The sequence below is a fragment of the Paramormyrops kingsleyae genome, chromosome 5, assembly GCF_048594095.1.
Source record: "Paramormyrops kingsleyae isolate MSU_618 chromosome 5, PKINGS_0.4, whole genome shotgun sequence".
Lineage (NCBI taxonomy): Eukaryota > Metazoa > Chordata > Actinopteri > Osteoglossiformes > Mormyridae > Paramormyrops > Paramormyrops kingsleyae.
Window position 1 is genome coordinate 15395093 of NC_132801.1, and position 280387 is coordinate 15675479.

At 42.8% G+C, this 280387-nt stretch overlaps 21 protein-coding genes, 1 long non-coding RNA gene and 5 other non-coding genes across 52 annotated transcripts; 18 read left to right on the forward strand and 9 right to left on the reverse strand.

The window, feature by feature from the left end:
- Window positions 1-12582: 12582 nt before the first annotated feature.
- Window positions 12583-28761, reverse strand: ogfod3 (2-oxoglutarate and iron dependent oxygenase domain containing 3). Of its 2 annotated transcripts, XM_023836851.2 has the most exons (10): window positions 28695-28761; window positions 28193-28410; window positions 27219-27433; window positions 26097-26172; window positions 25267-25309; window positions 22696-22760; window positions 22052-22108; window positions 21736-21889; window positions 20073-20196; window positions 12583-13057 (listed from the first exon to the last, which is right to left on the reverse strand). In XM_023836851.2, the coding sequence occupies exons 2-10, from the start codon at window positions 28255-28257 to the stop codon at window positions 12921-12923; spliced, it is 936 nt and encodes a 311-aa protein (XP_023692619.1). In that variant the 5' UTR covers window positions 28258-28410; window positions 28695-28761; the 3' UTR covers window positions 12583-12920. The 2 variants fall into 2 exon arrangements, with proteins under 2 accessions (XP_023692619.1, XP_023692618.1); XM_023836850.2 differs by lacking the exon at window positions 28695-28761 and having other exon boundaries at window positions 28193-28687.
- On the forward strand, window positions 28721-40205 carry hexd (hexosaminidase d). Of its 2 annotated transcripts, none has more exons than XR_011991725.1 (13): window positions 28721-28871; window positions 31336-31442; window positions 32078-32193; window positions 33289-33376; window positions 33553-33717; window positions 35366-35549; window positions 36220-36291; window positions 36420-36618; window positions 36872-36954; window positions 37055-37133; window positions 37435-37583; window positions 37874-37963; window positions 39487-39543. XR_011991725.1 is itself a non-coding variant. In XM_023836847.2 (13 exons), the coding sequence occupies exons 2-13, from the start codon at window positions 31356-31358 to the stop codon at window positions 39704-39706; spliced, it is 1494 nt and encodes a 497-aa protein (XP_023692615.2). In that variant the 5' UTR covers window positions 28721-28871; window positions 31336-31355; the 3' UTR covers window positions 39707-40205. The 2 variants fall into 2 exon arrangements, 1 of the variants encoding a protein (XP_023692615.2); XM_023836847.2 differs by having other exon boundaries at window positions 37435-37545; window positions 39487-40205.
- On the reverse strand, window positions 39121-43139 carry cybc1 (cytochrome b-245 chaperone 1). 3 transcript variants are annotated; one of them, XM_023836860.2, is made up of 7 exons: window positions 43006-43139; window positions 42354-42441; window positions 42202-42243; window positions 41999-42072; window positions 41769-41865; window positions 41475-41619; window positions 39121-40969 (listed from the first exon to the last, which is right to left on the reverse strand). In XM_023836860.2, exons 2-7 carry the CDS (start codon window positions 42439-42441, stop codon window positions 40828-40830), a joined length of 588 nt encoding a protein of 195 aa, XP_023692628.2. In that variant the 5' UTR covers window positions 43006-43139; the 3' UTR covers window positions 39121-40827. The 3 variants fall into 3 exon arrangements, with proteins under 3 accessions (XP_023692628.2, XP_023692626.2, XP_023692629.2); XM_023836858.2 differs by having other exon boundaries at window positions 42922-43066; XM_023836861.2 differs by lacking the exon at window positions 43006-43139 and adding an exon at window positions 42537-42839.
- Window positions 43140-43325: 186 nt separating this feature from the next.
- narf (nuclear prelamin A recognition factor) lies at window positions 43326-52163 on the forward strand. The gene is made up of 12 exons (XM_072712215.1): window positions 43326-43655; window positions 44486-44556; window positions 44775-44840; window positions 45086-45223; window positions 45412-45544; window positions 45800-45934; window positions 46624-46742; window positions 47930-48059; window positions 48765-48837; window positions 48951-49088; window positions 50601-50758; window positions 51249-52163. The coding sequence occupies exons 2-12, from the start codon at window positions 44500-44502 to the stop codon at window positions 51488-51490; spliced, it is 1389 nt and encodes a 462-aa protein (XP_072568316.1). The 5' UTR covers window positions 43326-43655; window positions 44486-44499; the 3' UTR covers window positions 51491-52163.
- A 1357-nt stretch (window positions 52164-53520) lies between these two features.
- LOC111856696 (uncharacterized) lies at window positions 53521-82745 on the forward strand. 5 transcript variants are annotated; one of them, XM_072712217.1, is made up of 8 exons: window positions 53521-53592; window positions 54028-54113; window positions 54243-54545; window positions 54916-55215; window positions 55965-56020; window positions 81345-81591; window positions 81802-81843; window positions 82128-82745. In XM_072712217.1, exons 2-8 carry the CDS (start codon window positions 54053-54055, stop codon window positions 82343-82345), a joined length of 1227 nt encoding a protein of 408 aa, XP_072568318.1. In that variant the 5' UTR covers window positions 53521-53592; window positions 54028-54052; the 3' UTR covers window positions 82346-82745. The 5 variants fall into 5 exon arrangements, 1 of the variants encoding a protein (XP_072568318.1); XR_011991727.1 differs by lacking the exons at window positions 53521-53592; window positions 54028-54113; window positions 54243-54545; window positions 54916-55215; window positions 55965-56020 and adding exons at window positions 80529-80612; window positions 81071-81156 and having other exon boundaries at window positions 81289-81591; XR_011991729.1 differs by lacking the exons at window positions 53521-53592; window positions 54028-54113; window positions 54243-54545; window positions 54916-55215; window positions 55965-56020 and adding exons at window positions 80529-80612; window positions 81071-81156 and having other exon boundaries at window positions 81320-81591.
- Window positions 60500-65823, forward strand: LOC140577614 (uncharacterized). The gene is made up of 7 exons (XM_072712218.1): window positions 60500-60661; window positions 62681-62745; window positions 63204-63289; window positions 63419-63718; window positions 63977-64279; window positions 64536-64838; window positions 65170-65823. Exons 3-7 carry the CDS (start codon window positions 63229-63231, stop codon window positions 65409-65411), a joined length of 1209 nt encoding a protein of 402 aa, XP_072568319.1. The 5' UTR covers window positions 60500-60661; window positions 62681-62745; window positions 63204-63228; the 3' UTR covers window positions 65412-65823.
- Window positions 66638-74697, forward strand: LOC140577652 (uncharacterized). Of its 2 annotated transcripts, none has more exons than XM_072712220.1 (8): window positions 66638-66784; window positions 68227-70359; window positions 71246-71403; window positions 72689-72752; window positions 73212-73297; window positions 73429-73728; window positions 73919-73968; window positions 74046-74697. In XM_072712220.1, exons 2-8 carry the CDS (start codon window positions 70334-70336, stop codon window positions 74058-74060), a joined length of 699 nt encoding a protein of 232 aa, XP_072568321.1. In that variant the 5' UTR covers window positions 66638-66784; window positions 68227-70333; the 3' UTR covers window positions 74061-74697. The 2 variants fall into 2 exon arrangements, with proteins under 2 accessions (XP_072568321.1, XP_072568320.1); XM_072712219.1 differs by having other exon boundaries at window positions 66646-66784; window positions 73919-73951.
- LOC140590859 (nuclear prelamin A recognition factor-like) lies at window positions 75957-79611 on the forward strand. 2 transcript variants are annotated; one of them, XR_011991726.1, is made up of 5 exons: window positions 75957-76397; window positions 77242-77391; window positions 77716-77806; window positions 78287-78444; window positions 78721-79611. XR_011991726.1 is itself a non-coding variant. In XM_072712216.1 (4 exons), exons 2-4 carry the CDS (start codon window positions 77781-77783, stop codon window positions 78960-78962), a joined length of 426 nt encoding a protein of 141 aa, XP_072568317.1. In that variant the 5' UTR covers window positions 75957-76397; window positions 77242-77780; the 3' UTR covers window positions 78963-79611. The 2 variants fall into 2 exon arrangements, 1 of the variants encoding a protein (XP_072568317.1); XM_072712216.1 differs by having other exon boundaries at window positions 77242-77806.
- A 790-nt stretch (window positions 82746-83535) lies between the features above and the next one.
- Window positions 83536-85935, forward strand: LOC111856716 (uncharacterized). The gene is made up of 4 exons (XM_072712221.1): window positions 83536-83717; window positions 84347-84700; window positions 85274-85401; window positions 85628-85935. Exons 1-4 carry the CDS (start codon window positions 83651-83653, stop codon window positions 85706-85708), a joined length of 630 nt encoding a protein of 209 aa, XP_072568322.1. The 5' UTR covers window positions 83536-83650; the 3' UTR covers window positions 85709-85935.
- An 843-nt stretch (window positions 85936-86778) lies between these two features.
- Window positions 86779-118799, forward strand: fdxr (ferredoxin reductase). 2 transcript variants are annotated; one of them, XM_023836885.2, is made up of 13 exons: window positions 86779-86883; window positions 87220-87310; window positions 87703-87800; window positions 104067-104162; window positions 104423-104545; window positions 104677-104790; window positions 105079-105180; window positions 106206-106313; window positions 108802-108886; window positions 114844-115028; window positions 115369-115540; window positions 117172-117345; window positions 117935-118799. In XM_023836885.2, the coding sequence occupies exons 2-13, from the start codon at window positions 87232-87234 to the stop codon at window positions 118063-118065; spliced, it is 1467 nt and encodes a 488-aa protein (XP_023692653.2). In that variant the 5' UTR covers window positions 86779-86883; window positions 87220-87231; the 3' UTR covers window positions 118066-118799. The 2 variants fall into 2 exon arrangements, with proteins under 2 accessions (XP_023692653.2, XP_023692654.2); XM_023836886.2 differs by lacking the exon at window positions 86779-86883 and adding an exon at window positions 86890-87112.
- An 873-nt stretch (window positions 118800-119672) lies between these two features.
- On the reverse strand, window positions 119673-125205 carry mrpl38 (mitochondrial ribosomal protein L38). The gene is made up of 9 exons (XM_023836887.2): window positions 125025-125205; window positions 123912-124100; window positions 123677-123808; window positions 123377-123579; window positions 122824-122896; window positions 121200-121245; window positions 120774-120932; window positions 120198-120334; window positions 119673-119898 (listed from the first exon to the last, which is right to left on the reverse strand). Exons 1-9 carry the CDS (start codon window positions 125203-125205, stop codon window positions 119762-119764), a joined length of 1257 nt encoding a protein of 418 aa, XP_023692655.2. The 3' UTR covers window positions 119673-119761.
- Window positions 125169-129286, forward strand: LOC140577584 (E3 ubiquitin-protein ligase TRIM65-like). Of its 2 annotated transcripts, none has more exons than XM_072712223.1 (6): window positions 125169-125303; window positions 125866-126173; window positions 126397-126492; window positions 127058-127288; window positions 128079-128247; window positions 128662-129286. In XM_072712223.1, exons 2-6 carry the CDS (start codon window positions 125886-125888, stop codon window positions 129078-129080), a joined length of 1203 nt encoding a protein of 400 aa, XP_072568324.1. In that variant the 5' UTR covers window positions 125169-125303; window positions 125866-125885; the 3' UTR covers window positions 129081-129286. The 2 variants fall into 2 exon arrangements, with proteins under 2 accessions (XP_072568324.1, XP_072568325.1); XM_072712224.1 differs by having other exon boundaries at window positions 128544-128894.
- Window positions 129287-132045: 2759 nt separating this feature from the next.
- LOC111856705 (E3 ubiquitin-protein ligase TRIM65) lies at window positions 132046-136513 on the forward strand. Its single transcript, XM_072712228.1, has 7 exons — window positions 132046-132174; window positions 132748-133197; window positions 133322-133413; window positions 133980-134210; window positions 135000-135168; window positions 135257-135346; window positions 135565-136513. The coding sequence occupies exons 2-7, from the start codon at window positions 132768-132770 to the stop codon at window positions 136089-136091; spliced, it is 1539 nt and encodes a 512-aa protein (XP_072568329.1). The 5' UTR covers window positions 132046-132174; window positions 132748-132767; the 3' UTR covers window positions 136092-136513.
- On the reverse strand, window positions 136475-144046 carry wbp2 (WW domain binding protein 2). 2 transcript variants are annotated; one of them, XM_023836895.2, is made up of 8 exons: window positions 143857-144046; window positions 142143-142212; window positions 141633-141768; window positions 141459-141551; window positions 140591-140734; window positions 140370-140492; window positions 140194-140273; window positions 136475-137609 (listed from the first exon to the last, which is right to left on the reverse strand). In XM_023836895.2, the coding sequence occupies exons 1-8, from the start codon at window positions 143913-143915 to the stop codon at window positions 137562-137564; spliced, it is 753 nt and encodes a 250-aa protein (XP_023692663.1). In that variant the 5' UTR covers window positions 143916-144046; the 3' UTR covers window positions 136475-137561. The 2 variants fall into 2 exon arrangements, with proteins under 2 accessions (XP_023692663.1, XP_023692662.1); XM_023836894.2 differs by having other exon boundaries at window positions 142143-142251; window positions 143857-144044.
- unc13d (unc-13 homolog D (C. elegans)) lies at window positions 142746-160510 on the forward strand. 3 transcript variants are annotated; one of them, XM_072712227.1, is made up of 35 exons: window positions 142746-142996; window positions 145490-145582; window positions 146361-146401; window positions 146510-146566; window positions 146714-146770; window positions 148952-149059; window positions 149350-149409; window positions 149519-149585; window positions 149855-150032; window positions 150399-150443; window positions 150833-150904; window positions 151103-151172; window positions 151435-151539; window positions 151658-151750; window positions 151844-151947; window positions 152034-152151; window positions 153649-153770; window positions 153895-153985; window positions 154236-154292; window positions 154466-154563; window positions 154661-154712; window positions 155298-155428; window positions 155603-155723; window positions 155838-155990; window positions 156080-156175; window positions 156366-156572; window positions 156751-156825; window positions 157022-157101; window positions 157232-157337; window positions 157471-157542; window positions 157718-157801; window positions 157908-158028; window positions 158351-158474; window positions 158838-159031; window positions 159631-160510. In XM_072712227.1, exons 2-35 carry the CDS (start codon window positions 145513-145515, stop codon window positions 159741-159743), a joined length of 3342 nt encoding a protein of 1113 aa, XP_072568328.1. In that variant the 5' UTR covers window positions 142746-142996; window positions 145490-145512; the 3' UTR covers window positions 159744-160510. The 3 variants fall into 3 exon arrangements, with proteins under 3 accessions (XP_072568328.1, XP_072568326.1, XP_072568327.1); XM_072712225.1 differs by lacking the exon at window positions 142746-142996 and adding an exon at window positions 144059-144512; XM_072712226.1 differs by lacking the exon at window positions 142746-142996 and adding an exon at window positions 144059-144512 and having other exon boundaries at window positions 151847-151947.
- On the reverse strand, window positions 160099-171440 carry unk (unk zinc finger). Of its 6 annotated transcripts, none has more exons than XM_023836876.2 (15): window positions 170002-171440; window positions 168829-168935; window positions 168084-168192; window positions 167400-167533; window positions 167170-167305; window positions 166736-166853; window positions 165868-165952; window positions 165421-165707; window positions 165262-165327; window positions 164983-165151; window positions 164563-164652; window positions 162592-162777; window positions 162321-162502; window positions 161219-161479; window positions 160099-161079 (listed from the first exon to the last, which is right to left on the reverse strand). In XM_023836876.2, exons 1-15 carry the CDS (start codon window positions 170151-170153, stop codon window positions 160921-160923), a joined length of 2241 nt encoding a protein of 746 aa, XP_023692644.2. In that variant the 5' UTR covers window positions 170154-171440; the 3' UTR covers window positions 160099-160920. The 6 variants fall into 6 exon arrangements, with proteins under 6 accessions (XP_023692644.2, XP_023692643.2, XP_023692642.2 ...); XM_023836875.2 differs by having other exon boundaries at window positions 168084-168279; XM_023836874.2 differs by having other exon boundaries at window positions 167400-167530; window positions 168084-168260; window positions 168829-169038.
- An 83-nt stretch (window positions 171441-171523) lies between these two features.
- On the forward strand, window positions 171524-173738 carry LOC111856711 (histone H3.3A). The gene is made up of 4 exons (XM_023836896.2): window positions 171524-171673; window positions 172435-172569; window positions 172712-172865; window positions 172982-173738. The coding sequence occupies exons 2-4, from the start codon at window positions 172442-172444 to the stop codon at window positions 173108-173110; spliced, it is 411 nt and encodes a 136-aa protein (XP_023692664.1). The 5' UTR covers window positions 171524-171673; window positions 172435-172441; the 3' UTR covers window positions 173111-173738.
- On the reverse strand, window positions 173073-181778 carry LOC111856709 (uncharacterized). Of its 2 annotated transcripts, none has more exons than XM_072712229.1 (16): window positions 181418-181778; window positions 180795-180902; window positions 179004-179079; window positions 178555-178714; window positions 178302-178347; window positions 178132-178190; window positions 178005-178040; window positions 177708-177760; window positions 177483-177615; window positions 176412-176608; window positions 176255-176300; window positions 176076-176141; window positions 175530-175601; window positions 175134-175219; window positions 174172-174266; window positions 173073-174055 (listed from the first exon to the last, which is right to left on the reverse strand). In XM_072712229.1, the coding sequence occupies exons 1-16, from the start codon at window positions 181452-181454 to the stop codon at window positions 174021-174023; spliced, it is 1305 nt and encodes a 434-aa protein (XP_072568330.1). In that variant the 5' UTR covers window positions 181455-181778; the 3' UTR covers window positions 173073-174020. The 2 variants fall into 2 exon arrangements, with proteins under 2 accessions (XP_072568330.1, XP_072568331.1); XM_072712230.1 differs by having other exon boundaries at window positions 175530-175589; window positions 181418-181777.
- Window positions 181779-182061: 283 nt separating this feature from the next.
- Window positions 182062-189068, forward strand: LOC111856708 (erythroid membrane-associated protein-like). 2 transcript variants are annotated; one of them, XM_072712232.1, is made up of 10 exons: window positions 182062-182198; window positions 184203-184286; window positions 184689-184787; window positions 185306-185407; window positions 185661-185798; window positions 186843-186980; window positions 187538-187589; window positions 187831-187857; window positions 188106-188132; window positions 188216-189068. In XM_072712232.1, the coding sequence occupies exons 2-10, from the start codon at window positions 184224-184226 to the stop codon at window positions 188773-188775; spliced, it is 1206 nt and encodes a 401-aa protein (XP_072568333.1). In that variant the 5' UTR covers window positions 182062-182198; window positions 184203-184223; the 3' UTR covers window positions 188776-189068. The 2 variants fall into 2 exon arrangements, with proteins under 2 accessions (XP_072568333.1, XP_072568334.1); XM_072712233.1 differs by having other exon boundaries at window positions 185664-185798.
- Window positions 189069-189575: 507 nt separating this feature from the next.
- itgb4 (integrin, beta 4) lies at window positions 189576-219934 on the reverse strand. 3 transcript variants are annotated; one of them, XM_072712231.1, is made up of 42 exons: window positions 219761-219934; window positions 214672-214745; window positions 213964-214046; window positions 213076-213171; window positions 212569-212773; window positions 212323-212419; window positions 212038-212209; window positions 211146-211409; window positions 209540-209629; window positions 209220-209342; window positions 208762-208929; window positions 208587-208663; window positions 208064-208269; window positions 206423-206526; window positions 206146-206241; window positions 205300-205429; window positions 204701-204823; window positions 204077-204183; window positions 203622-203655; window positions 203270-203464; window positions 202615-202718; window positions 202403-202461; window positions 202125-202148; window positions 201894-202042; window positions 201443-201622; window positions 201046-201194; window positions 200637-200844; window positions 200177-200494; window positions 199830-199984; window positions 199550-199730; window positions 199339-199476; window positions 198329-198511; window positions 197568-197690; window positions 195702-195866; window positions 194808-194969; window positions 193601-193717; window positions 192913-193062; window positions 192249-192437; window positions 191665-191820; window positions 191348-191512; window positions 191048-191167; window positions 189576-190962 (listed from the first exon to the last, which is right to left on the reverse strand). In XM_072712231.1, exons 2-42 carry the CDS (start codon window positions 214736-214738, stop codon window positions 190826-190828), a joined length of 5769 nt encoding a protein of 1922 aa, XP_072568332.1. In that variant the 5' UTR covers window positions 214739-214745; window positions 219761-219934; the 3' UTR covers window positions 189576-190825. The 3 variants fall into 3 exon arrangements, with proteins under 3 accessions (XP_072568332.1, XP_023692636.2, XP_023692637.2); XM_023836868.2 differs by lacking the exon at window positions 219761-219934 and adding an exon at window positions 217339-217714; XM_023836869.2 differs by lacking the exons at window positions 193601-193717; window positions 219761-219934 and adding an exon at window positions 217339-217710.
- Window positions 219935-223126: 3192 nt separating this feature from the next.
- On the reverse strand, window positions 223127-243361 carry sap30bp (SAP30 binding protein). 2 transcript variants are annotated; one of them, XM_023836840.2, is made up of 12 exons: window positions 243218-243361; window positions 241922-242037; window positions 240349-240396; window positions 235302-235344; window positions 229618-229725; window positions 229207-229295; window positions 225923-226014; window positions 225778-225838; window positions 225279-225330; window positions 225125-225183; window positions 224525-224609; window positions 223127-224132 (listed from the first exon to the last, which is right to left on the reverse strand). In XM_023836840.2, exons 1-12 carry the CDS (start codon window positions 243309-243311, stop codon window positions 223954-223956), a joined length of 1026 nt encoding a protein of 341 aa, XP_023692608.1. In that variant the 5' UTR covers window positions 243312-243361; the 3' UTR covers window positions 223127-223953. The 2 variants fall into 2 exon arrangements, with proteins under 2 accessions (XP_023692608.1, XP_023692609.1); XM_023836841.2 differs by lacking the exon at window positions 229618-229725.
- A 3336-nt stretch (window positions 243362-246697) lies between these two features.
- LOC111856687 (uncharacterized) lies at window positions 246698-251134 on the reverse strand. The gene is made up of 3 exons (XR_002841193.2): window positions 250690-251134; window positions 248223-248395; window positions 246698-247859 (listed from the first exon to the last, which is right to left on the reverse strand). It is a non-coding gene; the product is annotated as an uncharacterized lncRNA (long non-coding RNA).
- A 2314-nt stretch (window positions 251135-253448) lies between these two features.
- Window positions 253449-253520, forward strand: trnam-cau (transfer RNA methionine (anticodon CAU)). The gene has a single exon. It is a non-coding gene; the product is annotated as a tRNA-Met (tRNA).
- A 1846-nt stretch (window positions 253521-255366) lies between these two features.
- trnam-cau (transfer RNA methionine (anticodon CAU)) lies at window positions 255367-255438 on the forward strand. The gene has a single exon. It is a non-coding gene; the product is annotated as a tRNA-Met (tRNA).
- A 2823-nt stretch (window positions 255439-258261) lies between these two features.
- On the forward strand, window positions 258262-258333 carry trnam-cau (transfer RNA methionine (anticodon CAU)). The gene has a single exon. It is a non-coding gene; the product is annotated as a tRNA-Met (tRNA).
- A 1401-nt stretch (window positions 258334-259734) lies between these two features.
- trnam-cau (transfer RNA methionine (anticodon CAU)) lies at window positions 259735-259806 on the forward strand. Its single transcript has one exon. It is a non-coding gene; the product is annotated as a tRNA-Met (tRNA).
- Window positions 259807-273136: 13330 nt separating this feature from the next.
- Window positions 273137-273208, forward strand: trnam-cau (transfer RNA methionine (anticodon CAU)). The gene has a single exon. It is a non-coding gene; the product is annotated as a tRNA-Met (tRNA).
- Window positions 273209-280387: the final 7179 nt, after the last annotated feature.

A 280387-nucleotide genomic window follows, 5' to 3' on the forward strand; every position in this document is an offset into this window, starting at 1 on the left:
TTATTATCTAACAGAAATTGTCTGAACCTGGTCAGATTATTAATCATGAATCAACATCAAAACTGTACCCTTAGGGTGTGTGACTATGCGTGTGTCATGTAATGAACTGGCATCACATCCTGGGGAGGGCTTGCAAAATAGTTAGCCCGATGTCCCAGGACAATCAGGGTTTCTAGTCAGGCTATCAAAATGTAACACACCCTGCTTGATGATCAGAAATTATCCACCAAGTAAAATAAAATTCCCTCCTTTTCCACCTTACTATTTGGAGGAAAAACCGAGTTGTTGATCATAATAATGGTTTTTCTGCCAGGAAGTGTATGTTTAAAGTCTTGATTTATAGTAGCATTTATTTATTGTGCAGTCGCCTCACTCCGCCATCTTGGTGCAATGTCATTCATGGTACTCCGAGCATGTTAAAGCAAACAAGTCAAGTATGGCTTTATTTTCACAACAGTTTTATTCGGTACACTGCATATGGTGACATGAAATAACATTATATAAACGTTATATTAAAAGCAAATTTGAAAGTGTACAATGTAAAGAGAAAACAGATATTATTGGAGGGTACCAAGACATACTGGATGCATACATACATACATACATACTGGACTGGATGGGACCCACACATGTACTGTATGGGGCAGTGGTGGTCTGATGGTTAGGGAAGTGCCCTTGTAATCAAAAGATTGCTGGTTCAAATCCCTTACTGGTTAAGTACCACTGAGGTATTCTCAGCAAGGTACAGCTCTCTAGGCACTGCATTAACTGCCCCCTGCTATGTCACATGTGTGTTAAATTGCAAGGACACATTTCATTCTGCTGTGGTGTGTCCACAATGACAACTAATCACTTTCACACAGTGAAAGCGAATTGGTTGTGAGACTCCGGCTACCTGTTATGAGGATATTGTTAATTATCTGGTTTTATAAAAGTCATGTGTAGCACTGAGGCAAAAGAAAGGAACTAAAACTCTGGAGGTTTAATTTCTTTATTTCTGACTGGGTACAAAAATTGTGAACAGGTTTCTCAAGTACCGAGGTGCACTATAAGTATAGGGTTGTTCTTCGACTACTACCTGAAAGGTAATTGCTGGGTTCTTTGGCTTTGGAGTATTTGGATGTTCTATGTTCCACCTGCATAGAAAATAATGGATTTGGGGGCATTAATTTGTACACAAACTGTGTACAGGTTTTACAAGTGCCAAAGTGCATGATATGTGTAGGTCTGGTCATGTTCTTCAACCACAAGTTGCAATGTGGTCGCGTGGTTCTGTGGCTTTAGAACATTAGGATGCCCTGAGTTCCACCTGCAGATAAAAATAATGGTCATGTTGGCTTATTTCAGTATTTGATGGTTTCACAACTGTTAGTAGGCTCTGTATGCACTGGTGATTTTGTGTACGTGTGCCACACATTGGAATGGAGCTTCAAAGTGTTTTATGTCTTCAGTAATAACTATTTATTAAGAAATTCATTGTTTTTCCATTTGGGACCAATGTTCTAAAATGTCACGGAGTGTCAAAAGCCCAACGAGCACATGAATGCATAACAGCAGCTGGTTTATTCCACATTTTTACAATTTATGAAAGGTAGTAATTGAATATCCGAGGTCCGTTTGTAATTTCAGAAATTTACATGAATTTCTGAATGCAGGGTTTGCTTTTTTGTCGTGTTTTTAGTACAGGGTATTCCTGTGAATGTTTGGCGAATATTGAATCCACTGCTAAATATACCAGTGCTCTGGTATTGTTGATTGATTTATTTTATCCCTGAAAGTGTGGCTGCAGGGATTGTCTGAGGAGCTGTTTCTTTTTGCTTTCCTCTCCTGATGTGCGTGATGCTGACAGACTGCTCTGCTGGTGCCAGTTAATGTTGGGTCTGTCTTACATAGTGGCTGGTTTGCCAAACTTGTAATCATAAGGATGGCCAAATGGGAGTTCTGATGAGATATTTCAGAAGCATGGTGTACAGTAGATAGGCTTAGAGCTCAAAATGGCTTCAGTATGTTTACTTTTCCCTTATCTGTTATCGTTGCTCCTGGCTTATAGGGATTTTTGGGAAATTACACCAAACATTATAACTTCACTGTTATGTAATTGAAAGAGTTCCTTCTAAAACAAACTCATATTACAGTCGGGTCCACTCACTCTCAGTCGTGACCTGACAGTCAGTGGAATGAAGTTAGGGCATTAAGGAAATATTGTATGACAAATGCATCCTACTTGCCTTTTCCTCTTTACTCAAAACATGTATGAGTCCTGAGGCAATATAACATACTTTACAAAATACAATAATATTTGGATTCAGTGGTGCTTTTTATAGAGGAAGGAGCCAAAAAAACCCTGTTGTACAAAGAACAAAAAAGCAAATACGAAAGGATCTAGGCCTATTTGTCCTCTGTACACCACATGTTACATTTAGCATATGAATGAGTGCTTACTGTAATTCACAGATATATTATACACCAATTACAAGGAAATACATTTTTTAAATAGCTACTGTATTACAGGCATCTGGGAAGGACAGAGTCCTGACATCAGAGTACAGCAGCCATCCTAGTTAAAGTTCTGCTATCCTTGAATGAAACCCCAGAAAATGTGCTTTCCATCCATCCATAACCACTTAACCAGTTAGGGGGTCATGGGAAGCCTGGAGCCTATCCCAGTCACCACCAGACATAAAGCGGGGGACACCCTGAACGGGATGCCAATCCACCACCGGGCATAAAGCGGGGGACACCCTGAACGGGACGCCAATCCACCACCGGGCATAAAGCGGGGGACACCCTGAACGGGACGCCAATCCACCACCGGGCATAAAGCGGGGGACACCCTGAACGGGACGCCAATCCACCACAGGGCATAAAGCGGGGGACACCCTGAACGGGATGCCAATCCACCACCGGGCATAAAGCGGGGGACACCCTGAACGGGACGCCAATCCACCACCGGGCATAAAGCGGGGGACACCCTGAACGGGACTCCAATCCACCACCGGGCATAAAGCGGGGGACACCCTGAACGGGACGCCAATCCACCAACGGGCATAAAGCGGGGGACACCCTGAATGGGACGCCAATCCACCACAGGGCATAAAGCGGGGGACACCCTGAACGGGACGCCAATCCACCACAGGGCATAAAGCGGGGGACACCCTGAACGGGACGCCAATCCACCACCGGGCATAAAGCGGGGGACACCCTGAACGGGACGCCAATCCACCACAGGGCATAAAGCGGGGGACACCCTGAACGGGACGCCAATCCACCACAGGGCATAAAGCGGGGGACACCCTGAACGGGACGCCAATCCACCACAGGGCATAAAGCGGGGGACACCCTGAACGGGACGCCAATCCACCACAGGGCATAAAGCGGGGGACACCCTGAACGGGACGCCAATCCACCACAGGGCATAAAGCGGGGGACACCCTGAACGGGATGCCAATCCACCACCGGGCATAAAGCGGGGGACACCCTGAACGGGATGCCAATCCACCACCGGGCATAAAGCGGGGGACACCCTGAACGGGATGCCAATCCACCACCGGGCATAAAGCGGGGGACACCCTGAACGGGATGCCAATCCACCACCGGGCATAAAGCGGGGGACACCCTGAACGGGATGCCAATCCACCACCGGGCATAAAGCGGGGGACACCCTGAACGGGATGCCAATCCACCACCGGGCATAAAGCGGGGGACACCCTGAACGGGATGCCAATCCACCACCGGGCATAAAGCGGGGGACACCCTGAACGGGATGCCAATCCACCACCGGGCATAAAGCGGGGGACACCCTGAACGGGATGCCAATCCACCACAGGGCATAAAGCGGGGGACACCCTGAACGGGACGCCAATCCACCACAGGGCATAAAGCGGGGGACACCCTGAACGGGATGCCAATCCACCACCGGGCATAAAGCGGGGGACACCCTGAACGGGATGCCCATCCACCACCGGGCATAAAGCGGGGGACACCCTGAACGGGATGCCAATCCACCACCGGGCATAAAGCGGGGGACACCCTGAACGGGATGCCAATCCACCACAGGGCATAAAGCGGGGGACACCCTGAACGGGACGCCAATCCACCACAGGGCATAAAGCGGGGGACACCCTGAACGGGACGCCAATCCACCACAGGGCATAAAGCGGGGGACACCCTGAACGGGACGCCAATCCACCACAGGGCATAAAGCGGGGGACACCCTGAACGGGACGCCAATCCACCACAGGGCATAAAGCGGGGGACACCCTGAACGGGACGCCAATCCACCACAGGGCATAAAGCGGGGGACACCCTGAACGGGATGCCAATCCACCACCGGGCATAAAGCGGGGGACACCCTGAACGGGATGCCAATCCACCACCGGGCATAAAGCGGGGGACACCCTGAACGGGATGCCAATCCACCACCGGGCATAAAGCGGGGGACACCCTGAACGGGATGCCAATCCACCACCGGGCATAAAGCGGGGGACACCCTGAACGGGATGCCAATCCACCACCGGGCATAAAGCGGGGGACACCCTGAACGGGATGCCAATCCACCACCGGGCATAAAGCGGGGGACACCCTGAACGGGATGCCAATCCACCACCGGGCATAAAGCGGGGGACACCCTGAACGGGATGCCAATCCACCACCGGGCATAAAGCGGGGGACACCCTGAACGGGATGCCAATCCACCACCGGGCATAAAGCGGGGGACACCCTGAACGGGATGCCAATCCACCACCGGGCATAAAGCGGGGGACACCCTGAACGGGATGCCAATCCACCACCGGGCATAAAGCGGGGGACACCCTGAACGGGATGCCAATCCACCACCGGGCATAAAGCGGGGGACACCCTGAACGGGATGCCAATCCACCACCGGGCATAAAGCGGGGGACACCCTGAACGGGATGCCAATCCACCACCGGGCATAAAGCGGGGGACACCCTGAACGGGATGCCAATCCACCACCGGGCATAAAGCGGGGGACACCCTGAACGGGATGCCAATCCACCACCGGGCATAAAGCGGGGGACACCCTGAACGGGATGCCAATCCACCACCGGGCATGTGCTTCTACATTTACGTTTGTTTAGTGGAGACTTTTTGTCCAAAGTGATGTACAAGTGAGGCAAATGGCAAATAGCAAATAACATATGGCTGTCAAGGGGTTGATTAGGCGTAAGTACAGCTAGGCTGAACATCCATTGAGTGTAAGAAATATTGGAGTTTTCGGATAAATTAGATATTCACATTGCACAAAGAAAGGCATTTATCGTCTCTGTTCCCTACTTACGATGAGTAACAAAATACTTATTAGAAAGCCTATTGATATCTGTAAACATATGCTGCACCCTCTGTAAGAGAAGCTCCCCATTTTGCTGAAGTGAATGAAAAAGAGGATGTTTTCTTAATTTGGTTCGGTTCAGTGTATTCCAAAAAAAAAAAATAATGACATTCAGCTTAATTAAAACGAGTCACTTCGTTAATTCATTATCCAGTGGTCAGGAAGCATGCATTAATTGTTTGGTAATACGTTGCAATGCTGTTATACTCTTTAAAACTGGGTTGAAATCAAATAAAAAAAAGAATAATGTCCGTCTTATAATTGTGTCATTGTCATTATCAGAAATGTAATGGAATGAAGTTTGATATAATAAATAAAGCAGATGTTAGACTGAAACTCAGGGACATGTGACCGTGCCTGCAGTTTTCCTGGGGGTTCCCCACTCTCCTTCTGCATTCCAAAAACATGCCGTTAGGCAATTGGTTATTTTTAAATTGCCTATAGTGAATGTGAATGTGTAATGAACTTCCAATGACATCCTGTCTAGGGTCTCCCCTCCCTTGCGGCCTATGTTTCCTAGAATAGGCTCCAGGCACCTTACAGCTTAAATGGATGGGTGTTTGTAGATGGAAAGCAAATCACAGTAATATTTAAAACCCGATGACCTCGCTTGCATGACTGGAATTAGACAGAAGTCCCACAGGTTCTACAACACAGGGCAGCAGCCAGAATCCATTCCAACTGTCCTCTTTGGCTATCGTTCAAATACTTAATTGTGAAATTAAAAAAAACAGCTGTTAGTGTAAAATGTAAATTAAACATATATAGAGTACCCTTTCTGAACAATTAGCTTTTATTACATTTTTGGGCAGCATTTAATGCAAATCCCTGGAATATATACTAATACGGTAACTCATTCAGTGACTGACTTCTTTTTTCCCTAATTCACTCTTTTTCTAATTTCCCGCTTTGCAATCGATCCATATCTTCTGTGCGTCATTTGTTTCTGCATCAAAAGCAAATGTCACCGTACCAACATGTATGACTGCTGTGCCATTTAGGGAGAAGTGTCACACCAATGGCAGGAAGGAAGCTTTCAAGTTGGGCCACAATACCGCTTCAAGGAACATGGAGAACCTACATGTTTCAGCAGCTTGATTTTGGGCCACAATACCGCATCAAGGAACATGGAGAACCTGCATGTTTCAGCAGCTTGATTTTGGGCCACAATACCGCATCAAGGAACATGGAGAACCTGCATGTTTCAGCAGCTTGATTTTGGGCCACAATACCGCATCAAGGAACATGGAGAACCTGCATGTTTCAGCAGCTTGATTTTGGGCCACAATACCGCATCAAGGAACATGGAGAACCTGCATGTTTCAGCAGCTTGATTTTGGGCCACAATACCGCATCAAGGAACATGGAGAACCTGCATGTTTCAGCAGCTTGATTTCACCATCAAAATACCAGGCATATGCCTGCCAATCGATGTGCACACAGGTGAAACATAAAATGGGGCAGTTTAAAATGGCTTAATAAAATTAAATGTCAACAGCGTTAAGCCACCCATTAGATGATAAATACAATTCTGTGGCCATATCTCTGTTACCAGATGGACATGAGTGACTGGCACCAAATGCTCAGTAATGGGTGGCCAAAGGTCCTTGCATGCTGAGAGCTCGCGTCAGGCCTTAGGTGGAACGCTAAGAAGTAATTATGGGAGATGCTGCAATAGGCTGTTTCCCTGGGAGTTAAAATGTGTTGCATTTCAGAGTTTATCCAGCAAAACAAAAAATACACATTTAATCCATTAAGACATACAGCCTTGGAAAAAATTGAGAGCACTCTATATTTTTTTAACAATCTGCATTTTTAAATCCTGGTTTTATCCTGGTTCTGCTGGCAGGAGGCTGCGCTGAGCAGCAGGTTGCTTCCACGTTCCACGTTTCTAAGACAGCAGTACAAATGAATAAGGCGAAGCAGGAGACACTGGGAACAACCAGAAACCAGCCAGGTAAAGGGCAGAAGCGACTTTCTAATGACCGATGACCATTAAGTTTTCTGACATGTCTCATGAATCGGAGGATGACCTTCAAAAGGAATGGGAAACACTAAGTGCAGGTGTGAAGTGCACTGCTAGGACAGTTCGTGCAGTAAGGCTCCTGGAAGCCAGACTGAAGTCCCATAAGGCAAGGAAGGAGCCCTTCATTAATGAGAAACAGAAAAGAACCAGGTTGGAGTTTACAAAAAAAAATGTACATTTTACACAGAAGCATACCCATAAATTGATAAATGAGTGAAACTAAAAATTTTGCTGCTGTCTCAATTTTTCTACGGCTGTATTTCAATTAATCTTTCCACTGCAGACATTCAGTTGTAAATCCATAGTAATGAAAAACAGCTGGAAAGGAAGTTGATGTAGGCTATTTAATACGGAGAGGGAGACAAAGTTATAAATCAATTAATTAGTCTGTACTGATTATCACAATTTTGGCTCACACATACAAATTTGTCTGGTGCTTGATTTGAAAACGGGCATTAAATATATCATAAACTGAGTCTGTATCACTGGATTTTCTGCGGGGCTGTAGGATGAAACTCCATGACTGATAACGAGCACTAGATAATTAGAAAAATGCACAATAAACGACAGACAAATTACTATATAACTGAATTACTGTATTGCTTTGATTATTTATACACATTTTCTGGCAAAACTGAATGAAAAGACTATTTCGCAAAGCTGAATGAAAAGATACTGAGCCATTACTCACATACCTAACAGCGTAAAGTAGTAAAAACGTATAACGACTAGATTTTTTATACACAATAGGAGAGAACGCCTTTACTTTTAGAGAAAATCTTTTCATCTTCGGACTCCGGATCTCCGGAAGGGGCAGAAAAGAAGGTACAAATCTATGCTTTAGTGTCAAAACCACTTCTCGGGTTTTTCAAATGTTCAGCACCCACGAATCTGCAACTAATGAAAACGTGTTAATGGAAAAAACACCCACCTTGGAGGCATTCGGGGGCTCTGCTTCCTGACGTGTCCGGGGGAGCTGGATCAAACAGGACCATTTTGGTGGTTGTGGATGGATGGAAAGCACATTTCCTGTTGTTTCTCGCTGTGACGCTGCTGGTCGCTCTACCTGATCTTTTTTTCTGGGTTTTCTTAACTAATAGTATGCTTCTTACTGGTGCCAAAACACGGTACTAGGTGTATCTGCTATCTTATATAATTTGCTTGTGGCACGACACAGGGGAAATCGTGGTTCTGAAGGAGCAGTAACAGCTGTAACAGTGTAACTTAATACCAGCAGGGATTGTACCACAGTTGGTCTTTTATTATCATTATTAATAATAATAATAATATTTATTATCATTATTAATAATAATAATAATAATTTTATTATTATTATTATTATTAATAATAATAATAATGTAGTAGTAGTAGAACTAGTCATTCAAATAATTTGATTAATAATTATATAGAATATTAATAACATAGTATTTGTTTTCTGAACAGGAACATTTTTCATTTTGGTCTGTGAGTTTCACCTGGGCATCTAAAGCTTATTTGGAATGTAGCGAGTATATTACTTTTTCTGCTGAGAAGGTACCCCCCCCCCCCCCCCCCCCCAAAAAAAAAAAAACACATCTCTGTGAAAATGATTTTTTCAGTTTTATAGTGGGTGAGATTAGGTCCCGCCTCGGCTCTGTCCGTGTCTTTGTAGACGTCCTCGTGCAGTGAGCTTGACGAGGCAACAGCCATGAGGCTTTTCAAAAACGTGAATATATTTCGCTCCAGGGACGGCGTCAGATTTCCTTGTATCGAAATCTGTGTTTTATCAAGTTTTACGAAAAGCCTGTGGACCCCCAGTTGGACACACCTGTTATAGCAAAGAAAAATTCCCTAAATGGCAGCTATGTGATGGTGTGCTCACTGTTCATTCATTTGCATTTTGGTGTCATGCAGGCACACATTTTGAAATGAGATGAGGTTTCATTAATATAAGGGTTACGATCCATATAATCAACCAGACTGTCTAAATCAAAGTAGGCCAAGTTATTCAGCGTACTATAAAATTACTAATAATTACCAGTACTGGTAATTAATAGTGTCTCATAGTAATGGACCAGGAACATAATGCATGTTCATAAATATCCCTTATACAGGCATTCATGTCTCTGGCAGACACTGATTCATTTTAATTTATTATTTACTTTCAGCAACGTTGTTTTGATATTATGCTGTGTCACATTAAAGAGATTAACCTTCTCTGTCACATTATAATATGCACATATTTATTTTTCATAATGATTTTTTAAAAGTCAAATCATGATGTGTTAAAAAAAATTAGCCATCAGAAAACAGATCTCCTGGACATGGAGACTTGGAGGATGGAAAGGGAACATTTATAGACTCCCTTGGGATATAACAAGTGAACATCATGCAAAATTATTTTGCTCTCTAACCAGAAATAAACAAACTGCAAACTCCTGAGAGCTGGACTTTCGCTCCCGGCTTCTCTCTCGCTCTTGCTCTCTCTCTCTTTCTCACAGAGACCAAACTTCACACAATTACCAAATGATTAAAGTTGCGGTGCTTGCCCGCCAGTCTTGCCCCATCCCCGAAATATCTGCACCTGCCCCACATGTTACAACAAGCCCAACAAGCAAACAAATGTTGGAGGGCATATTCTATAAACCCAGTAGGATAAGGCCTTTCTCCCCCAGTTATGGTCAAGCCCAGGCATGAAGGTAAGAAATGCTGAGGTGTGACAATGAATGACCAATACATTTGTGATCCAAGATTGAACTGCACACTGTTGCAGAACAACATCACCTTGCCTTTAAAATCGCAGGATTTTCCACAGATCTTCATGACAAGATTAACCAGCCATTAACAAAACAACCTATACGGTGTGCATATGGAAACCAGTACAGCGCAGTTCCAGGTTGTGCGTATCATGTGCAAGCAGATTGATGGTGACTGAAGCGTCATACATTATTTTGATGGCTTATGAGCATTTGAGATGATTTCGTATTTTTTTTTTGTTTGTTTCTCAGTTAAAACAGTGGCAGAAAGAAAAAAAATCCTACGCAGAGGTTTGCAGTGCTCAGGAACTAGGTAAACCATGCCAATATTCAAACCTCAGTACTGGACAGAAGAGGCTTTGAGCTGACATCAGCCCCGTGGTTTATTAATAACAACAAGAGACAGGGCTGCAAATAAACAAAGGCAGAAGCTACAGTATCTGACCTATGATTCATAGTGTGTGACGTTAAACTATGAATTATTCATTTCACATAATTTATACATAAAACATATGCCCCCCCCCCTCCCCCAGCATTAATTTACTGGTAATCCTTTCTGGTATAGATGGCATGTCCATCTACATGGAATTTAAACAAAATTTGTTTGGCACACGTCTTTCTTCTCTTTTAATTTCCTGAAAAATCCCATTTGTTGTGGCATGCTTCCCCCCCCCAGCCCCCCCATCGGCAATCTGGTTTTCTTGCAGTGTGAAATGGCTAAAACTGAAAAGCTGTTAGTGGCGACACTTCTAATTAGGGTGACACGAACAGGGCACGAAAGGCGCATCGCCGCCCTGGGACCAGCCTGCAGGTTCAGCCTTGGTTCGGGTTTCCTTCACCTGGTCTCATTTAAGCTCTTGCTAAACTTCATTTCATTTTTAATGTCTCATTATGTCTCTGGAAGTTAATACAGGGCTCTACTGAAGCCCTGCAGGTTGGAAAGTGACTGCTGACACCTGACTGAACCTCAGGTCACCGATGGGCCAGCATCGCTTTCTGACCCTTGTCTCGATAAGGAAAACCCACTAAGCCAATTGAACTAATGTGATATCTGCACTGCTGGCATACTCTCAAACAGTAGCTGCTTCGAAAGATTCATCACCCCATAAACAGATGTCTCTCACCCCTACACTGGCTCTCGACCCCATTCTCAATGCTGGGAATCGGGAATCCAATCCCAATCATTTGATATGTATCAGGTGATAGCCCCGGCCGCTTCCCAAGGTACCTTGACGTTTCTCGGGGGCTGGAGTTGGCTCTGAGGGTTCCACAGAAGCGGCATTCTGTTGTGTGCAGCAGTATCCCTTGGACAGCTGTGTCTGCATATTCATGAACGGTAGGCAGATGTCACCTTGCAACAGGAAAACTTCCTGTTGAAGAATTAGGCATATTACAAGTTATTAAAGTTAATGCCATTATGAGGCATGGGATCATTAGGAATCCCCTGAGGTTTCGACACATTCAGGTCTTCCTCTTTCGTTTGCTGATCACGATTTTCCTTTTGTCAAACAAAAACATAAAGACCCTGGTATCTGAGTACACAGATAGTCCTGAAAGTCCCTCATACAGTGAGCAGTCAGCAGTTCAATAATTCATTGGGGCTGTGGAAGGAAGACGATGTCCAATCAGGTCGATAAGTTTCCTGGATTTCCTTTTGAGATAACAGGAAGAATTCTCAAGGAGCAAGAAACACAGGAAGACAGTGATGGTCTTTGATGCCTGGTATATGACTGACATCCTGCAGCTGTAACCTTCCATTCACCTGGAGAAACCAGCCACAGGAATCTGTAACACGTACACATGGCTTAACACCTGGACAGTCTTCAAGAAGACTTAAATCCGAGCTTATACTGTAAATATATGTACTTCTGTAATACTAGTTCCATGATAATTCCGTAACAATAACGCATAATTTCATTATTTCTGCTCTATTTAATATTGTATTGGTAACCAATCATTCTGGGAAAGGAATTTTAATAATTTAATCTACAAGAATTTATCTTCAGTGAAGTATGTTGCCCTAGCTGAGAAGATATCAATGTGGAGCGATTTAATTGCAGCTACTCTGCATAGAATAGCCTCGTTAGGGTACAGGGTATCATCAAAAACACAGAGAGCTGCACCTCTAGCACCAAATAAGGCCCAGACAGTTTAGAAATGAAGTTTGAAAATATCTCCAATTAGATCGAAAAAGTTCAAAGCTCTCACTGGTCAATTGTATGAAAGCAGAGTAAAAAGGATTTTTTTTTTACTTGCATGTAGACACCATTTTGCTGTTGTGTGGCCGAGCTGATTGCTGAAACTATTGAGCGTCTTGCCCCCACAGAGCTCTCTATTCCCTCCAAATTAACTTTAATGCCTGTGTACCTTTTCATGTTTCGTTCTTTTATACGTTTTCTTTTAAAAATGTGAAGATGACCACCACTTTAAAAACAACAAAGCTGGTAAAGTAATAGTACACAAATACTGAATAAGGGAAATAGTTATTTTATTTTATTTTTTTTTAAAAAGTAAAAATGATCTGAACCAGCACAAAAATTACAAAAAAAACATAAGCTGTAATTAAACAAAAACTAAATGTTTCTCAAGGGGAAAATAATGGCAAACTACAGAAGATCTAACACTCTTAGGCATTACTGTTATTTTTTTGGAAAATGTAGGTATATAAACCAAAAGAGAATTTTACATTTGTTCCAAAAATAAATATGTTGCTATTGCCCTGGGTTCTTTCTCTCCTCTCCACACTAGTCTTTATCTGTCTTCCAGGAGTCCTCCAGGCCAACAGAGGGTGGAACGACCAAGAGAATGCCTATGGCAAGGTTGGGTCATCAATTGCATGGGCAGGGTTACATGTGAAAGACACGGTGATTGCAAAGCGCGTCCCCCATTCAACTTTTTCCACTCTGTGGAGGTTTTCTGATCCAGAAGAGAAGAAGGACACGCGACCTGTACAGAGAACAGAAAATGGATGACCAAAGGAGACAGACAATCGAGGATGGAACAAAAAATGTGGGACTAGAGAAAAGTGATGGATCAGATGAGTGTCTTGACCTTTAGATGCAGAGATGACACACATTTACCATATTTAAAACCATCTCATATTTTTATCTTTGGTGTTTAAACAAACACGCCTGTCTGACTGAATAAGCACTTCTGGCAGGTACAGAGAAAGGACACTGATGTGCAGAGCACAATGTTTCACTGTGTAAAGAATAAACAGTACTGACCAAAACCATTTTGTTGGCCAAAGTCATGTTGTGAGCTGTCCTGAAACAATGACTGTCATACCATTTACATGTGGCACTTCATTACTGGCACAATTATCCCGACATAAAACAGAAGTAAACAGCATATGATGACTGTACAAACAGTGCAATGCCACCAATGAGCGGAGAGCCATACAAAATTACTTTTCTAATTCAAAACTGATTATGTACATTAGGCTGTCACATTTGCACCCTCGTCCAACTAAGTCAATAACGTCAAACATCCACTTTAGTTCCCCGAAGAAACAAATTAACCCTTTGTTATGAATATTTACTATTTTGTATACACGTTTTTAAGCCAACTGTATATTATTCATATTTACTGGGCATGGGATAATGATTGTCATGAACCGGAACAATTATTCAACAGTTAAAGTGAAAAGACTTGAGACAGTATTGTCCAATGAAATGTTAGAATTTTAATAGCAAGCTTTTATATACTGTAACTATACTGTAACATTCTGAAAGAATGAATTCTAGAACAAAACCTATTAAGTTGCATTAGGTCCATATCTGCAATATATAATAATGTCATGCATCATAATGCATCAAAAGGGGGACACAATGATATTTAAATCCAGTTCTTTATCCAAATGTTTAGTTACCTGAACTGCCTTCAGATACACTGCACAGAGTGCAAAGCGTACATTTCAAAGGACAAGTTTTCAACAAGATTCAACTGTCAAGGCAAAAAATGCAGTTTGAAAAGTGTTGCAAAATTAAATCACTGGGGAGATCTATCTAGATCGTGCATTTGAAGCAATGTTATCTGAATGACCATTAAATAGATTTTCATTTAAAACATTATTGTGTTCCCTTGAGTTTATGCTCATTAAGAAGTCAGTCAGGTATCTATACTGGCAGCCGTAGCAAATGTACTGTGTCACTCCCTTCACCAAAGCTGATGACAGCACCCCCTGGTGGAAGTGCACCCCCTGGTGGAAGTGCACCCCCTGGTGGAAGTGCACCCCCTGGTGGAAGTGCACCCCCTGGTGGAAGTGCACAACATAATGGTAAGACTTCTCTATCATATGCATCCAACGCCATAATGCAGGTCATGTCTACAGCTAGTTTATCAGGAATCACTTTATGTCATTACGAATGTTGCACGATATTCCCTTAATGAAAATGAGGAGTTTTTAAAGTCCCCATTTAATCCAAAAATCAACTGACTACTATGCTGATTATAGGTCATATAGTCAGTTAATTATATTTGTTACATTACATATACACTGTATGTGACTTATAATTTTAGAAGTATATGTCATAGTATATGACACACTTCCACTGAATTGTTTTACTTTATTGTGCATCTCACTAAAAGGCAGATAATTTGCATCCCTGACTGTGTCATAGTTTACTTTGTCTTCTACCTGCACAACAATGACAATATTTTGAGATAAACTAGAAAATGTAAAAGGAAATTTAGAGCACCGATGCACCAACTAAATATTATGGCATTATAATATCACTGTAACAATAAGGGGAATTATCACCAATAACTGTTAAATGACTTAATTAATTTTAGTATGTGGAGAATGTACCAGCTCGTCTTTATGCCACTATACTGTTAGTGTGCATCAGTTAGTTTGAGACTAGCTGAAAAATTTGTACAATTTTTATGTGATAGTTTAAAGCTGAAAACCTACCTATGGTAGCAAAACATACAAGGAACACCAATGCAGGACAGGGCATTCTCAGTCACACTCACACACACACACACACACATACACACTCACTAACTCACACACACATACACACACACACAGACTTATGGATACCTAAGGAGCAAATGGGTCAGCATATGCAGATTATAAAGTCTTATGAAATATACAAGCATTTAGGAGCCTCACAGAATGCTGCATCAGTAAGCAATTAGTAACTATAACTTCATTATCAAAATCCCAAAAAACAAACTATATACATTTAAAATCACTGTACTTTAGAGGACTGCAGTAACCTTGGCAGATAGAAACTTAAAGATTTTACGCATGCATTCAACTTGAAACAGTTTACAAAACATTTAGAATTTAAAAATTCAGTTATGACAAAATCAGAGACGCTTCATTAGTCAAAAACTGAAGAATGTGACACATTGTTCCAAACTTAGGCAGCGAACCCTGAATAGTGAAGAGAACATAATGGTTATGAAGGGACTGGGGGGAAATCAGAGTGGGTGGCTAATGATGACAGAAGTATGCCTGACTATCACCTGGCAAAGAAAGGCTTACCTCTCAAAATAAATTACTTCTGCAAAATTAAAAAAGCAGTGATAGAAAAGGACTTCACCAGAATCATATTTATGATGCAATAACGAGCATTCAGACATTACATGTAGAATTATAATGTACACAGGTCTCCTGCATAGGCTGATGTGATGCGGCACACCTGCTCAGGTCTTGTTAATGAGATTGTTGCCCACAACTTAGCAATATGGGAGACAACCTAACATTATAAAAAGGAGAACTCTCTGCACAAGGGCCAGATTAATGGACTTGCATGGCAGCAGTATAAAATACGCATTTGTACTTCTATAAAATGAACATTTCATCTGTAATCTTCATTTCACTTTAATTAGACATTTAAAGTTTAATACACCAAAGAATGTATGAATATTGTACCAAGTTATATTCAAAGTACAAGGTTAAATTAAATTAATTTATAATTTGTTGACAACTAGGTGTGTCACGTCAATATTCCTGCATATTACTGTAATATTTTTTCATCTTAAGATCCTATCAATTTCAATCTCAGATGGATCCAATCGGAGCTTAATTGAATTGTATCTTCTTTGAATCTTATCATACCAAATCATTGCTGAGTTGAAGCATAGGAAGTTCTTTACCTGTCAAATCACAGACAATGTACTAACATGCATGTCTTATCTCAGAGGGAAAGTACACACATCCCTACTGATTAACAGTTAACTGAAAGACAGCTGTTTACAATGATGTTTGTACAATGTTGGTACCCACAGCACAAAAGGCATATCAAGCGTTATCTGAACACTTTTTTCTACATCACAAATCACTAAAGGATGTGCTACTACTTAAGCTGCTCATCAAGTAAAACCTCAAGCAAAAAATATAAAAGGCTTTATGTAGACAGTTCACCATCAACTAAGCCAAATATCCAGATGCCTCCCATGCTTTACAGTTTACAGTGACCTTACACCAGGGTTTATGGATTCCTTTTATTCTGCTGTCATTCTCCTCCACATGACCTCGCTATTCGATTCTTAACACTTTCGTAGTCCTTCCCTTCATCTTTCCTTCCATCCTTTCTCCCACTGCTTTCTTGCCAGGCCTCCTCTATCTCCTTTGTGCTCCCATTTTTGCTGTTCTTTCAGAAGCTCTTGGATGCTGATTGTCACACTGCGGCTGCAATTATGCAGCATTCACCACAATTATACTATGCAATTACTTCAATGAGACCGACCAGGCAACTTACTCAATGTCACATACTAACTGGAGCGACCTTGAAATTAGTGTGACTTTAGAGGTTGATTTACACACTCATTGTTACAGTGCTGTCACAGCCTCCCATTTCAACTGTTAAAATTTTTCCAAGACCTTAACAAGAACACTATCACTTAATTTCTCTACTCTTATTCTTTTATACAGTAAATCTTGAGTAGAAGTGTAACAATATTTTGTCACAAAATATTTATTGTACTCCTATAATAGGTTGCAAAAACATGAAAATGAAATAATGAAATAATGCAACAATATGAAATCAGTTTCATTTAATACTGTATGAAAGTCACTCATTCTCCCTTATTCTTAAATGCTGTTTTAATGGCATTAGGCACAATCAACAACATACGTTAACAAATCAGCTGAAATTTTAGGGTGTGGCTAAGCACACAATTAACTAAAAATGGAGTCAGGCAAAGTTGAAATTAAGGATGCTCATATTTTAAGTCTGCTCACTGGCAGTAATTTGTTCTGATAAAAAAGAAAACAGCAGGAACAAACTTGATAAGACAAAGACCACCTGACGTACATTTTGACACACCTTGCGGCTAACAAATCGAGTATGTTGAACCAAGTAGAGTAGCCTACCACCACTGAAACAAATCCAGCTCACCATGCTGGAAGAACCCCTTGAAGATTTTTTCAATGATTCAGCGGCACAGCCCCCGAGTGGAGTACAGCAAGAAATTGGGATGTACAGAAGACTATTACACTCACTAGATGTCCACTGAAATGGTGAAGTGAAAATGCTTCAAAGTATCCACTGCTTTTCCCACTGGCCAAAACATACTGTATCTTTCAACCCCGTTCCAAGTGTACATGTCTTTCAACTGCAGGATATAATGCCCAAAGATTGCAACTGCTACCTGAAAATGTGGTTCTACAAATTTGCTGACCTCCTAGGCTAAGAAAGTACATTAAGTCTAAATATTAGGAGTGTTTTGTGTTTTATTAAGCACTTTGTGTTTTTATTAAGCACACTGTAGTAGCAAGAAAAACACATTGTTGTAATCAGTTTTCTTTCAGATTTTGTTGAAATTATCAAGTATATTGAATTGTGACACATTTTTGGCGAATGGAACCAAATCGTGAGCAGAAAAAAAAACCTTGATGCTGCGCACAGGAAACGGTAGCCCAAGGAACACAATTTGGACTTACAGTCCTCTTCGTTCGTATGTCTGAAAGTTCGTAAGTTGAAAGCTCATAAGTAGAGAAGCGTCTGTGTATTACAATGACAGGAAAAAGATGGTTGAAAGCTGGAGAAGCTGCAGCTCACACAGCTCTCAGCATGAGCCAAATGGTACTAAAATACTACCCAAGGAAAGCAGTAAGTATTATCCAAGGACCCCGGCAGGCCTGGGGACTGTTCCGCTGGGCAGGGGGTGCAATGACAGCTCATGATGATAACAACAAACCCGCAAATAAATAACGCGAACTGCTGCACACAGAACATTACCCCAGGGTCTTATAGCAATTAGATCTGCCTCCGCTGTGCTGGTTACCAGCATCTCTGGATTATAAAACAGGGGCGAAGTGAGGTGCTCCACACAGGGTGCACACTTACATATTCGTTGGTAGCCATTTGTTCTCAAGTGCTTTACAATTATTAGCAAATTTGGCACCCCCATTTGATAACGAGCCACCCAGCAGGAACAAAGCTGTCGTGATGAACTGGACATGTGAGTGTATAAAAAGCTAAATACTCCATATATTTAACTAGTACCAGGTCAGAAAGATCGTCCCGTTCTTGCATAATGACTCATGCTGTTATCGCTTCACTGGTCAGTATGTGCCTGTCCCCTGCATGCATCAGAACCAGCGCTACAGACCTGAACAATATATTGCAACAAATTACAGTGTAGCAATTTTCAGACCACTTACCAGGAAGTGGGAGTCAGCCTAGTGGTTCGCTGGCTTACTTATTACTTCTGTTTACAGCAATTAAATCCATGTCACTCATTGCCTCACTGATAATTGAGACAAAGATGTTATGAGAAGCAGAGTAATGGAGTCAGAGGATGTAGTTCAGCAGAGGCAGATATGCTGACGTAAAGGTCAGTTTGCTTAGCTCTGCACCATAATATTCTAATGTCCATTTCTTTTTACAAGTCTAAATTGATGTGCTTTATCTATAAAAACTACTGTTAAGCTCTGCATACAGATTCACTTGCATCTAGGGATGGTAAGCCATGAGAAAAGCAGGGCAGGCAACACAAAATAAACAGTTCAAATAAAACAACCCAATTAAAACTTGCAGGCAAGAAATCTTCAGAACTGGATTAAGGAGTTTATAAGGCTAATAAACACTGTAGCAACATGTAAATTTATAACTTTAAATTTAAAATTTCGCTTGACATATCAGCTTTAATTAGACACCTTGAGATGTCACTTCACATTCAAGAAGCTACCAGTCTCTCCTCCCCCCACAAATTGGCTGGCTGGCTGGTCATTGCTGTAATGAATTGCCTTTATGGTTATGATAAGCAAAGGCATTTTATCCTCGACAATGAACAACATTGTATTAAAAGCATAAAGACCGTAGGTGCCCCTGAATGATTTCAGTCTCCTTCCCATCCACCCACCCTCACCTTCTCAATTTACAGTATAGGTTGTGTCTAGGTTTGATCTTGCTCATTCATAGCTTATAGCTAAAATATACTGCCCAGAGCAGAGCAGAGACGGGGAAAAAATGCCCTGTTCATTTCTGTGACAGCCTCTCTCAGCTCAGACACCCCGAAGGAAAAAAAGAAATAAAAAAAAGAAATAAATCATACTGCACACAAATAATTTTGTCTTAGGATCAAGAACGATGAAGGAGAACTTCAGCTATATTTGAACAGCTGATATATATGGGGAACCAAAAAAAAGAAAAAGCTAATGGGAAAAGTAACAACCAGAGGGTGAGAAACATCACTGGGCTCTCTGCCAGGACCTGCAGAGCGAGTGTCTAAGGCTGCAGAAGACCATGGAGCTCCAGGGACACCAATCGGACCATATCAGGCATCCACAGCCATCTGACACCGCTTTTTTCATTCAGCCTCAAAGCTGCCCTACTTCTCGGTGTGGCCGCGCAGCGTGTGTGGATGGAGTTTTAGGCAAGAAGGCAGAGAAGGAGTCACAAAGGAAACCGGACAGCATCTGCCCACCTTCCTGCGCACACAGGATGATCTTTAACGTACAGCATCTGTCCCAAATCCCCACCCCCCCCACACGTCTCACCAACTCGAGGCTCCACGGTCCGGTTTCCATCCGCATCCACGAAGATGAAACGCCCTCCGCCAAAGTCCGTGTGGTAGTCTGACAGGTACAGTAATGACGTGTAGTCAAAGGAACCGTACGTCTCCTGCGTGAAGAGGTCACTATCAGTCCAGGGTCCAGCCCTATTACAATGATAAGGTACAGTGCCAGGCAAAGGTCTGGACATACCTGCCTTTCATGCATTTGTCTCTTTTCAAGATATGTTATTCACCTGATAGTAAAAGACCTCATGGCAATGAAATATGGCAAAGACCAAGAGAAGTGTTCAACATCTCAAAATTCCCTCAAATTTTAGACCCTTCCAAACAGCCTCCTTTTGCTTCCATAACAGCATTGCAGACTCTTGGCATTCTTTCAACCAGCTCCCAGATGTAGCCACCTGAAATGCTTCTCTAACAGCCCTGAAGGAGTTTCCACAGGTTCTGGGCACAAGTTGGCTACCCAAACCAGGGATTTAGGTCAGGGGATTGTGGGGGCCAGGTCATCTGTCACAACACTCCATTTCTTTCCTTGTTCACAATGTGTACTTAGACTCATTATCTTGTTGGAAAAAAAAAACCAAATGATTTTCAGTTGGTGTTTTCAGACTTTTGACTAGTACCGTACTGTGTGCGTGTTCATTAATTTGCAATGGCTAGCTAGACAATAATGCTATTGCCAAAATTATTAATGATAAAACAGTGCCTCTGTACTATAAATTTTTCACAGTAAATGGGGTTAAGTAAACTAAATGACTGAACACTCAAACATTAATTTTATCATTAGAATATTAACTATGGCTTCACTGATTTTTTTTCCCCATGCAGTGAAGCCCACACCAATTATAAACATATATAAGCAAACACTTCGGGGCAGCTAAATCATTTGTCAATAATGGATACAAAAATATAGTTGTTCATGAATCATTAATTTAGATTTTTCAGTGCTAAAATTCCCCAGTTAAGAAAGGAATTCAACCATAAAACCAAACTATGCCGCAATCACAGTTTATGTCGACCTTCTTTATTTCAGGCAGCAGCCTCTTGGCTTGGGGGCACCTTATAACTACAGCTTGATAGATTTCACATGGATGGATCAGGGTTAAGGACAAGAAAACCGAGAGTGAGAATTCACTTCATTCCTCCTTTGGTGATCAGTGCCCGAGAACTGGTGCCACTGCGAGAGTCAGTAACTGTATCAGTACGCTGTGCATGATGACACCTTGAACTTGAACACAAGTAACGTGGTCAAATCCGCATTTGCACCAAACCATCAACTATTCTGCTGCTGTTTTTCAGTGCAGAAATGAAGCGATACAGTCTGATCAAGAGGACATCATCCATTAATTTCCAAAGCTTATGTAAAGCTAAGGATGAAAGAGAATAATTGCTCCATTTAACTTACCCGTATTTGTTAGCATTAATGTTAAAGAAAAAAAAAAAAAACTCAATAGGGTTCTGTTAAAAAGAACTATAATGCAGATGCACACAGCCTCCATTCTGAAATGAAAACAAATGTATATGCATTATGACACGGTAAGTATTATAAAATAGCTGTGGATGCATTTAGAACTAAAGATGGAACAGTGCTGCTATACTAATCATACCGGATCTCTTTGCGTGTGGATGCCTGTGTTTAAAATCACCTTGTCAATGTGAGGGTGCCAATATTCATCATGCGTGGTTTTGGCGGTGCTGCTGTTGATCCGGGAGAAGAAGGTGGGCTTCGTTAGGTACAGCAGTGAGGCGTCCAGACCAAACGTCTCTGCTATCACTTGCTGAATCCTTCCACGTACATCCCTGATATGAAATACTGTATCAAACCTTTGTTTTTTAAAATCACAAATAAACAATATGTGCTCAACTTACAAGACAACCTATAAAAACAGGGACTGTGAATAAGATGGCTGAATGAGAAAGGAGTCAATGTTTGAAAATAATTTTAATGAGGAAACCTCTTACCGATAGAGGTGAAAATCCTCCTCAGAAAATATTTCTTTGATCTGGTCCCCGAAATACCTTCAGCAATTGAGAAGACATGAGATTAAAGTGGTTTTGCCATTTCAGGAAAAAAGAGACCCTGCCTCTCAGCGTTATCAGAAGGTATTGATTAAGACTCATAAGTAAATACACCCAGGAATTCCTATATTAATACGAAATGAGAATTCACAATTGAAGCACGACACGTGGCGAATTCGGTACACATAAGGCCCACCGCCAGAGTCTGAGGCGGTCGCCCCGTTCCCGCTCATAAGAACACCTGCCAATTTGTCATTGCACCTCTGAGCCCTGAGACCTGCTCAGTGAATTAGGAAGAAGCTTTATAGGAGCAGCACAGGACGTGAGCAGAGAGTTAAACACCTCCTGCAGGGCACTGGAAGAGGAAAGAGGGAGCGTTTGACAAAATTACTTATTTGATACCAAAAATAAACTGGTTTTATTATGCATTAAAGTTTCCCGCAGTTGTTCACCTTAATGTAAAACGGAAACCTACATAAAGACCAAATGAAGGGGGGGGTCACAGAGTTTCTCCAAGAGCAAAGTAAAGGAAACGCAGAAGAATCATCATATAAAAGGCTGCGTCTGTGGTCTTGAGGGTTTCTCACCTGTAGATATTGACAAACTGCTTCCCCATTGACAAGGCCCCGGAATGCAGGTCCAGGATGGATGCCTGAGGAAGAGAAATGTTAGCAGTAGTAGAATTATTATTAGTAATAATTATTAGTAATAATGTAAAGTACTGGATTGCAAAACGTTTACAGAAATAAATGTCCTGCAAATACAAAGTGTTTCAAATTCGCTTTTTAAAATCTTGCTTATGTTTAACTGACTGTGCTGTTCTCCTGGTCTATGCCATTTTTCTGACACAAAGTATATGACTCTTCAAAGCCAAACTTGTCTATTTACCACTTATGTAATTACCCCCTGCCCATTGATTCATATACCAGAATTCTGTACCTGCGATGTCTGTACATTTATGAATAAATAGATAGATAAATAAATCAACTGAAAGGTCCAGCAGCTATTATTGCATTTTCTGAAGCGCTAAGGTACCGCTCTCACCTGGAAAGCTTTGCGCTAAGATCTTCTGACAAGAAGAAGGATTTACCCTTGTCGTGACTGGCAGTACACCTTACCCATTATTTTTAAACAACTGCAAGTACCACTACATAAAATGTTTTCAGAAAGCAATTACTTTTTGATGCATCCCACAACTTCAGGTGTTCATATATATTCATAGCCTATTTTAAGTGCTAGAAAACCCCATCTTATTCAGACAAGAGATAAGGTAGTATATGACCTGGCAGGCTTTCTGAGGCAATCCAAGAGCCATTAACTAAAGGAACACCACACATACCACTGAATTACAGCCAGACCATGTGCGGCTTAGGGCTGTGCTCGTCATCAGAAAGTCATCAGTTCAAATCCTGTGATTGGCACAGTGAAGCTGCTGTTAGGTCCTTGAGCAAGGCCCTTAACCCCAGTTGCTCCATGCCTTACCCTGTTCTCTGATCCTCATTTAGATGTCACTTTGGACAAAACATCGGCTAAATAGATGCAAAATTCATAATAGTATACAGTGGTACCTCAGTACTCATACTCATTAGACCTCGAATTTCTTAAAAGTTGAACCAATCAGTTCGAAAAGAAATTACCTAGAACTCGATCTGAATCTCAGAAGTCGAACTGTGAACGCCGACCTAAGACAACTTGTATGCGCAGGGAAATGAGTCATACGGCACGTCTCTCAGCCAAAACAAAGGGTAACGCTTCAGTCTCAGCCTCGCATTCGCTGTGATAGTATTGTTTTTTGTTGATAGTGCTTTTTTTAATTGAAAATATCAGGTAATACACTGTACTTTATATCATTTTGGTGGCCATTGCTCACCAAAAAAATTACGCAATAGTTGTACAAATGTTACAACCTAAAAGTTTGCGATTAACAAACAAATTAACAAATACAGAGTAATAATAATAATAAACAATAGACCGCAGTGTTGGGGCATGGCTTGGGGTAGTGTTGGGGTACATTTTTCGTTTTGGAATTCATTAAGAAAAAAATGTTACACACGGTGTACAGTGTTGACGCACAGTGTTTTTAACTTTACTCATTGTTTGGATACATTTTATTTTCTTACTTTACAAATTACTGTTTTGATAAATGTGCTCAGATGTGTTTAGTACAGTATATGCTCTTCTTGTTTTATCCAGTTCATTTTGTGTTTAAATGCTAAAAAAAATTTTAAATAAAACAAACATTTCTGGGGCCGAGAACCAATTAATTGGTTTTCCATTATTTCTTATGGGGAAAATTCGATCAGAACTCGAACTTTTTAGGATTCGAATGGATTAAGTTTGAGTTCTGAGGTACCACTGTACTTGGTAATTTTGTATATCTTTCATAAATACACTGCAGCCTGCCTAGACTGACACATTTTCCATAAGAAGCAAGGTCAAGCAAGGAAACACATTGATTGAAATGTTAAATGTTTTCCTTGAAGGTTGATATGTTCTTTACAGAACCCACAACCTTGTAATGAATTTATCATTTCCTTCACAGTAAGCAAGCTTAATGTATTGGGGCCGTTTATGAACCATTTTGTGCTGTAGCATCTATTAAGGCACATCCATCCATCTCATTCATCCAGCCACTTATCCTCGACAGCATCACAGAGTTGTAAGACTCTGCCCTCTAGTGTACACTGGCAAAACAGCAAGCCTATTCGATTCAGTTATGCCTCCAGGCATATTAACATAAAGGATGAGAACCTGGACATTATTTTGAAACAAATTGTCACAAAGCCCAGAACAAAACATTTCAACAATTCAATGTATTACAAATTTGGTTAAAACTCAGATATGACTAAGATGAGGTAGGAAGCATCAAGGTTTTTCATCCACCAGATACCAGGTACTTTTGTCCCTCGTCCATTTTGCAAGATATCAGCAGTCATGCTGTTTGCATGCAATATAATTTGTGTAATTCATTGGTTGGTGTTATTGTCTGCACTATTGGTTGTGTATTGTCTGATGCAAATAGTTACCATTATTCTTAGTATATATACTGTGTGTATATATAAATATATCTATACACACACAAACACACACATATACATACATACACAAACACACACACACACAAAGAATTCTGGATTATTTGTCAGAAAAGTACTCACACCTCCATCCGAACCGCCCACTGACAGTCCCCTCTCGGCCAATCTGAAGGACAACAAGGGAAATTTGGCAAACTAGGGTAAAACCATATTAATGTGACAGTGTGTGAGCAGATGTGAGGGTGTGGGCTACGTAATTAGCTTGATGAAAGGGATGCAGTGACAGCTTCTCCATATATCCTTTCACAAGAAGGACAAAGAGCAACTACAGCACCAGTAGTCCTACCTTGACAGACATTTTATAGAAACCTACTTCACAGACTGTAGAGCCATAATTGCCCTCATTTATTAATGAGGCAGAACAGATGAATTTTGTGTATTCATGACTTCCACCATCACTTGTTGAGTTATCCAGAACATACTTCACCTTTTTCCCCTCTATGAGGGGAGAATTACGCCAGTTGGTTCCTTTTCTGCACCTATGCCCCCCAGAATGGCAGTGTACCAATCAAAGACTAATCTTGATTGTTTTCCAATACTTCATTGAACAATATTACCAAGACCACTCCCAAAAACAGCCAAAACAGGATTAAATTTGACTTGGTTTCAGGCAGCTTTAAAAAGTTAAGGGATCATGATACTGCTTAAAAAAAACGTAAATATGGTACCAACTGGTAGCAATGGTAGTAATTCTGATATAATACCTTAGCACAAGTAAATTTGTTTTCCATAATACACAAGACCAATTGCTACCTAAACGTAAATGAGTATAGTATTTTTTCCACGTTATTGTGCATTTTATCCTCTGTTTTATCTTGAGTCACAGTTCATTTGCTTCTTCCTATCCAAGGTCTTTTGGGGTGTTTGTGCGGTTCCGGTACAGTCCTGCTTACCTCCTGAGCACATGCGCCTCTTCTTGAGTGACCATATGGTCCGTTACAGCTCGCCCACAAGTCTGAGGAGTACAACCTGGAGGAAAGGCATGGAGCATCAGATGAAGCCTCATACCAGCTTAGTAGCAGCCCAACAGCTCTGGAAATCAATCAGGAGGGCTGCAGCCTAAACTAACCCTCCGGCACGTCACACCTCAGAATGAAATAGACCTGGCCCGTATTCACAAAGCATCTTAGGGCTAAAAGCAGCTCCTAACTTAGTGGTAAGATAAAGAGCTTTGTGAAAACGGGCCCTGATGAATATGGATTTCTAAACCTCTTCGATTCAGCTCTTAATATTCACAATTTGTACTTCTGCTGATTATTGAAAAGGGACAAATTCTCAATTGGGGCTATGCCTAAGTCCCAATAAAAGCCTACGTTACTATTCATCGGCAGCTCTAGCTTCACCAGAAGGGCCTTTAAAGCAGAACTATTACTGTACCTGTGCATCATTTATCAAAGTGTTACAGATCCTCCAGCATGAATGAAAGCTCAAAAAAAGGTGAAACTTTGGGAGCTCAATCTACAGGGTGTCCATAAAGTTTCTTAACAATTTCAAAAATTTATTACAGTAGAAAGGCCAATGAAAAGACAGATATGTGGAAATTATTACAAAATTATATATATTTAAGTTTTTTTGCCTCATTTAATAAACCTCTATATGGGCATCATTAGTTGCACAAAACACATCAAGATGGTACTGGATTCCTTGCCATGTTCGCTGTAGCAAACCCTCATCAATGGTGGCACTGGCATCAGTGATCCTCTGCTTTAGATTAGTGATGTCCCATACCTTTGTTTACAATGTGATTAAAAACTTTGTTAACCACTGAGTACATAGAACAAATCTGATGAAGATATCTCATCAGTTGCCTTTGTAATATATTTTTGAAATTGTAAAGAGACTTTATGGACACCCTGTAGATTAAAAGACAAATTAAAATTTTGAAAAAGGTGAATTATTTACACAACCTTTAAAACGATTTCCGATGACCATAACTGTCGTCATGCAGAGACAATGAAAGTCAAACGGGAGAAGGAATTACAAACCCTGTTGCCACAAGGTGGCTTTCAGCTCACCTGGGTATCGCTTGTATTTGTTGTAATCCTCAGAGCAGGGCACCTTAAACACTCTTGGCGGCTGAACTATCTCACTTTGCCAGACTAGAGTCTCTGTGATGTCATCCCCCCAGAGAAGGAACAGCCAGCCGGCAGAACAAGCAGCAAGAGCCATCAACACAAGCAGGAAGATCCTTGTTCCAGTCCAGAAGGGAGCATGTTTGGGTGCATTTTGTCTGCATTCAATTAAATGAGAAAACTTTTAGAAATGAAAGGTGGGTTATTGGTAACATTCAATCATACTCTTCAGTATTGGTTGTATTTTGTATTGTCTTTACACTTTTTCTTTGTTCTGCACTATAGGTTTGTATACTGTATGTGCACTCCAGGTACCTCAAAGCTTAAAATTGCAATTGCAATTGCCAAGTAATTTTATGTCCTTATACTTTCTCCGCATAAAAGGTTTTTAACTGTTCTTTCGCTACAAAATGATGGGTGAAAAGCAAGTTTTCAACAACTAAAGCAATTATTGTGGAGTATCAGTGTTGTACACTTAAAGAAAAACCGAGAAATCAGGGATATGTTTTCATTTTAAGAGCATGTCGGTGTAGCACTTTTACACTTGCATTAATACAATAACTCGATTTCGACGTTACTATCAATTTTAACTTTGCATTCTACGGAATATTATATTCCTGATAATAAAAGATGTAGACAATTTACAAAGTATGAGTGCAGTTTTAATGTGGTTATGTATGTAAAGTGTTCAACAACTTCCTGGAACTTGATTCCCTAATAAAAAAAATGTAAATGGCTGGAACTTTAAGGTAATAGCCGAAATTGTGATGTTAAGTTGTAATTTCCAAGCAAAGCAGAGATCGCTACCTTATTGATGACACCTGTCAAATCCCGTACACGTAGGCATGTGAAGGGCGTCATTTTTAACAGCAAGTCAAACATAAAGTAACTTTGGCAGTACAAAATATGAGACTTACCTAATCTTCTTGTAAATACCGTTAGCGTCTGTAGACTTTCCATGAAATCGTCGCTGTATAGCCATGTTTTCAAGCGGATACTGAACATGCACTGACCAGCATGAAACCCTTATGGCATCTGCTCGGTACCTGATCCGGCCAGGGGTCCAGCAACCGCGACAGGCGCGTGTTTCTTACTGGTTATCGGTCCTCGCGGGTCTCTGTAGTTCCTGCCGTGTCTGTTGGATTTGAGAAATGATTGCTGAAAAAATTTATGTCTTAAAATTCATTTGTAGTTGCGACTAATATACAATGCTATATCACTACATTTAATTTAATATGTATTAATAATGTAGCAACAGCTTAGCTGGCTTTAAATGGGTGTTCGTTAAATGTTAAATTAAACAATATATTTAATCGTTGTATCACTTAACACTCATATGTGTATGATTATAAGAAAGTCATATGGGGATTCCTAAAGCTCGTTTACACACTATTCCCTAATTAAAATAACAAATTAAACCTGTGGGCGTTTCTTATGCCTGTGTACGTCCGGGCCAAAGGTACGCAGAGGGAAGGTTTATCGATCGCTCACACTCGGCTCATTGGGTCTGGAATATGCAGCAAGACAAAAATAATCGATATGTCTGCGAGCCAGGAAATAACCTAGGCTTTGAGAGACTGCCTTTTGCTACGCTGGGTAAGGCATTATATTTTCAGTTGGATCACAAACGTTTCTTTTAGCAACACCTGTTGGATTGTTTGCCAGAGAGAGCGTCTTATTACTTGTCGTCAATGTAATAGAAATGCATTCATATTTGGTAGCAAATGGGCGTAATTAATGTGTTAATGGAATGTAAACAAGCTCTTCGTAGTGTTTAGATGGTTGTAATTACGTGTCTGGTGTAACGGCATTATTAATACTGTTAATGATAATAAAAACCTAAATGTTAATTATACGTAGTTTTTTGTGGTTAATTTATACTACCTTTAACATCACCTTAGCTATCAGATGTAATTTGTGGTTTTGAGGGAAAAGTTCGCGAACCCTCTGGATTTCTTTTAAAATCTAACATTCATCTTAGTTGTAAAAATGAAGACAGTATTGTTTATCGAACAATAACAACCAGTTTATTTCGTATAACCAATGTTGGTGATGGGAAAACATTTGTGAAGACAGAGGGGGCGCTGCAGTATTACTAACGCTGGGCTCTGTTCCATCCACAGCAGAACTCTGTGGGATACTGAGTGTATATTCTACATCAGGGGCGGGCGATCTTATCCCCAAAGGGTCGGTGTGTATGCTGGTTTTCGCTGTAACTCCTTAATTAGATTACTAATTATGGAACTGATTGGCTGAAGGGCCCTTACACCTGGGTTTGAACAGCTGACCTACAGGTTTTCCCAAATACCTGCATACATGCCAGCCCTTTGCGGATAAGATTGCCCACCCCTGTTCTAGATGATAAAATGCCCACTTGACGCTCCAAAGTTTTTCATGTTGGGGCAAAAGGCAGCAATGAATATCGCAGAGCTTTGGAGTAGTGAATTCCAAGAATATCCTGTTGGGTCTTGTCTTTTCAACCTTACTGCTGTCCAAGACATGGCAATGACACTTTTTCTGGATCACTGGGGATTTCCCAGATTATAGAAAGCTGTTTTGTGTCCATATTGCACAAATGATGCCATTGAATCTGTCTCTTCAGCCTTGTTTATATTTATTTTTTGTATTATGCAATGTTGTGCAGTTATATAGGGATATTTGTAAGAATGCCAGAAATAGAGTCAATAATACAAGGGTAAAAAATGTATATCAAATGCTAAAAGTGGAAAGAATATTACCCAATTATAGGGGAAAATATTGAACTGAAAATTTGTTAGGTTACTTATTAAATAAGTATACTTGATTTTCTTTTTAATGTTGTTTGCTAGTCAACTGAGGTGTTCTTAATGAATGTAACTGCCATGTGTTTATTGCTCAGAATATCATGTGCTAGATATTTGGTAAACAGTGGGTTATGAAAAGATGCAGAATATCTTTATTATTGCTTATTCACCAAAGTTTGTTTTTACAGAAATGCTTGAATGATTCGTATTTCAGTTATTGCATTTTAACATTTAATTTGCCATAGTCTTTGTAGAACCATCCTTTCCCTTTCTTCTAATGACAAAACTGCAGAATGGTTCTGTTGTTCTTGCATTTAAAATACTGATATCTTAATGACTGTGTTTTATAGTAAATACGTTTTTTCATTAAATTCCTCTTTTGGGAGTTTGTTTGCCCAGTTTGCTATTTGTTTATGAATGGCAATCACTCCAGTGAACCTGAATAGAGTGTCACACCAGTCTCATTACTTTTCAATTGGTCAACAATGCACACACCCAAATTTAGTTTCGTCTCTTGACCTCACCTTAGTTTTGTCCCTTGTGAGTTGGTTTTGCTCTATGCCCAGCCTCCATAAGTTGTGATAAGGGAAGTCTGCTTGTTTTTTCCTGTGTCATGAGGTTCTGTTCCCCATTCCAACCAGAATGGTACACATAGCAATTAAGATGTAGCAACTTTTTTGTTTTTTTTTTTAATTATCTGATGCAATAAATGTTTGTAACATAGAACCACCAATAAGAATATAGACAATTAAGAAATGTTTTAGTAGAATCCATGGTGCATGTCACTCTTGAAAAGATCTGATGGAGTAAATTGCTTCTAATTTTGGTTTAACATTAAAAACAGCAAAAACATTTTGCAAAACAGAAGGTTTGTGGTTTCACTGCATTTATTTTTGAACATATTCCTCTGTAATTCTGCCAGGATTTGAGTGTAATGTTTTTTCTTATATAATGTTAACAAAAACAACTCAGTGTTGCATGTAACACGAGACATGACATGGAGCCAGATGCATGGAAGAACCTGTGCACATGAAGAAAAAGAATAAATTAGTTGGATCTGCAGATCATGCGGATGTATTAGTATAAGATGTTATAGGCAAGAGGGAGGAAGAATCAGCTCAGCATGATGTCATAGAAGGATTTAATGTTATCATTCAAAGATGCTGCAAATTGGAGTGATCGGTGAATCATAATTGTATCACTTTTACGGATAGTTTTTTTGTTTCTTGGCTTTCAAAACTGAATAACTCTGACTACTGCCTTTCCCTGCATTTCAGATCCACACAGCTAACAGAACATGAGCGTCCCACCATGGAGCAGTGGAAAGAAATTAGTTCACTTGGATCTCAAAGGGGCTCCTCCCAGAATCGCATACCTGCAAAAGGTACCATCAGCTAACTATTAAGAAAGTTATCCGGCCCTGAAGGGTCCACGACTGATGACATCAGTATTATGAAATGTAAAACGCTTTAGAATTTTCTGTCTTCTCTATGTATATATGTTGTTATATAACATATGTATATATGTTATTAACAAAAACAACACAATGTTGCATATATCATGAGACATGTGCACATGAAGAAAAACGAAAGAACCAACGAAATGGTAGCACATTTACATAATAAATTGCACTTTAATTTATAGACATTTGTAGACACAAATTGCACTTTTGTCTACAAGATGGTGACGTAAATTTAATGTCTAATTCTGGTTATTGTCCAGTTATGATAATCCATCAGTCCATCCATCTCCCATCCACATAACTTAGGGTGATTATGATCAATGTTACCAGAAACAATTTTTGTTATATCAAATGTTGAAATTAACTGAGACACTTTTTAATACTTAGTAGAATCCACATGGTAGTTCCATTGGGAAGCCTAAAAACGTAGACAGAAAAGATGACATTTTGGAGAAATGCCATCTATGTGGCCCACAGAGCTGCCGTTAAATTTAAATCGGCATGGAGTTGCTTTAACACACGTCGTTTGTGTCCCGTTTCCATTCCCGTCTCTCTAGCTGATACCCCTGTTTGCTCAGCTCGGTGCCCATGGGTTACTGTTGGAGTATGAGGACATGTTTCCCTACGAGGGGACGCTGGAGGTCCTGCGAGCTACCAGTCACTCCCCATACAGGTGTGGCTTATCAGCTATCCTATCTGGTCAATAAGGTTTCAATACTAATTCATTTGTGTTGCAGAGGCTTCTTCTGCATACTCCAGTTTCCTACCAGAGTTTAAAAACATGCATATACGCTAAGTGGTGTCTATAATCTTTACCTGAATGTGGGGCTCAAATGTCCCCAAAATATGGGGTAAAACCTGTTACTTTTTAGCTTGCAGGGACATTTTTCAGGTCCCCTCAATATAAACCTCAGTTTTATAAACATCTGTGAATGCAATCAAAAAACTAAAAGCGAAAAGTCTTGTACTTTGCCTGGTCTCTTATGGATAAGGTTAGGGCTAGGTGAGGATTAGGGTTATCATAGTTAGGGTTAGGGTTTTGCCCATATAAATGAATGAAGAGTTCCCACAATGATTGCAATACATGAACTGTGTGCGTGTGCGCGTGCCCTGTGATGAACCGGCCCAGTTCAAGGTATATGGTTAGAAGGTGGATGATTGTTTATTTGTTAGTAAATATACATTAAATTAGTAAATATTTGATTATTATTCAGGCCATCCATTTACAACAATTGCTCGTCCTTCAGGGCAATTGTTGCTCAAAGCCTAAAGTTATTTGGTTGACAGTCCATCACAGGGACTGCATAGACGCACCCAGACAGGTTCAGTGAGTGCTGAAGGTGCTGGAGTGTGTGGAGGGCCGACTTCCAAACACAGGAAAAAAACAATGTGCAGCTGACAGAGCAGGAGCTGGGATTTAAACTCGTATCCCTAAATCACTCTTGTTTGGAAATAAAGCTGTATGTTTAGTTTAATGAAATGAGCCCAAGCTGGTGAGGTTCGTTTGCAATTCTGAAGTGCTTTTCACAGCTATTGTACATCAGCGCTCTGCGCCTTTAGCTATGTGGACATATTTCTTGGACACATTTTAATATTATCAGTCACTGCCAGGTGCAGTAGCCAATGAATGAATGAATGAAAAGAACAGACATTGCATAATACTACATGTTTATATTGCAATATATTGCAGTCTTAAAACTTTAATTAATTTGTAAGTGGTGTGTTTCCTAAGTGTGATGATCATTCCTAGTGTTCTTCTCCAATGCAGTCGTGCAGAGATCCAGTCAATTCAGGATACAGCCAGATCCAGTGGGTTGGAGGTTATTCCCCTGGTTCAGACTTTTGGACACCTTGAGGTGAGAGTGTAGGACCCATTCCATTAGTTTTGCTCCATAATCTTATCTGTTGGAGATCTCCACCATTTGTTCTAAACATGAGTGGATGCAATCGGTCAATGAATGTATCTATTTTCACTTATGAAGTGTGAGCTCATATTTTAAATTAATTTTAAGGTCACCTCACTTCTGTGCAGTTTGTCTTAAAGCACCAGCAGTTCTGGGATCTACGGGAGGTTGGTTACTGCCTTGGGACCCTGAATCCAAACAAGCCACAGAGTTTGCAGCTTGTGCTTGAGATGGTGCGGCAGGTGCTGGAGTTGCATCCTGACAGCAGATACCTGCATATCGGGGCAGATGAGGTAGGGAACCTATAACGGGAAAAACCATTTCCCGATTCCAAACAAGTTACGGCCCGTAACAAGTAATATAATAGAATGAAATGCCTTTATTGTCATTGTACAGAACAATTACAAGGAAATGCACAAGTAGTTATATACGGTGCTGCATGATATCCCATCGTGATCATTTGAAAAAATTGAACTTAATATTGTGCTCTCGGTGAAACGAAAATGGAGATTAAATTTTCCATGAAATAAACCAAAGCAAACAGAACTTATTATTTACCGGTAGAGTAGGTTAAGTTGCTGGTGCTGCTTCGAGTTGTGTCCACAGACACAGATCTCTGCCAACAAATGCAATGTCATTACAGGGCATTAGATAATAGGCATAAGAATTTGTCTGGGCACCAGCTGTTTGGCTGCCTTGCTCCCTTAACCTCCGGGATAGGCTCCGGACCCCCCATGTGCCTATAAAGGACAAGTGGTTTCAGAAAATGAATGGATGGACCAGGTTTTGGTGCGATACGGACATTCACTTACGCCCACAATTTGATAAGCTGATTAGTAGTAGGCATCCTTTTGTTAATAAACATGTTGGACTTCACAATGCAAAAAGCACCACCAGCGTCTTTCTACCTTGTTTATCCACAATCTGATCTGTCCCTTTCTTCACCCCAACTTCAGTGCTTATCGCTTCCATGATTTACCAACATGGTAGCATGTGGCGTGCTCCGCTAACCAAATTTAATAAACATAAGGATACGGCAAGTTAATATGATTACTAACTTTTGGGCATCACAGTACACCTCTCAATAGTATTTTAGGCATTCTACTAATCTGCCTATCAAACTGTGGGCGTAAGTAAATGCTCAAATAGCACCGAAAACCAGCATCTAGACAAATTTTTAGACTTGTTGTCTAAGGCGTTGGTGATTATTGCCCATGTGCACATATTGCAATTACAGCATAGCATCTATAAATATATCATGCCTCAGTATCATCTCTATGCAATCCAAAATATTTCCATGCAGCAGAAGACTAATGTCATTTGTTGACCAGTTCTTGTTTGCTTTTCTCCTCCTGACTTGTTAAATTTACCACAGACACATCACACTGATTATGAATGAGTCCAAAAGCATGAATGAAAATAATTATAAGATAAACAGAGAGCACATGCAGAGCTCGTGCAAAAGCAGCGGCGGGAAACTTTAGACTGATTTTTTTTTACATATACTAGATATCTTTGAAAAGGAACAATCATTAAAATGCAAAGCTTGCTAAGTTTTGTTTCCTATGTGAGAGTAGAAATGTTTTGCCGAAACCTATTGATGGTCTGAACCCAGCTAACTATCATGGTCTTTGCATCGTAATAATTACATGTGCAAGCCATGCAATGTCACTCTGAACATCACACATCACGCAGGCCTGAGATGAGAGGGAATGGAACAGCACGGCACCGAATGCCAGAGTATTAGCATCTCGTAAATGTGGACACTCTGTAGCTATGTATGCAGTTTATTAGTACAGTTGTATACTTTGTTCTATGTTCTTTTTTATTATTACACTGTGTGTTATTGGTGTGAATTTCTCTGGATAGCCAAATGGAAGGTGTTGCTAAATACTATGCTATAGACTAGAATAAAGCGGAAAATAATGTAATGTTTTTCAGGTCTACCTCCTCGGCCAAGGGGAAGGGTCAAAGCAGTGGCTTAGCGTTCCAGGTCGTGACACACACGGCTTGTTCCTTGGTCATGTGACAGAAGTGGTTAAGAACATACATGCGACCTGGCCCCAGCTCAAGCTGATCATGTGGGATGACATGCTGAGGGGTATGAGCCACGATATCCTGAAAGGTAATGATTCATGGGTCTTTTTCATGGAGGCCACTTAGTATCAAGCATAGGTGGCTTTAGAATGCATATCATCACTGTCCAATGAAAAACGTGTATCTCCAAAATTCCGTTATTTCAGGAGTGTGGGGAAAAAAAAAAGCATTTTCTAAGAAACTACTTTACAAAATAAACCTAAAACAACTTAACGAGACTTTCTTAGCACCACAAACAGAAATCTTTCTTTACACAGCCATCAGTGAACGGTTTAATGTTTTAAATGGACCTGTGGTGATTATCAGCGAGGCAAATATGTCAGTGTCAACAAGATCCAAATTAATCTCGATGTATATTCAAAATAAACAATGATGTTGGTTAGCCCAGCTATCTAGTTATCAACATTAAATTGTTAAAAATAGCAATATAAAGTAGTCCATACAAACAACCAGTAAGAATACAAATGTTAACTAGAACATAAATACTAGTGGAATAGTTGACTTCATAAAACATCTTTTCATTGATCAGTTAGACATCAAACGCTATCAGTAGACAGAGGAGATGGGTGTATATCATCTACAGTAAAAAGTCACAATCATCAAAAAGTGGACATATACGATTTTCATTGGACAGCGACGATAGGATGTTTTGACACTTATATTTTATATTTTTCTTTTTTAATATTTTTCCTTCACAGACAGTGGTCTTGTTGGAGTTGTGCAGTTGATGCTATGGGACTACAGCCCCTTCCTTGATGCTGAAAACACAGGTAGTAACAGAGCAGACTGGGCAGAAAAAGCTCCACAGCTCACAAGTCATGCACATATTTCATCTGCAGATTCTGGAAACCGACGGTGTTCCTGTTCGCTTTACGTTTCTCCCTCCTGCACGATTCAGTCCGTCTCTTGGAAAAGTACGGGAGTGCGGGTCTGTCTCAGGTGTGGGCTGCGAGCTCCTTCAAAGGCTCCACCGAGGTGAGCACCTGCCTGACCTGCACGCAGAGGCACGTGGATAACCACCTGCAATGGCTGAAGGTGACAGCGGCACTGCCCGGCGGGATAGAACTGCAGGGCATCGCCATCACCGGCTGGCAGAGGTGAGAGTCACCTGACCAGTCAGCATTGCAGGTCCATGATGTAATGATGAGCTACTGTGCCATGATCTCACACTTCTTGAGTAGAGGGCTGTTGCAGGCCAAATATCTAGTTGGACTTTGCATATTTAGAGCAATGATATTTCTTAAACGGCAAACTAGAATGGAACAGGGCAGTTGGCCTGCATGTAGAGGTAGGCACTGTGAGGGGAACGGGATAGAAGCTGCGTGCTAAGTGCCTCTTCCCCTTTCACAGGTATGACCACTTGTCTGTCTTGTGCGAGCTGCTACCAGTGGGGCTGCCCTCTCTCGCTGCCTGCCTTCAAACCCTGCGCCACGGTCAGTCACTAGCTCCGCTGCCCTCCTCATACAGTCCGACAGACAACTCATTCCTTTCACGATGACCGACGGACAGATTAGCTAAGAATGTGTGCTTCAGGCAGCTTTGGCAAGGAGGCCCAGAGCAGCGCGACGGAAACCTTGGGCATCACTACCACCGAGGTGACACTCATAACAAGGTACAGCGTTTCTTCCCCACCTACTTAAATTTGGCAGCCAGCTTAACGTACGGGGATTTCTAAACTATGATATGATGTATAATATCATAGTTTATTGTACAGCATGGAATTTGAAACAAGGGCACTGCCTGTATGCCTGTTTTTGTTCCGGTAGAGTTTTGCTCTAGATAAGCATATCAAGCTATACAAACGACATGCAAATATTTAACGTCGCATTCCAGTGTTAATCCACTGTGGTATCAGTGACCCGGTCAGTCGGGGGCAGTAAGATGGCTCTGGCATTTTCCTCTCCTCGCCGCAGCTCTCCCCCGGGCAGCACGCCCACATACCCGGGATTCAAGTTGGCGGGGCTGGTGGTGGAGCTCACCGCATTGCTGCAGTCGGAGGAGCTGCGTTTCCCGGCAAATAACATGTGGGTTGCGCCGGCCTGCCTCGTAAGAGTGTGCCTGAGTGAGTTACAGTAAATGGCGACGGGGCCTTCACACCAGGACAGAAAGATATTACAGAGCCATGTGCTTCTGTCCAGAGGTGGACATTTCAGGTCCGGAAAGTAAAAATCCAGACCAGGATTTTGTTTCAACCAACCTGCTGAGTATAAAGATTCACAGCCATATAGTACTCAGCTGGTTGGTTGAAACAAAATCCTGGTCTGGATTTTTACTTTCCGGACCTGAAATGTCCACCTCTGCTTCTGTCGTGCCAGTAATAGGGACTGTCTGTTTTCTTTGATTCTGCTGCAGGTTTGTGAAGGGCTGGTTCACTCCCTACCACAAGCAGAGGAGACTGGCTAACCCGCTTATAGTTCAGCAAATACAACAGCAGGCCACGCTGTAAGTCAGCTTCAACTTATCATCATCACTTACTCTGGCTTGTGTTGTTCTAAACCAGGGGTCCTCAAATATTCCCCATGGACCACATTCCATTCGCACCACAAAGCCAAGGTCCACTGCTTCCGATAACATTATGCTGAACGGCAGGGGTTGGGATCAAGCTCATGGCTCAGATTAAATTGTATTTCAGTCTGGGTCCATGGGAAGGAGTGGTGGCTCTGAGGCTAGGAATCTGTGCCAGAAGCTGGAAGGTTGCTGGTTCAAATCCCGTGAATGCCCAGAGTGATTCTACTCTGTTGGGCCCTTGGCAAGGCCCTTAACCTGCTGTTGCTTCATCCTGGGTATGATGTTCTACATCCAGCCCTATAAGGAGGTCCTCCAACTTACAGGGAAAAACTTGGGGGTTGGTGGCAGGACTGGCATTCCTGCCCCCGGAAAAACCTCACACTGGTCCATTCAGACTAGTGTGGTGCTGAGGTATCATCCACCACATGGCTGCACTCAGGTTCTCATCCCTGAGGTGGTTTGTTGTGTGATGGGTGCGGCAGTACACTGTAATCAGTGCAGTCGGGGTGTGGACCACAGTCTTCCAGTTATTTAGCCATTCATAATAGCACTATTTATTATAGTGTTAAAAGTTTTGGCACAGCAATGCCCATGACAAATATGCCATAGGGCAGGGGTAGGCAGCCCTGCTCCTGAAGTGCCAGTATCCCGCAGGTTTTCCATCCTGCCTGTGGCCTGTACTACGAAGCGGGGTTACTGGCTTATCGGGGTAACTTGTCGGATTTAAGGTAGTCTGGGCAAAATGTAAGTGAACGAATATGAAGTCCGTTTAAACTGTGGTACCTTTAATCCGACAAGTTACCCCGATAAGCCAGTAACCCCGCTTGGTAGTACAGGCCACTGGTCTCGGATAGACCACACCTGATCTCATGGGGTATGATGGGAAACCTGCTGGATACCCGCACTCCAGCACCGGGGTCGCCCACCCTGCCATAGGCTTTGGTGTTACTCCCTGATCTATCCCAACACACTTTGTTTAACCCTTTATTATTTTCTAATAAACAAGAATTCAAAAACAGATTTAAACCATGGGAAAGAATTAAGCAGTAAGAGATTTACATTTATAAAATACACACTTAAGTCACAATACAGAGGCTTATACTACTTTTAATGGAAAACTGTGAACACTGAAATAAATGTAGCTATTTTTAGCTATGAGTGTGATGCGAATAAACTACCTATTTTGAACAGCTACAAGGAAACTGAACATTTAACGAAAATTCTTATTAACTGAAATTTCAGCTTGCCTTTGTACCATATTTTACGCTCAACTTCTTGCAAGAAAAACACCAGCGTGTCCACTTTCGTGATCTGCAGAACCATAGTACATAATGCCAAAATACCGAACTACAGTTTCCTGCAATATGAATTCCCCATGTCCCCGTGAATGTACACACAATGTTATTAAGGAATTATGGTGATATTATGTTAACACTCATTCTCCTCCCTTCCATTAGCTTGCTGGCAAGTGTAGAGCAGAAGGTCCAGGCTTTGTGGATGGAGATGACACAGCTATTCCCAGAAGCCACTGCAGAGGAGTGGGTCCAGCAGCATGTTAGCGTGCTGCTGGAGCCTATCCGCAGTCTGCTGCAAGACACGCAAGCCATTATCCAGGAGATGCTTCCGGATCACACTCGCCTGCCCCCAGTTGGCCAGGAGGCCAGAGATGGAGAATGACAGGGACCACTGAGCATTGACCTCATTAGAGGCACAGAATACTATCGCCTCACCCCATGTGATTTTTAGGAGTTAAAAATTAAGGAATTAAGGATATTAATATCCTGTGCTCTGTGGTTCAAGCTTTAGCTATTATATGTGAGAATACATATAACATGTATATATGCATATGGGCAGTTGTTAGCCTAGCAGTTTAGCCACAGTACTTATGGTGGAAAACCCAAGGATTCTGGTGCTTTAGCTGTAAAATTATTGTGTGAAATATTGATTTGAATAAAAGGCTAACACTTCAGGCTATAGCTTTTTAACCAACAAAGTTGGTTATAGCTTTTTAACCAACAAAGTTCTGTTTCTAGCAGTCTGAAATTATAACCAATATTTACAGCCAAAACATTAACCTCGCTGTTGTTAAGGTTCTAACTGCACTTGATTGTATGTCTAACTGATCGCAGAGATAGAAACATACCCATCTTACATATTAAATTTTACCCAAACCCTACTGATCACTTTTTTATTTCTGACATTAGAAAGCGTTGAGCATTGCATTAGAAAAAAAACACAAAACTGTGCTTTCATTCGTTTTCCAAAAAGATGCATTATGTTCAGTTAGAGTAGGCATCGGAGGTCCGTATTGTAACAAGTTTCCCAGCCGTGGCGTTGTGCAAGCAGCGGTGAACACGTTTTTTGATGCCTGCATGTATTAAATGCTTGCACTTCTGGTCTTTTAGTGCATAATGGAAAGTTGCTCATCCTGAGGTACTGAAGTTAGACCCATGCAACTGGTCCAAGGCCAATGGGTTGCTTTAGCAGTAGAAGGCAATTCCACATATTGGAGACACATGCAGTTGACTGATGAACATGTAACGTAAAGATCAGAAACCATCTGGTCAACTATCACTATAATTGATAGTTGTATCAAGTCATGCATCTTAATTTCCTGCACGGAGTATATGCAAATAAACCATACATTTCAGCAACAATTTAAAAATTTTAAATACGTGCTGTATATATTGAAGAACTGTAGGGAGTTGTTCAATGGAGTAAATAAAGTTCATGGTTTTTGATCTACGTACTGGACGTCAAAATTTCCCACAATGTAACTGTGGAGCATCACAGACAGGTCAGTGGTCCTCATCATCATCCGAGTCGCTGCTGTAATCATCAGCGTCATCCATTGCTCCATCATCATCTTCATGTTGAAATCGTTTAGGCTCTTCAAGTCCCAAAAACCGTTTCAGCAGCTTGGCCACCGCATCTACATCACTTCAGAAATGATATATGGAAAGCCTTTTAACTTCATATCACAGCTTCCTCCTAAGTGGGTTTTTAAAGCTTAATAACATACTTGCAACAATTAATGGGTTGTTTGTGTTCAATTTATTTAGAATTTTGTTCATTTAGAAATGACCTATAGTACCTGCTTTCTCCACTATATGTCACTTTAGTCTGCTAAGTAACTAAATGCAAATGTACCTTATGTTATTTATGTGAACTAAATTTCAGGTGGAAACAGGTGTGTGTATCCTCTATCAAATCAAGTACGTAAAGAATTGAAAAAAGTCAATTGATTAAGCTGAGTTAAATTATTCTTATCAATCACTACTTTGTTACCTTCAACAGAATTAAATTAATTTGGCATGTATAGCTTGGTGCAATTTGAATACTGAGTACGCCTGTGTACACATAGGCACATTCTTGGCAGTACCTGGGTACACCCGGGCAAAGCCCAAATTATAATCACCCAGAAACACCTCCAGAAGGTCCATACCTGCATCCACCCAGAGTGGCACTCTGCGTGAGTGGGTGTGAGATGCCTGTAGCCAGGCGTAGCACCACAAGGTAACCTTTTCCTAGGTAGCGAACCTTCTCCTCCTCAACGGTGACATCCCGCAGGTATCGCAAGGGCAGCACCACTGTAGGAAGAATGGAGGAAGGAGGAGATACAAAAACCTTTAGGTTCCGCTCTGTTCTTGGGCATATGACAACAAGCACCTTACTAACAGGTCAGAGCTGTGCCTCGTTGGGTACGGTAGGCAGACACTCAGATGGAAGTGGTGCTCACCTCTCTCCCGACCTTTCTTCCAAAGGGTCAAAATTCTGCCATATAAACTAAACGACTTCAGCTCTATCTGCCCACTGGATTTGTCGAACAAAGCTTCCTAAAACCATAAGAAAATCAACACATGAATCCACAGGGGGAAAAGACAGTACCACATCTGTTTGTCAAATTTTACTGCAAATACTTTTGGTTACTGATTATCAGACAAGTTCACGTGTGACGCAGTCTCCTACCTCCCAATCTTCCATGTTCTGGAGAGCCACAAAGAAACAGCCTACCACATAGAACAGCTTCCATAATATGCTATCTGAAAGTCAAAGAGGCAATTGAAATAGCACATCACATTTTTGGTTTGTTATTAAAGCATTCTGTAGCACATTGCAAATACGCAGACTTTCGAGAAGACTGCACGTTTGTTTGACAAACATGCTTTCACCTGAGCTGTAGTAAGCTGCTGCCAAACCAACCGAGGCTATACCTGGAAATACAAGAAAACAAGAACAGGATATATCTGCACCACCTTCCTGTAAAATGAATGGATGTATCGCCTAAAGACAGTCAATGGAATGGCAATGAAAGGCAACGTACCAACAAGCAATGACCACGAGCGAATTCCGGGGGACCTTGTAAGATGTAACAGAGAGGCTGTATGCGTTTTCACTGTCATATACCCCATCTATAGGAAACATAGAAAATATATGTATTCATTACTGAGTTATATAAACATGAAATAATCTCTAACGCAAACAACCTGTACGATATTTTCAGTACCTAATGATTTAGGTGTGGAAAGCAGAGTAAATGTAGGGTGTGATGTGTCCTTTCGATTTCCCCTGATGAAAGTTACCTCTGCTGTTATCTTTCTGTCTTCTCCGCGACTTTTATAACGGATATGATAGCTTGCGGATGAGTCTAATATACCGAATATGGATATGTATATTATGATCAATATTTGCAAAGTAATACTTGGTAAAGGCCACGTGAAGCTACCTCCTTACCTTCCAGCTAATTAGTAAAATTGAACTTATTAATAATACACTTGCAATTTCTGAGTAAGATCTACATAAAGACCAGTAAATATATAATCGCCCTTTTCAAGCCATACTCGGAAGGTCTGTACATTGTTCATACCGACATTTTTGACCATTTAACTTGCCTTTTAAAGATCCGGAACAATATTCAGATGTCAGAATATTTCTTTATGAGACTTGGGGAAAATGGGGAAGCGTGAAAAACATACCAGGCGGGTTCTACTTCCTTTCCCGAGTACTTGCCATTCTGATTGGCTAATGGCGATCGTTAGCCCATCCTCCTCGGCGCGTGCCCGTAGATAGCTTTAAAATCTGAAACGCTGTAACAAGGCGCTTAAGTCAGAGTAATTCTTTCTGTCAGAGTAATTCTGTTGTTGTCGATTTATTTTCCCTTCACGTTACTTAACATATTGCTTAAGCCTCGAGTTGCTTTTAATTATGTACTGTTTTTTCGTGATCTAAAAGAACACAAAGAGTTAAAAACAAAAAACCCCCCAAAAGAACGCCAGTCTGACCGAAATGCTATGTCTGCGCATGCGCCCGGTGAAACAGGGCACAATGGAGTCGGGCGGTGTGACTTTCTGTTACCGGAGACTTGGTCGTGCCGTAGCGCACTGCTGCCCAGAGTCCGTATCAGACCTAGATGGGTGCTGTAGGCCCACTGTAGGATAAGTTTTTCGCTGCCCCGGGTGTAGAGATAGCCTTCGGAAAACCAAAGCGGAAAATCGTATTACCGGTCAGGAGTTGTACCCGTAGCTAGCTAACCGATGCTTTCCCTCATGCACACCTTCAGACAAATAGAGCAGTGACCGTTTCGTTTTTTCCTATTGTTAAACAAGTGTTTCGTCCACTAAACTTGGTGAGTGTCGTGTTTTATTCATTTCATTAAAACACTGTTTATTTCGTGTGTTATTCTACTCGCAATGCGGCATAGCGCTGTCATAGGGGTCACCTGAGGCAAAGACATACAGACCATTTTCTTTTTGGCCTATAATAAAATAAGCTACTGAGAAACCAAAATTTTGTTCTTGGAAATGAAGAGCATTGTTCACGGAGTGGTATTTTAACCTCAGTAATACTTTTTCAATATAAGTAGCGGTGTTTTATTGAGTTGGTGCCAGTTCATACTCACCTCGTTGTCGACCAAATAAGTATTTCTGGGTCATTACTTAACTTAGGACCGTGAATTTGTAGAGTCGCCTAACTACTTGTATCCATTTGTAACTAATAATTATTCTGTTTTCATAATCATATGACTCCGTTTAATTCAGAAGGGAAGATATGGGTAGTTTTTCGTCCTAGCTCTTCCTGTTATTGTTTTGCATATAATTGGTTTATTTATTTCTCGTACACCTCCGTTAACTGAAGTGGATTTTCCCTTTTAAATCGTCACGACAGACGTTTTAATGACCTTCAGTTTATCATCCCGGATAACTGTCTAGCCGAAAAATGGAGACATCCTTGGGGTTGAGTTAAAAACTCAGACATCCGGCTTTGGTTTTTACCAGTGGCGTAGGAGAGGGGGACACAATTTTATAATTTATATAGAACGACCTGTTTATTGGGAGGATGAATGAAGCCAAATTAATTATGGGGGAGGGGGGCATGCCCCCCTTGGTTCATACCGAACTGAAACGGTGTTCTTAAAACGACTACCATGCATCTATTATAGCCGACCTGTTTTGATAGGTTATGTGAGAAACATGTCAGAAGTTGCAATTGGCAAGCGAAAGGAAAAGTGTGAGAACTGCACGAAACAGGTGAGACTTGCATTTCCTGCTCTGACTGCTCAAAGATCTCTGTGCTTTACATCAAAGCAAGCCATTTGACTAAGTTTGCAATGTTTGGGAAAACAAATTAACAGATATTTAACTCCTCTTGGTCAGTCATGTAGATACATTGGAAAAAATGCAAGTACTTCTCTTTACATGTTGCTCTGTATAGTTTTGTTAAGTAACAATAACATCATTAATGGCAGTGCAGCAAGAAGCAGAGTAATGAAAACCAAGATTCCCCTCCAGAAATAGCAGAGGTCAACGGCGAGGTATGTGGTAGATTGTCATTCATATTGCTATTCAGCAGGGGTGCCCACATCCAGTCCTGGGGGGCCAGAGCCTTGCACATTTTTGAGTTTCTCCTCATTTAACACACATAGCATTTGATTTTACAGGGTTGTTACATTACGTGGGATAAAATTATTTACAAAGCTTACAAATTTTTATCCTGATGTTAACGTCTGTTCCGGTTGGTGACCATTTGTGTCTCTCCCTCTTCGCGACTCCGCTGTAGGCGAATGAAGAGGACCCGAAGCAGCCGGTGTTGCTGAGTGCCTGCCTGTCCTGCGACCGCTGCATCTCAGATGAAGAGAGCCAGCGGATCTCGCAGCAAAACCTGCAGGAGATCTACAAGGTTCTGAGCCTCAACAAGGTGCAGTATTACGCAGCGTCATCCCACATGAGTTCTGTTTACATTTTGGTCACCCGAGGCACTGTCAGCTTGGACTCACACCTGGAAATAATGGCTGTGTTTATATAGTTACTCAAACAAGCTGTTTGGCCAGGTCCTTGGTTTATGTGCTTTTTGTGTCCCCCCCCCCCCCCCTTCTCTGACATCAGAGGTGCGATGCCTCCAAACACAAAGTATTGGCAGTGTCTGTGTGCCCCCAGTCTCTTCCCTTCTTTTCCGTCAAATTCCATCTGGACGTCCCACAGGCCGCGCAGAAGCTCTGTGGCTTCTTGAAAAGCTTGGGTCAGTAACACGCAGAGATACGTCTGTGGGGGAATTAAATTAGCAACACAATAGGCCAGGGTTGGTAGTATCAACTCCCCTTTCTTGCAGTGTTATTCTATATCTGTGTGCTGGTATTGTATTTAACCTAAAGGACAGTATAATTACTATGGATAATGTAGGCTTTACAATGGCTCAGCTGCTCTCTGTGTGGGTAGGAGTGCGAGCTTTCCTGCAGGTGAATGTGAGTCATCAATTTTCCCATTTCTCTCCCAGGTGTGCACTATGTCTTTGACACCACGGTGGCGGCTGGCTTCAGCATCTTGGAGAGCCAGAAGGACTTTATTCAGAGGTTCCGGCGCAGGCACCATGATAGCAATGCTCTTCCCATGTTTACCTCATCTTGTCCAGGTCAGCCGTCACTCTCAAATATCCCCATATAATAAATGCTTTCAGACTGCCAACACACACAAGATATATTCTGTAGGTGTTTTGACGTTCACTCTGCTTCCTCGAAGCATCCCAGATTTGCTCATCCACCTTTCTTTAGATGTTATCAGGCCTGATTAAATGCTGAATTTAAGCCGTTTCCCTGTTGAGACTGAATTTGTTCAACATGCCATTTTTGATTAGCTTAACTGAATTTGCTTTGATTTTGCTATTAGTCATACAATGAGACTGTATTACAGCTGAACACAGTTATCACTCAATACTTGAGCACAATCAGCTTGAAAGCAGTGCTGTCTTGTCAAAGTCCACATTTTTTGTACTGAGTCTTTTTTAATTATTACTAGAATGTCCTTGTGTCTCTCTGGTTTAGATGAGCTGCTTACTGAAAGCCAGACAGCCCCCAAAGCTGCTTTTTAAATTAGCATAAGCACAGAGCTGCTGGAAGGTAATGCACAGCTCAGAGATAGCGCTGGGGTCCTGAGGATCAGAGATATGCTTGGTGGGGCAGGTTCACGTCTGTCCTTTGGAAGATAATGCCGTCACGCTGCAAGACATCTCTGCCCCCAGTTTGTGTTCCACACTTTCTCACAAAACCTCTGGTCTCATTTACTGCATGCCTGTATTTTTTTTGTGTGTGTTTTTCCCTGCAGGATGGATTCGCTATGCAGAGCGGGTCTTGGGCAGTCTGGTTACACCACTCATATGCACAGCAAAGTCACCTCAGCAGATCATGGGGTCTCTTGTCAAAGACTTCTTCACACAGCAGCAGGTCTTTTACTTGGATTTCCCTTATTTGTTGCAAGTCTTTGTTGTGAATTCCAGTGACTGAAAACATAAGGGACAATACAAGCCATTATGTAATTTTGAAGAAATTCCCCTTTGAACATTGAATTTCCTCTGGCTGCAGCTCAAACTGTTAATAGTTTCCTGAACATATGATGTTTTCATTCATAATGCAAGGTCTTATAACCCTGTTTAAGCTCAGGGAAATTAGAGACATTACCTGTAAGGAAGCAAGCCAAAATACGTCCCCAGCTAACATGCTCAAAAAAACAAGTCAGTTCTCACACATCCATAGGCGAATAAGAACTACAAACAATGCAATTATCTGTCGGCTCTACAAGTATTCTCTAAACATGCTTGGCTGTATTTAAAAATCAATTCACTAATTATAGCTGATTGCTGCCAAGTCTGGTCTTTTGTCACCTAGTGAAACTGTTTAATGTTGATGTTACTATATCGCTGTTTCATAGTGTGCTAGTTGATCTGTTAACCATGAGTGCCGTCCCTATAACAACAAAACTATATGTTAATAATTTACATTTATGCACTACATATATATAATGTATACATTTTCAGTTACAGTTGGGGAAGATGCACTATGTGGCCAAAAATATATGAATACCAGCTTGGCCAACATCCCATTATGAAACTCAGGATATCGATATGAAGTTGGTCTGTGCATTGTTGCTATAATGCCTCTGCTCTTCAGGGAAGGCTTTCCATTAGATGTTGAAACATTGCTCATGGGATTTGCTGTCTTTCAACATGGGTATTGAAGTTTGGTGATCTGTTGGGTGATCCTTCCTGTGAGTTTTGTGTGGTCTGTGGCTTCACAACTGAACTGAACCTAGACATTTTAACCTTCACAACTACATTGTTGTGGTTGACCATGGTAGTAATAACAGGGCAGAAATGTGACAAACTCACTTGTTGGAAAGATGCCATCCTATGATGGTGCCAAGTGGAAAGTCACTAACCTCTTCTGTAGAATCACTCATTCTCCTACTGATGTTTGTTGTAGGAGACTCTGTGACTGTGTGCTTTGTTTTAGACCTGTGTGAGCATTGTGTGTGGCTTAATTTGGAAATTCCTCTAATTAATAGGAGTATCCATATATTTTTGACCATATAGTGTATTTCTTTACACTGACAAGCCTGTGTTATGCCATTTCAGAAGCTGACCCCAGACAAGGTGTACCACGTAGTAGTGGCCCCCTGCTTTGACAAGAAGCTGGAGGCTGTCAGAGACGAGTTCTACAGCAACCTGCTGGAGACTCAGGATGTTGACTGTGTGCTCACCTCAGGTTGGGCTCAGTGCCATATGCCTCTTTAATCAAACAAATGGTGATTGTGACATGGGTTAGGTGATATAAGCAATTTATCAACTTATCGTCACATAAAATTTAAAATATAAGAAAACAAGAAATTTCGATAAACTGTCAATAATGGACATTGCTTGATGACTCGCATCACAGAAACGAATACAGTTCCAACCAGTCACAGGTTACTTATTGAAGACGGAATAACCTATAAATGCAAAGCGAGGTTGATGGAGTTAGTGGAAACTAAAACTACACTGGATTTCAAATGAAAATTGAAAGTAATAAAAAAAAAAAAATCTAATGAAAAATCAAAACTATAACACTGCACCTAATTACCGTTTATTTTTGTATGACTCAGTTATTAAAATAAATATCAGTTTGCAGTCCATTCAGTTTGCTGTCTTTTACATGTTCTGAATTTGGTAAAGGGGAATTCTAAGGAATGTATGAAAGAATGGAGCAAAGCAAAGAAATAATTGCTTGACTTATATTGTGATAGTTATTCATATCGACTAATATTAAAAAAAATTATCATGATAAAATATTTTGCCATTTCACCCAGCCTTAGTTTAGACTTCCCAATAGATTACGTATGATTTCATGTATTTTGAGAGTGGTTCCTGACTGACTACATGTTCCATACTAACAATTTGTGTTTGGATGTTGGTTTTGCGTGACTCAATTCAGGTGAGGTTCTCCGCATGATGGAGGAGAAGGGAGTTTTGGTTGAAGATGTGGACTCTGTACCTCTAGATCATGTGTGAGTTGTTATATGACCCCTGCCAATGCATAGTGAAGACTGTCAAACTCTACCTGAAGGCTTCTGTCTCTTCTCTCTGATGATGTGCCATTTCAATCTCATTGGTTTTGAAGGCTAGGGGAGTTTCATGAGGAAAACTTAGCGCGGCATGAAGGTAGAAGTTCAGAGGGCTTTCTGGAACACATCTTCAAGCATGCTGCCAAGGAGCTCTTTGGCCTGAAGGTGGAGGAGGTGGTGTATAAGACACTCAGGTAATAGTTCAACATTGTCGAGGTTGGCCAGAATGAAACGTGAACCTAGGAGTTTTGGTCCCCATCACTGTATCAAGTCTGAGTCAAGACTGAGCGTTATACCACAGGTAACCTGATCAAATTTTCATGTGAACCACTAATCAGGGTGAAAGACATATAAAAAGGCATATGTAAGAGTTCTAGTTTTTGTTGGTTATACTTGCTGTGTGTATGTATGGTGTGAGAGAATGAATTTATATTTTTGCTGTTTATTATATTTTCTGTATGAGCTACGATAGTTGTGACTGTACTGAAAATATACAGACTTTTATTTCCCTGTCATTTTTCCCTCAGCAATGCAGTGTAACAACTATTTACATGGAATATACAATGTATTAGGTATTATAAGTAATCTAGAGATGATTTAAAGTGTGCGGAAGGATGTGTGTAGATTATATGCAAATACTACACCATTTTAATATAAAGGGCTTAAGCATTCAGGGATTTTGGTATCCATGGGGGGTCCTGGAGCCAATCTGCCATAAATACGGAGGCCCACTGTGCCATAATTACGGTTTCTTGGTGCTTAAATGTGCACACTTGTTCGGTTAATATGGGACAAATCGTGTCTCATAGTGGTTCAGAAAGGAACACGGTATTTTATTTTTCCAATGTCCGATAATATGCAGGACGTGTGGTAACTCTTTCCGGAGGGGGAATTCTTTCTTTCCCCCATCAATTTTGTAAGCTCACTAATTTTTTGGGTAAAAACAAAAAAAGAGAAATGATCTGTGGTATATTTGAGTATGCCTTTTTTTTTTCTTTTCTATAAGTGAGACCTGATGTATGTAAAGCAAGTGTAAGAAGGAAAACCAGTCAAAGTACTCACATACACAGCATAAAAACAGCAGTTCTGATTATACCTGTGTAACTTGCATGAGCTTCTGGGGAGAACTAACCACATGAGACTTAAATGATGACCACGCTCATTCTGGTACTAACAATATCTATTGGACTGAGCAGTTTAGAGTTTGCTCTATAGCGCTGTGCTTGAATGTGAGAAAAACACTATTACGTAATGTAGCCACATCGAATAATCAATAAATAAATATAAATCAATATATATTTAATACAATGAAGGTGAATAGATCTATTTTATCTTATTTTATTCATTGTATTTTATGAATGTGTACCGTTACTGCAAGAGTAGGAGAAATGGGACATCACTTGTGTCTTGCCCCAAAATTAAGTCCGAATCACAGACACTCTAGTCCAAGACAGAGTTGAAATGTTTTCAGTTGAGATAAGACAGTCAGTGAAATAAGGGATCTTAAGACCAAGACTGGACATGTGTACTACAACACCGCATGAACCATAACCTTTCTGTTGTGTTCCTGCTTTTCCTGCACTGCGGTGGTAATGGATGATGTCTTGAATGGCTTGTCTGCTGACATTTTGCAGTGAATTCCCAGCCATCTGCATTCCTATGTGCTGTCGTCCCTCTGTGTGATCATACATTCGTTTCTGTTCCAGGAACCGCGACTTCCTAGAAGTATCCCTGGAGCGTGATGGGGAGACCCTGCTGCACTTTGCAGCTGTCTATGGCTTCCGGAATATCCAGACCCTGGTGCACCGCATGAGGAAAGGAAGGGTCCCGTATCAGCTGGTAGAGGTTCTCTCCTGTCCAGGAGGTAATTTTTGCTGATTGCTCCATACTGATGAAGGCAATGCTTATTTTTCAGTGTTTAAATATGATGGGTATGTTTCATTGGGTCAAAATACTGTATATGCTAAATAAATCAATGCAAATTATTAAACACCTAGTAGTTGGGTCCTGGGGAGGTGGGCTGGCATTTACATTTAACACTGCTATCTACAGTACATGCCCCCCCCCCCCCCCCCCGTCCTGCTTCCAGATCCCACTTCATATGACTTGTATAACATTGTTTTCTATTGAGTATAAAGATGTCTGCCTTATTTACTTAATGGTTGTGTGTTGATTGATGATGCATTTTCTTAGCCAAGTGTGATAGAAAGGCTGCTTTTATTAAATGTAATTGAATTACATTTGCCTGAGGCGACGTGGAGGAGAAAGGCCTGAAATCTTCACCACTACTAATGATCGTGTTTGTTGTGCTCAATTATATATTTTAAACTAAACTCCTACTGCTCCATTGCCAGGCTGCCTGAATGGCCGTGGGCAGTGTGAGGGGGAGGGCGGACGTGCGGATAAGGCCCTGCTGCAGCAGATGGAGGAGGCCTACAGCAGCCTGCCCGTCAGGCTGCCGGAGATGAACCCCGAGATCCAGCGGCTGTACCACAACTGGCTGGAAGGCCAGGACTCCCCGCGAGCCATGCAGGCTCTCCACACCCAGTACAGCCAGAGGCAGTCTCAGCAGCTGCCTCCAGACATCCAGTGGTGAGGGACACGGCCACTGCTCAAAGTACATGGGATCCAGTGCTGAGGTGCTGGCACTGCAAGACTGTTGATTGATCGTCTGCATAGAGTATGGATGAAAGAGCACAAGAATACCGCCATATTGCCAAGAAGGCCTAAGAGGAATGGAAGCCAATCTAACTGGCAGTGACCCTGATGTGACCAATGAAGTTCAGTGCGAAGTGTTTGGTGGTGAAAGACTAGAATCATTGACTGCACTGAATGCAGGCCAGTGGAGTGTGGACTCATTCAAATTTTGGAATTTTGGGGAGTGAAAAATATATACATTTCATTGCACATTTTAGTATGGTTAAATTTTCACAAAACACATCCTGCTGTAAAGCTATGCAGTTCACATACTACATTGCCCGTAAAACCCTGTACCTTTCATGGGAAAACAATTGACACATCATTGGATAACTCTGCTGGAGCGAGGATACTGCAGAGGGGGAATGTTTAGTGTTTTTAGTACTTGTAAGTCTGGTCCATTTTCCCACCAGTTTTCCCTCTTGTCACGCATTAAAATGGATTTTGTTTGTGTGGATTTTTAAAAATCTGTATTATGTAATTAACACCCAACAAAAACTAGGAATTCAATTTTATTGGCCAAATGGTAAAATGCATCTTGTACATTTTGATTAAATGCTTTCAGAAAAGTGTTTGCTGAGTTCTTAAAGGGTTTTTTTTGGGGGGGGGGGATCCTGATGTTTATTTACCGAACACTGGGGGGTGTTAAAAATAAGACTAATAGTAATAGGAAACAGTTTTTAAAACATAAATTGAATGTAATTTTTTTAATGTACGGCACTGGCTTCTCAGATTGGAAAGTTAGTGGTTTATTACATTAATGTACATGTTGAAAGCAGGAAGTGTTTTATCTCCCGAATACGAGTAAAACCGTGAATCATCACTTGACAAGTGGCTAGAAATTTAATAAAACTCATAAAAGTGATGGTGACCAATAAGTAGCCCTACTGTTGCACTCTTTCATTGTCATTATTCTGCTGCTTCCCTGCTGATTAACGTGAGACAGGGTCGTGGAGTAAGAAGCGGTAGCTAATTGAAATCTTGATTTATTCTTGTCTTTGCTTTTTGAATATATAAATACGTACAGCAGTTCTAAATGTTTATGATCAAAAACAGCAGGCAGTGTAAAGTGTGATGAAATTCAGGCGTTTGGCATGAAGCGGGATCCAAATGAAATAATTTAAGGATTAAGCCTCTCGTGTTCAAAATATAAAATAAAATTGAAAATCTAGAACTACATTCACCACTAGAGGGCATTAATGGTCACAACATGATGGCTGTAATTTTAAAATATGATAGAATATATAGTTGTTGCTCACAAATACAGTCATTGTCCTTATCTTCTACATTTTAAAAAGTTTATCTGGACTGGAAAAAAATAATAAAAGCATTGTTTGTTAAGAGTTTTTTGTCCCTATTAAAGAACATTATGCCAGAATTTCAGAAACAACTGTAAGAACTTCTCTTGATTTCCATCTGGGTTTAAATGATTTTTTGAAGAGTGGAATTGTTGGAGATCATTTGAAATTATTTCTGCAAATATATTTATCCAGCCATTATCTTCCAACTATTCTCATAGTGTGTGTGTGTGTGTGTGTGTGTGAGAGAGTGGGTTTACCTATCCTTATGGGGACATAATGTCCCCATAACGTGATAAATATCCATTTTTTTCCCTTATGGGGACTGGTTTCCTGGTCCCCATAAGGGAAAACTCTATTTTATAAAAATCGGTGACTGCTATGAAAAAATTAAAAATGCAAAAACTCTTGTATTTTGTTAGGTTACTTATGGTTATGGTTGTCATAGTTAGCATTAGCATTTTTCCCATTGAAATGAATGAGCGGTCCCCGTAAGGATATGTTTACCCTACATGTGTGTGTGTGTGTGTGTGTGTGCGTGCGTGTGCGTACCAGTGGATGTGTACCCTGCAATACAGGGTGTTGCCATAATGCAGTCAGAATGAAAGTGAAAGTATTTCTCCTCCCCTTTTTATTAGTCGAGGTCAGCTTTGCAGCCCATTTCTCCCTCAGAGAGCCACTGGCAGAGTGCAGTCATCAAACTGTAAGTCTGTATTCCTCTGCAGTTTATTTGCTTGGGAGTTTTAGAGGACAGGAAAAACTCAGAGGCATTGATAGAGTGCTGTGTAAACTGAGATCATGGTCATGTCAGCTATTCAGATTCGTCTGATTTTGTTGTCTTTTACACAATAGTTATTAAATTGGTGATTCTATTGTACTAGAATATTCTTGCATAAATTAGCATAAAGAAATGTGGCAAATACTGACATACTGTCAGCATCATGATGTAACTACTCTGCAATCTCCTTTACATAGAAATAATCAGCTTTACCTGAGGAACATTCATACCAAAGACATGATTTGAGTTTTTTATGTATGATCGACATCGTTTTGCGGGTTTATTGATTTTCATGTATTTTATGTGCTAAAAGAAGAAAAGTAACTTTATGAAATGAGCAGTTTTTCTACTGCTTTTCAGGAATACAGAAGCAGCACCTAAGAAGATGGTATCACATCCATGCCTTTTTGTTTTTGCTGTGTTTGGCCTCAGATCGACCATAGCCGGTGTGTATGTCACACTCTCCAATTTACTCCCCAAATCCAAATTTGAAAAACTATTTAAGTTTTAATTGATTATCTTTTACTTTACATTATGAGTTTCTTACTGTATGTTTATTGTGTTTAATTTTTCAGGTGAGGTGAAGTGTAACACTTTGTTTGTCAGCAGAGATGCAGTTTTGGACTGCCACCTACCATGTGAAGGTCCAATTGTGATAACTTTTCTGAAGTGGACTAAGAATCAGTCAACACTTGCTCTATACAATGGGTCCAGCTACACATCTAATCGCTTTGGATTCAGGCAGCCATGGAATCCCAGCTCTCAGGACATTTCTCTCCAGATAAACAACCCTACAAAGGAAGACAGTGGAGAATATAACTATATTGTAGTTAGTACTTGTGAGATTCTTATGGGTTCTGTCCATTTGAATATTGCAGGTAAATATTAATACACATTCATGTACATTTAGCAAAATAATATTCAACATTTTTAACATTATTGAATTATACTGCTGGTCTTTTATTCCAGTCAAAAGTGTCATGCAATGAACTTTCTGGGATGGGCTACATGCTGAATCTGGGGATGGATGGATGGAAGATGTAAAAAAAAAACTAAGTGTTAATTATCTTTTCATTTACACTATGATTTTCTAACTGTATATTTATTATATCATGTTTCTTTCTTCAGACGTGAATTGTACTCCCTTGGTTATCAGCAGAAATGCAGTTTTGGATTGCCACATACGATATAAAATTTACTTTACATTATGAGTTTCTTACTGTATGTTTATTATGTTTAATTTTTCAGGTGAGGTGAAGTGTAACACTTTGTTTGACAGCAGAAATGCAGTTTTGGACTGCCACCTACCATGTGAAGGTCCAATTCATTTTCTGAAGTGGACAAAGAATAACTCAATACTTGCACTATGGAATGGAACCAACTACATACATACGAATCGCTTTGGATTCAGGCAGCCATGGAATCCCAGCTTACAGGACATTTCTCTCCAGATAAACAACCCTACAAAGGAAGACAGTGGAGAATATAAATATTCTGTAGTTAGTACTTGTGTGACTCTTAAGGGTACTGTCCATTTGAATATTGCAGGTAAATATTAATACACATTCATGTACATTTAGCAAAATAATATTCAAAATTTTGAACATTATTGAAATATACTGTTGGTCTTTTATTCCTGTCAAGATTGTCATGCAATGAACTTTCTGGGATGGGCTACATGCTGGTTGTGGTTAAGGATGGATGGATGGATGGATATTAATACACATTCATTTTTTCAGTCATAGTCACAGAGCACTTTATTTTCAGAATTGTTTAAGTCAGAGAAGACCCTGTAACTTAGTGCAGTTTGAGGGAAATTTTATAGTTTAACAATTTCTTTTATTATGAAAATAAAATTTTGCATTGAAGAAAAGCTGATTTTTGTTTTGATATAACTTTATTATATTATGTTTATTTTTTCCAGTGGAAGTGAATTGTACTCCCTTGGTTATCAGCAGATAACCAAAATTTTTAACATTATTGAATTATACTGCTGGTCTTTTATTCCTGTCAAAAGTGTCATGCAATGGGCTTTCTAGGATGGGCTACATGCTGAATGTGGTTATGGGTGACTGGATGGAAGATGTAAAAAAAAACTAAGTGTTAATTATCTTTTCATTTGCATTATGATTTTCTAACTGTATATTTATTATATCATGTTTCTTTCTTCAGACGTGAATTGTACTCCCTTAGTCATCAGCAGAAATGCAGTTTTGGATTGCCACATACTGTACGATATAAAATTTACTTTACATTATTAGTTTCTTACTGTATGTTTATTATGTTTAATTTTTCAGGTGAGGTGAAGTGTAACACTTTGTTTGACAGCAGAAATGCAGTTTTGGACTGCCACCTACCATGTGAAGGTCCAATTCATTTTCTGAAGTGGACAAAGAATAACTCAATACTTGCACTATGGAATGGAACCAACTACACACATACGAATCGCACTGGATTCAGGCAGCCATGGAATCCCAGCTCACAGGACATTTCTCTCCAGATAAACAACCCTACAAAGGAAGACAGTGGAGAATATAACTATTCTGTATGTAGTGATTTGTTCACTCTTATGGGTTCTGTCCATTTGGATATTCCAGGTAAATATTAATACACATTCATGTGCATTAAACAAAAAAAAAATCTTAATTTTTCACATTATTGAATTATACTACTGGACTTTTATTCCTGTCAAGGGTGTGGTGCACTGGGCTCTGGGATGGGCTCTATGTTGACCGTGATGGATGGATGGAAAATCAGACTAGCTTTACCACAGATTTCAGATAAAATGGTTTCCTTAAAAGTGACTTACTACTTGCAACAAACATACATTTCTGAACTGCCTTAACAGATAAATGTCAAGGACTACCTAGGATGATGCAGCAGCCACAATATAATATAATATTGTTTAATTTCTGAAGTGTAGAATTTGCTCACATGCTGATTGGGGTGGTGTGTGTCTCAGGATGCTGAACTCATCATCAGAATGTTGCCAGTTCAAATCCCATATCAACAGTGTGATTTCATCGCTTGATTCCCTGGGCAACCCCAGTCGTTCCAGTGACTGGCTGGTCCTGCTTTCCCAGTTGTATGTTGCTTTGGATAAAAGCTTCAGTAACAGTAATCTGTTTTCCTTATTTAATGTTGAGTTTCTGTCTCTCTATCCATCTGTACAGAGAGGAAAGGCAATGGAATGCAAAGAAATGCCACTACGGATCGCATCATATTCTTACTGGGTTTCATTGGGCTGCTCATCATAGTTTGTGTCATCACTGGCTTAATTGTGTGGTGCTGCACACGGGTGAGTCACTGGAAACAGGTTTGATACATAATGCAGTCCATTTGATCGTGTCAGCTTTAAGGTTATTTATGCAAACTGAGGATGGAGCATAAACATGTACATGGGACATGTATTAAATGTGTATGTGTTGGGAAAATGTATAAAAATGCTTTTTCACTCATTCCGTCTTTGGTGGGTCTAGCCTTAGAGTTGATGTGACTGTCTCTGTGTCATGTGTCCTTACAGGCTAAACAAGCATACAGCCCAAGGAAGAGCCACAAAGAGTTCTACATTTGCCCTCAGCACAGTGTTTCACTTTTATAGTGATTCCAAAGTGACAGAGGAGGCCATCTTCACGTTAGGCCAAAAAGTAAAAATGATGTGCAGCCCTAGATACTGGTGTACAGTGTTTCTCCATTTACGTGCGTATATGGTTGTGTGTCTTGGAGTGCAATTTTTAAAGAAATATATTGTAGGCCTTATTGTTTTATGTAGAATTTGTTAATTTTGTATTATCAAGCAATTGTGGGGATTAACAAAACAGCTAATGTGTGTCAATTTCTAAAACCTTTATTTGGCAATACAATTTTAAATGTGGATTGTTAAAATGTCTAAGAGGATTTATTCTTGTTTAACCTTGTTCTGATATGTTGACAAGGAGTTGACTTCTGAACATTGGATTTTTATGTTTAGATGAAATATTTATAAATAATCTGTCGTGATGGGCGGAGCAAAGAAACAGGGAAGCAGGAAACAATGTCAAAACAAAGGGGTTTTTAAAAATGAACAGACGGGGAAAAGAACAGGGTCGCAAGGGATCTGAAACACAATCAGCAAACGGGAATAACAACGTCAGTGTCCGGACTGGGGAGCACAACACCGGGAGGCACTTATACACAGTGGACTAACAAGTAGTGATGAGAAGTCCGACACAATTTACAGAACCGATTCTATCGAACTGTTCCTTTAAATTAATGGAACGTTCGACTCAAATAGTCGGTGGGTGGGTTTGGATGGTGGTACATGCTACTGCACTTTGTTCAATTACCGTATTGACCCGAATACAACACTTTGACCCGTTCTCTAGTTTGACTCCAACACCCAGTATGATCTTCGCGTGTTCTTAGCCTGTATATCTCTCCCACCGTGTGTGCGCCGTACAGTTCGGCGTCTGACCACCTTGTGTATTTGGTTTGCTGCTCGTTGGGTGCCTGTTATAGTCTTTTTAAGCACAGCTATTAAAGAGCGCGTTTTCCCCGGTGATTCTCCTTGTCCTTCTCTGCTCCCGCTTTGACTCGATCCGACGTATTGCGAAGAAGGGTTGAATCATATTAATAAATGATACGACAGCTCTTTTAAAATGAATGTTACTACCTTTACTAAGAGCCACTCGGTTTAATACTAGCAGCAGCCACCCTGCAGCAATTTACACGACGGGAAACACCTGTTTTCCGGGCAATTCAGTTTCCCTATGTTTCCCCTATCGCGCGCTGATTTGTACACGGTTTCGCTCTTGTTTTCATGTCTTTTTTACGAAGCTCTTGAGGTAAACAAGCCATATATTTTAACCCTATAAAGCCTGCATTATTAAATAATTGCCAGAAAATTCTAATTTTCAGAGACTGAACTGTTTTCTGGATGCTTTTAACAAAACAAAAAAAAAATTTGAAATATGACCTGGATAACCCATTTTTCTTTTTGTATCATATTTGATACAACAGGTATTTCTGGACATGTACAGATCATTGGGCTTTCTTTCTGTCTTCCTGGGCAGTGCTTGTATCTCTGTCTTGTTTCCTATGTTAGTAAATGGTCAGTGGCCATCTTTTCTCACATTGATCACATCTAGAGGCATGGCAGTGGTTCATCTTTTGTGTGGGGTGATTTCTCATGCTTACTTTTCATGGAAGGCCAAAAATTTCTGTTTTTGCTTAGACCAGGGGTGGCCAATCTTATCCGCAAAGGGCCGGTGTGTATGCAGGTTTTTGGGATAACCTGTAGGTCAGCTGTTCAAACCCAGGTGTGAGGACTCTTCAGCCAATTAGTCCTCTAATTAGTAATCTAATTAGGGAGTTGCAGCGAAAACCCGCATACGCACTGGCTCTTTGCGGATAAGATTGGGCACCCCTGGTTTAGACAAAGGTTGACTTTGGATCTTGCACAGTAGATATGTGAGAAGTGGCTTCCTGGGCATATCTGTCTTGTTTTACATGTTGGTAAATGGTCAACACAATCCTTTCTCATATCAAGAGGCACAGCAGAATTTCCTGAATCATTTAATCAGTAATAAACTGATTAAAATACATGCAGGGAGTCCATTCTGAGGCATCAACATATCCATCAAACTCAATATTTGGAGGATCAAATGGCACTTTTCTCCACCTGTACTCTTTCTTTTTCACTTTGCCCTGCTGACTGCTCTGTTGTGCTTTGTTTTGACTGTACTGGTGTGTCTGATTCTTCTACACTTTCATCACTCATATCTTCATCACTACTATCTGATCCCTCTTTATTAGGCACTCCCTTAGGACTCCATTCTTCACTACTGTCATCATCTTTCTCCCCTAACTGCTCCAGGTTTCCATCAATTATCATATTCAAGATATCTTCTACACTGTACTTTTTTGCTGTCTAAATATACAAATCAGAATAATACAAAGAATACATCGTTACGTTTACAAGCTATATATTGACTATTTGCGATCAGCATAAATGTCAAATTCTTCTCAAAATGTGTACTAGAAGAAATACTCAAGCTTAAATTGAGTAATATATTAGTTGTTGTTTGTATTATGGTATAAATAATACAAATTTGATCACGAAATTGACTAAAACAACAATTGATGCACTGACAAATAAAATACATTTACATACCCATAGTATCATATTTGATACACAATTTTCACCAACGTTTTTCAATAAAATATTTCATGATATATTAAGTTATTATGAGTTGTTTCACACTAATAAAGGCTAATTTTGAAATATAATCAATTTTCGCTAAATTGCGCCTACGGTAACTGTTCCAAAAATAGGACTTCTTATCCCGTGAAAATCCTGCCGGCTACAACCTGCGTGCAGCCGTCTTTGATTCTTTAAAAAAAAGAGACGTTTTCCACCTGCAGTACATAAGTCATCCACCAGGGGGTAAAAGACAGGTATAGGATTATATACAACGGGTTTTTGAGGAAAGGGATAATCCTATTACTGATGTAGAGGTCTTAGAAATATTTGTATCAAATATGATACATATGGCGCTATAGGGTTAAAACATCACATACCTTTTCGATGTTTTTTGTTTTTACAGTGTTACGCTCCAGTCTAGGGTTGGAGCCTAACAAAGTGAAAGGGAAGGAGGGATTGGACTGCGCGTTCATTAAAATCTTATTTTCATTAAAATATTGGTCAAACGCCTCATGTCAAATTAAAATGAAAAACAACCACGTAAGGCGGTAAGCAGACCTTGGCGTTCTAAATGAAAACGAACAGCCAGCCTCCAAAAGCCTGGTAAAATCTTGAGTACCTTAAGAAATTTGCAAACATATTGTATGAAATACTTAAAGGATAAAAACCAACCCGAAACGCTGTTCGCAACGAGTTCTTTTAGATTTGAAAACCGGATCAACCGGTTCAAAAAAATGATTCGTTCACAAATCGGACATCACCACTAACAAGGAGAGGCAGCTGGAGTGACTGACAGAAGGGCAGGAACTAGAGGTGAGGCTGCTACGGAACAGGTGTGACTCGGTAGACCGCTAGAGAAGGAAACAGGAGGATCGGATGGGCGGGGCACGACAATCATTTAAATAACAATTTATAGTTTAAATCAGTGCTTGAAGTGGGCCGGAACGCAGTTCCGGAACTTCTGTATTTTCGTCTTTTGGGTTCCGCCACTTTTTTCTGCGTTCCGGTACTTACTGAAACCCGAGCCCGAGAATAGACAATGTCACAAGACCGATAAAAGACTACATGTTGTTTTAATGGTTTTTCAGTATTCCATTTGTGAATTAGAAAAAAGTATACACATCCTAAAGACTTGATTTTTTTTTCACCGCACAAATGTCGGAAAATTAGAGTTCCTGCACTTATTTTTTCCCACTTCAAGCACTGGTTTAAATAATCATTTAATGACTGATAAATAATTAATAAATTGTCAAATATTATTAAATTATTAATAAATTATTTATTGAAGGTGAAAACACCTTCCACAGAGTTGCCAACTCACTTATCTGGCGTGAAACGCTTTCAGACTCTAATGCTCACACAAGAATTCTTACAGCAACTCTATATTATTCCATTATAAACCTAAAATTAGCTACATCAAAAGCGTTGGGGTAGTTTGCAAACCCCACTGACTATTTACAAGGCAATAAACTCTTACATACATGTATATGTGACTGCAGACTTGTTTCGAAATGAAAATCTCACTCCAGCCAGCTGAACGAAGTTGGCAGTCCTGTTTCCATAATATAAGGGACTTGAGCATTCAGAGATTTCCGTATCTGCTAGGTGTCCTGGAGCCAATTACCCACAGATTCGGAGGCCCGACTGTGCACATGCCCAGTCCTTAAAGCCTCAGGGGGGTCCTGACAATAAAAAATTGCTGGGGGTCGAACACACATTCAGATAATACGGGACAAATCGCATCTCGTATTGGTTCATCTCGTTGCCAGTCCTTCCAACTGCATGGAACTCTAACATCCCTACACATGTACCCCTGTGAGGAATAACACAGGACATCACTTGCATCTTGCTCTAAAATTACGAGTCTGAACCACAGACATTCTAGTCCAAGATTGATTCAAGACAGAGTGAAAATGTTTTCAATTCTGACATTAGTCTGAATCAGTGAAAAAAGGGATCTTGAGACCAAGACTGGACTAGTGTACTACAACACTGCATGAACCATAACCTTTCTGTTGGGTTCCTGCTTTTCCTACACTGAGGTGGTAATGGATGAGGGCGGACATTTAATAAAATTCATAAAAGTGATGGTGACCAATAAGTAGCCCTACTGTTGCACTCTTTCATTGTCATTATTCTGCTGCTTCCCTGCTGATTAACGTGAGACAGGATCGTGGAGTAAGAAGCGGTAGCTAATTGAAATTTTGATTTATTCTTGTCTTTGCTTTTTGAATATATAAATATTACAGCAGTTCTAAATGTTTATGATGTAAAGCACCAGGCAGTGTAAAGCGTGATGAAATTCAGGTGTATGGCATGAAGCGGGATCCAAATGAAATAATTTAAGGTTTAAGCTTCACTTGTGTTCAGAATCAAAAATAAAATTGAAAATCTAGAACTACACTCACCACTAGAGGGCTTTATTGGTCACAACATGATGGCTGTAATTTTAAAAAATGATAGCAGAATACATAGTTGTTGCTCACAAATACACTGTAATTCTCTTCTACATTTTAAAAAGTTTATCTGGACTTTGAAAAAGATAATCAATGCCTTGTTTGTTTCTTAAGAGTTTTGTCCCTATTAAAGAACATTATGCCAGAATTTCAGAAACAACTGTAAGAACTTCACTTGATTTCCATCTGGATTTAAATGATTTGTTGAAAAGTGGATGTGTACCCTGCAATACACTCACATAGCTTACAACTTGCTCCATTCTTCTTGCCTAAGCTTACTAATCAAATATGGAATTGTCATGGCTTTAAGAGAAAGGTGTTGCCATAATGCAGTCAGAATGAAAGTGAAAGAATTTTTCCTCCCCCTTTTTATTAGTCTGGGTCAGCTTTGCAGCCCATTTCTCCCTCAGAGAGACACTGGCAGAGTGCAGTCACCAAACTGTAAGTCTGTATTCCTCTGCAGTTTATTTGCTTGGGAGTTTTAGAGGACAGGAAAAACTCAGAGGCATTGATAGAGTGCTGTGTAAACTGAGATCATGGTCAGGTCAGCTATTCCGGTTCGTCTGATTTTGTTGTCTTTAAGACAATAGTTATTAAATTGGTGATTCTATTGTACTAGAATATTCCTGCGTAAATTAGCATAAAGAAATGTGGCAAATACTGACATACTGTCAGCATCATGATGTAACTACTCTGCAATCTCCTTTACATAAAAATAATCAGCTTTACCTGAGGAACATTCATACCAAAGATCTGATTTGAGTTTTTTATGTAAGATCAACTAATACTTGCAGGAAAAAGTTGTACCATTTTGTGGGTTTATTGATTTTCATGTATTAATATATGCTAAAGAAAGAAAAGTAACTTTTTGAAATTAGTATTTTTCTAATACTTTTCAGGAATACAGAAGCAGCACCTAAGAAGATGGTATCACATCCATGCCTTTTTGTTTTTGCTGTGTTTGGCCTCAGATCGACCATAGCTGGTGTGTATGTCACACTCTCCAATTTACTCCCCAAATCCAAATTTGAAAAACTATTTAAGTTTTAATTGATTATCTTTTACTTTACATTATGAGTTTCTTATTGTATGTTTATTATGTTTAATTTTTCAGGTGAGGTGAAGTGTAACACTTTGGTTGACAGCAGAAATGCAGTTTTGGACTGCCACCTACCATGTGAAGGTCCAATTCAATTTCTGAAGTGGACAAAGAATAACTCAATACATGCACTATGGAATGGAACCAACTACACACATATAAATCGCTTTGGATTCAGGCAGCCATGGAATCTCAGCTCACAGGACATTTCTCTCCAGATAAACAACCTTACAAAGGAAGACAGCGGAGAATATATCTATACTGTAGTTAGTACTTGTGAGACTCTTAAGGGTTCTGTCAATTTGGAGATTCCAGGTAAATATTAATATACATTCATGTACATTTAGCAAAATAATATTAAACATTTTGAACATTATTGAATTATACTGCTGGTCTATTATTCCTGTCAAGAGTGTCATGCAATGAACTTTCTGGGATGGGCTACATGCTGAATGTGGTTATGGATGGATGGATGGATGGATGGAAGATTTAATAATAACTAAGTATTCATTATCTTTTCATTTGCATTATTATTTTCTAACTAAATTTATTATATCATGTTTCTTTCTTCAGACATGAATTGTACTTCCTTGGTTATCAGCAGAAATGCAGTTTTGGATTGCCACATACAATATAAAATACCATTTGTGATTCATTTTCTGAAGTGGACAAAGAATAACTCAACACTTGCACTATACAATGGAACCAACTACACACATATGAATCGCACTGGATTCAGGCAGCCATGGAATCCCAGCTCACAGGACATTTCTCTCCAGATAAACAACCCTACAAAGGAAGACAGTGGGGAATATAAATATTCTGTACTTAGTGAGTGTGTGACTCTTAAGGGTTCTGTCGATTTGGAGATTCCAGGTAAATATTAATATACATTCATGTACATTTAGCAAAATAATATTCAAAATTTTGAACGTCATTGAATTATACTGCTGGTCTTTTATTCCAGTCAAGATTGTCATGCAATGAACTTTCTGGGATGGGCTACATGCTGAATGTGGTTATGGATGGATGGATGGATGAAAGATTTAAAAATAACTAAGTATTCATTATCTTTTCATTTGCATTATGATTTTCTAACTGTATATTTATTATATCATGTTTCTTTCTTCAGACGTGAATTGTACTCCCTTGGTTATCAGCAGAAATGCAGTTTTGGATTGCCACATACGATATAAAATACCATTTGTGATTCATTTTCTGAAGTGGAGTAAAAATAACTCAACACTTGTACTACACGATGGAACCAACTACACACACATGAATCGCACTGGATTCAGGCAGCCATGGAATGCCAGCTCCCAGGACATTTCTCTCCAGTTAAGCAACATTACAGAGGAAGACAGCGGGGAATATAACTATTCTGTATGTAGTGATTTGTTCACTGTTACAGGTTCTGTCCATTTGGAGATTCCAGGTAAATATTATTATACATTTGTGTACATCAAACTAAATAATATTCTAAATTTTGCACATTATTGAAATATACTGCTGGACTTTAATTCATGTTAAAGTTGTCCAACCCTGAGCTTTCTGGGATGGGTTCCATGCTGACCGTGCTGGATGGATGGATAGATATCAGACTAGCTTTTCTAAAGATTTAAAAAAAAAAACTGGTTTCCTTACTTCCACAGATCTGACAACCCCTATTATTTTTAAACTATGTCATTGAATAATTTTTCAGTTAAAAATGGCAAGTATTACTACCGTGTCAGAAATCATTATATGGAATGTGTCTCTCTTTTCAGGATCTGAAACATTGACACATAATAGGACAGACCCCTTAAAACTAAAAGGGATAGGAACATCGAGGCACCATCAAGTTCTGTTTGTGGTTGCGATTCTCACAGCTGTCCTTGTGTTGGGGATAATTGTCTTATGGAAGAGGAAAAAAATTCAATTTTCATGTGCCACATCAGAAATAAGTGAACACGAAAGCAATCTGCCAGTGGAAAACGTCCCCCTAGCAAATTGCAGAGTGCAGGGTTGAAGAAGGACTGTTACAGACAAAGTAGGGCACAGACGCATATGTTGGAGAGATACACTCCAGTGACGCATGACTCTTGCTGTGAAAATTTTTTTTTTTGCACCTAAACATGGACTTTTTCCAGTGAATCCCACCATGTGAACTACTGATCATTTTATACCTGTACAGAGTTTTCAGCATTACTTACTGTTTGCACTGGGTCTAGGCTCCAAGGTTACTGCAGTCCTGTCATGGATGATAAGCTTGATGGATGGATGGATTAATGGATTGATTGATTGATTTATTTAGTGATTGATTGGTTGATTGATAATATTTTTAAATATTTAACCAAAGCTATGTGTCTTTCTCATAAAAATTTATTAATATGTTAATCAAGTGTAAATGGCAATTGAATAAAACAAGTTCTTCACAAGGATGATTGTAATTATCATTTTAAATCTCTGGAAGCCCTAAGTTCACATATTCTTTACATGGCAATTTAAGGGCATTTGTTAGGTCAGTTAGGTGTTCGTAAGATTCAACAAGCTCATGAATGGTCACAGTGTAACATATCCAGTTATAAACACTCTTGAAAATAGTTATAGCAATCAAATACAGTTTACAATATAATTATTAAGCAATATTCAGATCAGGAAAAAAATCTCCATTTTTTTTTCTTTTTGTTAATTGGCTTGCTTAAATCATTTGATTAATAACAAGCACATAACTTAATAGCACAATGTACAATCATCTTACTTTACATACCTCAAATTAGAATTAATTCTGAACTCAGATCCCCTTCCTCTCAGTAAGCAGAACATACAGGAATTGGATGTGGTTTGATGCAGAATAAGAAATGTTGGACAGTAACAATATACAGATGTAATACAACAATCCAGATGTGATTCAGCAACAGTAAGGTGCAGGATTGTTAGAAAATAATCATTATATAAAAGTGCAAAACAACAAGAATAATACAACATCAGCGTGCAAAAACAGTTGTAGTGCTGTAGGGTAGAGCTCTGCAGCGTGATTGTGGTAGGAAAGGTGTTATGTCTGGTTGAGTTAGGTAAGGAGCTGAGGAGCAGTTTTTGACCATGTTTTGCTTTGCAGTGAGGTCAGTAGGCACACATTCGTCAATGCATGCTCAGCGTTTCCATGTGTAACAGAGAGATGAAAAGGAGTAGATGAAGCCTAAAGCAGAGATAAACAAAAAAAAAAGCAAAACCACACTTCCTGTTAAACAGCAGCAGAACTGCTTGTCTCTGTTTGTTTTTGTTACATTTAAAATCAGCAGCCCTCGTCTGCATTATCAGTGGGTGGGCAGATAATGGAGTCCCTCCATTGGATTTGCCTCTTAGGGTTCTTCTCTACTCAAGCCGTCTGTACCTGGTCAGGTAAGTGATGAAGAAATCACATCTATAGCCCAATGACTTCTAATCAAAGAAAAACTGAACCTGGAAAAGTTGAATGCTCTGCAGTCATTTCAACAAGCTTTAGACAACTGCCTATTGTCTATAAATCTGGAACTAATTTTAAGATAATTAACAGTAAATTGTGCATTATTTTTCACAGTTCAGTAACTAAGGGCAGGATATTCAAATATTTGTAAGCTATTACAAATACATGTATTTAAATTATTTTTTTGCTGTCCCAAAAAAAAAAGTACCAGTTAAGTACCAGAATACCAATGCTGTTAACAAAGCATAGAAAGCAAAAAAGGACAGAGAAGCTTTTATTTCTGTGCATTTGTATTAGGATGAATTCGCGGACGATTACGTCACCCACGTGACATGGAATTAACTTTACTATAATATTCTGGAAAGTTGTAATTGTGGATTAATTGCGTGTGGACTGATCGTCCTGAAATTCAGATCAATCGTCCATGATTCACCCCAAATGTTACTAAACTGCACGAACATGTTATTTACCGATCCCCTGTAAAACCTAATTTTGCCATAAATAACTTGGGCTCATAAAGAGAAGCCAGGATGCTCATCTGGGCCATTAGATCGGCATGCAGGATGCTTATCTTGGTTTCGGGAGATAGGGTGGGGGGTCGGTATACAGCACACTGTATTGCCTTTAGGGGGAACAGGGAGGCATTGCGCAAGGACACCTATTGTAGTATGTTATCGCAAGCAGCATCACTCGGACAAAAGGGGCAATTGGAGCACACTATATTGCCTGGGGGGAAGGGGTGAGCCTGGCCAGCTTACCCCCTGCCCACATGCAACTCTAAATTTAGTATGAAGGAAGGGGGAGATCCCAGTACTGACCGGAGTTCAGCCGTGGGATAGAGCGCGCATCGCCCGGCACTTTCTCGGAACTCACGTGTTGGTCTCCTGCCAGGACTGAAAGGGCTCCCCAGTCCATGTGTGAAGGTGGGTGATGATAGCACGTCCGAGTGTAAATAGCTTTGCAACTGCTTATGCTTTCCATTGATTGTTGCGAGTAAATTATCGTCGCTTGTGATAATATTTCGTAACTTTTTATGTTTCCTTGCTTCTTGTATGTGTAATTGCTTCTTTTCTATATATATTCATACCTTTGCACCTAATACTATTCTATAAGATATATATTATTTGATATCCGTTGTAGTACGAGTTGTTTTGCATTGCCTTCAATATGATAGCTCAGTATTGGTGTTAATGTGAGATCATTTTGTATTACTTATTAAAGTGTATTTGAGTGAACCTAAGCGTGCCTGTTTGTTCCTTCGAGAGCCTTATATCCCTCTCTCATCCAATTTTAAGAGAGCATTTTATCACATGATGTTATGATACTGGTAGATTGTACAACATGTTTCATCTGTAACTCCATCTTCTTCTCCTCACAGAACAGCATTTGATCCTACAAAGTCCAAAAGCAATTTCTCTGATGAAGGTCAATTCCACAGCCAATATAAAATGTTCCTCCACAATCCACAACCTGGTTGGTCTCTATCTGAAGAGACGCTTCTATAGCAACACGGAGATACTCTACGTGTCTCTGAGCAACCTGAAGACAAACATAAATAAAATGTACCAACACAGACACTCCATGACAGGCCAGTGCTGTGATTTTACCTTCCATCTGTCACAGCTTATGGTGGAAGACTCAGACAGCTATTACTGCAGCTGGAGACAGATAAACACCCAAAAAATGGATGCTGAGACCTACCAAAGTGAAGACACAATTATTACTGTCAGAGGTACATGGGGAAGAGGATCAGACACATTAAGCCTTCCAACGTTCATGTACAATGTTTAGAATAATGTCATGTTTTTAACTTCCCAGCTCCATAAGCCTTGTAGTTCAATTGAGATCTGCGGAGGCTGTAGACTGCTTTAAAAATTGTCTACATTTCTGAACTGCCTTCACACATAAATGTCCAGGACTATTTAGGATGATGCAGCAGCAATAATATTGTTTCATTTCTGAAGTGTAGAATTTGCTCACATGCTGATTGGGGTGGTGTGTGGCTCAGGATGCTGTACTCATCATCAGAATATTGCCAGTTCAAATCCCATATCAACAGTGTGATTTCATCCCTCGATTCGCTGGGCAACCCCAGTGCTTCCAGTGACTGGCTGGTCCTGCTTTCCCAATTGTATGTTCTTTGTATAAAAGCTTCAGTAACACTTTACATGAGGGGATACAAATAATCCAGTAGTACACTCTAACGTAATGTATTAATTAACAGGAAATTACATACTGATCCCATGTTCATTCATTATTAATAAATCATGACAGTTCATGTATTTCATGCAGTTACTATATTAGTTCATGATTAGTACCTGAGTAGTAACTGAGTTACTAAGTTCCCCCCTAGAGTAAAATGTTACCAAGTGTCTGCTAAAAAGATCACTGTTGTCTTACATGTTGGTCATATTAGGCCAAATTTGACTTCAGCAAACCAAGACGGATTATAACAAAGGACTAACAGACAATTATAACAAATTACTGGAAATGAACACACCTAAGCTACCATAACTGATGGCAAATACTGTATGCAGTATCTGTTTTGCTTATTTAATGTTGAGGTTCTGTCTCTCTCTGTACAGAGAGGGATCCTAAGGAAGATTGCAGAAGAAATGTCACCATGTATCGCGTCCATGGGCGTCGCCACCATTAAATCTGAGGGGGACGTGTCCCCCTCGCATTTCATAATTATTCGTTTGGACCCCCCCACATTTAACATAAAATATTAGTTTTATGCCAGTGTGTGTCCCCCACATTCAAAATGCTTCTGATGCCCCTGATCACATCCTATTCTTACTGGGTTTCACTGGGCTGCTCATCATAGTTAGTGTCCTCGCTGGCTTAATGGTGTGGTGCCAAATGTTTCCACTGCCATGTTTCCAGCTAGGTAATCAATAACACCTATCTAGCCCAGGCTAATTTCAGTGTCCTTACAGTGGCGTACGTGCCTGCTGTGCTCTATGCATTTCACATTTGCCCTTCCCAAGATGAATATGTCCTCCACATTCCATTTGGATATGTGGCTCATTCAAATCAGTGTGTACACCTGCTCAAAGAATCAGGCGACCAGTTTAATGTTATGAAAGAAATATATAATGCCTGGGTAATTCCACTATTTTCATTACAGGGAGACTTGTGAAATTCTTATATGAATTTACGTGATAAATACACGTGCTACAGCTTAAACTATTTATTCATACGTTGTTTTGTATTTTCAAGATGTCTTACGTAAAAACTGCAGCATGTGCCGTGCAAACCTTCCCTTCTAGTAAAGCTGTGAATAAGACACTACATCAGGGTTCTTCAAATCTGGACCTTGATTCCAAATCCAGGCCGTGTTTTCAGTTCTCCCAGGTAGTTAGTTTAATAATTACTGATTCTGATTGGTCAGAGGCTTCACACCTGACTGACAGGTAAAGGAAGGCTGGAAAAGCAGCAGTGCTCGGACCTCGAGGACCGTGATTTGAATAACCCTGTGCTTCATGAACCGGAAGCTGCAAATAAGTAGGTAAGTTAAGCCACGTGTGACTTTGCCATTAGTTTGGGGGACACGGGTCACCATGTACAAGAAACATAATAACAACGAATTCCGCAACCACGCCGTGAAAACGCAGCTGTGATCCATAGCTCCGCCCATAGCTCCGCCCACTGCTCCAATTAACATATATTTGTATGTTGTGAACTTGAAAATGAAAAAGCAAAGTAGGAAATGAAAAGTCAAGTTAGAAAATGAAAAGACAAAAAGGCTTCATTTAATTTTTATTTTTTTCACAAATGACTCATGCATGAGTGGAAAATTATAATGCAAATGGTACTATTTCATTTAAATTTTCATTTTTGCAGGATTTTTGCGCATAGACTTTGAAAACTAAATGGAAAAGTGGAGATTGTATTTTCATTTTATCATTTTCATTTTATTTTTTGCAGAAAATACCTCCCATTCCCCACCCTTTCACAGGTGTGGCTCATCAGTTACCAGAGAGCAAGTGCCCCCCACACCCCTCACTGCAGTATTTTATTAATGTGCATCATTATTGTGGGAGGAGTGTGAGGAATAACACAGGACATCACTTGCATCTTGCTCTAAAATTACGAGTCTGAACCACAGACATTCTAGTACAAGACTGATTCAAGACCGAGTGAAAATGTTTTCAATTCTGACATTAGTCTGAATCAGTGAAAAAAGAGGTCTTGAGACCAAGACTGGACTTGTGTACTACAACACTGTATGAACCATAACCTTTCTGTTGTGTTCCTGCTTTTCCTACACTGAGGTGGTAATGGATGATGTCTTGAATGGCTTGTCTGCTGACATTTTGCAGCGAATTCCCAACCATCTGCATTCCTATGTGCTGTCGTCCCTCTGTGTGATCATACATTTGTTTCTGTTCCAGGAATCATGAATTCCTAGAAATATCCCTAGAGCATGATGGGGAGACCCTGCTGCAGTTTGCAGCTGTCTATGGCTTCCGGAATATCCAGACCCTGGTGCACCGCATGAGGAAAGGAAGGGTCCCGTATCAGCTGGTAGAGGTTCTCTCCTGTCCAGGAGGTAATTTTTGCTGATTGCTCCGTATTGATGAAGGCAATGCTTATTTTTCAGTGTTTAAATATGATGGGTATGTTTCATTGGGTCAAAATACTGTATATGCTAAATAAATCGATGCAAATTATTAAACACCTAGTAGTTGGGTCCTGGGGAGGTGGGCAGGCATTTATATTTAACACTGCTATCTACAGTACATGCCCCCCCCCCTACCCTGCTTCCAGATCCCACTTCATATGACTTGTATAACATTGTTTTCTATTGAGTATAAAGATGTCTGCCTTATTTACTTAATGGTTGTGTGTTGACTGATGATGCATTTTCCTGGCCAAGTGTGATAGAAAGGCTGCTTTTATTAAATGTAATTGCATTACATTTACCTGAGGCGATGTGGAGGAGAAAGGCCTGAAATCTTCACCGCTTCTAATGATCGTGTTTGTTGTGCTCAATTATATATTTTAAACGAAACTCCCGCTGCTCCATTGCCAGGCTGCCTGAATGGCCGTGGGCAGTGTGAGGGGGAGGGCGGAAATTTAACAAAATTCATAAAACTGATGGTGACCAATAAGTAGCCCTACTGTTGCACTCTTTCATTGTCATTATTCTGCTGTTTCCCTGCTGATTAACGTGAGACAGGATCGTTAAGAAGCGGTAGCTAATTGAAATTTTGATCTATTCTTGTCTTTGCTTTTTGAATATATAAATATGTACAGCAGTTCTAAATGTTTATGATGTAAAGCACCAGGCAGTGTAAAGCGTGATGAAATTCAGGCGTATGGCATGAAGCAGGATCCAAATAAAATAATTTAAGGTTTAAGCTTCACTTGTGTTCAGAATCAAAAATAAAATTGAAAATCTAGAACTACATTCACCACTAGAGGGCTTTATTGGTCAGAACATGATGGCTGTAATTTTACAGAATACATAGTTGTTGCTCACATATATACTGTAATTATCTTTATCTTCTACATTTTAAAAAGTTTATCTGGACTTTAAAAAAGATAATCAAAGCATTGTTTGTTTCTTAAGAGTCTTGTCCCTATTAAAGAACATTATGCCAGAATTTCAGAAACAACTGTAAGAACTTCACTTGATTTCCATCTGGATTTAAATGATTTGTTGAAAAGTGGATGTGTGCCCTGCAATACACTCACATAGCTTACAACTTGCTCCCTTCTTCTTGCCTAAGCTTACTAATCAAATATGGAATTGTCATGGCTTTAAGAGAAAGGTGTTGACATAATGCAGTCAGAATGAAAGTGAAAGTATTTCTCCTCCCCCTTTTTATTAGTCTGGGTCAGCTTGCAACCCATTTCTCCCTCAGAGAGACACTGGCAGAGTGCAGTCACCAAACTGTAAGTCTGTATTCCTCTGCAGTTTATTTGCTTGGGAGTTTTAGAGGACAGGAAAAACTCAGAGGCATTGATAGAGTGCTGTGTAAACTGAGATCATGGTCAGGTCAGCTATTCAGATTCGTCTGATTTTGTTGTCTTTAACACAATAGTTATTAAATTGGTGATTCTATTGTACTAGAATATTCTTGCATAAATTAGCATAAAAGAAATGTGGCAAATACTGACATACTGTCAGCATCATGATGTAACTACTCTGCAATCTCCTTTACATAGAAATAATCAGCTTTACCTGAGGAACATTCATACCAAAGATCTGATTTGAGTTTTTTATACAAGATCAACTAGTACTTGCAGGAAAAAGTTGTACCATTTTGCGGGTTTATTGATTTTCATGTATTAATATATGCTAAAAGAAGAAAAGTAACTTTTTGAAATGAGTATTTTTCTAATACTTTTCAGGAATACAGAAGCAGCACCTAAGAAGATGGTATCGCATCCATGCCTTTTTGTTTTTGCTGTGTTTGGCCTCAGATCGACCATAGCTGGTGAGTATGTCTCACACTCTCCAATTTACTCCCCAAATCCAAATTTGAAAAACTATTTAAGTTTTAATTGATTATCTTTTACTTTACATTATGAGTTTCTTACCGTATGTTTATTATGTTTGATTTTTTAGGTGAGGTGAAGTGTAACATTTCCGTTGACAGCAGAAATGCAGTTTTGGACTGCCACCTACCATGTAAAGGTCTAATTACTTTTCTGAATTGGAATAAGAGTCAGTCATCACTTGCACTGTATGATGGAACCAACTACACACATATAAATCGCTTTGGATTCAGGCAGCCATGGAATCCCAGCTCACAGGACATTTCTCTCCAGATAAACAACCCTACAAAGGAAGACAGTGGGGAATATAAATATTCTGTACTTAGTACTTGTGAGGCTCTTGAGCGTTCTGTCCATTTGAATATTCCAGGTAAATATTAATATACATTCATGTACATTTAGCAAAATAATATTAAAAATTTTAAATTATATTGAATTATACTGTTGATCTTTTATTCCAGTCATGCTGGATGTGGTTATGGATGGATGGATGGATACATATCAGACTAGCTTTTCTAAAGATTGTTTTTTTTTTTAAAACTGGTTTCTTACTTCCACAGATCTGACAACCCCTTCTCCAATACAGCATAATGGTGAGAAACACACTGAGGTATTTTAACTATGTCACTGAATAATTTTTCAGTTAAAAGTGGCAAATCATTATATGGTATGTGTCTCTTCTTTCAGAATCTGAAACAGTGACAGGAAATGTCTTGGGACTGGAACAGCCAGGAAAATCGAGATACAGTCAAGTGATGCCTGTGGTTGGGATTCTTACAGCTGTCCTTGTATTGGGGATAATTGTCTTGTGGAAGAGGAAAAACATTCCATTTTCATGCTCCACATCAGAAATAAGTGAACACGAAAGCAATCTGCCAGTGGAAAACCTCCCCCTAGCAAACTGCAGAGTGTAGGGTTGAAGAAGGACTGTTACAGACAAAGTAGGGCACAGACACATATGTTGGAGAGATACACTGCAGTGACGCATGACTCTTGCTATGAAAATTTTATTTTTGCACCTAAACATGGACTTTTTTCCAGTGAATCTCACCATGTGAACTACTGATCATTTTATACCTGTACAGAGTTTTCAGCATTACTTACTGTTTGCACTGGGTCTAGGCTCCAAGGTTACTGCAGTCCTGTCATGGATGATGGCTTGATGGACAGATCAATGGATGGATTAATGGATTAACTGATTGATTGATTGATTGATTGATTGACTGATTGATAATATTATTAAATATTACACCAAAGCTATGTGTCTTTCTCATACAAATGTATTAATATGTTAATCAACTGTAAATATCGATTAAATAAAATAAGGTCTTCACAAGGATGATTGTAATTGTGATTTTCAGTCTCTGGAAGTCCTAAGTTCACGTATTCATTACATGGCAATATAAGGGCGGTTAGGTGTTCTTAAGAATCAAGAAGCTCACGCATGGTCACTGTGTAACATACCCAGTTATTAACACTCTTGAAAATAGTTATAGCAATTTAAAGCTGTCACAATATAATTATTAAGCATTACTCAGATCAGGAAAAAAATCTCCATTTTTTGTTAATTGGCTTGCTTAAATCATTTGATTAATAACAGGCACATAACCTAATAGCACAATGTACAATTCCTCTCAAACAGCCTAATTGCTCAAACATTACATCTTAATTTACATACCTCAATTTAGAATTAACACTGAACTCAGAACCCCTTCCTGTTGGTAAGCAAAACATACAGGAATTGGATGTGGTTTGATGCAGAACAAGAAATGTTGGACAGTAACAATATACAACTGTAATACACCAATTCAGATGTGATGCAACAACAGTAAGGTGCAGGATTGTTAGAAAAGACTCACTATATAAAAGTGCAAAACAACAAGAATAATACAACATCATTATACAAAAACAGTTGTAGTGCTGTAGGGTAGAACTCAGCAGTGTGATTGTGGTAGGAAAGGTGTTATGTCTGGTTGAGTTAGGTAAGGAGCTGAGGAGCAGTTGTTGACCATGTTTTGCTTTGCAGTGAGGTCAGTAGGCACACATTCGTCAGTGCATGCTCTGCATTTCCATGTGTAACACAGAGCTGAAAAGGAGCAGATGAAGCCTAAAGCAGAGATAAAAAAAAAAAAAGCAAAACCACACTTCCTGTTAAACAGCAGCAGAACTGCTTGTCTCTGTTTCTTTTTGTTACATTTAAAATCAGCAGCCCTCGTCTGCATTATCAGTGGGTGGGCAGATAATGGAGTCCAGGTACCAGGTCAGGAAAGTAATGAAATTGCATCTTTACTGCCCAATGATTTCTAATCAAAAAACATTTTAACTGGGAAAAGTTGAATGCTTTGTCGTCATTTCAAAAAGTTTTAGACAACTACCTATTGTCTATCGATCTGGAACTAATTTTAAGATAATTAACAGTAAATTGTGCATTATTTTTCACAGTTCAGTAACTAAGGGCAGGATATTAAAATATTTGTAAGGCATTACAAATACATGTATTTAAATTAGTTTTTTGCTGTCCAAAAAAGGAAGTTAAGTACCAGAATACCAATGCTGTTAACAAAGCATAGAAAGTATAAAAGGACAGGGAAGCTTTTATTTCTGTGCATCTTATCACATGATGTTATGATACTGGTGGATTGTACAACATATTTCATCTGTAACTTCATCTTCTTCTCCTCACAGAACAGCATTTGGTCCTACAAACTCCAAAAGCAATTTCTCTGATGAAGGTCAATTCCACAGCCAATATAATATGTTCTTCCACAATGCACAACCTGGTTGGTCTCTACCTGAAGAGGCGCTTCTATAGCGACACGGAGATACTCTACGTGTCTCTGAGCAACCTGAAGACAAACATAAATAAAATGTACCAACACAGACACTCCATGACAGGCCAGTGCTGTGATTTTACCTTCCATCTGTCACAGCTTATGGTGGAAGACTCAGACAGCTATTACTGCAGCTGGAGACAGATAAACACCCAAAAAATGGATGCTGAGACCTACCAAAGTGAAGACACAATTATTATTGTCAGAGGTACATGGGGAAGAGGATCAGACACATTAAACCTTCAAACGTTCATGTACAATGTTTAGAATAATGTCATGTTTTTAACTTCCCAGCTCCATAAGCCTTGTAGTTCAACTGAGATCTGCGGAGGCTGTAGACTGCTTTAAAAATTGTCTTGCAGCAAACAAACATTTCTGAACTGCCTTCACAGATAAATGTCCAGGACTATTTAGGATGATGCAGCAGCCATAATATTGTTTAATTTCTGAAGTGTAGAATTTGCTCACATGCTGATTGGGGTGGTGTGTCGCTCAGGATGCTGTACTCATCATCAGAATATTGCCTGATCAAATCCCATTACAGTGTAATTTCATCCCTTGATTCCCTGGGCAACCACAATTGTTCCAGTGACTGGCTGGTCCTGCTTTCCCAGTTGTATGTTGCTTTGGATAAAAGCTTCAGTAACACTTTACGAGGGGGTACAAATAATCCAGTAGTACACTCTAACGTAATGTATTAATTAACAGGAAATTACATACTGATCCCATGTTCATTCAGTATTAATCAATCATGACAGTTCATGTATTTCACACAGTTACTATATTAGTTCATGACTAGTACCTGAGTAGTAACTGAGTTACTAAGTTCCCCCCTAAAGGAAAATGTCACCATGTGTTTGCTAAAAAGATCACTGTTCTGTTACATGTGGGTCATATTAGGCCAAATCTGACTTCAGCAAACCAAGACGGATTATAACAAATGACTAACAGATGATTACACACCTAAGCTACCATAACTGATGGCAAATACTGTATGCAGTATGTTTTGCTTATTTAATGTTGAGGCTCTGTCTTTCTATCCATCTGTACAGAGAGGGATCCTAAGGAAGACTGTGAAAGAAATGTCACCATGTATCGCATCCTATTCTTACTGGGTTTCACTGGGCTGCTCATCATAGTTAGTGTCCTCGCTGGCTTAATGGTGTGCTGCCAAATGTTTCCACTGCCATGTTTCCAGCTAGGTAATCAATAACACCTATCTAGCCCAGGCTAATTTCAGTGTCCTTACAGTGGCGTACGTGCCTGCTGTGCTCTATGCATTTCACATTTGCCCTTCCCAAGATGAATATGTCCTCCACATTCCATTTGGAAATGTGGCTCATTCAAATCAGTGTGTACACCTGCTCAAAGAATCAGGCGACCAGTTTAATGTTATCATATAATGCCTGGGTAATTCCACTATTTTCATTACAGGGAGACTTGTGAAATTCTTATATGAATTTACGTGATAAATACACGTGCTACAGCTTAAACTATTTATTCATACGTTGTTTTGTATTTCCAAGATGTCTTACGTAAAAACTGCAGCATGTGCCGTGCAAACCTTCCCTTCTACTAAAGCTGAGAATACATGAACCGGAAGCTGCAAATAAGTAGGTAAGTTTGCAGAAAATACCTCCCATTCCCCACCCTTTCACAGGGGCGGCTCATCAGTTACCAGAGAGCAAGTGCCCCCCACACCCCTCACTGCAGTATTTTATTAATGTGCATCATTATTGTGGGAGGAGTGTGAGGAATAACACAGGACATCACTTGCATCTTGTTCTAAAATTACGAGTCTGAACCACAGACATTCTAGTCCAAGACAGATTCAAGACAAGAGTGAAAATGTTTTCAATTCTGACATTAGTCTGAATCAGTGAAAAAAGAGGTCTTGAGACCAAGACTGGACTTGTGTACTACAACACTGCATGAACCATAACCTTTCTGTTGTGTTCCTGCTTTTCCTACACTGCGGCGGTAATGGATGATGTCTTGAATGGCTTGTCTGCTGACATTTTGCAGTGAATTCCCAGCCATCTGCATTCCTATGTGCTGTCGTCCCTCTGTGTGATCATACATTTGTTTCTGTTCCAGGAATCATGAATTCCTAGAAGTATCCCTGGAGCGTGATGGGGAGACCCTGCTGCACTTTGCAGCTGTCTATGGCTTCCGGAATATCCAGACCCTGGTGCACCGCATGAGGAAAGGAAGGGTCCCGTATCAGCTGGTAGAGGTTCTCTCCTGTCCAGGAGGTCATTTTTGCTGATTGCTCCGTACTGATGAAGGCAATGCTTATTTTTCAGTGTTTAAATATGATGGGTATGTTTCATTGGGTCAAAATACTGTATATGCTAAATAAATCAATGCAAATTATTAAACACCTAGTAGTTGGGTTCTTGGCAGGTGGGCTGGCATTTACAACACTGCTATCTACAATACATGCCCCCTCCCCCCCACCCTGCTTCCAGATCATGTTTGTTGTGCTCAATTATATATTTTAAACTAAACTCCCACTGCTCCATTGCCAGGCTGCCTGAATGGCCGTGGGCAGTGTGAGGGGGAGGGCGGACGTGCGGATAAGGCCCTGCTGCAGCAGATGGAGGAGGCCTACAGCAGCCTGCCCGTCAGGCTGCCGGAGATGAACCCCGAGATCCAGCGGCTGTACCACAACTGGCTGGAAGGCCAGGACTCCCCGCGAACCATGCAGGCTCTCCACACCCAGTACAGCCAGAGGCAGTCTCAGCAGCTGCCTCCAGACATCCAGTGCTGAGGGGCACGGCCACTGCTCAAAGGACCCGGGATCCAGTGCCGAGGTGCTGCCACCGCGGGACTGTTGATTGATCACATGCATCGCGCATGAATGAAAGAGCACAAGAATACCGCCATATTGCCAGGAAGGCCTAAGAGGAATGGAAGCCAATCTAACTGGCAGTGACCCTGATGTGACCAATGAGGTTCAGTGCGAACTAGAATCATTGACTGCACTGAATGCAGGCCAGTGGAGTGTGGATTCATTTGGTAGTATTTAACCTGTGACAAATTTAGGAATTTTGGGGAGTGAGAAATATATACATTTCATTGCACATTTTAGTATGGTTAAATTTTCACAAAACACATCCTGCTGTAAAGCTATGCAGTTCACATACTACATTGCCCATAAAATCCTGTACCTTTCATGGGAAAACAATTGACACATCATTGGATAATTGGATAATTGGATACTGCAGAGAGGCAATATTTAGTCTGGTACATTTTCCCACCAGTTTTCCCTCTTGTCACGCATTAAAATGGATTTTGTTTGTGTGGATTTTTAAAAATCTGTATTATGTAATTAACACCCAACAGAAACTAGGAATTCAATTTTATTGGCCAAATGGTAACATGCATCTTGTACATTTTGATTAAATGCTTTCAGAAAAGTGTTTGCTGAGTTCTTTGAGGGGGGGGGGGATCCTGATCTTTATTTACCGAACACTGGGGGGTGTTAAAAATAAGAGTAATAGTAATAGGAAACAGTTTTTAAAACATAATTTGAATGTAATTTTTTAAATGTACGACACTGGCTTCTCAGATTGGAAAGTTAGTGGTTTATTACATTAATGTACATGTTGAAAGCAGGAAGTGTTTTATCTCCCGAATACGAGTAAAACCGTGAATCAGCACTTGACAAGTGGCTAGAAATTTAATAAAACTCATAAAAGTGATGGTGACCAATAAGTAGCCTTACTGTTGCACTCTTTCATTGTCATTATTCTGCTGCTTCCCTGCTGATTAACGTGAGACAGGGTTTTGGAGTAAGAAGCGGTAGCTAATTGAAATCTTGATTTATTCTTGTCTTTGCTTTAAATATTACAGTAGTTCTAAATGTTTATGATCGAAAGCACCAGGTAGTGTTGATGAAATTCAGGCTTATGGCATGAAGCAAAATCAAAACAAAATAATTTAAGGTTAAACATAGAGTGATTTTTTTATCTTGTGCGCACAAGATACATAACTAAAAAAATCACTCTATGTGACTTCGGGGGCTCCGTATTCAGAATAATCTTGTATTCAGAATAAAAAATAAAATTGAAAATCTAGATCTACACTCACCACTAGAGGGCTTTAATGGCTGTAATTTGAAAACATGACAACAGAATATATAGTTGTTGCTCACATATACACTGTAATTCTCTTTATCTTCTATGGATGTGTACCCTGCAATACACTCACATAGCTTACAACTTGCTCCCTTCTTCTTGCCTAAGCTTACTAATCAAATATGGAATTGTCATGGCTTTAAGAGAAAGGTGTTGACATAATGCAGTCAGAATGTGAGTGAAAGTGAAAGTATTTCTCCTCCCCCTTTTTATTAGTCTGGGTCAGCTTTGCAGCCCATTTCTCCCTCAGAGAGACACTGGTAGAGTGCAGTCACCAAACTGTAAGTCTGTATTCCTCTGCAGTTTATTTGCTTGGGAGTTTTAGAGGACAGGAAAAACTCAGAGGCATTGATAGAGTGCTGTGTAAACTGAGATCATGGTCATGTCAGCTATTCAGATTTGTCTGATTTTGTTGTCTTTAAGACAATAGTTATTAAATTGGTGATTCTATTGTACTAGAATATTCCTGCATAAATTAGCATAAAGAAATGTGGCAAATACTGACATACTGTCAGCATCATGATGTAACTACTCTGCAATCTCCTTTACATAGAAATAATCAGCTTTACCTGAGGAACATTCATACCAAAGATCTGATTTGAGTTTTTAATGTAAGATCAACTAATACTTGCAGGAAAAAGTTGTACCATTTTGCGAGTTTATTGATTTCCATGTATTAATATATGCTAAGAAAAGAAAAGTAACTTTTTGAAATGAGTATTTTTCTACTGCTTTTCAGGAATACAGAAGCAGCACCTAAGAAGATGGTATCACATCCATGCCTTTTTGTTTTTGCTGTGTTTGGCCTCAGATCGACCATAGCCGGTGTGTATGTCTCACACTCTCCAATTTACTCCCCAAATCCAAATTTGAAAAACTATTTAAGTGTTAATTGATTATCTTTTACTTTACATTATGAGTTTCTTACCGTATGTTTATTATGTTTGATTTTTTTAGGTGAGGTGAAGTGTAACATTTCCGTTGACAGGAGAAATGCAGTTTTGGACTGCCACCTACCATGTGAAGGTCCAATTGTGATAACTTTTCTGAAGTGGACTAAGAATGAATCAACACTTGCTCTATACCATGGGTCCAGCTACACATCTAATCGCTTTGGATTCAGGCAGCCATGGAATCCCAGCTCCCAGGACATTTCTCTCCAGATAAACAACCCTACAAAGGAAGACAGCGGAGAATATATCTATACTGTAATTAGTACTTGTGAGACTCTTACGGGTTCTGTCAATTTGGAGATTCCAGGTAAATATTAATATACATTCATGTACATTTAGCAAAATAATATTAAACATTTTGTACTTTATTGAATTATACTGCTGGTCTATTATTCCTGTCAAAAGTGTCATGCAATGGGCTTTCTGGGATGGGCTACATGCTGAATGTGGGGATGGATGGATGGATGGATGGATGGATGGAAGATTAAAAAAAAAAAATGTTTCCTTACTCCCACAGATATGAAAACTACTTCTCCAGCACAGAAAGAATGGGATAATGGTGAGAAACACTGATTTTTATTTTTAAACTATGTCACTGAATTATTTTTCAGTTCAAATGGCAAGTATCTTATCCATGTTAAGCAATCATTATATGAAATGTGTCACTTTTTTCAGAATCCAAAACAGTGACAAAATTAAAACATGAAGGGTTTCCCCCCCAGATACAAGAGACAGAAACACTGAGTTTTTTTAAACTATGTCATTAAATAATTTTTCAGTTAAAAATGGCAAGTATTTCTACCATGTCAGAAATCATTATATGGAATGTGTCTCTCTTTTCAGGATCTGAAACATTGACACATAATAGGACAGACCCCTTAAAACTAAAAGGGATAGGAACATCGAGGCACCATCAAGTTCTGTTTGTGGTTGTGATTCTCACAGCTGTCCTTGTGTTGGGGATATTTGTCTTATGGAAGAGGAAAAAAATTCCATTTTCATGCGCCACATCAGAAACGGTTGAACCTGAAAGCAGTTTGCCAGTGGAAACAACCCCCTAGGAAATTGCACTGAGTGCAGGGTTGAAGAAGGACTATTACAGACATAGCAGGGCACAGACGCGAATCAATGAAGCATGATTCTTGAAGTGAAAATTTTATTTTCTTGCACCTAAACATGGACTTTTTCCAGTGAATCCCACCATGTGAACTACTGATCATTTTATACCTGTACAGAGTTTTCAGCATTACTTACTATTTGCACTGGGTCTAGGCTCCAAGGTTACTGCAGTCCTGTCATGGATGATGGCTTGATGGATGGATGGATTAATGGATTGATTGATTGGTTGATTGATAATATTTTTAAATATTACACCAAAGCTATATGTCTTTCTCATACAAATAAATAAAGATGCTAATCAACTGTAAATAGCTATTGAATAAAATGAGGTTTTCACAAGGATGATTGCAATTGTTATTTTCAATCTCTGGAAGTCCTTAATTCACATATTCTGGCAATTTAAGGGCATTTGTTAGGTTAGTAACGTCTTCATAAGATTCATCAAGCTCACACATGGTCATAGTGTAACATATGCAGTTACTAACACTCTTGAGTTATAGCATTTAAAAACAGATTACAATATAATTATAAAGCATTACTCAGATTAGGGAAAAAAAAATCTCCATTTTTTTTCTTTTTATTAATTGGTTTGTTTAAATCATTTGATTAATAACGGCACATAACTTAATAACACAATGTACAATTCCTGTCAAACAGCCTGATCCACATTACATCTTACTTTACATACCTCATTTTAGCATTAACTCTGAACTCAGATCCTCTTCCTGTCAGTATGCAGAACATACAGGAATTGGATGTGGTTTGATGCAGAACAAGAAATGTTGGACAGTAACAATATACAACTGTAATACAACAATCCAGATGTGATGCAACAACAGCAAGGTGCAGGATTGTTAGAAAGTAGTCACTATACAACAGTGTGAAAAACCAATAATAATACAACATCATTCTGCAAAAACAGTTGTAGTGCTGTAGGATAGAGCTCTGCAGCGTGATTGTGGTAGGAAAGGTGTTATGTGTAGCTGAGTTAGTTCAGGAGCTGAGGAGCTGTTTTGATCATGTTTTGCTTTGCAGTGAGGTCAGTAGGCACACATTCGTCAGTGCATGCTCAGCGTTTCCATGTAAAACACAGAGCTGAAAAGGAGCAGATGAAGCCTAAAGCAGAGATAAAAAAAAAGCAAAACCACACTTCCTGCTAAACAGCAGCAGAACTGCTTGTCTCTGTTTCCTTTTGTTACATTTAAAATCAGCAGCCCTCGTCTGCATTATCGGTGGGTGGGCAGATAATGGAGTCCCTCCATTGGATTTGCCTCTTAGGGTTCTTCTCTACTCAAGCCGTCTGTACCTGGTCAGGTAAGTGATGAAGAAATCACATCTGTATTGCTGAATGATTTCTAATCAAAGAAAACCTGAACTGGAAAATAACAAATGCTCTGTAGTCATTTCAACAAGTTTTAGACAACTGCCTATTGTCTATAGATCTGAAATTAATTTAAAGATAATTAACAATAAAATATGCATAATTTTTCAGTTCAGTAACTAAGGGCAGGATACTAAGATATTTGTAAGGTATTATGCATGTAGGGTGCCTGTAATCAGAAGATCGCCAGTTCAAACCCAGCCTCAGCACATCCGTAGGTCCTTGAGCAAGGCCTTTAACCCCCTGGGCGCTGCTACAGGTGGCTGCCCTTTGCAGACAGCTTACTCTACAAAATAGAGCAAGTTGAGGGAGGTGTAAGGACAATTTTCCCACAGGGGTCAACAAACTTTTGGCTATTATTATGAATACATGTATTTAAATTAATCGCTTGCAGTCCCAAAACAGGAAGTTAAGTACCGGAATACCAATGCTGTTAACAAAGCATAGAAAGCAAGAAAGGACAGAGAAGCTTTTATTTCTGTACATCTGATCACATGATGTTATGATACTGGTGGATTGTACAACATGTTTCATCTGTAACTCCATCTTCTTCTCCTCACAGAACAGCATTTGATCCTACAAAGTCCAAAAGCAATTTCTCTGATGAAGGTCAATTCCACAGCCAGTATAAAATGTTCCTCCAAAATGCACAACCTGGTTGGTCTCTACCTGAAGAGGCGCTTCTATAGCGACACGGAGATACTCTACGTGTCTCTGAGCAACCTGAAGACAAACATAAATAAAATGTACCAACACAGACACTCCATGACAGGCCAGTGCTGTGATTTTACCTTCCATCTGTCACAGCTTATGGTGGAAGACTCAGACAGCTATTACTGCAGCTGGAGACAGATAAACACCCAAAAAATGGATGCTGAGACCTACCAAAGCGAAGACACAATTATTATTGTCAGAGGTACATGGAAAGTGTGGAATTTGCTCACATGCTAATTGGGGTGGTGTGTGGACCAGGATGTTGTACTGATCATCAGAACATTGCCAGTTCAAATCCCATATCAACAGTATGATTTCATCCCTTGATTCCCTGGGCAACCCCAGTGGTTCCAGTGACTGGCTGGTCCTGCTTTCCCAATTGTATGTTGCTTTGTATAAAAGCTTCAGTAACACTTTACATGAGGGGGTACAAATAATCCAGTAGTACACTCTAACGTAATGTATTAATTATCAGGAAATTGTGTTAGTTACATACTGATCCATAGTTCATTCATCATTAATCAATCATGACAATTCATGTGTTTCATGTAGTTACAAAATTTGTTCATGATTTGTACTTGAGCAGTATCTTGGTCATATTAGTCCAAGTCTGACAACAAACGAAGATGTATTTTAACAAATGACAAGCAAATGATTTTAACAAATTACTGGAAATTTAAACACCTAAGCTACCATAACTAATGGCAAATACTGTATGCAGTATCTGTTTTGCTTATTTAATGTTGAGGCTCTGTCTTTCTATCCATCTGTTCAGAGAGGGATCCTAAGGATGACTGTGAAAGAAATGTCACCATGTATCGCATCCTATTCTTACTGGGTTTCACTGGGCTGCTCATCATAGTTAGTCTCCTCGCTGGCTTAATGGTGTGGTGCTGCACACGGGTGAGTGACTGATAACAGACTTGATACATAATGCAGTCTAATTATTGTTTGATCTTGTCAGTTTTAAGGTTATTTATGCAAGCCGAGGATGGAGCAGAAACATGTATTAAATGTGTATGTTTTTGGAAAATGTACAAAAATTGCTTTTTCACTCATTCCCTCTTTAGTGGGCCCAGCCTTCCAGTGTGAGTTGATGTGACTGTCTCTGTGTCATGTGTCCTTACAGGCTAAACAAGCATACAGCCCAAGGAAGAGCCACAATCAGTTCTGCATTTGCCCTCAGCACAGTGCTTCACTTTTATACTGACACCAAAGTGACGGAGGAGGCCATCTTCACTTTAGGCCAAAAAATAAAAACTTAGCTTTCTTGATGTGCAGCCCTACATACTGGTGTGCATGTGTTTCTGCCTTTACCTGCATATATTGTTGTGTGTCTTGTAGTGAACTTTTAAAAAACCTATATTGTGTATCTTATTGTGTTTTATGCAATTTGAGCAATTTCCTCCGGGATAAATAAAGTTTTTCTGATTCTGATTCTGATTCTGAGAATATGTTAATTTTATATCAGCAAGCAATCGTGGGCATTAGCAAAACAGCTAATGTGTGTCAATTTCTAAAACCTTTATTTGGCAATACAATTTTAAATATGCATCATAGAAATGTCAAACAGGATCTATTTTCAATTATGGAGAATCGTTGTGAACCTTTTAATTACAATGGAGCTTTATTTAAAATTGTATTGTCAAATAAATGTCCTGGCAACAATTCCTCTTTAACCTTGCTGTTACATGTTAACAAAGAATTCTGATTTGTTTATTCCTGAACATTGTATTTTTATGTTTACACAGCCAAGATTTAAAATATCTTGCCTTTTCAATTTAAAGTTTTGTTGTGATGACTGTTCTTTGAAATGCAAATATTCCATCCATCCATCTTTGAAATGGTTGGCTTTTTAAAACCTGACAGCAAAAAAAAATACTTTTTGTGTAATGATTGTTAAATGCAGATAGTAATCTCTTTATTATTGATTTATGATTGTTTTACTAGTTCTTAGCTTTTTTGGATTCTATTTTCCTCAGTTGGTCTTCTAGCCAGCGGGAAATCTATAGAAATCTATAACTTTATAAAAACATATGTTGGAAGATAAAATAAATTTAAATAAATAAAACCTATGTTGGAAAGGAAAATAAATTTTCAAAAGTAAATAAAAAATCAGAATATAGTAGGAGTTATATGAATGTATGTTACATATTAGGGGGAGTCAGTAATTTTGAAATGTGGTCACACACAAACCAGGGTCGTCCTTGGCAGACCGTATGTCCTTGGATGGTACGAGATGTGCTTTTTGCTGATATCCCTGATAGCGTTTGGGTCCGTGCGGAGATAAGTGCCGGCTGGTACCGCTAATAAATCAGCCGCCGCCCGGAACCATTGTGTGAAGGTTCTTGTTGCAGCAGGACGGCGCACCTCGGGATCACTCCGGTAAATAGTAGGGTTATATTTTTTAAATAGTCAGAATGAATGATGGTAGTTAAACCTGTATTGATAAATAACAACTACTTATGTATACGAAAGAGAGAGTCTGCTTTAGGATATTACAGTCCTTAGATTACACGTGATAGCTGACCGTCTCTGTTATTAGCACGTTAGATTGAAATTAAGCGCTACATGGGTACAAACTTTTACAAAAGAACGATATATTATCTTCGCTGTACGTAATATATATATTATAACTGTTATTATGTTTTAGATGAACGTATGTTCTGTATTATAAAATAGTGTGATCCCGCTCAAGATAATTCGTTTTTTTTTCCACAGAATTGCACCAAAATGAACTTGCGCAGGATATGTGTGTTAAGATGTAAATCGCTGTTAAATAGCAAGTATCTTAGGACCAGTCAGATCGTTGGTAAGTTTCTGGTGGAGTTTCTAAGAGTAGAAAGACCTGTGTCACCCAGCAATTATTAAGCGGTGGTTTGCTGATAAATGTTTAACTACTGTAATGTGGCTGTTCAGTAGTTGGTATTGTCAGTAAGGTGACAAAGTCTAAAAACGGCACTGGATGGTTGAATGACGTCGTTGGGTTTGTCTGTCTGTCCGTCCATCCGTTCAATCATCCATCTGTCCATTCATGTGTTTGCTTTTAACCACAATTGCAAGGCACAAGTATGACAACCTGTTATCATGATTGTTACTTTCATGCCTTTTGCAAACTGCCAGCTATCCATTGAAATCTGTTTTTTTTTAAGACGTTCTAAGTTGTGCATTTGGTAGTAAGCCCTGCTCTTTTCTGCTGTGTAGGTGTTCGTAAGCTAACCTCTCCATCTGGATCCAGCCCCAAGGTGTGCATTGTTGGTGGAGGACCAGCAGGCTTCTATACTGCTCAGCATCTACTGAAGGTGAGTTTCTTTACTGGTTTGCTTAATTTTTCTGCCGTTTTTTTTTTCTTTGTCATTTCAAGAATGTAATGAATGTAATCATCCAGCCATCAATCTTACAACTGCTAATCCAGTAAAAAGTTATGAGGGGGCTGCCTTGAACCACCACTGTCCCTGACAGAAACAATCTTCTACCTCTTGGTTACTGATTAACTTAGAGGTCTTTTAATAACTTTTCCTTCTTCAAACTCGTTGAAGCACATTATGCCCCAAAGCCAGAAATGATTACATTTCCATTTAGCCAGCATCATGAGAAGTTTGAGTGCAAATGAAATCCAGTTATAATCACCTTTATATGTTTCCATCAGTACAATTAAATTATTGTTCTTGTTTAGCTCCTTTTAGTAATAGCTACACACGTTCTGCATGTATCTTACATTTCAAACTCACATGGTTATAAAAAATTACAATGAATGGCTGCTCAATCACCTTTCTGTATTTTAGCGACTAAATGTTTGGTCCCAACCGTGAATTGGTAGCCCTTTGCATTGATCTGATCAGGGCTGTCAGTATCAGTTATAGAAATAATTGAGTAAGCTACCGATTATTCTGATGATTCTTTTAATATAAACATTGCAACTGATGCGAGGCAGGAACCAACCAATCATTGCATGGTGCTACTCACTGTGCCGCCCTCATTGTATAGGCTTGCACGATGTGCGATGTTGATATTGACATAACATTTCATTGCCATGCAGTTGTTGCATCACAAGGACCAAGATAAGGACCATCAATATGCCCTAAAACATTTTTACTTAGTCATAGGAAACAAAACTTTGGTAACATTGCAATTTTAATTATGGCCCCTATTCAACATTTTCTATTATATGTATATATATATGTTTGCGTGTGTGTGCTTGTGCGTGTTTATAGTCTAAAGCAGGGGTCAACGACTCCGGTCCTGGAGAGCTACCGTCCAGTAGGTTTTCTATCCTACCCGGCTTCTGATGAGCCACACCTGTTCTCAGTTAAATACCAGGAACAGGTGTGGCTCATCAGAAGCCAAGTGGGACAGAAAACCTACTGGATAGTAGCTCTCCAGGACCGGAGTTGGAGACCCCTGGTCTTAAGTTTACCGCCGCTGCTTTTGCGTGTGATCCGCATGTGTCCTCCGAGCCAGTCATAATTATTCTCGTCCTTGCTGTTGGATTTACTCATAGACTGTGTGGCACATCTGAAAATAAAAATAAGTGAGGAGAAAAGCAAACAAGAAATGGTCACTAAAAGACATTCGTCTTCCACTGTATGTTATTTAGTAAAATAATGCCAAATATTTTAAAATTTTTATTCAGTAGAGATTATATTGTTTAGGAGTAAGTGATTTGTTGGCACTGCTTTGTGTCTGCTTGCACAGCTCACGGAACCACCAGCTTATTTGTCAGATTATGTTGGCAGATATTAAATATTGGTTTCAATATTGTTCTGCCCAAAATTCACAACATGTTCACAAAAAAATAATATTAATATTATGTACCGTATTATGTAAGATGATGCAACTAAGGGATGGGGCTAATCTTCATTTTAGCAGTGAGTATTTTGACAAACAGGAATCAAAGGAAGTAAATTAAGCAAAATAATTTAAGTCAAAGTGGTTATTCCACGAGCCAGAATGGCATGTGTCTAAGGCTAACCTCACATTATTGAGTCTGTCAAACCTGAATGTCTACTTTTAAGATGTATTTGTATTGCAGTTGTGCTGTGGTGATGTTTAAGTTCTGCTTTGCAATACTGACATACAACTGCACCTTCATTCACTTTTAATGTGACGTGCTCCCACACAGCTGATGCTTTCGCTCTTTATTTGAACCCCCGTCCGCTATGCGCCGTCTTCCTTCCGCCATATTGCCAAGTAATTGAGAAGTATAATGGATGCTTTTAAATAATTGAGTAATCGTGACAGCTCTAGATCTGATATTAATTTCTCCTAAAATATAATCCCATATTCATAATAAATCATAACTGTCTGATTGAAATAAACAACATACGTTTTTTGTGTATTAACATTCAAGGCTGGGGTGAAAAAAGTAAACAAACCTTTATATTTCTATTAACATTTTTGATCCTATGGGGGAATTCTGTTAGTAGTAGTAACATCAATCAAATATTTCTGTACTTGTACCAGGTATTTTGGCTCATAACTTTATAGAATGGGTTGCCTTGTGTGAATGGTCATTGTCATTTTGTTGCACATTTTCTGTTTAGGTTTACTGTCAGGTTCCCTTGACCCGACTCCTATTGAGCTTCAGATTATTGACCCTGGTATTGTTTTGTAGAATTTCTATAATTCATTGTTTCCTTGATCCATCTACATCTAGTGGCTCCAAAGCCCCAAACCCTGTTTTCTTCACCTTGCAGTGTTTTCTTCCATGGCACTTGGTCAGTGTATTTTTTTTTATTCTGAAGTCTTGGGCATAGATTTATGAGATGCCTACAGATTTATAACCCTTATATTCTTCTATTAATAGGGATTTTTGTCATAGTTCAGTGTGCACCAATGATGCACAATTCTAAGGGAAAGTAGCAAAGCCTTTGAATTTTTAGGTCTTTTTTGCCTCAACAACTCCACTCTCTTGTCTTATACTATCTTATGAAGTCTTTCTTGACCGAGTCATTTCAACATCTCTCTATTGTGACAAGCAGTGTCTTTTGGTTAGTGTAAACATTGTGGTTTTTATGGAAGGGCACCTTAAACATACACCTGAATGTCAACAGAACACCTAACTCCGTTTACACCTTTTCATAGAAATCACCCCACCGTTTCATGTGTTTTCCCCGCACAGTCATTGACTGTTTAAAGTGTTGTCAAAATAAATTTGAAAAATGCATTTTGTGACTCTTATTCATTCAGATGTGTTTTTTTTTTTTTTTTTTTTTAAATCATGACCTAGATGCAGATTGGACCATATTTCAGGGGCAATCAAGACAGGAAATCCAGGTCTTTACAAGCTTTTCTCTGCCTTACATAGAAACTAATACTGGGTGCAGCATCGTTAGTAATTGGCAGCATTCTCCCTCCACTGTTCCTGGTGTGTTTTGCGGTAGCAGCATGCCAAGCAAGTGACACGAGATGTCTGGCTTGTTTAGGGGGATTTCTAAGCAGCCTCAAGTCATGTGGACGATTACAATCTCTTCAGTGTGTCTTGGGCTGGAACACATTCTTGATGGAGACCGACTCCCATACTTTTGTTCCAAGCAGCTAACTTACTGCATTCAGAAAGGGATCAAACAAAGGCTGTGGCCCCAGTGCCCCATATTTCCCAGTATATGCTAGGGCACAATGTGTAATTCTTGCCCCAAGTCCACAAAAGCGCACACAGACTGCGTCATTAAATCATAACGAAAACTCGTATAGCTGGATGCAGTCAACTGTTCCCTGGCCAAGCTAATGATGTTAGATGGCTTCACATAGACATCATGCAATCATTACAGACGTAATGGAACATCAGCGGGACAAAGACTTACTCTATCATGCTGGTCAGCTGGCTGAACAAACTGGAACAGCCTCCGTGACGACACAACTTTGCCCTTATTGGCTGAAAAACGTGACGTTTGTATGACATTTGTATCCCAGGAAGTTCCGATGCGTTATCTGCTATTTCTCCCGAATATCACGTAAAACAGTGAGAACTGGTTTTCAGTTAATTTACCTGGCAAAATAAAGTTTAAATAAATGACATAAATGCTCTAATAGTACACGTAAGTTAGTGGTTTATTTATTGTTAGTTACTGTAATGTTGCGCTGCTTTATTTGTTTAATAGTCCAGTCTGTGAAGAGATTATTTTAGGGTGGCACATGCCCCTCAGGCTATCCCATTGGTGTGCCCCCCCGCAATACCTCTGCGCCCCCCAGTTTGGGAACCACTGGCCTATTAGATATAGGAAGCAGCCTGAAACATCCCGGGAAGCTATGGAGGATGTAAGGGAGGTCAGTAGTTGGATGCGTAGATTAGCGGAGCAAACAGAAGAAAGCAGCATGGTCATGACAAATGTCTTACCCTCATGGCAGGAGCAAAAAACTGCGACACAGAGTATGTCTCCACATGGTATTTTACCCTCAATAACGCCTCCACACGGTATTTTGACATGCATCAACATAGTATAAATGTACGTGTTTGAAAGGTCTTTCATTACTAAGATATACTTAAGGCAAAGTGTTCGGTCTGTAATGCATTATTTTGGTTGCCATATGATAATAACCAATGAAGCTCAAAATTTGTGAAAATTTCAACAAAGAGGTTCATTGTTTTGTCTGATATGCTGAATTATATGTCTGACTTTGAGCAAGTGAAGTAAATGAGGGCAAAGTAGTCAGGGCCGGAGTGGGACTGAATTTCTGACTGGCAGTTAATCCTGTGACAGGCATTAACTGCCTTCTAAGCACGGCTCTTTGTAGTCACTTCAACAATTGAGGCCTTGAACATGGTCGATTTGGACTCAGTATCCCTGATCTCACTCAGCATGCAGAAGACATTCTTCCAGAGGTGTGGGTTGACTTCATCTCACAGAGAATCTTCAGCCAGATATTACCCACAAACCCTGAAAGCTGTTCTGGGTCGTCCTGGTCCATCTGGCCTCCTCCTCGTTCTCCACGTTCAGTTTATCACCAGGTAGAGATGGCATGGAGCAGTGTTTCCCAACCCAGTCCTTGGGAAACCCCGGACAGTCCACGTTTTTGCTTTCTCTCAGCTCCCAGCGCACCAGCACCAGGTATTCAGTGTTCCTGATTGGCTGGGAGCTGGGACGGAGCAAAAACGTGGACTGTCCAGGGTTCCCTGAGTACTGGGTTGGGAAACACTGGTCTGGAGGACACACCTGTTTAACTTAGAAAACGTAAGGATTTATTAAAGAAACCTAATTGAATCAAAACTAAAAATATAGTCAAAGACCATAACTAATGCAAGAATGTTAGTAGGAATTAGTAGGATCAGTAGTATGTGGTGCATGTTTGGATGAGTGAGGAATAAGTTGCTGTACAATGTAGAAATTGGTGCAGTAAACAAACCAACACAGAAGTACACCTGCCTCTCCCCCCTGGTTCAGGCCTGACAGATTTTTAAAAGGTTGACCCAAGTGAGGCAGATTTCAGGTAATGAGGAGGGAGAAGCCAAGCTAAGGGGAGAGCACAAAAAAAGACAAGCCATCATTTTTTCATGGTTGCTTTTGTTCCACTTTTACTTACTCTATTTATTTTAATGAAAATAGAATGAACACATATTTTAAAATTAGAATACAATAGTTCTCATTTTAAGTAATACAAATCAAATATGGAGGACAGGGTAAAATAAAAAAAAAAAGTTAGCCTCGTAAGGTTATTCTGTGCTTTACATTTACATTTATCGTATTTGGCAGATGCTTTTAGTCAGAGTGACTTAAATAGCTGCTTAGAAGTCTCATCAATGAATACATTCTAACAGTGGTTTAATAGAACCCCGCTAAGAATACAATCACTATAGAAAACCCTTTTGGCAAGTAATACTTTTAAAAAAAAAAAAAAAAAAATGAGTATAATCCTCATATAAGTGCTAATCCAAGCAGGGCTGTGGAGTCGGAGTCGAGGAGTCGGAGTCGGAGACAATTTTGGGTACCTGGAGTCGGAGTCGGAGTCGGCAAAAAGTTAACCGACTCCGACTCCTACTAAATTTAAATGGGAATTAAAAAAATAAGTTGAAATGTCCCAATTCACAAACAGTCATAATGAACTACTTCTCTGCTGTAAGAATAAAGCCCAATGCATGCAGTGCATAATGTTACCACAAAACGAACATGTCAAGTTACCATGAAGCATGCTTTTCATTGACTGTATGCGTCACTATATGGGATGTAATGCACAGGAAAGGCGCGGCACCGCTTTCCATTGTGTCGTGTTCCACTGTTACAGGGAACTGTGAACCTTGCCTAAAGCCCCCCATACATTTACAGATGCACTGCCGATTTTTCGGCCGTTCAACGAGTCATCACGCGTCAAACGCCTGAAAAATCATCTGGTGTGTTCTCAGCTCCGTCGGCTCCCCTTCGCTATGCGCTACCCTTGAAACCTTGTTTTCATTGTGTTTGTCTTTAATCTGGCATTATAGTAGAGTGTTGGCTTCCTAGCCAGTAGTTCTGTGGTGAAATGACATGTATGTTGCCTTCCTTTCCTTCAATGGATGTAGAAAATACATTAGCATAGTATATACATACAGAGGAGTCGGAGTCGGGGAGTTGGGGAGTCGGAGTCGGAAGATTTAGAAACTGAGGAGTCGGAGCATTTATCTACCGACTCCACAGCCCTGAATCCAAGTACTTCCGAAAAAGGTAGGTTTTCAGTTGTTGTTTGAAGGTACCCAGTGACTCAGCTGTTCAGACATCTGTGGGATATTCATTCCATTACATAGGTGCCAAAACAGAGAAGTCTAGGTGCATGTCTTCCTTGCGCCTTAAGAGATGGTGGGACCAGTCGAGCGGTGCTGGAGGATCAGAGAGAGTGTGGTGCAGTGTGGGGTGAGCTGAATTCTTTTAGGTAGGAGAATGCTGGTCCATTTTTGGCTTTGTAGGCAAGCATCAGTGTTTTGAATCCGATGCGGGCAGCTTCAGGAAGCCAGTGGAGGGAGTGTAACAATGGTGTGGTGATGGAGAACTTGGGAAGGTTGAAAATGAGTCGGGCAGCTGCATTCTGGATCAGCTGCAGAGGACGAATGGTTCTCAGAGGCAGACCTGCTAGGAGTGAGTTACAGTAGTCTAGTCTTGAGATGACAGGAGACTGAACAAGTAGCTGGAAGGCCAGTGTAGAAAGAAATGGACAAACCCTTCTGATGTTGAAGAGGCAAAATCGACATGAGCAGGAAAGATTAGTAATGTGAGAGGAAAAGGACGGGTGATTGTCACAGTTACCCCAAAGTTACGGGTGGTTACTGAAGGACAAATTAGAGAGTTGTCAAGGAATGATCACAAGATCCTGGTTTGGGGATGGATCGGCAGTTCAGTTTTGCTGGGGTTGAATTTCAGCTGGTAAGCTGTCAGACATGATGAGATGCCAGCCAGACATGCAGAGATCCACGTGGAGACTTGTGTGTCTGATGGATGAAAGGAGAGGATAAGTTTTGTGACGTTTGCATAGCAGTAACGTCCCCATGTGAGGATATGACCTCACCAGGAGATCTAGTAGTAAAATCTTTTATCAAAGCAATTGCAGTTGTGATTACCAGTCACTTAGTGTCCTTAACAGGGGGAAACTACATTTAAGTTGTAATATTTGGCAATGCTTTTCATTAACTGCACATTCATAATGCCTTTAAAATGTCTTCATAGAACATTCATAAGCAGCATGTAAATGTAATAAATATTATATGGTAATAACAAATATTGTAATATTTAAATAAATATATATAAGCAAAATCATATAATGTTTATCAAAGCTGTTTAAAGCTGTTAAAGTATGTTAAGATGTCACTTACATACTAAGTACTTACAGTATATGCTGATTATGAAAGTTCTATGAATGTATTAGAAATGCATTATGAAGGTGCACCGAATGTTCTATGAATGTATTAGAAATGCATTATGAAGGTGCACCGAATGTTCTATGAATGTATTAGAAATGCATTATGAAGGTGCACCGAATGTTCTATGAATGTATTAGAAATGCATTATGAAGGTGCACCGAATGTTCTATGAATGTATTAGAAATGCATTATGAAGGTACACCAAATGTTCTATGAATGTATTAGAAATGCATTATGAAGGTGCAGTTAATGTAAAGCATTACCTAATATTTTTCCATAGGAACACAGAAAATTAGATAAGCTAAAAGCTTAAACTTAGTTGCTCTCCAGAAATTCCACAACCTGATTAACTACACATACTGCTTTACTGAATATTGTCCTGTTCCATTTGCGAAAGTATATGTTTGTAGATAAACTTCTTGATAGCTGACCAGAATAGTTCCACTGGTGCTGATTCTATTGTAGTATTGTAGTGAATGCTTCTTTCTGCTACTAAATTGCACACCAGCATGAGTGATAACGCAGCTCTTGTGATTTTGTTTGTTATTCCTTGCTTGTGTAATACACTACAGGCCAGACAATGGGCAAGGAAAGTGACATCAAAGGCTGAAAATCAACACTTAGTTGTGACTTACAAAAGAAATTGGAAGATGACTGTAATGGTTTGATGATTGTGATTAATATGAACAGAGGGAAACTGGTATCTCTTGATATGGTCAAGCAAAGACTGAGAGCAGCTGGACTGCAGAGTTGCTGCCAGAAAACCACAATAACTTTGTTGTGTTAATAAGAAAAAGAGACTATTATAGACTAAACAACACAAACCCTGGAGTATTCAGGACTGGGAGCAGGTTCTGTTGATGGATGAAATTTCATCCATGGGACAAGTTGGGCCAATAACCTTAGTTTAAATATAGTCTTTCTTTTAGAAATGGGTATTGAGATATAGGGGCTTATTGTTTGACTGTAAGCTGTTTGCTTAATCTGTTAGTGATTTCTGCTAATGGGCCTTCAGTGTCAGATGGAGGAGTCTTTTCTTCTGATCCACATGCATGCTTGAAAAGGCGCTGGAAAGGTTATTTCCGAAGATTTCTGGAAAGGATGCTGTGAATCTCTGCTGCTGTGATTAAGGCAAGGGGTGGTTATTTTGATGAAACTCATACTCAGGCCCACGCATTCAATAAATTGCACTTACAATGCATAGTAAATTGCTATATTACACTTTGAAACCAGTTACATTTCAGTATTTCTAATATTTTCCTGTAATAAAACTTTGAAAAAGCAGTGCATCATTTATTTTGTTAGATATTGAGGGGTGGGCCCAGACTTCTGGCATGTATTGTGTATATACTAGTATAATACTACAGTATTACTGTCATGATGTTTTGTTTTGGTACATTTGAACTTGCAATACTGCAGCTGTTTGTTGCAGGTAATTACTTTTTATACTACTGACCCATTTCCAAACATTTCCTGGATCCTCATCATCCTGAGAAGCAGTGTTGGTAACCAGTTTCTTTATAAACAATGAGTAGAGGAGGTCAAGCATTTCTTGATTTTTTTCCCCAATATGATGAATAAAATATTTAGAGCAAAAATTAGCAGTGAGAAGCTGTTACTTTAGTTTTAAACATAAATAGGTTGTATTGCATTCACTCTGAATAATAATAATAATTTAACCTTTTATTGTCCCTCATGGGGAAATTCTTTTTACGCCTCCATCAACTTGGAGCCACAGACATGCTGAGGTTGGGTTTGAACCGGCAACCTTGTGATTACTGGCACACAGGCTTAGCCCACTGAGCCACACACTGCCCTGCCTTGTGGTTTTTACTTGTTTTGTTTCCAAATGACATTCTATCTTTTCAGAAAGGTTTGGGCTGAAGTTTTGAGAGAAATCGAGAGTTAGGGCACATTTTCTGGGGACTTTAACAGGCTTTATTTTGTTATGTACATTTTCTTGTTTCTTTTCTTTATCGGGGGAGTTTGGCTTTATCTCAGAAATGTATAATGTGCCATTAGGAGCCACCTCTTTGTTCGGATTATGAGTCTGTGTGTAAAATATAAATCAGTAAATCCAGACCACACTTAAACCACATTCAAACTCAGTGTGAGCCTTTAATCTATGTGGTTTTCATTCTTGGCTCCAAGCAAGCTTGACCCACATGGTTAACCTAATAAATCTGCAAAATCCCCCCCCAGATACTGTGGTGGCCCTCCCAGCAATAGAAAGTCGCAACTGGGTCTGGCTCTGTTTTTAAATCTGCTATCTAGATCCTTTGGTAATTCAGTCCACAGATCTTGGAGATTAAGTGATTATTGCTCAACTGAAGTGGGAGCCAGCCATACTGGAAGATCACATTGTCAGGTACTGTATTGTCTCATGCCAGGGACTGAGGAAAGTTACTGGAGATGGCGGTCGTGCTGATAAGCAATGTAAACATGTTTACAAGGTAAAGTCTTATGTACTAAGATTTATGTCTAAGTCTCTCCCAACATATACCAGGGGCGAATCTAGGATTTTTGGAAAGGGGGGGCGCAGCCACTAGAGCGAGTGCTGTAGGTGCGAATCTCTAGGCAACAAAAATTGTTGTTCATGGAAAAATAGGGGGGGCGTGCGACGGGTGCGCCCCCCTCTGGATCCGCGCCTGTATACAAAGTTATAATACAGTTTGTCATGGGAAGTTGATCCTAACTGGGTCAATGGGTCATTCTCTCAAACTTTTTTGAAAATGTTATAGTAAAATACAGTGTCTATTCTATGTGTTGAACAATTGACAATCTTTTTAGGTATATTAAAGTTATGCTCTGACTTTATGATTTTCATGAACATTGTAGAATATTTCATTTTACATGGTCCCTTAGTTTAGATATAGTGTTTCTTTTAGAAATGCATATTGAGATAGAGAGGCTTATTGTTGTGACTGTAAGCTGTTTGCTTGGTCTGTTAGTGATTTCTGCAAATGGGCCTTCAGTGTCAGGTGGTGGCATCTTTTCTTCTGTTCCACATATTTTGCTATATTTTCTCTTCACCTTTTCCTTTGCCTTTCATATTTAGGGTAGTGCAGCTATATTCAGAAGACCCTTCTTTCACTCCATTTTTATGGCAAAGCAGATTGAAATGTATATTTATAATTAGTTTTCATAAGTTGTATCTCTAATGTCATGGTATATGATTCCTATAATAGTCTAAGATGAGATGAGATAGAGGTAAGGGCTTCAGTATGATTAAAAAGAACTTCACCTTAAAACATTACCATTGTTTACTCACCGTCATGCCAGTAGATGTTTAAATTAAGGCTGCATTTCCACAGAGAAAAATCATACAATGGAATGTAGTGGTAAGTTTTTCTTTCATTATTACAAATTCAATGGGACATAGATTGAGAGTAGATTTGAATAGTGTAGTTTTCGCACACTTCGGGTTTTGATCGGATGTAGAGTGCCATCCAGGAACTAACTTTGGCACTAAGCGATGTGCACTATGGCTTCAGGCACACTATTATGTCTTGTGCACTATTTTTGCACAATGTAGTTTTGAATTGTGCAATTTCAGATGCAGCCAAAATCTTGGTGCTGCAAGCGTTCAACCGCAAATGAAATGCATTTACGTCAATTGCATCACATGTGTATGCCCATGTCCACGTGTGGAGAAGCATGAACAGATGTTCTGCCCTTTTTTCCTACCCAACAGAAACTGCTCCCAAAAGCTTCAGCACATGCGTTAATCAATATTAGAATTTAAAATGCCTGAAAATTTTTGCTACTTTTTGCAGTTTAACGTGGTGTTATTCATATTTTGTCTATGTTTATTTATATAACAATCCAGGTGATTAATTTGTTGCTTGTATTCTTCCAAATTCTGTAAATATGGGACCAGATTTTACCATCAAACTCGACAGCACACGTGCATTTGTTTTGCTTGTTTAGACGACTTTAAATTGTGGTCTTTGTTTTAATTAAAGTCAAAATATTTGATACACTTGTTACACTTCTTTGACATGACATTCTACCCTACTGAAAACTATAGGTAGGATTTTGGCAGCATAGAACTACTTGTAAAAAACTGTTGCCACACTGAAAATAAGTAACTGTTTCTGATTGCATCTCTTTTTAAAGTACAGGACAATTATTTTGATAGCATAAATGCTTATACAAATGTTCATTCAAGACTATAGGTGGGATATTTTGGAAAAGTAACAAAAACTGACAGATATAACTGAAGATGTCTGCTATGGTACCAAATTCCAACAAGGCAGCAAAAAATGGCAGAACGCTGGCCTTTAGGAAATAGCCTCAGATGCTGCCATTGTCCATGAAGTCGACTGATTTCACAAGTTATTGACCCAAATGTGGTGTTGTGTTTGTCATTTTCCGAGTGACACAATCGAAACTGAATAAGAACAGGCAGAGCGGAGAATGCTACTGTGCAGGAAGTGGCTTTGTTTCCACCAGGTTTATTGCATTACCATGATTGTCTTCTTAGCTATTGTTAGCTTCTTTGTGTTTAACGCAATTTCCCCTAATACTTAAGCATTATGTCATTCATGAACAAATTATGGCCTGTGAACCACCTCTGGAAGTTGTCACAGGCAAGTGGATGAGCCCTGTGGACTGGGATGGGAGCTGGTCATAACAGCCCTTTCTCCAGAATGCCTTACAGGTTATTGGTCTTAGCCATTGGTTTCCAAGACCTTGTCTTCCTTTAGAACTCTGAAAAGTTGCTAAAAAAATGTTTGATGTCTTTGAAATAGTTTTGGTACCATTTATCCATAATCTGTTCTCACAGGTCTTAGATTGCTCTTTTATCTTTGTGTATCTTGACCAAAAAAACAGCATTTAATCTCATGGATGATGACATTCTTTAGTGCACGGTCCCGTGACAGGCTTTGGGAAGCACCGAGCATGAAAACGCAGAACACTGGATGGGAAGCCGCCCTGTAATGGCTTTGCACTGAGGCAAAATCCATGATACCTAGAGCACATTCGCGTAACATAGTGAGGACTTGCAATTTAAAGCAATATCCTAAACAGCACTGAAAGATGTGGAGTTTGTTTATAATTGCAATAAGGAATTGCATGTTGTTTACATTTGATTATTTCCTGTTGTTTTCTTATTTAAATTCCTGTTTGTTCTCTTCATCTTTTGTTTTCTTTTTGTTTTTGGGAGGAACCTTATTTATTGACCAATTTACATTCTAATTTCAAAGTATTCAGCCAATAAAGTATATTCTCATCCTGACCAAATCTGATTTACCATGACAAAGAGGTGGTTGTCTGTTATCATTTTTTTTTTTTTGTAATTTAAAACAAATCCTAACTCAAACTTGTTTAGGCACTTTATTAAAACTGGCTCTGACTTTCGTTTGGCCTGTTATTTTAACATTTGTTTTCTTTTTCTAGTTGGTGCAAGCTCATGGCTAATGGAAAAAATCTATCTCCGGGGGAAAAGTTTAATCAGGGTAGTGCTATTTATGTGTTATGAGCATGTATTCTGGAGGGAAAGAGGCCAGGCATAAAAGATATGGGAAAAGGAACCCTAAACGTTCTGCCCAGGGAGAACAAACCATACAGAGCCAAGTGATACTTAATTGGGGCACTTTTCATTGGGAGAAAGAAAAGTACGACTCAGTATAAATGAAAGACTTTACTTCAAAGGAAAAATGCATTTGCCTACTGCATAACCAGAACAAAAAAATGGCAAAGAAAATGTTTTCCACACCTAATATGCTACTCCGATCTATACCTGGGAAAAAAACAATTAGTACAACTCCCCTCCCAAAAATCTAAACAATACAAGAACCTGAATCCACATGATAGATGAACTGAACACACACCTCCAAATCATAGTCTTTTATGACTCTTAGCTTTCACAAGCAACAAGAAAGTAAGGCCTTCAAGCCTTTTTATGTGGACCATTTAAAGTCAAAGAAGGCAGGGTTATCCGTGAGCGTGATTAATCCATTTTCAGCTGTAGTCAGCCAAATTAAGCAATTGAAGCCCAACTTAAACAATAAAAAACCCAACTAAAACAATAAAATAAAAACACAGTTTTAAGGCTGTAGCATGTGTAACGGGTAAACCTGAAATTCACCTTAAACGTCACTATGAAACTGCATTACATTTGTTAGAATATTGTACAGCTTCTAAATTTACATCAAAAAATGCCTCATGCCTGTAACAGTATATGCTATATGTGCCTTTTCAAACTTAAAGCAGAAATAATGTAACATTTTTGTGTTGGACGAGACAACGCAGACCCAGGCATCGCGACAGCGGGCAATCATAAGATGAGGTGGCTTTGAGTTGAACTGGGGTGCTCTTTTATTTTCAGCCCCCCAACAACCTGAACACAACCTTCAAGCACCAATTTGCTCACACAGTGACACACACACACAACAGCATATGGTGGACACACACACTCTATATACAACACATATCATTGAATGCTATACATCACACTACAATACAACACAATCACAGCACAACAGACACAAAGTATACACAACTATATACATTATTTACAAGGCTGGCACCGGCCCAGCATGCCACACTGCCTGATGAGTACGCCCAGCGCTATAGTACTAATACTAACATAAATTAACAACTGCCAGCTTTAAAGCCTTCTACTGCCATGTGGATTATCAAATTAGAAATAACTTTAGATTTGACTATGGAAATGAGGCATACAGTACTTAGAATGTTCTTTTGTCTTCATTTTTAGCATTACATACTTTGACAGAAATGTTATCTCATGGACGATGATATTCTTTAGTGCACGGTCCCGTGACAGGCTTTGGGAAGCACCGAGCATGAAAACGCAGAACACTGGATGGGAAGCCGCCCTGTAATGGCTTTGCACTGAGGCAAAATCCATGATACCTAGAGCACATTCGCGTAACATAGTGAGGACATGCAATTTAAAGCAATATCCTAAACAGCACTGAAAGATGTGGAGTTTGTTTATAATTGCAATAAGGAATTGCATGTTGTTTACATTTGATTATTTCCTGTTGCTTTCTTATTTGTTAAATTCCTGTTCTCTTCAACCCCGGCTGTATCAGGGTTTTTTGTTTTGTTTTGTTTTTGAGAGGAACCTTATTTATTGACAAATTCACATTCTTATTTCAATGTACTTATGCCAATAAAGTAGATTCTCGTCCTGACCAAAGGCTTTGGGTGCTGAAACGTTTCTGAAGGCATGGAATGTCTGGAAGGTTCTTATTCTTATATGATGTTTGTAACAGGCCTCATGCCTGTTGCAGCATATGCTATATGTACCTTTTCAAAATTACCAGCAATAATCCATCATTTTTGTGTCGGACGTGACAACACGTTAGTGTAGGATTAACATGTCAGCGTTATCATGCGTACTGCAGCATGACAGACCCAGGCATCGCGACGGTCACAGGTAGGGTTACAAAATTCTGGAATTTTTCCCATTAATTCCCATATATTCCCATTAATTCTCATGGACAGTTTTCAACTTTGGAATATTTCCAAAATTTCCCATCTTAACTTCCCATGGAATGGAAAGTTTCCGAAAATTTTCCACCCCTTTGCAACTCTAGTCATGAAACAAGGCAGCTTTACACTGAACACTATACATGACACTACAATACAACACTATCACAGCCCAATATACTTCAACTATATACAACTATTTACACTATGTACTAGACTGGCACCAGCCCAGCATGCCATGCTGCCCATTGGGTACGCCCAGCCCTAAAGTACTAATACTAACATAAAATAACAGCTGCCAGCTTTAAAGCCTTCTATTGCCAGGTGGAATATCAGATTAATTAATTCTTTTAGAGCAATTACTTAAAGGTTGCATGTGATCTGCAATATTACATGTGTTGCCAGTTGATGTATATTTAAAGTGAAAATGAAGCTTACAGTACATATCAAATGCACCAAAATCCTCAGTCTGGCACAGATTCAGTTCTAAAACCAGAAAAAAATGGTTTGATACAAGATGCATGTTCCCTTGCGGGGTTTTCCAGAGTAATCTAGTTGTTAACTGTCTGAAGATAAGATGTGTAGTTACTTAAAATAACTTTTTAATATTATGTAAGTACATGACAAAGATCTTATTTGGATTGTAAGTAAATAAAGTTAGGATATGTGATCATCTCAGTTTAATAACAATCCACGCTTCTGTGTAATCCACGTCGTTAATTGCATAATCACACTGCTTCGGGATATTCTGACATGCCACTTGCTCTTAAAGTAATACTTCTTGTTTAGCAACTTGCAGTGACCTGTGTGTAGCCTGCATGTAACCGTGACTGTGCTTCTGACTTTATTTCAGCCTTCCATACTCAATGTCTTTTATCCTTTATGAAGTGGACATTTTAACAACATTTTTGTACATTCTGCTTCAGAGATCTCACTCACTCCGGTGTGCATTGTCAGGTGTATGAAATTTGATTGTAAATGCGTGCATTGGTCTGATAATGAATTTTATTTATTACCGTTGTATGTACGTGAATGTTCACTGACCACGGTAGCTGCTGAATGTGTAAAAAGGGGTGGCATCAACCAATGATTACAATGTTCATTAAAGCCCTTAAAGCTTTCAGGGAAGAATCTCTCTTATTTAAGCGAAAGATGTATAAAATTAAAGATATATAATATCTGTATATACTTGATGAGAGAGCGATCGTAAATGTCTCTGTCGTAGGGTGAACATTGAGGAAAGGCTTGCTTCTATTCATGGTGCTTTTTGTCTCCTCTGAAGAGCCGCCTGGATATACAGGTGGATTTGTTCGAGCGCCTGCCTGTCCCCTTCGGCCTGGTGCGGTTTGGGGTTGCGCCTGACCATCCAGAAGTCAAGGTCACTACACACCTCTGCCCTTTTATTTTAAAAGTGAAATTCATTCTTCATCCCAGCGTAAAATGACTTAAATAATTTATTTTACAGTTTTACGATTAATATTGTAGTACAAAAGAGAAGTAGTTATGCAGACGTTCATATTACCTGACTGCCAGGCTAGTTTTTACCCCAGCAAAATGCAGACGAGGGTGATTAAGCCTAATTCACCAGTCTGGTGAAGTGGTTGGATTTCCAACACTATCCACTACTCTCCTTTTCAGAATGTCATCAACACCTTCACCCAGACTGCCCTGCATGAGCGCTGCAACTTCTTTGGTAATGTCGGCGTTGGGAAAGACGTGAGCGTGGCGGAGCTGCGGCAGGCGTATCACGCTGTGGTCCTGGTGAGGTTTGCTCATCGTTTCCACACGCAGGTGGTCCCTATGTCGTCGGTGTGCCTCCATGGTGCGTTTTTGTGAGCTCCCCCGCCCCCCCGGCCTCAGAGGTGTTGTCTTTTTCGTGTGTGTGAGCACAGAGCTATGGAGCGGAGGGGAATCGACGTCTCGGCATTCCGGGTGAAGATCTACGAGGAGTCTACTCTGCCAAAGACTTCGTTGGCTGGTATAATGGACTTCCTGGCAACAAGGAAGTGAGCTCAAGTGCTATAGCTGTCCGTCTCCTCAAACTAAATGCATAAGAGATCTTCAGTCCAACTACCTGCGCCTTGTTTATTTACAGACTGGGTAGTTTGATCTATTGTGCCTTATCCTTCCCCTTGCCGTGCTTCCTTTCCTGAATATGAATCATGTACAATGAAACATTGTGAAGTTTTTGTAATCTTTCATTTGTTTTGACTTGGGTGTTTAAACTTTGTTTCCATTTGGTTCAGTTTAACTTTCTCTTCTGTTTTGAATGTTGCCGTTCTGCTCGTCTCCAGCTGAGACCAGACCTTAGCAGTGAGACTGCAGTGGTTCTGGGCCAAGGGAATGTGGCATTGGATGTTGCCAGGATACTGCTTTCACCTCTGGACATTCTGAAGGTCAGACCACTAGCTTCTAGTGGCTAGTAGAATAGATAAACATCAGGGTAGGTTAATGGCATGTATAGATATGATGTTTCTTTGTAGGGAGAACAGCATCTTAGGGGTTTTCCATTTTTCTTAAACTGGAGGGGAGTAGTACCCTGTTTTAATACATAGTTAATTTGTGTTTATACGATTTGTACTGCTACACATTATACCGGATGTGTTTACTCTTGCAGATTACAAAACATTATTGTCTTATTTATTCGAATGGAATGTTCCGGTTCGCCAAGACTAATACCACTCCTGCTTCTTTCGCACAGATTACAGACTATTACTTAATGATTTATTCTCCAGTTTCGTTCTCATATGGAAGTTGCTTAAGATTTTCCATTGTTTACAATAATCAAAATGACATCGAGTGGTTTTTCTGGATCTTGTTTGCTAAATTAAGCTGCCCACAGTCCCACGTCAGGAAATGGGCAGGGATGTCACAGGGCCCTAATACCTGTACGACAACCTCATTAAACTTCTCGGTTCTGGCAGATGCTGCACATCACTCTGTGCCAAAACAATCCAGCACATGAACAGCTTCTTCCCACATGAAATTACTCTCATGAATAGCTGCCCCAGTTTCCTCATCTCCGCCTCCACTCTCACCCCTGCATTATCACGCATGACCTCACTGTTGAAAATAACTACCACACTGTACTGATTGTATCTTACTTTACATGGTTCGTTTATGCCTTTCCTTACACTGACATGCTTACACTTTTTTGTAGTTACCAATCACACAGTTACGTTATATATATAGACTATATATATAAACTAAAGTCTACGTAACCATTATCTTGACTGTTGCCGTTGACAGCTGGGGACAAATTCCCTGTGTTTGTGAGCATACTTGGGCAATAAATCTGATTCTGGTCCTGATTCTGAAGAGCGCCCTTGCTATCGTCTGGTTTACAGCTGCCAGAGTGGAATTTGATTTGTTATGCTTGTCTGAGCCTGTTTCAGTATGTTGTTGTCTGGCCACTCTGCAGAAGACCGATATCACACAGCCCTCCCTCGAGGCCCTGGCAGAAAGTCAAGTGCAAAGAGTCCTCATTGTGGGCCGGCGAGGACCCCTCCAAGTGGCCTGTACCATAAAGGTCAGTCTATTACCTTAAAGATCAGTCCATTCTTGGTACAGATCAGGGGTCAACACCAATCAAATCCTGATGGATATCTTGATCCAAATTCACTTTTTACCATGGACATAGTACTTATTGATTGCGTACCGTCTCATTTAGGCAGGTTTAACTTATAAGATAGAGGTTTTTGTCTGACGTGGGTGGTTTGTTTTTCTTTTACTCTAATTTGTCATAAACTTATTCCAAGAAGGGAAGTTTCAAGATGACAAGGTGCCTTCTAGGTGCCGCAGTGACAGGGGGATGGGCTGGAATGAGAAAATTGTAAGGTTTAGCAATGGAAAAATTCACGTGACTGGTCAGGAAGTGGCATGTAGCCATGTAGTGAAATTACAGGTTTCAACCCTCCCCCCAGTCGGCGAACTGAAATGGGGACCTGTCGGTGCGGTTCCAAAACAAAAGAACAAAATGTCCGCCTTTTTTTTTTTTTATTAATCTTAATCTAACGTGCCGTTACCTGACACTCATTCTTGAGACTGGCGTAAAAAAAATTCATGCGGGTCTGTGCAATGTCTTGCCAGTGTTTTGACAAACCAGATCTCACAAGGTACTTTTTGTGTTTGTGGAAGATCTGTGAGATTTGTCTTAAATCAGATTGGATTTGGATAAAGGTGTTTACATGCAAGAGAGCATCTGTGAATGTGTACTGAGAACAGCAGCAAGGTACCTGCACGGATATTCATGCAGCAATGGCTGATGTCCCAAGTAAATCCAAAAGAGCACCCAAATGGTTAGCTTGCTCAGATGTTTTAACAGTTCTCTCAGTTTGAGAATTCCATACAACACAACAGTCATAGTGCTTATGATGCTATAAGATTGTTATTTCTTTGATTGCTTTACCACATGCAGTATTTTGATACACAAAAGGGAGAAAAGTATGAACCTAAATTTTTAATAGAGATTATAGTATTCCTTCCTTGGTTGTATTTCGTCCTTGTTGGTGAAGTTGTACAGAATGCCCGAAAAAGACAGCTAAATTCAAAACATTCAGTTAGTGTCTCAGGGGGAAGCTGATTTATGCATTTGTTATGTTGACATTTCTGTATGAAATACATTTCTATAATGGATACAGTAAAATCCTGTGATAGTGGACTCGCTTATAACGGAATATCATCTATAACGGATGAGGTCCGCTGGTCCCGGCTGTGCGCCTTTGAGAACATGCAGAAAAAGCATCGGATATAGCAGACTGGCATATAACAGAATTTTGCTTATAACGGACAAACAATTTGGTCCCCAGGGCCGCTTTTGGCTGTAGTTTTGTTCGGCTATAACGGACATGCAGGTGATATCCAGTGCAGATACGTACGTAGTCGGGATTATTAATAGTCACGCATCTGGTCAGGTAAAGTTGGATTACTACATGTACAATATAATAATCTATACCACAAGTCTGTCTGCTGGGGTGTGGTTTGAATAAATGGTGTCCTGTAGTTGTGTTCTGGGCAAACAGCAACTCTGGATATAATGGACTTTGGATATAATGCCTGTCCCTTAAAGTCCATTATAACTGGATTTTACTGTATTCAAATTATAAAATATTTTTGAGTGGTATTGCAACATGATTGTATATGCGATTAATCATGCCATTAATCCCTAAAGTGTGTGATTGACAGATCGTTTGACAGCCCCAATTCAGCATTTTCAAAAGTGAACAATTAGTACAGATCAGGGATCAACATCAGGTAAATTCTGACAGACATCTTGATCCAAATTCAGTTTTTTCAATGGATGTAGTATTTTAAAAGCCTCCATAGCCTACATAGTTTTATAAGTCATTTTGGTATATAATCACTAACTACAGATTTTGATCCTCAGCCTCGATTCTCCCATGTACTTAAGCCAAAAGTACACATAGCTGTGAATTAGAATTTGGTGATCAGTGGTCATTGTTGACACACCACAGCGCACAACAACGAAATGTGTCCTCTGTATTTAACCCATATGTGATATAGCAGGGGGCAGCTAATTCAGCACCCGTGGAGTAGTGTTTGGGGGCGGTACTTTTCTGGTCGGGGATTCGAACCAGCAATCCTTCAATTAAAAGTGTGCATCCCTAACCATTAAGCCACCACTGCCTAATGTGAGAGACTCGCATTACATTATTGAACTAAAATGTCAACTTTGCTTCTGTTGTAGTTAATCAGCTCCAGAGTAAGATAATTGTCAATACAAAATGATTGAAGAAATGAATATACATCCTATTATAGGCTGCTAATTGATTGTCCATTGTGTGTTGCTTGCGGTAAAGTTGAAGGATTTAAAAACATTTGGTAGCGGTACTTTTTGATGCTGAGGTGGGATTTGGAATGGGACATACTTATTCATCATAGGGGATTACTTGTGAGTCTTCAAAAATTGTACAGACAATCTGTCTGCCAGTCCCATGCAGAGCGCCCGGATGGTTTTATTATGTCATTTCGATAAACCCAAGTGTTGTTTGTTTCAGGAACTCAGGGAGATGGTCAACCTTCCAGGTACCATGCCAGATATGGTGACTACTGACTTTGAGGGAGTTGCGAGTGTGCTAAAAGGTGAGATTGGGACAGGGGAAAGTTACCGGGTGTAAACACTTCACTGTCAGAAAAAAAGGCTGCAGGCCTGGTACAGTTTTGTACCCCGAGGTACAAACAACAATTAAGTATCCCAATGTTCTCCAGAGTCCATTTCTGTACCTTAAAAGGTACATTTGCCTACAGCTAGGGTGCATTTGGCAGAACCTTGAGGGTACAGCCCCAGTGACAATTAATTGTACCCTCAAAGATACAAATTGTTACTTTTTTTCAGACAGTGTAGGGTTGAGTATTGTTTGGATTTTTTCTGATACTAATGCTAAACGATACTTTTAAAACAAAATGTTGCCTGAACCAGTAACTTCTAAGTAAGGAAAAAGCACAAAGGTTGCTGCCATTAAAAAAGTCTTGGGATGCTTTTGCTTTATTTTGGAAAAATGTTGCAACTTTATTGGTTTCATAACAATGACAAGCAGCATTTAACATATCTGCACATATCTTCCATACGTACATTTTCTCTTTATTGTCATAGTTTTTATAGGCAGAGCTGTGGAGGCATAGAATCGACCAATACAATGTAACTTTTTTTTTTCTGGCTGATTCATTTTTGCCATATATTTAGTAGTAAATTTTTAGGCGTGAAAAATTCCTCCCATACCCTGAGCACAGCCTCCATGGAGAATCTTGTAACACCAGAAAAGCTGTAAACTTGATGGTCAAGTCGCTAGCGATCCGTGGTGCACTATATGGACAAAAGAACTGGGACACGCTTCTTATTCATTGAATTGTGGTGTTTCATTCTTCTGTGCTAGATATTCCATGGTCAAATGTAAGTGGTATTTTTGCAAAGTGAAAGCATTTAGGAACAACAGGAACTCAGCCACAAAGTGGCTGACAGCGTGACAGCAGAGTCTTCAAGTGCTGAGGCGCATAGTGTGTAAAAGACACTGACGCTCTGTTGACCCAAGAACTACAGAGTTCCAAACTTTCTCTGGCATTAACTCCAGCACAAAAACTGTGTCCTGGGAGTTTCGTGGAATGGGCTCCCATGGGTGAGCAAATGCATACAAGCCTGACATCACCAAGCACAGTGCCAAGCGTCAGATGGAGTGGTGTAAAGCACGCCACTACAGTTCAAGTTCAAGTTAAAAGTTCAAAGTTCAAATCTTTATTGTCACATCATGTTACTGGTACAGTACATATGAGTGAAATTCTTGTGTGCTAGCTTCACAAGCAATAGTGGTGTGCAAAATCTATATATATATATATATATATAAAAGATAAGTACAAGATATACATATATAATATTAGACGCATGAACGTTGTGCAAAGAGCAGTTATGTGCAACATGAAGTGCATAATTGACATGGAGTCGATAAAGTGACAGTGGGGTTTTGTTTTTTCCTTTCCTTCTTTCTTCCCTTCCTTTCCTTCCCTTTTCCTTTCCTTTCCTCTCTTTTTCCTTTCTCCTCCCTTTTTCTCTTCCATTTCCTTCTGCGAAGTGTCAGTGGTTAGTGTTCATTATTCTGATTGCCTGATGAAAAAAGCTGTCCCTTAGCCTGCTGGTACGGGACCGAATACTGCGATACCTCCTGCCTGACGGACGCAGGGTAAACAGATAATGACCAGGGTGACTGGAGTCTCTGATGATCCTCCTCGCTTTCCTCAGACACCGCTTCTTGTAGATGTCCTGGAGGGAGGGGAGCACACCTCCAGTTATCTTTTCCGAACACCGCACTGCTCTCTGCAGAGCTAGGCGGTTGTAGGTGGTGCTGTTGCCGTACCAGGTGGTGATGCATCCTGTGAGGATGCTCTCAATGGCACAGTGGTAGAAGGTCCTGAGGGTGCGGGAGCTCATGCTGAATCTCTTCAGTCTCCTGAGAAAGGAGAGGCGCTGCTGCGCCGCCTTCACTGCTTTGTCAATGTGAACTGACCATGTGAGATCCTCCGCTAAATGTACACCCAGGAAACGGAAACTACTCACTCTCTCCACAGCAGCGCCGTTAATGGTGATGGGGGTATGTGCTCCTCCACATCTCCGGAAGTCCACTATCATCTCTTTGGTCTTAGCCACATTTAGGGTGAGATGGTTCTCCTGGCACCAATGTGTCAGGGCGCTGACCTCCTCCCTGTATGCCGTCTCATCCCCATTGGTGATGAGACCCACCACTGTTGTGTCGTCTGCATATTTCACGATGATGTTGGAGCTGTTAGTGGCCGTGCAGTCGTAGGTGTAGAGTGAGTACAGGAGAGGGCTCAGTACACACCCCTGTGGAGCACCAATGTTCATTGTGACGGTGGATGACGTGATGTTTCCCAATCTAACCATCTGGACAGAAAATCGAGGATCCAGCTGCAAAGAGAGCTGCTCAATCCTAGATCTAGCAGTTTCCTGTCCAGCCTTGAGGGAACGATGGTATTGAATGCTGAGCTGTAATCTACGAACAGCATTCTCACATACGTATCTCTCTTCTCCAGGTGGGAGAGGGCGGTATGTAGTGTCAGGGCAATGGCGTCATCAGTGGACCTGTTGTGACGGTATGCGAATTGTAGAGGGTCCAGTGAGTCCAGTAGCGCAGAGCAGATGAAATTCCTGACCAGCCTCTCAAAGCATTTGCTCACGATGGGGGTCAGGGCTACTGGTCGCCAGTCGTTCAGGGATGTGATGGTGGAGGATTTTGGTACAGGGACGATGGTGGCCGTTTTGAAGCAGGCCGGGACTCCAGAAATGGAGAGGGAGAGTTTGTAGATGCTCGTGAACACTCCAGCCAGCTGAGCCGCGCATGATTTGAGGACACGGCCGGGGATTCCGTCAGGACCAGCAGCTTTGCGCGCGTTCACCTACAGGAACAGCAGAAACATGTTCTGTTGAGTGAAGAATCATGGTTCTCTGTCTGGCAGTTTAATGGATGAGTCTGGGTTTGGCGGATGCCGGGAGAACATTACCTGCCTGACTGCATTGTGCCAGCTGTAAAGTTTGGTGTAGGGGGGATAATGGTATGGGGCTGTTTTTCAGCCTTACCTCCGAAGACTTTTTTTGACTAATTCAGTGACCTCAGCCCTAGAGATGGGCAAGTGCCCCCCTGAGTCTTCCAGCTCTCCTTCTCCAAGGAAGGCGTATCTGTGGGCTTCAGGAGATCCTCAAAACATTCTTTCCACTGCCTAACTATATCTGCAGTTAAGGTTAAAACAATGTCCATCCCTGCTGTAAACAGCATGGGTAACACCCTGCTTTCCCCTCCTGAGTCGCCTGATGGTTTGCCAAAATATTTTAAACCAAAGTCCTTCTCCATGACCTCTCCAAACTCCTCCTTCACCTGAACCTCAGTTAGTGCCAAAGCCGTATTCCGCTTGACCTGCTGGTACCTGTCAGCTGCTTCAGGAGTCCCACAAGCTAATCAAGCTCGAAAGGCCTCCTCCTTTAGTCTGACAGTCCCCCTTACCACTGGTGTCCACCGCCGGGTTCCAGAATCACCATCACAACAGGCCCCAACAACCTTACGATCACAGCTCTGCACCACCGCCTCAGCTATGGAGTCCCAGAACATGGCCTATTCAGGCCCCATGTCGCCTGACTCCCTCAGGATGGAGAAGTTCTGCTGGAGATGCGAGTTGAAGATCTCCCAGACAGGGACTTCTGATAGAATGCTCCCAGCACACCCTCTCAATGCATTTGGGTCTACCATGTCTATCCGGCATCTTCCCCCACCATTAGACCCAACTCACCACCCGGGTGCCCAGAACATGCGGACACAGATCCGACTACACGATTACAAAATCGATCATTGAACTGCAGACTAAGTATTATGAATACAAAGCCTGAACACCAAGCAATGGAAAATATAAGAGGGAAAACACAGAACCCAACACGTCTCAGTATGGCTTTTGCTAGCATTTCATTCACCCCTAATGAACTGGTACAGGTTTGAAAATGTCCTTCTTCAGCTATCATTGCATAGTATTACTGCACTAAGAACAGGACCGTATTCTGTTCATTGGTGCATAAACATCTATTTGCAAGCCAGGGATGTCTACCTGATCTGCCATATATTACTAACAGTAGTGTCACTATAGGAATTTTTAAATCCTGGTTTAATCCTGGTTCTGTTGGCAGAAGGCTACACTGTGAGGCAGCCTGCTTCCAGGCTCAAAGTTTCTAAGACAGCAGTTCACAAAAACAAAGTGAAGCAGGAGACACTGGCAGTGACCAAAAATCAGCCAGGTAGAGGGTGGAAGTGAGTTTTTAATGGCAGAGATCTATTTATCTGACAGTGCCTCATAAATCGGAGGATGACTTTCAAAAGGAATGGGAAACATTAAGTGCAGGTGTGAACTACATTGCTAGGACAGTTCATAACAAGCTTGCAGGGCTGAAGACCCATATAGCAAGGATGAAGCAGGGTGAAGGGTATAGCAAGGATGAAGAGCCAGGCTGGAATTTGCAACAAAATGTATGTTTTACACCGAAGCATACCCATAAATTGAGAATTGAGTGAAACTGAAAATTTCTGCCTCGTGCCCCGTGACGGACTGGCATCCCGTCCAGGGTGTCCCCTGTCTCGTGCCCCGTGACGGACTGGCATCCCGTCCAGGGTGTCCCCTGCCTCGTGCCCCGTGACGGACTGGCATCCCGTCCAGGGTGTCCCCTGCCTCGTGCCCCGTGACGGACTGGAATCCCGTCCAGGGTGTTCCCTGCCTCGTGCCCCGTGACGGACTGGAATCCCATCCAGGGTGTTCCCTGCCTCGTGCCCCGTGACGGACTGGCATCCCATCCAGGGTGTTCCCTGCCTCGTGCCCCGTGACGGACTGGCATCCCATCCAGGGTGTTCCCTGCCTCGTGCCCCGTGACGGACTGGCATCCCATCCAGGGTGTTCCCTGCCTCGTGCCCCGTGACGGACTGGCATCCCATCCAGGGTGTTCCCTGCCTCGTGCCCCGTGACGGACTGGCATCCCATCCAGGGTGTTCCCTGCCTCGTGCCACGTGACGGACTGGCATCCCATCCAGGGTGTTCCCTGCTCTGCACCCCTCCTAAGATGGACTTCACATATCAAAGGGCTGGTTGGCAGACTTCTTTTATAGCTGAGATATATTACTTATTATTTATTGGCAATCAACCAAACATGACTCACTTCTGTTGCAATGTTTATAACTGTGATATTTAGTTCACAAGTATTAAAAACACATTTCATCATCCAGTAAAGCTGACTAAGTGCCATAAAAGTACTTTCTTTTAGTTTATTTAGCACGAGTAATGGCTACGAGAACATTGTGTCTTTTGAGCATTTCTCTTTCTGATTTTAATAGACCGGATAAGAAGATTGAGTTGGTTGTGCCTGGAAGAGTGCCTAGTTAAGTAAAGGTATCACAAGCCTGATTTGTTTAGCTCTGTTGTCTTAACAGTGGTGTCAGTTTGAGAATACTTGGACAGATCAGGTGTCTGGGTTCAACTCCAGATGTTCTAAGATCCCAAGGCGTCGGCCCAGTGACCTAATTTTGACATTTCCGCTATTTGCAGATGTTCATTTTTGTCCTCCGCAGCTGGACCCTCCAATATTTTTGTTCTCTGGAACCGAGCCGATTCACTTCCTTCAAGTAAGCGGGGAGAGTCTTTCCTTAATGAAGGAGTCAGGATCTTGTTCCTGAAACGTATTGTCAGGTGGATTTGTTTCTTGGTTGCAGTTGTATTAGCACATAGAAGGTCTCATATCTCACAGGGATGTCACCTGATTGGCTCCTAATGGGAGCTGTTTGGGGTACATCTCATTGGGTGGAGGCCCCAAGCAAAAATCAGGATACCATGGAAGGATTATGTCTCTCAGCTGGTTTAGGGATCTCTGGGCATCCCTCAGTGGGAGTAAGCGTCCGCTGCAAAGTGGAGAGACCTTTGGTGTGACTCACATCATATGACAGATTTTTTTTTTTTTTTTTGCAACAACTGCATACAACACCATTGTCTGTCTGTCTGTGGTAATTCAGACCTGTCCAGGCCAAGAAAGCGGCTGACAGAGCTCCTGCTTAAGGCTGCACAGGGGGCTGCATCCAGGCAGGCGGGAGCTTCCCGTCAGTGGGGCTTCCACTTCCTGCGTAGCCCCCTAGAGATCCTGCCCGCTGATGACTTGACGAGCACCGCTGGGATCCGACTGGCCGTGAACGTGCTGGAGGTGAGCGAAGTCAGCCTGATTCCCAGGGATGTGCGAAAGCTGTGTAGGATAAAGCAGGAGGCCTATAAAAACACCTATCCTTTGAAAAAAACAATCAAACAATATTACGCAAAACACTTGACCAAAGTCTAAAAGAATCTGGACAAGAATTAGATTATGTTTTGCTTATGTTTTAATATATTGAATATATTATTTAATATTTGTATTAAAATATTTTTTTAAGGGGTCCTAGGACTAGGGCACTAGATGATGATGGTGCATGTGTGTCTCAATCGCTTTACCACCATTTCATTGGCTGTGATTTCTACCAGTCGCATACATGCCACTCTCCTATGACAAGGGCTCACACGAAGGGGCACGGGCAGTGCCAACGGGTGAGGTGGAGGAGTTGAAGTGCGGGATGGTGATCAGCAGCATTGGCTACCGGAGCCTGTGCATCGACCCCGCTGTGCCTTTTGACCACCATAAAGCCATAATCCCCAACACAGTGGGCAGAGTGCAGCCTGGAGCTGGTGAGAGGCCACAGTCGTATTGTTCCTCCTTGAAAACAATGTGCAAATGAGCATGGCTGACAATAAGCAGCATTGTATCCTGTAGTATGGACACTATTGTGGTTTTCCACAGCTAGCACTGAGACTTTGTGAAGAGAACAATCCCCTTTTGCCAGTTGTAGACTTTTGCCCACAGGAAGGAGGGAAGAGGCCTGGTCAGCTTGATTTTCACAGGATTCTCCCTTGCTTATTCTGCCCACAATGAGCCAATGAAGTCTATTAGTCATAGCCTAAGCATTTGTGTTCTGTGTCTTGTTAGCTGAATAGAGAAGAATCTGTTTTCATTGCCATTATGCACCATTATGTGAAACTGGGGGTTCCTGATGATTTTTACGGGTTTCCACTAGCACCGCCCAGTGCATGTGGCCTTCGCCCCCCTCTGATGACCTGTGCAGCAGAGCGCACCACCCACTGCATTTCTTTGCGGTTGAGGGCAGTGCAGCTCCCATAGCAGATGGTGACGCATCCAGTTTGGAGGCTCTCAATAGTGCATCTGTAGAATGTCCTGAGGATGCAAGGGCTCGGGCCGAACCTTTTCAGCCTTCTGGGGTAGAAGAGGCGTGGAGATGAGACCCACCACTGTCATGTCATCTACGAACTTCATGATGATGCTGGAGCTGTTTGTGGCCACGCAGTCATGGTTGTACAGGGAGTATAGGGAGAGGATTCAGTACAAATCCTGTACCGGGTCCAAAGTGACAGGCAAGGGGAAGCAGATGAAGTCCTTGACTACTTTCAAAGCACTTGCTGACAATTGAGGTCAGAGCAATGGAGTGTAGTAGATATCTTGAAGCAGACAGGGACAGTGTGGAGGAGTGGTTGAAAATGTCTGCGAACACTTCGGCAGGCTGATTCACACACTGAGGATCCTCTTGTGGGCGCCATCTGGCCCAGCAGCTCTCTGTCTTCCAGGAAGACGGAGAGCTTGGGGACGATCAGTGGCATGCAGTCTCGTATGAGCCAGGTGTGAAAAATGAATGAATGAATGATGAATGAATGCCTTTTATTGTCACTATACACATGTATAATGAAATTAAGAGCAGATCCTTCAGTGCAAACATGTACAGAAATGTGTAAAGTAAGAAAATAAATGTATCCAAACAATGTGCAATGGCTACCAAAATGATATAAGGTACAGGTGTATTACCTGATATTTTCAATTTAAAAAATCACTATCACCAACAAATGATGTTATCACAGCGAATGCGAGGCTGAGACTGAAGCGTTACCCTTTGTTTCCGCTGAGAGACGTGCCACGTGACTCATTTCGTACAAGTTTTAAGTTATGAGCAGATGCTCATCTGTCAAACAGAGCATTTTACAAGTTATCTTAGGTCGGTGTTCACAGTTCGACTTCTGAGATTCAGATCGAGGTCTAGGTCATTTTTTTCCGAACTGGTTGGTTCGACTTTTAAGAAATTCGAGTTCTAATGAGTTTGAGTACTGAGGTACCACTGTATACACACACACAGTTGTATAAATGGTCATGAGTTGTGCAGTTGGGTTGTTTATAAATAAATAATTACATTTGAGTGAGTGAGAAGTCTTCCAGGAGAAAGTATCACAGTATCTTAACCCATTGCCCCTCACAGGTTTGTACTGCAGTGGATGGGTGAAGCGTGGACCTACCGGCGTGATCGCCACGACGATGAATGACAGCTTCGACACCGCCCGGTCACTACTACAGGACATAGAGGCTGGAGTGATTGACGTGTCTTCCGTGAAGCCAGGTTCAAGGGCTGTCCTCTCCTCGCTGGAGAGCCGAGGTACGTTTCTCAAGCATTCTTTTAATTTTTTATTGCAGATATATTTATCACTTGTGATTCACATTGTCTCCAGGCAATATTCAGTAAGTTTGAACTACAGTGCAACACGACACCTGTGCTAATAATCCGATTAGCTACAGGTTGCTACACGATTCAGCGAGGGCCATATGCTGGAGTTGGCAGTGGTTATGTTAAAGCTGTACAGGACAAGCACAATAAGAGAGACAGGAATAGAAATATAGGACAGTTGCCAAGCGAAGAAACGTGTCCTGCTCCAAGAGGGCCAAAATGCAGGCTAAAGGGACAAGCCACGTTACGTGGCCTGACATAGCGTGCAATTCAGTGCTAAGGTTCTGAATCTGTGGGGGCACGCACGCAACCTGTTCTACTTCTGAATAGTGTTACCTGTATTTCTGGCAGAGGTAAGACAATGTGAGTAGCAAAATAATCATACCTGTTTGGTTTGCCCCCCCCCCCCCAATGGAATTTCTCTTATACCATTAAGGTAGCTCTTTGTAGTTTGGATGCTCCCATGCTTGTCAGGACACTTATTTATTTGGGTGTCGTCACTGTGCGTCTGTTTGCACAGGTGTGAAGTGGGTGTCTTTCTCAGACTGGGAGAAGATTGACAAAGAGGAGGTCAGAAGAGGCCAGAGAGTAGGAAGGCCCAGGGAGAAGATCTTGGATGTAGCAGAGATGCTAAGGGTGGCCCACTCTTGAGGACTCCACTCAGTTTACACATAGCTACATGTCTAGTTCATCATTCCAAGTGAAGTAATTAGAGAATATTCAGTTATGAGTACCAGTGTTATGTGCAATACTGTTGAGAAACTGATTAACAGTTTACCAATTTAGCCTCTTTTACTATTGTTGTTTGTTTTTTAACTTGAAATTCACCAGATAATAAAAGTATGATTCTTTTGTATTTATAAGAAGCACTTGAAGTGCTGTTAATTCAGTTTATCAGAATTAACTGTTTGACATGAATTTTCTCCTTTTACACAATTACCAAGTTATGTAAAGTGATATTTTACTGAAACAGTGTGAATTCCATTGCACAACATCTTTGTGTCAGTTATTAGGTGATTAGTAAAGGCTCCCTCTTGAGGTCTCAGTAACACCTAATGTTTCAAGCCCAGTAAGTGAAGCCCTTGTCTCTTTCGAGTGGCTCGTCACTTCACTCCACATCCAATGTGGAAAATTACCCAATATTAGCTTGAGGCAGACCATAAACTATAAATAAATATAGACAGACATCAATGCAAATATTTGGTAGGCACTGCAGGTGTGCTTCTGGTCACTACATTCTGAATAATGTTACTGATCAGCCAGAACATAACATCCTACAGAGAGCAATTACAGCAGGTAACTCTATTATGTCATTTAAATTCCTTGTACTGATTGGTGATTTCTGCCTAAAAATGTAGTAAACATTAAATGATTTTGCAGTTAAACGATGACAGAAAAATCCTTATGTACTTGTTCAGCTAGACAATTGTCAATCTCTGTAGGCATAAGGGACTGTGACATTCTCCTTTCACATATTTATCTCATTACTTACTTGGCTCTTCTGGTGTGGGATTTCCAAATCATTCCCACTATAAAAATCTCAGATCAGCTTTGATACAAACATGGATGACCTCTTAAACCAGCTGCACGTTACGTTCTGATTTCACATACGGATGAAACCCAGCACAGAAATTTCCCCTATTTCCTTCCTACCTCCAAACAATACCCCTTAACCAAAGGGAGTGGGGAAAAAAACTATTTCCTTTGAGACTTTTTCTGCAGGATGTAAATCTCCATTTGCAAGCCCATGCCAGACCCAGAGATTAAAGAAAACTGTTTGTTTGTATGGTCTTGGCTGAAGAGAAAGTTGAATGCCCATATGGAAAGCACTTATTCTAGCATTTCTTGGAAATGAGATGGATGTCTGGCAAATGATGCACGTTTCACTTTCTGTTATTTAACAGAAGCTTGACAGAGATTTATCATCCTGCACTATGTATCAGTGCTAGGAGTCATTCACCATTATCTCATCTGAATGTGGCTGAACCGGGAAGATGATTTTGTGACCCTTGAGCTGGGTCACTGACATACTGTATGATTGCTATATGTAAAAAAGGGCTTTGCCTTGGTTAACAGTAGCTGACATGTGCCTAGTTTAAAGAATGCCAACAAAGATGGCTATCATATTAAAAACAACAACAAAAAAAACAGACTCAGACATCAAGTAATATACTCGATTTTCCTGTTTGGTGATAAGACTTTTTGGTTCCTTAACTCTCCCAGTCATAATTTAAAATGCTTTAGTATCACAAAACTGATTTGGTTAGTAATCAACTGTATTTATTGCAAATAATTTACACAGTATATGTAAATGCAGCACAGAAGACAAGCCTTGTCACTTATTGGATCAGTAAATGCCGTAAGTGGGAACGTGCCCCTCACGGTATCTGTCCAGGTATCGCAAGGGCTGACGATGTGGATACAACTTCTGAGGCGGATGGTACACAGGGGGCCACACAAATTCGAACACGGGCTCTTTCATATCTGCGGAAGAACAAAGAGCATGGAAGCTGGTGCAGCTTTATCACCCTCAAGCAGTTTTTGCCAAATCTGATCCTCAGGGACCCGGCAGACAGGGCCATATTTTCGCTACCTGGAGCTGGGGGTGAGCAAAAATGTGGATAGTCCATGGGTCGCCGAGGACAGGGTTGGAAACACTGCCATAAAGGGTTTGCAATACCCACAACTTGCAACAGATTTAATGCAGTTTTTATTCAATCCAAAAACTCAGTGGTATTTTTTTTTCCATAGCACAATTACACAATTAAATGTAAAGGACTCACTCAGAAGGCCATGGAAGGTTTGGCTGACCGAGTCGTCCCACTGGGACTGGAAAAAGGCCAGACCAGCAGGAGTCATGCTGTCCTGATGCGCTCTATAAAACTCCAGCGTCTTGAAGGTCCGCTGATTCAAATTATGGCTAAAAAAAAAAAAAAAACACAACATTTAAAGAATGTTTAAAACCGACAACTCGTTTTTTTTTTTTTTATAAGAATCCATCCATCATCCAGCCACTTAATCTAGTTCAGGGAGACAGTGGGGGCCTGGAGTCTTTCCCAGGCAGTTTAAGGCACACGGTTGGGATACATTATCATCTCCAGGCAGACATACATAATAAGGGATTACTGGAAGAATCCGGATGAAAACCGTGCAGCACGGAGACCATGGAGCCTCAACACAAAGCAGAGTGAATTCACACCCCCACATCCCCCAAAAAGTGGGAGGTAACAGAGCCACCCACTAAACCACTGCGACATCTTTCTGTAATTATCACTCATTTTCTCCTGTCTCTTCTAGAATCAATAAGCACTTATGATGTTTGTGAGTTTGCAGTGCACTGTGTTTGTCCTGGGACTTACAAAGGCGCTGGTCTGCGATCCTCTTGGAATTTGATGGGGCCGTCCTGCTTGAACAGGATAAAGATGAATCTATGAAAGCCAGTGCCCTTAACAGGGAATGGGGGCAGGTACTGGCACAGCTCCTCTCCCAAATGAACTGCATCTCCTGGAATGTTCCCCCTAAACAAGGATTATAAAGCTACCAAATCCATTTCCAGAGTGAACTGTTTTAAATACATGTAAGATCCCGTTTGAACTACATTTTTTCTACAGTTGCATCATAATGTAATACCCTCCCGAAATACGGTATGCTCCTGTGCAGTTTTCAAAGCATCAAGGAAGGAAGAGGACATCTAGTAAAACCAGTAATTTAATTCCACAGAAGAAAACAACCCACAGGGTCTCTACTCAGAAAGACAGGCCAACTGCAACCATAGAAATACTCACACAAGCCAATGCACGTACTCCCCTTCATTATCATGCAGATGCTCATCTGTCAAACAGAGCATTTTACAAGTGAATTGTAGCAAATGTAGGGGGCAGCAATGAGGGCTCTGCAATCACTCCAAACATTAGTATTCTGAAGACTGTATCAGTATTGCTGCCTTACCAGGGCAAAACACAGTAACTACATTAGCACTGAAACTCTGGGGGGGAAAAAGTCACAAGAAAACGGAGCCTGAAAGACCAGATTTTGAACAAAATATGCAGATACGTTTTGCCTATATGGCAGAATAGCTGTAGCCTAGAAACATCCCATATTCAAACTGCTATAATCATGCAATAACAGCTAACAACAGCTGCACCCTTCCACATTAACCACATCACACTTCTTTGTTAACTGGCATCTCAAAAGTTTGGTTACATTTCATTTGTCTACAGCAGTTGGTATTTTGATAGTCTACCCTATATGCTGATGGGTTAAACATTAAATCAAACCGTACTTAACCTTGAGCTGCATAAACAGAAATGCTTCAAGCAGAAGTGATTAAAATGCCAAAGGTCACCTCTGTGTTGTTTAGTTTCTACAGCCTCTCAAGTATTTTCTTGTAGCTGGTAACTGGCGCCCTCATATGGCGGATATCAGATTTTCTAGCCATTTATCCAGGTTATACGGGGCCTGGAAACTCATTTATAAAGGCTTTGAGCGAACAAAATTAAGAAACATTTGTATCCACATTTAAATGAAAAAGGAATTTTAAAAAGAAAAACTTATCCTGAAGGTTTGCATATTTAGGAATGGTCCCGAGCTGTCCCACCGACGTTTTGGAGAAAATAGAAAAAGAGCGACATCTAGCGTTCAGATTAAAATGTGCATCTAATGTGCATCAGTTTTAGCGTATGATGAAATGCTTGTGAATAATCATTTTCTTATATGCAATATACGACTAACATTCAGCATTTGTTTTATTGTTTTAAATAAATGAATTTACATATACAAATATATTTATTGCAAACAATCCACAAAAGATGCTTTTTTTTTGTTTTTTAAAGAAACAGAAATGTACATCATAACGATTTGTATGACAATTAATCCTTGATTAAAATTTCAGGATCGGGACAGCCCTACACACGGCTAATTCGCTTTGCCAATCTAGGATAATTTCTGGATGGGAATGAGGTGGTTTTTAAAGCACACACACCTACTAATGTTTCAACGATAAGTGGTTTTTATAAAACTTTATCATGTAAACCTCAGTTTATGCAAGGTCTTATAAATCTGACTTTTACCGAGTTTTCGTGCGTAAGGACAAATGAACGCTTTTATAAAATTGGCCAAACTGTTTGTCTTTGGACTGCAGGAGGAAACCTTTGCATCTCGGGGAGAAATGCAAACTCCACACGCAGAGTGGGGGTAGAATTCAAACCCTAAACCATTGACATGTGTGGCAACAGTGCAACCCCCCCAAGCCCCCTCCCCCCATTTCAACACGTATATAACAAAACATTTCCCATGTCTAATTATCAAAAATGCATTTCATAAATAATTTCAATCAGAAAACAAACTTGTCAATCACCACAAAACGTTTTTATGACACCCCCCCCCCCACAGTAATGGTGGGTTCCATACCTGGGCTGGTGAGGAGCAGAGTCCACAGTGCGTCTGGATCTGACTCATAGTTCACATGAGGAGCAGCCAGTGCCTGAGGAGAAACGTGTCACCATGTGTCCATGTCAAATCCCAACTGTACAAAATCACATAAGTTCCCTTTTACATTACACTCATCTAATACTTTTATCTAGTGATAAGGAAATTTCTGGCCAATACCAATTGCCGATTATTTCAAAAACTGACACAAATACGAATTGTTTGGGTAGTTCTACTTTAAAAAGTTTAAAGGTCACTGCACCCAAATTAATTGAAAAAACTAATAAATTATTTACATTCCAAAAATATAAAAAGTTGCACTATATTTCATAACTGTGATAAACTCTGTAGTATTCTAGCAATAACTTCTGCTTTTGCACTGTCTGCACTGAATTTTCTTTTGCTATCATACTGTTGCGTTACTGACAGGCTAGTGCCATTCACTTGAACCCACAACCTTGGCGTTGCTGCTGCAATGATCTACTTTTTAAGTTACAATAGCTAAACCTTTTTCCTTTTAATCCAGCGGCCGTACCTCTGTGGGCGTCACATGATTCCCATAATGCACGTGTGTGCCGGGGCTATTGCCATAAGCGATGCGCAGCATGACTCTCGGCAGAAAGTAGGCCCCAGGGAACAGGTCGCGGTAGACGGCGTAGTGCCTTGCGACATTATGCAGATGATAGGGACCAGCGGTGCGCTCCCATTCCGCTTTCACGCGGTCGAGTGGGATGGAGACTGTGAAAAAGAGCGGCGCGATACGTTAACGCAGAACAGATGACACAGGGGGGGCACGATGTCCTCAGGATGCCTCTAGGGGACGTGTGGCACATACACGTGAGCAGGCGTGTGGCCTTCTCCAGCTCTGGGTTACGTCGATTCTCTCTCATCACCCGATTTCTCTCCTTCACCTGTTCTTTACGGGACTGACGACGGGAGGCCAGTCCGATGTTCACCAGTGGGGCATCTTCGCGTTTGGGAAAAACACGCTTACATTACTGGGTACTTTAAGGGCAGCATGCAGGTATATCGCTTACTTTCCCAACAACACTGCGGGTTAATTTTATTACCTTCGTCACGGTTTTCCTCTTTCAGATGTTGTCTGTAAGTTCTCCACCAGGCTTTCTTGTTCTTTGCCTCTTCGGCGACCTTCAGGTAGCGCGTGAAGCTGTCGTATCTTTTTTGAGCTTCGGGGTCATTCAGGTCGACGTCGTCATTGGGCATGGGACCCAGAGGGGCAGCTCGGCGCCATAATGTGCCTGTAATTTCACAGGAAACCCCACACGCAGGTATCAGAAAACACAAACTTTTATCCTGGATAGGGTCTTCGGCACTGGGCAGAGATGTTATGCAACAGTGTTACCCTGTGAAGTACCATGCTTCCCTGGGAGTGTAATCCACTTTGTATTAATTAATGATGGGACACTTGAAGACAAGGCTTCAATTTCAGATGAAGCCTCATTTGGCTTGTATCATTCTCAGAGAAACGTGATCAGCAACAAAACGAGGCTTGGCTCTCCATAGAGACGCGGTACTGGTTCATTCGCAGTTTCAGGTTATACACATACCGAAAAACCCCAGGTGTCGTGGTTTGTATTGTGAGTTTGAAGCCTAGGTTTGCATGCATCCATGGAAGGCATTTTTCTTAAAGAATTCCTCCATCAAGACAAGTATTGCATTGACTGAATCACGTCAACAACAGCGTTTGCAGCCTCATTATATAATATTCCATATCTCTTGACCTCAGCAAATATTTCTGATAAAAGTTTTAAAGGAATGGATGGACTTTCCGTTACAATAACAGATTAAGCACTACATTTAAACTTGGGGTATATATAGCTGCCCTTAACTTGTGTACATGGTTAATGGTCGTGGCTACGAGTCACCGTGGATGGACAGAATGGACGAGTTACACTGTTTTGGGGCATCATAAATGCAAAACTTTGCTCACTTACATACATCCGCGTAAAACGAGTATATCTGACAAAGAAGATACAAGACTACATTACAATAATGCAAGACCAAATTAAATATGTAAGGTGAATTAGACCAACCGAGATTTTAAGTACTGGAGAAGCGTTACGTACATCACCGCACAGACGCATAGCTGTAAATACAGCCTTTTACAGGACAGACGGCACGTAACGAAGAAGTTCGTTTAAAAAAGTTAAATTGAGACATACCGGCGGTCCCAAAGCCCTTCACGTTACTGACCCCCAGGTCGGTCGGTGACCGCAGCGCAGCCCTACACAACGTGCGCCATGCCATTTTCCCAGCCGGCGTGACTGCGGTCACATGACTACGTGCGCAGTGACGTTTCCGGGTGCCGAACGTCATCCGCACAGGCATCAGACTGCCACCCATTCTGGCAATATACAATTCCGAAAAGGAAGAAGCCCGATAAATACAGTTTTTACACCTCAAGTAAAGTTCGGGATAAGAAGCCATTTCTGATTAACAAGGTAGGTATTCTTTTTCGAGAAAGATCGGTACTTGATTAGACGGATATTTTTATTGAAGAATAGATGCATGTATGATGACTGTAGTGGAGGTCAGTGCAAATTTCATTCATATAGATAGATGTCATTCGTACGCTTATGTGAATAAATATGCAACTAAATATTTTCATCATTATTATCGGTCTATTTAGTGACTTGTCAGATCTATTATTAACGAAAGATGGTGCCTATACAGTTTGGTGCGTATATAGTCTATCCAGTCGTTCAGTTACTAAGGCTGAAGCTTGTTTTAGAAATAGTCATTTTAGTTTCATACATTTTTAAAATACAGTGTATGCGTACATCTATTTAACATTATCTGCGTAATGACAAATATATATTATTACAATTATATATCACGTGGTCTGTAGCTGATTGGTGGATGGTCTTTTGTTTAGAGGAAGAGTCAGAGTTAGATAGAGATTTCAAGTTTGTTATTGAATGTGGGCTTTTGGTTTTAAAACTATCTATGCGAGTGTAACCATGCAAAAGGGTAAACCCAGTTTTTTTTCTTTCTTTCTATCAGGGGATATTAGGTCTGCGGCTATGTCCCAAAATTTGTGCTGCAGCATCTGCTTGGATCAGTTCAAGGTTCCAGTGACTATTCCATGTGGTCACACCTTCTGTCAGAAATGCATCACAGTTCATTGGGACAAGATGACTGAAGCCAATATGGATATAAAGTGTCCAATATGCAATGAAAAGTTTGACCCCAGACCCACGCTGAAGCGAAATGTGACCCTGTCTGATGTGACAGAGACGATACAGTTAGGTACAGAGAGCCAGGGTGCCACCACAGTACACAGGCAGAGCGCCATGACAGCGCAAGCCCAGGTACTCTGTGACCGACACAAGAAGGCCCTGGTCTACTACTGCAAAACGGACAGCATGTGTGTGTGCTGTGAATGTGCAATCAGAGAGTGCAGAAACCATGCACTCAACATTTGCTTTGCCTTTGATTTGTCTAATTGTTGTCACCTGACACCATGATCTCATTTTAAAATGTCAAGGCGGAAAGTGTGCTGTAGTTCAGAGCATGCGTCTATGCGTTTTACAGGAAGGGCTGAAGAAGAAGAGCAGAGAGGTGGATAAAATCAAGGAGGACACAGAGAAGAAGGTCCAAGAGCTCTCTGAGAATATTAACAAAACCAAGGTTAGAGAGGAGTTGCAGGCTATATCTTAACATTCAAATCTTATTGTGAGTTTGAGTTCTGCTGTTCGTGGCGCAACATTCCCTGGCATCGGAACAAAGTGACGCGTGACCAGGCAGACTTTTTTAATTTTATATGCTGGGTGTTTCAAAGCAACTTAACTGTCAGGTGCCTAGGTCTTCCTGGGTTGTTGTGTCAATCCTGCAGTCCATGCTTATCCATCCTGCACAGTGCAAGCTTATCTGCTTGGATGAAAAACCCAGTGCAAGGAAAATCTGTCAGATCGAGATAAGGTTGGAGCTCATTCTCACGTAGAGAATGGGAGGAAGGCAAATAAGAAATGTGGTCTGATACCTGTGAATATTTCTCTGAAAGGGAGTTTCTGCAGATATACAAAAATCATGATTTTTACTAGACTAATATCAATAATAATAAAAAAAAACATTTACTGTTCTATGTACTGTATGATTTGCATCAATTTGTGTATTTGTGACACAAATGTATTACAATGTATTTTTGTAGCCTTTCTGTTTCCCATTGATGCAGCCTCTTCATCTCTTTCCTCAGGTGTCCCTGAAGCAGACCTCCCTTTGGGTAAATGCGAAGTTTGCTAGCCTGGTGAAAGTGCTGGCAGAGAAACAGGAGTCAATACTAAGCTTCATAGAGCAGGAGCAGCAGTTAGCCCTCAGTGAGGCGGAGACTAATCTCAGCGCACTGGAGGACAGAGTCCAGCAGCTGGGAGAGATCCAGGGGCAGATAGCTACTCTGCAGGCCATGACTGATATCCAGCTCATTCAGGTAAATTTATGTTTGAGTGCCAACCAAAGAATTCCACCGAGAGCGGCTGTACCGTGTTCCGGCTGCGACCCGGTCGCTGCGGCTGATCACATTCACTCTAGTCAGTGCTCGTGGTTCCACCAGAAGCGCCGTGGAGAGGTTCAGAAGTAGCTTCTGGGACACTTCTGACAGTAGTTCAACCTGCCAATCAGGTAACACTTTCCTTATTAATATTCATGAGGTTTCCCAGCCACCCTGCAAAGTAGGGTAACATGAAGTTGGAGCATAAATGCAAATGTAGATATGAAATAAATATGATGAATGTATTTTTGTTTGGTTGAATGTACTTTTAACAGCTACAGCCACAATGTTTGACCCATGTTACTCATAACTGGAATTAACTGTATTAATACAATCTGTAGAGTACAGCACAAAAAAGTAGAAAATAACAACATAAAACATTTAAAACGACCAAAAAAGTAACAATTTATCTACGTAGGTGACTTGCCCTCAGTAGAACAACAAAAATTAAAGGAAAAAACAACTGAAAAATTAGCAAGTCAACAATGCTGTGCTTCTGAAATGCTTCTGGTGGGGGTCAGGGACGTGCAGCGGATAGAGCAAAACCACATCGCAACCACTCTCGGTGGAATTCTGCGCATAGTGTGTCACTGAGAAATGGAGAAACGTGGGAGTCAAAATGGACTCGCAGTCAATCACAATGTATGCATGTTCATGTGTGTAACATCCCTGCTGACTTCAAGAGACAAAACGCAATTTTAAGTACGTCAATGACCAATAATCTTTCCAGGAATCAAGATTGGTCGAGGTCCCTCAGATGAAAGACATTGCTTTGGACGTCCCCACAAACCTACAAGGCAGACTGTCCTTGATCACCGATGTCTTGTCTCAAATTTCCAAGTTGGTCTCGGAAGACCTGGCGAAAGCAGTAAATGCAGCTATCGGGCAAGACAAACAAGGTATGTTGGTTGATTCTTAGGTCCAAACGAAACTGTTAACGCGTCACCTTTGATCCCTTATCCACAGTCAGGGAAAAAATTATTTGAACCCCTGCTGATTTTGTAAGTTTGCACACTAACAAAGAAATGATCAGTCTATAATTTCAATGGTAAGTTTATTTGAACAGTGAGACGGAACAATAACAAAAAAAATCCAGAAAAATGCATTTAAAAAAAAAATTATAAATTAATTTGCATTTTCATGAATGAAATAAGTATTTGATCTACTATCAATCAGCATGATTTCTGGCTCCCAGGTGTATTTTATACAGGTAACGAGCTAACATTGGGAGCCTTCTCAACTCGTTACCTGTACATAAGGCACCTGTCCATAGAAGCAATCAATCTATCCAGATTCCAAACTCTGCACCATAGCCAAGACCAAAGAGCTTTCCAAGGATGTCAGGGACAAGATTGTGGACCTACACAAGGCTGGATTGGGCTACAAGACCATCGCCAAGCAGCTGGGTGAGAAGGTGACAACAGTTGGTGCGATTATACGCAAATGGAAGAACCATAAAATAACTGCCAATCTCCCTCGGTCTGGAGCTCCACGCAAGATCTCACCTCGTGGAGTTTCAATGATAATGAGAACGGTGCAGAACCAGCCCAGAACTACTCAGGAGGAACTTGTCAATGATCTCAAGGCAGCTGGGACCATAGTCACCAAGAAAACAGTTGGTAACACACTACGCCGTGAAGGACTGAGATCCTGCAGTGACCACAAGGTCCCCCTGCTAAAGAAAGCACGTGTACTGGCCCGTTTGAAGTTTGCCAATAAACATCCGTTTTGATCTCTTGGAAGAACTATACCACAACTTTCACAGCTCAAATCGTATGCAGACGTGCTGTATGCATTCTTAAAGTCACAAATGCTATGTACAGAGGCATTATACACTTGAGTGCTTGAGGTAAACATCTTAATCGTTTTAATGCAATAGTTATTATATCTTTGCTAGAAACAAACAGTGAATAAAATTGCCTGAATTATTTGTATTAATTTTATTTTGTGTTTGAAGTCTTAATTTCCTTACTCTGGTGGATATGCATTCACGATCAAAGAAGAACCTACAGGCCTATTCTCTGGGGCTGGGTGTGTGTGCTGCAGGAGCTCGTCTCATCTTTGCACCGCTTCTCCTGGTCAGGGGTTGCAATGGCGGCATGCCGAGCAAGTCAGACACAATCTCTATTTCAATGGCTGCAGATTTAAGATGATTCTGGGGGATTATCAGATGTTCCCAAGCAGACAGGAGCCATGTGTCAAGAACAGTGCCACTTAATCCTTTCCTTTGTGCAAACTCTATTTGCATGCTGTTAAGTTTTCCTTTGTTTACATTTGTCCTGTGCCCATTTTCTTTTTGCTGTGACAAGTTATTGCACAATGCACATTCTCATTAGTGTGGATGCCGCAAAAGTTTATGATGAACCAGAATTTAAGATTGTTATAAATATTTTGGAGGGGTAGTGCCTCTGACAGCCAGCACATACAGGAGGAGCAAAAAAAGGCACAGAGAACAGAAAAAGTCACAGAAGGAAATTGTATGAAGTCTCTCTGATTTAAATGGCGATCCAAAACAACATAAGATAAAAAGTGTTTGAGTGGGAATGTAACAGTGAAACAGAGAGAGAGCGAGAGCAAAAGAGAGAGATGGTGTTAAAAGGCAGATGTAGAAACCGTCACAGTTACAACCTCCAATAGGAAACAGTGACTTCCGGCTGCTGTTCAAGTGGCCTGAAATGCAGCAGTAGGTTTAATCATAGCCACTTAGACCATCATCCTGAATCAAGACTACTGCCCTGTACCATACAGAGTCCTGGTTGACTGGAGGAACAATGGTACCAGCCCAAGATGGGCTCACCACAGCATCAGGGGACACGAGTTATTAGTCAGAGGAAGAGAGATTTTTACCTTCTCCATTTGTATGTATGCTTTTGACCTGGGTCTGAATCAACATGTTTACTACGTGATGTCGGAATGTAGTGGGGTTTTGGTGACGTCTCCTACCCATTTGCTTTTTCACATTAATTGGACTGGAATTTGATATACAGTATAGTAATTTATTGGGGTGTGACAATGTATCAATTTGCATCGATGTATCGATTCAACGGCAAAAGATCCGATGCATCGATGTGACCGCATGAATGTTTTTTTCCTCTCGCCGGTTCCAGTATTGTTTTCATGATCCACTCCAACGTATTCATGGTCTACACCAGGGGTGCGCAATACGTCGATGGTGATCTACTCACACACCATAAACAAAAAATTAGCAAGCTAAAATTCCATCAACGGCCACTAAAAACCCATAAATATAGCGATATAAAAAATAACTGAATTGAAATTTCATTAATAACGACAACCATTATATACTGCTGTTTTTCTGTTAACTGTGGAGTTTTTCCACAAGATGGCAATACAGGTAATTTGATATCTGGATATCAGTAAAGGGGAAAAAGCACTAGAAATGAAAAAAGTCTGTTTAAATGAACTGAAAATGATTTGTTTTTCCATTACTTCAAAATGAAAAAAATAAAAACCTGTAAACAAAATAATACACAAAATACAGACCCGGGCTATAAATTCTTGGCCCTAGCTGGGTAGATAGATAAACATTGTGATAAAACATTAGACCAAATTGTTTAAAACTTGGCATTAATTTAACTGTTGAAGGGCAACATCATGGTGCTGTTGCCTCACACCTCCTGGGTTGGAGGTTCAGATCAGCTCCGGATTGTGGAGTTTGTGTCTGTGTCATGTCGGTTTCCTGTCACAGTCTAATAATATGCAGTTTGGCTAACTGGTGTCTTAAAATCGCCCATTGTGTGCATGTGTGCCCTGGGATAGGCTGGCGTCCCATCCAGGGCATACCCCAGCCTTGTGCCCTATGCAAGAGGCTTCAACCCTCCCTCCTGTGAACTTGACCAGGATAAATGATCATATGACAGATGCATGCATAGCTTATTCAAAATACTGGATTGCTCAGATTTATTTGGTTTAAAACGTTACAGTAAAGACTAAAATCAGAGATCAGAGAAGCAAGAAATCAAAGTTAAATTATGGCATACAGTATCCACAGTAATGGCATCTGAGTGCAGACCGACACAACATTAACAATTATTCCTACAGTAAAATTATATTCCATATCTCTTGACCTCAGCAAATATTTCTGATAAAAGTTTTAAAGGAATGGATGGACTTACCGTTACAATAACAGATTAAGCACTACATGTAAACTTAGGGTATATATAGCTGCCCTTAACTCGTGTACATGTTTAATGGTCGTGGCTACGAGTCACCGTGGATGGATAGAATGGACGAGTTACACTGTTTTGGGGCATCACAAATGCAAAACTCTGCTCACTTGCATACATCTACGCAAAAAACGAGTATATTTGACAAGGAAGATACAAGACTACATTACAACAATGCAAGACCAAATTAAATATGTAAGGTGAATTAGACCAACCGAGATTTTAAGTACTGGAGAAGCGTTACGTACATCACCGCAGAGACGCATAGCTGTCAATACAGCCTATTACAGGATAGCCTGCACGTAACGTAGAATTTCGTTTAAAAAGTTAAATTGACACATACCGGCGGTCCCAAAGCCCTTCACGTTACTGACCCCCAGGTCGGTCGGTGACCGCAGCGCAGCCCTACACAACGTGCGCCACGCCATTTTCCCAGCCGTCGTGACGAAAGAGTGATATAACCTGCGGTCACATGACTACGTGCGCAGTGACGTTTCCGGGTGCCGTACGTCATCCGCACAGGCATCAGACTGCCACCCATTCTGGCAGTACACAATTCCGAGAAGGAAGAAGCCCGATAAATACAGTTTTTACACCTCAAGTAAAGTTCGGGATAAGAAGCCATTTCTGATTAACAAGGTAGGTATTCTTTTTCGAGAAAGATCGGTACTTGATTTCACAGATATTTTTTATTGAAGAATAGATGCATGTATGATGACTGTAATGCACTGTATATGGAGGTCAGTGCAAATTTCATTCATATAGATAGATGTCATTCGTACGCTTATGTGAATAAATATGCAACTAAATATTTTCATCGTTATTATCGGTCTATTTAGTGACTTGTCAGATCTATTATTAACGAAAGATGGTGCCTATACAGTTTGGTGCGTATATAGTCTATCCAGTCGTTCAGTTACTAAGGCTGAAGCTTGTTTTAGAAATAGTCATTTTAGTTTCATACATTTTTAAAATACAGTGTATGCGTACATCAATTTAACATTTTCTGCGTAATGACAAATATATATTATTACAATTATACATCACGTGGTGTGTAGCTGATTGGTGGATGGTCTTTTGTTTAGAGGAAGAGTCAGAGTTAGATAGAGATTTCAAGTTTGTTATTGAATGTGGCTTTTGGTTTTAAAACTATCTATGCGAGTGTAACCATGCAAAAGGGTAAACCCAGTTTTTTTTCTTTCTTTCTATCAGGGGATATTAGGTCTGCAGCTATGTCCCAAAATTTGTGCTGCAGCATCTGCTTGGATCAGTTCAAGGTTCCAGTGACTATTCCATGTGGTCACACCTTCTGTCAGAAATGCATCACAGTTCATTGGGACAAGATGACTGAAACCAATATGGATATAAAGTGTCCAATATGCAATGAAAAGTTTGACCCCAGACCCACGCTGAAGCGAAATGTGACCCTGTCTGATGTGACAGAGACGATACAGTTAGGTACAGAGAGCCAGGGTGCCACCGCAGTACACAGGCAGAGCGCCGTGACAGCGCAAGCCCAGGTACTCTGTGACCGACACAAGAAGGCCCTGGTCTACTACTGCAAAACGGACAGCATGTGTGTGTGCTGTGAATGTGCAATCAGAGAGTGCAGAAACCATGAGCAAGTCCTGATGGAGGAAGAAAAGCAGCGGCGGGAGGCAAGTGACATTTGCTTTGCCTTTGATTTGTCTAATTGATGTCACCTGACACCATGATCTCATTTTAAAATGTCAAGGCGGAAAGTGTGCTGTAGTTCAGAGCATGCGTCTATGCGTTTTACAGGAAGGGCTGAAGAAGAAGAGCAGAGAGGTGGATAAAATCAAGGAGGACACAGAGAAGAAGGTCCAAGAGCTCTCTGAGAATATTAACAAAACCAAGGTTAGAGAGGACTTGCAGGCTATATCTTAACATTCAAATCTTATTGTGAGTTTGAGTTCTGCTGTTCGTGGCGCAACATTCCCTGGCATCGGAACAAAGTGACGCGTGACCAGGCAGACGTTTTTAATTTTATATGTTGGATGTTTCAAAGCAACTTAACTGTCAGGTGCCTAGGTCTTCCTGGGTTGTTGTGTCAATCCTGCAGTCCATGCTTATCCATCCTGCACAGTGCAAGCTTATCTGCTTGGATGAAAAACCCAGTGCAAGGAAAATCTGTCAGATAGAGAGAAGGTTGGAGCTCATTCTCAGGTAGAGAATGGGAGGAAGGCAAATAAGAAATGTGGTCTGATACCTGTGAATATTTCTCTGAAAGGGAGTTTCTGCAGATATACAAAAATCATGATTTTTACTAGACTAATATCAATAATAATAAAAAAAAAACATTTACTGTTCTATGTACTGTATGATTTGCATCAATTTGTGTATTTGTGACACAAATGTATTACAATGTATTTTTGTAGCCTTTCTGTTTCCCATTGATGCAGCCTCTTCATCTCTTTCCTCAGGTGTCCCTGAAGCAGACCTCCCTTTGGGTAAATGCGAAGTTTGCTAGCCTGGTGAAAGTGCTGGCAGAGAAACAGGAGTCAATACTAAGCTTCATAGAGCAGGAGCAGCAGTTAGCCCTCAGTGAGGCGGAGACTAATCTCAGCACACTGGAGGACAGAGTCCAGCAGCTGGGAGAGATCCAGGGGCAGATAGCTACTCTGCAGGCCATGACTGATATCCAGCTCATTCAGGTAAATTTATGTTTGAGTGCCAACCCAAGAATTCCACCGAGAGCGGCTGTACCATGTTCCGGTTGCGACCCGGTCGCTGCGGCTGATCACATTCACTCTAGTCAGTGCTCGTGGTTCCACCAGAAGCTCTGTGGAGAGGTTCAGAAGCAGCTTCTGGGACACTTCTGACAGTAGTTCAACCTGCCAATCAGGTAACACTTTCCTTATTAATATTCATGAGGTTTCCCAGCCACCCTGCAAAGCAGGGTAACATGAAGTTGGAGAATAAATGCAAATGTAGATATGAAATAAATATGATGAATGTATTTTTGTTTGGTTGAATGTACTTTTAACAGCTACAGCCACAATGTTTGACCCATGTTACTCATAACTGGAATTAACTGTATTAATACAATCTGTAGAGTACAGCACAAAAAAGTAGAAAATAACAACATAAAACATTTAAAACGACCAATAAAGTAACAATTTATCTACGTAGGTGACTTGCCTTCGGTAGAACAACAAAAATTAAAGGAAAAACAACTGAAAAATTAGCAAGTCAACAATGCTGTGCTTCTGAAATGCTTCTGGTGGGGGTCAAGGACGTGCAGCGGATAGAGCAAAACCACATCGCAATCACTCTCGGTGGAATTCTGCGCATAGTGTGTCACTGAGAAATGGAGAAACGTGGGAGTCAAAATGGACTCGCAGTCAATCACAATGTATGCATGTTCATGTGTGTAACATCCCTGCTGACTTCAAGAGACAAAACGCAATTTTAAGTATGTCAATGACCAATAATCTTTCCAGGAATCAAGATTGGTCGAGGTCCCTCAGATGAAAGACATTGCTTTGGACGTCCCCACAAACCTACAAGGCAGACTGTCCTTGATCACCGATGTCTTGTCTCAAATTTCCAAGTTGGTCTCGGAAGACCTGGAGAAAGCAGTAAATGCAGCTATCGGGCAAGACAAACAAGGTATGTTGGTTGATTCTTAGGTCCAAACGAAACTGTTAACGCGTCACCTTTGATCCCTTATCCACATATGTATGTTACCTCCGTTTAGGCTCACCTCAGGATAAGCGTCCTGTGCTAGCTGTAGTCCCAAGTCCTGCTACACCTTGTTCTCCAGCAGTCAAAGAGGGACTCAGTGCATGTAGGTATCATTTTAAGACGTTATCCTTGTTATTCTGGAACATAAACTTTGTCGTCTGCAGCTGGCTTCAAAATTTTGACTATCAACTATTGTATTGTAGTATTTCAGTGGACTTTCATTTGAAAGTCCACTGAACAACCTCCTGAACAACCTCCTTGCCTGACAGGTTGGGATACTCGAGTTGGTATTTATGGAGCATATCCCCTTCTCTCTCACAGTCCACTGCACCCTCACTTTTGACCCACGCACTGCCAATGCTAATCTGCAGCTGTCCCAGGGGAACCGACGAGCAGAGCATCTCGTCTCGGGCCCCCGCCAGGTCCCCCCACACGAGGCACGCTTTGACACCACCTGGCAGGTGCTGTGCTTCCAAAGTTTCACCCATGGGCAGCACTACTGGGAGGTAGAGGTGTCCAAGCCGTGGGCCTACTTAGGGGTGACATACCAGGGGATCCCACGCAAAGAAAAGGGCAAGCGCTGCATGGTGGGCATGAACGAGCTGTCGTGGAGCCTACAGCTGGACGAGAGGCAGCTGAGCGCCTGGCACAATGGCAGGAGAGAGGCCGTGGCGGGGCACCCTCAGCACCACAGGATCGGGATGCTGTTGGACTATGAGGCGGGGACTCTGACCTACTATGGGGATGGCCAAGCCCGCCTGCATGCCTTTCACTGCGCCTTTTCCCAGGAGTTGTTCCCAGCCTGCTGGATTGGTGAGGGAGTGAGCATCACCCTCTGCACACCCTGACATGAAGACAGCAACCAATGCAGTGGCATTGTTCTCCATTTACAACAAGGACGTTCCCTGTATCTGTCCCACCCAACCTGCTTCTTAGTGATGATGATGCTTTTTCCCCTGTTGTAAGTCCCCTTGCTGGCTTAGAACCTCGTACTGCTGAAGTCGTGTCATACGTTGAAGTTTCAGCATGGCCATCTTGCATGACATTTCTTCTGAGCCAGGAGGAAATGTGAAGCACAGTTTGAATATTTGATGTTGTACATGACACTGTGGGAAACTTTAATTTGCACAAGTCCATTCTTCAGCACAAGATGCGGGTAGTTCATGATTGTTAGCGTAATATGGGTAGGTTGGTAAAGCACATTACTGCTGCTCAGTAAGACACTAAAGACTTCACACAAATTTGGTTTAATAAAATTCAGTTCACAGTATTTAAGTCACACACAAAATCATGCGTCTTTTTCCGAGTTCCACTTAATGCATAAATTAGTGAGACAGCGTTTTTATAGTGTTTTGCCCCATACAGTTATGAAAGAGAAGAGATAGTAATGCATAGCCATTTCAAAAGTGCAAGACTTGGTATCTGCGCGGAACAGCCATCTGCTTAGTGCCAGCAAGAGAGAGCCTCTACAAGACTTGCAAACAAAGTGTTCAACTAAGAAGAGTTACAAAGTGCCTTCAAACAACTTAATTTACAACAAAAAATTAATGACAGAATACTGACTAGGCAGATGTGAGCAATCTGACAGATTCAGTTGAAATGTGACAATTTATGGAGCTTTACACAGCCATGAAGGGGGAAGCTCATGGTCTTAGGAGAACAATACCTTCTATATACACACATTCTAAAATGCACATTCAGACACTTCCTATGCTTCCAACATAGCTGAAATTAGTCAGGAGCTGATGCCACATTATGCGAGTTCACCCAAGGATCCTGTCATTCCCTGGTCCCTTTTACTACGGGGTACTGTAGCTCTTGCTTCATCTACTGTATCCCCACTCACTAACAGAGCTAATACACATAAAGATGGTCAGTCAGTTTTTGGTTATATCTTCAAGCCTTGTACATTTCAGCTGCATCAATCAGTACTGGCTTGAAAACCAGAAGACACTGCCCTGCATTTAATTCCACTTTCCAAGACATACTGGAAATAACTGATATCCAGAATGTTTTATTTTTCTTCTAGGTAACAAAATGCCAAAATCCACTTCCTGAAATGTAATACTACTACTTGAGGTGACATACTTTTTTTTTTTTTTAGCAAATAACAATATGCTCATACTGATCCTTGTGTGATGTACTCTTGGAGACAGGGAAAGAGAAGTTAAAGATTTGATACAGCTGTAGATGTTCCAAGGAGGGCACTGGAACAGTGTGGAGTACAGGCTGCACAGAGCACCTCACACCCAGGTAAGAAGAGAAGGCGACAGCGGGAGGATCCAAGCTGCAGCAGGTGGGACTCGTTACCCTGACCCCTACTGAGTCTTCTTGTCTTCAGGCGGCGAATAGGGCGGCGGCTTGTCCTGTGGTGCACATAGAAACCAACATGGCTATAACGCGTGAAACTTATGCAGCCTGAGAGTCAGCCTCCATCTTAAAATAACGGCCAGGTTTGCTAACAGGACACAGGAGATAAAGCCCGCAGCATATAAACAAGGCAGCTTCTACTTCATCATTTGGAACATGAAGATCATTAATCTCGTTTGCCAGGCTCTCTATTATCTACCAGCTACTGACCACTACCACTAACATACAGTACTGTGCAAATGTCTTAGGCAGTGAAAGAAAATGATATTAAAATGATTTTCATGTTGGTGTAAAAATATATTGTCTGTCAAAGTGTGTCAGCTTTACCATTTCAAAACCTCTCCTAAAGTCACCCCAGTATTAGCAGCAACCACCCATGCATTTTTTGACTCGACACCTAGCATACCACATACGGCCAATCAAAATGTCACTTTTTCAAACTAATTCAATTAAGTGAGCTGATGGGGAAATGTAACAAATACACGGAATGGCTGAGCTGCCCCCGAGGAGAGATTTGGGAACCGAAGTGGAGTTCATCCAGCCATCAGTGATGTTTTGGAGAACATAAATTCCTGTTAGTTTTTATTGTGTTACTGATAATTTGCAGATGTTCTAATGCTAAATTGTGTTCTAAGCAAAAATATATATTTACTACACAGATAAATTTCCTTTGACTGCCTAAGACTTTTGCACTGTACTGTATGTAATCCATAAAAATTAATTCTAAAAAATTCTGATGATAAAATCAAACATCCCCTAGTAAGAAATATGAGACTGCAAAATTCGGAGATTGTAGCACCAGAAAGATTCTGAGTAGGGAAAATGTTTCACAGGAATGTGAAATTCAGGCATTACTTGATTTACTTATTGAAGAGCAGTCCGTGCTCAGACCTTAGCAGCCTCATGTCGAGTTGTCTAACTTGTTGCCTCAAGTGACTTCTTTTTGGAAAACTGTTAAAACCCTATTATTATGTTTTAGATGACTGTAGGGCTTCCACAGAATTTCCTGTAGACAGCTCCGGTGTAGCATGTTGCTTTGTGGTGAGTGGTGGGGAAGACCAGGTATAAAAGTGAATAATCATTAAAACAGCCCAATAAGTGTCCCAGAGAGCCCAAATCCAGCCATTACCGATTACCTTTGATCTCTTACAGTAAAATGGGTAGACATCAGTAATCTTAAATATCGTAGCAGGGGTGCGGAAATCCAACGCCGACTCGTCCGACACGGGTAAACTGACCGTCAGACAAGCCTGTTTTTCTGGTTTCAGTTGTGCACGGACAAGTGCAATTTTCTGGAGAAAAAAGATTTATATGTGCTGTGCAGGGCACATTTTTACCACTACTTTCAAATTTTAAACATTTGGGTACGTACTTCATGCGGAAACAGTCTACTTAGGCATGTTCTTCATGTCTTCAATATTGTTTACAAAATGACGGCTGATTTTTCAAAGGGGAAGCACTCTTACGGTCTTACATAAGTATTTTACCCTACTATTTACACACTTGGAGATGCGGTCATTTTTTTTCATGCCGACATTACGATGTAATCTGATGATTTTTCATTATAATAGATAACTTTTATATATTATTGATAAAATTCATTGTTCCTACATCAAAATGAGGTCATTTTACGTTTTTGATTAGAATTTTTTTCATATAAAGCAAGTTGGTTTCGCACTGTCACTTTATTAAAAATAAAGAAAACATTCTAACGGTTTCCAAATGTTATGAAATATCTATAAAAATATTCACTTAGACGCGATAATTTTTTCCCGACAACATCGGTAATATTTACTTTGGAAATGTAGCATCTTGCGGAATTTCGAATACGTCATTATGAATTACCGTGCGTAACCCATAATGCACTGCGGTAAGCACGTTTTTCTCGCTATATGCGTGTTGCTGAAACTGAAGCAAGTAGCATCGCTGATGAGAAAAGGATCGTTTCTTGATTAAAACTGGCACAACAGGCCCTGAAAAAACTGACAATGAGGGCAAGAAAAGAAAAACAAAAGCTGAAAGGGACCCGTGAGTATGAAGAAAAAAAAACATCTTTTATATAATGTTCTAGAGCAAGGTGGCAAAATACTACTCCCTGAAAGAACTTTTTCAGTTTTAAAATGAAAGGCAGTTTTGGTATCAATAAAAGAGATCAGAAAAAATTTACTATTTTTCACTTTTGTTATTTGTTTATGGGCAAGAGAATTTAACTGGCGGACAAGTGGATTTTTTAAGTTTACTTGTCTGTGGACAACTAGAAAAAAAACAGATTTCCACACCCCTGTCCTAGGGAGAAAGTATGAACTGTGACCCTTTCATGTAAGTGGCTTTGGATAGAAGCATCAGATAAATGAGTATATGTAAATAATAAATATTCCTAATTAATAGATGAATCCAGTCCTCCAGGTAGCAGACAGACAGATGATTCATGCCTTCACTTTTTTATTCATGTGAAACTGAAAACGGAATGCAAAAGGAAATAATGAACTGGGACTGAGAGGTCACTGCATGATGACACTGGTGACAGTGGCACACCGCAGACGGTACGTGCGAGTGAGAGATGGCACAGGATTTACTCACGTGTGGCAGGTAAACGTGAGGAGGAGGAGGGGGGGGGGCACAGCTTGCGCTGGCTGCTGCCTCTGCTGCCTTGGCTTCCGCTGAGAGAGAGAGAGAGAGAGAGAGACTGTGTGTATGTGCTAAGGGGCACAGTGACCCTAACCTGAGCTAGCTGAACCCGCAACTGTATCTCATACCTGCTGGAGTGTTGGGAATGTCAGGATCAAAAGGGGTTGGGGCCTGTGGACCAGAGTAAGGTGGGGGTGGCATGTAGGCTGCAGCACTGTTCAAAGTAGGAGGCCCAGGGAAGAATGCTCCTGCTAATGGCAAACAAATGAAAACACTCAATACAGACACAATGTGATGACATCATTCCCTGGAAGCATGACTATAGGCAAACCGAAAAGCAGTCAGGTACCCTGAGGTGGAGGTCCTGGGTAAGAGTAGCCGGGAGGAGGTTCAGCTGGGTACATCCCATTAGCAGGAGGTGGCGGGTATGCAAATGCTCCATTGGCCATATAAGAGCAACCAAACGCCCCAGTCACTGGCTGGCCTCTAGAAGCTGGAGAGGACACAACGAGTGCTGCTTCATCACATTCACTATACGGTACCAGTCAAAGATCTGGACACACCGTGTGTATTGGTAGTAAGCAACCACACGCACTCGCACTGCCCACCGTGCCCATCGCCCCGCTTACTCCCAATATACACGGTGGGTGCACGCACACATACACACACTACGTACAACGATAAACATTAAACACTACACGTGACATAACACACGGCACATTTACAACGACACAAGCTACTACCAAGAACCATTTACAGAGCTGGCATCAGTCCAACCTGCCGCACTGCCCGCTGGTACCTCAGCGCTACACTATGCATTCTTCATTGCCTCCAGGCCTTTTACTATAAGCTGAATAACATAACTAAAATAGAAACATGCATTAAAAGCAGGTGTGTCTAGACTTCTGACTGGTATTGTATTACACACCCAGCTTTATTTCTGCCTCCTGGCCAGTAAGCAGACTGCAATGTTTCCAACAAAAGGCATGCATTATTTTGTATCTTATATTCATTGTTTTATATCTAATGTTTTAAAGAATTTCTCCATGAGTGTACTGATAAAAACAAAATGTTTATATAAGGCATGAAATTAATTTGATCGGTTTTTTGCTTGCTTTAATTGGGGCATCTAAATCTTTGAAAACCGACAAAGGGCCAAGTGAGATTTATCACCAAGCAGGCAGCCATTTTTCAGCAATCACAGCAGGATATCCCACCTTGTGCTGCAACCTGAAGCATATACTGTCCAAACTCAATGGCCCCTCCAGCATTGAAAACCAGCTTGAAGGTCGCAGATCCCTCCCAGCCTCCTGAAAAATGACCATCCCATAAATTACAAAAAACCAATGACTGATTGAAAGCGGAATGGCCGAGACTCTGCAGCGACGTACCGCCGGGTTCCGCGCTCACTGTTCCTTTGATGTAGTTGGCTCCAAGCACAGGCTGCTTTACCTCACAGTTCTTCATCAAATAGAAAGGCATCATAAAGGACTGAAGTGCATCCCGTCCCTTTGCCAGGAATATCACCTGCATTGACAATACGAGACACAGTTACGTATCTGTTTAACTCATGACAGATACTGGGGTATATACCATTCTTTTGTTTTGTTTTTGTTTTTTGTTTTTTTTAACTTGAAAGTTTCAGTTTATTATATATTCAGAACATGGATCTGCAACACAACTTTTAACTTAAGTTTCCTCATAATGTAGGAAACTTTGTGAGATAGATTCTCTTGGGACTTAACCTGTAAACTCTTGTTCCTAAACTAGCACAGCATGCCACTCTGAGTTTCTCTTACAGCCTATTTTTAAATCCTTTAATTCCTTGCGATACCAAGGATTGCACTTATTTGTCTACTCTTAAGGTGTCCACCTCTCAAACTTCTCTCCCGCTCTCCTACCCGGTATGGGGTCAGGTAGACACTGCCCTTCTTGCTCTTCCTGAAGGCCTCAGGGAGGGTTTCTGTATCACTGAAGACAAGTTCCACATTCTCATATGTCATCAAGACACTGCAGAAACATGAACAGTGAAAGGACAGTGAGAATAGTGCTGTTGTATGCTGAGATTTAAAAAGAGGATGTATTCAAAACATTCTTTCAATACACACCTGCGTATTTCTGATAACTCTTTGTTTAGATGCTTTTATTCAGACAACCTTACAGTTATTTGAGGTCAAATCCAAATTTACAACTAGATATTTAAAACCATTGAGAATGTCTTTAGAGAGGCAGACATACCACAAGACACGTATAGGGAGCTGCCTGGGACGCCCGAATAGGGGCCCGTTAAGACAGAATTTCCAGAAGTTACATTTATGGATATAACATAATATGATCGTTTAAGTTATAGCAATGTATATGTTTATTTGCAATTTTAGCTAGTTTTCTGTATAGACAAAGTTGCCCCATGTTGCGGTTATAATGGACTACTCCTATTTCGATACTTCACGCCTCAACTTTTTTTCACGGTGGAGTCTTGCGGTACCGGTTGTTCCAACTGAAAATTGTGGAAAGACGTGGGGAACACGATTAAACGGATGTGTAATCAACACTAATCTTACCTCAGGGGCGGAGTAAGGCATAGAATATCCTAGGCTATAGCTATATGTTGATGAGCTATAGCTATAGCCGAGGACCACGGCAAAAGAGGGAACGGTTAGACAACTTAAACTTGGCCGATCGATCCGTCGGCGTTATACCCCCATCCTGCCGATCGGCTAATTTTACCGACATACTTCCGCTCTCACCCTGAAAGGTAAGTTTTACCGCTGGCACCACGCTATTTGGTTAGCATATTATTGATGTTCCATCGTTTTTAATTCCCTGTCGTTTCTTTTTCGACTCCAAAAAAATGGTCCTCTTAGGGGGGGCCCTAGCCATGTCAGTCCAGGGCCCCAAGAAAAGTTAATCTGCTCCCGTGTCTTCAAGTACTGCACAGTGACTTATTACAATATACGAGTAAGCCACCTAACTACCTACAAGTCAGAAACCCAAGTTACGTAGATGATGATTTAAAGACAGGGCATTGCGTAGTATTTGAAAACCAAATACAAAAGGTTCACCGACAGAGAAAAGGGACTAGCCTGGCGCAGAAGATCTCACGTTAGTCGAGTTAAACGTGATCTGAAACAAGCCAAGAATTTTGATCAACTGTATGTACTTTTAGAAACATCTACAGCAAGAACACTGCAGAGGCCCACCTGTTTACGTATTTAACAGAGCATGATATGTGTAAACATAGTGCAACGTGTACAGCCAATAGTATAATATGTAGCTGAAAATAGAGCAGGTAATATCTGGTTATTTAACCAGAAACCAGGAACTGGTTTTTAGCGTCTAAAAAATAGCACCAAATAAACGCACTTTAATAAATCAATTCCTTACATTATAAAGGCACAACAATGATTGTGTAATTCTATTAAAAGACGTAAACACATAAACAGATATTTTATTCGTCAATTAACTATTTCAACGTTGAGAAAATGTTTAAAAGAACGGGATCACAATTCATAAATTGTAGAGGAACGTTTTGCATATTAATATTAGCCGTTTAGCTGTCGGGATGAGAGGATGTAACTGAGACCCTGTTAAGAAGCCAATCGGTTAGCTGGCTACCTTTCGCTGTTGTTGATGATGACGCCGCCTGATTCCGAGCAGTTTTTGTTGAGAGCCATGTTAGTGAGGGTAACCGGCTGTTAGCGGCGGTCTGGCGAAAGCGTCACCGAGCGGCCCGGATCGCTCAGGCTGCAGCGCTGCTCCGCTGCCCACGTAACGGGCCAGCAGAAGCACCTGCACTTCCGGCTCGCGCGACGCCTGCGCGTGCGTCTCCAGAATGTTCTCACTAGCGGGCGGACATGCTAATTTTGCTTTTCTTACGGGTTTTCTTTATTTTAGGATTTATTTGAATGTTGCTTTTCTATTGAACGTGTTTTTAATTTTTTGTTCATTAAAACCGGTATAAGGACAGTTATAACAAACAAAAAAAAAACAGTGCATTCAATTCTGAATCTTATTATTTAATTTTATTTAAAGATGACTGGAATATACCAGAAGGCATGGCCGCTCAGTTGATAGTATGTCTGTTCTCCCTGTGTTTTGCGGATTCCCTCCTACGGTCCAAAGACTAGGCATTGATTTTTTTTTCTCTGAGCATATTTGTGCCTTATGATGGGACGGCACCCTGCCGGGATGTACCCCTGCCATGTGCCTGGTGCTGCCAGGACGAGGCTCCGAGGCCCCCTGCAGCCCTGTCCTAGACAAGCGCTTGGAAGGTGAATGGATGGACTATACAGTACCACAACTTTCACAACTTAAATCAAACTTTAATCGTTTTAATGCAGTACTTATTATAGCCTCAAAAATATGAAACTTATTTAATTATAATCTTTCCTAGAAACAAACAGTGAATAAAATTGGCTGAATTATTTGTATTAATTTTATTTTGTGTTTGAAGTCTTAATTTCCTTACTCTGTTGGATATGCATTCACGATCAAAGAAGAACCTACAGGCCTATTCTCTGGGGCTGGGTGTGTGTGCTGCAGGAGCTCGTCTCATCTTTGCACCGCTTCTCCTGGTCAGGGGTTGCAATGGCGGCATGCCGAGCAAGTCAGACACAATCTCTATTTCAATGGCTGCAGATTTAAGATGATTCTGGGGGATTATCAGATGTTCCCAAGCAGACAGGAGCCATGTGTCAAGAACAGTGCCACTTAATCCTTTCCTTTGTGCAAACTCTATTTGCATGCTGTTAAGTTTTCCTTTGTTTACATTTGTCCTGTGCCCATTTTCTTTTTGCTGTGACAAGTTATTGCACAATGCACATTCTCATTAGTGTGGATGCCGCAAAAGTTTATGATGAACCAGAATTTAAGATTGTTATAAATATTTTGGAGGGGTAGTGCCTCTGACAGCCAGCACATACAGGAGGAGCAAAAAAAGGCACAGAGAACAGAAAAAGTCACAGAAGGAAATTGTATGAAGTCTCTCTGATTTAAATGGCGATCCAAAACAACATAAGATAAAAAGTGTTTGAGTGGGAATGTAACAGTGAAACAGAGAGAGAGCGAGAGCAAAAGAAAGAGAGAGAGATGGTGTTAAAAGGCAGATGTAGAAACTGTCAGTTACAACCTCCAACAGGAAACAGTGACTTCCGCCTGCTGTGCAAGTTGCCTGAAATGCAGCAGTAGGTTTAATCATAGCCACTTAGACCATCATCCTGAATCAAGACTACTGCCCTGTACCATACAGAGTCCTGGTTGACTGGAGGAACAATGGTACCAGCCCAAGATGGGCTCACCACAGCATCAGGGGACACCCTGTCTCTGCCACAGGAACAGGCAAGTGTTTGTCTTTCTGTCCAGTTCTGATATTTCTGTTGCCCTGAAGTTGCTAAAAAAATAGATGTGTTGCTGAACATTGAAAATGACGCACTTTAGAAGCTCAATTCGAGTTATTAGTCAGAGGAAGAGAGATTTTTATCTTCTCCATTTGTATGTATGCTTTTGACCTGGGTCTGAATCAACATGTTTACTACGTGATGTCGGAATGTAGTGGGGTGTTGGTGACGTCTCCTACCCATTTGCTTTTTCACATTAATTGGACTGGAATTTGATATACAGTATAGTTATTTATGTATCACATGAAATTTCATTCATCCCTCTGAAATGAAAATAGATTCCGGTTTAACTTCTCACTTTCCATGAGTCAGTTTTAAGGACTTTTGGATTTGATCGGAATGCCTGGAAAGTCTGAGGTGGCAAAGCTGAGTGTCTTGTGGATCGGCCAGGCCTTGTGCGCACGACTCAGTGTGTTAGATGGTGAAGAATGCAACTTGAATTGTTTTTGTCCCTGAGCCTTTTGCAGTATTCACCATCAGGAAGCTCATTCCAGAAGTCTGTCATTTAAGTGTTTCTCTACAGATTTGCATGCCTGTGTTCCTCAGTCCAATTCAGATATTTTCGTTATGAGAATTTAACATTTTTTTTTTTTTTTTTTTACATGAAAGGCAAATCTGGTGTGTTAGTGTGTGTATATAATGACACTTGGATGGTTAATGCACTAGTTGGTATATTTATTTGTCATTTCTTCTTCTCATACATCTTGCAATCCCCACAGACAGCGTCACAGTACAACAGGCGTTCACAGCACCGGCTGAGACAGGTGGTGTCTGAAGAATTTTTTTGTTCTTTTAAAATATTTTAAAACACTGCTATTTTGCAGGAGACTAACTGCCAGTCTTTGCCTCTCGTTCTCCTGCCTGCTCACTAGGTCTCCCCTGGTCAAGTAAGGAAGCTGGGAGTAACCAGGAAGCTTAGGGAGAGGAGAGTGAGTGCCTTTCGTCATTAAGCAGGGCTGTGCTTGCAAAAGCCCTTTCGTCAGTGATAGATTGCTATCTCTGGCTGTATTTGACGCTGTGGAGAGTTACTTCTGGATTATGAGATGCATGCTGGTGTGGGTCTGTTTGCCGCACAGGACTTAAAGGAAGAGGAGAATCCAGAGGAAGAACGGAGGAGACACAAGGAGCAGGAGGTAAACACACACCCAGACCATGTGACTTCTGAGGTCTTATCATAAAATTATGATCGGCCCTCCGTATCTGTGGGGGATTGGTTGCAGGACCCCCTACAGATAGCAAAATTCATGTATGCTCAAGTTCCTTATATAAAATGGTGCCATATTTGCACATAACATACACACATCCTCCCATATACTTTATCTCAAGATTACTTATAATGCCTGATATAATGTAAATGCTATTGAAATGGTTATACTGTATTGTTAAGGGAACAATGACAAGAAATAAGTCTTTATATGTTCAGTATAGACCCAACTATCATACTGCATCTGGGAAATTATAATTAGAAACAGAGACTATAAATAGATTCTCTCTCTCACACACACACACACATGCAACACAATGTTAACACTCACCAACATCCAAAACTACACTATCAGTTCATTTATGTGGATTCCTCATAATGGTTGGTATGAAGTAAATTCAAGTTTTGCTTCTCGGAACTAAATGGAGTTGTTTTTTTTTTTTTTAAAAGAATATTTCCGATCCATGGTTGTTTGACTCTGTAGATGTAGATCCCACAGATACGGAAGGCCAACTGTAATTCAAAACTGGAGTATTAAACTGTTAGGCTTTTCTGATGTACAGCCACAAATTTCTGATTAGGAAAAAGGGTTTGATATTACACACATATCGGTACACTACATGTACAAAAGTAAGGGGACACACCTCTTAATCATTGAATTGAGGTGTTTCATTCAGACCCAATGCCACAGGTGTATAAAATCAAGCACCTAGCCATGCAGTCAGGTTTACAAACATTTGTGAAAGAATGGGTCATTCGGAAGAGCTCAGTGAATTCAGGCATGGTGCTGTCATAGGATGCCACCTTTGCAATAAGTCAGGTCGTGAAATTTCTTCCCTACTAGATATTCCATGGTCAACTGTAAGTGTTATTATTGCAAATTGGAAGCATTTAGGAACAACAGAAACTCAGCCACGAAGTGTCAGATCTCGTAAAGTAATAGAACGGGGTCACCAAGTGCTGAGATGAATAGTGCGTAAAAATCACCAATACTCTGATGATTCAATAACTACAGAGTTCCAAACTTCCTCTGGCATTAACTCCAACATAAAAACTGTACACCAGGAGCATAATGGAATGGGCTTCCATGGCGGAACAGCTGCATGTAAGCCTTACATCAAATGCAATGCCAAGCGTTGGATGGGGTTGTGTAAAGCACGTCGGCATTTGAATCTGGAGCAGTGGAAATGTGTTCTGTGGAGTGACGAGTCACGCTTCTCTGTCTGGCAGTCTGATGGATGAGTCTAGGTTTGGCGGTTGCCGGGAGAATGTTACCTGCCTGACTGCATTGTGCCAACTGTAAAGTTTGGTGGAGGAGGGTAATGGTATGGGGCTGTTTTTCCAGGGTTGGGCTGGGCCCCTTTGTTCCAGCAAAGGGAAATCTTAATGCTTCAGCATATGAAGACATTCTGGACAATTTTATGGAACTTTGTGGAAAGGGAAGGACCTTTTATATTCCTGCATGACTGTTCTCCAGTGCACAAATCGAGGTCCATAAAGACATGGTTGGGTGAGTTTGGTGTGGAAGAACTTGACTGGTTCACACTGAACCCTGACCTCGACCCCATTGAACACCTTTGGGATGAACATGTCCAACATCAGTGCCTGACCTTACAAACGCTCTTCTGGATGAATGGGCAAAAATTCTCACAGACACACTCCGAAATCTTGTGGAAAGCCTTCCCAGAATAGTGGCAGGTGTTATAGATATAGGGGGAACCAACTCCATATTGATGCCTATGGATATCATAAAAGTTTTTGTAGATGTTAATGGCCAAGTGTCCCAATATCTTTGTCCATATGGTGTATGTACATGCTACACATATATAAAGATGAAATATAATTAGATTTAATATGGTTTGCTATATTTGGATTGTGTGTACGTACGTAATGATGGATTGGTCAAAATCCTAGAGTGAAAAAGAAAAGCACTAAATTACTAAACTTACTGTAATTTCATGTAACTGCAATTTGTCTGGACTTGAAAAATGACAGACCAGAATGCAGAACTAACCAAATAAAAACACATTCAGCAAGTGGCAGAAAATGTGTTGCCATCTGACTTGTTCTCAGTGTTCTCACTTGGACTTCATTTTATCATCCTTCTCAGTTAAAACCTCTGTATAAAGAGCTGCTCTACACCATAACTCACAGGCTGGGAAAAACATCTATCAAGGAGCAGTTTGACGATCTTCAGCTCCAACGCTATATAATGGAGGTGAGCATTTAAGGCAACGCAAAAGCCAAGTAGGATTCCTTGCCACACAAAGTGGGGGCATTAAGTTGCAGGGGGGAGGATTACCTGGTTCACAATGATTTTCTCCACCTGCCCCTAGTTCTCAAAATATTCATATAGCATTTTTTTAACCAGAAATCAATGATTTTTTTTTTAACTGAGAAATGATTGAGCTGGCTTTATATATGGAGTCATACACATTGGGTTAATACAACATCTGTGAGTGTTTCATTAACATTGTGCATTATGGACAAGTCTTTCTCCGTTCCAAGGCCTTGAACATGACAGAGGATGAACACAAGAGCCTTTTAGACAGTGTACGAGCGATGCAGGTGAGGACATGCACTCTAAAAGACTAGCAAACCTGCCAACGATGCTTATTTTCTTAATATCGTATACTGTGGAGAAATGGTAAACAGTTTTGCATATTCTGATATACAGCATCCAGCTTACTGTCTGATGGTCACTGTGAAGCAAGCTAAAGACGTTTTGGGAAAAGACATCAGTGGTATGTCATTTATGCACACAAGTGGGGTCTTTCTAATCAATGGTACTGCGAGGTTTCATTGGGAGTATCGTTGATTCAAAGTCTATAGTGGGCTAGATTACTGGGCATTGTGAATTATAGTCTGGTTGCACCCAGTTGAGTCTAATGAAGTAACCAGTGGGAAATGGATTAAACTTGTCAATGAGTAGTAACATTTGTGGATTTCAAGCCTTGGCCCTTCACTGTTGTAAATCATTAGCACGATTCTTTCTGGTCTTTCTATGGGGCAGGTCTCAGTGACCCTTACTGTCTGCTGACCATCATACACAAGAAGGAGGAGAGCAAAAAGAGCTCACAGGCAAAGTCCTCGAAAGTTGTGCTGAAGGACAAAATGCCATCAAAGAACATGTACCAAACAGATGTCAAAACGCAGACGCTGAACCCCATCTGGAATCAAACATTCGTAATGTGTGGGCCTGAAATGAACAGTTTTTATTTTCTCTTTGGTCTTCATTTAATTTCATATGAACCTTTCTGTGATCCTGTCCTTAATGATAGTTTCTACATGTTATTTGAGGAAGGGGAACTGTTCATTATTGCATAATTTAATGTCTCATTTCAGGATCATTATTCGTCTTAGATACAGTTACTCCATACTTTAGCGTCTAGAGAAGTGATTTTTTTGTTTCTTGTTTGTTCATTTAGTGTACCTTGTCATTTTTATTGTCGTTTTTACATAGTATGTGAAGATTCACTTTAATTTTGTGCTTGTATATATTATGCTGTGCTGTGTACTTGAAACTGTGCTGATTACCTTTTTTCTGATTCTGGCAGGGAACTGGATCACCCTGAAGATGCAAGTTTATACTTGGAGATGTTGTAAGTCTGCTGTGCCTGGCAAATGGTTTCTCACCTTTCAGTTTGCCCATGTGATATGCTGCTGTCCATTCTCTTTCTAATATCCCACACATAGGTTCATTCTGTATTTCGTGTCCTGTTCTCTTCATTCTCTGTACTAGAGAGAGTCGGTTTGTCCACAATACTAAGGGCTGCACCTTCTTGTTTCAGCTGGTAAAGGAACTTCAGCTTTCATTCTGTGTGGGTTAGGAAATACAGAGAAACAGACATATTTCAGACATCTTCTTCTTTATCTTCTTTCTCTGCATCTTTTCCACATTTAATTTGGGGAGTCATATGCCTCTTTCCCAGTGAGACCCTTTTCCTTTAAGTCCATAACTTTCAGTTATCTTTGTTTCTATGTCTTTCAGTGATAAGGATGAGGAGATCACCCTAGGACAAAAGCTGGAGGAGATAAGATCCAACTTTCATGGAATTAAGAGGTTTTCTTGAGTTACACATTGCTCTTTGTACTTCCTTAAGAAATTCAGCCACGCAGGATTTTATGCTTGGTTTACACTGTACTGATATAATTGCAAAATGATGTTCCCATTTTGATTCAACGCTCTCATGAATTTAAAATTCTAGTTATATTACCTTTCCGTAAGACCTGTTCATCGATTGAATTCCCTCCTTTTCAGAATGATCAAAGACGCAAAGAAGGAGAAAGGCCAAGATGATTTCCTGGGAAACATCGTGCTGAAGCTGAAGGTGCTGTAGAATGTGAACATTGCAGATTTACGACACTGTTGCACATTATGCAACAGGACACATACTCATAACAGCAACCATCTATTTTGTTCCGCTTAAGCTTCAAAGATAAGTAATTGAAATGATTATACTTTTTGTTCTCTCATGTTTACTTCTCCTAGGTGATTCAGCTGAGTACTTTTTGAAATGATCTTCTGGTGTAATTCTTTTGTGTAATTCCTTATAATACATTCAGCATCTTGTTCACCCGATGTTTGTGCAGGACCTGCATTGCACAGAGGACTGCTGGTATGTTCTTGAGCCACGGACTGAGACCTACCCTAACAGAGGAAAATGTCACCTGCAGCTGAAGTTCATCCACAGGGAGGTCAGCAATCTTCAGTTTCAGAGCACTGTTACTAGAATTGCACGGCTAGATTTGCAAAATGTCAGTGTAACATTGTGTAAGCCTTGACGGTTTGACTGAGACGTTTTGTCATCGCCAGAGGGCCAACGCGCTGACCACCGGTCGCAGTGCGTACATGAACTACTCTGGCATCTTGCAGCAGTTTGTACATTCCCACATCTCAAAGCAGCAGGTATGACGCTGCAGCTCTCACTCTGGATATCTGTCCATGAGGTCACCTCAGTTGTGGTTGGCTAAGTGTCACAAGCTGTTAATCTCTCTTCAGCAGAGCAGTGGGCCTTGGAAAGGGGAACTGTGTGGACAGGGCCAGACTCTGCTAGAGCTCTTCGCCACGCAGAATGACCTTTCCCCCTTCCTGCAAGATCTGGCGTGAGTTCTGCGTGTGATCATTTGTAGAGAGCAGCTTAGTTCCAGTGTGCAGATTGATGGTAGTATGATTGCATCTGCCTTTGCAGGAAGTGGGTAGCTTACAGCAAACTGTATCAGAGTCTAGAGGTGGATCCCACAGTATTGTTTAAGCAGCTTACCAGCATCGAATACCACTGGGATCAGCAGGAGTTGCCATATCAACAGGTCAGTTAATACATAAATAAAATCTACACTAAATGAAATACTATTTACATCTGTTTACTGTTTACATGTGCTGTACAGCTACTTTTGAGCATGCACAGTACTTCCATGCACTAATTTCCCAGTGAAGCATGCCTGTTTCGTTGTTTGTCTAATGTGGAATGTTTTACGTTTATTTTAAGTGGTAAATATAGGTTGAAGTCTTCCTACTTTCTCTCCTCCCCTAAAATTATTAGTAATTGAACAGGAATTGTTTGCATAATGTGAATAAATCCATAACTCAGAGAGAACAATAACACTGGTATACAGTGATTTTGGTGCCAACAATGTCTGAATGGTTTTATATTACGTTTATGGTGCTGATTAAGAATATGACTTTGGTTTTGCCAGATTGTCTGTAGTGTCTGAGATATTTAATAGTTAATTAATTAATTAACGCAACATGTTTGAAAAGCATTCAGAATTGCAAGAATATTTTTATTTTAGTTACAACTAGTAAGTAAACAGTCTAATATCATACAAAAAAATAAATTAAAAATATCTAACAGTGACAGGAAAAAGTTATGTATGATTGGATTAATATAGTATTAATTAGTTGTTAATTGTTATTAATGTCAATGCTTCAAAAAATGCTGTTTATGCGATTTCCTTTTATATATGTCATCAAGACAATCACGTTGGAGACTCCAACAGTAGTCTGCCATCATGTGTATGTCCCATCTGCCTTGATATCTCTCCTCTGTAGCCTTCATATCCTGGTGGAAACTCTCGCCTTGTTCCTCGCTGAAGTCTCCAAGGTTATCTGGAAATCTGTTTAAATGGCTAACTCCCAAATTTCTTTAGTTAGCAAGCATATCTTGCACCAGTTCTTCATAATTGTCTGCTCTGTGATTACCCAAGTAGTTCTTCACAACAGAGACAAAACTCTTCCAGGCCGAAACCTCAGTGTCATTCATGCATTTGGTAAAATCGGAATCGTTCATGAGTTTACGAATCTTAGGACCATCAAGTCATAATGTTTACATGTATTTATATACTTATTTAGAGAGAACTTTTTGGGTATAAACCAAGACTGGGTTGACAAACTTAAACTGTAGCCGACTTCTTTCTTCTGCAATTCACAGTTGAATTCTGGCTTCAAAAAGTTGCTTTTATAGCATTGCAGGCCTACAAATTGAAATACAGAATAATTGTATATGATATTTCATTACCTATGATACTGTTAAAGAGTCAAAAGACAGACCAAAAGCTATTGCATTTGTTATCACACACACATTCACACATGCATTGGAGGAATGCATGGATGTCCATTATCTCAAAAACTAGAACCATTTCAGCAAAAGTAATGGGATTTTTTTAATTCAGCACCCTCAAAATACTCTAAATCCATTCAAAAAGCCTTGGTACCTTGTAGACCTGTGTAATAGTTTACTTGACTTGACTTTAAATATTCCATGTATCAGTTATGACAATCAGTTATGTGATTGTTTTTATGTTTAGAAACAGGAACTTGGAGACTCTCTGCATGGCTTCCTGCAATACGGTCTGTGTCTGGTTTCCAAGTACAGAGACATCATCCCCCCAACCCCCAAAGATACCCCTCGTCTTCAGACCTTGCTCAGGTACCCTGGCATAAGCTGCATGAGCAAAGCGTTGGATGCAACACAGCAGAAATATCACTGTGTTTTCTATTTGCAGTAAAGTGCAATGCGCATATCTGATGCTACATATATTTTTTTGTGATAGAGTTCTAGTTCAGATTTGCAAGACGAGGGCCTTTCAGAAGTTGAATCCTGCTCATTTTGACCTGCATGAGGAAGTCATCGATGCTGTGCAGGTGAATGTGTCTCTTTATGGCATTGCTACTATATCTTGATTATTATCCCATACAAGAAGGTAAAATGCAAAGATAAATCCATTTCAATGATAGTAATTGCAATGATTTTTAAAAAAAAAATGCTTTTAATATAAATGATTGAAATGACTAACATTCCCTTTGGATTGGCAATGAACAGATAAGGTCAGTACGTGATTGGTGTTGTGTTTGACATATCTGTTGAAATTACAAGTTTATCTTTGAGTTACAGGTGGGCACACAGGAATGGTTCAACATTAAGAAGGGTCTTCACCAGCCTATGACAAAAGTAATTTTCAAATTCTTATTTCGTTCTTTCTGTTATCTTTCCTTATGAAATTCTGGAGCTCTATTCATCCATGTAGCAGCTGCTAGGTTTTCACCGCCTTGTTTTTTTTTTGTTGTTGCGCTATTTGTTTACTTCCCATTTTCTAAATCCTGTTCTTCCCACTCTTTCTCAAGGAAATATCGGAAACAGTGAATGCTCTGTCCAGCCTGATTGAAGAAGTGCGAGAAGACATACGGCTCAGCAAGGACGTGTGGAACAAGGTCTTTGTCAGGTGGGGCCACCTATGGACACTCGTGCCTCGCATTAGCGGTTCCGGAGGATGACCCTCTCAGAGGCCTCACAGTGTGTGCTCACCTTGCCTCCCGCAGTGCTGTGCAGCTGGACCTGTTCACTGTGGTTTATCAGGAGCTGGACTCCCTGGTGAGTGGCAGTGCCCACTATAAGGGCCAATTTCACAATACTTAACCTGTGGTAAGATTTGACTTAGGCTTTCACCTAAGTTCGCTTCGTGCGAGTTCCCTGCCAGACAGTCTTCTTTACCGGAGCAAAAATGTCAACTATCTGTGGGTCCATGAGGACCGGATTGGGAAACATTGCTCTCAAGGCAGTGGGTTCAATTAATACACTTAATTAATATTTGGGGGAAAAAATGGACCAAATGTGCAATTTGGGTTTCACCCATTTTTGTCCCCAAGACTTATGTTATGTTATAACAATTACAATTACATTACAATTAGTACCTTTATGTTTCACTAGCTACAATACAGTAAAAAAGAAATTTCATCCATGCAAGACACAAATATTTGTAATGTGATCACAGTAGAGAACTATAACGGTTTTTGATAAAATATTTATGCTGCCAAGAGAGGTGACTGCTTGCCTTTTTTGCGCAGTTCATTTTTGATTGTAGATAATTATGTAATTTCTTCATACATTCTGTCTTTTCCTTTCCTTGTGCCCTTTTGTGATTCCCTCTGATCTCATATCCCCCTGCCTCATTATCAGTTGGTGACTGAGGTGCGGGTCACCATGGGCCAAGTGGACACGCACATGGACCAGGCTCTGGCCAATAGCTTGTTCCCAGTCTACCTCAACCTCAAAGCCATCCACAAGGACAAGGCCTTTCTACAAAAGAGGTCATCACCCTTTGCACCCCATAATGCAGATCAGTGGCCCATTTAAATAAAACATCCCTATCCCATATAGAAGAGCAGTAGTTGTGCACCTCGTAATACTAGCAGAGAGTGACTTGATCAGAGGATTTAGAGGTGGACATGGTGTCTGTCTTTTTCTGGTGGATACTGCTGCAGGACCAAACTGCTGGAGCTGACAGACTTCCAGGAGTGTTTCCGTGATGCTCTGCCCTTCTGGCTGAACAAGGCTTATAATACGACCCTGGAGAGGGTTCAGAGGGCAGTACAACTAGATATGGTATATTTTAGTACTTTTATCCCACATTCACAGTCATGTTTACATTCTATCGGGTTCTCTAACATCCCTCTTCCTCACGTGTCACCCCCGTCTCACCCATGCTCACCCCTGTAGCTGCAGCCCCTGCAGACAGGCATGGTGCCTGTGAAGCACAGCTCATCTGCGGTGGACCTGGCTGCCTGCCTGCAGCCCATCTGCCAGCTGTGGGAACATCTGGGCTGGCCCGACCCCGAGGAGGGCTTCATGCTCATGGTCAAACTGACTGAGGTACGCCAGGGATTAATGTAGATGGCGTCAGAGTTCTGTCTGTTATGGAGAATTTACACTGTGTTTTATTTATTTGTACCTATGTGCAGGACATTTGTAAGATTGCGGTGACATACTGTCATCTGATAAAGCAGAGGGTGAAAGAGCTCTCTGCGAATTCTGACCCTGGAACAGCTGTCAATATGGTGAGGGGGCTGGAATCCTTTTGCCCTGCTGTCCTCCGCAGTGTCTGTACAGTTCTTGTTGCCAACAACATGAAACAAACACTTGTGAGAGTCTGTGCCTGCAAACCAAGAAATGTGCCTTTTCATCAGAGGCTTGTAATCAGATGTTCTGCGCGTGACCCTAACCCTCCTCTGCTTCTTATTCTTCTAGTTGTGCGTGGTAGTGAACGACCTGGAGTACCTGTGCACAGTGTTGACCCGTCTGCCCCAGCAGCTGAACTGGGGCGGGCTACGCGAGCGCACGGACCACGTCATCAAGGAGATGCAGTTCAACAACACCCTGCCATCTCAGCTGCAGCACACCCAGAGTGTTCTGACCCGGGAGATCCGCTTGGCTCTGGAGACACTAGGGAAGCAGGTATGAGGACCCTTCGCTAAAATCTGTTTGGAATTTTGGACGATAATGAAAACCCAGACGGAACAATTTAGACCATGTGTGACCATGAAGGCATCTGTGTCAGTGGTTCACACAGTAATATCAGATGATGATTTGCCCAAAACTATGTTTTAAAATGCTCTATGCTTTTTGATTCTAGCTGCGTTCAGACATAGAGAAGCATGTGTTGAGCATGGCGACCCGGCGCAAGTTCTCCTGCACGTCCACGGAAGATGTAAGGAGCATCAGCGTGACCATAACTGAGAGCAATTTCACATGCACATATACACTAATCCCTGTCATCCCATAAGCTCACTTTAGCATGCAAGACACCAACATGGCCTTAAAGATATAAAATAGCAAACCTTTGAACTGAGTCATTTAATGATTTATTAATGACTTTTTCATCCTCACTGGGACTGGCATTCCAGGCTGTACGCCCTCTGATGGGGTATCTGGAAAATGAGCTGAAATTTATGAATGAGAATTTGGTGCAAGAGAGCTTCAACAGGTACAGAATAAATTTGTAAGGTCACATGTATCCAGTTAATTTTATTCCAGTATTTCTAGTTTTCTGTTACTGCATCACAGGCTACTTCATCAGTGACCTCTCTACTCTTCTCGCTCTCCCACTGAATCAGCCTTTTGGCTCCACTATGGACTAACTCTGTACAGATCCTGGACCAAGTGTCCCGGCAGAAGAGTGGGGTGACAGAGTTCTACCAGAGATTACACTACACCCTGCAGGTATTTTCTTGTAAAAGGACTAATACGGGTAGCCATAGGAACAGTTTCTAGGACTTCATACATGTTTTCTACATGTATGTTCATGTATGTGTTCCTAATGGAGTTTGGATACTGACCTCTGCTGTTCTTGCAGTCTCTAGAGCAGTGTTTTCATGCCGAAGGGAACGGTCTGTCCCTGGATACACTGCATTCCGATCAGTTTAAGGTGAGGTAAGGCTGATGTGCAGTACATCAGCATTTCTTCTTCAATAGTACCCTTGTATTTTAAGAGTATATGGAGTATGGTGTGAGGAGATAGCTGCATTAATGACCAACAAATTGCTTGTTAACTAACCTCAGGATTAATATTTATTAATGTTATCTCGTCTTATTCTGTGCAGAGTCTGAAAGCACATCTAGGGCTGAACTCCCTGAACACCTGTCAGCTGATTGATAAGTTCATGGAGAAGAAGGTGCGGGAGCAGGTATGAGAGTCTCTTACTTACGGGGGATTGTTGGGATCATATCTGACCATAAAGTTACACAGGATGCCAATCAGCCATGTCCTCGGGTGAATCACCTCTTTTACAGAAGGACTACAGTGGTGAGAAATATGGAGCGGTTACCCTGATTGGCTCTTACAAGAGATCAGACCAGAAGCTGCACATCGAGGTGCTTAACGCTGTTAACCTCATTCCCATGGACTCCAATGGTGAGAGGACTTGAGTTTAACATGAGATGGCTTTATAAACACTTGCATGTGGATTGTTAATGGGCAATACCAGCATTATGGATGTGACATGCCTCAGAGTATAGACAAGCTTGGCGTCAAGGAGGCAATTTGCGTATCTTTTTATGTAATCTTTTGGGTTGAACATTCCTCAAAATTTATGTATTAATTTACATTAGAAATACATAACATTTTATCAACATTATGAGTTTGACATCAAAAGGGCCTTTTCTTGGAATTGCCCTAATTATTATATTCCAATGGTATGTGTCAGAGAACTCATGTCCCGTCATGTCCATTTCAGGTTTTAGCGACCCATTTGTACAGCTCTCCCTGGAACCACGGCACGTTTTCCCTGAGGTGGAGCATCGCCGCACACAAATCAAGAACCGTGAACTCAACCCACTCTTTGAAGAGGCTTTTGAATTGTACGTCCATCCAGGTGGTCCCTAGCTGACCTTTCTAAATAGCAGCCTGAGTGGCATCATGGACCTAACAGGGGTGCAACAGGCATTGCAAAAAACTTTAGAACAGAGTTTTGATGTACGAATGAGTCTCTTATAAAATCTCTTCATGGATATAATATGTAATTTGGAATGTTCTAGGCTTATATTATGCTTCAGCACGTGTGCAGACAGATAATTTGTAACAGGAAGCTCTGAGAAAAAATAAAAGAATCAGATTTATCACATCATCAGAAGAGCTCAGCTTCCGAAAGAGACGGGAAAGATGGGCTGACACTGCTGATGTCAGCGTAGCATGAGCGTGCCGTTTCTCTCCCTCGCGCGCAGCCTGGTCTCACTGGAGCAGTGCAACGCCGCAGGGGCCTCTCTGCTGTTAACAGTGCTAGATCACGACACCATTGGCAGCGATGACTTCGAGGGAGAGGCTTTCCTATCCCTGAGGGCAATACCAGGGGTGAGCGGCACAGCCTCTCAGGCCCCCACACAAATAAGACTGCCCCTCATGCACCCAAAACCAAACGGTACGTCCCCCGTCTTCTCCCCCACAGCATGGTCATGCAAGGTATACTGAGATTTGGAGATAGCTGACAAGGAACACACATCCCACTGCAGGAAATTGCTGCTCTGTCTTCTCACATTGCTGTGTGACATTGTGAGCAATGCAGTAACTGGATAAGCTTGATACAAGTGTTGCCTTCATTTATACATCTAAGGCCACGTCACCCAGTGGTTTGAGTGGTCAGATAACAGTGCTTCTTGGTGGTCGTTTACACTTGTATTTAGCAATGTCCACTTGCGATCTGATCGCCCAAGATCCATTTTAAAACAAAGGCTAAACAGGCCCTTCGTAAGGTCTCATTGTAGCCCTCGAGGGTTGATGTTGAAACACCCATTCCACTCTGTATACTTACAGGCTTCCTCTTGTGCTCTAAAAACATGCATCTAAGTGGAGTCTCTAAATTGTCTTTAGTGTGGGATTGGGTGTGTCCTGCAAGGGACAGATGTCCTGTCCAGTGTTGTCTACTGCCTTGTGAAGTTCACATTACACAAGCTCACTCTGTTTATCTGTGAGGTTTTGTAGTGGGAGTGTGCAGTAAGGATCTGTGGTGCTTGATTTTAGAGGATAACATCCTGAAGCTGCTGGAGGCTAGGAAGGCAGACCGTGATGCACAGGCCTTCGTCAAACTGCGCCGACAGAAGGAGAAGTTATCCCTGGAAGTGGAACAAACGTAGAGGGTGGAACCCAGTCGGAGAGCTGTTAGAAAAAGCCTGTTAGCATCATCTTTGTTTTCTCCATGTTATTGTTTTTACCTCTTATCAAGCAGGCGTGAAGTTAGACAACAGTCCCTGCCTGTGATTCTGTGATGCAGTACAAGCGCTGCCACCCATACCACAAGTCGCATCTTCCTGAGGATTACAGTGTCGATTACCACTGAAAAGCAGCCCATCACCTTCCCCAGTTTTAGAACAGGAAGCCTCAATCACAAGCCTGCTGGTACCTTGGACGTTTCACACATCTTGTCTTTTTAAAGTGCAGAGAACCAGTCATGATACAAATGCCAGTGATTGTAAAACAAAGCAGAGCATGTTAATCCAAAAATATAAAAATTTATTTTTCTATACAAAAACAAAAAGACATGATGAGACACTGCTGTCCAGTTTTCTAGGGCAGATGGCGATGACCGTCCCCACAGTGTGACCCAGAGGTCCAGCAGTGGGTGGCTAGTAGGTCCCATCTGTCACCTTGCACCATGACAAGCATGCGACTAGTTTTCTTGAGTGTTCAGTTATGTAGAGGAAGATTCATAGATCATTGATCAATATTCCACACCTTTAGATACTGAATATTGACTGGAATATAAAAAAAATTAGTACGTATACAATATCCAGAAGGTAGGGGAGGAAAGAAATACTGAATGCCATGCCCGTTTGTATCGGCAAACAGATGTCGTTTTGTAATGGAAAAATATAATAAAAAGCTAAATAAATGATTGAATATGCCCAGTTTGATTGTGTGTTTTTCCTCAGTTTTCCAGTTAAAGGCAATACAGCTTAAACCTGACAGGTTTAACATTTAAAATTTTATGAGAATTGTTTATTATAACATTGAGAAACTTGAGAGAAACAAGTCTTGTCCTTAGGAGTCCAAGCATGTAGTGCTGGCACCCCTGTTGTTTTTGTTCTTTGACTCCTTGGCAAATTCCTTGCCCAGACTAAAAACCAGTACGACCAGGTAATGAGGAGAGATGTAGACAGGTGTCCATCCTCAGTAACCAATGCAACACCTGTTAATGTAGCTGTATGTCTTGTTCCGTTAACAGTCCACCACAAGGGAAACCTCTGGGTTAAATCTGACGAAAGACGCAGGGCACAGTCAGAAATTTGGTGAGCTGTGGAGTTTGGGGCAAAGTCAGGAAGGCAGACCCAGCGCCTGCTGGTGTTCCGCACAGGCCGGGCACTCGCTAGAGCTGGCACAGCCCTCGCACAGCAGCCCATGTTGGCAAGGTAACGTGACTGAGCCCAGCTCACCACACACTGCACAGCACAGCCGCTGTTTCCTGAATACTGCCTGTGGGAAACGCAAAGAGGGAGGGACTGTGAGAATGACGACTTTGAGTAACTCCCCTTACACATATATATCAGTCCTACCTTCTATGGCTACCCTTCGCCCAAGAATATGACAAGCGAGAATCTGCTTTGTCTATTACCTGTTCCACAGTACGCAGGCAGGTGCACAGTTGCGCCTGGAGACTGCACACAGCCTCAAGGGGCAGACGGTGCAACAACTGCAGCTGATGCAGGGACAGGTGGGGGTTTTCTGCATTCTGCAGACTCTCCAGGGCCTCTTCCAAGAGACTGGCCTGCCGCTGGGCCTCCTCTTCCCCTCGCTGCGCCTGCTCTGCCTCCAGGGCCAGCCGGCTCGTCAGAACCCGGGACTCCTCAGCATCTGCCTTCATGATCGCCCAGGACTGTGCAAAAAAATGAGAGGGAGTCCTGTAATGCAGTGTTTCACAACCCAGTCTTTGGGACCCCCCCCCCCCCCCCAACACACATGTACCAGGTGTTCTTGATTGTTTGGGAGCTGGGTGGGAGCAAAAATATGAACTGTCTGGAGGTCCCTGAGGACTGGGTTGAGAAACATTGCTCCCCTACATAGAATTAAGGGTTTGGTGCTTCTTTTTTGGATGGAATTTGTAAGGCTCTAAGGCTACGTTCTCACTGCAGGGCTTAATGCTCAATTCTGATTTCCTGCTCAGATCGGAGTTTTTGTTTGCCTGTTCACATTACGCTTTTTAATGTGGGCAATATCAGATTTCAATGTGAACGGTTCACTATACTGAACTAGCGCAAAACAACAAAGACGTCACTTTATTGATTCGAAAACTGCCTGGTTACGATATGAACCTTCCAGCTTTGCCTGAACAGATTTATCTCCCCAAATACTTATTAAATCCAGCATCTCACTGTCCCTCCACTGGCCAACTTCTGTGCTCTCCTCCATGTTTGGCACTCTGACGGAGACATATGGTGACTTCCGCCTGCGCAGAATTGTGACGAGCGTCGATCGGGAGTGACGTAAAAGTATCATGAATTTCGATTTCGAGGTCGCATTGCAAAAAATCAGACCTGTATCCCATTTATGACCACATACTGAAGTGGCCCAAATCGGAATTGAAAAAATCGGATTCCCTATGACTTGTGCTGTTCACATTGTCATGAAAAAAATGCGATCTGAGTCACATATGAGCAAAAAATCGGATTTGGGCCACATTCATCCTGCAGTGTAAACGTAACCTTAGGGTCACTCACCTGGGCCATCTGCCTCCAGCTGTGGTCCCAGTGTTTCAGCACCCGGTTTGCATCCTCCACTTCCTGTTTCAGTCGTGTCGCCTCCATACACAGGCCAGAAGGATGCAGGGTCGGGGGTGTGCCGGGGGAGCCCTGTGATGGAGGGAGGTGCTCCCAGATACTGCAACTCATCCCATTTAGCCCTGCAGGCAGAATACATTTACATTTACTTATTTAGCTGACGCTTTTATCCAGAGTGACATATCATTGAAAAAGCTGTTTTAATACCGACCAAGAGAGCTGTGTGATGGACCCAGAAAGCTGCCTTCTGATTGGCCAGGTTGTGGCAAGTGAGCAGAAAGGAAGGGGGATGTTAGTGCTCTGATTGGTGGTGAGGGTGAGGGTGAGCGGAATGGGGCGGAGCTACTGAAAGAGCCAGGAATGTTGACCGGTGCAGAGCTCTGTAGCTGGCTTCCTCCTGCAAGACATAATGGGAGGGTAACGGTGATAAAGAAGCATATTTCAGCCACGTGTACCTGCAACCTTGTTCTTTCTGTTACTACTCACAGTTCTAAACACATAAGGACCTAAACTGATCAGCAGACTGGGCTTGGGAACTCAACTCATGGTTAACCATGAGGCACTTTTCGTCTGAAGTTCATGAACCTAGTTCCTGGTTTTTATAGTTCCTAGCCACTTTCATGTGCCATCTTCCCACTGCACAACAGGTATTGTGACCTTTATGTTAAATAAGCACGGGAGATGCATAAAGCTTGTAGGTTAAACCTCACACATAATTTCATAAAAACCTATATTGCCACGCCAAAACAATGGAGGATGATCAAGTCATTTTGCTAGTTATTGGGGGGATCAATCACGAGGTCTGAAAAATTGCGACAAATCACATTTTATTTAAGTTTTATTTATACGGTACACAATATGTTCATAATTCATTATTAAATCTGGCAGAGTGATCAGAACAGATCGATCTTTCATCCTCCAAAGAACAAAAAATTATTTACAGTTATGCTGCTAATTAGCACTGGCAAGTTTCACTGCCAGCACTGGCGATATTACACACAAGTACTCCGGTTATTGATCGAGTTTTCTAATGCAGAAATAAGGAGATGCAAGCAAGAGAGGTATTCCTTAATGCATTTAATGTAACTAAGATACGGAAATAATTCTATCTGCTCAACTTTTGACCCATTACTTCTATCTTTCCCTGCATTTCTGGTCATTTCTAAGTAATCGCCAGTGCTTGTGGTCAATCAATCAGCAACGCGTCATATGTCCCACCCAGTAGGTTTTCGTCAAGTGAAAAGTATCTACTCTGGAGTAGGATCTAAAAAAATGTTCACAAACTACCTCCAAGGAACTACAATCAGGTTGAGTTCGGACAGAAGCTCCTGGTTCCTGAAAAAGGTTCATGCAGTGGGAAAGTGCCACATCACACACCAGTAGAGGACCCCTAATCACAGCCTTTGACCCCTTTCACTTTGATAGTATCATGACTAAGCTGTTACTCATGAATCTCCACTAGAAGCACATACTAACTCCTCATGTGAAGGGGACGATCCATTCTTTAGCAAAACTCCTTGATCTGGACAAAAGCTAGACTGCTGGATCATATGTACAACCTGAAGCATCTATACTGATTACCTTTCTGAGGAAATGCATGCTTGTTCTCACTCCATTTCTGGCCGATTTGGTCAAATATAGGTTTATTTGAAAGCATGTTTTCACAAAATTTCTAAATGGTTTGTAGAAAATTTCCTGGCAGCTGTCTTTACTGTGACTTTCATCCCCATCACTGTCGACACCGGAAGGAGACTCCAAAGCAGGCAATGACATCTCTCCTAAACAAGCGTTTACCATTCAAACACGTCTGCCTGACAAAAAACTACTGAAGCAGACTAGCCAGGAACCTCATGTACCTAGAAATGGGGCAAACACTTAAAACACTGAGCAGGTTTCAAGCCTGCTCACCCCATTCATCCCATCTCTCAAACTGCAAATCAATCACTCATGTCGCAACCAACATCCTAATACAGAGAATCTAAATGAAAAAAAATTATTCCCAAATAATTTTAATTTGAAAACACTGTGAATGTGTCAAGACTCAAACTTTGTACAAAGGACTGTATCTACACGAATTTCAAGGATTCATAGAAAAGCATGAAATAATTTATTAGGAATGTTTGTGGGTTCCGTTCCAAACAGGAAGTGGGAAGTGCTTAGTGAGAGTGGCGCTCTGTCTCACCCTGGATGGGGGCTGCAGTACTGCTGTCAAGGCTCTTCTCCAGGGCCGACATGCCAAAGTCGTTCAGGTCAAGATCATCCAGAGCTGACTCTGAAAAGGCACAAAAAAATTACATATTTACATATCATATGACATAGAAAAGAGTAAATATAAAATATATGTGTATACATGTGAGGCATACTAAGGAAAATTCCTAAAACAGAGCAAGTGCTAGCAATTTCAAATGCCAAATGCCACTTGGTGAGCTCTTATTTGCTCTACTTAACAGCTGAAGTGCCTAGTTACTGAGCTTCCTAAGTCAGCTCCTGCTTTACCACAATAGTATAATGATCTTCCTTGGAGTCAACATCAATTATCAGCCTGGAGAATGTGGGTTTAAGTAAAACCAAACCCTTGCACAAAACTGCCAGTCAGACTCACCAACAACAGACTCCACGGTGTCACTGGTGGGGTAAAAGGGTAGGGCATTGGCATTCATGCCAGGAGATGGGCCAGGAGGGGCGGGGCTTGGGGGCGTGGCAGCCAGACTGGAGGGCACACTGGACGACATGCTGAGAGGACTGCCCACTGGGAGGAAGACCATCAGGTCCTACATGGAACGACATAGCATGAATCTGGTGCTAGATCATTTCACAGGCTGCTGGAAACAGCAGATGTGTCTAATGACAGCTCGTGGAAGACGAGAGGATGGGACATTACCTGCTTACTGTGAATGTGCGTCGTCTCTCTGCAGCGATGCTCCACGGAGATAGTTTTCTGTTTCGCCTGTGCGGTAAAACAGTGCTAAGATTAAAAAAAGAAGCCCCAGCAATGCAGAGCAATATGCATCCATTCCAAAAGAATCCTGTCAAGACCAACCTGGTCCTCTCGCTCAAAGCCTGGTGCCCGTCCGTATCCCCCGTCTCCCACCCAAGGAGTCAGAGGGGCATCTAGGCCGGGTGAGTCCTCACCAAGCAGCCTTCCTCGGAGGCCTTGCTCTGGTACACATGCACCACTAGAGGGGGCAAAAGGGGCGCCACCAATACCAATGCAGCCTTGGGGGCTCCCGGGGCTCCCCTGGCCTGTGTCATCCATCATGGTCCCTGACGGCAGCGGGGAACTGGGGTTTAGGAACACCTGCTGGATTTCCTCATTAATGCTAGGATCTGTGCAGAGAGAAAAACAGGCTGAGCTCTGTGTGCTTAATGAGAGGGTCACACACACACACACAGCGACAGACACACATCCAGGGCACTGGATATAATGCACTGGAAAACAACAGCAGAAAAGGCAACAAGCAATAAGAAGAGAATGAAAAGTGCTTACGCTCCAAGTGCGCAAAGGCACAGAAGGGGCCTCTAGGGCAGGCGCCAGACTGCTGCATGTCATTACACTTAGTCGACTTATATATCTGACAGGAGGGAAAAGAGAAAACAAAACAGACTGTCAGATATCTATCATTTCTGTCCATAATGACAGAAATCACCCATACACAGTCAAAAACAGCACAGAAAACAACACCTTACAAACAGATTAAGTACACTTCCATACAATGGGAAAGCAGACCATACTCAGGGTTTTAAAGGAATAAATTGGTCTCTAACCAAAAACTACTACATTTCCAAATAAATATGTTATTGCAGCCATCAAAACGCCACTCTGTACAACAGGGGTGCCCAACCGTTTTTATTTACAAATAAAATACCCTGAGGTCCCGAATCGTGATGGTATATTTTGCCGCTGAAGGGGTGGGTTGCATCGATATATTTTGCTGATCCGGGGGAGAATAAAACGTGGCTCCATCGGTATATATTGCTGACCGGGTGGGGGGGTCCCCCTTGGTAAATTTTCCCGATCACAATTGACCGGTTGGCCACCAATGAAATAAACCATCATGCATTAATTATGTCGCCATCGACCCGGAAACACGATCGATCGTGCTCGACGGGTTGGGCACCCCTGCTCTACACCGCTACACAGAGGCTGAATGCAGAGTAACAATGTTGTGAGCTCCAGCTGCTGCAACTACAATCTCTCTGGAGGGAGACCAGATAGTATGATGGCAATCGCTCCCTAATCCTTGAATTTTGTGCGTGCCTATAAATCAGCAACACACCAAAGGGGGACCTCGGGTACATCATTATAATACAACACGATTACGATTTAATACTCATTTTATGGCGGCGGATCATACCTCTGGGTGGAACTGCTGCTCAGTGCGAGTGTGGCAGTACTGACAGCTCTCCGCGCTCTCACACTTGCTGGGGTCACCCCACTCATCACTGTGCTTCACAGCAGGGCAGGGCAGCGCTCTGAAAGGAGAGGGACTGAAGCTGCTGACCACTGACTAACGGTGGAAGAAAAAAGATTACAGCAAAGTGTTTGGCCGTTTTGGTGCTGCTACTGTTCATGAAGAAATTACCATTAATTAAGAACCTGCCATTAAGAAATGTACAAGCACAACAATTAAACCACACACCAGAATGCATTTCTGCTAATATCATTTTTTAATGATCTCGATTTTTGATTGGTGTGTTTGTCCACAATCGATGCAGGAGGGCATCAAAAATTTCAAGCCAAAAATTCAGTGGCTGCTTTAACGGAAAGGGGGCTTCCTCAGTGACGAACCTGTACTTATGTTTGTGCGGACTGCGCCGACGGTCCTTGCTGTTGTGATAATACGGACAGGCGTAACCTTGGCGACAGAGGCGAGGCGGCTTCTTGCACAGCTCCGTCTTGTAATGCGACAGCACGTAGTTGTTATCTGCGGGCAGCCACAGATAAAAACACTGCAGTGAGGCACCTTCTGCGGGACGTGAACAGGTGTGAATGAGAGCCTGGGGAAGCAGACGGAGCACCTTGCCAGCTAGGTTCCTCAGCCAGGATCTTCTCTATGAGGGCCGTGCTGGCCGCCAGTCCCGACTGCCCCTCTCCAGCGGCTCCCTCCGTGCCCCCAGTGCCGGCCTGCGCCTCGATCATCTGCACCTCCCTGCTTGACGTGAAACACCAACTAAAACGGTTAATTCTGTGCAGATTCATAGACGAAGTGCAGGATTACATATTTTTTTTGCAACCTGGCCTATGTAAATACAGTTTAAGTATGACTGGAAGCTTGGTCTGGTATTGAGCGGTCGTTAGTGTTTTCTCCCTTTTTCAGCCCTGTATATTTGGCTTTGATTTGACCACCTCAGCCACAGTAATTCAGTCACCACCTGAGAACCTGTGAGATGCTGAGATCACTGTTCAGATCAGCATTTCCAGCAGTGTTGGTAGCAGGGGGCAGTAGAGTGTTATACTGCAGGAAGGGAGGTACTTCAAAGAAAAGCCTTTCCACTGTGCTTAATGTCATTATCTGATATGTGTTCAACCTTCAACATCCACCACCCTACATACTCTATTCCACTTCTAAAGATCCCTGGAATCAGTGTATTCAGAGTGGACCACATTCAAAGAGCCTGTTCCTTATGACTATCTACAAGGCAACAGAATGCATATGAATGCCACGCCGCTCCCACCCATCGCAGGCGAGCAACAGAGCGTACCTGATGTCGTAGACGGGACTGCGTAGGTCGTGGGAGCCGTGGGCAAAGGCACAGTGGGGGCCGTTTTTGCTGCAGTGCCCCTTGCTGTCAGTCTCATGGATGCAGGAGCCTGTTTTGTAGTAACGGAGGTGATACCGTCGCTCAGTATCGCCAGCTGTCCGGTGCAAGAAAGGGCATCTGACGCACAAACAGAGAACTAGGCTGAAATGTTAATATGTCAGTTTCATTATCTAACCCTACATATTTTCAATACCAGCAATTAAACTGCAGCATTACATGATCTGTATCACATATATGAACATATATCTAAAACATCTAAGCAGATGCACTGACTAATTAACACTGGTTGATCCCTGGTTAGAATGCAGGTGTTGAAATTTGATAATTCACATGTAGGAGACCTGCATAACACAAGCCTGGTTTTAGAATAAATTCAGTTTTTATTCCATACATTATAGTTTATTCCGTATTTATTCCATACTACTTATAGTTCAATTATGATTCCATAGGGGAATTTTCAGTTCCTTTGGTCTTCCAACAGACCCTTATCTTAAATCGGTGCCAGAATTGTGAGTACATGAGAGGTACTTCATTGCGCCTGTGGTTGTCAGCAATATCACATTCTCCGCAACCTTTGTTGAGACTGATGCTCAAACAGCTAACCGGCATCTCTACACCGATCGTGACATTTGCCGCTACCTTCAATTCACGCAACCTGCGTTCCGGCTCCCGACCGCAAACTCACTCGTCTCCATCGGGGCAGGTTCCCGTGCCCTCGTCGTATTTGGTGCAGTAGATGTCCGGACTGTAGTTGAACGTGCCGTCTCTGCGCCGAACCGGACGGCGACGGCGCTGGTTGAGGAAATGCCAGTGAAAGCAGGCAAAGGGGCGGTGCTGCGTGCACTTGTGCTGCACAAAGAGCGGGCACTGCTCCGTGCGGAACTCCTTCAGGTAACTGGGGTACAGAGATCGACACTGACACTGAGATCGTGGACAGGGATCGTGTCGCGCGGATCGGGCTGATAGCATCAGATAGTCAAGGGCAGCTAACATACACAAGTGTACAGGGAAATGCGTTGATTGTTGGCAATAATCTGGGCACGTTTCACTTCATCTGAATCATAATGTAAATGAGTGACAAGCATGTGGTGCATTGCATGCACATTATAGAGGGGCATTCATAGTCTCTCAGTAAGTGTGCCGTTATCTGGTCATGAAAATGTCTGCCTATTTTATTACTACCTGCAATCTTTAAATTCGCAGGTACCTCAAAACCATCAATTCACTGTTTTGGCACAACTAAAAAACATGTACTTTTTATAACTCAGACCACCTTTATGTAGATTTATTTTAAATTGTGTGTTATACATGTGAATAACGGCATGATGTCTTTTTATACGGAGAAATCGTTATTATTAAAAAAAATCCTATAAATAAATAGAATAATCTTCCTATTTGCTTAAATCAGTGGCTCCCGAATGACAGAAAATCCGTCCTTGTAGCAGTTCGTTCTTCTCGGCCAATTAGATCTATTCAAACGTATCGATTAATAATAAGGCGGAAACAAATGAGGAGCTTCACGCGCGATGTGACCCAACAACCGTGTACACAAGAAGACAAGCAGCTTTTGCGTACCATGTTCCATATTTACAAAAGACAGCGGTAACATATTAAACGCCCGCCGCAGTAACAACCGCCTATTTCTGGACTGTACCAAGTGAAGGTTTTCGTGTGTAGGCCTCCGCTTCAACCCTGCGTCGGTTTGAACTGGTACAAACCGGTACGGACCAGTTCGAACGCGAGCACCATGCCCGCCCAATTAGCTACAGATAGCTATAGCTCACCGTCGTCGCTTGCCATGTCAGGTGCGTAATGGCCTATGACTGCAAGTGCACGTGAGGGTGTGTTGGCTACGTACGTGTAGTGCTGCGGTTTCTCGGGCTGTACGTGCAGTACGTTAGCGGGAGACGTCGAGCCGCCAGCTGACGAGGAAGAAGAAGAGGAGGAGGAAGGTCCGGCACTGGCTGCAGTCCCCGAAGTGGAATTGGCCTGTATGGCCGCCTTCGACATATTTCCTTTTCAAACGCTTCTCTATCTATTTTTACTGTTCTTCGCGCTTCGAAGTCCGCATTCTTCTCTGAAGTGCGCCTGCGCTTGGTACTAGGAAGAGGAAGCCCCGGACATCAAGACCTTTAAAGTATGATGGGACGTGTAGTTCCCATGGATTCTCATTTAAAATGTTTTCGTTAACTGTATATGACTGTGCTATTGTGTAATTTCTCCACACAGTGGTGACCATTTTACATTGTTTCACAAGGATTTCGTGAACCTCATCTACTCGATAATATTTCCGTAAATGAATGCATCGGCTTATATTTGAAATAATTTCACATCGTACTTGCTTAAAATATTTTGGCTCATGTTGCTTTTTGGCGGGAATTTTTCTAGTTTTAGTTGTTGAATGGGAATTTGAATTACATCGACAATTATTGACACCAAAAGGTCACAACATAAAGACAGAATTTGCTCTAAGCTATGGCGTTGTGCCCTGGTGTGCAAAGTTTTTGGTTGTATTTCAGGTTGCCTGTAAATGTATGTAACTTTCTTTACGTGGCGAAAGTGTATTTTCACTATGAAAAAGTCAGCTATCCAATAAAATTGCAAAACTTTCTCCGAATTACTAAATTGCAACCGTATTTGTTTTTATCATGACCCGTCCTCAAGAAAGCATCTTTCTTCTATTTAAGTTCTGCACTTCCTTCTTATAAGTTCTCCACCCAAAACCCATTTCGAAGTTCAAATGTCTTAATGGTGGCGGAAATTTTACAATTTATCTGAGTAGTTTTATATGATTATTAGTTGGGATCGAGGCTGTTTATCCTGCACTTTATTAAAAAAGCTTTCTAAATGGTCATGTCTAACCACTATCTAGGATAAACCGCAGAACTATCGTTTGTTCTGCCGTTCATGCTTCTGTATAAAAAAGGAATATAGAACACTTTACATTCAATTACATTTCGTCTTCAGGGTGAAAGAACTCCTGTTCTGTTTTCGACTTCACAGAACAATATACTGGCGCCAATGACTTACTGAAAGCTAAAGGTCTAGTACTTTCACATATAAGACTTCTGTGTAGAAACTGTACATTTAGAACTTTATACTTTCATTTAAATACTATCATTAAATTTGTTTACGTTTCTTTGCCCCACATGGGACTTATTTCTTCCTCTCAACAAATGTCTTGGCACAACTGACTGTCAATTGGTTAGTCGCGCTATAGAACGAACCAATTGGATGGTAATATAAAAACTAAGTCCAATAGGTTTTTCTTCAACCAATAAACGCAAGGGCTGGGTTACTTCAACCCAATCGTCGATGGGTTGGATAAGGAAATTTGAAGTGTGATGAAGTGACGTAAGGCATTACTATAAATATCTAGCCTCTGTCACGTCGGTTGTATTTAGGATTCCGCCGAGAGGAGGATCTGCATTCTTGGGCTTTCTCCCCTCCTTCAACGATCCGGATTATTCAGGTTTTCCCTACCGATCAACCAATCTAGCGCTTGCTTCGAGTGGGTGAAACACGAACAGGTATTTATATTTCCGCTTGTCTTTTAATACTTTGATCCATCGTTTAATTTTCGGAGAATATCTTGGGCTATCTCGTGGTTGCGGCCACGGATTGTAAATTCCAGCTGGCTGGCGTGAACGACCTTGAATTCTCGGTAGGGCTTGTGTGAACAGCCCGCCTTTGTCTTCGTAGTGCGCATTATGCCGTGGTGGATGGAACTGACTACTAGACATTTTGTCTTGTGTCGAAATTACTATAGAAAATTGGCGGGCAACTGAGAATATGTCTAAGTATTGTATTTCCCCGAAGTATACATGGCGATCGCTGCCGAACAAAGGCAGCTGTAAAACTAGCGCCGAGTGCTGTGAGGTCTAGGCCTCCTGAAGGCGGGGGTAGTGAGCGCCGCGGTCTATTCATAATCAAATTTGGAGGCGCTCTGACACGCCGAACGCCTCCCAGCGGCGCCGACATCTCTGTGGGTTTTCCAGTAGGAGGGTGGGGGTGAGTTACTATATTCGCGTAGGTGTTGTGGCGTGTTTTTTTTTTTTTTGTCCTTTGCCCTGACATTCTAATTTCGGTAAACTCTTATAAACTTTCATGTCAATACTGCAGCTAGTAACCACAATCAATGGCAGGATTTTGAAGGATTACTTTTCCTAGGAGGGATGCAGTACTGCTCATTTTCTAGTTTAACTTTCAATAGTATGCAATAGACCTGGTTTAGTTAATTTGAAGTGGCATTTAGTATCCCTTAATGGTTTTTGTGCTTTGTCTTTTAAAGATAAGACATGGCTCGTACCAAGCAGACCGCTCGTAAGTCTACTGGAGGGAAGGCGCCAAGAAAGCAACTGGCGACCAAAGCTGCTAGGAAAAGCGCGCCCTCTACTGGTGGTGTGAAGAAGCCTCATCGTTACAGGTTGGTTTTGTGCCACACAAAGCACACGGGTGCTTTTACAGGTTTAAAGATGTCTTCTCACATGCTTGCATGTGAAGATTAATCTTCACAGATAATCTTCAGCTTAATTGATGTGCAAATTAACTGTGCTTCCCAACGCCAGGCCTGGAACTGTGGCTCTGAGAGAGATTAGGCGTTACCAGAAGTCAACAGAGCTGCTCATCCGGAAGCTTCCTTTCCAGCGACTGGTCAGGGAAATTGCCCAGGACTTCAAGACTGACCTGCGTTTTCAGAGTGCTGCGATTGGGGCTCTCCAGGTAACAAGCGAGCAATTGGTGTAATGGATGACTCTATATTGCCTGATTATTTGACACATTCCGTTGTTTCAGGTGCAGTGAATACAAAAGCAATTTTTTTTCTTTCTCTCCATCAGGAAGCCAGTGAAGCATACCTTGTTGGGCTGTTCGAGGACACAAACTTGTGTGCCATTCACGCCAAGAGGGTGACCATCATGCCCAAAGATATCCAGCTGGCTCGCCGGATAAGAGGGGAGAGGGCTTAGATGGCACAATTCGGATGCCCACAGAATATTTATCATGCTTTTATCTACCACTTTGGACGTTCGGTTTCATTCATTTTTTAAGAAGATGTCTTTAAAACGAGAACAATGCCGCTGTAATTATCATTCCATTTAGTTAGATGTGTACAGCGTGTCACGTGGGTCCTGTGCCATAGGATTAAGGTAGAAATGGTGCAGGGATTTGGTTTAATAGTTTGTGGTTGTCAGACGAGCTCTTTGCATGTAATGGGTCGATGTAAGTACATTAGATGTTGCCCTTTAGGTGGTCAATAGGAATATGGGGGGTGTTTTGCGCTAAACCGGGTTGTAAATCCCTTCAAGTGGCCCTGGGATGGATCTGTGCTATTGTGTCATGGTGTGTGTATGTATATAGGTGTCTGTTTCCCTCTTCCAGCCTCTAGGGAATCTGTCATAGCAGGATCCCTCATGCAATAATCTCCACTTGAGTTACCCAGCATCACTTGTGCGGTGTTAGGAACAAAAGTAGGGGAATGCAAACATTGTGCAGACTTGTTGTATTCAGGGCTGCTTTTTATATTTTTCCAATGTTAACTTTGGCAGCTACAATTATGTGTTACATTGTCTTTCTATTAAATTCCTTTAAAAAGTGTGCTGTGTTCTGGTTAGCTGAAGTTTATGTGAACCGATTGCTTTCTGCTTTAAAATGCTGCTTCATTCAGATTTTTTTATGGAGCAGTGCTCCATCTAGGGTTTCCAGCAGCAAGTGAGGAATGGCGACGGCTACCGTCATAAACACATGAGGGACAGACAGTTTTAGGTGATTGCGAACAGCAAGTAGTTAGTTGGTATAGTATAGCTAGTATACAGTATAGCGTATTGAACTCGGACCTTCAAAGTTGCCAGTGGGGAGGTTAGTGTCTGTTCGGCCATCTCAGACAAACCCCTCTGTGTGCTTGAAACCAATGGCTGCAGAGAAATGGAACGAGTTATTTGCCACTCGGAAGATTGCTGAAGAGGCTTAGTTCAGAAATACACCTATATGTGCCTCTGCCGGCTATGGGCTCGTTCACAGGGTCACATACCTATCCGGGTGACGATGGCTTCGCATTCCTCAGCAGATCCTGCTCGCATTGCCAAGCAGCTGAAGCTTGGTGACTGGGGGGGTTCTAGGCAGTCTCTGTGATGCAGTAAATTGTATTCAGCCAGCATCTTGCTTCCAAATTCATCATAAAATAGACCCCACCACCACCACCAGTGTTTAGCTCTCAGATGAAAAATTAGTGTCACCTAAGGAGTACATTGCTGGTGGGTGTATGAGGTAGGTATCCCAGGGAGATCTGCTTCTCTGCAGCTTTTATATTTCTTTGTTTCTTCAGTACAATCAAGTTTTATAATCACACCAACTGGCTGCTTCTCTGTGCTAGGTTGCATAGCTATGTCTGCTGTGAAGTTTTTCCAAATAATTTTCCCTGTGACTATGATGACATTATTCACAAATGTTCTCTGTAACCACAGTTGCTACATCAAGTACATGGGACTGTAGCTCAGCAGGTCATGGACCTGTGGCTGTGTCCAGAAGATTTGGGGCTCTAAACCTGTGGCAGAATAATAATCATCACTGTGCTCCCAACTGCTCAAGGGATGCTGGCCAGACCTGCTCTGAGCACAAGGTTTCTGCACTTGCATAAAGCATCTGCTAAAAGTTACTGAATGCTGTATTGGTGCAGTTCAATATGTACTGATGAAATGACTACTCCAAGTGCACCTTTATAAAAGCGCAGTAAGATGATCTTGTTTTTCCTCTCCTGCAAGTGTGATACAGATGCCGTGTGATACAGATAGTGAATACTATTCAGGTTCTTTTACGGCTTTCGGTCTGGTTGAGTAAATTTGTGGTCGTTTATGCTTAAGTCCGACTGAATGGACAGGAACAGCCTAGGTTTTAAAAAGCTAGCAAGAAGCACAATTGGTGATCTCAACGGAGGAAGCACTTTCCTCTCACAGAATCACACCTTCACACTTGCCACCCATGACAGATACTCACGCGACACAGAAGGCAAAGATCGTATGGTCTGATTGGCTGTATCTCCCCACACAGGAAATCTCTGGGTAGTGATACTGGAAAATCTCCTGAACAGAAGAGGAAGACAGATAAAAGAGATAAATGATAGATGTGTAATTTGTATGACAGATGTAAACAGTGTACTAATGTGTGCTTCTAAAGAGTATGTGTGGGGGGTGTAACCCTGCTCCGCTTCATGTATTCATGTCTTGCCTCTTTTTTCGTCACCAGCTCACTGCAGTTCCATGGGGACTCAACCATTTAGAAATAAAAACAAGCAAAAGGGCTTTGCTCCTGATTTTGGGTAAACACATCCTGGGTTTATTTATCGGAGGCCCCCAGTGGGCGCACGTGCCTGCCTGGCGGAAAAGCGCTCACTTGTTTCGTCGTCTTCTCCATGCAGGTCACATGTGTCTCCTTCAGGTCGAACAGCGCCGCCTGTGGGAGCAGCTGACAATGAATAAAGCCAAACCTGAATCATCACATGAAATGAGAGCTGCAGCTGCATTTAATGGCTGTTAGCGTTTGCATGAGCTTCCTACCTCTTTATGCTGCAAAGATTCATGCTACGTGATACAGACACGCTTTCACTAAATACGCTCATGGCTTGGGAGAAAAAATATTATCAAAGGTGTATGGACAGGGATTCGGATTAGCAGTGTATACTACGATGCCAGGGAATGAAATATAGCTGCCATTCTGTCTGAAGCATTTCTGTAGAGCATATTATCAGTCTGCTCTTTTTTGCAGGCATAAAATGTGGTCTGACATGCATATAGTGGTTTAATAGTAGATATATTAGTGTGATGAGGCCCTTCATGAGATTCTGGCATGTTTGTTAAAGCCTGTTAGGTGCAGATCAGCTGTTATTACAGGATACAGGTGGTGCCCGGTTACCCGTCTCCCCCCTGCCTTGACTTATACCTTTTTGGGCCGATTCTGTTCCAGGACCAGAGCAATCCCGTGCTGCAGCACTTCCTTTCCCCCATACTGAAATGCAAACCCAGTACAAACACAATTTGCTACATACGAACCTTGAACTATGGTCTCTCGTTGGCAGTGCACAGAGAATAAAGGCAGACGGCACAGACATGTGCGTTTACCATTCCGACGCTGGCCTTTCCCAAATACTGCACGATGTACACGATCCTGGAAAAACAAAGGAGCACGACTGAGATGCCACACACGAGGAACGTGCCACCATGCACCGAAGTCCCCCAGTCGCTAGATAATGAGACTGACAGGAGTCCCGTTCCTCACCGCCCATCCCTCAGGCACTGGGACTCCTGTCGTGGCGGGGGCAGGGAGGTGGGGCGCAGCCACAGCGACGGATGCTCCCGCTGAAGTTCCTGCAGGAGTCTGACCACGGGCCGGTACACTGATCCGTCCTCGGCCCTCCATCGCAGCACACGCAGGGACAGCGGGGCGCCCCTCAGCTGTGCCAGCACTGTGCCCGCCTGTGTACAGAAAGGGGGCCTCCTGTACCGGCTACCAGGTGGATAGTTCAAGTCCATTACGAATGCCAACTAACTCCAGTTCAGTCGGGCCATTGTATGCGGTCAGATATGGAGTAGATATGATGTAGAATAACATCAACAAGACTAGGAACTGAATCTGCAGCAGCACAGTACTATTAAACCAGTTCCCCTTGATCTGATGGCTTCAAAGTCCTCTCAAAGACTCAATCTGAAGTCCAGTAAGCAATAAAGTGGCTGAATAATTTTATCCTCCTCCTCCTCCTAAAAAAAACATCCTGCTGACTACATAACTCTTGAGGAGCGCTGCCACCCTCAGCGACACCCCCTCAACCCAAAGAGGGGCTATTAACCAGGAGGGTAACAAGCCACAACACAATCAATCTGCCTTTAGTAGATCTAGACACTGCCAGAAATGCAGTCATTGTTTAAAAAGGAGAGATTAGTGGTCTGCACCAATGAGAAAGCTGCTATCTGGACACCGTGCCAAAACCGCAGCGGACATGGCTTTGAGGCACCACATCTGCACCCCGCTTTGCATAATGAGGTTTTCAGTGTTTTCACAAGACTGACATTCCCCTCTGAATGCTGTTAAATTATCAACGGTTCCCGCGGCCTGCAGGACCAGCCGAAAGAGTATTAAAAATTAGTAAGAATTACTGCCTTTTCAAAGTGACTGAGGTCGCGGCTTGCAGCCAGCTGGAGTCTAATTGCATAAATGACTATAAACGCGTCATTTCTGTCTGAGTACTTCACATGTGCTTTATGGTCGAATTCTTTGCCTATGGTATGTAGGGGGTGTCATCTGAGCTGAGGCAGCATGTATATGCGGGTGCAGCTGGTGACTCTCCCTCACCTGTCTGTTGGAGGCGTTCCTCAGAGATATCCCGTTGATTTCGTCGATGATGTCACCGGGCAGCACACATCCGTCTACCTGCGCCTGGCTGCCCTCAATCAGGTCCAACACGAAGACGCGTCCACCAAGGTATCTGACTCATTGAATGGGGGGGGGGGCAGTTATATACGGCTGTTTTGGTACTGGGGACACTTGAAAAGAGGAAGGAAGAAGACTAGAACTAACCTGAGTACCATTCCCAGTTCCCGGCATGGTACTATCTCATAAACATCACACACCTGGAACATACAAAAACAAACATCACTCTCTCCCTCAAGTCGACATACAGACATCAAACAAAAAACCCAAAATCAGATGCATTCTCAAAAGCCTCCTTCATTGACGCAAAGAGAGATCAACAGCATTTTAGCAATTCCAGTGGAATCATTTCCAGGGACTGGGGTTGGTCCAAGTAGCGAAAGTATCTATTAACTGTCACACAATGGGTAATGGCTGCCTCCACAAAGTAAAAAGAGAATTTACCGGCAACAGCCAGCTGTCATCCAAAAAGCTGCAGTTCTACAGTAAAAGGAAAGAATGGGGGTGAGTGGCGCTAAATTCCATCACTTGGTTTTACGGTATAGAGAAGGGGCTAGGAGATAACTTTTACCTCAATGTTAAGGTTGAACTCCAGTTCAGAAAGGACAAGCAGTAAAGACAGGAATGGTTCTGGAGAGCAACATAGTTTCATATTTGTAAGTTTTAAAGTAGCAAAGTAAAGTAAAACTATTCACAGATACCTTTAACTGCTACAGTTTCTAGTGTACAAAGAAAACTTACCCATAAATTCATCATTTCTGACAATGGAAATAGTAGGATTGTACCACTAAAATAAGACAGAGAGTTATAATCATTCAGCCGTTCAGTTTTGGTCTTAATTTACTATATTTTTATTCTATTATATTTTTATTGTATTCTGACTAATTGTAATGCTCCTAATCCAACGATTAAAAGTACAATTTTCTCTAAATGCAGTATAAAATATAATTTTATATATATACAGGCAACACCTTTTCTTGCTTGTGTTACTGACCTCCAACAGCTTGCTTGTGTGTGAAAGGTGCAGAACTACACTTCCCAGAATCCTTCTCTTAAGGGCCAGCCTTAGGAAATACCGCCCCCTGCCTTGCGCTGTCAACAGCTTCTTGCAAGCAGATGTCTGTTCCAGAGCCAAAGAGATTAGGCTCAGCCTGCTGAATGGGCCAAATGAGAAATTTATAAAAGGAAGTGAATATCTCGATCCTAGGGGAAAATGTATGAATATTTTAGAATGTCCATTTATCTGAAACTTAATGTATTGTTGGGGTAACATTCACTGAGATTATGAATGTATTTGAAGCTTGCAAAAATCTAGTCTCTAATTCATTTTTCAAGGCAAGTAACTACTGATTCATCAATGTAATGCCTGAAGTGATCCTCTGCTTTCGTTAAATACAAAGAGGAAAACCCGCATCACTGATTATCCTGATTCCTTCTGCTCACCTTCCACAGGAGTCCAGCTGAGGAAGCTGATCCACACAGTGCCAGTAATCCCTCTGCACAAACCCAAGGACCGGCTCTGCGGATCCCACAAGGCACCATTACTCCTGTCATGAAGCTCCTGCCCGGGTTTATGTGAGCAAATCCCTCCTACCCAGGCACTAAGAACACTGTCTGTTGCCTTATTGAACATGTGCCATGGTTGCGGAAGGTTTAAACAGTAAACAGAAAAGTCTCCAGATCCTTTGATAAATGAAACACCTAATGCATCTTAGCTAAAGGTGCCCTTTCAATACTGTCAAGATACCCAACAGGAAGTTTGCTGACATCCTGTCACAGATATGCCAGTTCAAACTATGGGAATACTCTATCAGGAAACACTACCAATCACAGAGTATGACAGTAACAGGCAGGCATTGTACCAGAATGATAGAGAGGGGTTTTGTTTTAGCCTGCCAATGGACATCAGTCAACATTCATCAGCCTGATCCTTGGAAACTGTGCAGTGACTCAGTCCATCTTGTTATTTCAACATATCTGTCTGACTGCATATAGCAGTGTTTCTCAAACCGGTCCTTGGGGAACCCCAGACCGAACTTTCTTTTCTTGCTCCTTCTCAGCTCCAGGTAGGACGGGAGTGGACGATCCGGCAGGAAGCCGGGATGGAGCAAAAACATGGACTGTCTGTGGATCCCCGAGGACCGGGTGGAAAAACATTACCATATATGGTACTACCTAGAAGTATATTACACATTCAAACCTAAAATCAGAAGCCATCATCCACCTCATCCCACATTATTCATCCTGTGGATCTGTCGCAATAAAAATGAAAACACAGTCAATAAGACCTCATTACTCAGAGTGTGAAAGTGTAACTTGGGCTGTGTTTTGTTTCAGAGCTCCTGTCTATTGCTACACCCTCTACACCAATGAATGGCAAGCAGCCAGTAAGACCGCACCTTTCCAGGCTCTGGTGCGCATACGAAAACTCTTTTGTCCAGCCATAATCAGGTGTGGCCAGTTGTGCATGCTTTGGAACAGAATTTTAGAGTGAACTAGACTCGGATTTATTATTGAGGTGTTAACTGATCCTCTTTGTTGAAAAATATATGGTAAATTACATATAAGCACATAACAGTGAGAGAAGTTCTTATTGGCCATAGGTGGAAATTAGCGGGAGAACATTTCAAACTGGATTTAAGGAAGCACTTCTTTACACAGCGTGTAGCCAGAGTATGGAATAGTCTTCCTGATAACGTAGTGCAAGCTGAATCCTTGGGTTCCTTTAAATCAGAGCTAGGTAAGATTTTAACAACTCTGAGCTATTAGTTAAGTTCTCCCCAAGCGAGCTCGATGGGCCGAATGGCCTCCTCTCGTTTTGTATAGTTCTTATGTTCTTTCTTAAGTGCTTGAAGTGGACCATTACTGTCTGGTACACAGTACCAGCATCACATTGTCTTTCTGTTCAGAGTACTGGCACCTCTCAATATCTGCTGGTACTGAATAACAAGGGGAGCATCTGCACTTGGTACTGAATAACAAGGGGAGTACCTGCACATGGTACTGAATAACAAGGGGATTACCTGCACCTCGTACTAAATAACAAGGGGATTACCTGTACCTGGTACTAAATAACAAGGGGAGCATCTGCACTTGGTACTGAATAACAAGGGGAGTATCTGCACATGGTACTGAATAACAAGGGAAGCATTTGCACATGGTACTAAGTAAGAAGGGGAGTAGGAGCACCTGTATATCAGAGTACATGTACATATGGATCTGCAGAACACTCACGCTGAAGGCCCTTGCGAAGAACGAGCTCCAATAACTGGCAGCAAGAGGACAGTTGAGGGTTGGAGTCTGTTACTGCGCCCCCCTCTGATTTAAGACTGAGAATACACACTTTGACAGAAATATTAAGCATCGTTAAAGACAGAATTTCACATATTTATGTCATATTTTATTATTAATATATTTTTTTGAATTACTTAATAACGGATTCAACTAAGATTGAAGGAGATCACAATACATCTGCAAGGCTTAGAAGGTTACTCCAGCTACAAAACGTGTTTAATAACTAAAACGCAACAATAAAACACAGACATTTTTAGCATATAAAAAGTATTTTTTAGATTACCTTTTAAAATTAAATTACGGTTCTTTTTAGTGCTAAAATCAACGGAGCACAGAAAGAGCATCGATTGTTTTTACCAAAAATGCATAGTTAATGCGTCCTATATGGTTAACCTACTGCACGACCTAAAATCCAGATTTACCTATGAACGTACAAATTATGTGGAATTTAAGATGTAGTCGCTATAAATCTTATTATTGTGTGTAATAGTTGGTATATTAATCATCATACATAGGTAACATTTTTCAGCAACAAAGCAATCTGTTATGTTATATTAACGTACCTTTAAGTGCGCTCAATAGTGGATCTTTAGTTGACATTTTCGTGCCCGACACGGTAGGCTGATCTTAATAGCGACCAAACTGAATGTGCGCCACCCTTCCGCAAAACCAACATACCGTCACTGTAACTTTCACTCCCCTCCCTCTATCTGATCATATAAAATATTCCTTTGTTTACATGTCTGACTGATCATGCGTTCCTGTTTCTTCGTGTAAGTGATGACACTGCTTTCATTAAAATGATACGAGTCGTAGTAGTATCTATGCTGTAGCAAAAAAAATATAGTCGGATCAAAAACGTTGGCATTTTGGCAGCCCCTTGTGGACAATAATAAAGCTATAATTTTACTACAATCATCAATCCTGTTTGTATAGTAATACGTGTAATTCTAAGATTGACCACACATTGGCTCAAGTTGCATTGATAATCTATTTTTTGCCGTGATTTACAAACAGCATATAGACTCTACGTATATTGAATTACATACTATTAGCGCTTATATTAGTATTCGTTATTTTATGTAACAAGAAAAATCTTATTAATCAAACTAATTAAGGTAGGAGCATAAAATCCACAACAAATATGGCCGCTGTCGCCGTCCTCTTTCGTGTTTTAGCCGGAAATTGCCGAATCACAATCGTGATTCACAGGCTTGTATGTAAACAAGGTCAGCCCTACACTGCAGTGCATATCACAGGCTGCTGGAAAGGCAGAAGTTGGTTGGTCTTCGTGAACACCTGTGGCAGAAGTCTGCGGACGCTGATTTTTCTTTAGGGGTTCAAGTAAGTAATGCTTTATATCGTGGTGGAAGCTAGCTGTTATTTTGTCAAAATTGCTTGTGGAAAATTCTATAGTTTAAAATCGATTGCATTTTTCATTGATTCAGGTACAAAAATGCCGAGCCAGTTATGCCTGTGGCATGATCTGCAATTGTGCACGACGTGCGAATAGCGGACATGTGAAAATACATTTATATTAAAGACTAGCTAAGTTAAAGGAAAATGTTCTATTTCTCATGAATTTATCCTGTGTCCCCAAGTGCCGTGAAAGCCAGTCACCGTATGTTAACTGGATTTTTGCTGTTTTCATGTGTGAGCTCTGTAGCTTAATAATATTGATCTGTATTACAAAGGTGCATGTTTACATGTCATACCAATGTTTTTGCATAACAAACATGAATACATACATAAATATCTGTAGGCATATGGGTGTATATCTGTTATGTAAAAAGTCCCGTGTTCCGTGCCAACCTTAGACTGCGCAGTGTTTTCGCAAAGCCTTTTTACGGTCGTCTCCACTACACCTTCACCGCGAGCGCCTGCTTATTGTCAGCCACCTATTAATTAAATTTGCACTTTTGAAATTATTGTGCCGACAATTTGTTTTTCAGAATTAATCAAGTAGAAGAAATGTATTGTTTTTCTCAACCCTCCAAAATAACAGGTATTTTTGTTTTCGAGAAGTTAAACGGTGTTTACCACGGTCATGAATTTTTTATTCTCACTTTTTAAATATTTAATTTCTCGCAATTTTTTCCCCATGGTTCCTTGACTGTCATTATGTAACTTCTACTAACAGTCTCCAGCCTACTTATCTTAATGGCTTATTGTGCATGTGCTTGCACACAAGTGTCCCTCCAGTCCATCTGTCAGCAGTGACAGTATTTCTTACGTTTATGAAAGGACTTCACTGAGGAGTGACAAGCCCTACAAACAGAGAGCCCTTCCTGGTGATTTGCCTGTGCTACGTCTCCCTGTGTGGCCACTTTAAGTGTGACGTTCAGGGGTTTTGATGAGTTTTCTTAAGCCAAAGTCTAAAAAGATTACTTTCACTCTTTAATCCACTGTTCGAGGTGGGTAATATAAAACAAAACACTGCAGTGTAGAGAGGTTTGGAAATACTGCTTGCTTTATTGTAGGTCTTTTGTGTATGTGATTGTTTTGCAAAATTTTTTTTAAAAATGTTTAATCATGTACGAAACAAGCAATGACATGGTGTCCTTGACTCCTTGGTCATGGGTATGACTGTTTTGATTTGGGACATTGAGCAGAAGTTTGCAGTAAAGTTTCTGTTTTGTTCATTGTTTAATTATCAACTTGTCTGCCCTTTTTGGAATGCAGATGTGATCTTATTTTATGGAGCAGGAAACACCTTGACCTATTTACATGAAGAAAGGGGTTATGGGAAGGAGGTTAGGGGTTGCTCTCTTATGCTGCTGATTCAATCTCACTGCTGCTGAAAGAAGCGATCTTATATGCTGGTTCAGGTCTCCTTGGATTGTTTTTTTTTTGTATTATTTTTGCTAAAATGCTGCAGAACAGCATCTATACAACATAATTACAGTACACCACCTCTCTGTCCATCTCTGGTGTGTGTGTGTGTGCGCGCACGCACGTGTGCGTGTGTGGGGGGGATTGGGGGATTAGATCTAATGCTTCCATTTAAATGAGCCCATAAACAAGCTCAGCGGCTCTGCAGAGTGACGGTCAAAGCAGTGCAGTGCAGTGCAGTGCAGGGCTGCATGTGCTCCACGCCACTGGCTCTCGCACCGCTATGCCCCCAGCCGTCCGCATTCCAGCTGTTGTGGAAAAGTTCCAATCTCCTTTATGGATTTTTTTTTTTTAAGGGCTTTAAGCAGACAGCTGCCGTGCAGTGGGGCCCCGGGGTGATGCGGAAAAGGCTGGGGAGGTCGCAGATGCTGTGAGAGGGATGCAGTGAGGGAGCCCACTGTCAGCTTGGGGTGCCGCTAAGCTGCGGTTTTGCTGTTGTCTGTATTTTATTTCTAGGAGGTCCACAGAGCTGCCAGGATGATGAAAGACTGCTTGCATTTTCTCGTGGAGCCGGCCAAGAAGCTCAAAATCCGTCTGAAGGTACGAGGCAGCCAGTGCCGTCTCCTTATGAGCCGCTGCGTTATCAAGCGTGTCGCAAGGCGTTTAAAGGCAACGTGTATGAGGCTTCCGCAAGTCTTTTTCAGAAGACCAAAATATGCGTAAATCCCTCTGTTCCCTGCCAACAAAAGCAAATGCTCCCGTGAAACCATGCAAACCCACTTTCATTTATGTATATCTGTAGTGATGAAATCCATACCTAAGTAGGTAACGTTACACATGCAAATGCTTCTGGGAGCTGTAGGTCACTTACTGCGAATACTTGAAATGCTAAATAATTCCAAGGCCACATTCTCACCAACCCTCACCTCCCCCCAACTCTCCCAAGGTGTCTTCTCCTGTTTACCTTCCCCTATGTCACCTCTGTTTCTCTGAATTTTTCAGGAATCTCGTAAAAGAGCAAGGACTGAAAAGAAGGCCCCCCTTCTAGAGAGTCAGCTGTTCATCATGGAGCTGGCCAGGGAGCTGAACCGGGTGTGCCAGGTATACACACACACACACACACACACATGTAGGGTAAACATATCCTTATGGGGACTGCTCATTCATTTCAATGGGAAAAATGCTAACGCTAACTATGACAACCTTAACCCCTACCCTGCCCTAACCATAACCATAAGTAACCAAACAAAATACAAGAGTTTTTGCATTTTTAGTTTTTTCATAGCAGTCACCGATTTTTATAAAATAGAGTTTTCCCTTATGGGGACCAGGAAACTGGTCCCCATAAGGGAAAAAAAACGGATATTTATCACGTTATGGGGACCTAATGTCCCCATAAGGATAGGTAAACCCGCTCGCGCACACACACACACACACACACACACACACACCACACATGGCGACGCATTTGGACAGGACCGCTGACGCAGTGACAGTGACACATGGAGACATACAGCTCAGTCCTTACATTTAATTCTGCTGATGCCGAGTTCACACCCACGCACACACTCTGCTTTGGGCAGGCGGCCTCCTGATGCACAGATGCTGTTTTTCATCAGAAATCCGATGTCCTCGGATATATCTGGACCTGTCAGGACATCTGGCCCCCTTCCATGTGCCGTGCCTTCATCTTCGACTGGGCCTCGGTGCTGGAGAGTAAGGTGAGCGCGCTGTGCCGTGCGAGTGCAGCAGTGTGCATCTGGTCACCCATTATTCAGGTAGCGGATGACGGCTATTAGCACTGAGGGTCAAGAAGAACCAAGGTCAGATGTGGGTCACGTTCCTCCCAATGGAAGATAAATATCAGGCCATAATGCACCTTCTATTCTATCGTCAAAAGAAAAAATTATGGAAATGATTTTGCGTGAAGCCCTGTTGGGAGAGTGCCAGAGACATGTGACATGTTGTGTTCAGCAGAGGCCAGTGCCGGCAGGTGAATGGTCAGACCAGTGCGACTGGAGGGGGCAGCTGGAGCGGGATAGCGAGCAGGATGTGGAGACCTCCAAGAGGACCATCCAGGACTGGAGTCGGGAGCTGAGGATGCAGTCAAAGGTTAGTAGCTCTGCCTACGGCGATGTGCCAGTCAGGGCCAGATACACCTTGTCACAGCCACTAAGCAGGCCCACAGCCAGAAATAAATTCAGGGATGGGTTGGTAGACTGCACCAGATTGGGTGGGTGGGGGGGGGGGTTCTCGGTAGATTTTGTCCGGGCCCCGTTCTGCCAGTCAGGCCCTAAGCAGCTGCTTAGTTTGCCTATGCCTAGATCCAGCACTGTTGCCAGTTCAACCAGTAAAAATGATTAACCTGCCTTTATTGATGTGTATTGGAAAAAGTGCAGTTCCTGCCAGAAGATGCCATTTCATTTCATTTTAATAACAGGAGAATTTTCTGTTTAATATGCATTATGTTGTATTGCGCCGAATTGCATGCATTCTTGTTACGTGTTGATATGCCCTTGATGTATGGCTTTGTGGCCTTTGTGTTAATACCGTATCGCCTGCGGTAAATGCGAGTTCAGGGGTGGGCGATGCCAGGCAGCCATGGTCGGTGTTGGTACCCTTCATTTTCCTCTGTCGCCGTTAATTGCTTTTTGGCAATACTAGGTTGTTAGCTGTCTCCTGGATCTGAGCGTTTAACACTGATAATGATTTTGGTGTCTAACTCTCATCCTACATTCATTCATCTCTAAGAGTACTGACAAACCTCTAGAGAACGTCTAATAAAATCTTACTTCCCTTACATTCTCTCAGCTTGATATTCCTTCTCTTTCATCCTGTCTCCTTCCTTATCTCCCTCTTAAATCTCCGTTTTAGTTTAAATTAATCTTATTTTGGATTAATTGCGGATAAAATCGTATTTGAGTAGACATGCAGGGGAGCGAAAGATCAGTGATTCTGGCAGCACAGAGATGCTGCACTGGTCCCTGTCATTTCTCGAGGGAGTTGCATAGTAATTCTCCCCGTCTGTGATTGATTGATTTGGACTGCGCTGTTGGCAGCTCGTCCCTGGGGGGCCGTCCTGCCCAACCTGCGGGATCCCATTTCTCCGTCTGGTGACTGTGCACTCAGAGGCATCTCTACTCCCGCCCCGTCCAGCGTAGCGTGTGGCCGGGGGAGCCGGTGGTGCTGATGCTGGATGACCTGGAGACACAGTGGCGGAAGGGGCGCGTGCCAAGCCTGCTCTCTGCCATGGAGCTGGTCATGTGGACCCTGCTGACGGACGACCTGGAGAAGGTAAAGGTTTCTCCTCATCTCTGTCCCTGAAACACCAGAGCCACACGCAGGGTATAAATAGGTATGACAGCCAGGCTTACTCGCATCTCATCCTAACCTTATTTCAGAAAAATCCATTCATTTTACTGGGCCGTACTCTCACACACTGTACTCTGCAATTACACACCTCAGCACCTGTTTATGCACCGTAGGCAATTCTCTGCACTCTAGGGCTTCTCTCCCATTCCTGCACTATGTTTGCCGTGCTACTACCCTCCTCCATTGAGCAAATGCTCAAACAGTCAGTATTTATTATTAGTATTTAGTTCTTTGCTTTAAACCAAAGTTATGGTTGGTACTTTGGTCGCAAATGCTTACGTGTCTCCCAAACTTCATAAATATTTCATAATACTCTTGCGTGAAACATTTTATGTCATCAGTCCCTTCTTCAATTCTTTCAGAATTTCCTTGAACATCCATTTCTTTGTACTTCCTTTGTACTTTGTGGTGCTCTGTCATTGTAGAATGACAATAAAGCTGAACTGTATTGAAGTACAGTCATACTTTCCTGTCTGCAGGATTCTGTCCCCCAGCTGTGGTTCACCAGGAAACAAAGGAGTCAGAAATTAAGTGAGTCTCGAGTTCATCTGTCCATATTCAACGCTGCCAATGCATGCAAGTGTTTTGTTTCCTCCCTCTGGTTACCTGGATGCTTTCTGGTGTCGTGTCCCTGTCTGATTAGCCAGGCTGGAGGTGGAGGTGTTAGCGAGTTGCCTAAACATAATACAGTGGTGTTAGTAGGGAATGTGAATTGTAAAGACTCTATGAATAGTGACATGACTCATTGGTCTCTTTGGGTATATCCTTCCAGATGCTACCAGGTACATTCCTCACAATGGTAAGTCACATGCATATCTGATCATGATCATGCTAATGTCTCTACAGGACTCTGTAGTAGTAAATAAGTTCACCTCGTATTCGTTGTGGTTTTGTTCGTATTACATTTATTTAATTTTTAATGCAGAAGATTTCACTACATAGGAGGATCCATTATGGAATATGTAAACATGAATAGAGGGATACCATGTGCTTAATACATTACCCATGTTGTTATACTTTATTATAACATCTCTGCTTTCCTCATAGTCTGGAACTGGATCACTGAAGCAGCAGGTAGCTATTATTTAAAAAATTTCTGGTTTCCTAGTTGGCGATGGTTTTGAGGTTGCTAAGTAGCGTCACAATCTTACCTGCAGTGGAGGTGACCCTTGACCCAGATACTGCGAACCCGGACCTGTTGATCTCCCACGACGGCAAGCGCATGCGCTGCGGCTTTGAGAGGAAGGAGGTGCCCAACTTCCACCGGCGCTTTGACGGCTGGTGGTGCGCAGTGGGCACACAGAGCTTTGCATCCGGGCGGCATTACTGGGAGGTGGAGGTGGGCGAGAGGGACTGGCGGCTGGGCGTGGTCAAGGAGTCGGCACTCAGGAAGGGCTACAAGTCGCTGAACACGGAGATGGGCTACCTGACCCTGCGCGTGGAGAGGGGCACTGAGTTCAAGGCGCTCACCGTGCCATTCAGCCCTCTACCCTCGAGCCTCATCCCCCGTAAGGTGGGCGTCTATCTCGACTACGACAACGGCCAGCTGTCTTTCTACAATGTGGAGAACCGCTCGCACATCTACACCTACAACGAGACCTTCACCGAGAAACTATACCCGCTCTTTGGCACCGTGGAGGTTGCCAAGGGCTTGGTTATCAGGTCGGCGGGGGCCAGGGGACACTGCTTCTGCCCTGGCCCCTGTCTGTGGGGCTAAGCACTCAGCCTCCTTCATTGGCAATGTTCCATAGCTGGATGTATGTGACCTGTATTGCTAGCCGGTGGTCCTTAGCTATAAATGCAGCATGCGTTTCGCATGCACAGAGCTGCGCCATCGCTGCACTCGACCCTATTATTCCCGCTTGCTAGAATGTCTAATAAGCTCACACTGCAAATTTCTGTCGGTCTAAAAGGAAAAATTGTCATGATACAGTAGCACTTGTCCACTGTTGATCTTGCAATAATGAAGCACTTTGTGTGATTAATAAATTTATCAAGTGATAAAAATCATTTGCCTTTTTCTTTATTCCCTTTTTGATACGTGTAAGTTGAGTATTTGCAAAGTAAATGCATAAGTATGTTTAGTACATTACATAGGGTGACCAGATAATCCATGCCAGGGAGGACACAGTTAGGACAGGATTTGTAAACTACCATTTTAATTAACATGGCCTGGATTTCACTTTACTCACTTTCACTTTTCAGTACCGAGTTCTTGCTGTGTGCTGATTGGTCAGGCTCCTATAATCATGCATGTGTCATTAACATTACTATGAAACGGCGGGATGAGTCTTTCAATCAAGGAAACAAACCAGTCAAACAAAAAGAACCGAAATATTTAGCCAAGCATAGGACCCTTTGAAGGTATTTCGTAAAGCCCGAAGTAGCTCAAAGTGTCCTCCCTGACATGGATTACCTGCTCACCCTAACAATACATAGGTTTACAGAAGGATTTGAAATATAGATTAGTGTTATTACAACTAGAGACGCCAAACACAAATTAAGAAAGTCTGTTGCAAGCATAAAGCCATGTTTATTAAGTGCAATACATCTGAAATGCTTGACAAAGATAAAAAAAATATTGATGCTAGTTGATGTGTATATATTATGTAGCTCTTTCATAAAAACCAAAATGTAGAGTGTTGGCATGCATGTTAAACTTTGGAGGTTTGAAAAGTGAATGATAAAGACTTTAACTTACCCATTTATGTTTGTTTCATAATATACCCTTAATATACCCTTAAATACTTGAAAAAAATGTGGATGTGTGAAGACATTTTTAAGACATTAAATTGCAGAGGAGAGGGGATACAGCCCTAGGCCATAGCAGAACATTTGCGACGTGACCTAAGCACCAAAGCATGGCCTAAGCAGAGAGTGTCGCATGTCAGGAGTCCAAACGCAGCTGCGCATGTACGTGTGCACATGGATACAACTGAAGGATTCGTCTGTTAGTACAAATGAATGATGATGATCATCATTAAAGCACAGGAACCCCTCATCTACACAGCCAGAGGAGCATAAACAAACATATAAGCATTAGCCATAAAACTCTGCTCAACATGAAATATAATACTTTATATACAAACACAGCAGTTAAAAGCATTATGTTCTTTATATGAGAAATTTGGAGAGTCTTACACTAATGTAAACTTGTTTTTAAAAATAAAGGAAATACCATTAGCAGTACATATGCCATTTATACACATAAATTGGCTTATTTAAATGAAATTAAGGGCTTCTTTGTTTTAAGGGCTTTGCATGGCTTGCCATTCTGTACACAACTCCCTTTGTTTACAGATAGGGAAAGATTTAAGTGCAGTTTGAGTATGAAACAGGATCTGTGATGCAGTTGGATAACAGTCAGCTGACTGTCAGCTGTGTGTTTTGAAGCTATTTCAGGTTCCGCACACCTCTGCACCTGGCCCAGGTTCCCACATGAATAATCCAACAAGGAGAATGCCAACGATAGAGACCCATGTTTTATAATGAGCTCGGCATATCCCACACCACCGTGACAGACATTCTGCTGAAAGACGACCACTTACGTGGCCTACGACGCCAACTAAAATTCTTTGCCAAGCAACTGCTCTTGGCTTTGTTTTTTTTTGTTTTTTTTAAAATTGTTAGATAAAAAACAAGATTTGTTTGATTTGCAAGAGAAACAGCAGAGCAGGTACAAATGCAGAAGTTCATTGTCTCGTGTAACAGATTTAAAAAAAAAAAAAAAAGATTCAGGGATTCACGACTTGCTCTTCACTGAGGTCTCAGGCCTCAAAGAACTTGTCCACCTTCTTGGTCATGCTGTTGCCCGCCGTCACGGTCCTGGTGACCACCTCCTTGGTGATGTGCCGGGTCACCATGCCGCCGGTCTCCACGTGCTGCGTTGTGAGCTTCATGCCGTCTGGGCAGGGAGGCATGAGAGTTACGTTTGCGTATGTGGGGAACTAACGCGCTTCTCAGATGGGAGCGTCTCTCGGCGGACGTACCTGAGAAGTACGGGTCGTTGAATGTGGTGTGAGTCACGTTAGTGCGAGTGTTTATCTCCCCCGGAAGGTTGAAGACTTCTCGGCGCGTCATCGCCTGGCTGCTGCACTGAGACGCGTTACCTGAAACAGCAGGAGAATGAAAGTCCCAGCGTGAGCATCAGTCTGAACCAAAGCAAGCAGAAACAATTCAGTAAACAAGCTTATTATTCTCTAGGTCTCAGGCGAAGCTCCACCGACTGTCAAACAAGCCTGAACCAAATATGCAGTTATGGTGAGGGTGAGAATCTATTGGCAATATACCTCCGTCCTGTGACTCGATAGTGATGATGCCCTCCCTCTCGGGGCCAAAGCCCAGCGTGGTCCTAGCCTGGACCTTGAACTTGTAGGGCACATTCTCAGTCAGGTTTGACACCGTCAGACTGGTCTCTGCATTGTCGCCGCTCACCTGGAAGGTCCGCATGTCACCTGAGTTGAATGAGAGGGAGAGACAGAGACAGGGAGAGAATGTTCTCATCAAACAGCAGTGTCTCCTCCAGAATCTATCCCTCTGCATCATTAAAGGTACAGCACAGTCCATACACCTAAGTAAAAAGACATAGACTGTGCTCTAGACCCACCTCCTCCATGCAGCTGTTCGCAGGTGACCACATAACCCAGGATGTCCCCATTGGGCTTTCGGGGTTTGTCCCAGCTCAGCCGGAGGGCATCAGGGCTCAGGGCCGTGAAAACCAGAGGACCAGGGGCACTGGGGGTGCTGAGAGTGAAAGGGGATCCTGGTGGGGGGAGGGCAGAGGAGGTTACTAGAGGCGTGGCTTCAGAGATAATCTAAACCAGTGTTTCCCAACCACGTTCCTAAGTGACCCCAAGACAGTCCATGTTTTTGTTTTGGCGTCCCCCTGTTGTCCATAAGCAGTCACTACATTAAATATTAAATAAACACACTCCTTACGTAGGAGATGCTGATGCAGCGTGTTCTGCTAACTAGCCGGCCCAGCCACAATCTTCTGACTCTAGCTATTCACTTAGTTTTTGAAACATCTGAGAGTATGGGGGTTTGAGGGGCCACAAAGGGAATTTTTAACTGGGGCCCTAAAAACAGTAAAACCATCCAAGGAAACGTGGTGAAGATTCTGACCCAAATGCATGGGTTGAACATGTTAGAGACAAAATCAGTGGAATGGGGGGGGGGGGGGGGGGTCACCTGGCATAGGGCTGAGGGGGCTTCGAGGATCAACAGCAGACTCTATGGTGATGACTCCCTCTCTCTCGGGTCCCCAGCCCTCCTGGCTCTTTGCCTTCACCTTGAAAATGTAGGACTGATTGGGCAGAAGGTCCTGTACCATCACAGAATTCTCCATGGACCCAGGAACATCCAGGCGCTTAACCTCGCCTACAGGAGGTCAAACACAGCCGCAAGCAACAATTAGCACAGTTCCACTGCAGCCACGATTCTGGATTCCAGATTCTTTATTCCAGATTCACTTTTCTAAATACAAAAGAACATACCACCATCCTTGTTTCACAATTTTGTACATCCATTTTGAATAGCAGGTCGGGGAAAAAAACACAGGAAAATAATACTTTACAGCTAACATGACAAATGACAGACAGCTCTTAGTAAATAAACAGCTGGTTTTGTTGATCATAGGAGGATGTGTTTATGAAAAGGCAGCTACATTAATATTCAGGCATTTTAAAGGCCAGTTGGGGCAGCAGAGGTGACTTAAATTCATGTATATATGTATTTATGGCATAGTTTAGTTTATGAACAAGACCACCCATTTCCCAAATAACTAGGGATATGTTCCAGAAAACAGAAAGAGTGTGGTGAAACAGCCCCCCCGCCCCCCCACCCTGGTACTAACCTCCGTTGAGCAGCTGGTACTGCACGCAATACCCCAGCACCGGCTTCTCACAGTGAGGCTCCTGCCAGCTGACCTTCAGGGCGGTGGGCCCCAGCGCCGAGAATACCAGGCGCGTTGGCGTGTCGGGAGTGCCTGGCGTGAGCCTGGGGTCTGTGGCAGCAGAACGTGGACAGGGTGAGAGGGCGAGGGAAAAGGCGAGGGAGGGACGGGGGTAGGGAGGGGGGCAAGACGGGACACGGGTGCTGCCACACGGAGGCGCGTGTGCTGAGGCGTGCTATGCAAGCTCACATGCACGGGAGACAGGACTGCACAGCATGCACGTGGGGGGGGGATTGAAACACACACACACAGACACACGCAGAAAACAGTGGTAGTAACCAGACAGCGGCACACATTCACACTCTGGATTGCAAACATAACTCAGCAACACAGAGCCCAGCCATGACCCTCAGTGCCTCCAATCTGAATAGAAGATAGATCAGGAAGACCTCCCAGAGACTCCACGTGTACGAAGATAAATGTCCTATAAAGACTACCATTGTATTCAAGCATTTACCTCGCTAAGGGAAAAAAAAAAAAAACGCCATATTTATGAGGTTCCCGTGAGTCTTTTAGTGAAACAGGAGGCCGTGTAGCGTATCTTCTCAGAGGGGGCGGGGCAGGGTCAGGCTGGGCTGTGTGCACTCACCCTGGAGCACCCTGTCCAGGTTCTGCAACGCGTCAGCGACATCTTCAGACTGCGTACGGGCCCTGAGGCCGGGACCGGTGCTGTAGTTCACCAGCGTCCTGCTGTAGCCAGAGCCACCTGAGAGAGCAGAGGGGGGGGGGCAGGGAGGGGGAAGCATCACGGGGGCGGGCCTTAAATACAACAAGCAGGGGAACGGGGGGGGCCGAAGCGGCTGTGAGAGCGGATGCAAGGAGGTGGAGGCGAGCGAGGGGGGGGGGCTGGGGGTGTCAGAGGGCGGCAGCGAGCACTGGCGGCCTTGCGAGGCGCGACTGGCGGGCCATGCACGCATTCACACAGCGTCGGGGAGCATCCTGCACACGGTCCATGGCAAACCCCCCCCACGGTGTTTACAGCTGGATTATACCACCACGCTGTGCGATTAAGGGGTCAGAGGAACGTCAGGGAAGCACTGACTCGTCAGTGATTGGTCAGCAGACACAAGTTTAAGGGGGATCCTTAACTTCTGAAATAAAGTTAATATACAAGCTTCTTCGGTTACACTTTACTTAAGGCCATGTTTTTAGTAATTTAGAAACGCATTCATAACAAATAATAATGCATTCATAAAGCATTATAAACGTGGCTATAAATATTTATCAAAAGGTGTAACACCTTATAGCCATGTTTATTATGCATTATGAATGTTTTATGAAGCTTTCGTCTATAGTGCACTTCAGATACCTTCATAATGCAGTATAAATCCTTAATGCTTATACTGACCATTATACCGCATTATAATGGTATCTATTGTGCATTATAGATGAGAGCTTCATAAGGCAGTCATAATGCATAATAAACATGGCTATAATACTTTATGCCTTTTATAAATATTCATATAGTCATGCTTATAATGCTTTATGAATGCATCATTATTTGTTACGAATGTATTTATGAATTACTAAAAATATGGGCTTAAGTAAAGTGTAACCGCTGATTATGCTGAGTGTTAAGGCCCTTTCTGTGGAACTTCACCATAGATGAGTGAGTGCAGAGGACATCAGCCATGGGGGCTTACGGGCTGCAGTCAGTGTGGAGCATTTTAATACTGGCCCACACTAACTCGCAAGGCTTACTGAATGTGACTGAGACTGTCCTTCCTGAAGGGAAGAGTGAGGTGGTCGAGCTTGGATGTCAGTTGCCCCCGGCAGTGAAGCCACGCTGATGGTACCTATGCTCCCAGAGAAGCCGCCAGGTACGTCCACCATGACGATGGAATCCCTCACGCCGTCGCTGTCGTAGTAACCCCTCTCCGAGCGCTTCCTCAGGACCACCTCCTCGGTGCGAACCCCTCCGGCGGTCATCATCTGCTGCCTGCGTGAGAGGGAGTTCCCTGAGGGGTGGAGGGCGAGAGAATGGCAGAGAGTAGAGGGTGGTAAGCGAGCCCTAGTTGACAGAGGTGAAGCTGGATCAGCTGCTGCAGTATGAGGGAGGCGGGACCAGCCGGATGCCCAGGAATCCCCTGGGAATCTAAAAATAGTCCCGGCTGAAATCTGCATGATTAATTTGTGGAATTATGCGGCAAGCTTCATTTCTACAATATATTTCCAAAAGCTTGGAATGTCTAGGATTTGAATGGGCACACAAGGCAATATCGGCGTATAAAATGACCCCAGGTTCAAGGCGTATCATTCCAGCAACACATTCATTCAAAGGCTTCAATTTTGATAATTCTGTCATCTATATTTCAAATATTACCCAAGATTTTGTGAGATAATCAATTTAATCCCCAAAATTATACCAGTGTGTGTTTTCAATATTTTCAATATATACCAGCTGTTACAACTGGAAAAACAGAATGTATAAGGCAACAAACTGTATATTAATCACTTAAAAAGCAAACACTGGAAACTAACAATGTCTCACAGAGCATAACATGGCCGAAGTCTGTATTAGCAACAAACAGTATCTGGAAATGGCTTTCTTGCTCAGTGCAGGAATAACAAAAGGCCTTGATCTGATGGTCCAGTAGCCGGGAATGTGATACGGGTGCGGAGAAGCATGTTTGTATCTCAAGTCATGTTATAACTGCGTGAGAAGGAGGAACTGTTCCGGGCCTACACACCTGCGCCAGACAGATAAGTGGTGGTGGTCTGCATGGTTGCCCCACCCATCCCATGGGGGGAGAGAGGCGAATAGATGGAGGACGAGGTGGACAAGTTCCTCGTGGCGGATCCCGGCCCTCCCGGGTATAACAGGCTCTGCTCCCACTTGCCGGTCATGGTTGAATCTGAGAAGGAGAAAACCAACAGGAAACAGGTTCTCCACGATGAGCCTGAAAACACGGAGGGGGACCGAACATCCCATGGACTCCATTGCCGGTCCACGCCTCTGCCGCCGCAGCACCGCTACCCCCTGCGCTCGAGTGCAATAGCGGAAAACCAGAAGCTTCCTCCTCCCAGACGGACTCCGGCGGAGAGGGAGAGAAGGGGAGAGGCGCAGCCGTCTAGCCGACTCCCTGATCATCAACTGGGCCGAGCAGTTGATGTCGGCAGGCGTCTCCCCTGGGCTGGCAGGCCAGGAAGGGGAAAGGGCTGACCGCTACGTCGCTAACCAGGCAGGCTGCTGTGAAAGCGGGTGGGGTGACGTGCTCCAAGGTGGCGGGGGGGAGGAGGGGGGCAGCCCGCATGCGTCAACTGGGTCGGTCTTCACCTTGCAGCAGGGTCTGGGCACGACCAAGACGCGGCGGTTCATCGTTGGCCTCTGTGTCGGAGCTGACTCGTCTGGGTATGATATCTGCCGGCAGTCTCCAGGACACCTTTCGCAGGTCCAGGTCCTCACCGACCAGTTGGACATGCTTCCAACGCAAGCCTTGTGTTGGGGGGTGGGGGGGGTGGGAAGCAGGCAAGCACGATGGCGTGTTGGTGGGGGGGCTCGCTGGCCGGCGGGGTTTCGTTAAAGCGGGGGGGGGGGGGGTGGAGAGTGATGGAGCATGCAGGGGGCAGGCAGGAAGAGCCGGGCAGTTTGGGCTCAGGAGCGGAGGGGGGGACACCTCAGAACACATTGCAGAACCGGTCGACCCACATCCAAATCAACAGCATGCAGGGGGCAGGCTTTCAGAGCCGTATTCAGGACAATTAAGGGATGTGAGAGATTTCAGGTACTCCAGGCACCTCTGCAGCTGTCTCTGAACAGAGCGCTGTGAATCGGCCTTAATCGGTCTCGCGTGGAGCGTCCCTGCACACGGCTGACCGGCGTTCAGGTGCGAACACAGCGATTAAACAATCGGCAGGGGTGTCAAAGCAAAGGCTGCGACAGGCACCTTTCTTAACCCACCCAAGTGAAGCGGAATACGATTGGGGCCCAGAGCAGGGCGATTTCAGACACCCTGACAGATTCCTCCTAGAGCAGCTTCTCCCTTTGCAGTAGCATATGGCAGCGTTTCAAGGTTGACAGCAACTCCTTGCTCAGCAGACCATGACCATTCATTTCCCAAGGAAGTTCAGTTGAAAAGTGAAACAACATCTGTGGCGGAAGCTTCAGTAAGAGGACTGATATTGAATAATAAAAAAAACCATTCAATGTGTCCAGCATCCCATCCAAGCTACAACAAAGTCGCTAATAATATCAAGCTATAATACATACTGGGTGTGGATGTAGGCTGGGAACAGACAGGAATCAATGATGTAAGATAAATAAATCTGCTCTGCTGAGAATTGGATCTATCTTTTTTTTGTATCATTTTGTAACTCACAAACTCACAGCAGAGGGAAATGATTTTTTATATCAGTTATCGCTTTCCAAAAGTAGCTTATTTGAATTACAATTTTTCATTTTTCAGTCAATAACTCATTCATATTATATATTTGTGCTCATGCTACTTGTCTTCTCTGTGATTGTGAGAATTCCCCTGCAGACAAACGTGTAGAGGCGTTCAGCGTCATGACCCATCTGCAATGCAGTGGGCTGCGGGCTGCAGTTCCACACCAACCTTCGTCGGAGGCGCTGGACCTGCCCCCCGGGGACCGCAGCACGTCGCTGCTGTACATCAAGTAGCTGTCGTAGCCCTCGCCTGCCTCTGCGTCGACGATGGGGATGTCAGGGATGATGGGGACTGTGGAGATAAGGCAGGGGGACAGGCTGAGGGTTACGCAGAGGGAGAATGAAACATCCTACACGGTACTGTACTAAAATCTCAGGCTGCCAGAGGAGATGTTTGTGCTGGTGCAGAGCAATCACTTCATGTCTGCTGAAGTGCGCCAGGTTAACCATTTCAAACCCTCTCCTGAAGTCTCCACAGTACCTCCAGTCACCATCCAATATGTATATCCACGTGTTTGTTGAATTCACCCATTAGTGCGTCTTGTTTGGTTAATCAGTACCTCACAATGTTATTTCACTAATTCAGTTAATTAAATCAATTAAATGAGCTATTGGTGACATACCAATTAAGCAGAATGGCTGGAATTCTTCTAACCATTCAACACGATGTCAAGAACATTTTAGAGAACACGAGAAACTTTTTTTTCTCCAATATTAAAACATGTTTTTCCCCCTGAAATATACACTTACTACTAAAATAACCCACTTTAAGCAAAATTTCCTTTTGCACAGTACTGAACAAAACCAAAATGTGAGACATTAACTATTTTACATGTATACATAGAGTATATCTTATGCAGTTTGTCTCACTCTGGTCTCGGGACCCCGGCCACCACCCCCTCCCCCGATCACGCATCACGGTGCCCTTACTGGACATGGGTCTGTTTGGCTGGGTGGCCAGGTTGATGGTGGCATCCCTGTGGGGGCCCCAGCCGACGTTGTTGCACGCACGCACGTTGTAGCAGTAGGTCTGGGAGGGCTGGAGGTTCTCAATCAGGAGCATTCGCTTCCTGGGGTTGTCGATTTTCACCTTCTTGGTGGGGCCCATGGGCTCTGCGGGGCAGCGTACGTCAAGAATCCACTGTCACAGGGAATTTACTTCAAACAAAGGGCACGGTTTCTCTGGGGTTTGAGGAGTATCTGTGTAGTGTACACAATGCCTACATAAACACAAACAGAGTGAGTATCTGTGTAGAGTATAAGACACCTACAAATAAACACACAGGGTGGGTATCCGTGTAGAGTATAACACACCTATGGGTATAAATAAATACACAGGGTGAGTATCTGTATAGAGTATAACACACCTATGAGTATAAACAAACACACAGGGTGAGTATCTGTATAGAGTATAACACACCTATGAGTATAAATAAACACACAGGGTGGGTATCCGTGTAGAGTATAACACACCTATGAGTATAAACAAACACACAGGGTGAGTATCTGTATAGAGTATAACACACCTATGAGTATAAATAAACACACAGGGTGAGTATCTGTGTAGAGTATAACACACCTATGAGTATAAATAAACACACAGGGTGAGTATCTGTGTAGAGTATAACACACCTAAGAGTATAAATAAACACACAGGGTGAGTATCTGTATAGAGTATAACACACCTATGAGTATAAATAAACACACAGGGTGAGTATCTGTGTAGAGTATAACACACCTAAGAGTATAAATAAACACACAATGTGAGTATCTGTGTAGAGTAAGACACATAAATAAATTCACATGGAGATGGAGTTGGTATATAGCATGCACACACAGTAAAGCAAGCCTGTATAAGGAGGTATACAACAAATATAAAGTCCAGAGACAATATGAGGAGTTTTCTGCGGTGAGCAATGTATGCAGAGAAGGCTGCTTACTGTTGTTCTCGTCGATGGGCGTGTAGGTGACCTCGTAAGCGGTGATAATGCCGTTGGTCTCGGCCGGCTCTGCCCAGCTCAGCTGAGTGACCGTGGGGCTGATGACGTTAAACGCAAGTCTGCCAGGCTCACCGGGCACTGGTGGGGAGAGAACGTCTCAGAGGGTTCTGGCAAGCTGAGGGGAGCTCCTTAAAGGGGGCGGTCAGCTTACCGTCCTCCTGCGTCTGACACTGCACCACGCTGCTGTACTGTCCGTTGCCCATGCTGTTGTAACCACACACCCGCATCTCATAGTCGCAATATGGGTACAGGTTAGTCAGCTCTGCTTGTGTCTTCTTACAGTCGATGACCTGGGCGTCAGCCTCTGGGTCGCCCTGAATCCAGTACTTCACCTGAGAACACAGATAGCCATGCGTTGTAAACTCAGCACTTACAGAAGAATTGGACCAGCTGAGTGCCTCTCTCAGGGATACTGGCTGCAGCTGCCTCACCTTGTACCCAAAGGGATTGCCAGGTAGGGCAGCCCAGTTGAGGCGGATGGTTCTGGGACCAGTGGCAGCGGCTTTAATGTCACCAGGAGGGACCAGCCGTCCCCCGGGAGACTGTGCTGTCTGCGGGAATATTTCCATAAGCTCTGGTCCATCCCCTGTGCATTAGGGACCAAACATGGTTCTTGTTAAGTTCTCATGTGAAGCTTCCACAGTCTGCAGTACTTATGAAATTAAACATAATGGTCTTGCTCCATAACAAATGTGCACCTTGCTCCTGGTTCGTCTAAAATACTCTAAATATAATTCTTTAATTTCATGAAAACCTGCGTACTATCATGAGGACTTACCGGAGTCTGAGACGTTGACGAGGGTCGTCTTCTTGTCCCCCAGGATAGTGTTGCTGCTGGGGTCATACATCTCCAGTTGGAAGGTCTCGGCCTTGACGGGGCCAGGATGCGCCCGGGGCTTGATCACCACGTTCTTCTGTGATTCACCGGGGGCGAAGTTGAGGGCACCTTGCAGATTGAAGCGTGAGGCTTTGCGCGTGCGCCAGTGCACCGTGGCCGGGGTGTCCAGGTTGGTGGTGCGCTGCACAGGAACAGAGTACTCCGCATCGGCGATGTTGAACGTCTGAGTGCTCTTCTTGAACGCCACGACACTTGGCTCTGCGTGTGGCACAAAGGGAGTATTATTAGACAAATGACTGGTCCTCGTGACAACCTATACTCTAAAAGAGGTGAACATCAGTGAAATGAGTGCCTTTCTTTGGATGATAATGTTCGTAGTGTTGGCTGGCTGGTGTTTTACCTGAGCTATCCATAATGGTGACGGTGGTGCGGGGGTATCTGCCCAACTTAGCCCCTTGGCGTGGATTGGTGAGATCCATGACAAACTGCTTGACCTGCTTTTCACCCAAGAGGGAGTCATCCTCGCTCCATTCCAGGAGCTTCACCGGAATCATCTTCTGAACTTCCCCAGGCAAAAAGGTCAGGTCCCCTTCCATGGAAATATAATCCTGTAGGCACAACAAGGAAGAGGAGACAGATGAGGAGACAGACTAAAGCAGTTTGATTCTATGTGTTACGTGAATCATGTTTGAAACTTATTTAATGTGATGCAATGAAAGTGAATTAAAATCAGCACAAGGGGAAACGGGGTGAGTAGGGTTAGTATATAAGTGTGTGTGTGAGTGAGTGAGTGTGTGCACATTCCTCACCTTCTTGTCCTTGGCAGTGAGGTCACGGGTGCGGTAGGTGACTTGGGTTTGTCCATCCTCATAGATTTCACGGTTAACGGGGATGTTGGCAACCTTTTCCTGTCGACTGTAGGAGTAGGATGGTTGGAGGAAAGTCAGGATGCTCTTGGCTGGGGGATGTAGACACAGAACAGTGATAAAACTGTGATAAAACCCATAATATGCAAACAGCTCACAGTGAAGGAACAGATAATGAAGCTTCACTATGAGGAATAATTAGTGTGGCTTAGTTGACTTTAAATAGCTATAGAAGACAAATGTTTATTATTATGAGATACTAAAAAGTTGTCATATTCTGTTGAGCATTACAGGCTACAAGGCTAGGGGTCAAAGGTCAGTGAAGTCAGCCGATCCTCACCATGCTCCTTGATGACAGTGATGTTGACGAAACGACGGCCAATCTCAGCGATGCCAATGGGCACATCCAGGGCCTCCACGCGCAGCTGCTTCTTGTCATCGTCCTCGTCCTTTATGAAGAGGGGCACGCGCACGTCCACAGACTCCACCCCCTCCTGCATCTCCACTGCCCCTTTTGCCTCTGGCCAATTACAGGAAGATTCATGCTAACGTGCTGAAAGGCTTGTGTACATGCACATCGACTCCATATATTCATTCTCAGTTATAACCCGTCCTTGTGTGTGATCCTGCAGCTTAACAAGTTGAGTATTGTGTTAACAATGCATAGGCTGTGGGTTCAAATCCTAGGAAACACACATAATTCTTCCCTCTACTATAAACCGCTTTAGATAAATGAAAAAAAAAATATATATATATGCATTCAAATTTATCGATGCTCCTGTAGTTCTGACCTCTGTCTGTAGCCACCGTGTAGTAGCCAGGCACCACCTTGAGGTCACTAAAGGTGCCGGCCTGGACCGACTTCTCCGTCAGGTTGACGATGTCGTTGTAGGCGGCCCGGGGGGCAGGCAGAACTGTGTCCACCACTGTGTGATTCTGCCTGTGGGTGAAGAACATATCTCTATATATGCTTCTGTTATTATTATTCAATTTATTTCATTTCTAACCACTGCGATTATTACCTTTTACCAGCATTTGGTTGCATCCTGAAAAAGAAAATATTAAATATCAGAAACAAGCAAAACAGAGACCGATGCTGTTTGTTTTGATAAAAAAAAAAAAAAAAAAAAAAACTTATAACGTCCATATCTCTGTTCTGCAACATGATCATAAAGTTTCCTCTACTGAGCTGCACATAATTACCCAAAACACAGGTCTTCCCAGTTTCTGCCACTAGGGTGTAACCCTGTGAGCTATTATTGCATGTCGCTATATGGCCATGTTGTCCCCACTGCCTCACCTAAAAATAGTCTTCTTCACCATCTGCGCTCCAGGGATCTGCTTGTAGACTTCATTGAGCTGTGAGAGGACAGTGAGAGTGAGATATCACATGACCAGGTGACAGCCAATGAGCAACGCCTTTCATACGAGCTCCTTCTGGACGGTTCAGGCTAACAGCAGACGCACATGGCAGATAGATAAACCCCCACTAGTTAAAGTCACTGCACTCACATTGTCCTCCACATCCTTGCACAGCACCTCTGTGTCCCGAGCATCAGGGTGGGACAGGCTGTCGGTGAACAGGCGGTTAAGCCGCAGGGAGATGGGGTACTGGACTGGAGGGGGACACCAGCAACAAAGGGAAAAAAGAGCAGAAACCAGCCATGTCAAGAAAATTATTGTTGTTGATAGGCATTCTGTATATTTTACTTGAATAGTTTATTTTTAACCCAGTCCTTGTTTATTAGCTATTGACTATCTTATATTTTCACCACTTAATAGTTTAGCAGTAAAGACCAAGCTGCTTCAAAATACTAACTAAAGGCAGTGAGGTCAACTGACCTAAGTAGGTGCATTTTAATCAAGGTATTATGACTGGTCTATAAGTTCCTATGTATAGTTTTCCACATGGTTGATGTGGGGAGTAGCCTAGAAGCACAAAATCAAAGTGGCCACAAGAACTTGAGGTTTGATGTTTTCTTGCCACCTGTTGTCGACATGCCGAAAGCAGCTACGGTGAGTTTCAGTCAGATGTTTTGTTGCTCGGCAATAAGCCCACCCAGAATGCACCTCTCAATGTGCTTTGCAATGCTACTAGAGCTAAGCTGCTTTGGGTAAAAGCAGTTAAAGATAACGCGTATCAGAATAAAGCACTGTGGGAACTCACTGGTCTCCTTCGGGCTGGGTACCACCTGGGCCTGGGGGTGGCTGGCTCCCCGGTGCACATTGTCCGTGATCTTCCAGCGGACCACATCGGTGCTTTTGGGCGGGCCGGTGCGCAAGAGCGGCGTATCAAGGTGGTCAGAAGCCAGTGTAGACTGCCGTAGCATATATTGATCTTCCTTAAAGCCCACCACACGGCCTGTGGACGCAATACACCATTACACATCCAGGCCTATTCTACATCATCAACCTAGGTGCTCACAAAGAGACACTCACACCCACTGCCTTTCTTATTCACTCATCAACCATTGTTTAATGAAAATTATCTGAATACAGGGAATATCCAACAAACATACCTCTTGCACAGCATGGCAACAGAGCAAGGCATTCCTAAGAGATGGACAAAAAAGAAATCTCATTAGCATTCCAGATAATTCCATTCTTACAAAATCACAGGCAGGCAGAATTGGGGAAAGCCTCCCCGCTCCACAGGCCAAACGAGGAATGTTGATGTCTATGTGATGGAGTGTGGAGTGGATCACAAGATGAGGGTGTGACTATGAGCATGTGGTAGGTGGAGCCCTTGAATCCTGGACCTGGTGGTATGGGGTAGGTGGAATGTTCAGGTTCAGAAAGAACAAATCCAGACCAAATCCAAACAAACAGTTGAGTATGAAGAGTTACATTCACAGAGTACTTAATTGATTGAGACAAAATCTTGGTCTGGATTTGTACTTTCTGAACCCGGACTTTCCACCTCTGCGTGGGACAGCAGGCGTGGTGGGGGGGAGTGGTGGCGGTGAGGAGATACCCTGCAGCATCTGCAGTGCTTCCAGCAGCAGAGCAGCAGCAGGCCCAGTAGCAGCATCAGGAACATGATCAGGGGGATCAGCCAGAGAAAAGCCCCAGGTGGACATTCTGCAAGACACACACAGGGCAAGATCCTTCACTATTAGGGCGACCAGACAATCCATGTCAGGGAGGACACTTTGAGTTAGGACAGGTTTGTAAACTACCATTTCAATTAAAAGGACCTGGATTTCACGTCAGCACTGAGTTCCTCCTGTGTGCTGATTGGTCAGTCTCCTGTAATCATGCACGTGTCACTAATTCTAATGTGAAAGAGCTGGATGAGTAATTCAAGGAAAGAAACCAAAACACAAAAATAACTGTCCAAGCATAGGAGCCTTTCAATTTTAAACTAGTTTGTAAACCCTAAAGTAGCTCAAAATGTCCTCCCTGACATGGATTATCCGATTCACCATGACAACAGAATCCTTCTTAACCGGCTAATGCCAAATAACTTGCTTAACCGGAGATCCCCTGTTGGGTGTGAGACAGCGGCCTGCTGATCAATGCTACACGCATGCAAATGAAGACACACATTAATTTTAATTTAATTTAATATAATGTTCAAACAGTGACAGCAGCTCACCCTTCTTCTTGAGCACCTGGACTTCATCCTTCTCGCCGGGGTTGCTGGAGAACAGCACAGAGTAGTGGAAAGTGCAGTCGTCGTCCTCGTCTCGGAAGCTGCACGTCTCGATGGCATCCTTGCCTGTGGACACATGACATGGAGACCCACTGATTTGTGGAGAGGAGCTCAGAAATAACAAGCAGATTATGGATCTGATGACGAGGAAGAACGGGCTGCTCCAGTCCTTGAGGGCCACCAGGTGGGTTGTTATCTATTTATTTATTTATTTTGCAATCTTTATTCAAAGTTAAAAGCGATCACTTTCTGACTCCGGTTACCTGGTGTTACCCTCAATCCAGTAGTTGACTGACAGGTAAACCTGTAGCTCTCAAAGTGTGGAGCTGATCCGGTAAGCCAGAGGTGGCCAATCTTATCCACAAAGGGCCAGTGTGTATGCAGGGCTTTAGGTCAGCTGATCAAACGCAGGTGTGATCAAACCCAGGTGTGAGGACCCTTCAGCTAATCAGTCCTCTAATTAATAATCTAATTAGGGAGTTGCAATGAAACCTGGATAAGATGGGCCACTTCTGCAGTAAGTTAAAGGTGAAATGACTGACTGTCGGGGAGCTTGTCCACCATGGTGATCTTAAAGGGACAGCCGTCACACTTATCCCCCTTCCGCTCCCCAGTCTTCCACGCCTGGCACTGAACACAGCTCCGCTTGTCCTCGCACATTCCCAGCTGGGCCTGGAGGGAGTGTCAATAAGGCGAGAAGGAGAATCGCTCAGAAAGGGCCAATTCCACCACTGGTCTATCCCTGTCAGCACAGCAAGGCCAAAAAGACAGCTTTTCCCCCACAAATGTCGGGACTGTCCCATATAGTGTCATACTTTGCATATGGTGTGTTTGTATATGTGCCTACATGTGTTTCTAAATTCAGGGACACCGTAAATGGAGGGGGGATATGCTGCTCTTGCAGTGGCAGTGGAATGGTTAGTTAAATCGACAGCAGTGGAGTATTCAAGCTGATGTCAGCCTAGGACCCCCAGATTAATCGGCCCCTGACTGTATAAGCTGTACAGCTGGATGAATGACATTTTGCTAAATGACATTTCACTGCTCTGTATGCAGTAACAATAAAGGCTCTTATCTTATATCTTATTTCACACATTTCACATGGAAGCCCCGCATGTGCTGCTTTAGTTATGTTATTTCTATGGGGAAAAGCCTAATCTTTCATCTTTTAGCCTTTAATCTTTTTAGTTTTTTGATTGCAGTCACATATTTTCATTAAATTGACTTTCCCTTTGCAGGGACCGAAAAAATGGTCCAAATGACATCAAAGTAACAGGTTTTTATCACAACTGTGGGGACATCTAGTCCCCACAATGTAATATACACAAAACACACTTGCACACATACACAGACAATGAGCACACCATCTGCGCACTGTTTTTGATCACCTGGAAACCGATTTCGCAGGTCGGGCCAAGATCAGTCCGGGAACTTTCACAGTGACATCGTCCACACTTACAGTAACCACGTCCACTGCAGATCCCCTGTGGTGGATCGAGGGAAAGCGAGACGTAAGTTTCAAGAACCAAAAGCCATGGAATTTCTGTCACGTTGATATAATTCTGCTATGAACATTTTAGCTGATAAGCAGCAGGGTAAGAACTCAACAGATAAGACTGAGAGTCTTAGACGCTGACAGGAGGCCGGCTGGCTGGCAGCTCTCACCCCTTCGTTGTCCACACAGGTGTCGTTACTCTTGGGACACTCACAAGCAGCTCCTTCCCAGCCTTCCTCACAAGCACAGCTGCCCATATAGCAGCGCCCGCGATCTGTACAGGGACACAGACACGAGCACAGACACGAACACAGACACGAACACAGACACGAGCACAGACACGAACACAGACACGAACACAGACACGAACACAGACACGAACACAGACACGAGCACAGACACGAACACAGACACGAACACAGACACGAACACAGACACGAACACAGACACGAGCACAGACACGAGCACAGACACGAGCACAGACACGAGCACAGACACGAACACACACACTCACGGTGTCAACAGCCTGCGTGACATCAGCAAAAAGCTCATAAAAAGAAACTTAAAGTACACTCCACTGGTGAACAGACAACCATCTAGAAAATATAACCACAAAGCTCTGACTCCCAACAGTTCTTGGGGGCTGATATGTATACAGTTACATGCCCTCCCTGATTCAAGGTTTTATTCACTATATCTAATTTAGGGCATCTCTAAGTCCAGTGGGTTAGCCAGAAAGTTGACGCTGGGTGGGCCATGATGAAATCAAGGTTTGCAAAAACTGAACCATAATAACTTAATGTGAGTCTATAACAACCATTGCTGTCGTTCCTTAAAGACCAAGCCTATGACCAGTGTCACATTGTATTTAGGGTCGCCACTTTCAATTTGAAGAAAAAAGGGACGACCATTTTCAAATTTCATTTGGGCGTGGAAACTGAGGTTTTGGGTGGCCTTGGTCTCACCTCAGTCTAATGGAGCTCTTCCACTGCCACCAAGACCCGAGCCGTACCGCGAACTGACAGTTTTCCATCCTGTGAGCCCCAAACCGTACCTACACCCACTAAACCAAGCTGGTTGTGCTACCTCCACCTGACTGGTCAAAATGCACAGAGATCTGCGTCGATTTGCACGCATTTTCTGAAGGAGAAAAGGGCATATTCTATATATTATTCACTGTTAGTAGTATCACACATCTTGATGTATTGATGTATTCCTGATAACTTGGAACTTGAAAGTTTCCAACCTCCTACATAAAAAATACTAATAACTAGAGGTGGATAGTTCAGGTCCAGACAGCAAAAATCCAGACCAAGATTTTGTTTCAACCAACCAGTTGAGTACTCTGTGACTCTTTATACTAAACTGGTTCTGTATAGAACAGCTGAACGGAATGAATTTGTAATGCAGATTTATACAAGGGAATGCTAATTCCACCAGCGTTTGATGGTAACATAAGACGGCAATTCTCAGAGACGTGCTAGCGGATTCTGGCACATAGTAAATCATGATGTACACCGTGTGAACAGTAAATAAGCGTCTCTTCAGTTTTATGTCACTGTCAGTCTCCAAACCTGGCAACACCTTTACCGAGCCGACCATTCTGCAGTGGAAAATCAAAGCGTGCTGTGACTGCGCTGTAACTGCGCTGTAACTAGTGTCTCTCCGTGGTATGGGTCAGGTACGGCTTGATTTATGAATGCCAGTGGAAAAACGCCATAAGACAGAAAACACACTCGCTCTTCAGAAAAACCCCAATTCCAAACGATATCTTAAAAGTGAAACCTTAACTGCCCTTTCCCCCTGCTCACCGTTGCACAGGAACCCCCCAAACCGCTGGCACTGGGACTTGTCAAATTGACAGTAGGGGCCCTCGTACTGGTGGGGGTGGTGGCAGGTGCAGGTCCCGCACTGGCAGTCCCCTTTTCCCGAGCAGACCTCGCCCGTGCTAGAATTGGTGCACTTTCTGTTATCCAAGGAGGACACTGCCGCAGAGCAGTTACAGAAGGCACCCAGCCTGGAAAGAGAAGCAGGAGAAGGTTATCATCTGTATGGGCGACACAGGGGATGATCTGGCATCTAGCATACTTCCAGTCAAATCTCATGCATGTACAGCTGGAGATCTTCACTGATTACTCAAATATTTGCAAGAAGAACTGCTGGAAAATTAATAAACTTGCTTCTAAGCTGTATAATCATTAAATAAATGTGTTGATATTACCACATGATGTTTCTGTGGTTTCACCTGCATTATCCTTCAGGTGAATGGCGAGCTTGGTATTATTTCCTAACTGCATGGTAAGTCGTGCATCACATGGTGAGAGTGGCACTCACCAGCCGGCGTGGCAATAACACATCCCACAGATCAGATCTCCATTCCTATTGCATTTCGCTGCATTCACCTGAGGGTTCTACATCAACAGAGAAATGAGAAACCAAACTCAGGCACTATGATCTGTTTCAGCTCAAATTCATAGCCCTGACCTTTGACCTCTGCCCTCCTCCTTACCTTCTCACAGTCGCAGGTGGCACACAGCACTTCGGTGTTAATCCTGAGGTTGGGGGTGAAGGTGGTGGGTTTCACCCGCATGGCACCCTTCCTGTCCGCTTCGGGCAGCTGGCACACGTGCTCCTCCCCCACTGAGCTTTGGGCTTTCACCCGAAGCCTGAACGTGCCCTGAGGTTCACACACACGCACTTGTGTCACACACGTGATGGTTCGCTGGTGAAGGAGCATATTTACACTTTTGACCCCAGGCAGCTCTGCAGCACCTTTGTAAAAACTCACTGCCTCTCAGGTCAAATATGCTGACCTGTCAAAGTCTATTGACAAAATCAATATAGAAAATCAAGAAAAAAGAAATGAAGTGAGTATAAAATGTAGAACTTTTTCTTACATTTTTCATTACTTATACAGTTTATGTCACGTTTTTGTCTGACATGTTGATGTAAGGCAATGCATCCTACCGTTTTTCCCGGGACGTTCGTGAAGGTACCATCCTTGTTCATACTACCAGTAGTGGATAAGAATTGGGTCTCCACAGCCTTGGGTCTGTCCTCAGCTCTCAGGCTGATCTTCGAGCGAATGTTCTAGTGGACAGGATATGGGGAGGAGAAGAATGAGAAGAGGCTCAAGAAAATAAATCTGCTGCAGCTATGGACCAACTCGAGCACGAAAATTCAGCAGATGGTGTCCATAGGTAAACTGCTTCAGTGCGCAAATAAATTACGGAAGCGTATTCACCAGCCAGGCATTCATGCTTATTCATGGACTTCATGACACTCACAGTGAAAGCACTTCCGATGAGAGTCAGGATGTTGGAAGAATCTTCTTGCAGCTCCCCAATATCAGCGATGGGAAAGTATTGGTACAACTTCTACAAAAACAGAACAAGGTGGAAGAACAGAACTGTTGGAGTTCATATTGTTAGAGTAGCAGCGTTATCAAAAATGCTATGTTGATGATGAGCTAAATTAGAGAGGAAAACAGGGATGCCCTAATGTACAGGCAGCCGAATCTAGAACAACAAAAGCAATATTAAACCGTGTTGCTATGCGTTCATCCAACAGCTGATATCACCACTAAAAACCAAACAAAAATTTCAGTCTATCAGAAGGACAACAGCTTTAGAATATGAGCGGACAGATAGGGGCAAAATGATGAAATGATGTCAGAAAACAGTGTGGTGACCAACAGATATAAACAGAAAAATGAAATAAAAACTAAGCAAAGCACTAAGTCACAACAGGAGACAAATGAAAATGTGAAAAATTAAGCAGAATGAGAAAAATTACATTGGAATGCGTAAAAAAAAAAAAACGGGTATTAGGAAAGAAACAGGAGATGATTGTGATGTCCGAATTGCTGAATAAACATCAGGTCTGTGCCACGCATTCCTAAGACAGGGAGGAATTAAGAGACAGAAGGGGAGGGCTGGACAGGACCAGGAGATGATATAAGAAGCTATGAAAAGCTACAAACACAGCCTGGAAATGTATGAGAAGTCTGAGTGGGAGTGGATGACAAACCAGCAGACTGGCGATCAATTAGGGAAAAGAATGACTAAACTAACAGCGGAATGAGGAGTGTCACATTTATGGAGCACCAGAGAACCGGCCTTTGAAACAGTCTAAACAAGGCATAGACGGGGCATAAACAGGGCACAAACAGGGCATAAACAGGGCCTTCACACAGCAAGTAATAAATTCATCAACGGGAAAGGGGCTAAAGACTGCAGGCAAAGCTGGGGAACAGATGATGACTGCAACAATGATGAGATTACAAGTTAACAGTAAACAGAATGTGTATAGATTGAAGATAATGCAATATGGAATGGCAAAATAATAAGTGCAATAAGCAAAAGAGCACATAATAGAGACCTAGTTTCATTCCAAACTCCAGGTCGTTAAGCGAAATGGTGGCTAAGTGAAAGTCCCGGTAGCCTAGGTGTGACTGTGACTGTGCTTACGACTTTACTTCAGCCTTCTATACTTAATGTCTTTTATCCTTCACGAAGTGGACATTTTTAACAGCATTTATTCTACTTGAAAAATCTCTCTCACTCCGGTGTGCATTATCAGGTGTACAAAATTTGGTTGTAAATGTGCATGAATATTTAGTAACGTCGTACTTGTGAATGATTGCTAACTGAGGTTGTTGCTAAATGAGGAATGGTTGTAATATTACATTAATTAAATCCAAGGCTTGTGTTCATCTTCGGTCAATGATTCTCATTAGTTGAGTTTAAAATACTTCAGCTCGACCCCAAATGAACCAAATGATCTCAGTTCACTCGGTAAAAAAGACAATGAGCTGGTAAAACACAAATCCCACTTAGCCAGCCCAGGCCAATCAATTCGAGTTTTTTCATCCCGGACTGCAGGCCCACCTACCTCATAGTAAGAGTAAGAGTAGTTGGTGACGGCGAAAATGGGAATGATGTTATGTTTGCCTAGCAGTCGCACGAGGGTGGGTACGGAGGGGTAGTCCTGCCGTGTGTCATAGGTGTAAAAGCCATCAGAGGCCAGGTGGCAGGCCTCATCATTGCGTGGCAGGATGCCAGCCAGCACGTTGGCGCCGTCGGCCTCGTAGTGGAACGCAGACTCAGTGGAGAAGACCAGCAGGTGCGTGCTGTTTTCCCTCCAGCCAATCTGCTCCTGGTTAGGGCAGCCGGACAAATGGCTGTGATTATTCCAGTGTGGTAACTACACTCTCCCAGGGGCATTAGTGCTCGCCAAACCCATAAATTAAAAACATAGAAATAAAACAATATTGAAATATCTGTATGCTGTGAAGAGCCATACTTGACGACTTCTCTTCTTCTGCTTTTCCATGGCTCATGGGAGTTTCACTTACACAGAAATGTTCTGAGGGCAGAAGGAAAAATGATTGGTTCAGAGAGATAACCAATCATATTGTAGAGGAGGTGGGTCCAAGCAGCCAGAGGAGGTGGGATCAGTCTTGGTCCCACCTCCTTTAGCTGCTTGGACCCACCTCCTCTACAATATGATTGGTTATCTCTCTGAACCAATCATTTCCCTTACTGCCCTCAGAACATTTTTGTGTAAGTAAAACTCCCACAAGCTTTTCGATGTTTTATTGACTACTGTTTTCCAATTACTACTTGAATGCCAGTTTAATCTTGGTCCAGGTGATAAGTAGAAACTCCATGAAGCTAACACAATCTAGTCCCGAGCAATCGGAAGGCTCCTGGGAAGCACTACGGCAATAGAACAAAGAGAACAGGAGGCTTCTGATGGAGAGAAGTTGCTAACATGGAGTTACCTGGCACACAGCTGCTTGGAGAATGGCATCAAACCCTCCCTCCGGAGCATCCAGGTTGCCCGAGATACGCTCCTTCTTCAGCTTCTCAGTGAACAGGGTGATGTTGTTGGTGAGAGGGATCGTGTTCTGGAAGGAGAAAGGTGGGTCGCTGTCTGGCCACGGCTGCTTCAGCCTGGGGGAGAAGGGCAGACTCTAGCTAGAAATCAATCCCAATGACCAACCAGATTCAGAATTCCCGAAAAGTGTCTACGATGAAAAAGGACGGCCTGGGATGCAGATTCTTACTTTGAGGGACTCATGCTAGTCTGCGGCTCAGTCACTTTATCGACAAACTTCCCAAAGCCAATGGTGTAGTCGTCTGACAGATCACCAACCAGGTTCGCTGTTATGTACACAGTAACATCACCGTTACACATCACAGTTACACATCACCATTACACATCACAGTTACACATCATGTGGTGATGCTCCTGAAAGATCAAATGCACTACATAAGAAGACTGCAAAGCAGCACCACACTGCGCATCTTACCCAGGGAGTTCCCCATCTTCTTCAGATTCAGCAAATCGTCCTTCATGGAGTTGGAGAAGTCCATGAGAATGTACAGGTCCAGAGGACCCTTCTGAGGCTCAAAGATGTTCACCAACAGCTCCCTCTCCTCTCCTGGGACCAGGCGCATGGTCATCTGCTGCGGGGCGACTTGTGAAATGTCCAGCCTTTCGTTGATCTGGGTGTTCTGCACAGCAAATGAGGTGAGGGGGTCACATGGTAAGAGCTGTGTGTTTCAGATAAGCGTTCCAAGTCACGTCAGACAGAGCAATTTAATCTGCTAAACAAAAGGGAAGTGGGACACAGGGCCAGTCAATCCTAAAGGCGACACAGGTGACCACCCTGGGCACCAACTTCAGAGAGGGCGCTGACTTGACAGTCAGTTTCACTTCTGAGAAGATAAGATAAGATGATGCTCACCTAAGGCGCCGCATGGGTTAGGACCGGCCCTGTCAGGACATGCTGTGCTCAGAGCCCTAGCTGACTTACCTTGACTGTCTTCATCATGCTCTCGACCCCTATCATCATAGTGCAGCCATTTGACGTCAGGGTTTCATTTAGGTCACAGCGTGGAAAATCAAACGACTGCAATCCGACAGACAGAAAAACAAATACAGCTCTTAGAAAAAATTCTGTAAAAAGAAAAAAAGTTTAATGAAAGAACTTCTTATATGTTACATAAATATGTAGTGGCATACACTCAGAGACCAATTTATTACATACACCTAGCTTTGGCCTACAGAACTGCAACAAGGGTAGACAAGTTCTGCATTCAGAGAAGCATTTCTGCTCGCAGCTGTTGCACTGATCTGTTATCTTGTGCCCTTGGTGTTACTTGTTAAGGTCTGACCATTCTCCTCTGATATTGTTCATTAGCAAGGAGTTTTCACACCATAGAACTGTCGCTGCCCAGATGTTTTTTAACATGTCATTCACCTCAAGGAACCATCAGCAATCACACCATACTCAGAATCACTTAGATCAGATTTAGAGGAGCTGGCTGTTTGCATAACAAGCAGGTATGCCTAATAAATGGACCACTTTGGGTGTATATTACTGGCTTCAAGCTACATGTTGTGAAATGTAATCTCTTTAATTAATCTTGTTCAGTAATGATTTTTCCAACAAGAACACGTTATTACTGAAATGAATGAATATTTATAAATACTTTCATTGTTTAGTTGTCTAAGTTAAAATGCACACTATAATCAGTACTAATCCTTTAAGAAGAAAAGATTCCCAGTGAAAAATTACTGTACTACACTAATTCTGCGGTTTGACTCAGGAACCTCGAAGGTGACATTTGCTGCAATGGGGAACGTCATCGGTCGTGGGGAAGCTGCACCGCTGGCTGCAGCAGTGACAGCCGAATCTCACCTCATCACTGCAGTACGTGCAGCCTTTTCCAGCCTGGATGCATTCAGAGCAGCGGGAGGCTTGGGCCGCTATGCAGTGATTGACTGCAGAGGGAAGCAGAGTCACTGGAAGGTAAACTGGCACATCTCCAACATTTTAATGATCGCCCAGAGGGTCAGAGTTTACCCAGTCCCCATGTTAAGCATCAAAGGAAGCTTTTCACTTGCAATCCAGAAAAGTATGCTGTTTAAATGGATAGATAATATACCACCGACACTCTTAGGCTGATATTTAATGCTATACCTACAATGTATAATGTGTAAATTATATAGGATTGCGACACCTTTTAAAAAAAAAAAATGTTAGGTCAGTACTGTACTGAAAGCAGTGCTCAACTGTAATGGCATGAGTCAGTGATTTTCATTTGCCCCCCACCCCCCTTAATTTTCCTGAGTATCCTTCTTTTTCTGAATATCAGTTGCTGCACTGCTGGTATTTTTAACGAGACTGAGCACTCTTGTGTCTGTCACTTTTAATAATTTTGCACTTGTCACTCCTTTATTCTGTGTGAGGCAATGGAAGATTGGGTGGCCTTTCCGCTTTGTTTTGCTTGTAAATGTGTGCTGTATACGTTCGTCTGTTAAAGTTGAAACTACGACAAAGGTGTTTTCCCCCAGAGAGCAGGATGGGATGGCAGGGCCGATGGCAGTCTCGCTGCACTGGGGTTACCTCTTTGGGCTTGGCACAGCGTTAGAAGGGCTGCCCCCACCGAGAGCCATACGATCCATCCGCCCATTTCCCTCCTGTAACACAGAGCAGAGCAACGAATCACCAACGGGCGTTGTATTCAAATTGGGCATGTCAGCAGAACATGCGGATGGGGGACGTGTGGCTCAGCAGGCTATGCCTCTGTGCCCATGATCAGAAGGTTGCTGGTTCAAGCCTGGCTTCAACAGAATAGTCACATGTCCATGGACTCCTGCAGCAAAGGCCTAAACCCCCCCCCCCCCCCCCCCCCTGCCCCAGCACCCTGGGTGCCACAAGGTAGCTGCCCTTCCACTCTGACATGCATGAAGACCAATACAGGGCAAAATGATAAACAGAATTTCCCCATAGGGATCAACAGAGTATCATTATTATTCACTACAGTATTTCCATGAGAAGCCTCATAGTCCCTGGGGTCACAGGTGGAAGACTGCTGACCCCAAGGCCACCAGTGGGGAAAAGGAAGTTTCCAAAGTGGGCAGGTCTACCATCAATTAGTACTTTACTTAATCCAATCAAAACCTATAGATACCCTTGAGAAGTGGGTTACAAGATAGTAGTGATTAATAAAAATAATTTTACTGGAGTACCACATAACTTTGTATCATTATTTACTTGCAATTGGTGTCAAGATGCTCGCTCCAGATGAATAAAGAAAGCGGCGCAATAATGGAAAAACAATATTCCACTTAAACGTGTCGACACCAGCCAAGGAAAACTGCTCTGGATGATGCATCCATTTGACAGCAGAGCCAAAGCCCAATCAAGCCACCCTCTTTGATGAAAGAAGACTCAGCTTCAAACAAGTTAGGAATTTTGGATCCTTGTTGGATCCCGGATATCACGCACAATTAAACGCAATGACCATGGCATTAATTAAGGGGTACTGCATCTGTGATCATGGAGCGCAATTTAGAAACAATACTGCGATCAGGTCTAGAAACAGTGAATAGAAGTTCAAAGTTTTCCCTAAGCCTGAAGTTCACCTTGTGTCCCCTGAGTCACAGACCAGGAATTTCTACATTGGGTGAGAGAGACCACAGAGGCTCCAAAACAGCTTCGGGGAAACACCAGGAAAAAAATAAAATTTTGCACCCATTTGAGAATTTGATTACAGAAGGTGCTGAGAGTGGAGCAAAAATACTCCTCTCCCTTGGAAAACAAAGTATGCCTGATAGGTTGAAATGTTGTTATGTTTTCTGGCTGAGTCAAACCAGTTCAGGGAGAGACTAGTATATCGTAACCCTGAGCCTGACCGTAGGGTCAAGGGCTGTGAACCCCACTCACCAGCAGGACAATAGAGAGCGCACCATAACAGGCTGTGCTCCCACAAGATGAACATTCCAGAGAGGGGCGAGGCCGGGCTGCTGACATCGCCAGGGGGGGGGGGGGGGGGGGAGCCAAGGGCTTCGGGAAAATGTGCGCAGAGGGGCTTTCTGCAAAAACAACACGCTGAGGAAGCTCTCTCAGGATTTTTGGAGAGCCCCCAGCTCTCAGGTGCTAGCATGTAAATTAGTAAGAGGCTGGTTGACTGACCACCCCATGACTAATCAAACCAGCTACGGCTTGACAGGCATGACGAAGACTGGCCAAGGCTACAGCCTTTGTCTAATGGTAGAAAGCTGTGCCATCAATCGAGGCGGCCGCACTGATGACTTAAACACCTCCATCATGTAATGCAATGACGGCCAGCTGCACTGCTGCCTGCAAGCACATAGGAGCCGACCATCAGCTTCCTACGTCTCCCCAGGGCTCTCGCACTCAGGAGCAGCTTCACAGCCACCAGCTGAGTTACAGGTGCAGAGGAACCCAAAGACTGAGGCAGAGTCTCCTTCCAAAGACTGAATTCCACAGCTCTCGGAAGCACGAGGCTCTCCCGTCTTTCCTGACACAACACAGACGTGACCCTCACTTGACCTCCACAACTTAATATCCTGTAAAATAAAGCTAATGAAATTAAAGCCTTGAGCAAACCAGAGTTCATTTATCACTCTGCGAAAACTCTTCTCTGAGCCATAACCCTTAAGGCCTCGTGCGGTTCCCTGTCTGGAATACCTCACCAGTGTCTGTAAGTTCTTCGCTTCCCACCGCTCTTTTCCAGAAATATCTGGAAAGCCTTATAATACCAGCAATAATGGCACCGATATTAAACAGCAGAGATGACATACAGGATTACATGAGAGATTATGTCTCAGTTTATCTGGACTCTTTCTGGCATAAATGTCTTCAAAAGAGTTGGAACGGCACCTGAAAACCTGAAACTGGTCTCTGGCTCTCAAGGTAAAATTCCACCACACAACCTGAGGCATGTTTTTTCTTACTGTCTGGTCAAGTCTCAGCAACAAATAAAAACAATGATGACAGATATAATGAAACAGGAGAAAGGTGAAATATAGCAATCTAAATGGCTTCACACAAGTTCATAAGTCAAAAACCTGCAATGCCTATACAACAGCTTCCTTGTACTTTTCCAACTAAAGTTTATAATACAACACGTGTATAACATTCTCACCATCTTAGCAGGCCAATAAGGCCTGGGTATCCAGGACTGTTGTCCTAACACACACAAATCAGCGAAAAGTACAGAGACTGCCAACCAGGATTCGTAAGAAGATTACAGAACTCACAAACCTCATGCGGCTCAGTTTCCCGATCTAGGTTCCAAAGTTTAAACAACAAAAAAGTAAATTCCTTATCTCCTCTTCTGGCGCTGAGAGATATCTAATATCCACCTTTGTTTTCCACAGACACCTTTCTGCAGTTAGTTCCAGCTTCTGAGAATTTTACTGCTTCTGAAAGTTAAAAAAAAACACTTTGACTTGGTCTCTTCCTGGCTTCAGACAGAGTCCAAGCGCTGGACTTTTATCCCCTGAACCTCAGAGCCAGACGGTGTGCTTCAGAATGTGAGTGCGTGCGTGTGTGTGCGCGTGCGTGTGCACACTCGGGCGTGACAGTGCCTAGAAGTGAGAGTGACTGGGAGAGAACAAGGTTGAAAAGTAATAAGGGTGTTTGTGTGAGAGCTTTAGCTCCTCCCCCAGACTGAGCTCCTCCCACCTTTTTCTCAGGTGTGCTGCGTATATGACCACCTTCCCTTCCTCTTTCCCTCTCTCCTCCCCTTCCTTTATATCTCAGAGGTGTCACTAATTAAATGAGGCTGGGCCTCTCACCTTGCCCCGTTCCTCCCGGCATGGCTCACCTGTGTGGGCTTGAGACTGACGTACCTTTTCCCTCCCCCACCTCCCTCTTGGGAGGGGCAGCAAGAACCATGCCCAAAGGCTGCGTAAAAAACGCGCAGTCAGGACTGCACAAACAGACGTGGAGTGACACACACGTACACACACACTACTGTATTTTGACAGGTATATCCTTGAATGCCACAGCATAAAGCTGAAAGTTGATTGTATTTGCTCCTGTAAAACCCACACAGACACACAGACACACACACACGCATGCGTCCTGTAGCCTGCGTACAGATACACGCGAGCAGTGAGGGAGAGAGAAGAGGTGTAGGCTGCTGCATTCCTGAGCAGGAGGGATTTGACTGTGCCAGTCAGCCCAAGCTCTCTCCAGAGTGTGACCTCTGTGCACACAGACATGCCAAGGGAGAAAAATCGCCTCTTTCTGAGTGATCCGCCACGCAGCTGAAAAACAGCCCCCGCCGTCAGCTTTGCAGTGAGCGCTGATCCGCTCCATACTTCCCTCATAAGCCTGATGCAAGCATCTTTCTCCAGTTTAACTGTTCAAAAACACTTGTAGGATTTTCCTGTTACTTTGTTATGTTACTTGTTGTTCCATTACTTTGTAACACAGAAATGCTAGACACTGCAAGCCCTATCTTGCACTGCACCAGGAGAGCAGTCTCTGTTCTGACATGACAATCACCACATCACCAACCTGCAGTGTTATCTCACCCACTGAGATGTACATTACAGTTCTTTATACATATAAAATTATCATCAATAATGTGTTCACAATAGATACTGCAGTGTATTAAACAACCTTGTGACTTAAAATATTGCATAATTTTCCTTTTCTACTTTTGAAAAAAAAAAAATCAATGGAGAATTCTTTTACAAATTTCTAAATGTGACTTTAGTCTGTAGTTTTATTTTCCCAAGCACAACAGGAATAACCCCTTTGCTTAACATTCTTTTCACTGGACTAGGAGATTGTTATTACTGGAATGACAGGACTCAAAGTTACAATGTGCACAGAGTACATATTTGATTGTGCTTCCCTGTAATTCTGACCAACGCCCTGAACTGTGCGGCATCTAGTAGCTGGATGGGCATTTGACAAAGAATACCACAGTTCTGTCCCACCCCCCAAAAAAAGACACAACAAGGCCACTGCATCTTCTTCAGGATTTTCTAAACTGCAGAAATGTGGAATCACGCTAATACAGAAGTATCAGAAACACCTAGTTTCCTTCCAAGAACATAAAATCACACAGGTACCTATATTATACATGCAAAGTGAAGTTATCACATGAAGGAGAGAGGCTGTCCCACATCCTGCTCAGATTGCCCCACGCCACGCTCCTACATTCCGATGCTCTTCACTCATCCAAATTAACGCTCTTTCAATCCAAAATGCTTAAAATGGCTGAAAGTTTGAGTACAATACAGCAGCTTCTTTACGGTCTTCCCCCGAGTCTCGAAGACAGGGGCATTCAGACCCGCAGCCCTTCTGTAAACAACTGACGATGCTTAATCCTCATTACTTTTCTGAAACACGCAAATAACTGAAACTTCATGTTTTCACATGCATCGAAATCATATTAGATGTTAATATTTACCCTGAAACATACAGAATGACGTCTGAGTTAATCGAAGCGACAAAGTTGTAGAACTACGTATAAACTATAATAATGTGTTTTTTCTTCTATTTTAAAGCTGTTATAGTAGCATATGCCACTAAACGCAAAATAAGCAACAGGTGTTTCCATCATATTGCATCACTGCGAGAAGAGATATATTTAAATAATTTCTTTATTTGTGTCTTTGGTTCATTTAAACTCAGATCTCAAAATCTAATAATGCAAAATACTTACTTCAATTTCAAAACGCTTAAGTCACGTTATTTGTTATATCCTTCACGTGCATAACCAATTTCTGGAAATGAATTGACCACAAACGGTGTATCCGAGTCACATCTCGACGGGACTGCAATGCTGCCGCGAACTTTGCTGGGTCGCTCCTCTGCTCCTTCGCTTTCAGCCAAACTCCGCGGCTCCCTCACGGACTCCTGCCTCCCTGCACCGGACTCCTAACAATTTCCATAACAATCGGTCACGTTTTTAGACCAATGAATTCATTCAATAGCCTTTGTCAGCTGCCTTTGCGGGGAATTGAAAAACACCTCTATAAATTGATACAGGAAAGCAAGCAGGGAACGAAATCCACGTGGAGATAAATTAAAAATATTTGTATATTTAAATATTACTACTAGCATCCATAAGTAGCAGCACTTCGTTTCAAAGTGTCGTTTGTGCAAGAATATATTTCATTCCTTGATCTCTTTCTAGTTTTGCAACGTTTCTTTTTTTTTTTTGCAATTTTGCCAAAACGAACAAAATCCTTAAAATAAAGCAAAATAACTTAACGATATTCATTCAGAAACCTACATACAGCTTCTATTTTTCAAGAGCAGAATCATTATCCATCAACTAACAATTTATCCTGGTCCAGGGAGGCCAAAGGCACAGGGCACATACATAGATTATGGGCAATTTAAAGACACCAATTCTTCTGTAACCGCTTATCCTATTCAGAGTTGTGGGGATCCAGAGTCTGTCCTGGAGGCTATGAGTGCAAGGCAGCAATGCCAGGATTCAAACTCCAAACGTGAAGGTGTGAGGCCACCAATACCCAACACTGGACAAGCACTATACACACCAAGAATGTCTTTTTATAGGAGTTTTATGAGAAAGACACCAACATATTTGTGTGTGTCATTTCAGTGCCTCAATGACAGGCCAACAGGTTCAGAGGAACATTCAGCATTAATTCCATGTCTTTATCACATGGTGCCTGCTATCTGCAGTTTATCAGAGCTCTTCTATTTGGTCACAGCTTATTTCAAAGGAAATAAAGGGTACATTCTAAAGGTTATATTCTAAAACTTTCTATGAAGTTTAAATGCCGTAATCATTGTTTAGGCCCCTGTGAATTCTGTAATATAATATATGTTGGTATGTTGTCAGCAATCAAAATGCAAATGAAAGTCCCGATTACACACATAGATCCTGGGTGAATTTTGTGTCACAATCAGACGGGTGAGCTCCCCGTGCACTGCTCCCCGTGCACGCCAGGTGTGCTCAGTGACTCACACCCAGGTCATGCCGCTCAGCACGGAGGCCGGGGCAGGGCAGGAGCTTACGGCATAAATGCATGAGTCTCCGACAGCTTAAATTACATAGCCTGCGGACCTGAGAACACACCCCAGCACAGCGGAACAGTGCCAGCAGGGCAGGAGAGACATTCTGCGTAATGTGGCACGAGGGGGGGGGGGGGGTTAGGCTCACATTTCACAACACTTATGAGTGTTGGAGATTGGGAGAATTCACACGTGCTCAAATACTGTCTATAAGTATACATTCAAACAACAAGGACATTTGCACATACCTGTACATGCCTTTAAAGGCGACCCGCAAAAGGGGATCTGCCACACTCAGGAACAATGGCAATGACCAGAGGTGGAAAGTACGAATCCAGACCAAAGTTTTGTTTCAACCGAGCAGTTGAGTACTCCGTGACTGTGACTTTTTATACTCAGTGGGTTGGTTGAAACAAAACCTTGGTCTGGATTTGTACTTTCCACCTCTGGCAATGGCATTGAAAACTGGGTGAAAACTCATATACAGAAACGAGACAACAGGGTCAGACCCAGGCATTTCTACACCACCATGAAAGCCTGAGGACAAGATCTCTTATAATGTCAAAGCCCAAACACCACCAGCATAATACACTTAAAGAACTTATTCTAAGTCCACCTGATTATTCTTCTTAAAGATGCTATCCAGATGACAGGTGGATGCCAAAGCCAGTTGGCAAGAAACACGGATGTTTTCCAAACCTGTCCTCCAGCGGACTGAGAAAAAGTACATACCTCCACATACCTCTTCATACGACTGAAACTCCACATTAACTTCCTATGAATTGCACAACATCCATTTACATACAATCATCCATTCTCTAATTACTCTGCCTGGCGCCTAGTAGGATGGGCTTTGTGATGTGGAAGAATGTATATGACTAAAATCAAAATCTTTCAGCTGCGCAGGCATGGACCCCTTAAAAACAAGCAGCCACCACCACCAGGCAGGCGCTCACCACGCCCAGTGCATTCCCCTCTTCCAACACGTCTACCATCGGTGTACTTGCAGAATTCCCTTGTGAAATAGGTAGACCTGCCCCCGCCCCCACTCTCCTTAATGATTCAGCTTCCTACTGTGCATCTGGGCTGCGCATACACTCACCTTTGACCCCTGCGGCATTTCAGAAGTCAGCGCATTTCTTATCAGCCGAGTTGTACGGGACCCAGATGCGAAGACTAAATCAAGCAGGCACCTGGATAACAGATGTGTTCCTCAGACTTCTGGAAAGGCCAAGGCTGCAAGCTTTCTTTTTACATTGTTTAATAACCCATACAAGCCATAATTCTGTAAATTATTTATGCATCCAATTATAAAACATAAATAACACTAGTAATATTATCAATGTAACTAAGAGATGTTTAAGTGAATGCACTGCCCTTTGCATGGTTATGCTGTTTTATTTCAGAACATTTGGCTACAAAACTGGAACTACGTTTGAAATCACCTTTTTCAAGGAATGAACAGACCAAGTGCTGCAGCTAAGCATTGTTTCATGTATCACCTGATGTCCAGTGATCTTCCACTTAAAATACCTTTTGTTTGAGATGTTTGTAACAGCGATTCTCAACCCATGTCACAGCAAGTTCTGAAAGGGTTGCGAGGCAGAGTTGATTTTAAAATCAGCAAGCTCCTATGCTGGTCCACGATCAGATTTCCCAGCTGCAATCCTAGAATTAACCTATATAAACGGGTTTGGAACTGAACTGCTTAGCACAAAACTAGTGAACCCTCAACCAATCCAAGGCGGCAAACTGCAGATGCTTAGTTTAAAATTCACTGGCCCATCCAATCAGATTTGTGCGACAGGCATTGATTGGCGTAAATTGCAGAGTGCACTGTGTGCTTGATCATAGCGTTAATTTAAACCTATACTTGAAATAGGGTCGCACCTGAGCTGGCATGGTAAAAATTGGGTCGTGGGGCAAAAAACGGTTGAGTACCACTGGTTTATAAGATCCAGTTAGGAGTAGCACCAATCTGGTTATTCCCATTTAAATTTTTTACATCAAAATATTTAGAAAACAGCAGGTAAAACAGGAATTAAATGTAACACAAGTACAGACATCTTTTATTCCTCTACACACATCAGCATTAACATTCCTGTGTAAAAAATATTACCAAAAAGTCTTTGAACAGGCATTAAAACAATAAAAATGACAGACGACACACAATGTCATTTTCTTAGATGTGAATTGCCCCCCTAACGAGCAGTCTCTCATTAGAACACTGAAAGGTAAGCTTTAGGAAGAGAGCCAACTTTCCCAGGTATGCATCTCCTTTCACTTGCGAGATGAACAAGCAGATAAGCCAGAGACCTGAGGTGAACTTGGGCCTCAATGGTGGCCAAATTTTGAATGGGGGGGGGGGGGGGGAACCACAAATGTTACAATGGTTGCACAAGTACAGGGGGACATCTTCAATCTCTCAACCTGTATAGTTGCCAAGCAGCCACAGGAACGCAGGTAGCTCTAATTGCCTAGCCATACATTTTCCAGTCAACAACCTGTAACCCTGACAGAGAACCATTTTCCTCAACTGGAAACTATTGCTCTCCCATTTATATATACCGCTGGCTTCACTTCAATGTAAATATACAACAAAGTGTAAGAAAGCGGATGTTGGTTGGAATACAATGGGCATGCAATTATTAAAGCTTGATTTAGGGATGTCAGAGACTGCGGCAATGAGATTTGAAGGTAGAAGTTGATGAAGGGGGAAGAATAGGATGCCCAGGTAAACGTTCTCTCCGAGTATTGTCCATCCTGAGCAGGTCAAAACAGCAGGGACTGGGCTGACCACACTACTGAGACTGGCAAGAAGAACCTCTCCTGAAGGGCGGGACACGTGCGGAAGAGTCACCCGGGCTCTCACTGCTTGGCCTTTTTCAGGATGGTGCCAACAGCGGAAATGACAGTGGTCTTGGTGCCGCTGGCTGTGGTAGTGACAGAGACGACGCCGGGCAGCGTGGCCGTGGTGGTGAGTAGCGCCGGCTGGGCCAGAGTGACGGGAACTGCAGAATCCCATTTGCTCTTCCTCTTCTGGGCGTCTGAGTCAGGGGTGACATCACAACACCAGGACTAATGAAATTAACAGAAAACACTACTGATAGCTGACAGAGGGCTACATTATTTTTTGAAAATTACATAAGGAATCTGCAATTATTTCTCATTTACAGGTTTTTTCCCGAACAGAAGTTATGGTTTCCTCTTAAATGTATGTCTACCATATGTCTTCTACACAGATTGGCATTCAGGCTGCATGCCATTTCACGCCCTGTGCACAAAGGATCACATCCCAAAGCACTCGATCACTGTGACCCTGACTGGGAAAGCTGTAACTACGACACACAGGTCGATATGCAAAGGTCAGAAACGAGATGATCTGGTGCTCAGTGTGGATGCAGCTCTGCCGGCCGACACCGGTGACCGGTGTTCATACCCGTTGCCGTGGTGCTGGCGGTGTTGGTGGTAGGAGCAGCAGCACTGGTGGTTGTACCCTTTTTGGTGCCGGTCACAAACTCAATCTGTAAGGCGAAAACCATATGAGTCAGCAAGGGTCAAAGATATATTCTGCTATCAGTGTGTTGCGGTTAGCCGGCTGTACTAGACGGAACCAAAGACTGCTAGACAAGAGGCGTCTCCTAACCACAACATCAGAGAACTCCACCTCTGTACAGAACGTTCTCCATGTGCTACATCCCTCTGCCCAATAAGAAGCTTGATGACTCTACACGAAATGGACTAATCTGTTAAAACTTGCCAATCCATTCCAATACATTTTACTCAGGCAAAGAAAGCTTGTTCAAACAGGATTCTCTACTTTAAAGTCATAAATATGGCATGTTTATCAAGCGTGCAGCCAAGCCATCTAGAGATGACTGACTTGAACTGAAACTTCGGACAGCTTGAGCAATAGAGGGTTTGGGTGGAAATTAGCATTGAGATGTGTAATGTATTGCACACTGACCAATTATGCAGATGACAAATTTATTTTTTGGTAGCGACCAAGAAGGTTCAAAACCTTGTAAGGCCTGCTCACCTTCGTCCGCTCTTTCTTTGCCTTCTCCAGTTTGTCCATTTCTATTTTCTGAGCTTTGGCTGTCCAGACAACCAGATACAAAAACCAGTTTAACACAGTGTGGACAAAATGCCAAAGAAAAGGTGGACCAACACAACAGCACTCAAATGAATACCTAGAGCTTCATAATAAGAATCTTCAGACCAGCCATGTGGATCGAACATGTCCTGGAGAATAAGGAGAGAAGCATGAAGGTAAAGCTATCGACCCATGATAAGGATGTTGTTCAGCTGCATTACAGTGTAAAGTATAGATAAGACCGGTAAGAAATATGGTACAAAATTCAGCGGAGGTGGCTACAGAATAAAATACCTGTAATGGATATCACCCTACCAGTTACAAAATGTCACTTTCCAACAACAATCATTACAACTACAACTTAATGCTGAGCGATACACAGATAAATGGTAACAACTTAACACCCATCACAGAAGACTGGTATGTAAGATCTGTATACAAAAGCAATTTGTTAAACTTTTTAATCAAGCATTTAAATACAACCATTCACAAGTAAGTATGAAATAATAAGAAAAAAAAAAGTGTGAAATTTTCCAGCCTCTGATCTACTTTCTTCCAGAGGCATCTCACACAGCACAGGAGTGAATGAGCCGTACCTTGGGGTAATTCGTGCCGAGCTCGTCGATGCCACAGAACTGAATGAGTTTCTCATAAATACTGCAAAAAGGACACAGAGGTCAAACACACTTGTCTCTCCCCCGCTTGGTGCAGAAGTTCCCTGTCGGGGGCCGCAGGACGTACCTGGGGTTACGGAACTCCTTCTTGTTCTGGATGTGGCGGTTTGTGTCAAAGTCGCCATGCAGCTTGCGTTCGTACAGCTTCTGAATCTTCTCCTATCAAGATGAAATCACATTTAAACACACACACACACACACACAGTCCACATATTCATATAATTGTCGTTTCCACCAACATGGAGTTGGTGCGGGTGCCGGTTCTTGCTTGGTGCCTTTTGAGAACCTGCCCAAGTAAAGTACAGGTTAATCTGTATTTCTTATTTGGATTTATTTTGCCGAAACGAGGCGCCCCGTCTCTATTACCTGTACCCACTTCTGTCTCCTCAAAAGCTCCCAGTCTTTGTGCGAGTCCGTTTATTTTCACTTGCTGTCTTACTGCTGTTCTTTTACAGATTACACAATAAAAGAACCTGCTAAAAACAAAACTTATTTGTTCAACGTGCGACATATTTATACTTTATTATTCAAATTTGGCCAGCAGATCGATCTTTTGTTTTCAAAGAATACAAAAACGATGTAACGTTGCATCATTTATGTGAATTATAATATTGAGTGTTTTAGTGCAAGTTAATATTTTACAAAAAATCTTATTTTCAGCAATTACAATCCATACAATTTTAAGCTATTATATGACATTTTGTCCCCGTAAAGGCTTCCTCGTCTGTGTGTGTTAGTCTATTCTCCCTTGCCGTTTTACCGATGTCCTTTTAAGGACAGCACACCAATGCTAAAAACTGAACTTTGCAGTACGCCTCATGATCTCTTTGCCACTCACACGCCACAATATTTTATTTATTCGACTTGCAACATATTTTAGTTTATTATTAAATCTGGCCAGCAGATCGAGCTTTCGTTTTTCACAGCATAAAAAAAACAGATGTTACATTATTCCGCTAATAAGGTGGCAAGTTATTTCACTATATTGGTTAAGGATTGAATTTTCCAGGTATGCAGAAGGTTTGGTTGCGATAGGCCGTTCCACTTTCGCTATTATTACGGTGCCTAATTCTGAGCCCAGCTTTTCTGTGGTGCCACATTGGAGCCAATTTTTCTGGCCCAGGGCCATTTTTTTGTGGTGGAAACGCATGGAATTGGTGCCAGATTTGGGAAAAGCCCAGCAACAGCACCACATTGGTGGAAACAAGGCAAACGACAACCTTAACCACTACCCAGCACTAACCTTAAGCGTAAGTAATCAAACAAAATACAAGCATTTTGGCATTTTTAGTTTTTTTGATTGCATTCACAGATTTTTAGAAAATTGGGGTTCTTTGTGGGACCGAGAGAGAGATAGACAGAGGTGCTCTGGCACACTTTTAGGATTGAACGTGTAAAGAATAAAACAATCCCCTTCTCATACAAACATACAGCTTCTCAATAAAACAGTCATCCATTAAGCAACACAGATGCACAATATCTGCACATCCAGCTTGGGCAACGCCAGTCTGCTCCCAGGGGGTCTGGCTGTTCAGTGCAGGATACAGATCAGAAACCCTGTTTCACAGCAGGCCGATCCTAGCCAAAGCAGATCACGCCAGCGGGAGAGGGATCTGAGGGCAGGCATTTTCTGATAAGCAAGGGCAATATTTCACAGCAAGCCTGGAGATGCAGGGACTGGCCTGAGGCCAATCGTTCCCATTTGCTTCACTCCAGCTTTGATCAGATAGGTTAGAGGACCTCTATACTGGGAGTCAGTGCACCACAAAAGGAACATTTGAATAACCTGTGCGTGAGAAATGGCATAGAAGAAAAAAACACACACATAAAAATTGTCTAGTTTGGCATACTATCCAGTCTGTACTGTGACAACAAAACAAATGTTTAGCTGGAAACACTGCAGCCCTTCCTGTGAAATCTGCCCGGCAGGATATTAGTCACTAGGAGGCCGACGCATGGAACAGAGAGGCGGGTCTCTTATCCCACAATGCCCTGCAGAGCCAACACCACCCTCCCTAAAAACTCCTCTCCTCTGCAGCGACCAGCGCTCCCCAGCATGGCACCCACAGAGCTACTGCCATGGCTTGCTGTCAGCAAGCTGTCTGTGAATTTAACTTTCGCTCTCAAAAAAATGCTGCCGTTTGCATTACAACGATGCCCAGAGCTGGCAGCTCCAAGGCAAAGCCTTCCATTTACCACATGGTTGTAATTACTGCAGAAGACAACACCGGCTCTTAGACTGGTTAATTAATATCTTACTATTAAACCACTTAAGGGGTTTCCTTGCTAATTAAGTAATCAAGCGCAAATAAATGACTGGTGGATACAATATACAAGTGATGAGAGCATCGTGATTTGCTGATTGATCATGTCACATGGTGTACAAAGGGGAACCAATATGGGCTTGAAACACCCAGTACTTCCAAACTTGTAAGTACGACATCAGTGATCATTCTATTCCAGAGAGTAAACCATCAGGGTTTATGGTTTAAATTAACAATAACTGCTGCAGAAAATGTCGTTGACAGATTAAAAGATGAAAAAGGTCACATTATTAACCGGGCCAAAGGCGTTATAGGGATAGTGACCACCAGCCCCACGTGTCCCAGTAACGGAAGCGATTCACAGAGCCTTTCTAGCACTTTCAGGCTCGACCGTTTCTGGCCTCCCGGGGAACTTAGCAGGAAGCATGGAGACAGGAGACCAGGCACCACCACTAAGCCCCTCCCACATGGGGGCACTGGGGGCCGTCAGACGCAAGGAGCTGCATTACAGATGACCGACTGAGTTTCTTAATTTCTTTTAAATTAAGAACATGAAAGGAGGATTTCTTCCCTTATGGTTTCAGGCAGTCTACATTCCCTAAAGGGTTGTCTGTCTGTTCTGGCCAATCGCTGCTGTCAGTGTTGAAGAAAGTGTTTGGCTACTTGGAAACCAAGGTTTATTAGCCTTGCCCCCACCCTACTGCCCCCACTCTGGGTACGGCTGGCTACAAGGATCCTCACACTCACACCAAGGCCCAGAGACACACTTCAAGAGCGGCCTAGACCGCTGATGGACTGTGACTGAAATGGGGCGGAGTGAAGGAGCTCGGGGCAGATAAGGATAAAGCTGGCATTGGGTACCAAGCGACAGACTGGCAGCCGCTGAGAATCTCAGAAAAACAAAACAAACAATAGGAGTGAGTCAGCTGGAAATAGCCAGTCATAAACTTCAGAGGTTTCTCTTTTTTTTGCGGTTTGCGGTGCTTTATCTCATACGCTGATCGCCTGACCTTACAGTCAAAGGGCTCGTTATCGTCAAAGACAGGTGCTCCGGAGTGGCGAGCAGAGGAAGGTTCACGCCCCTCACCTGCAAGTGGCTGGAGCAGCGTCCCGGAGGCTCGGGGGGAATCCGGATCTCGTCGGGTGACATGTTCCTCACCTTCTCCGAAAACTGAGCTGCCGGACAAGCACACTGGATTAATAAAGCATTCAAAATATACAACACGATATGGACAGACAAACAGCAAGTGCTGGGAGTCATACTTCATAAATATATTGTATTTTTAATAACCATTAATATTAATATTCCTACACACAACGGGCAGTTACTTTTGTGTTAAAGGGCTGATCACATAAAACAGGCTGTCAAGTATCGAGTGTATCATGTCAATATTAACTATTACACTTAAGTGGAAGTAATGCGTCACTGAAAAGGATGAATGTGATGTACCGGAAAAAGGAGCTGCACTGAAGGGACAACTCCCTGAGAAAATGGTACCTGGTTGATATAAATCCATGGATGCCTGACACTTAAAAAATAAGCCTTGGTATGAAGCCGCCCCCACCTCAGCACTGCAGACTGTTGGGGCTTGTTTTGGGAGGAGTTCTATGGGGAGAGTTCCATAATATTCCTGACTGGAGGCCAAGAAATTCTGACTTCCTCATACGCTCCTCTCCTCAACACAGGAGTTCACCAGGATCTGGGTACGCTGATGCTGGGCAAATCCAACATTTATTCAACAAGGCCAGATTGACCCATTATAAAAATACTTACTGCACCTTCTACATCTTCTCAGAGAAGTCCTATGCACATTGTTACAGCTAAAATGCACTCATTTCATAGAGAACCTCAAACAGTAAATTACTATCCAGCCCAAGTAATGGAGAATTGCCATCATTCATTAAGTAATGCAAAAGATTTAAATATCTGATCATATTACTGAGGCTGTGTCACTTCTGCTAGACATAACGGCATTATGTAACAGTATTTCAGAGTATTTCCTGAGTATCATCCAATGTTGTACAGTAGGTTGCCAGGTTCAACCCCAACTGCCACATTAACGGGTTATGGGCGCAACAAACAGAAAACGGAACCGGCTCACATTGCGCCTGATGGGTTACGCGACTGGATTCCTCATCCTGCTAAATGAATGGCTGATGGTCCCTATAGGCAGTGAGATAGAATAATAGGTGTCGGTCCTCCTCCCAATGTGATACATCACTCCACAAAGACTCCACCCCTAACATGTCTGCTGGACACTGTGCATGGGGCCAAGTGGCAGAACTGATTATGCTGCACGGCAAATTCTGGCAACACTCTGCATCATTATGAACCAGAGGATGCTGCTGGAGTCCAGCACTGCTGTTTATCTGCAAAAAATCCACCGCTGAAAAACCACGAGGCCCAGCTGATCCCAACTGCACTGATCATCTTCGAGGGCTTTAACACAGTCCGCTAAGTGGGTTTGCATGCACCCTAGAAAGTGACCACGCAATACATAAATTCCCTGTTGTGTGTCAGTTGAGGAGTTTCTTGGTTTTGTTGATAGATGGTTTTTAAATGGGGCCTCCTACATTTCTTCCTCTTGTTTGTCTGAACCCTGCTGTCCCTCACCTCTGACCTTCCTTGTGGATATACTCCCTTCAGTGTGGCCTCACAATCCAGAATAGTCCCAAGGCATTCCAGCTCAAACACTGCTAAACCCCCCAGCATAATAATCAAGTACCAAGGCTGGTCTGCGTTTACTTGTATTGCTCATTAAATTCTATTCCTAATAATGATGAGCTTTACAAAAATGTTACGATAGCTATTTATTACCGCCCTACAGAACACACACTATCCATTCTCTTACCTATAACATTCTCTTGTGGCATCTTATCATTTAACACAAGCAAACAAGAATATTCTGCTTTAAAAGTCAAGGACTTAGCAATTGTTACATAAATGTCAGATTTTATTGGCACTCTGTGGTTGAAAGTTGAGCACAGAAGATTGGTAAACATATGCCAGCCTTTACTCAGTTAAAATTTGTGCAAAAATGTGAAGTTCACGCTTAAAGTCTGTCCAAGTTCACATTACAACCTTCTCAGATCTCACATGTCTGGACAAGACCACATGACCACCTCTACCCCACTCCGACAGTTAAGAATTTCTTCAGAGGCCAAGGTAAACGGCGCCAGGAGGACCCCATACCTCTGAGGGAAGAGAACACAGACCCATCAGGCCCAGCCCAGACCCCACCCTCTACTGGAGAAACGCCTGGGATGAGAGCCTGCAGAACAGCCACAGACATGCCCTGGTGAGCTTCACACCAGGAGACAGAATAATGTTTGCCCTCGGGCTGCAGAATACTCATCCTTTTTTTTATTTTTCTAAACCTGATCGGGCACGCCAGACGACAGAAGAGAAGAGCACGTTCTGAGAGAAAGAAGCAGGTGGGCCGGGTAACAGAGTGGAGTCTCCTAGCTACAGCCTCCCCACGTCACTGCCACTAACACCAGTGGCCCCCCAAAGCCCCCAGTATGAAACCCCCCCTTGGACTCTGAGATCATGGTTACAGGGCAACACCCTGTCCACTTATCTTTGAAATCCAGTATCCATCCATTTTTTTAAGCTTTTCAAACTAAGCCGCAGGGCATTGTGTACTGTACAGAACATAAATAAGATTTTCGTAATCCTTGTTTGGGGAGCTGAATCCTCGCTCCTGCCAAGCCAACCCTGTAGCAATCAGTTCTCGGCCGATGTGATGAATGCATCACGGCATGCGGCTGCGGCGGAGGGAGCTCGCTGCGACGCATGGTAAGCATGCTAAAGGCAGCAGAGGACCTCGATGAGAACACTGCTCGGAGAAGCTGGGACACTAGCAAAGTATCCTCAGCAGGCGCTGTACAGACCTGAGCGGCACCTTCTAGAAAGACTGGGTCATGCAGCTAAAATGCTTTGGCCAAAATACATACAGCCACGACAGGGTGCTGTATGTATTTTGGCCAAAGCATTTTAGCTGCATGCTTTAGCTACCGTCTAAAATAGCATGTGACATTTTTTCAGGGACTCGTTTAAAAATTCCTGATAATGCAGAGTGTTAATCTTATAAAATAACCCCTTCAAGGATTTTGTGATTCGGCAATCACATAAATTAATGCAAACTCAAGTTAGAAATATATGAAAGAGCTTGCAATTTTTCATATTTACTAGCTTTTACGCAAGAGATGGCCAAATCAATAAAACTGCTTGCATTTGGACCGTGACGCGTCCTGTGAAGCCGTCGCATTGTGCGTTCGTGTGTGGTTTTTGCTAGGCAGCAAACATCTCACTTACCAACAAAAATTGCCTCTAAAGATTGTGCAAAACAATAACCGAATGTTTTGCACAAAAGTGGGGGCAAACTTTTTATTATGTTGAGGCATTGTAAAGAGCACAAAAGTCTGCATAAAACTGGCACTTTGAAAATGAAAACTATACATTTTTCTGTTATTGTATTTGACAGATTTTATTTGCAGCTAATGCTGAATTGAGCTAAATTATATACATGTTCTTGAATTCAGAAAAGAAATAAAGCACTGAATGTTATTCATTATAAAAGTGATAGAGAAAAATAACAAAAAGTAATTTATTCCTTTACTTGTAATGGTTTAAAAACTTCCCACCAATTTATACAAATTTTTGAGAAAAGTCACTGCAAAATCAAGCGTTTTGGCTACAACAATCACAAAACACACAGTAGGGACTAGCATAATGGAAATAAAACAGTGCAGCTTCAAGCCTGGTTGGTGTAAACCCACAATATAAACAGAAGTCCAATCATGCAGTTGAACAATGCAATAAAGATTGCTTTCACATATGTCTAAACTGCCAGACAGCATCCTGTCCGGCCTGAGGCGAGACCAGGAAGGATGGGTCACTTTCCAGGCTCATTTCCACAGTGGCACCGTAAACACACACATACAAAGTTCAAGAGCCTGGCCGTAGGCACCAGTTACACCAGGACACAGGAACACCAATGAAAAGGCCAAGAATCGCCCAAATCAGCATGGTCTTTGTGTGCTGAGAACAAAGCACATGTTCAAGAGTCTCTCCAAAGACCTTTAGGAGAGGATTCCAACATTTCATTCTGCCTTTCTGATTGGTGCACGCAATTAACCAGAAATTCCATTCCTCCAGTGCATGAATGTCTGTGCACATCCACAGAAACCAGTCTCCACTGCAAGCGTTCAGGAAAATTTTATGGTCGATTTCCAAACAGGACCTGCATCGTGACACATTTGACGACAGCAACATAGTTTTAATAACGAAACAAACATCCACCAGTGTGAGTGGTGTGCCACGTGCTGTGGCTGTATTTGCCAGAGGTGGAAATTTCAGGTCCAGAAAGTAAAAATCCAGACCATGATTTTGTTTCAACCAACCAGCTGAGTACTCTGTGACAGTGACTCTTTATACTCAATTGGTTGGTTTAAACAAAATCCTGGTCTGGATTTTTTACTTTCTGGACCTGAAATTTCCACCCACAGCACACTACTCCCCCTCCCACTGCTGTCCGACTCATTTCCTGGGTGCTCCCAACACTGAGTCATTCATCAGGAGTCCGTCAAAGTACAAGCACCCCATCCACACCGCCGCAGGGACGCTGGTGGAGACACGCCTTGACAGAGCCTTATCACTGGGAATTATGATATTAAGATATGGGGACTATTGCCCAAGACACACCGGTCATGTGACAGGACGGATGATGCTGTCTGGCAGTACACCGGCTTTGGTCAACAATGTGCCAAACAAAGGGCCCTTTGTGTTCGTTATAGGTAGAAGGCCTCACAAATTAAATTCAGGTAACACCGGACATCAAACAAACGCACTTCCAGTGACTCTGCCATGACCAGCACAAATGACTTACTCATGCTAAACAAAAATCAAAAAAAACTTTTTGGGACATTTATGCGCAGAAAAGGAAGTCCCTGGTCCCAGTATACTGGTTATAAAAAAAGGTCCCAGTCTTGGTAAAATAAACAATTCAGCATTAGCAGCAAATAAAATCAGTTAATTCTGGTACTAAAGCATAATTTAAAAAAATGAAAGATAAAATAAAACAAGGAGCATGTGACCAAAGACATGCTCTGAAGAAGCTCCATCTGCACAGCAATCGGGTTCCTAAGGATCCTTGGCACGCTACCATGGTAACGGGGGGCCCGTTTGAGACGGAGGCTCAGGCCGCTTAGACAGTGACCCTGTTTTCGAACATTCGAGACAGCAGTTTGTAGACTGACGTCAGAGGAGTAATAGCAGACAGATCTATATTCAAACCCGGATTCATGCGCCTCTGAATCTTTCAGATCTCCGTGGACTTTGGGTTCTATTGCAGCAGTTCAAATCTGTCCGTCAAAGAGTCATTTCTCATGCTACTCTAAAATGTCTGCAGGCCCATTAACTCGAATCCCCAAGTTTGATACACTTTGGTCTTTTCTGGCACATATATGGTGTTTAACTTTAAATTCATGACCGGCTACATAGTAGCAACAAATCGGTTATCATCCAACATTAAAAGGCATTTAGTGCAAATGAGTGCACTTCCCTTGGCTGATCCTGTATTTCTATAAAGCGAAATCCGCTGACATCTCACTCAGCGCCAGCTTGCTGGCTTAAGCCGCCACGGACCCTGCAGGTGAGCATATCACAGCTACGCTTTCTTTAGATTCTGTGGGCCAGAAAACGCTGCCGTCTCCCAGGCGGCTCTGGATCTCCATCCTATTGAAGCAGGAGCGGCAGAGGGAGCTTCCAGCCGCCGCTCCCGCCTGCGTGCGCCAACACCGTGATTCACAGCCGACACGGGCAGGCTGTTAGTGCCAGTATCAGGGCTTCTTAAACTCCTCCCCATTCAAAGATCTGCCCACAGGCCAAAAGATCCCAGTGTGATTGTGCAACTCCCAAAGAGGGTCAGATCTTTGAAACCACTCAAACCCTCGAAAGCCAATTAAATGTAATTCATATGGTAAGGCTACCACAAAATAGTGACTAAATACTAAAGCACGTGCTATTATAATACTGGGCACCATTTTAAAGACTTACAAAAATGGCATGAATATGGATAATCCATGGGACCTTGTGAAGGAATCGTCACCTGGCAGGAATTCCTATTGATTCTTTTGCACAAGAACAGCATCCTCACGCAGCCTTTCCGGTGTACTTACCAACCAGCTCATTGGGATCCCGCTTCTCACCCTCCGAAATCTCCTGAAAGACAGATTACGGGAGAGAGCACTTCAATGGACGGTAACATAGAGACAACACCCAATGAAGACGCTATGGGATCCCTGCCGGTAGATCCTCCAGATGTTCAGCAGCTGCAGAGTTAATGGGTTAGTAGAGATGATGGAGGTTCATGTAGATATCCATCCATCCATCCCCTAACTACTTACCCTGGTCAGGGTCACAGAGGGTAGAGGAACATAACCCAGCAACACAAGGTACAACCCTGGAGTAGACTCTGTATGGGACGCCAGTCCATTACACGTACACACTCTCACTCTTTGTATATATAACTTTAATTATAAGTATCAAAAAAATAAATGAATTTTCTTAAAATGAGCCTTTTAGGACTGGAATTATAGACTCTGACAGCAGGCAGATGCCAGCTGGCCATCAGGAGCTCCACACACACACAGACACAGACACACGCTACGGGCAACTCAGAGACACCTATTAACAATCCATTTAAATTGCAGGAGGAACCTGCATGACACGGGAAACATGCAAACTCCACACACTGAGCCTCCGTGCTGCCCGAAGCACAAACGCGTTTATGAATGTTATAAAGTGAGCTCATTAACAAGCACAGGCAGTAACACTATGCGAAAGCCACACTCATGCAGGGCACCCAGACCCAATACTGCACCCCTTTAACATACAGATTGGCTCATTTCTCACGATACTTTATGACAGAAAGCACCTTATGTTTACAAACTGTCACTGAGGTTAGAGAGGACAAATGATGAAAGAGATGGGACAAATTTGTCCCAGTGAAGTCAGCATTAAAATGACTGCAGTTCTTCAAAGTGATTAAAAACAAACCAAATAAAACCCCCATTCTCTGCCAGAGATTAGAATTAAATTGTATTCTGTCCGAATGTCATAGCATTGTAAGCGGAGGTTGCTGTTTCCCATAGCATTAAAGTGCTAGGAGGCTGTGAACTTAAGGCACCAGGATCATTACTTGCACTGAGCTGGAGGGCAGGGGGAGGGAGCGAGTGGGAGGGAGAGGCTGGGTCAGTGGAGCAGAACAGCACTTCAATTCACCCACACCACTCTCCCCCCTCAATACACACCCCTCAAAACAGCCTGCAGTGCTGCCACCTGGTTGCCAAGCAACCATGCAGGCACATCTAAACACAGTAAACAGAGGAAAGCAACGGGATCGTACCACGTGAGGTTACGGGGAGGGGGAGGTGGCGGGGCTGAGGTGGTGGGTGGTCAGGCAGAGCGATTTTGGGAGGGGCACTGTAAATCAGGAAAACAAAAGGGGCTGCTTTCTGCTTGGAAGATCACAGCAAAATATATCTTCCCTGAAATCATCTACGTCCAGCTTTTGCTTGGTGAAGCGAGGGAAGAAATTAATCTCTTCTCTGGTGCTTCTGCCTTTGTTTGAAGCATGGCTTGGCTGTTCTCCTTGGGGGCATATTATATATGTGCAGCTGAAAGTGCATTAGCAATAGTTAAAGTATCACATATACAACCGGCGACTCAGGTTCAGATGTAAAAGCTGCGCCTTAAGCTATGAACAATGACGTCCCGCATGAATGTACAAGGCAGGAGTATTAAAGGAAAGAAAGACCCAGCTTTCAGCAGCCATGAGTGGGGATACGACATCAGACGAACGGGAATATCTGAAGATACCATCCGCTGTGGAGGGATACAGAGACTCACCTACACGACGTCGCTCTTTTTCGAAGCAGATTTATGTTTTACCTTAAGCAGCCTTCAGGGAAATGTAAAAGCAGAACCATTTTGAAACAGCTACAAAGGTAACAGGCTAATTGATTAAGACTCAGCAGCATACAGCAGTTTGCCGGTTAAACACCTTCACTTGCCAGTGCATTGAAATAAAGGCACCGTGTGAAATCAGTGTCACTGACTGCATCATCACCGTGCACCAGCACAGAAAGCCACAAACACCCCCAGGCCTGCGCACTAGCCGCCGTTTCCTTGCCAGATAAAGTGCCCCTACGCTCTTATTATTTCCCCGACCATAAGCAGGAAACCGCAGCCTGTCGGAGAACAGACAGATGCTCACATTCATTTCTCAATCCACATGGTTTATTTTCTCCACTATAAATATAAATCTTTAAAAACTTTACTTCAGCATATGAAAACAGTGGCTGGGCTTTTACACACCGCGTTCAGAAAAACACTGTGCAAGAGATCCTTTCCAGAAGATGGTTTACAATGTGCCACAGTGTAACTACCCTGTGAAGGTGAAAGTGATTGTCATTGTTGACACACCACAGCGCACAGTGTGCGCCGGTGAAATGTGTCCTCTGCATTTAACCCATATATGACATTGTGTTATTTAGCAGTATGTGGGGGTGGTACCTCGGGACTGGTGCGGCCCTTAAGTCCCATCATGCTATGTACGCCTTTGCAGGTTTCATTCAAACTCGCTTCGCAGGGTATTAGCTTGAGGTTTCTTTGAACTTTCCTTAATAAACTTAGTATAAATCATGAGCCTCTTCTGCAATGCTAGGATTTGGGACTCCGACATGTACTGACAGTCACTATCAGGCTTGGGATTCACTGCATTGCACAAGTACTCATGCGGGATCCGACGACGATCTTACATATCATAGGGACATCAACGTCCCTTCTAACCGTGGTGACAATGTTAACCAGGAACAGAAGCGACTACAATTCACCTATTCCAATCATTTTCAGTCAAGAACGATTTTGCATGGGCTTGACAGACTTGATCCTTTACTTTAATCAGGCATGACTAGTTGCCGTTCCAGACCAGTATAGATGAGCTGAGATCTGAAGAGTCTCAGACAAACCCAAATTTGTGCAACAAGGCAACAGCAGTAATGCCTGTACAAACAGAAACGTGGATCCTGAAAAGCTCCCTTTCAAATCCTAACCACCTGCCCTCCTCATACAAACCCGCCCCCCTTCTCCTACCCCACCCTGAAAAGCCCTAAACAGACCAAAGGATGGTCATATCTATGACCAGCCCAAATACGTCAGCCTCGGTGACATGTGACATGAGGACACGACACCCCATCCGGCCCCCCTACCCTGACCACCAGTCACCATCATACAGACAAGCCAAAGATATCAAACGGAACAGCTTTTCAGGACAAGCAGTCTGAATCAGACCTCAATTCCCTGGGTATTACATCTTCCCTTGTATTCAGTTTCAGTGATCTCATGCATCTTAAAAAAAAATTAAATTCCATAACAAGGCAGAGTTTTATGCTGACAAACATTTGTTATTTGCATGTAATTACACAACAACCAAAGGGCTGCAAAACCCACCTCTGATATAGCAGTCAGCGATGTATTCGGTTAGAATTTATCCATAATCCAAGACCCATGGATGTACTACACTCATACATCTGTGTGTAAATGTACACACACACTACACACTATGTACACACACACTACACACTGGCCTACATAATGGCGGATTGGGGGGTGAACGTTTGCCACATGGAAAGGAGAGTAGAACGAAACAGCAGCCAAAACCAACAAGCAGTGATTAGGCCCCTTTAAACTAAGACTGAAAAGGCTCTGCAAATCAGTTCTAATATGGTTATATTGGGTTTATCAATAGTGGCAACTGCGGGTATTAGGAGGGTAATCAATTGCCGTAACAAGGTAAAATAACCGTGACCCAGCCACAAACAGATCTTCGATCTCCAAACAGCATTCTATTCAAAGGGTCCTCGCTTCTGAAATCAGCAGAAAAAGATGAGGCCATCATTATGTACAGAGATGTTCAGAACAAAGGTCCAGTGTATCTAACTACACAATAGGGCTGAGATTCATGCCCATCCATGACCCTGCACAGCTGCAAGGCAAAGCTTTCAAAACCAGCAGTCGCTTACTTCACAGACACCAAACCTAAGCATGCTTAAATCTCCAAGGTACTGAAAATAATAATTGAGTGATTGACGTCATCACCAAAGGACGCATCCTCGTACATGACGCAGCGCCTGGAGGAGCTCTATATTTACCTTACCAGGCTTAAATCTGATTCCACTCAGTCATTTCACAGAAGGAATTCAGCATTTCCACTGCAGTATCTCATGCTTAAGTACCTTACTGAAATATCAGAGCCCACATCTAGAAACTTTAGCACAATGCTATTCCAGACCGACAGGAAAACTCCATCTTTCTGCATATGAAGATACAACTGACTGGACAAAGCATTAATTCAATTAACCAAGACATACTAGTATACAAAGACTGACAGCGGTATAAATACTACAATGGCATGGCCACAAATACTCCGGCATCGCAAAAGGGCCTGCTACCTGACCCAACAGCAGCTGCCCAGTTACGGCTTATAAAGTTCACCACCGCCAACACCCAGGGCAACACGACATCTATCAAACCGTTCTTACGGATATTATGTTCCTGTAGCACAATGGTAAAATTTAGAAGTGCAAGACCAGCAATTTATGATATATATATATTTTTTTTTAAAGATGATGGAGCACAGTATGAAGTGTAAATTACACATTATAAGCCTTGCGATCTGAACCTTGTCTACGGCCAAGTGTCACCTTGCAGTTTATGACTGCCTTCAAGGCTCTCTTACTGCCTTATAGAGGTGGATGGAAAACAGAAGTACTATAAACTCAAAAACAGAACTCTAACAAATACACTCCGTGACCATATTCAAGACAAGGTTCAAAGAACATACAATTATCTCCAAAACACTTCTCCAGTATTTAATTTGTACCCTTTCCTCAGTTATACAAGTGCCTTGTAGCAAAAAACACACAGCTAACAATTCATTATAGTCTCAGATTAGCTGACGCCCAGCGGAAAATAAGTGGATGAAGAGAGAACCAGGGGGACGTCAAAGCCTAAAGCTGTGCCTCCCTCTAGTGGACATTTTCTGCATCAGCTTTCATTTTTTACAGGCTGCCCCCATGAGGGCAAAGCCTGTGTCGCCCCACCAGCCCCGCTCCGACTTCAGACCATGTTACCAGGGCCACCAACCAGTGGGTTTCCAAATACCTTCAAATCATCTGCGTCTCCCCCCTCAAGGTCTGACTCGTCCCCTTCCTACAAAGACAAGAATGCAAAGGGTTAAAAATGAGAACCACGAACAGGGGGAGAGAGAGGTAGTGCTCCCTTGAAGTATGAATCAAAAATACTGTATGCCTTTGTTTCCCGAATTTGTTCCATGGGGACCCCAAGACCATCCACTTTTTTGCTCCCTCTTCAGCGGGAGCAAAAATACAGACAGGCAAGGAGCTCAAAGGGAGCAAAAACATGGACTGACTGTGGGTCCCCGAGGACTGGATTAGGAAACACTGCTATAAACTGTTCCTTCCCAAATGCAGTGACTACTAAAAGGCTGCAAGTTTAAATTCTTAAAACTACAGCTCCTCCCAGATCCTTAACAGTTATCCAAAAAGCTAAAATGATTTTCCAGCTATGCTGCAAAAAAAAAAAAACATACCACCTGCAATGCAGTGCAAGGCCGCACATTATTAAAATGACCAATATTCTAAGTACTTAAAGAGTTAGAGGAACCAGTGAGAGAAAAGGACACAGGTGATGTTACATTTGATGAACATAATGAGTTTTACAGAATCACTTCTATTTTGAGTCGAAGGAGGGAACACAATCAATTTATAGATGTGCACCTAAATGCCTAATTTGTCAAATTAAAGTGCTGAAGAAAGGTACTGGGGTTAATATTTACTGTCAGGCTGGGAGGATCTCAATTGCATTTCATAATGCTTTCCAAATGCAATGTTTTTAAGCAGTGTTCCGATAGCTCTTTTCCTAGTAGCACTTGTAGCTAATTAGCTTCTTAACATCTGTATGCTTGTTATGCATTACCTGATGCACTAGTACATATTTGGATAAAAGTGTAAGCTAAACAATTAAAAGGATAAAACGCAAGACATGATCAAAACAGGGTGTTTTTCATATTTAAAAAAAAAAAGCACTTGAGAGTTGCCCTCTAGTCACATACAACTCAGAACAGGACTCCACAGCACCTTCTTACAAGAGATGTGCAACATGTCTGATAATAAAGAAACTCAGCTAAACACAAACATGTAATATGACAATGAACAGAAAATTCCTTAAAAAAGCCACATTCCTTCAGTTCACAAACACAGACTTGCCCCAGCTATAACACTAAGGCACTGTGAGCAGACACTTAATTCTGTAATACAGACTAGTAAATCTAATATAACTAATAAAGAATTCTGCCCTGGAATTATTATAATTAATGGTAATAGATTGTAGCAATTAAAGACATATGCTAGTAATCCTGCTATTATATTTTTCTGCTTCAGGCTTTAGCAAAGCAGAATTATTGAAGCAAGTGAATGGCAGTCTAATTGAATTTGTCTCAAAATGTCTTTTGACTGGGGATGGAAATTGCAGACTGAACCAGGGCCGGGAAAATGACTAATGAGCATCTTGAGCATTTAGAGCTGTAAGGGGGTGTTTGACTTCACGAGCTGCCTTTGCCCAGTCTTTAAAAACACTGACAGTGCTAAGGTTCTCAGACAGAGCTCAATAATATCCTTGTTTATAATAGCTGTTAACAGGAAACGTGTGGACTGACCGAATCCCTGGAGCTGTCTCCACTGTCTTCGTCACCAGAGCCCTTGTCATCTCCATCTTCCATATGGCCCACGTCGCCCTCCCCATAGCTGGCAGACACCAGACCTCCAAGGCCCTCTAAAAAGGCAGAGCGCATTCAGATTAGAACAGCAAGGACGGGCTCAGCAGTCAGCAGCACACTGGAGAAGCAGAAGAACCAGATGTGATCACTTGAAACGGTGAAAGGAAAAAAAAAAAACATACTTGTAACATAAATTGCGCAATTAAAATCCAGGAGTAAACTACTGCTGGCTTCTGGATCTGATCTTAGATTCAGTAAGTTGTTCGGGCTACAGCAGTATCATGCTAGACACATTCTGATTAAAGGTCTTAATTTCACAATAGACTATTGCGAATATTTTGAAGAGTAACTGAATTTTGTTTTCCAAAAACGTCAATCTTTAGCACCAAAACAGTAGTTCAGGCTAAAACTGTTATAAGTCTATGCTCATTAAATTTCTGCAAAACATTCCATATTATGAACTTCAAAAGTTTTGCTTCAACAACTCAAATTTAAATTACTGTTACATTATTGACAAAATTTAATCTGCCACAAAGGAACACAAGCGTTCAGATGTGAAATCAGCCCCATTCGGTAAAATACATTCGCATTCATTCACAGGTTAGTTACTCGGCTCCATCAATGTAGGGAAAGTGACCAAAGCACAATATTCAGACTTGGAGGAACCAAGTTTGGAGAGCTGCAGGTCGCCCGCTACTGGCTATCTTTTTAAAGTATATCACTACCTATAAAATGGTATCGTTTGGGCAAAAGACAGTCGGTACCTGGCTCTGGTAAGGAGCATGCACTGATTACAGTGTGTTGCCTGGCTCTGACCCATAAAAATGCTCAGGATTTTATCAAGCTGCTTTACTCACAAAAAGAAAGTATAATTACTGCCAAATTTTGAACCACACGTTTTTCTACACCAATATTAGTCGGACTGCGGTGTAAATGCGTGACATACAAAACTGCTTCCTAAAGTTAAATACCTATACATCATGTTTTAAAACAGTAGCATTTGAATACAATGCTTTCACCTTTTGACTTTCTATATGACTTATTATTGCTTCTTTCTTTTACCTTTTCAAGCTAGTTCACCGGAATGTTAGATAAGTTATACTGTAAACTATATGGTAAAGTTACTTTATACCTTCATACCTGGTGCAAAGAAAAGTTCCGATTTTTGAAACCATTCGCTCAAATTATAAATGAATATCAAAATCAGATGTCACTGAATAGATCCCAGTCAGCTACCTGCTTCCTCGGTCTCTGGGTCTGAATCTTGCTCCGAATCGTCCCCATAAGCTGCCAAAGAAGACAGTAACGTATTTTTCTTTCCGCTCGCCATTGCTGCTAGAGTCGCACAGGAAACTCGTCACGGCGCTTTGTGCGCATGTCTGGGATCCTGACTATGACGTAAGGGGCGATACAAGAGCGCTTACTGTAGGTGGCGGTATGTAGCTTTGAATTAGTGAGACGAGGAAAATTATAGTAGGTACTCTCCAATTTAAAGTCTTTGTTAATTTAAAGAGTGGTATTTCTAAGTTTGTTTTAATTTGAGGGCGGTAAAAGTTACTATTGATGCTTCCAGATCATTTCTCACGAGATGATCCGGTAAAGTTTCATAATGAAGGTGTGAAGAAGCTGGTGTGAAAGCAGTTCTTTCGGCCCCCTGCGTAGTCTGAGGTCTTTGGCTGACACTTTCACGTGTGTAAAGGACAGAAGCGCGAAAACTCGGTTTTTAGTTTAGGTTCTATTGATGTGGTTATGCAAGAAAGTAGTTTTTTATAACTGTAGTTTATTGAAAGACTGACCAGGAGATTCAATATTGTTCATTTAGCTTGGGACCACAAGACATTTTAGTAATTCCATTGAGAATTGTATTATTGTTATTGACTTTGATGTCAGGATGTTCACTTGACTGAGGGATTGAATGGGTGGATGTTAAGCATTATAAATGTAAAATTTATTGGCAAATATGTGTATGGTATGGTTTACAGGCAAGACAAAAAGTATTCTGCATTGGTTCTGTCCCTAAATGACTAGTGTGTGTGTATATATACATACATATATATATATACATACATATATATATATATATATGTATGTACGTATACACACACACATACACACACACCATCTTCTTGTCAAGTCACAACAGAAATTAGATATATTTTTGGATTGTGGCAAACATGTGCTGCCTGCGATACGCTCAAGGCCCCACTGCTACACTGTCCCAGTCAAACAGCTGGAGGATGGATGGATGGATGAACGGACGGAGATGGATACACGGATATCTACAATAAGTTGAAGCTGGCTGAAGTGCTCTCATGATGATAAATAAGATAATCTAGCAAATACATTAATTGAGTTACATAAGAGTTTTCTTAGCGTTACTATAAGGGACCTTTATTCAACCAAAGTACCAAGCATGGATCCGACAGGAACAGCTGATTGCTCTAAAGGTCCCCGACTGAGGCACAAAAGGCCACTGTAACTGCAGCAATGGTCCCCTGAACACGTCACTCTGTACTGCTCCTCGTTACTCAGTGGTCGGGGCGAAAACCCCAGGAAGCAGAAACACACAAACACAGGGACTGTGCAGAATAACACTAGGCTTTTAATGGCTGTATTTGGAAGGGGCTGATTCTGGAAGCATTCCATCATTGTCTCTCTATAAAACATTACCTATTAAATTATGTAGCACATGTATTTAATATGTCTGTTTATTAATTCATATGGGCATTTAAGTAGGTCTACAAGACAATTTAGTGTGGTAAAAATCAGAAAGAGAGCATTTGTATGTACATTTATACTTCAGCAGCCACCTACTGCAGAGTGGGAGTTTCTCTTTTCATCTGAGATGCAGCATTGCTTCCCTTTCAGCCTTTGTGTTCCCGCTGCTGTAGAATCGGGACTTTTTCCCTTGATCGCCCACAACATTGACCTCGTATTGAGCAGTCGGCGGCTCGAGTCAGTCACAGGTTCGGCTGGCTTCTAGAGCACCGTGCCCCTGTCCCGGACCCCTTTGACAGGGCGGGGGGAGCAGCAGCAGCCATAGAGCAGGGCGAAGATCAGTAGGGCCAATAACGCCGCCAGGAATGCCGCAATAACCACAGCACCACCTAGTGCCCAGGGCTCCATCTGCAGACGCTGCCACGCCCATTCCGCCCAGTCCTGTGCTGTTCCAGCATCGTCCGGCAACTTAGGTGTACTAGAGTTTGACAGGGACAAAGACAAAGGAATAATTGCCAAATGGAGCTGTTGAACAAAGTAAAACTTTTAATCTTTTTAGTCTTCATGAAAATTTTGGGCAAATCATCCATTACATGCTCATGGCAGGCCAGACTTGCAAAATAATAATAATTAATCTCTGTGGATAAATTCTCCTTACACCGCCATCAACTTGCTCTCTGGAGGTGAGAGCAAGCTGACTGTGACGGGCAGCTGCCCACAGCAGCACCCAGGGAGCTGGGGCCCAAGGACCTGTAGATGTGCTGAGGCTGGGCTCAAACCAGTAACCTTCTAATCACAGGCACAGAGGCTTAGCCCACTGAGCCACACCCAGCCTCTTAAGCTGAATTAAATGCAGTTTTCAGTGTTCTCATGTGGTTTCCTCTTATTCTGCCCCAAATGCTGCCTTTCAGTAAGAATGAGCACTTCTACAACTCATCTTCTTATTCAGTGTTTCAGTTATTTGGTCTTTGGTTTATTTTCTCCTGCTGCCAGTGGACCATCACTTCTGAATGTCCAAGTTGCATTAAATGAGACCCAGGGCTCTCTTTTCTCTAGCATGAAAACGCAGAGCAATGTTCAGTCAGCAGACGCTAAACAGGAAGTGGAGCCTCTTAATTATGCAAGCCCCCCTCTCTTTCATCACATTTCATTGTCTGAATGTTTACATTACAGCGGGTCATTTTTAAAGTGTCTTACAGAGCCTTCTACAGCCAGGCTATGTTTGCACAGATCTCTGGTGCTAGCTCACGCTCAGACGCTCACCTCTGCACCACCACCATGTCGGCCGTGCCGGACAGCTGCTGTGCGTGTAGCCAAAGAAGGTGGAAGCCCTCGCCTTTGTGCTGGAATGAGCTCACCGGAGACTGTTACCTCCCTTCCTGAGTCTGGCAGCCAGACTTTTTGCTTTACACCACGAATCTCCTGAAACGTCAGTGAATTGTCCCGTAAGCTCTCACTCTGCTTCGGCTCTGACATTTGTTTGTATTGCTCAGTAGGCGAGAGGTTCCTGGGTTAATGTTTAACAGCAATATTATCACAGTCAACAGTGAGGCCTGTATTGTGAGGTGCAGCCTCATGCTGCCATGTGCTCATGCACTTCATTGTTCTGTCCCGTAGAAGGGAGTCAGCCTTTAGATATGCCTCTAAGCTCACAGCCATTGCAGCTTGGTGTCCAGCGGAGTTTATTGAAAATCTAATAAATCGTCTGTCTTATAAAGGATTTGTGGTGCACATGTGTGAGGCAGCATCACTGGGGTGGACAGGATGGCTTTATATGTGCAAGGTATGTTTTTTGATGTTTTTGGCACAGAGATGCACATCTTTACATGTTAACATTCTTAATATGTCACGAAGTTCAGACTGGTACTTAATATGCTTGTTACACACATTGTGGACACAGTTTGCTGATATTTTATTCACTGTCTCTTTGACCTTTTGAGCAACAAAAGCTTTTTATCACATGTTGTCATCTTAAGCATAAAATCACCACAAGGCATGTAAATATCGAAAGAAGCTTTAATTCTGTAAATTAATAATTGAAAAATGTAAACAAAAAGCAAAAATCATACAAAACCTTTATTTCCAACTGAAAAAAATAAAGCTACGTCAATATGCTTTCCCTTTCATCAGCCAGACAATTACAGGGAGTTCACACAGACACAACAAATATCATATAAACAAAAGGTCAACATGAATAACATATAAGCAAACAAACAGCTTAGCAAGAATGACATATAAACAAACAGCACAGAGATGCATTTTCATACTGTTGAGGAGGGAGGGGGAGGATAATGCTCAGATGAAAAGGCCGCACTGCGTCGCTGTGTGCAGAATGGCACGGCAAGTCTCAGCAGCTGCAGTCAGGGACTCAGGAGCTATGCTATGTTTCACCCTGACCTTAATTGTTAAAGTGCGCAGCATGTTTGGGTTAGACCAGGACACGTGTATCATAAACTTTTTTTAATGCTGGACAGTCATAGTGTAGCAATTGCAATCTGTTCCTTTATTCAAAGGTTAGTTAAGGCCTTTAACACACCTTGTGTTTTATACAGTTCATAAACAGTATTTTCAACATCACATAGCTCTTTGATTGTTTGGTTTTTGGCCTATTCGTTGGCAATTGGGTGAAAATAATTGCTGAAAAATCAAAGAGCCATGGGGATACTCTGATTCCCACTCAAAAGGTTCCTTTGAAGTATGAACCGTCATGTAGTTTCTCTGACTAAAACATAAATATATTTTTTTGATGTCTTTTGGAGAAGTCCAGCTGTTGACGACGAGCAAAAGCACAGATGCAAGCATGTAGCCTTTTTTACCCACTTTTGGCCCCTTAAAATGTTCATTCCCACTTTGTTTCAATGCTTTGTTTTCCAGCCTGCACCCCTCCATCCTTCAGGGAGGGCGCACTGGATAGGTGCAGCTCTCGTTTTTGGGGGACTTTGGGACGCCTCGGAATGAGCCCCACAGCCGCGGAGCGAGGTCCGCATCGCCATGGCAGGACCCACGGAGCTCTGAACAGCTGCCGGCGGTCCTGGTGCTGGTCCTGGTGCTCCCGGCTCTCACACGGCGTGTATGGGCTGCACCCTGGAGGCCTGATACTTGGGTTTGCCGCAGCAGCAGCAGTGGGCACAGGACAGCAGGATCATGAGCAGGAAGGTGGCTGTGGGGAAACAGGGGCAACCACATCCTCAGCAGGAGAAATCCTGCGTCATGTGTTACTCATTGCGGTCTTGATGACGTGATAACATTTTTCTCTTGTCCTGGCATTTTGAAAGGTGGCTAACTTCACTGTTGACCAACCCAGAGTGAGTCTGAGAATGACTGGACTTTCAGTGGCATAGTGAGACATCCATCCATCCATCCATCCATGCGCCTATCCATCTTCTAGATATGTTCAATAATATTTCAGTAATATTTTTTATTTATTTCAGTTCTACTGTAATTACTGCTCCAGTCTAATTGGCACACATGACAGCAGCCTCTCTCTAAGCATCGATATCGAGGAGGTCAGTAGGTTACGCACCAATGAAGAGGACTAGGACGAAGAAAAGTCCTAGTTCCGCAGCGCTAGCATGGGGCAGGCCCTGCAGCTTCACCCAGACCTTCTGCAGCAGGTCCAGCACCTCCTGCTTCGCTTCCATGTTGCCTTATCGATGCTGTTTCTCAAAGATGGGTGCAGGCTTTCTGGAAGGTCGGCTGAAACAAACAGATTTCTTTGGTTTGCCTGTGACACACCAAAAATTCGTAAAGCAATGAACATCTTAGTTTGAAGTGGTTTAACAGGTAAGACCATTTCAGATTTACCTGTGCACAACTGATAAACACTACCAGTCAAAAGTTTTCTACATCTGCATGTTCCTCACTTAACATTTGCTAAACATCCACTCAATACTGTTTGATAACAGATAAATTTACAGTATGTTCATCATTTGAGTACCCTTATTAGCATGGAAATGTCGTATCTTTGGTTCATCAAAGTGACCTCCTTTAGTAGTTGTAACAGCAGAGAAAATTCGAGACATTCTTACTACAAGGGACATTAAATACTGCTCTGTTTCTTGGGATGAAACAGTTAACTAGCGCATGAAAGTTAATCACCAAACAACCAGTTAGTAGGATATCAGACATGCATTGTTACATACTTTTTCCATGTTATAAAAGAAACTTGTTTTATTTAACTTTTATTTTCATTTATAGTTGTTCACTCAACTCCCCATGCTTAAGACTTATAAATCTGCAGTTTATGAAATAAAAGGAAAAGTGGTAAAAATCTGCAGTGTGTAAAAGCTTTTGGCTGGTGTATCTTAAACAGATCAGACTGATAGACCTGGAAGCTGCCAGATTTTGCTCCTCTCTGAATGGGCCACCGTGGGTACAGTGTAAATAGGGGCCTCTCTCTGCTTTTTCGGAATCGGAGCAAGTAGTCAAGTGCAGTATAAACATTCGACAGAACATTGGTTTGCCTTATAATTATGAACCCGCAAGACTTTTTCAGGATCAGCACGCCAAGTGAACCTTGTAATAGCCGGAGACATGAGGGCGACTCCCATGTGGGCCGATGAGGGTGGGGAGCGTCACTGGCCGGCCAGTTTGGAGGGAGATAGATAGGTCATCCCATTGTGACAGTGAAACTCTAATGGGGGGTCAGAGCACACAGTGGCGACATGGACAGCTGTTGTTTACAAGCAGGATCGTCCATTCTCACACCAGCTAGTATTAAACAGCACAAAGGATCGTTCAAGGGCTCACAAGCTGGACATGAGCTGTGTGGAACACAAAACTCGAATTTCCCCACCCCAGTCAACACATTCACCCCCCTGCGATACTGTGTCAGTGGTTCATGCCAAGGGAGGCTGGCCCAGCAGGTGCCGCCTGACAGTGAGTGGTGCTCGTGGCCCCATCCACACTCACACACCCCTACTTTAAAAATGGGAGCGACCTTATGAGTGTGCTGAGGGATGGAGCTGCCCGTCCCCGCCTCTCGGGTATCCCGGCGTAACCCGCCCTGGCCCTGAGCTGGCCGCACTGGTCCTATGCTGGCCGCACTGGCCCTGAGCTGGCCGCACTGGTCCTGAGCTGGCCGCACTGGCACGGGGCAGCTAGAACGTGCCATGTAGTGTCCAGCTTCTCTCAGGCAGTCACGCACCTGCTGCCAGCAAGGCAGTTTTTTTATAGACCGTCTGACACACATGCGAATGCTGCTATTTCTGATGCGCGGTCGTCAGCGTTCCGACTCTCCGCACGGCGTGCGTCCGCAGTGTGTTTGCGTGTGAAATTCCTGCTGGGAATGTATATGCAAATATGAAGGTTCATTCCTATGGGACAAGACATAATGGGCTGGAGAATCCACTGGTTTTGTTTTCATGTGTGCTGGCTGCCGTCTGCCCATCTGGCTGGGTTTCTCAATGAGGGGGGGGGCTGGGGGGGAAGGGGAGATCAGCTGCATGGGGGCTGGCGGGGGCTCTCCAGCTGATTGTCACAGTTCTAAGGAGTGAAGGCATTTCTGAGCCACCTGCCCGGGTGCTCACGGAGAACGCCTGACCGCTGCAGCCATTTCCCTTCTTGCTCTTTATCTATCTCACCATCTCTTCTTTTTTGTCCGTCTCTCGATTTATTTGCAAGAACTGAGAGTCGATTTTGCAGGCAGTTTTTTTGTGTCATACTCTGCATTCAGACAAAGCCAGCAAGCAAAACTATCTCCCACACTGATGTCTGTCTTTCTCCGAACTCACATAAGAGCAGAACTCTCTACGGATTTGCAGAAGTTCTTGTTTCTCCTTGCACACTTGACACACCCCTGTTTCACACACTCATGCACTCACAACTATGCTCTACATTTCTCCTCCCCCCATCTGGACTCCATCTGAAGCATTACGGACGTGGTAGCCAATGAGTTTCTCACACTGAAAGGTTGCACAACAAACTCAGCGTGTGACATCTGCGCATCCAAACACGGCAGCTTTCATACGCAACACAGAACTGTTTCTTACCTCCAGGAATGGGAAGGTAGTTACTCTTCACTTTAGGGCACCTTCTCTGACTTGTCTCTCAGTCGTTTTTCTGTTGCTGGAGGTTTCAATCACCCAAGAACAACAAACCAAACACGAAAAAATGCAATTTAGCTTGGGCGATTTTTGAACTTTAGAATTTGATTGAAAAACAAACTTTTCTCCACGAGTTTACTTTTCTGCCCTGTTCCTTCTTGCTGTGTTGTTTTTCCTATTTTACTTGTTTTTCTTTTTTCTTGCTCAGTTACTTTCTTCTGAGTAAATTTCACATGTTTTTACTGGTGCTTGTTTATCCTTTTGTCACTTTAACAGCAAATTAGTTCGTATCCAGGCCTCCATGTACTTCTTCACTCTTTTCTTGCACTTTTCTTATGATTTTTTTCTGCTCTGTGTTTCTCTTTTCTTTGCTCTCTCTCTCTCTCTCGCTCGCTCGCTCGCTCGCTCTCTTGCTCCGTCACTCGCAAAGCCAGCTGCTCTTGAGACAGACTGCCACCCTTTTTTTGTTTCTGGTCACCGTGGAGACTGGGTTTCCTTTTACCACAAATGGAATGAGGGGCCAGGGCAACACTGTCTATTTGTATGGCTCAGAAATGGGCTCCCAGCTGACATACAAACACTTCTGTGTGTGTGTGTCATGCGTGTATCTTTTGTGCATCTGTTCTTGCAATTATGCTTAATGTGTATACGTGTGTAAAACTCCCCCAAACCATCAATATCTTAAACAGTCAGAGAGTATAAAGGTTAAGGACATTTCTAAACCATATTTTTCCAGAGAAAGAAATAATCCCAGGCATTTTCCTTTTCTTTGTACTTTATTGATGAAAAACAATATAGCCTGGAATACATTCCACAATGTAGGAAACACTCAAAGGTCTACTCTATTAATGAGCTGTCAGAACTGCCCCCCAACCATGTACTACTATATAGAGGGGGGGAGAGAGGTGGGTATGGAGCTGGGATTTCCAATAAAATGCAATGGGCAATTTTATATGACTGGTGGAAGGTGGAAACCAGTTAAACGTACAGAGAGCATTAATGTTGAACAGGGTGGATAACAGTAATTAGCAAGAAAGAAAAAGGAGACAATTGCTGTGTTACATTTAATCTCAGAAGAGGACAAATCTGGACAGTTTGACCCTTTATGCATGATCTCACCGGACTGGCAAAATTAATATGCAGGAGTATCTCATTAATGCAAGTTGATAGTCAGCACAAGTTGATATTTAATGCCGCCAAGTATGAGTCTGCGTCTCTGGTGTTCTGCTTAACATGCATTTTAATGCACTCCCACCTATCGTCGCAGAATAGCTATCAGCCTCCTGAAATATGAGTGGTGTGACTCTCTAAATGCCATTTGGCAAAAAAAAAAACATCCGTCTATGAACATTTACTCACCCTGGACGTGTGGGCTGTACTTCACACCTCTCTGCATCTCTACGCATATTTATAAGAGGCCACACGCTATTCGACGAAGGAGAAGGCTTCAGCCAATCAGACATTTCGAAAGTTACATTAGTGAAAAGCTCATTCGCGGCGTCAGCGGCTGAAGAGGCGGCCTCCCGAACGGAGGAACGCGTGCTGCCTTTAAGGGGAGCCATGGGAATGAGCTGTTACTGACGTACCCATTTGTGTGTGTTACATCTAAGCATGTCAGACCATTTTTGGATTTGTTTCCTCACCCATTCAAGGCCGACTTCTGTTTGCACACCTCATCCACTAGCTAATATTAGTACCATTACCTGTTGTGTAGGAATATAATATAAATGAAATTTTATTAGATATTCAGTGTCGCAGTTTCAGGGATATGGGTGTCGTAGGAAACTCCTTAGTAGCAAACGGCATGGTGCACGCTTGACAGTGGTGTGTCCTGCAATGGGACTGGGGGCTCAATATCAACAGACCAAACATCTGCAGTGGAGAGAGCTGGAGAGCAAAATCCTGAACCACAGTCCATTGAGTGTGTGAGATTCCACGTCATTCTCCCTCTTGGGGACATGTGGCCTTGATGGCCCATAATCCAGAGGTAGATGGATCAAAACCCTCTTCTGCTAAGGAGTTGGGTTAAATTATGTTAATAAAACATGCTTTTGTGGTAATGCCTGAGTTTGTAAGGCAATGGGTGCGCAATATCCTGCCATTTCCCAACGTAGGTTCAGAACCTACTGTCAGAGCTCTACGTAGCAGAGATCCTACTTTCAAAGTTCTACCCAGTTCCTTATGTAGCAGAGAGGCGCAGCGGAAGCGGTCTGGGCCCGTAACTCAGAGATCCTTGTGTAGCAGAGTGGTGCAGCGGAAGCGTGCTGGGCCCATAACCCAGAGGTTGATGGATCGAAACCATCCTCTGCTAATGAGTTGGGTTAAATTATGTTAATAAAACATACTACCGCGGTAATACCTGAGTTTGTATGGCAATGGGTACACAATCTGCTGCCTTTTCCCCACGTAGGTTCAGATCCTACTGTCAAAGTTCTACCAACTTCCTTATGTAGCAGAGTGGCGCAGCGGAAGCGGTTTGGGCCCATAACTCAGAGTTCCTTGTGTAGCAGAGTGGCGCAGCGGAAGCGTGCTGGGCCCATAACCCAGAGGTCGATGGATCGAAACCATTCTCTGCTAATGAGTTGGATTAAATTATGTTAATAAAACATCCTATTGTGGTAATGCCTGAGTTTGTAAGGCAATGGGTGCGCAATCTCCTGCCATTTCCCAACGTAGGTTCAGAACCTACTGTCAAAGTTCTACGTGGCAGGGTGGCGCAGCGGAAGCGTGCTGGGCCCATAACCCAGAGGTCGATGGATCGAAACCATCCTCTGCTAAGGAGTTGGGTTAAATTATGTTAATAAAACATACTATTGTGGTAATGCCTGAGTTTGTAAGGCAATGGGTGCGCAATCTCCTGCCATTTCCCAACGTAGGTTCAGAACCTACTGTCAAAGTTCTACGTAGCAGAGTGGCGCAGCGGAAGCGTGCTGGGCCCATAACCCAGAGATCGATGGATCGAAACCATCCTCTGCTAAGGAGTTGGGTTAAATTATGTTAATAAAACATACTATTGTGGTAATGCCTGAGTTTGTAAGGCAATGGGTGCGCAATCTCCTGCCATTTCCCAACGTAGGTTCAGAACCTACTGTCAAAGTTCTACACAGCTCTTTACGTAGCAGAGTGGCGCAGTGGAAGCGTGCTGGGCCCATAACCCAGAGGTCCATGGATCGAAACCATTCTCTGCTAATGACTTTGATAAAATTATGTTGATAAAACATACTACCGCAGAAATACCTGAGTTTGTATGGCAATGGGTACACAATCTGCTGCCTTTTCCCCACGTAGGTTCAGATCCTACTGTCAAAGTTCTACCAACTTCCTTATGTAGCAGAGTGGCGCAGCGGAAGCGGTTTGGGCCCATAACTCAGACTTCCTTGTGTAGCAGAGTGGCGCAGCGGAAGTGTGCTGGGCCCATAACCCAGAGGTCGATGGATCGAAACCATCCTCTGCTAATGAGTTGGATTATATTATGTTGATAAAACATACTATTGTGGTAATGCCTCAGTTTGTATGGCAATGGGTACACAATCTGCTGCCTTTTCCCCACGTAGGTTCAGATCCTACTGTCAAAGTTCTACCAACTTCCTTATGTAGCAGAGTGGCGCAGCGGAAGCGGTTTGGGCCCATAACTCAGAGTTCCTTGTGTAGCAGAGTGGCGCAGCGGAAGCGTGCTGGGCCCATAACCCAGAGGTCGATGGATCGAAACCATCCTCTGCTAAGGAGTTGGATTAAATTATGTTAATAAAACATCCTATTGTGGTAATGCCTGAGTTTGTAAGGCAATGGGTGCGCAATCTCCTGCCATTTCCCAACGTAGGTTCAGAACCTACTGTCAAAGTTCTACGCAGCTTTTTACGTAGCAAAGTGGCGCAGCGGAAGCGTGCTGGGCCCATAACCCAGAGGTCGGTGGATCGAAACCATTCTCTGCTAATGAGTTGGATTAAATTATGTTAATAAAACATCCTATTGTGGTAATGCCTGAGTTTGTAAGGCAATTGGTGCGCAATCTCCTGCCATTTCCCAACGTAGGTTCAGAACCTACTGTCAGAGCTCTACGTAGCAGAGATCCTACTTTCAAAGTTCTACCCAGTTCCTTATGTAGCAGAGAGGCGCAGCGGAAGCGGTCTGGGCCCGTAACTCAGAGATCCTTGTGTAGCAGAGTGGCGCAGCGGAAGCGTGCTGGGCCCATAACCCAGAGGTTGATGGATCGAAACCATCCTCTGCTAATGAGTTGGGTTAAATTATGTTAATAAAACATACTACCGCGGTAATACCTGAGTTTGTATGGCAATGGGTACACAATCTGCTGCCTTTTCCCCACGTAGGTTCAGATCCTACTGTCAAAGTTCTACCAACTTCCTTATGTAGCAGAGTGGCGCAGCGGAAGCGGTTTGGGCCCATAACTCAGAGTTCCTTGTGTAGCAGAGTGGCGCAGCGGAAGCGTGCTGGGCCCATAACCCAGAGGTCGATGGATCGAAACCATTCTCTGCTAATGAGTTGGATTAAATTATGTTAATAAAACATCCTATTGTGGTAATGCCTGAGTTTGTAAGGCAATGGGTGCGCAATCTCCTGCCATTTCCCAACGTAGGTTCAGAACCTACTGTCAAAGTTCTACGTGGCAGGGTGGCGCAGCGGAAGCGTGCTGGGCCCATAACCCAGAGGTCGATGGATCGAAACCATCCTCTGCTAAGGAGTTGGGTTAAATTATGTTAATAAAACATACTATTGTGGTAATGCCTGAGTTTGTAAGGCAATGGGTGCGCAATCTCCTGCCATTTCCCAACGTAGGTTCAGAACCTACTGTCAAAGTTCTACGTAGCAGAGTGGCGCAGCGGAAGCGTGCTGGGCCCATAACCCAGAGATCGATGGATCGAAACCATCCTCTGCTAAGGAGTTGGGTTAAATTATGTTAATAAAACATACTATTGTGGTAATGCCTGAGTTTGTAAGGCAATGGGTGCGCAATCTCCTGCCATTTCCCAACGTAGGTTCAGAACCTACTGTCAAAGTTCTACACAGCTCTTTACGTAGCAGAGTGGCGCAGTGGAAGCGTGCTGGGCCCATAACCCAGAGGTCCATGGATCGAAACCATTCTCTGCTAATGACTTTGATAAAATTATGTTGATAAAACATACTACCGCAGAAATACCTGAGTTTGTATGGCAATGGGTACACAATCTGCTGCCTTTTCCCCACGTAGGTTCAGATCCTACTGTCAAAGTTCTACCAACTTCCTTATGTAGCAGAGTGGCGCAGCGGAAGCGGTTTGGGCCCATAACTCAGACTTCCTTGTGTAGCAGAGTGGCGCAGCGGAAGTGTGCTGGGCCCATAACCCAGAGGTCGATGGATCGAAACCATCCTCTGCTAATGAGTTGGATTATATTATGTTGATAAAACATACTATTGTGGTAATGCCTCAGTTTGTATGGCAATGGGTACACAATCTGCTGCCTTTTCCCCACGTAGGTTCAGATCCTACTGTCAAAGTTCTACCAACTTCCTTATGTAGCAGAGTGGCGCAGCGGAAGCGGTTTGGGCCCATAACTCAGAGTTCCTTGTGTAGCAGAGTGGCGCAGCGGAAGCGTGCTGGGCCCATAACCCAGAGGTCGATGGATCGAAACCATCCTCTGCTAAGGAGTTGGATTAAATTATGTTAATAAAACATCCTATTGTGGTAATGCCTGAGTTTGTAAGGCAATGGGTGCGCAATCTCCTGCCATTTCCCAACGTAGGTTCAGAACCTACTGTCAAAGTTCTACGCAGCTTTTTACGTAGCAAAGTGGCGCAGCGGAAGCGTGCTGGGCCCATAACCCAGAGGTCGGTGGATCGAAACCATTCTCTGCTAATGAGTTGGATTAAATTATGTTAATAAAACATCCTATTGTGGTAATGCCTGAGTTTGTAAGGCAATTGGTGCGCAATCTCCTGCCATTTCCCAACGTAGGTTCAGAACCTACTGTCAAAGTTCTACGCAGCTCTTTACGTAGCAGAGTGGCGCAGCGGAAGCGTGCTGGGCCCATAACCCAGAGGTCGATGGATCGAAACCATCCTCTGCTAAGGAGTTGGGTTAAATTATGTTAATAAAACATACTATTGTGGTAATGACTGAGTTTGTAAGGCAATGGGTGCGCAATCTCCTGCCATTTCCCAACGTAGGTTCAGAACCTACTGTCAAAGTTCTACGCAGCGGAAGCGTGCTGGGCCCATAACCCAGAGGTCGATGGATCGAAACCATCCTCTGCTAAGGAGTTGGGTTAAATTATGTTAATAAAACATACTATTGTGGTAATGCCTGAGTTTGTAAGGCAATGGGTGCGCAATCTCCTGCCATTTCCCAACGTAGGTTCAGAACCTACTGTCAAAGTTCTACACAGCTCTTTACGTAGCAGAGTGGCGCAGCGGAAGTGTGCCTGGCCCATAACCCAGAGGTCGATGGATCGAAACCATTCTCTGCTAATGACTTTGATAAAATTATGTTGATAAAACATACTACCGCGGAAATACCTGAGTTTGTATGGCAATGGGTACACAATCTGCTGCCTTTTCCCCACGTAGGTTCAGATCCTACTGTCAAAGTTCTACCAAGTTCCTTATGTAGCAGAGTGGCGCAGCGGATGCGGTTTGGGCCCATAACTGAGATGTCCTTGAGTAGCAGTGTGGCGCAGCGGAAGCGTGCTGGGCCCATAACCCAGAGGTCGATGGATCAAAACCATCTTCTGCTAAGGAGTTGGATTAAATTATGTTGATAAAACATACTACCGCGGTAATACCTGAGTTTGTATGGCAATGGATACACAATCTGCTGCCTTTTCCCCACGAAGGTTCAGATCCTACTTTCAAAGTTCTACCCAGTTCCTTATGTAGCAGAGAGGCGCAGCGGAAGCGGTCTGGGCCCGTAACTCGGAGATCCTTGTGTAGCAGAGTGGCGCAGCGGAAGCGTGCTGGGCCCATAACCCAGAGGTCGATGGATCGAAACCATCCTCTGCTAATGAGTTGGGTTAAATTATGTTAATAAAACATACTACCGCGGTAATACCTGAGTTTGTATGGCAATGGGTACACAATCTGCTGCCTTTTTCCCACGTAGGTTCAGATCCTACTGTCAAAGTTCTACCAACTTCCTTATGTAGCAGAGTGGCGCAGCAGAAGCGGTTTGGGCCCATAACTCAGAGCTCCTTGTGTAGCAGAGTGGCGCAGCGGAAGCATGCTGGGCCCATAACCCAGAGGTCGATGGATCGAAACCATCCTCTGCTAAGGAGTTGGATTAAATTATGTTAATAAAACATCCTATTGTGGTAATGCCTGAGTTTGTAAGGCAATGGGTGCGCAATCTCCTGCCATTTCCGAACGTAGGTTCAGAACCTACTGTCAAAGTTCTACGCAGCTTTTTACGTAGCAAAGTGGCGCAGCGGAAGTGGCGCAGCGGATACTTTCAAAGTTCTACCCAGTTCCTTATGTAGCAGAGAGGCGCAGCGGAAGCGGTCTGGGCCCGTAACTCAGAGATCCTTGTGTAGCAGAGTGGCGCAGTGGAAGCGTGCTGGGCCCATAACCCAGAGGTCGATGGATCGAAACCATCCTCTGCTAATGAGTTGGGTTAAATTATGTTAATAAAACATACTACCGCGGTAATACCTGAGTTTGTATGGCAATGGGTACACAATCTGCTGCCTTTTCCCCACGTAGGTTCAGATCCTACTGTCAAAGTTCTACCAACTTCCTTATGTAGCAGAGTGGCGCAGCGGAAGCGGTCTGGGCCCGTAACTCAGAGATCCTTGTGTAGCAGAGTGGCGCAGCGGAAGCGTGCTGGGCCCATAACCCAGAGGTCGATGGATCGAAACCATCCTCTGCTAATGAGTTGGGTTAAATTATGTTAATAAAACATACTACCGCGGTAATACCTGAGTTTGTATGGCAATGGGTACACAATCTGCTGCCTTTTCCCCACGTAGGTTCAGATCCTACTGTCAAAGTTCTACCAAGTTCCTTATGTAGCAGAGTGGCGCAGCGGAAGCGGTTTGGGCCCATAACTCAGAGTTCTTTGTGTAGCAGAGTGGCGCAGCGGAAGCGTGCTGGGCCCATAACCCAGAGGTCGATGGATCGAAACCATCCTCTGCTAAGGAGTTGGATTAAATTATGTTAATAAAACATCCTATTGTGGTAATGCCTGAGTTTGTAAGGCAATGGGTGCGCAATCTCCTGCCATTTCCCAACGTAGGTTCAGAACCTACTGTCAAAGTTCTACGCAGCTTTTTACGTAGCAAAGTGGCGCAGCGGAAGCGTGCTGGGCCCATAACCCAGAGGTCGATGGATCGAAACCATTCTCTGCTAATGAGTTGGATTAAATTATGTTAATAAAACATCCTATTGTGGTAATGCCTGAGTTTGTAAGGCAATTGGTGCGCAATCTCCTGCCATTTCCCAACGTAGGTTCAGAACCTACTGTCAAAGTTCTACGCAGCTCTTTACGTAGCAGAGTGGCGCAGCGGAAGCGTGCTGGGCCCATAACCCAGAGGTCGATGGATCGAAACCATCCTCTGCTAAGGAGTTGGGTTAAATTATGTTAATAAAGCATACTATTGTGGTAATGCCTGAGTTTGTAAGGCAATGGGTGCGCAATCTCCTGCCATTTCCCAACGTAGGTTCAGAACCTACTGTCAAAGTTCTACGCAGCGGAAGCGTGCTGGGCCCATAACCCAGAGGTCGATGGATCGAAACCATCCTCTGCTAAGGAGTTGGATTAAATTATGTTAATAAAACATCCTATTGTGGTAATGCCTGAGTTTGTAAGGCAATGGGTGCGCAATCTCCTGCCATTTCCGAACGTAGGTTCAGAACCTACTGTCAAAGTTCTACACAGCTTTTTACGTAGCAAAGTGGCGCAGCGGAAGTGGCGCAGCGGATACTTTCAAAGTTCTACCCAGTTCCTTATGTAGCAGAGAGGCGCAGCGGAAGCGGTCTGGGCCCGTAACTCAGAGATCCTTGTGTAGCAGAGTGGCGCAGTGGAAGCGTGCTGGGCCCATAACCCAGAGGTCGATGGATCGAAACCATCCTCTGCTAATGAGTTGGGTTAAATTATGTTAATAAAACATACTACCGCGGTAATACCTGAGTTTGTATGGCAATGGGTACACAATCTGCTGCCTTTTCCCCACGTAGGTTCAGATCCTACTGTCAAAGTTCTACCAACTTCCTTATGTAGCAGAGTGGCGCAGCGGAAGTGGTCTGGGCCCGTAACTCAGAGCTCCTTGTGTAGCAGAGTGGCGCAGCGGAAGCGTGCTGGGCCCATAACCCAGAGGTCGATGGATCGAAACCATCCTCTGCTAAGGAGTTGGATTAAATTATGTTAATAAAACATCCTATTGTGGTAATGCCTGAGTTTGTAAGGCAATGGGTGCGCAATCTCCTGCCATTTCCCAACGTAGGTTCAGAACCTGCTGTCAAAGTTCTACGCAGCTTTTTACGTAGCAAAGTGGCGCAGCGGAAGCGTGCTGGGCCCATAACCCAGAGGTCGATGGATCGAAACCATTCTCTGCTAATGAGTTGGATTAAATTATGTTAATAAAACATCCTATTGTGGTAATGCCTGAGTTTGTAAGGCAATTGGTGCGCAATCTCCTGCCATTTCCCAACGTAGGTTCAGAACCTACTGTCAAAGTTCTACGCAGCTCTTTACGTAGCAGAGTGGCGCAGCGGAAGCGTGCTGGGCCCATAACCCAGAGGTCGATGGATCGAAACCATCCTCTGCTAAGGAGTTGGGTTAAATTATGTTAATAAAACATACTATTGTGGTAATGCCTGAGTTTGTAAGGCAATGGGTGCACAATCTCCTGCCATTTCCCAACGTAGGTTCAGAACCTACTGTCAAAGTTCTACGCAGCGGAAGCGTGCTGGGCCCATAACCCAGAGGTCGATGGATCGAAACCATCCTCTGCTAAGGAGTTGGATTAAATTATGTTAATAAAACATCCTATTGTGGTAATGCCTGAGTTTGTAAGGCAATGGGTGCGCAATCTCCTGCCATTTCCGAACGTAGGTTCAGAACCTACTGTCAAAGTTCTACGCAGCTTTTTACGTAGCAAAGTGGCGCAGCGGAAGTGGCGCAGCGGATACTTTCAAAGTTCTACCCAGTTCCTTATGTAGCAGAAAGGCGCAGCGGAAGCGGTCTGGGCCCGTAACTCAGAGATCCTTGTGTAGCAGAGTGGCGCAGTGGAAGCGTGCTGGGCCCATAACCCAGAGGTCGAAGGATCGAAACCATCCTCTGCTAATGAGTTGGGTTAAATTATGTTAATAAAACATACTACCGCGGTAATACCTGAGTTTGTATGGCAATGGGTACACAATCTGCTGCCTTTTCCCCACGTACGTTCAGATCCTACTGTCAAAGTTCTACCAACTTCCTTATGTAGCAGAGTGGCGCAGCGGAAGCGGTCTGGGCCCGTAACTCAGAGATCCTTGTGTAGCAGAGTGGTGCAGCGGAAGCGTGCTGGGCCCATAACCCAGAGGTCGATGGATCGAAACCATCCTCTGCTAATGAGTTGGGTTAAATTATGTTAATAAAACATACTACCGCGGTAATACCTGAGTTTGTATGGCAATGGGTACACAATCTGCTGCCTTTTCCCCATGTAGGTTCAGATCCTACTGTCAAAGTTCTACCAAGTTCCTTTTGTAGCAGAGTGGCGCAGCGGAAGCGGTTTGGGCCCATAACTCAGAGCTCCTTGTGTAGCAGAGTGGCGCAGCGGAAGCGTGCTGGGCCCATAACCCAGAGGTCGATGGATCGAAACCATCCTCTGCTAAGGAGTTGGATTAAATTATGTTAATAAAACATCCTATTGTGGTAATGCCTGAGTTTGTAAGGCAATGGGTGCGCAATCTCCTGCCATTTCCCAACGTAGGTTCAGAACCTACTGTCAAAGTTCTACGCAGCTTTTTACGTAGCAAAGTGGCGCAGCGGAAGCGTGCTGGGCCCATAACCCAGAGGTCGATGGATCGAAACCATTCTCTGCTAATGAGTTGGATTAAATTATGTTAATAAAACATCCTATTGTGGTAATGCCTGAGTTTGTAAGGCAATTGGTGCGCAATCTCCTGCCATTTCCCAACGTAGGATCAGAACCTACTGTCAAAGTTCTACGCAGCTCTTTACGTAGCAGAGTGGTGCAGCGGAAGCGTGCTGGGCCCATAACCCAGAGGTCGATGGATCGAAACCATCCTCTGCTAAGGAGTTGGGTTAAATTATGTTAATAAAACATACTATTGTGGTAATGCCTGAGTTTGTAAGGCAATGGGTGCGCAATCTCCTGCCATTTCCCAACGTAGGTTCAGAACCTACTGTCAAAGTTCTACGCAGCGGAAGCGTGCTGGGCCCATAACCCAGAGGTCGATGGATCGAAACCATCCTCTGCTAAGGAGTTGGGTTAAATTATGTTAATAAAACATACTATTGTGGTAATGCCTGAGTTTGTAAGGCAATGGGTGCGCAATCTCCTGCCATTTCCCAACGTAGGTTCAGAACCTACTGTCAAAGTTCTACACAGCTCTTTACGTAGCAGAGTGGCGCAGCGGAAGTGTGCTGGGCCCATAACCCAGAGGTCGATGGATCGAAACCATCCTCTGCTAAGGAGTTGGGTTAAATTATGTTAATAAAACATACTATTGTGGTAATGCCTGAGTTTGTAAGGCAATGGGTGCACAATCTCCTGCCATTTCCCAACGTAGGTTCAGAACCTACTGTCAAAGTTCTACGCAGCGGAAGCGTGCTGGGCCCATAACCCAGAGGTCGATGGATCGAAACCATCCTCTGCTAAGGAGTTGGATTAAATTATGTTAATAAAACATCCTATTGTGGTAATGCCTGAGTTTGTAAGGCAATGGGTGCGCAATCTCCTGCCATTTCCGAACGTAGGTTCAGAACCTACTGTCAAAGTTCTACGCAGCTTTTTACGTAGCAAAGTGGCGCAGCGGAAGTGGCGCAGCGGATACTTTCAAAGTTCTACCCAGTTCCTTATGTAGCAGAAAGGCGCAGCGGAAGCGGTCTGGGCCCGTAACTCAGAGATCCTTGTGTAGCAGAGTGGCGCAGTGGAAGCGTGCTGGGCCCATAACCCAGAGGTCGAAGGATCGAAACCATCCTCTGCTAATGAGTTGGGTTAAATTATGTTAATAAAACATACTACCGCGGTAATACCTGAGTTTGTATGGCAATGGGTACACAATCTGCTGCCTTTTCCCCACGTACGTTCAGATCCTACTGTCAAAGTTCTACCAACTTCCTTATGTAGCAGAGTGGCGCAGCGGAAGCGGTCTGGGCCCGTAACTCAGAGATCCTTGTGTAGCAGAGTGGTGCAGCGGAAGCGTGCTGGGCCCATAACCCAGAGGTCGATGGATCGAAACCATCCTCTGCTAATGAGTTGGGTTAAATTATGTTAATAAAACATACTACCGCGGTAATACCTGAGTTTGTATGGCAATGGGTACACAATCTGCTGCCTTTTCCCCATGTAGGTTCAGATCCTACTGTCAAAGTTCTACCAAGTTCCTTATGTAGCAGAGTGGCGCAGCGGAAGCGGTTTGGGCCCATAACTCAGAGCTCCTTGTGTAGCAGAGTGGCGCAGCGGAAGCGTGCTGGGCCCATAACCCAGAGGTCGATGGATCGAAACCATCCTCTGCTAAGGAGTTGGATTAAATTATGTTAATAAAACATCCTATTGTGGTAATGCCTGAGTTTGTAAGGCAATGGGTGCGCAATCTCCTGCCATTTCCCAACGTAGGTTCAGAACCTACTGTCAAAGTTCTACGCAGCTTTTTACGTAGCAAAGTGGCGCAGCGGAAGCGTGCTGGGCCCATAACCCAGAGGTCGATGGATCGAAACCATTCTCTGCTAATGAGTTGGATTAAATTATGTTAATAAAACATCCTATTGTGGTAATGCCTGAGTTTGTAAGGCAATTGGTGCGCAATCTCCTGCCATTTCCCAACGTAGGATCAGAACCTACTGTCAAAGTTCTACGCAGCTCTTTACGTAGCAGAGTGGTGCAGCGGAAGCGTGCTGGGCCCATAACCCAGAGGTCGATGGATCGAAACCATCCTCTGCTAAGGAGTTGGGTTAAATTATGTTAATAAAACATACTATTGTGGTAATGCCTGAGTTTGTAAGGCAATGGGTGCGCAATCTCCTGCCATTTCCCAACGTAGGTTCAGAACCTACTGTCAAAGTTCTACGCAGCGGAAGCGTGCTGGGCCCATAACCCAGAGGTCGATGGATCGAAACCATCCTCTGCTAAGGAGTTGGGTTAAATTATGTTAATAAAACATACTATTGTGGTAATGCCTGAGTTTGTAAGGCAATGGGTGCGCAATCTCCTGCCATTTCCCAACGTAGGTTCAGAACCTACTGTCAAAGTTCTACACAGCTCTTTACGTAGCAGAGTGGCGCAGCGGAAGTGTGCTGGGCCCATAACCCAGAGGTCGATGGATCGAAACCATTCTCTGCTAATGACTTTGATAAAATTATGTTGATAAAACATACTACCGCGGAAATACCTGAGTTTGTATGGCAATGGGTACACAATCTGCTGCCTTTTCCCCACGTAGGTTCAGATCCTACTGTCAAAGTTCTACCAAGTTCCTTATGTAGCAGAGTGGCGCAGCGGATGCGGTTTGGGCCCATAACTGAGATGTCCTTGAGTAGCAGAGTGGCGCAGCGGAAGCGTGCTGGGCCCATAACCCAGAGGTCGATGGATCGAAACCATCTTCTGCTAAGGAGTTGGATTAAATTATGTTGATAAAACATACTACCGCGGTAATACCTGAGTTTGTATGGCAATGGATACACAATCTGCTGCCTTTTCCCCACGAAGGTTCAGATCCTACTTTCAAAGTTCTACCCAGTTCCTTATGTAGCAGAGAGGCGCAGCGGAAGCGGTCTGGGCCCGTAACTCAGAGATCCTTGTGTAGCAGAGTGGCGCAGCGGAAGCGTGCTGGGCCCATAACCCAGAGGTCGATGGATCGAAACCATCCTCTGCTAATGAGTTGGGTTAAATTATGTTAATAAAACATACTACCGCGGTAATACCTGAGTTTGTATGGCAATGGGTACACAATCTGCTGCCTTTTCCCCACGTAGGTTCAGATTCTACTGTCAAAGTTCTACCAACTTCCTTATGTAGCAGAGTGGCGCAGCAGAAGCGGTTTGGGCCCATAACTCAGAGTTCCTTGTGTAGCAGAGTGGTGCAGCGGAAGCGTGCTGGGCCCATAACCCAGAGGTCGATGGATCGAAACCATCCTCTGCTAAGGAGTTGGATTAAATTATGTTAATAAAACATCCTATTGTGGTAATGCCTGAGTTTGTAAGGCAATGGGTGCGCAATCTCCTGCCATTTCCGAACGTAGGTTCAGAACCTACTGTCAAAGTTCTACACAGCTTTTTACGTAGCAAAGTGGCGCAGCGGAAGCGTGCTGGGCCCATAACCCAGAAGTCGATGGATCGAAACCATTCTCTGCTAATGAGTTGGATTAAATTATGTTAATAAAACATCCTATTGTGGTAATGCCTGAGTTTGTAAGGCAATTGGTGCGCAATCTCCTGCCATTTCCCAACGTAGGTTCAGAACCTACTGTCAAGGTTCTACGTAGCAGAGTGGCGCAGCGGAAGCGTGCTGGGCCCATAACCCAGAGGTCGATGGATCGAAACCATCCTCTGCTAAGGAGTTGGGTTAAATTATGTTAATAAAACATACTATTGTTATAATGCCTGAGTTTGTAAGGCAATGGGTGCGCAATCTCCTGCCATTTCCCAATGTAGGTTCAGAACCTACTGTCAAAGTTCTACGTAGCAGAGTGGCGCAGCGGAAGCGTGCTGGGCCCATAACCCAGAGGTCGATGGATCGAAACCATCCTCTGCTAAGGAGTTGGATTAAATTATGTTAATAAAACATCCTATTGTGGTAATGCCTGAGTTTGTAAGGCAATGGGTGCGCAATCTCCTGCCATTTCCGAACGTAGGTTCAGAACCTACTGTCAAAGTTCTACGCAGCTTTTTACGTAGCAAAGTGGCGCAGCGGAAGTGGCGCAGCGGATACTTTCAAAGTTCTACCCAGTTCCTTATGTAGCAGAAAGGCGCAGCGGAAGCGGTCTGGGCCCGTAACTCAGAGATCCTTGTGTAGCAGAGTGGCGCAGTGGAAGCGTGCTGGGCCCATAACCCAGAGGTCGAAGGATCGAAACCATCCTCTGCTAATGAGTTGGGTTAAATTATGTTAATAAAACATACTACCGCGGTAATACCTGAGTTTGTATGGCAATGGGTACACAATCTGCTGCCTTTTCCCCACGTACGTTCAGATCCTACTGTCAAAGTTCTACCAACTTCCTTATGTAGCAGAGTGGCGCAGCGGAAGCGGTCTGGGCCCGTAACTCAGAGATCCTTGTGTAGCAGAGTGGTGCAGCGGAAGCGTGCTGGGCCCATAACCCAGAGGTCGATGGATCGAAACCATCCTCTGCTAATGAGTTGGGTTAAATTATGTTAATAAAACATACTACCGCGGTAATACCTGAGTTTGTATGGCAATGGGTACACAATCTGCTGCCTTTTCCCCACGTAGGTTCAGATCCTACTGTCAAAGTTCTACCAAGTTCCTTATGTAGCAGAGTGGCGCAGCGGATGCGGTTTGGGCCCATAACTGAGATGTCCTTGAGTAGCAGAGTGGCGCAGCGGAAGCGTGCTGGGCCCATAACCCAGAGGTCGATGGATCGAAACCATCTTCTGCTAAGGAGTTGGATTAAATTATGTTGATAAAACATACTACCGCGGTAATACCTGAGTTTGTATGGCAATGGATACACAATCTGCTGCCTTTTCCCCACGAAGGTTCAGATCCTACTTTCAAAGTTCTACCCAGTTCCTTATGTAGCAGAGAGGCGCAGCGGAAGCGGTCTGGGCCCGTAACTCAGAGATCCTTGTGTAGCAGAGTGGCGCAGCGGAAGCGTGCTGGGCCCATAACCCAGAGGTCGATGGATCGAAACCATCCTCTGCTAATGAGTTGGGTTAAATTATGTTAATAAAACATACTACCGCGGTAATACCTGAGTTTGTATGGCAATGGGTACACAATCTGCTGCCTTTTCCCCACGTAGGTTCAGATTCTACTGTCAAAGTTCTACCAACTTCCTTATGTAGCAGAGTGGCGCAGCAGAAGCGGTTTGGGCCCATAACTCAGAGTTCCTTGTGTAGCAGAGTGGTGCAGCGGAAGCGTGCTGGGCCCATAACCCAGAGGTCGATGGATCGAAACCATCCTCTGCTAAGGAGTTGGATTAAATTATGTTAATAAAACATCCTATTGTGGTAATGCCTGAGTTTGTAAGGCAATGGGTGCGCAATCTCCTGCCATTTCCGAACGTAGGTTCAGAACCTACTGTCAAAGTTCTACACAGCTTTTTACGTAGCAAAGTGGCGCAGCGGAAGCGTGCTGGGCCCATAACCCAGAAGTCGATGGATCGAAACCATTCTCTGCTAATGAGTTGGATTAAATTATGTTAATAAAACATCCTATTGTGGTAATGCCTGAGTTTGTAAGGCAATTGGTGCGCAATCTCCTGCCATTTCCCAACGTAGGTTCAGAACCTACTGTCAAGGTTCTACGTAGCAGAGTGGCGCAGCGGAAGCGTGCTGGGCCCATAACCCAGAGGTCGATGGATCGAAACCATCCTCTGCTAAGGAGTTGGGTTAAATTATGTTAATAAAACATACTATTGTTATAATGCCTGAGTTTGTAAGGCAATGGGTGCGCAATCTCCTGCCATTTCCCAATGTAGGTTCAGAACCTACTGTCAAAGTTCTACGTAGCAGAGTGGCGCAGCGGAAGCGTGCTGGGCCCATAACCCAGAGGTCGATGGATCGAAACCATCCTCTGCTAAGGAGTTGGATTAAATTATGTTAATAAAACATCCTATTGTGGTAATGCCTGAGTTTGTAAGGCAATGGGTGCGCAATCTCCTGCCATTTCCGAACGTAGGTTCAGAACCTACTGTCAAAGTTCTACGCAGCTTTTTACGTAGCAAAGTGGCGCAGCGGAAGTGGCGCAGCGGATACTTTCAAAGTTCTACCCAGTTCCTTATGTAGCAGAAAGGCGCAGCGGAAGCGGTCTGGGCCCGTAACTCAGAGATCCTTGTGTAGCAGAGTGGCGCAGTGGAAGCGTGCTGGGCCCATAACCCAGAGGTCGAAGGATCGAAACCATCCTCTGCTAATGAGTTGGGTTAAATTATGTTAATAAAACATACTACCGCGGTAATACCTGAGTTTGTATGGCAATGGGTACACAATCTGCTGCCTTTTCCCCACGTACGTTCAGATCCTACTGTCAAAGTTCTACCAACTTCCTTATGTAGCAGAGTGGCGCAGCGGAAGCGGTCTGGGCCCGTAACTCAGAGATCCTTGTGTAGCAGAGTGGTGCAGCGGAAGCGTGCTGGGCCCATAACCCAGAGGTCGATGGATCGAAACCATCCTCTGCTAATGAGTTGGGTTAAATTATGTTAATAAAACATACTACCGCGGTAATACCTGAGTTTGTATGGCAATGGGTACACAATCTGCTGCCTTTTCCCCATGTAGGTTCAGATCCTACTGTCAAAGTTCTACCAAGTTCCTTATGTAGCAGAGTGGCGCAGCGGAAGCGGTTTGGGCCCATAACTCAGATCTCCTTGTGTAGCAGAGTGGCGCAGCGGAAGCGTGCTGGGCCCATAACCCAGAGGTCGATGGATCGAAACCATCCTCTGCTAAGGAGTTGGATTAAATTATGTTAATAAAACATCCTATTGTGGTAATGCCTGAGTTTGTAAGGCAATGGGTGCGCAATCTCCTGCCATTTCCCAACGTAGGTTCAGAACCTACTGTCAAAGTTCTACGCAGCTTTTTACGTAGCAAAGTGGCGCAGCGGAAGCGTGCTGGGCCCATAACCCAGAGGTCGATGGATCGAAACCATTCTCTGCTAATGAGTTGGATTAAATTATGTTAATAAAACATCCTATTGTGGTAATGCCTGAGTTTGTAAGGCAATTGGTGCGCAATCTCCTGCCATTTCCCAACGTAGGATCAGAACCTACTGTCAAAGTTCTACGCAGCTCTTTACGTAGCAGAGTGGCGCAGCGGAAGCGTGCTGGGCCCATAACCCAGAGGTCGATGGATCGAAACCATCCTCTGCTAAGGAGTTGGGTTAAATTATGTTAATAAAACATACTATTGTGGTAATGCCTGAGTTTGTAAGGCAATGGGTGCGCAATCTCCTGCCATTTCCCAACGTAGGTTCAGAACCTACTGTCAAAGTTCTACGCAGCGGAAGCGTGCTGGGCCCATAACCCAGAGGTCGATGGATCGAAACCATCCTCTGCTAAGGAGTTGGGTTAAATTATGTTAATAAAACATACTATTGTGGTAATGCCTGAGTTTGTAAGGCAATGGGTGCGCAATCTCCTGCCATTTCCCAACGTAGGTTCAGAACCTACTGTCAAAGTTCTACACAGCTCTTTACGTAGCAGAGTGGCGCAGCGGAAGTGTGCTGGGCCCATAACCCAGAGGTCGATGGATCGAAACCATTCTCTGCTAATGACTTTGATAAAATTATGTTGATAAAACATACTACCGCGGAAATACCTGAGTTTGTATGGCAATGGGTACACAATCTGCTGCCTTTTCCCCACGTAGGTTCAGATCCTACTGTCAAAGTTCTACCAAGTTCCTTATGTAGCAGAGTGGCGCAGCGGATGCGGTTTGGGCCCATAACTGAGATGTCCTTGAGTAGCAGAGTGGCGCAGCGGAAGCGTGCTGGGCCCATAACCCAGAGGTCGATGGATCGAAACCATCTTCTGCTAAGGAGTTGGATTAAATTATGTTGATAAAACATACTACCGCGGTAATACCTGAGTTTGTATGGCAATGGATACACAATCTGCTGCCTTTTCCCCACGAAGGTTCAGATCCTACTTTCAAAGTTCTACCCAGTTCCTTATGTAGCAGAGAGGCGCAGCGGAAGCGGTCTGGGCCCGTAACTCAGAGATCCTTGTGTAGCAGAGTGGCGCAGCGGAAGCGTGCTGGGCCCATAACCCAGAGGTCGATGGATCGAAACCATCCTCTGCTAATGAGTAGGGTTAAATTATGTTAATAAAACATACTACCGCGGTAATACCTGAGTTTGTATGGCAATGGGTACACAATCTGCTGCCTTTTCCCCACGTAGGTTCAGATTCTACTGTCAAAGTTCTACCAACTTCCTTATGTAGCAGAGTGGCGCAGCAGAAGCGGTTTGGGCCCATAACTCAGAGTTCCTTGTGTAGCAGAGTGGTGCAGCGGAAGCGTGCTGGGCCCATAACCCAGAGGTCGATGGATCGAAACCATCCTCTGCTAAGGAGTTGGATTAAATTATGTTAATAAAACATCCTATTGTGGTAATGCCTGAGTTTGTAAGGCAATGGGTGCGCAATCTCCTGCCATTTCCGAACGTAGGTTCAGAACCTACTGTCAAAGTTCTACACAGCTTTTTACGTAGCAAAGTGGCGCAGCGGAAGCGTGCTGGGCCCATAACCCAGAAGTCGATGGATCGAAACCATTCTCTGCTAATGAGTTGGATTAAATTATGTTAATAAAACATCCTATTGTGGTAATGCCTGAGTTTGTAAGGCAATTGGTGCGCAATCTCCTGCCATTTCCCAACGTAGGTTCAGAACCTACTGTCAAGGTTCTACGTAGCAGAGTGGCGCAGCGGAAGCGTGCTGGGCCCATAACCCAGAGGTCGATGGATCGAAACCATCCTCTGCTAAGGAGTTGGGTTAAATTATGTTAATAAAACATACTATTGTTATAATGCCTGAGTTTGTAAGGCAATGGGTGCGCAATCTCCTGCCATTTCCCAATGTAGGTTCAGAACCTACTGTCAAAGTTCTACGTAGCAGAGTGGCGCAGCGGAAGCGTGCTGGGCCCATAACCCAGAGGTCGATGGATCGAAACCATCCTCTGCTAAGGAGTTGGGTTAAATTATGTTAATAAAACATACTATTGTGGTAATGCCTGAGTTTGTAAGGCAATGGGTGCGCAATCTCCTGCCATTTCCCAACGTAGGTTCAGATCCTACTGTCAAAGTTCTACCAACTTCCTTATGTAGCAGAGTGGCGCAGCAGAAGCGGTTTGGGCCCATAACCCAGAGGTCGATGGATCGAAACCATCCTCTGCTAAGGAGTTGGGTTAAATTATGTTAATAAAACATCCTATTGTGGTAATGCCTGAGTTTGTAAGGCAATGGGTGCGCAATCTCCTGCCATTTCCGAACGTAGGTTCAGAACCTACTGTCAAAGTTCAACGCAGCTTTTTACGTAGAAAAGTGGCGCAGCGGAAGCGTGCTGGGCCCATAACCCAGAGGTCGATGGATCGAAACCATCCTCTGCTAATGAGTTGGGTTAAATTATGTTAATAAAACATACTACCGCGGTAATACCTGAGTTTGTATGGCAATAGGTACACAATCTGCTGCCTTTTCCCCACGTAGGTTCAGATCCTACTGTCAAAGTTCTACCAACTTCCTTATGTAGCAGAGTGGCGCAGCGGAAGCGGTTTGGGCCCATAACTCAGAGTTCCTTGTGTAGCAGAGTGGCGCAGCGGAAGCGTGCTGGGCCCATAACCCCGAGGTCGATGGATCGAAACCATCCTCTGCTAAGGAGTTGGATTAAATTATGTTAATAAAACATCCTATTGTGGTAATGCCTGAGTTTGTAAGGCAATGGGTGCGCAATCTCCTGCCATTTCCCAACGTAGGTTCAGAACCTACTGTCAAAGTTCTACGCAGCTTTTTACGTAGCAAAGTGGCGCAGCGGAAGCGTGCTGGGCCCATAACCCAGAGGTCGATGGATCGAAACCATTCTCTGCTAATGAGTTGGATTAAATTATGTTAATAAAACATCCTATTGTGGTAATGCCTGAGTTTGTAAGACAATTGGTGCGCAATCTCCTGCCATTTCCCAACGTAGGTTCAGAACCTACTGTCAAAGTTCTACGCAGCTCTTTACGTAGCAGAGTGGCGCAGCGGAAGCGTGCTGGGCCCATAACCCAGAGGTCGATGGATCGAAACCATCCTCTGCTAAGGAGTTGGGTTAAATTATGTTAATAAAACATACTATTGTGGTAATGCCTGAGTTTGTAAGGCAATGGGTGCGCAATCTCCTGCCATTTCCCAACGTAGGTTCAGAACCTACTGTCAAAGTTCTACGCAGCGGAAGCGTGCTGGGCCCATAACCCAGAGGTCGATAGATCGAAACCATCCTCTGCTAAGGAGTTGGGTTAAATTATGTTAATAAAACATACTATTGTGGTAATGTCTGAGTTTGTAAGGCAATGGGTGCGCAATCTCCTGCCATTTCCCAACGTAGGTTCAGAACCTACTGTCAAAGTTCTACACAGCTCTTTATGTAGCAGAGTGGCGCAGCGGAAGTGTGCTGGGCCCATAACCCAGAGGTCGATGGATCGAAACCATTCTCTGCTAATGACTTTGATAAAATTATGTTGATAAAACATACTACCGCGGAAATACCTGAGTTTGTATGGCAATGGGTACACAATCTGCTGCCTTTTCCCCACGTAGGTTCAGATCCTACTGTCAAAGTTCTACCAAGTTCCTTATGTAGCAGAGTGGCGCAGCGGATGCGGTTTGGGCCCATAACTGAGATGTCCTTGAGTAGCAGAGTGGCGCAGCGGAAGCGTGCTGGGCCCATAACCCAGAGGTCGATGGATCGAAACCATCCTCTGCTAATGAGTTGGGTTAAATTATGTTAATAAAACATACTACCGCGGTAATACCTGAGTTTGTATGGCAATGGGTACACAATCTGCTGCCTTTTCCCCACGTAGGTTCAGATTCTACTGTCAAAGTTCTACCAACTTCCTTATGTAGCAGAGTGGCGCAGCAGAAGCGGTTTGGGCCCATAACTCAGAGTTCCTTGTGTAGCAGAGTGGTGCAGCGGAAGCGTGCTGGGCCCATAACCCAGAGGTCGATGGATCGAAACCATCCTCTGCTAAGGAGTTGGATTAAATTATGTTAATAAAACATCCTATTGTGGTAATGCCTGAGTTTGTAAGGCAATGGGTGCGCAATCTCCTGCCATTTCCGAACGTAGGTTCAGAACCTACTGTCAAAGTTCTACACAGCTTTTTACGTAGCAAAGTGGCGCAGCGGAAGCGTGCTGGGCCCATAACCCAGAAGTCGATGGATCGAAACCATTCTCTGCTAATGAGTTGGATTAAATTATGTTAATAAAACATCCTATTGTGGTAATGCCTGAGTTTGTAAGGCAATTGGTGCGCAATCTCCTGCCATTTCCCAACGTAGGTTCAGAACCTACTGTCAAGGTTCTACGTAGCAGAGTGGCGCAGCGGAAGCGTGCTGGGCTCATAACCCAGAGGTCGATGGATCGAAACCATCCTCTGCTAAGGAGTTGGGTTAAATTATGTTAATAAAACATACTATTGTTATAATGCCTGAGTTTGTAAGGCAATGGGTGCGCAATCTCCTGCCATTTCCCAATGTAGGTTCAGAACCTACTGTCAAAGTTCTACGTAGCAGAGTGGCGCAGCGGAAGCGTGCTGGGCCCATAACCCAGAGGTCGATGGATCGAAACCATCCTCTGCTAAGGAGTTGGGTTAAATTATGTTAATAAAACATACTATTGTGGTAATGCCTGAGTTTGTAAGGCAATGGGTGCGCAATCTCCTGCCATTTCCCAACGTAGGTTCAGATCCTACTGTCAAAGTTCTACCAACTTCCTTATGTAGCAGAGTGGCGCAGCAGAAGCGGTTTGGGCCCATAACCCAGAGGTCGATGGATCGAAACCATCCTCTGCTAAGGAGTTGGGTTAAATTATGTTAATAAAACATCCTATTGTGGTAATGCCTGAGTTTGTAAGGCAATGGGTGCGCAATCTCCTGCCATTTCCGAACGTAGGTTCAGAACCTACTGTCAAAGTTCAACGCAGCTTTTTACGTAGAAAAGTGGCGCAGCGGAAGCGTGCTGGGCCCATAACCCAGAGGTCGATGGATCGAAACCATCCTCTGCTAATGAGTTGGGTTAAATTATGTTAATAAAACATACTACCGCGGTAATACCTGAGTTTGTATGGCAATAGGTACACAATCTGCTGCCTTTTCCCCACGTAGGTTCAGATCCTACTGTCAAAGTTCTACCAACTTCCTTATGTAGCAGAGTGGCGCAGCGGAAGCGGTTTGGGCCCATAACTCAGAGTTCCTTGTGTAGCAGAGTGGCGCAGCGGAAGCGTGCTGGGCCCATAACCCCGAGGTCGATGGATCGAAACCATCCTCTGCTAAGGAGTTGGATTAAATTATGTTAATAAAACATCCTATTGTGGTAATGCCTGAGTTTGTAAGGCAATGGGTGCGCAATCTCCTGCCATTTCCCAACGTAGGTTCAGAACCTACTGTCAAAGTTCTACGCAGCTTTTTACGTAGCAAAGTGGCGCAGCGGAAGCGTGCTGGGCCCATAACCCAGAGGTCGATGGATCGAAACCATTCTCTGCTAATGAGTTGGATTAAATTATGTTAATAAAACATCCTATTGTGGTAATGCCTGAGTTTGTAAGACAATTGGTGCGCAATCTCCTGCCATTTCCCAACGTAGGTTCAGAACCTACTGTCAAAGTTCTACGCAGCTCTTTACGTAGCAGAGTGGCGCAGCGGAAGCGTGCTGGGCCCATAACCCAGAGGTCGATGGATCGAAACCATCCTCTGCTAAGGAGTTGGGTTAAATTATGTTAATAAAACATACTATTGTGGTAATGCCTGAGTTTGTAAGGCAATGGGTGCGCAATCTCCTGCCATTTCCCAACGTAGGTTCAGAACCTACTGTCAAAGTTCTACGCAGCGGAAGCGTGCTGGGCCCATAACCCAGAGGTCGATAGATCGAAACCATCCTCTGCTAAGGAGTTGGGTTAAATTATGTTAATAAAACATACTATTGTGGTAATGCCTGAGTTTGTAAGGCAATGGGTGCGCAATCTCCTGCCATTTCCCAACGTAGGTTCAGAACCTACTGTCAAAGTTCTACACAGCTCTTTACGTAGCAGAGTGGCGCAGCGGAAGTGTGCTGGGCCCATAACCCAGAGGTCGATGGATCGAAACCATTCTCTGCTAATGACTTTGATAAAATTATGTTGATAAAACATACTACCGCGGAAATACCTGAGTTTGTATGGCAATGGGTACACAATCTGCTGCCTTTTCCCCACGTAGGTTCAGATCCTACTGTCAAAGTTCTACCAAGTTCCTTATGTAGCAGAGTGGCGCAGCGGATGCGGTTTGGGCCCATAACTGAGATGTCCTTGAGTAGCAGAGTGGCGCAGCGGAAGCGTGCTGGGCCCATAACCCAGAGGTCGATGGATCGAAACCATCTTCTGCTAAGGAGTTGGATTAAATTATGTTAATAAAACATCCTATTGTGGTAATGCCTGAGTTTGTAAGGCAATGGGTGCGCAATCTCCTGCCATTTCCCAACGTAGGTTCAGAACCTGCTGTCAAAGTTCTACGCAGCTTTTTACGTAGCAAAGTGGCGCAGCGGAAGCGTGCTGGGCCCATAACCCAGAGGTCGATGGATCGAAACCATTCTCTGCTAATGAGTTGGATTAAATTATGTTAATAAAACATCCTATTGTGGTAATGCCTGAGTTTGTAAGGCAATTGGTGCGCAATCTCCTGCCATTTCCCAACGTAGGTTCAGAACCTACTGTCAAAGTTCTACGCAGCTCTTTACGTAGCAGAGTGGCGCAGCGGAAGCGTGCTGGGCCCATAACCCAGAGGTCGATGGATCGAAACCATCCTCTGCTAAGGAGTTGGGTTAAATTATGTTAATAAAACATACTATTGTGGTAATGCCTGAGTTTGTAAGGCAATGGGTGCGCAATCTCCTGCCATTTCCCAACGTAGGTTCAGAACCTACTGTCAAAGTTCTACGCAGCGGAAGCGTGCTGGGCCCATAACCCAGAGGTCGATGGATCGAAACCATCCTCTGCTAAGGAGTTGGATTAAATTATGTTAATAAAACATCCTATTGTGGTAATGCCTGAGTTTGTAAGGCAATGGGTGCGCAATCTCCTGCCATTTCCGAACGTAGGTTCAGAACCTACTGTCAAAGTTCTACGCAGCTTTTTACGTAGCAAAGTGGCGCAGCGGAAGTGGCGCAGCGGATACTTTCAAAGTTCTACCCAGTTCCTTATGTAGCAGAAAGGCGCAGCGGAAGCGGTCTGGGCCCGTAACTCAGAGATCCTTGTGTAGCAGAGTGGCGCAGTGGAAGCGTGCTGGGCCCATAACCCAGAGGTCGAAGGATCGAAACCATCCTCTGCTAATGAGTTGGGTTAAATTATGTTAATAAAACATACTACCGCGGTAATACCTGAGTTTGTATGGCAATGGGTACACAATCTGCTGCCTTTTCCCCACGTAGGTTCAGATCCTACTGTCAAAGTTCTACCAACTTCCTTATGTAGCAGAGTGGCGCAGCGGAAGTGGTCTGGGCCCGTAACTCAGAGATCCTTGTGTAGCAGTGGTGCAGCGGAAGCGTGCTGGGCCCATAACCCAGAGGTCGATGGATCGAAACCATCTTCTGCTAATGAGTTGGGTTAAATTATGTTAATAAAACATACTACCGCGGTAATACCTGAGTTTGTATGGCAATGGGTACACAATCTGCTGCCTTTTCCCCATGTAGGTTCAGATCCTACTGTCAAAGTTCTACCAAGTTCCTTATGTAGCAGAGTGGCGCAGCGGAAGCGGTTTGGGCCCATAACTCAGAGCTCCTTGTGTAGCAGAGTGGCGCAGCGGAAGCGTGCTGGGCCCATAACCCAGAGGTCGATGGATCGAAACCATCCTCTGCTAAGGAGTTGGATTAAATTATGTTAATAAAACATCCTATTGTGGTAATGCCTGAGTTTGTAAGGCAATGGGTGCGCAATCTCCTGCCATTTCCCAACGTAGGTTCAGAACCTACTGTCAAAGTTCTACGCAGCTTTTTACGTAGCAAAGTGGCGCAGCGGAAGCCTGCTGGGCCCATAACCCAGAGGTCGATGGATCGAAACCATTCTCTGCTAATGAGTTGGATTAAATTATGTTAATAAAACATCCTATTGTGGTAATGCCTGAGTTTGTAAGGCAATTGGTGCGCAATCTCCTGCCATTTCCCAACGTAGGATCAGAACCTACTGTCAAAGTTCTACGCAGCTCTTTACGTAGCAGAGTGGCGCAGCGGAAGCGTGCTGGGCCCATAACCCAGAGGTCGATGGATCGAAACCATCCTCTGCTAAGGAGTTGGGTTAAATTATGTTAATAAAACATACTATTGTGGTAATGCCTGAGTTTGTAAGGCAATGGGTGCGCAATCTCCTGCCATTTCCCAACGTAGGTTCAGAACCTACTGTCAAAGTTCTACGCAGCGGAAGCGTGCTGGGCCCATAACCCAGAGGTCGATGGATCGAAACCATCCTCTGCTAAGGAGTTGGGTTAAATTATGTTAATAAAACATACTATTGTGGTAATGCCTGAGTTTGTAAGGCAATGGGTGCGCAATCTCCTGCCATTTCCCAACGTAGGTTCAGAACCTACTGTCAAAGTTCTACACAGCTCTTTACGTAGCAGAGTGGCGCAGCGGAAGTGTGCTGGGCCCATAACCCAGAGGTCGATGGATCGAAACCATTCTCTGCTAATGACTTTGATAAAATTATGTTGATAAAACATACTACCGCGGAAATACCTGAGTTTGTATGGCAATGGGTACACAATCTGCTGCCTTTTCCCCACGTAGGTTCAGATCCTACTGTCAAAGTTCTACCAAGTTCCTTATGTAGCAGAGTGGCGCAGCGGATGCGGTTTGGGCCCATAACTGAGATGTCCTTGAGTAGCAGAGTGGCGCAGCGGAAGCGTGCTGGGCCCATAACCCAGAGGTCGATGGATCGAAACCATCTTCTGCTAAGGAGTTGGATTAAATTATGTTGATAAAACATACTACCGCGGTAATACCTGAGTTTGTATGGCAATGGATACACAATCTGCTGCCTTTTCCCCACGAAGGTTCAGATCCTACTTTCAAAGTTCTACCCAGTTCCTTATGTAGCAGAGAGGCGCAGCGGAAGCGGTCTGGGCCCGTAACTCAGAGATCCTTGTGTAGCAGAGTGGCGCAGCGGAAGCGTGCTGGGCCCATAACCCAGAGGTCGATGGATCGAAACCATCCTCTGCTAATGAGTTGGGTTAAATTATGTTAATAAAACATACTACCGCGGTAATACCTGAGTTTGTATGGCAATGGGTACACAATCTGCTGCCTTTTCCCCACGTAGGTTCAGATTCTACTGTCAAAGTTCTACCAACTTCCTTATGTAGCAGAGTGGCGCAGCAGAAGCGGTTTGGGCCCATAACTCAGAGTTCCTTGTGTAGCAGAGTGGTGCAGCGGAAGCGTGCTGGGCCCATAACCCAGAGGTCGATAGATCGAAACCATCCTCTGCTAAGGAGTTGGGTTAAATTATGTTAATAAAACATACTATTGTGGTAATGCATGAGTTTGTAAGGCAATGGGTGCGCAATCTCCTGCCATTTCCCAACGTAGGTTCAGAACCTACTGTCAAAGTTCTACACAGCTCTTTACGTAGCAGAGTGGCGCAGCGGAAATGTGCTGGGCCCATTACCCAGAGGTCGATGGATCGAAACCATTCTCTGCTAATGACTTTGATAAAATTATGTTGATAAAACATACTACCGCGGAAATACCTGAGTTTGTATGGCAATGGGTACACAATCTGCTGCCTTTTCCCCACGTAGGTTCAGATCCTACTGTCAAAGTTCTACCAAGTTCCTTATGTAGCAGAGTGGCGCAGCGGATGCGGTTTGGGCCCATAACTGAGATGTCCTTGAGTAGCAGAGTGGCGCAGCGGAAGCGTGCTGGGCCCATAACCCAGAGGTCGATGGATCGAAACCATCTTCTGCTAAGGAGTTGGATTAAATTATGTTGATAAAACATACTACCGCGGTAATACCTGAGTTTGTATGGCAATGGATACACAATCTGCTGCCTTTTCCCCACGAAGGTTCAGATCCTACTTTCAAAGTTCTACCCAGTTCCTTATGTAGCAGAGAGGCGCAGCGGAAGCGGTCTGGGCCCGTAACTCAGAGATCCTTGTGTAGCAGAGTGGCGCAGCGGAAGCGTGCTGGGCCCATAACCCAGAGGTCGATGAATCGAAACCATCCTCTGCTAATGAGTTGGGTTAAATTATGTTAATAAAACATACTACCGCGGTAATACCTGAGTTTGTATGGCAATGGGTACACAATCTGCTGCCTTTTCCCCACGTAGGTTCAGATCCTACTGTCAAAGTTCTACCAACTTCCTTATGTAGCAGAGTGGCGCAGCAGAAGCGGTTTGGGCCCATAACTCAGAGTTCCTTGTGTAGCAGAGTGGCGCAGCGGAAGCGTGCTGGGCCCATAACCCAGAGGTCGATGGATCGAAACCATCCTCTACTAAGGGGTTGGATTAAATTATGTTAATAAAACATCCTATTGTGGTAATGCCTGAGTTTGTAAGGCAATGGGTGCGCAATCTCCTGCCATTTCCGAACGTAGGTTCAGAACCTACTGTCAAAGTTCTACGCAGCTTTTTACGTAGCAAAGTGGCGCAGCGGAAGCGTGCTGGGCCCATAACCCAGAGGTCGATGGATCGAAACCATTCTCTGCTAATGAGTTGGATTAAATTATGTTAATAAAACATCCTATTGTGGTAATGCCTGAGTTTGTAAGGCAATTGGTGCGCAATCTCCTGCCATTTCCCAACGTAGGTTCAGAACCTACTGTCAAGGTTCTACGCAGCTCTTTACGTAGCAGAGTGGCGCAGCGGAAGCGTGCTGGGCCCATAACCCAGAGGTCGATGGATCGAAACCATCCTCTGCTAAGGAGTTGGGTTAAATTATGTTAATAAAACATACTATTGCGGTAATGCCTGAGTTTGTAAGGCAATGGGTGCGCAATCTCCTGCCATTTCCCAACGTAGGTTCAGAACCTACTGTCAAAGTTCTACGTAGCAGAGTGGCGCAGCAGAAGCGGTTTGGGCCCATAACCCAGAGGTCGATGGATCGAAACCATCCTCTGCTAAGGAGTTGGGTTAAATTATGTTAATAAAACATCCTATTGTGGTAATGCCTGAGTTTGTAAGGCAATGGGTGCGCAATCTCCTGCCATTTCCGAACGTAGGTTCAGAACCTACTGTCAAAGTTCAACGCAGCTTTTTACGTAGAAAAGTGGCGCAGCGGAAGCGTGCTGGGCCCATAACCCAGAGGTCGATGGATCGAAACCATTCTCTGCTAAGGAGTTGGGTTAAATTATGTTAATAAAACATACTACCGCGGTAATACCTGAGTTTGTATGGCAATGGGTACACAATCTGCTGCCTTTTCCCCACGTAGGTTCAGATTCTACTGTCAAAGTTCTACCAACTTCCTTATGTAGCAGAGTGGCGCAGCAGAAGCGGTTTGGGCCCATAACTCAGAGTTCCTTGTGTAGCAGAGTGGTGCAGCGGAAGCGTGCTGGGCCCATAACCCAGAGGTCGATAGATCGAAACCATCCTCT

Excerpts from the sequence above, each read along its gene's own strand:
- ogfod3 (XM_023836851.2), bottom strand. The coding sequence starts at position 28,257 with ATGGCTATACAGCGACGATTTCATGGAAAGTCTACAGACGCTAACGGT. Across the intron at positions 26,173-27,218 it reads CAAATACAAGCGATACCCAG|GTTGTACTCCTCAGACTTGT; the intron begins GTGAGCTGAAAG and ends CCTTTCCTCCAG. Across the intron at positions 22,109-22,695 it reads CAGTTTGTCAATATCTACAG|GTATTTCGGGGACCAGATCA; the intron begins GTGAGAAACCCT and ends CAATTGCTGAAG.
- hexd (XM_023836847.2), top strand. The coding sequence starts at position 31,356 with ATGAGCGTCCCACCATGGAGCAGTGGAAAGAAATTAGTTCACTTGGAT. Across the intron at positions 37,546-37,873 it reads CGTTTCCCGGCAAATAACAT|GTTTGTGAAGGGCTGGTTCA; the intron begins GTGGGTTGCGCC and ends ATTCTGCTGCAG. Across the intron at positions 37,964-39,486 it reads ATACAACAGCAGGCCACGCT|CTTGCTGGCAAGTGTAGAGC; the intron begins GTAAGTCAGCTT and ends CCCTTCCATTAG.
- cybc1 (XM_023836860.2), bottom strand. The coding sequence starts at position 42,441 with ATGGGGTATATGACAGTGAAAACGCATACAGCCTCTCTGTTACATCTT. Across the intron at positions 41,866-41,998 it reads AGAACATGGAAGATTGGGAG|GAAGCTTTGTTCGACAAATC; the intron begins GTAGGAGACTGC and ends TTATGGTTTTAG. Across the intron at positions 41,620-41,768 it reads GAAGAAAGGTCGGGAGAGAG|TGGTGCTGCCCTTGCGATAC; the intron begins GTGAGCACCACT and ends TTCTTCCTACAG.
- narf (XM_072712215.1), top strand. The coding sequence starts at position 44,500 with ATGTCAGAAGTTGCAATTGGCAAGCGAAAGGAAAAGTGTGAGAACTGC. Across the intron at positions 44,841-45,085 it reads TAGCAGAGGTCAACGGCGAG|GCGAATGAAGAGGACCCGAA; the intron begins GTATGTGGTAGA and ends ACTCCGCTGTAG. Across the intron at positions 49,089-50,600 it reads GTGGTGTATAAGACACTCAG|GAACCGCGACTTCCTAGAAG; the intron begins GTAATAGTTCAA and ends TTTCTGTTCCAG.
- LOC111856696 (XM_072712217.1), top strand. The coding sequence starts at position 54,053 with ATGGTATCACATCCATGCCTTTTTGTTTTTGCTGTGTTTGGCCTCAGA. Across the intron at positions 54,546-54,915 it reads TGTCCATTTGAATATTGCAG|GTGAGGTGAAGTGTAACACT; the intron begins GTAAATATTAAT and ends TTAATTTTTCAG. Across the intron at positions 81,844-82,127 it reads ACAGAAAGAATGGGATAATG|GATCTGAAACATTGACACAT; the intron begins GTGAGAAACACT and ends CTCTCTTTTCAG.
- LOC140577614 (XM_072712218.1), top strand. The coding sequence starts at position 63,229 with ATGGTATCACATCCATGCCTTTTTGTTTTTGCTGTGTTTGGCCTCAGA. Across the intron at positions 63,290-63,418 it reads CCTCAGATCGACCATAGCTG|GTGAGGTGAAGTGTAACACT; the intron begins GTGTGTATGTCA and ends TTAATTTTTCAG. Across the intron at positions 64,280-64,535 it reads TGTCGATTTGGAGATTCCAG|ACGTGAATTGTACTCCCTTG; the intron begins GTAAATATTAAT and ends TTCTTTCTTCAG.
- LOC140577652 (XM_072712219.1), top strand. The coding sequence starts at position 70,334 with ATGAACCGGAAGCTGCAAATAAGTAG. Across the intron at positions 72,753-73,211 it reads CAGAGTGCAGTCACCAAACT|GAATACAGAAGCAGCACCTA; the intron begins GTAAGTCTGTAT and ends AATACTTTTCAG. Across the intron at positions 73,729-73,918 it reads TGTCCATTTGAATATTCCAG|ATCTGACAACCCCTTCTCCA; the intron begins GTAAATATTAAT and ends TTACTTCCACAG.
- LOC140590859 (XM_072712216.1), top strand. The coding sequence starts at position 77,781 with ATGAACCGGAAGCTGCAAATAAGTAG. Across the intron at positions 77,807-78,286 it reads CGGAAGCTGCAAATAAGTAG|GAATCATGAATTCCTAGAAG; the intron begins GTAAGTTTGCAG and ends TTTCTGTTCCAG. Across the intron at positions 78,445-78,720 it reads GGTTCTCTCCTGTCCAGGAG|GCTGCCTGAATGGCCGTGGG; the intron begins GTCATTTTTGCT and ends CTCCATTGCCAG.
- LOC111856716 (XM_072712221.1), top strand. The coding sequence starts at position 83,651 with ATGGAGTCCCTCCATTGGATTTGCCTCTTAGGGTTCTTCTCTACTCAA. Across the intron at positions 84,701-85,273 it reads CACAATTATTATTGTCAGAG|AGAGGGATCCTAAGGATGAC; the intron begins GTACATGGAAAG and ends CCATCTGTTCAG. Across the intron at positions 85,402-85,627 it reads TGGTGTGGTGCTGCACACGG|GCTAAACAAGCATACAGCCC; the intron begins GTGAGTGACTGA and ends GTGTCCTTACAG.
- fdxr (XM_023836885.2), top strand. The coding sequence starts at position 87,232 with ATGAACTTGCGCAGGATATGTGTGTTAAGATGTAAATCGCTGTTAAAT. Across the intron at positions 87,801-104,066 it reads CTGCTCAGCATCTACTGAAG|AGCCGCCTGGATATACAGGT; the intron begins GTGAGTTTCTTT and ends TCTCCTCTGAAG. Across the intron at positions 108,887-114,843 it reads AGTTGCGAGTGTGCTAAAAG|ACCTGTCCAGGCCAAGAAAG; the intron begins GTGAGATTGGGA and ends GTGGTAATTCAG.
- mrpl38 (XM_023836887.2), bottom strand. The coding sequence starts at position 125,205 with ATGGGTGGCAGTCTGATGCCTGTGCGGATGACGTTCGGCACCCGGAAA. Across the intron at positions 121,246-122,823 it reads TCTGCTCCTCACCAGCCCAG|ATGAGCATCTGCATGATAAT; the intron begins GTATGGAACCCA and ends TCTGTTTGACAG. Across the intron at positions 120,335-120,773 it reads GATCGCAGACCAGCGCCTTT|CCATAATTTGAATCAGCGGA; the intron begins GTAAGTCCCAGG and ends TTTTTTTTTTAG.
- LOC140577584 (XM_072712223.1), top strand. The coding sequence starts at position 125,886 with ATGTCCCAAAATTTGTGCTGCAGCATCTGCTTGGATCAGTTCAAGGTT. Across the intron at positions 126,174-126,396 it reads CCATGACAGCGCAAGCCCAG|GAAGGGCTGAAGAAGAAGAG; the intron begins GTACTCTGTGAC and ends TGCGTTTTACAG. Across the intron at positions 127,289-128,078 it reads CTGATATCCAGCTCATTCAG|GAATCAAGATTGGTCGAGGT; the intron begins GTAAATTTATGT and ends TAATCTTTCCAG.
- LOC111856705 (XM_072712228.1), top strand. The coding sequence starts at position 132,768 with ATGTCCCAAAATTTGTGCTGCAGCATCTGCTTGGATCAGTTCAAGGTT. Across the intron at positions 133,414-133,979 it reads AGAATATTAACAAAACCAAG|GTGTCCCTGAAGCAGACCTC; the intron begins GTTAGAGAGGAC and ends CTCTTTCCTCAG. Across the intron at positions 134,211-134,999 it reads CTGATATCCAGCTCATTCAG|GAATCAAGATTGGTCGAGGT; the intron begins GTAAATTTATGT and ends TAATCTTTCCAG.
- wbp2 (XM_023836894.2), bottom strand. The coding sequence starts at position 143,915 with ATGGCTCTCAACAAAAACTGCTCGGAATCAGGCGGCGTCATCATCAAC. Across the intron at positions 142,252-143,856 it reads ATCATCAACAACAGCGAAAG|TGTCTTGATGACATATGAGA; the intron begins GTAGCCAGCTAA and ends ATGTTTCTGCAG. Across the intron at positions 141,769-142,142 it reads TCTACCTGACCCCATACCGG|GTGATATTCCTGGCAAAGGG; the intron begins GTAGGAGAGCGG and ends TTGTCAATGCAG.
- unc13d (XM_072712225.1), top strand. The coding sequence starts at position 144,443 with ATGTGCCTGGTGCTGCCAGGACGAGGCTCCGAGGCCCCCTGCAGCCCT. Across the intron at positions 151,540-151,657 it reads TGAAGTTCATCCACAGGGAG|AGGGCCAACGCGCTGACCAC; the intron begins GTCAGCAATCTT and ends TGTCATCGCCAG. Across the intron at positions 159,032-159,630 it reads CATGCACCCAAAACCAAACG|AGGATAACATCCTGAAGCTG; the intron begins GTACGTCCCCCG and ends GCTTGATTTTAG.
- unk (XM_023836872.2), bottom strand. The coding sequence starts at position 170,153 with ATGTCGAAGGCGGCCATACAGGCCAATTCCACTTCGGGGACTGCAGCC. Across the intron at positions 169,039-170,001 it reads GAGAAACCGCAGCACTACAC|TTACCTGAAGGAGTTCCGCA; the intron begins GTACGTAGCCAA and ends TCTGTACCCCAG. Across the intron at positions 165,953-166,735 it reads AGCAGCAGTTCCACCCAGAG|ATATATAAGTCGACTAAGTG; the intron begins GTATGATCCGCC and ends CCCTCCTGTCAG.
- LOC111856711 (XM_023836896.2), top strand. The coding sequence starts at position 172,442 with ATGGCTCGTACCAAGCAGACCGCTCGTAAGTCTACTGGAGGGAAGGCG. Across the intron at positions 172,570-172,711 it reads AAGAAGCCTCATCGTTACAG|GCCTGGAACTGTGGCTCTGA; the intron begins GTTGGTTTTGTG and ends TCCCAACGCCAG. Across the intron at positions 172,866-172,981 it reads CTGCGATTGGGGCTCTCCAG|GAAGCCAGTGAAGCATACCT; the intron begins GTAACAAGCGAG and ends TCTCTCCATCAG.
- LOC111856709 (XM_072712229.1), bottom strand. The coding sequence starts at position 181,454 with ATGTCAACTAAAGATCCACTATTGAGCGCACTTAAAG. Across the intron at positions 178,041-178,131 it reads AGTTCAACCTTAACATTGAG|AACTGCAGCTTTTTGGATGA; the intron begins GTAAAAGTTATC and ends CTTTTACTGTAG. Across the intron at positions 175,220-175,529 it reads TGGAGAAGACGACGAAACAA|GAGATTTTCCAGTATCACTA; the intron begins GTGAGCGCTTTT and ends TCTTCTGTTCAG.
- LOC111856708 (XM_072712232.1), top strand. The coding sequence starts at position 184,224 with ATGATGAAAGACTGCTTGCATTTTCTCGTGGAGCCGGCCAAGAAGCTC. Across the intron at positions 184,287-184,688 it reads AGCTCAAAATCCGTCTGAAG|GAATCTCGTAAAAGAGCAAG; the intron begins GTACGAGGCAGC and ends TGAATTTTTCAG. Across the intron at positions 188,133-188,215 it reads CTGGATCACTGAAGCAGCAG|TGGAGGTGACCCTTGACCCA; the intron begins GTAGCTATTATT and ends TCTTACCTGCAG.
- itgb4 (XM_023836868.2), bottom strand. Across the intron at positions 209,343-209,539 it reads TCATCGGAAGTGCTTTCACT|AACATTCGCTCGAAGATCAG; the intron begins GTGAGTGTCATG and ends CCTGTCCACTAG. Across the intron at positions 195,867-197,567 it reads GTCCAGCGCCTCCGACGAAG|ATTCAACCATGACCGGCAAG; the intron begins GTTGGTGTGGAA and ends TCTCCTTCTCAG.
- sap30bp (XM_023836840.2), bottom strand. The coding sequence starts at position 243,311 with ATGGCGAGCGGAAAGAAAAATACGTTACTGTCTTCTTTGGCAGCTTAT. Across the intron at positions 242,038-243,217 it reads CCCAGAGACCGAGGAAGCAG|AGGGCCTTGGAGGTCTGGTG; the intron begins GTAGCTGACTGG and ends CTGCCTTTTTAG. Across the intron at positions 225,839-225,922 it reads AAGGAGTTCCGTAACCCCAG|TATTTATGAGAAACTCATTC; the intron begins GTACGTCCTGCG and ends TCCTTTTTGCAG.